Below are 237,496 nucleotides of genomic sequence, written 5' to 3' on the forward strand. Positions count from 1 at the left end.
TGTACAACTACACACCCGAGATCTCGGTGAAAGCTGCCATACTCTGCGGGCCGACCCATTATTGTAATTTTGCAGTATTAAATGTCTACCGGAGTGGGGTGAGTAAGATAGGCTACAGACCATTTCTCACATTACTATGTCAAGTGTACATATGAAAATGTTTTAAATAGGTCGAACATTTTTCATCATCAACAATAAACAAGCAAATATGGTTTAATGCATAAATATTTTGACTTGTCTGGATGTTCATATCTGTATGTGAAGAAAAAAATTTAAAAACTTTCCCATACAAATATCTTTCCTCATTCTTAAAACTAAATTTTTATTTCACTTAGAATTAATATTAAGATTTATTATCGACAGCAAAAATACATTATCAAAAATATGTCAGTCACTCTTTTATGTACAGGAGGTGTAGGCTAGCCACGCTGATAAATAACGCATGGTTTGCAGGTTATCTATCCAGTGAAGGTTAGTAGATTCACCAAAAATTGGCGGCGCAAAAGGTTTGATAACCACTGGTACAAAGTGAATATAATTTCATTTTTAGAAAATAAACTCATTTATTTTTATTTAGAACTGTAGGACCCATTACAACATACTGTTTGTACTTATTATGAGCCGTGCAACTTGCAGCACCGGAAAAAAATTGTATGTTTAAAGCGATTTTTCATTGATTCTTGTTAACTTAACTTAAATGTTATAACTTAGTAACCTAAACCTAACCTGAATCTTACTTCTAATCTAAAACTTCAATAAAACCCTAAATAGCTTAAATCGACTTTTAGCATACCCATTCTCCTTAACTAATTGCCTATCTTTAACCATACTTTAACTATGGGTTGCATGACCTACTTACGGTGAAATAGCCAATCTGCTATCTTTAACAACGGGCAGCGTGAACTACATACAGTAAAATAGTCACTCTCCATATTAAATGCAGGCACTTACAGTTTGCATCCTCTTTCGTATCTATCTTTTATTTATTTTTATTTATTTTTATTTTTAACAAGGTATTGGTGTTTCAAAGTAATAAAACGTATTATACAGTTTTGTTTGAAGAAGTGTATACACCTTCCGTTTATCAAATCTAAGCAATCTGTAAAACTCCTAAGGCTACGTTATCACGTTGTTTGAACATAACTTTAATAGTAATTCTGGCAATTACTAAACTGCAAAACTTGACATGCTCTCATTTGGGCATGGGTTAAGTTGCTTACGTGATGTCATAACCGAACATGATGACATAATGTGACGTCACACCACGCCCAAATATTTACCTAAGCTGGCGCCAATTCTGTGACCACCACAACTGTTTCAGCTAATGCTGATAAAACTCTGTAACAAACTTTATTTATGCTAAAACGCCGCAATGTCCAATATCCATCAAAGTGTAAAAACCGCATGATTAAGATGAACTCCTGATACCAAAGATTCCTGCATGCAAATACGCGAGTCAGACAAAGGGCGCACATTAACAAACTTGAGCAATAGAGCGCTTTGCAGTTTTAATTATGATCACACTCGTGTATAAGTCGTAGCAATAGTTTTGGGTGAAAATTTGGCACAAAAAAATTGACTTATACAGGAATTAAAATGGTAATATCTCTTAGTTCATTGCCAAACCCCTTTGATTATTTCTGGTTGCGCAACTGTACATACATTTGCGTCGAAAATGGGGGTAGGGAGGTGCGCCACACCCTTTACTTTTAGAGTGAAAGATGCGGCACCCTTTGCAAAACGGAAGTAATGCGAAATGCGAAATTTTTTATACACTATGCAGCATATATATAGTCATAGTCTACAACCCTACAAGGTGCACCGATACCTTAACAACAATAAAAGTGCCTGCAGAGTTTTCTGAATAAACTGTATTACTAGAAACTACAGTACAGTACCACCAACACGGTAGGTCTGTATTTTCATTTTTGACTTCAGCAAAACAAGTAAACAGTTAGAGTGAGAACCGAGTATGGCAAAGTTGATAGAAAACACAAGTTGTGTGGACAATTGGTCCCAATGTTAACTGTACAATGGCGAAAAATGGTACGGTACCAACTCACCGATACGCATATCCTTAACAATGTAAAAGGCCTCATTTTGGAAAATAAGTTAAACGAAGAAAAACAACGAATTTAAATCAAACTTAGGCATCATTAAAAAGAAATTATTTTCATCTTATCTTATCAATGTTATCATCCTTATCAGATATTTTGCATGATTAGAGTTGAAGGCGATACAAACAGAGTGCAGATTGCGAAAAACGGCACAAGTTTTGCGGGTACCATAGACGACATGGTAACCAAACATGTCCGCGAGGTTGCCCTCACGGAAAACTGACCTACTGCTGGAGGAAAACGTTCGAGTTAAAACAATGCCTTTATGATTAAAATTTGTTAAACTTTTCCGGCTGCCGTCGCGCAAAATATGCCAGTTTTCAAGTATGCTCTTGATGTGCCAGCTAGTTGCTTGGTCTAGGGTACATATTACGTTTGCACTTTGTGATAGTCTAGGATTACGCAATAAGCTTCATACCGGCAAGATATACATTTATATATATATTGTATTTATAAGATTTGGTAGCCTACCTCAAAGGCTTACACAACCAGTACACTGTAGTGTGATATATTTGTAGGACAACATTAATTTATGGAATGAGAAAACTGAGGAACTCGACACTAGTTTACGGAAAGTGACAAATTACGAAATATTTTTGTTCTATGTTTGTAGTAATACAATTCGCAAATATACGCGGTATTATTTAGCTTAACCTGTTACTATGAAAAATAATTCTGTCACAATGTGCTTTAGACTCTCTATAACCGTTAGACAACATTTTTATTGGTGAAGTTATTTATTTATGGTAGTTTTTACATAATAAGCAATGTGAAGAACACGACACTAATTAACGGAAAGTCAGAAATTACGGAATAATGTTTTTCAAAGTTTGTAGTTAAACAATTCGTAAATACACGGGGTATTATTTAGCTTAAACTGTTAACTATAAAAATATTTCTGTCGACCGACCTGGGCTATTTCTGCTATCTGTACTTATAACTTAGCCTACTCTATCTATAAGACTATATTACTCTTTCAGACTATGTGATACTATTCCAAGTTATATTACACTTGAAGTCAGTTTTTTTTAATGATGGATATATGGTACCGATAACTGCCAAGATTTTAATGGGACTTTGATTGAGCTGGTTTGCAGTCACCGAAATTTATATGATCCGAAAAACTCAAGCTACAAAGATTTAATTCCTTAAGGAAAACACTTCGAAATGCATACGTGAAATTAAAAGCCAAGATGGTGAGAAATATTTTTGCTAAAGCTTATAAATCTAAGCAAACTCCGACTCTATATGGTATGATATGACAACGATCTTTATCCTTGGACTGTGGAAAGTTTTTGCACGACTTAAACCTGGCCCAATAATTCATCATCGCTTGAGCCCCAGTTACTGAAGTAGCCTTTGTGCAAGTTCCGATTATTACGCATTTTTTATATTGTCTTTTACATTTTCCTCTAGTATTGCTTGAATTTGAAGCTGTCCACCTGGTCCACTGGACAGGAGCAAGTTTCGTTCATGCCTTGCCCAAGGGCCTTATTTAAATTTATTGTGCTTGTTTAGTTTAAATCGGGGTTTTATCAACGGGGGCGATATTGTCTAGCAAGGGTGCAATTGTGACATTTTGTGAAGTTGGGGGTGGCAGCGATTTTATTTTTTAAGGGAGCGGAAGACGAGATTTCCATTGTCTTCCAAGTTGTGATGTTATAATTATGTAGGCTATCTGCTATCTACCGCTCTATTATTGCACAACATCATGCTTGCCATAAGTTCATTCTTAATTCACGACACAATTGTAATCCAATCGACGAATAGTTGATTGACAACTTGTTTCGGAAATATGTTATCCACCTTGTGCTTTTGAACTCATTGTACTAAGATAACCTAATGAATTGCCTTCCTATTTTTTAAACATGTTATCTACATTGCATTATGAACTCGCCGAATTCGAAATAATCCCAGCGTGATTGAAAACTTAATTGGGAATCATATATATCTGCACGATTGACCCCATAATAATCTCACTGTCATTCTCAAAATAAACACTGTTGTTTGACACGTATTTCCTTTCATTAAAGATCAGCTTGTTAGAATTAATACCTAACCTGTAAATCTCGCATTGCACCTCAAGTTGGATCTCTGTTTCTTTAAAGCTTTCCTTCAGTGTATAAATGTACCGTTGCATCCCATATGATTTCAGAGGGGAAACATCGGCGAGTATAAATGAACAGATAGATTGTAACAGCTCTAATAACAGTATCTTGTAATGTCCTAATGAACTTGTAATGTAGAGAGATACGCTTTGATGGCAATTGGGTTCTTAAAATCTTTTCCTATAAACAGTAATGTTTTTGTAACTTCACGTGTTTGTCTGTAGTAATAATGAAAAGCATTAAAAGTGAAATTAATCAGATTTCCAGATTGATTAATCGGTTTCAAAACTGATGAGTGATTCAGGGGCGTATTCAAAAATTTTTAAGGGGAGAAATAGGTTTGAAGTTGATCTAAAGTTATCAACTACAAGTCCACAGAACAAGCAGTAGGCCTAAATACAGAAAAATAGGAAACGTTAGCTTGATTGATTGTGAAATAAAGCAAATATACATTATCAACGCTAACTGACAGCACAGCATTGACTGAACATCGTCATAGCGACGGTTTTAACTATTTCGTTAGCGGTGCCCACCTTTTCATTCAGGTTTATGCATTGTTGAGAATTATACTGAAACCAGCAGAGCAGTAATTTGACTTAAATTAAAGGTTGACATTATATTTTATTACCTGTGATTTCATTAACAAAAGTAATGGCTACCAATAGCAAACAAAATAAGATTAGGCCTAAGTGCCGTTTATATCTTGTCGAATGTATTAAGTTTAGATTGGTGCCATTTCCATCAAATACGCTACTTCCCATGTGTCTCTTATGTAAGAAAACACTCACAACTGAGGCAATGAAGCTGTCCAGGTTGCAAGATCACTTACGCAGAATTCATCCGGACAAAGCAAACAAATCAATGGAGTTTTTTCAAGCTTTGAAAAAGAGTGAAGCTCGAAGCTCCATTAGAAATGTTTTTGCGCAAAATACGTGCCGAAATGTCAAAGGTTTGATTGCTTCCTACAAGGTATCTTCTTTAATTGCAAAAGAAGACCTAACATTTACTGCGGGAGAAAGATTGGTAGTGCCTGCTGTTAAAGAAATAATTTCTACGGTTATGGAGCGAGATCCTGCACCAATAGTTCAAGCTCTTCCGCTGAGTGATACTACCGTAGCAAACGAAGAATTGATGAAATGAGAACAACTTTGCGAAGTGCTTGGAAAAACTTCTTTCAGCGTACAATTGAATGAAACGACAACATCAGACTATAATGCTCTTCTTATGACTTATGTCAGATATATAGCTCATGGAAAAATTACGGAGGAGCTTTCATTGTGCAAGTATCTGGAAACAGACACTAAAGGTCAAGCAATATATCAAACTTTAATAGCCTACTTGCAAGACAAATCTATCCCTCTTGTAAATATGTTAGTATGCGCTGTCGACGGTGTCCCATCCATGGTAAGCATGTATCGCGGACTTTTATCTTTACTTCGGCAGAAAATCCCTCATCTTTTTACTATCCATTGTGTGACACACCGTCAACATTTGGTTACAAAACGTCTTAGTTTACCTCTACAAGAATCTTTGAATGTTGCTGTTATAGCAATTAACAAAGTAAAAACTAGTTTCGGCAGCTATGCAAAGAAAATGATGAAGAATGTGATCGCCTCTTCCTTGAAGCTGCACGTCACAAATTTAGTGATATGATTATTTTGTTTTATTTGTGACCTGTTATATAACACTAAATTTGCAAACTAACTTTTAGATTGAATGATGCCTGAAGAGCTTCATCTAATTTTGAAGGTTGCGTACAGCAAGAACCATAGACATCGGAAATATAAACACTAGATGCCCAACTAAACTGGGTTGCTAAGGGAAAAATGAAGCAAGCTGTGTTTGACAAAAAAGCCCAAAATGGCGCGAAAGTGCATGAGCGTAGGGGAACGTTTCAAAAGATTACTTGCTGTAGAGCAGTTTTCGTGGGGTAAAAACAACTTTATTTTGCAAAGCAAAGTGGAAGTGACTTATCCGATGTCTATGGCAGGAACACAAAAAGCATTATTATAAGAAATATGACCATTCGCACGACATAAAAATCAAACCAAAGGATTAACATTAATAGGGCTTTCGAATATAACAGATGTAGCGACGTCGATGGTGTGGCTGGAAATATTGTTAAGGGGTTCTTCCACATGTTGCAAAAAATGCGGCAAAATCTCGTTTCTTTCATCATTGAAGACCAAAATCCCGCTTAAAGTTGAGTCCACCTATCAAGCATGAACATTAGTCATGAGAAACATAAAAATGCGAAAAAACCTGACAAAACCTACAATAGTTTCATTATTGTTGGGCATATCAAAACCAGCCACATCAGGTAACTCTTCATCAACGTGCGTCGAATAAGAATACATTACTCCATTCCTTTGCGACTTTCCAAAATGCAATCTTAAGAATGTCCAGTACAGTAGAGGTGCAAACGTTGTAAAGTAAACAAGCGAGAATGCATCCAACATGCTGAAAATTATACCTTAGATTTAGGGATAAGTCAGATTTTACAAGCTCCGTACAAGTCTTAATTAACCAAAAATATTAGATTACCAGAGGCCAAAGTTGTTGTCAAACAACAGCAATATGCAACCAACTGTTGAAATCAAGTTTAGAAGAATCATTATGGCCGCATAGAAATAAAAAGATTTGCGAGCTGTAAACATTTAAAACATTAATTAATAATTAATTAGAATGTTTTATCTTATAAACATACCTTACTATATAAACCAGAGGCCGGCATTCTCCGGCACGCGTGCCACGCAAGGTGATTCCTTTGTGACGTGACGGTCAATGACTGCTTTAGTTACATTAGGATGCCCGCATTTAGATGGACCTTTTAGTCGTTACGTAAGTGTAACATTTACCTTCGGAGCAAGTCGTGCTTAATAGGCCTACTTCTTTTTATAACGTATTTTTTGCAAAAAACGGTATTTCATCGACGTATTTAGAAGCAGTGTATCTCTTTCACATACACCTCTATTTTTGTTAAATGATCCCGTAAGACATCTTTCAATAAAAACTGTTCGATTTGATGATTAAAACATATGCACATTTAAAAAGGTTCAACAAGTCTTCATATTTTAAGGGTGTTAAACTTGCAAAATAATTGAAACCTAGCTATGGTTATCATGCAATGTGCATTTTGTCATCGAAAATGCAAAATTAAAAAATTGAGAAATACCAGAAATTTGCGGTTTTTCCAAAAAATGTCTTTGTGCACATATGAACCACAAATGCATATTTTGCAGTCTTTATGCATTATGTATCACATGTGCATAAAGTAATTGTTGTACTGGGTTAAATTATATAGAATTAAAACAACCATAATGCAAATAGGAGGTATACTGAAAAAAGGTTCTCGCATATCTTACTTGGTACAGAAAGATACTTTTGCAGCCACTTCACAAATGGCAAAGCAATAACACCAGAATAAATCTGCAAAACAAAACTGAAATGTTTAAAAAACAAACAACAATGACTACAGTTTTGGATTTGACAAAAGTAACTACAATCTTAACCCATCATCCAAATTAAACATCATTGCATTTCAAAGTACACATACACGCACATGCATGATTTAAAGTAAAAATTACAAAATCAGATCCAGAGTTATAAAGGAAATAGGAAAATTACAGTTACAGTTACATTAGTACATGTATGCATAGGCGAATTCACTTTTGTAACTCGCTATCGGTTTGCCTGTAGTAGAAGGTATGTTGAATCTGTGCTTGAAGTGAAACAAAACTAAATACTGAACTCCTGAGACAATGCACTGTCAAACGTTTTGATTTGTATTCATGTGAAAGCTTGGTAACTTAAAAATTAAAAAACTGATAAATTATTTCGAGTTGCCTGGCGTTAGTAAAATAACCGCGAAAATCAGGCGGGTGATGAAAGACGCATTTTTGACAATCATTTAATGTATGTATAATTGTTTGTGTATATATATATCAAGAATTTTTTAGCGGCAACGTTTTTGTTAAAAATTACCAATCAAAATTTGAAGCACTTTTTAAAAGCAAAATACTGAAGTAAATGTTGACTCTAGTTTAGCTTAGCCAGAAAAATGTATAACAATTTTTTAACAAAGCCGAGAAATTTATACCTATTGTAGTATTCATGTTTGCCATTGTTAGTATTTGTGTTCGGCCTAATTTTCCACAAAGGCGATAATCGGTAAATCTATTAGGGTTTTGGTTCGTACTGGCCCATCCCTACTATCTTAGAATAGGGAATGGTTACCTCAATTCTGTTAATGAAAACTTTGGAACTTCTGATTCTGTTCATCTACTGCTTGCAGAATATTGTCACTTTGTCGAGCGCTTTTATTTAATATATTTGGGTGGGTTAGCCTGTCATTAGCTTTACTTCTGATTCTACAGCATTGATCACAACTTTCACCTAGCAAACAAAACATTACGTAGACTGATTAATACGAAAGAGCCTCATTCTGACACTATTTTACCCAGCCATTCTTGCATCAGACTTGGGCAATAAAAATTAAACCACGAATTTGGCACAATAAATTCTGAACATGTTGTGGTATCCCTTATTCTTTTTGTTGTGACAGGTATGCTTTGACTGAACTCACTCATCTTTTGCAAAAAAAGCTGTCTAGTTACCATTTGTTCCATGCCATCATTAAAAAGCCAATGGGACTTGAAAAAAAATTTCTACATTTCTCTCTTAGGTTCTAGTTGTGTTTAATAAGTTAATTAAAAATCCTCAATAAAAGGAGAGTTTTGTACAAGCAGCAAAGGAACAAAGACAGAAGTTACACAGTTTGTACATGTAAAGATATGTGGTTTTTGCTATATTCCAGTATGAGATACTATCAAGAAAGCCTATTCACATGCAAAATTTCAGGGATCCCCATGGGGTGATTTTAAATTAAATTCATTTTTAATAATTTTATTACATAAAGAAATAAACAAAGAAACAAGCCTTTTATGAAACAAATCTGCCTCCTTATAAGTAGAATACTTACAATTAACAGCAAAACTGAAGTAGTCAAGCAAAATTTTGTCCCTCCATGTCCATACACTTTCCTCTTTTCTAGGTAAGTGTGAAAATGTGGATCGTAATTCAACAGCTCTAGAGTGCACTAAAAGTCATTCAAAGTTTTAATCGCCAAACCATAAAATGACAGTATTACTTACTAATTTTACTTACTTGAATTATGGAGTATACTAAAGAAAAGCAGGCAGTAACTATAATGACCCATTGGATACTTCTTTTACTGTCCATGTGACCAAATGCTACAGCAAATATCAGAACACTCAACTCGGCCATCAACAGAAAAAAACGCAAAATGACCCACAGAATCTAAAGCATAAGAATAGAAATTGAAATTAAACTATACCTTTAAACTGGTAGGAATTAACTCTCTATAAGTATATACATTTCGCGCACCACATTAATCGTATAAGAATTGAGTAGAGATATAATTCTTGCTAATTAGTGAAAATTGAAATTACTTATCATAATATATAATTCTCATTCTTCAAGTAATCTTACTATAAGACCTCAAGAAACACTAACAACAACAACGGGCCGACTAGTGTTTCTTTTATATGATGTAGATAATTGTCACGCTTAAGTGTGTCTAACTTGTTTTTGCTTTATTGCGAATACTGGTATTGAAATGTGTGCGCAAAACTAGACATGATCAATAAATTTTTAGCTGAAGTTGAAAAAACTTTGATGATAAAATAAGTTTATGATTCTTTAAAAGTCCTTTTAAGCTATTTCTAGTAGTTTGATTGCAAAGTGCAAACAAGGCTTTTGCAAGTAGTTTAACTGAGCGAAGTTGGAGATCATTTTCACCTAAGTTTCAACGGTCATATTATGAGTTTAGTTCAACAGATTTTAATAATTTTCATTTCATTTTAAGTTTAAAACTATCTTTTTTCTAAAGGTTATACAATTTTTTGCAATATATAATGTTGTGAGGCCATTTTTTGCTCTGAATCAAAGTTAAACTTTGAAATTCTCGTTTATGTTCTTATTTGGATCAGGTGAATTATAGATCTTCTATATCACCAATTGATTTTAATGGTAAAATACCACTAAAAGTAGCAAATCTTACCGAAAATAATTACGTTAAAGTCGTACTAACACGTTATATATTTTATTGATAAAATCAAAACAAACTTAACTATCTTTCAAAAAAGAAAAACTTTGTGGAAAATGTTCAATGACAAATAATGATCATACTTAGTAGCGTTAGTTATAATAATAAGTTTCATTTAACTCAAAAATTTTTTTTTTCTTTTGGTTTGAAAATAAACAAATTGCTATAATTTGTACAAAAACAGTTATTAATGGATTTTTAACCCCTTGTCAGGATTTTTTTATTGAGACTGGTAGCTTGCAGTGAATGCCAGGTAAAACAAATTTCATTTTCGGTTTAAACATAATAAAAGAATTATGACGTAATAAAAAAAACCTACAGAAAGCCATAATAAGCTATGTTTTAGCTTTTATTTTGCATTTGCTTAAAAACAAATTTCAAAACGCATAGTTGACATAAATAAATTAAAAATTGTGTGGTTAAAAGCAATTGCAGTACTTTTGTGTACTGAAAATGCGAAATTAGCAGTTTTATTTTTTAAACCATCACTCCAAAACGTATCAACAATCTGTAACATTCAGCAGTGTAGTCATACAAGAAAAGCAATTTTTTCATCAAACCTTTACTGTTTAATCAACTGCTACCGTGGAAGCGTTTCCTTTGATTCCAAACAGTTTTTTGTAATAATTCTTTGGCATAACTGCGATGAAAAACAGAGTCAAATAACTTGGAAAATCAAAATATCATTTTACAGTGGGCTTGTTTAATCTCTTCTTTCGCTTCCATGAAGATAAGTAAGCAAATCTTTCAAAACTCACACATGCTACTAAGCGTTGCATTGTCATATTACTAAATAATTTTGCTAATTAAAAGTGAAGTATTTTGTGAGACAGTTATTCCAGTTAATTATAGTACTGACACGTATGCTAGCGCAATTTTGTTGACAGGTGTTGGAAATGCTAAGGTTCTGCATATTAGGTCATGTTTGAAAAGTTGAAGTTAAATAAGCTAATCCAATTCCGTAACCCATACACTTGCATGATCTTATTGCATTCCAACAACGTTATTACAGCAAAAGGTTTTGTTTTTGCTGTCTAACAGACTCGCTAAGTGAGACAGGCTAATGTAAATCAGGAATCATTACATGGTGGCAGCTGTAAAAGCAATCAAATTTCCTCTTACACAAGGCTACTAAGGAATGTATTGTCACATTGCAAAACGATTTGTGAAAAACAGGGCAACTTAGTTCTCTAGCGACATTGGCTTACTGCCAAATATTGATTGACAGGAAGTGGATATATGAGCAAAATTTTGGTCAACCGCATACTTTGCTTGAAGTTGTCAGCCCTAATGTCAACCACCAGCAATTTGAAGCTATAGTCTCTTTAGTTTCATTTGATAGAAAGAAAAGCGATTAGTAAAATTAAAAAAGTCTTGAGCGTTTGTTTTGCCATAGTTGTTTCCTATGCATTTAATATTACATGGAATGTTTTAGCATGGCTAAAAAATGTGAAGTTTAACGCAAAAAATTTGAATGACGTTCAAGTAGTGGGAAACAGTTGTGTTGTATAATAATTAAATGTATATGACGCAAAACTTTTGTTTTAAGAACAGGAGGTGGTCAATACGCCCAAAAAAAACAACAAGCCCTGTCAGTATAGAGACAGTGGACAAACCTCTCATCATCTGTAGTGGTCGCGTTATTTGAAAACCAGTATGTGCATACGACTAAGCGCTTAATGCAATTTTATGTACTGTAAATATGAATATCTTTGTTATGTTTGTTAATGTATGGAGGATATAATGATAGTTAATTATGTAAGGTTGTGAAATTAATTACATGTCCATATTTTCACTGAAGGTCACGACACTTGCCTAATCTTGTTGCATTCCAATATACGGTATCTCAGCAAGAGTTTATGGATTAGCTGTCGCACAGAGCACAATTTAGAAGTGTGACAGGCTAACTGCATAACAGGAATCACAACAGATGCTTTAACTAAAGTTAACCTAACTTTTTGTATGTATAACAGAAGCAATTTGTAAATAATTTGCGCATATATGCATCATCTGACGGTTCATGATACGTGTGAACTTTAGTAATGCTACTTTTTCTCTCTAGTAACTCTTTTTTGATGACGAGTTGATATGGTTTTGAATTCATGTTTGATGAACTTAACTGGGATATTACTGTATATATAATTATATGTATTTCAATTATAAGGTTATATCTTTCATAAAACATGGTTTCAGTGGGCCCATTTTGCATAATATATTAATACCAATACAAATAAATACATACAATACCTTATTGGCATCAATTCCAGAAAAAGTAGCAATATCAAAGGTCATGGAAACTATCCCACGAATTACGCTTAGTGACGCAGCAATACCAACAAGAATAAATGATGCCAAAAATACAGGACTGCCACCATTTCCTATACCCAAAGTAATCTTATTCCAGGATTGCTTTAGCCGATATAGCATGAACATAAAAAACAAAGTGTTGGGAATTAGCAGCACTACATCCCAAATCCTCACTCTGTAACATAAAGTTAACAATAAAACAACATTACACCAAAACAATTAAAACATATTTCATTACTCATAAATTTAAATTATCATATTTTGCCAGCTTTAAAACTAGGGACTCTCTTTTTTATCTTAAAGTTTGCTTAAGAAATCTTAAGTTCAGAAAGCATAACTTTAATTACAATTTAATCACTCCCCAACGGCGTATGTGCCGAATTCGTCACAAGTACTATGCAACTCAATGAGTACATGCAACCATTGGAATTTGTAACCGGATGTCTAAAAAAGTGGCCCAGGGTTAAGCTAAAGTTATTGGATTCACTATTTTGTGAGGGGTCTGCTTGTATTTCATCTGTTTTCGTAGCAATTGCGTAGGAAAGGATATTGGGAGAAGAGGTTCCCAATACCGGTTGAAACACCAAACCCAATACTGTCAGCTTATTTCCCAACAGCAGTATCACACAATACAACAATGCTGAGCAGTTAATAAACTAACAATACGGATTCCATTTTATTGCTATATGGCGATTGTTTCACTTCTGATGTGTTATCTCTCATTGCCAGCCTTATCTCCACTCAATACTGTAATCCCATTTTGTGGTATTTGTGAGTGTCTCTTAATTTTAGGCAATTCTGCGTTTTTTATCACCGTGATTTTGTTTAAGACAAATTTAGAAAACATGTTCTACAAAAACCATGAGTGCGTTAAAGCAATTCAACCTTTTTTCAAAGCCACCTAAGTTTAAAGAAAATATCAAACTGGTACTATCTTTCGACCCAACCATATTCCTACACATTAAATACCATGCATTGAAATCTTTCATTAAAACACTTCATAATCACACTAATGAGAAATCTGTGCTTGTTTGCCGTCAGTGAGTTTCTGAAATTGTGGCGTTACTTTACTTAAGCACATCCATAAGTCAACTTCAACTTTCAACCGATTTCGATGCTTTGTTTTCAATGCACACATTGCACTAAACTCAGTCTCACAAAGCCAAGTTGTTGCAAATGGAAAGAGTTTTTGAATAACAAACTTTCGGATACACTTTGTACATGGAAGCCCAAAACTGAATATTTGCAGAATCTTTTGGGTATTTTTCTTTGAAGGACCCAAAAGTAATACGGTTTGTTGCTTCTGTCGTCATGTCCATAAACTCTTCCGCAACATGTTGGGGTAGTTGAGGCAGATCTGCGCTACTAAATGGATCAATTAACCAATCATTAGTAGGCACCAGGGTTTCACCATAATAGTGCACAAACTTTTGGACAAGCTGTTCCAGGTGCATGATTACGGTTTGCTTAATATTAACTTCTTTGTCACATTTATAGTGTGTTAGTTCAGGGAACATATAGTATTCATCTCGAGCCTCCTAGCTTTTCCAAAGAATGAGTTTTTTGTAGTAAGCAGCAACTTTAGCGGAGTGATCAATCAATGTAAAATTAGCATCTTGCATTGATAAATTCATACTGTTCAGAGAGTCAAATTTATCACAAAGATAAGCAACCTTTGCATTGAAATCTTCTTGACAAAACTTTTCAGCTAATGCAACAATATTCTCTTGCCTTAAGAAGACAACAATTTCTTCTCGCAGATCGCAAGCACGTTTCAGAACATGACCCCTTGATAGCCATCGCACTTCCGTGTGCAGCAGCAATGGATTATGATCAGCATCCATGTCAGCACACAAAGACGAAAATAGACGCTGATTTAAATGTCTTGCTTTAATCAAATTCACACATTTTACAACTTTACTTAACACTTGCAGTGCAGTTCTTGTGATCAATTTTTCGCAGCAAGGGCTTCTCCGTGGGGAAAACAATGTGTCCATTCAGCACTTGGTGCTTAGTCTTTGATTCGTTTTACTACGCTAGACTTGAAGCCAGTACATGCTGCTGCACCATCAGTGCAAATTCCAGCACATTTATTCGAAGGAATGGAGAACTCTGTAAAGAAATTATTTAGTCATTGAAAAATATCCTCACCCTGCACATACAATTTTAATGCTTTGCAAAATAAAAAATCTTCTGATAGAGCTGCATTGTGGATAATAACATAATTTGCATGATTTTTTTCTAAGTGGCGTTGCAACTTGTTTTTCTTCATGGACTCTGCAGAGAGAACTTTTAAACATACCACACATTTTGGTTTACCATCCAATTCAGTAAATCCAAGTTTTAGAAAAGCTTCATTAAATGACCGTTTTGCCATCTTCCTTTCAGTCTAAAATCAAGCAATGAAAAAGTCTGTCTGCTGGAAGTCAAGGGTATGCCAAAAAGCCAAAATACTTGCAGTTTAACTATCAATAACGTTTTCAACTGTGTGTTATTCCCCTAGTCTTTCTTAGTGCTTAATATGAAATCACTCTGCAGTCTCCACATGCTCAAAAATCTTCACTACGTTCGTTGTTGAAAAAAATACAACTATGAGGTGATAATGCGTATAAAAATATTAATGTCACACACGTCACTCTTACCAGCCTTCCTCGGTAATGCTCTCTCCATAAGACGCCTATAGTGAAGAACAACGCGCAGGGATCCGATTTTTATGGTCAGAAGGCAAATCAGGGGCTGAAATTCACAGGAGGATTTTAGCACAATATGGAAACAGTGCGCTACCGAAAAGATCTGTGTATGAGTGGATTGAGCGCGGACAAGCGTGAAACATGCAGAAGGAGCAGGACGTACATCAACCTCTACCACTGAAGAGAAGACTGAGCAAGCTCAAGGAATGATACTGGCGGACTGGCGCATTGCTATCCATGAGATAGCACGCTCTTTGCAGATTAGTCATGGCTCTGCTCATCAAATCATTCATGAAAACCTTGGCTTCCGTAAAGTGTCCGGGAGGTGAGTGCCAAGACAGCTTAGGGTAGAGCACAAGCATAGAAGTCTGGAGATCTGCACTCCCACATAGGGCTAGAAAAACTATTGAAACCATTGACAAACTGGGTTTTGAAGTGGTACAACATTCTGCATACAACCCAGATCTTGCGCCTTCCGACTACCATCCATTCGCTCAACTCAAAGATGCTTTGCGACTTGCGAGGTCATAAATTTTCTTAAATGAAGCAGTGCAGGTTGTATGACTAAGCAAAAAAATTTTTCTCAGATGGAATTCACAAGCTTGTGGACCGCTGGAATAAGTGCATCAAAAGGGATGGGGATTATGTATAAATATGTCATTTCAAATTTTGTTTCGGAGATCATTGCCATTTTAGTAATTACGTCATGAACTTACCTTCTGATCTTCATTCAAAAACTCTAATTTATTACGTGAAGGATATGTTTAAGAGACTTTTTAACTGCTGAAATAAATACCCTGACCCACAAAATGGTACAAACAACATTTGTATTGTTATTCTATCTTCAGAAATAGAGATATTGAAGAAAATCACTAAGCGTGACCAGTGCTCACCAACCTAATATCCTTCAAGTGGTGGAAATTTTTTGAAGCTTTACAATATTTATCCAAACCATCAAAATCTATGATTAGTGGTTACAGGGCCTGGTTGATTATACATGGAATGACTCTTTTGCCATTTTCGGGGTCAAGGAATTCATTTCCGCAGTTAAAAAGTGTCTTAAACATCTCCTTCACGTAGTAATTTAAGGATTTTGTATGAAGATCAGAGGTCAAGTTCATGACGCAACTATCAAAATAGCAATAATCTCCAAAAAAATTTTTGAATATTTGTGCAGTATGGTTCAAGTATTTTCCTATATCCAAAAATTGTGAACTTGTTTTTTGAGCTTAATGAGTAAAATGAGTTTGAACAACTGCACTACATTTTACAACGTCAAGTTTGGATCAACAGACACTATAATTCAACAATAACAAATAGCGGCACATGCAATTGATATTTTTTAAATATCTATTAAAATATCTGATGGCACTAAAGCTGCTGTTTTATCCTAGCATGAAAATGATGAATTCACTTGTTTAAAGCCAGGAATAAAAGATTGTGTGAGTGTTTCTAAGCATGTCCATCAACAAAAGCGGTTAATTCTGTGCAATTTAAGCTACATTTATTGAATACATTATATGCTACATTACTTTTCATACTGCAGCAGGGTTGACATGCAAGTTGCTGTGAATGATCATACCGCTTACAAGTATTATGGAAAGTGGTGAGTGGGATTGATAGTAGAAGTAGACAGTGTTCAGCTGGATGAACAAGTGCAATTCATGCATCCACCAGGCCTATCGCGTGTCATTTTTTTAGCCCTTATATGGATGAGATGCACATGCTGGGTTTCCATTCCAGTAAATTCTCTGCAAATTTACTGCACCAAGTACTGTTACAGGAAGGTCATACAGCATTCCGGCGAAAGATTTCAATGCAATCACGAATGCCTATGCTAATGGATAATGATAGTTAATCTTGAATAGTTCATTTAAGAAATGCTCTTAACCTGTGTTCTCTCTTAAGATTTTTAGGACTGCAAATTTGCCTACTCAACTTTTCAAAAAAATGTCCAATTTACATTTTAAAGGTCCTGTGCTTTAACTTAGCCTTTTTCGTAAAGAAAATTGACAAAACTGACTTTTTGGAATAGTTAAGGAATAAATTTTTATGCCTTCTATCATCTTTAATCAAACTTTTTGTTGGCACCTGAGTCAAAATATTCACGTTATAATTCTATTATAATTAACTGAAATCTGTGAATGTTCTGTCATGTGTGAGTATAACTAGCAATTAAATCACCTGGGAGTAACAACGATACCAGAATTTACCTTCAAAGCATTGCTTGCGGGCAGGTAGTTGAGGTTATGTAGTTTATGTCTTGGACAAGTTTGCAAGTGTGACAGTATCACAAACAGTGCAGTTGTTCAAAGTATTTTTCTTTTTAAGGTCAAAAAACAAGCTCACAATTTTTGGATATAGGAAAATAATGAAACCATACTACAAACAATTTCCTAAAGTTTGTTTTGGAAATCATTGCTATTTTTATAATTGCATCAAGAGCTTGACCTTTGATCTTCATTCAAAAACCATAATTTAATATGTGAAGGAGATGTTTTAGGGAATTTGTATCTGCTGCAATGAAATCATTGATCCCATGACTATGATTAGTGGTCAAAATTAAAATTGGTTGATTATACATGGAATGACTCTATAATGACTGCAGAAATAGACATGTGGAATGAAATGAGAAATAACTGCATCTTTCATATACGGTTTACTGTCATCTATTTTACTTTGCTTTTAATGACGAGGTAATTTAACACAGTTGCAAACCAACATGTAGTACAGTGTTGTCACCAAAGTCTGATAGGTTTCTACATGCCCTTGTCACAGGGGTCAGTGCTGTTATGCAGTGTGTTCATCGTTTTGCTAGAAAGTATTTTCTATAAAGCGAAATGATGATGCAACGTGTAATAGCCAACATGAGCCGCTGAAATGCATTGTACGGAAACAATTAAACCGGGTTCCTGCTAGGGAATTGTTTATATCAATGTGATCACTTAAAACAAGATACAAAAATCAACAAACAAGTGACCCACTTCAAAGCGTCAAAGGAAACTGTAACATTCCATTTTAGTCTTTCCGTTACAAAGGACATTTAAATGTAGTTGAATGTAGATTTGAACAATTAATTTGCCTACGTAAGTTTTTTCAATTTTGTTGTTTCACTGATGATGACCTGTTTATGGTGCAATCAAATTTCAGTCGACAAAACATAAAATCTTTTGGCCAGATTTTTTGTCGGGCACATAAGCTTCCTCACGATTTTGGCCGGCCAATATTAACGGTAAGTTAATTCCGAAATGGGAATGTTCAAATACTTGTAAACTTAGGCTAGACCTGCCACTGACCAGACCTAACAAATTTTTCTGGATTCGCCTGTGATCTACAGACTACTTAATTTTAAAATAAGCACAATACCATTATACTATACAGTACATACACTATATCACCTGGAGGTTCCTACGTCTTCATATAATATTCTAAGGCAACCAAACTCATTGGAAACGTTGGCAACAGACGTATGTAGCAACATTGTTGATCCACTGACATCTGTAGGCCTGGTAACATGAACATCTTCAAGGCCATGAGTTGTGGAAAAACTTTCAAATGATGAAGTAGACATTGGTCACAGATATGGCTTAAACTTGCTTCCTCAAACTCCAAACTTTCAGGAAAACAACAACTGAAAATGTAATAGCCAGCATACGGTGTATGCTTAGCCTAGGCCTGCCTATCCATTCTAGAGGTTTGGTATGTAAGTGCACAAGCATATAAAAATCACAAAATTATTTGTCACTGTGTGTGTAGAGGTCACAGAAATGTAGAGGTTGGGGTCGTTTTAGGATGTAGAGGTTGATGCCGACAGATGCAGATACAGAGTTTATCGGTCTTAGCTTACGTTACGTTATTGACTTAGTTAACCTACTACATTAGTATCTGACTCTATTGTTGCGTGCGGTTAGAATTCTCTAACCTTTCTGACAGCCGAACGTTCGTATTATATTATAACAAATACCGTTTGCCAGAAAAGGCTTTTATTGTAGGTGCTGTACACTTTCTCAACATTACAAATAACCAAGAACACAAGTCATGCGACTGTTTGCACGATGTCTACTGATTCACGTCTGCGTCACCGTTTGTGTCTGAGGCTCTCCGGAGTCTCGCACAGAAGTTCAAGCTTATAATACGTACTGCGATGTGGCGGAAATATATGACAAAAAAGGCATGAACATTTCAAGGCGTGTGGACGTGAAAAACGGTGCGTTTGCAATGCAAATTACATTCGGTTTAGTTGGAAACAGTTTCTTGGAAGCAACTTGGTAACGTACAAATAAGGAGCTTTCACACGAAATTATTCGTAGCAAGTTTACAAATATACCAACGGTAGTTTGCAGTGTTTTGAAAAGCAAGATTATAAACTCCAATTACTAGCTGGAAAACTCCTTCCTAAGAATGATGTGGCGGAACTGAAAGTTTAAAAAACTCCAATTGTTCTGGAAAACACATTTCTAAGAATGTCGTAATGATTTTACAAAAGCGAGCCAAGCCGCCACATTCCTCCCCCGCTACGGAAGGAAAAAGATGACAATTAATATGCAACGTACTGAAGGTGGCAATGGCGAGCAAGCACAAACAACAAGCTGAAGTTATATACAAATGAGTGAACTGTAACATATGCTTAAAATAACTGATGGTACTATAGCTACATGTTGGAGGGTATCTCCAAGATTAACCGGGCATGCAAAAATTGTTTGAACTGTTCGTATTCCAGGGTTTCGTCTTTATCCCTGTCGGATATATACTTCAACAAAGGGGTCATGTGGAAAGCAGGCGTGGCTGCTACCATGGTAAGTATTTTGCTCCCTAAATCAAAATCAGGAACCAGCTCGAACAGGTCATCCAGCTGCTGGAACCAAAGTAGTAGATCGCCCGCTGAAGTGTTTGGCGGCGCAGGAACCGCAAGGGTCGGCATTGTAACGGTTGTTTTAAACGGCCGAAATAGTCTATGTACTGGTTGTAATACCGTAGCTTGTATCTCCGCTAGATCAGCGCGCCGGGGCATGGAGGCAAGAGCGCCTTGCTCTCCAGGTCTGATGATCGGTACATACGGAGCGGGAGATGATTGCTGAACCGGTGAATCGGGTGAGTCGGGAATCATCGCAGAAACTGAAGTGATTTCGTTAAATTGCACGTCAGCGGAAGAATCATGTACCATCGACATACTGAAGTGGTTTTGATAGCAACGGTAGTGGCAGCAAAGTCTGTGGAGGAACTAAAGGGGTAGAGGGTAAATTTTTGCAACTGCACCCCCCCTATTGAGGTGGGTTGAAACAGCTAAACTCATGCACAGGAATAGTTAGCATGCAATAAGGCGGGAAAAGTGAAAACGATACTAGCACAAGAATAAGCTACTAAGCATGCAACGAAGCAAAACAGTTACAAAATTGAAAGCGGCGACAAGGGAAAACGGCAAAATTGTACATGCAAAAGACATTAACGGTATTGAAAAGCAAGGTGATACACATAGTGAACCTAAAGTGTGTGGGTGTTTGCGAAATCATCACGAGAAGATGAAGCGGGTGGCGCGTCATCGGAAGATCCAGACGGAGACGGTTCATCACGAGAACGCCGAGGCAAGGGCAACGGTCGTGGTAGCTGTGGACTTGCAACTGGCGCCTGCTGTTGGTGGCGCCAAGCGCGGACACGGGATACAAGGGATCTGGCATACTGCAAATGGTGCGGAGCTGATCGGATAAACCCGATGGTATGGAAGAGGGCCCACATCATGGCAAGGAGTTGCAGGATGAATATAAGGGCTGAGAGAAATGGATTCGTAATCTGCGACAGAGCAAGGAGTAACGTTTGTTTCGCGGCGTGTGCGAATGTGTCTGCGACGTAGGATCCGTTGATCATGGTTTCATCGGTAGTAGTAAGGCTTGTCATGACATGTCGCATTTGTTCTTTGAGAAGGTTGGCTTCAGACATAGAGCTGAGCAGCGATTGAAGATCAGTAAACGAGTCAGAGTCAGGTAGCTCGTTGAGAATTTTCTCGTAGTCGGGTGCCTTGTAGTTGACGTGTATAGGCGACAAAGGTAAGTTGAGTTGATGCACCTGCACATGTTCGTGCGATATAGTATAGTTGTGATAAAGGACAGTGTGTCCCAGAACTCGGAAGACAAAACTTCTTGCTGGTCGATACGATTCCAGCAGGTGTACTCCCGGTAGGACAATGTTGTCTGAAATGAGTTGGCCGTATTGACTGTGGCCGTTTTGATCGCGATATTTGATGAGAGGACGTTGGCTGAATGCGTTTCGGTACGCAAGTGACGGTAAGACTGTACCGTTGATAGAGTGACATGCTGCTCTGGACATAAAATCTCCAAGGCTGGAACCCATGGTTTGATGTCCAAGAGTAGTAGTGAGTATCTCAGTAGGGAAGATCTTCCCAATTGCTTTGTAGAGTGTGCCAATTAGCTTCGTGAGTTGGCAATGTAGGAACTTGTTCTCTTCGTTGAAGGTAGTGAGAACTTCTGAAATAAGGTCGTCCTGTTGTGTGTCGAAGGTTGCAAAAAGTCGCTCGAATTGAGAGTATTGCGTGTGAGAAGGTCCACGCCTTAGCCGGTTAGGACGAAAAAGAGCGAGTCTGTCGAGCTCTGTACATTGTTGGTAGCGAAAGATAAAGTTGTTGTTGTCGCAGTGAATATGTTCGCCATAGCAGGTTTTCGCACGAGAGGAGCATTTCCTCCAGTGATGTACCGAGATCCCGAGATCAGGTAAGGAAACTCTATATAAGGACGTAGAGTTGTAATGGAGGAGCATCTTGTGAGTCCCAAGAGGCTTGGTTGGTGGGCAGTTTATATGCGAAGGTACTCTCCATATAAACATACGATTGCCCGTTAAGCAGTATCCACGCTCGATTGAGCACTATGCAAGAGATCCAAGAGACGACGTCATCGTGTCCGTGACGTAATCGTAGTAAATTGTAGTGTGAAACAAGAAGTCGTTTGTTACCGTTCCAGAAGCTGAAGTCGGCCAGACAAACTTATAATGGACTGCATTGCGTGTTGAGTACGCCGCAGGGTTAGACAGGATCAGTGGGCCATGTGATGAAACTTTGGTTTCATTCCACGACGAACATTCTGGGTTGTACGGTGGGTGTGCGTCAAAGGTGTTGGCCGATTTTTGATAACTCCCAAAAAAGAAGTAAGTTGTGCTCCAGGAAGTAATCTGTGAAGTGCAAACTGTTGCCGGAATCTTCTGGAGATGCAGATCTGGAGCAAACACGGTAGCAGAGCAGTTATGTATGTAGAAGGGTGTCTGCGTTTGACAATGTATGTCGTCATCAAAGGTATATAACCCAAGAGAATGCGAACGCTGACATAACAGAAATTTCTGTGTGTCCGGATGAAGATTCGTCTGAGCGGCGGATGTGAACAAAAAGAAACACGTAAGCAGCAGACAAACGAACATGTTGTGTTTTCAGTCAGAGAAACGTTTCGGTGGAATGATTTTGCGACCAGTCCGAGAAGTCTTTACAACTTCAGGCGGTTTTATAGAATCAGGATCAGTGACAGTAGGTGGTGTCGTTTGCTGTTTCGCTGAAGTAGCGGAAACTGACTGAGGAGCAGGATGTCGAGTCTGCAAAGAAAAATTTTGTTGATGCGAGGAGGATGATGGTGAGGGAGCATCAATATCAATTGTATAGCTAGGTTTGAGACGGTCGAGTGAGACGCGATCCGGTTTGCCATGGCGGGATATTACAAAATATTTTTCGTATCTTTCCAATACTGGAAAAGGACCAACATAAGGGCGTTCTAACGCACGTTTGACATGATCGCATCTAACATAAACGCGGTCACAATGTTTCAAATCCGGATGCACGTAGGACTGCATGAATTTTGTATGAGCGGTCGTTGGAGTAAACTGAAGGTCGTTGATGAAGTCTCGGTAGGCACCGAGGTAGCTGGATGTAGGAACTGCAGAGGCAAGCTTGGAATCAGAAAAGAAACCACCTGGGAGCCGTAAGGTGTGTCCAAAAGCTAACTCAGCAGGTGTACATTTCAAATCCTGAAGATAGCGATTACGCAGAGCCAAGACAATAAAACCTAATTTGTGAAACCAACGCTCAGGTTCGTCTGAACACTTGATGGCGCGCTTGATCTCTGCATTTGCACGTTCCGTAATTCCATTGGACATGGGGTGGTAAGCGGTTGTCAGTTTATGTTGAATACCAAGCAAGCGCATAATTTCCGCCCAAGCGGAACTTATGAAACATGGTCCACGATCACTTGTGAGGATGATTGGAACACCGACCAAGGAACACCAATGATTAACAAAGTAAGCAGCAACGGTTTCCGTGGTGGCATCAGGAAGTGGTATGGCTTGAACGAAACGCGTATATCGGTCTATACACGTAAGGATGTATTTGTAACCGCGTGAGGTTGGAAGTGGTCCAATCAAGTCAATTGCAACATCAGAAAATCGTCCGTAGGGAATTTTAAATGTCCCCGGTGCGGTTTTTGTGTGACGGAAAATTTTTCCTTCCTGGCAGTTTGGGCATTGTTGAACCCAGGTAGCGATTTGTTTACACATCCCTATCCATATAAATCTTTCCTTGATGAGCTTAATTGTGGCTTTTTTTCCAGGATGCGATAAATTATGTAAGTGCAGAAAGACTTGACGTTGGAAGGAGGAAGGAACCAGAACACGCTCTGTGTCAGTCGACACGTCACAAAGAATGGTAAAGTTATTATTGGGCAGCTTGCAGTCTTGAAGTTTGGTGATGTTGTTGCGGTGCGTAGTCTTTGAATAGCAGGATCATTGGCTTGTGCTTGTGCTATTTTCTCATACTCTAACGGAGGCGGAAGATCGGAGAGAGTATTAATGTTGGGTGCCGAAGGTTGAGACCTTGACAAGAGGTCCGCCACAACGTTGGCAGAGCCTTTGATGTGCTCAATGGTTGTTGTGTATTCTGAAACGAACAACAATTGTCGGAACTGTCTTGGAGAGTAATGTTCGGAGAGCTTACCGAGACTTGAAACCAGAGGGAGGTGGTCTGTACGCAAAGTGAATTGTCGGCCTGTCAAGAAGTAGCGGAAATGACGTATTGACTTGTAAGCGGCCAACAGTTCTCTGTCAAAGCAACTGTATTTACGTTGACTAGCGCTCAGCTGTCTTGAAAAGAAGGCCAAAGGAACAAGTTGATTTCCTTGCAATTGCTCTAATGTCGCTCCAATACCGGTCAATGAAGCGTCAACTGTTAGATAAGTTGGAGCATGGAGTTTCGGAAACGCTAAAGTGCTAGCATTTGCAATAGCTTGTTTGCTGTTGGCGAAGGCGCGTTCGGCTTCGACATTCCATGTTAAAGGGGCCGCGCGCTTGCTGCGACTGTTCGGAACCAGCTTGTAAAGCGGTTGTAAGGTTGTGGAACAATGCTTCAGGAAACGAAAATAATAGCAATAAATTCCCAAGTAACGTTTCAGCTGTTTGCAGGTTTGTGGCTGTGGGTAATCAAGAATGGCCTGCACTTTTTCTTGAGTAGGTCGTATACCTTCAGAATTTATGTGATGGCCAAGGTAGTCAAGAGACTTGCGGTTGAATTCACTTTTGTCTAAATTCAGCGTTAAGCCAAATTCCTCAAGACGTTGAAAAAGCAGCTTAAGATGTTCAAGATGTTCTGACAGGTTACTACTTCCAATGATGATGTCATCGAGGTAAGCAAAGATTCCAAGGTGCTGAAGCGGCCGTACTACTTCTCCTATGAGTCTGGAAAACGTCCGTGGGGCGCCGGACAAACCGAACGGAAGTCTTGTATATTCAAATTGTCCAAGAGGGCAAACAAACGCCGTTTTATGGACATCTTCTGGAGCCACTTTTATTTGATGAAATGCAGCTTGAAGATCGCACTTAGAGAAGACAGTTTTACCATACAAAACATCGGAAAAACTATGTAAGAACGGAAGGGGATAACAGCTGTCGGTTGTTTGTTTATTGACTAATTTATAATCAACGACTAGACGATATTTATTGCCAGAAGAGCCTTTAGGAACGAGCAAAGCCGGACTTCCATAAGGAGAATCACTGTAGCGGATAATTTCACGTTCCAGCAAGCTATCAATTTCTTTCTTCAAGATCTGCATTGTTTCTGGGCTATATCGACGTGGACGCGCACGTACAGGAGAACCTGTGGTATGGATGTGGTGAACGATGGAATGTTTCACTGGTTTAACAGCTGACATGGGTTTTTGCAAGTCTGGAAATTGATGTAAAAGGTCTGCAACAGGATCTATTTGGCTGAGAATGGATATGCGAACAGGATCACTTTCAACAGGCTCTAACGTATATTGCTGTTGGTTCGGTACATCTATCAGATGTTTGGCTTTAAGATCCAAGACAAAGTTGTATTCAGTGAGAAAGTCCAACCCCAATATGCAAAAAGGTGTGTCCGCAAGCACAAATTCAAAGGGATAAGAAAAACGAGGGTGAAGAGAAACATTAAGTTGTGTAGTGCCATACGTAGTAATTGGCGTACTGTTAGCGGCGAAAAGCGGAGTTTGCGGTTTGCGGTTTGATACGTCAGCTAATCTAGCGGACAAAAGAGAAGTTGCTGCCGCGCTATCTACATAAAAGTGAATACTATTGGCGTGATCATATACAGTTAACAAGGGGCAGCCTCTTTTTATAGTTGATGCGACCGACGGAACTGACGGGGTTAACGTTGCGTCGATCGCCACGCGTTTTTTGTCGGGCTATTTTGATTTTTCCACATGCTACAAGTTGGGTGACAGCGGCGCGCATCCCTACCGAAGCGGGCGTGGTAATAACATAAGCCATTTGAAGCATCAGACGCGCAAGGGTAATTGCTACGTTGGTAGTCTGGTTTCTGAAATGTGGTGGATGAACGTGAAAAATTATATTGGCGTTTATTAGGAAAAGAAGAACCGTTTTGGCGGCGATCATCTCGATTAAAACCGTTGTTGCTGTATGATTTGTGAAACTGTCCATTGTTTGTGCGTGGTGAACGTTGTTGCCATGTTGAGTTAAATGAATTTCGTTGGTTTGGTGAATTATGATTTGTGAAATTTGTATTTCTTTGTCCGGAACTCTTTGTTGCATTGTTAGCGTTAGATCGTGTATAATGCGGTGGTTCAGACAATTGAATTTGCTGTATTTGTGGTTGCATTGGGTAATCAATGTCATCCGTATCAGTGATAGCAAGAGAAAGGTTGTGCGAAGAAGTTTTTGGTTGTTTGAGCAGCAAGATTTCGTGGGCCTTGCTTGCAAGGTTCTGGAGATCGTGGTTTTCCACGCTGGCTAACGCAATTGCGACGTCTGGTGGTAACGCTTTAAGAAACTTTGCACGAATTAGTTTGACGACTGGCGGAGTAAGATTCTCTTGACCTACTGCACTCATTAATTCGCGCATTAAGTGTTTGGGGGACTGATCGTGCAGCGTCAGGTCCGCCAACAAAAAATCTAAATGGTCCTCACGTTTATCAAAGTTTCTCAAGATTTCATTGATCAATATGTCGTAGCAGTTCTTTGCTGACGCCGAAGGTAACCGAAGGAGCGCGAGGTCTTTCGCAGGAATTGCCTCTACCGCTAACAAGTAACGATTAGTTTGAGAAGTGATTTGATAAAGAGAAAATTTATGTTCAAGGTGAGAAATCCACGCTTCGGGATTGAATTTCCAAAAGGTAGGAAGTTTAACGTGTGAAAACAGATCGTTTCGCAAAGTACTGTTCTGTGGTTGCGTATTTGTCCGTAATTGGTTATTAGCACCCAGACCAGACGGTCCAGCGGTGTCATTATCGGGAGTATTTGCAGATTCCTCCCCGTTTTCGTTCGACATAGTTGTATTATTGCTTGACTCGTTGGAACGGTCGGTTGATCGTGTGCTCATGTGGAATTCTGTCTTAGCTTTGCCAGTCACCGAAGTAACTTTTCGTTGTGTCGGCGTGGGTTGTGACATTTATCAAAACCGATAAAAAATGTTTTAGGCGGCGCACCGCAAAAATTGTTCACAATTGAACCAAAATATATTTTACAACAAGAACTTTTATTTCAAACTGCAGCACAATGCAGCACAATAAGAATAGCTTAAGCTAAGTTAATAACGTACAGGCCGATGAGCATGCATTACAAGCTATGGTTGCAACTAGTTGTATAAAAAGTGAAAAATCCACTTACCAGTGAAGAACGGCTGTGAGAATTGAAACGCGTCGTTTTTGACACAAGAACGTCGGTGATCACTAGAACGTCAGTGGTTATTAGAACGTCGGGTTGTCACTAGAACGTTGGAACGTCGGGGTCACCAGAAATGTAGAGGTTGGGGTCGTTTTAGGATGTAGAGGTTGATGCCGACAGATGCAGATACAGAGTTTATCGGTCTTAGCTTACGTTACGTTATTGACTTAGTTAACCTACTACATTAGTATCTGACTCTATTGTTGCGTGCGGTTAGAATTCTCTAACCTTTCTGACAGCCGAACGTTCGTATTATATTATAACAAATACCGTTTGCCAGAAAAGGCTTTTATTGTAGGTGCTGTACACTTTCTCAACATTACAAATAACCAAGAACACAAGTCATGCGACTGTTTGCACGATGTCTACTGATTCACGTCTGCGTCACCGTTTGTGTCTGAGGCTCTCCGGAGTCTCGCACAGAAGTTCAAGCTTATAATACGTACTGCGATGTGGCGGAAATATATGACAAAAAAGGCATGAACATTTCAAGGCGTGTGGACGTGAAAAACGGTGCGTTTGCAATGCAAATTACATTCGGTTTAGTTGGAAACAGTTTCTTGGAAGCAACTTGGTAACGTACAAATAAGGAGCTTTCACACGAAATTATTCGTAGCAAGTTTACAAATATACCAACGGTAGTTTGCAGTGTTTTGAAAAGCAAGATTATAAACTCCAATTACTAGCTGGAAAACTCCTTCCTAAGAATGATGTGGCGGAACTGAAAGTTTAAAAAACTCCAATTGTTCTGGAAAACACATTTCTAAGAATGTCGTAATGATTTTACAAAAGCGAGCCAAGCCGCCACAATGTCATTGTACTAAGGGGTCAGAAAGAAATGAAGCCACAAAAAATTACTACCCCATGTCATCACCATTAAAATCAAAATAAAACTCCTTTTTCAAGCTACTTATGCAATAAACTAAATTTTTAAAGCGTAATAATGATGTCACAACCTTAATCTTCAACCTGCCAAAAAAATCAACACCCTACCGCCAAGGCTAATCAACCGGCAGACAGCAGTCCGACTCCTGAAACTGAATCTCAGACGTACTACACAAAGATGATAAAATTTACAACATTTTTTTATCTAACAGTACATTATTGTAAGTAACTATTTATAACTTGTGTGCTTTCTGGTTTACTTTAGTTTAATTTAATTTTAACATAAATGTGTAATGAAATGATTGATATCGTTCCTTCGCCTGTAAGAACGATCACTTCAATTACAATGTTTGTCTGTAGAATTGCTTAATGTCCTCGAAGTGAAATGAGTCTCAGGTCGTTGTTTCGCTTCTCTTAATCTTAGAATCAATTGTACACCTCGACAACTGTATAATCTGGTTATATTGAAGTTTCATTGAACGAATAAATCAAGATAGAACATTGTGACAGCAACAGCATAAAGACATGTTGCGGCGTTGAACGTAGAAACCAAAAAGAGGACTGAATGAATCAAAATGCACGCACAGTAAGAGGGAAGCATCGATTACGTCACGCAGTGTTATGCTTCGCTGATTCGATAGACGAGAATTCTATGTCGTACACAATTTTATATTATATTAAGTGATATATTTATCACATAACCTTCCGCAAGAAAATTTCGTAAGTTTTGAAAAAACTCACGATATTTTCTGATCATGATAAAAACAATTCTCGGTGAACAATAATTAAAACAATAGTGTTGATAACAAAAGTCAATATAACACGTAAAATGTAGATTACATAACAATAAACGTTGAAACATAGTTACAATACAATTCATATTGGCAATACATTCGCAAAAAATAGTAATATGTTTTCTGTAACACAAAATTAGTATACAAAACAAACAATGATGACATTTATGTCACGACTTTAAATAGAAAACAGAATGTCTTGACACGTCACGCGAATGCTTGCAAAATGAGGAAACGTCGGCAAATGTTTTATCTCACGTTTCTTTCACGCCGTTTCCGTAAACAAAATGGTATAAAAGTTTCGTATGTTCACGCGTTCTGATCAACATAAGAGAAATTTGCACTAGGCATTTTCAAATATAAGACCATTCAATCATATTACAGCGTCTGGTTTTCCCAGTGTAGCTGCGTGAATATTTCACTTGGAAATACGCGTTTTGCAAAACATATATATAAAATTAGTCAAATACGTTTTGTAATTGACATTCAACATAGTGTATCGGTGTTAGCCTTGGGCATTTGTTTAACCTTCGAAAACAACCGCTATGTTTTAAAGCATAACAAAATAACACAAAGAAATATTTCTCCACGGCATGACTTAAACCGTTTAGAGAGTATGGCAACTAAGCCACCATCGATTAAGGTAAACTACATAATAACGCTATAATATATAATATACTATATAGAGAAAAAAAAACAAACAAAAATCATTACTGAATGTCCAAATACCGATCAAGTTCCTTCACTGGCCTCCCACGAATAGTGGATGGGTCAGCGTGCTTTGTTCGTCGGTCATTGTTGTATTCATAGTTGACTGAATTCAACGAGTCTTCGTTGAGCACTTGCATACGATGTAGATAAGACATATCTTCGAAACTTGTAGTCTGAGATCACTAGACTTTTCTCAACCTCAAATGTAACTGTTCATAGATTCCTCGATAAAAGAAAAGCGTAGTTCTCACCGAGCTCGTTGGCACCATAAACGTTGTAATGAAATGATTGATATCGTTCCTTCGCCTGTAAGAACGATCACTTCAATTACAATGTTTGTCTGTAGAATTGCTTAATGTCCTCGAAGTGAAATGAGTCTCAGGTCGTTGTTTCGCTTCTCTTAATCTTAGAATCAATTGTACACCTCGACAACTGTATAATCTGGTTATATTGAAGTTTCATTGAACGAATAAATCAAGATAGAACATTGTGACAGCAACAGCATAAAGACATGTTGCGGCGTTGAACGTAGAAACCAAAAAGAGGACTGAATGAATCAAAATGCACGCACAGTAAGAGGGAAGCATCGATTACGTCACGCAGTGTTATGCTTCGCTGATTCGATAGACGAGAATTCTATGTCGTACACAATTTTATATTATATTAAGTGATATATTTATCACAAATGAATACTGGGTTTGGTGGGTGTGCTAATGCTAACTTACCATCGCTTTACCGCCACCGTAATATACACCTTGCATCATCAAATATAAGGCACAACTGGCGAATACAGAACTTTATTGTCTGCCGACGTTTCATTAACCCACACGGGTTAACTTTATCTGGGTAATAGGAAAAAAATTTGAAATGAAACGGCGGACAATAAAGGTCTGTATTCACCCGTTGTGCACTTGTGCCTAATTATTGATGATTATTATGCCTAGGGGCAACCATAGTGTATACCAAAGGTGAGCAAACTGCGGCTTGCCGATATGTTTTTGTGACTCATTTAGCTGAATAGTAATATCCATTATTGTTCATTATCCATGCATTGTTTACCTTATTTGTATTGACACTGTGACGATTACGTCACGAGTCACGAGTTGTTTGGAATTTAATTTGGGGATCTTGTAATTCAGTGTTTACCAGACTTGAGTTTTCCTTAATGACGTCAAATAATTTCCTCGATTGAACTAGATTTGCCACATATAAATACCGTTGTAATGTTTACCATCTTTCCCTTTTCGTGTGATCGATTTCACTGGTTACTACAGCGCTATGTAACATTCAGTAAGCTTTGCCCGAAGGTGAAAACCTTTGTGTTATAATAAATAAAATGGGACTTTATTATTTAGCAATATAAATAGACAGAAATTAAATAAAGAGCAGAAGGAAACCGTTCGAGGAACGACAACCATCTCATCGAGTCAGAAGAAAAACTATCTATCAATTCAACCATCCTCGCTTTAAAATTCGTCATAAATTGGTGCCCTGATAAGTTCGAAATTGCTGAGTTAGTTGCATATTGAGCGAGAAAGCATGTTACCAGCTATTTATGAAGTTTTGATGAACAAGTTTCAAGAGCAAGATCAGCCAACTACGAACGCTAGTCAACGAGGAAGCTTTCAAGAAATTCTATTTCCAATATAAGCAACGAGACCAATTCGGAAACAACAGAACTAATGACATTGATACCTGGTTGATGTGATGAAGTTTTGATCGCCTAACTAACGTGTTATACATCTCCAAGAGCATGAGCAAACTATTGTATATATTTTTTACGCATCAAGAAACAAAGTCCACTGGACATCGCAACCAACTGCATCTCTCTACCGCGAACAAGGCTTGCTACAGCCGCGGAACGACACACGCAGACGTGATCGCTCTTTTTTTAACCTTCGACACGCAAGGGAAATGCGACACTTCTGTAAGCTTATGTCTCATGTTTTGTATATCAAGTGAAATGGTGTATCGATATTTGTTACATTTGCCAAGTTTTGTCATTGTCCTGTACTAAATTCTTATTTTGATGACTGTGATGTATATTTTAATCAAAGACATAATTTTGTCGAGTAAAGGTTGCCTTCAATTTCATTTCAGGCAAGCTTTACTCTGGGTAGGAAGGCTATGTGACGATTACGTCACGAGTCACGAGTTGTTTTCGAGTTGTTTGGAATTTAATTTGGGGATCTTGTAATTCAGTGTTAACCAGACTTGAGTTTTCCTTAATGACGTCAGATAATTTCCTCGATTGAACTAGTGTGCCACATATATATACTGTTGTAATGTTTACGATCTTCCCTTTTACCGTTTCACGTGTTACTGAGCGCGATGTAACATTCAGCAAGATTTGCCCAAAGGCAAAAGCCTTTGTGTTATAATAAATAAAATGGGAACTTTATAATTTAGTAATTTGTATAGACAGAATCAAGCAACTAACAGCATAGTCACGCAAATTTGAGAAATGAGAACTCATCCATCGAAGCAAAAGTAAAACAAATTATCAACCATCTATCGTCCTCGCTCATATTCAAACAGTAACCGCCAGCATACGCGGTCATTATGACAGATATTTGTTGTGTAATACTTAACACGAGTAGTACACAAACGAACGAATTTCTTTGTCATAAATTGGTGATTTTGCGGCTCGCTACTGTTTGTAGTATTTCGCAAGTGACTCTTTCATTGAACAAGTTTGCCTACCCCAGGTAGCCTATATACCAAGGTGGTCTGCGACTGCGAGCACCAAGGGCCACAATATGGTTTGAGGCAGTTAACAAAGGACTGAGTTTGCTGTTATAAACGACTTGATGCTTTGCTGCACGACTAATAATGAACTCCTTGATACTTTCTACTGTGCTTGCAACAAAAGGTTAAAATTGTCGTATGTATGTATCGCCACACAATATTGTGTTAGCATAAAAATGCTTTATCACCCCATAGTAATCACTAGGGCAACCAGTTTTTTGACCTAAAAAGTTTAAATTTTGACCTTAAAATATGCAAATTTTGACCTCATTTTGACCTAAAAAGTTTAAATTTTGACCTTATTTTGACCTAAAAAGTTTAAATTTTGACCTCATTTTGAAAAACGCTATACTGATAGTCTCTACACTGTCTACAGCAACTTTCTAATCTAAAGCTGCATTTAAAATTGACAAAATGCTTTTCTAGTGTTGACATTTTTTCGTTTCTGCGTATTAAGATTGACAACTTGCAGTTTCAAATGCAATGCCGTCACATCGTGACGTCACCAAACGCGCTGAAAAGCCTTCCCTCTCTTTGTGGCTTTGGTTCTAAGTAAAATTTGCGGCACTGGAATTGTTTGCGGTACAAGAAAAGAGAAAAACGGAAGAATAATATTACAAAATGGTTACAAAATTACAAGTTTAATAGATTTTGACCTAAAAAAAAGACCTAAAGAAACAATTTGACCGTATTTTGACCTAACGTAACATTTTGACTTTATTTGACCTAATAACTTCTATACCACACGTCGTACAAAGCTGAAATTTGTTTTGTGCTTGTTTGATAACATTCTGGGCAGGTTAAAAAAAATTGACCATATTGACTTTTGGTTGCCCTAGTAATCACATATTGACTTGCACCTCAATGATGTGCGACTTATCTCAGGCTGTGGCCAATGCAACCTATTTAAGTAAAACGTACACATAGGTGCATTTTAACAACTGCGGATTTCGCACTGAAAAATACAGCGTACCAAAACTCCGTAAGCATTTGCGGGCCGCACATCTGTCCGCAGGCTAAATGCCAGGCCCCGCGTTTCAGGGTTTGGATCACCCTGGTATATACCTTGCATATTTTAAGCACTTCAAGGCTTTGCTGCCTTTTCTTGTTCGTTGATTGTTTGTGAGCGTATTTCTTGTTTGACCAGTCTACAACGAAGTTAGCACCATACTTTTTGCTCCCCATGGAAAAAATAAACAATAAAAATTTTTAAAAATATAAAATGGTGGTGCACGTTTTAGCGGATATATAGTGTTAAGAGATTACTAGTGACGTTGGTACAAAGTGATACCGGTACCCTATTTCAATAGTGGTTTCGGTTTATTTTTTTTTCCCTCTGTTCCTTCGTTTTTCTCGTTTTCTGTTATTTTAGTCATTTTATTTCTCGAAGTTATTTTATCTCGGCAAGAAGAATAAAAATTTGGGACATGCTATTGTTACCACAACAACATTGAAAAAAACAACCATAAGATGGATTCCTGATAAGACGATAAGATATGGTCTTGCTTTTTACAGTTTATTCTTATGCTTAGTTGTTTTGGTACACGACGTGATGCTTAATATTCAGCGTTTTTTGACTTTTGAAAATACCTGTAGGCCTACCATTTCTTATGTGCTGGCAGTGGAGTAAATTCTTCATCACAGATGAAACATTTCATAAACGACTTCAAATTGCAAACTTGGTCAAAACATTGTGGCGGTCGGATAATCAATTTAAATAAGTTCTATAAGCTAATTGGCATTGTAAAGAATGCATTGGTGGTGTATCTAGCTAGATTAAATTCAATATTTGAAGTGTATTTTTCGTAGTTAAATCGATAAGCAAACAAAGAGTTCCAAAACCGACGCTCTGACACAGTTTCAAGTAGCATTGTATTTTACGGTGTAACGTTTTGATGATGCTTTGGTCAAGAGCTTCGGTGACAATAGAATAATGTTAGATATTACATAGGTTATACGTAACAATGCAAAATAACATGGCGTTCGCTGATTGGTTGATGTGTATGGTATAAAAACTTAGGTTTGGTTAAAATCCCCTTCTTATCTCTACACATAGTGTCAGTTTACCTTCTGAACTATTCATTACTGAATTGAAGTTATAGCTTTGTTTAAATGTGAAAGGATGATGAAAATGTTTCTGATGTGACAATATTTCGGACAATATAACAATTAGACTTTATGAAGCTGGTGTTCATTTAAAGAAACATTATGGAGACAGCAGACGCAATTAACGGAGTCAAAGACACAATTGTCTAGGAGTTCTAAAAGAAAGACTAATAGCCTTTGGCTTTAGGCCAACCTAAAAGCAATCCACATCGCCATCCCCACAACATTTTGCATCATCCACATGTATTCCTTTGCTTATCAGATATTTTACACAAATTTCAATGGCATTCTAACTTGGTGTCTCGCTCAAGGACATCCACTTGAAACAGGTAAACTCTTCTAATGGTTTCGTCCACTTGTTTAAATATTTCAAGCATCTTCCATAAAGATTTACAACTTCGGAAATCAAGTTTTTACTTTCAATTTCGTATCCCTCTGTGCGTTTTTGTGAAAGAAGCCCGTTTTTGTGAAATAGTTTTTGAATCGATTCCAAACTTGTCCAAAACAATAACAAAGTTAAATTTTAGCACTTAACAAATTCGGCTCGCGTATTCAACTAGAATAAGCCAAACCCTATAATAGTCCAGTCAATCCGGCTCAAAATAGGGCTTGACCCACCACTAATTGCAAATGTTTTGACCCATACATTTTCTGAAAGCTTACATCATACAGAATAACATACTAAAAATCTGCTGCGAAAAATTTAGTGGAACCCCCTTTTTGGGGGTAAAAACAAAATGGCCGCCATGTGTCCCAAAAATCTTCATTTTAACGTATCTTTTCACCTAATTCATGTAATTTAGTTCTGTAAAAGAGCTCATTCTATATTTCTGGTACAAGGAATTTATAAACAGACACTGGAAAGTTGAAAAATGAGATAAAAATTTGTCTTAATAAAATTTTATAACATAATTTAAAAATAAAATGGCCGCCATGAGTCTCAAAAATCTTCGTTTTTCCTTATCGTTTAACCTAATTCGCACAATTTAGTTCTGTAAAAGACCTAATTTTATCAAACAATTAATAGTTCAAACCAAGGCATCATCATCAGAGTCAATGTCTTCCATTAGGCCTAATGACGAATTTGAACATAACCCATGACATTCACCACATGCAACTGTACATTCTAAATCAGATTTCCCGCATGTGCATCGAAGTGTAGAACAGCCGGTCTTGCAGTTGCAGACAATCATTTCCAGGAACTGAGATGGAGCTGGAGGTTTGTCTGTCAGTGTCATCACAGGCACCAGACTGCCTTCACTAAAACGCCAACCCCACTGTTCCGGTGGCACATCTGTCTCATGACCCAGCCACACCTGCACTTGATGATATACCCTGAGACTGTGAAACCTCGCTGCTGATGACGTGGGAGGAAGAGAACATGGGTCTACTGCAGTCGTACTTCTTGCTGTCTTTCCACAGAAAATTTGATATCTTAGATCGTCAAGATTGTCATCTTGCCTTCCATTGTACATTAGAGCCAACTTCCCTGCTTTTACAACATCATTTGCATTTGCAGAGAATGACATGAAAGTTGCTGCAGCTGTTCTGAAGTTTTCATCAGTTCTTAGTTTTGTAACAGCTTTCTGTTTGCCTATTCCAAATACCCTTGAAGTGGTATCACATCCCAACAGTGCATGGGCAAAGAGAAGATTATTTGACACAGTGTTATGGGATTGGGTGGTGTGATGGTTTTGGGATGGCCTAAGCCAAACCCAGTCTTTCAGTTTTATTGTCTGACTCCTATGATTGTCTTTGACTCCGTTGCGTTTTACTGTCTTATTTATTGCTTCTTAAATCAACACCAACTTCATAAAGTTTAGTTGTTATATTGTCCGAATAAGTTGTATCGAATTAGCAATATTTACACCATGATCCCACTTTCATAGTAATTCAGTAATAACTTCAATTTAGCAGAACAAGGGAAATAACTCAGAGAAGAGAGAATTTCCAAGAGAGCGATTTAAATCCAACACTTGTTTTATATACTAAAATATTGACCAATGAGCGAGTGCCAAATTAACTGCTATCACACGTGTACATGTGTCCATGTTATTCTAAGCTTTTCATCACAAAGAATTCAAATCGATTTTACACCAGTACAGAAAAACCACTTGACACACTTACTATATCACATATTGGTTTAAAACTACGCTTGTGATTAAAGATACTAGAACAATACCTGCTACCATAAACCACGTGTCGCATATTACACCACGAAAACAAGGTACTTGAAACACTTCAATCTATGTCAGCACGCTACAAGCTTTGCACATTATTACATTATCTAGACTGGAGAAAAATCAAACTTTATGCAATGCCAATATATATAATTATTGCAATTATGAAATTGTCCGAACGCCACAATTAACTCCCCCAACCCAAAAAGCTTCGAGGTAGGGATACTGGCGTTGGCAGGTTGCAAGATTGTTGTTGGCAGCTTGCAATGTGAATGCAGAATTTGTTTTCCCTCCAGTCATATTTGTGCAGTCATCACAGGTCACACGAATTGATACATGCAATAGAAAAAATAGCAGTAAACATTCTTCACTAATACTATGTTATATAGAAGGGTTTTTAAATATTTTGATATTTTTTTTTTTTTTTTTTTTATGTTTTTATTTTTTTATTTTATATATATAGCTTTTACCACAAACCAAAGTAACATAAAAGAATCGTAATTGTAATTTCACACAAAACCTAGTACAAACAGTTTGAATGAAATGATTGCCATTATAACTAAATGCATTTCAATATTTTGCCACAAATGATATTGGACAACGCGTTTGGTTTACCGAATTTTCATAGCAAGATAATGTAAGTATAAGGGTGGGTAAGGGTTAAGAGGGTTTGCATAATGCAGGAGAAGAAAATAAAAGTTCGATCAGTCTGAGTAATAAGCTTAATATCGCGATTCGCCCCAACTCGTTTTCTGCTTGCATTTGTCGTATGCAAGTTAGTGAACCCATTTGTGAATCGAGGTTATTACGGGATAATTACAAATCAACAGATTCTGACTTATACAGGATAGCAGTTTGCAACCTGGTATGATGACAAACAAGGCAAAATAATCGTACGGCGTTTTTGTTAACGCTAGTACTTAATGTAAGTCATTTATGAAAGCAATAAAGGTGGGTTAATATAAAACGTAGCTAAAAGTGTTTAGCGTAAGAAAAGATTAAGAGAATGCTTTGTAGGTAGACAATGGGGTGAAAGTGACCGTTGATAAGTATGTGGCTTAGTTAGCCTGTGTCCGTGCAAATAAAATAAAATAAAAAATCATCTACCACAAAACATGATATGGAAAAATAAGTATAGATAGAAGTCGACAGGGGGATAAGGAATACATTAACTTATAGTTCAAATTTAAGTTCTCGTTTATGATTATGATGCGCGGTTTACGCAGAACAAATATAAGATATAACTACAGTATGAATTTATATGCGCGTTGTCCTTGGGGACATAAATTTATCAGGTAAAATCAGAGTAAGAAACGTATTTAATATTTTTGTTATTAATAATCCTGACATATGTGCGCTAGCGAATATCTAATAACACCAATAACATGCTACGATTTATTCAGAAATGAGTAATGTACTTTACCGGCTAAGAATTAATCGGGTGCAGAATCAAAATTGTTGTAAGGTGTCCACAGAGATTGATAACTTCGTTCTTCTTGATGATTGTTCTTCCATTTTTCTTTTGAGCGATGCTTGTCGCTGGTCTGTGTTGGTTGCTGGATTTGGCTAGTGTTGGCTAGCGTCGTCATCATCGTAATCCATAATGCCAGTAGCATGATAGTGTTCGTTAGCGTTAGTGTTCGTTAGCGAAATTTTTTTCAACTGGTTACTTCGAGAATTTTTGAAATGTCTGCCGCAATTTTCTCGCTAACAGACGGTTGAATGCAATTTTGTCTCTCGATCCTAATCTGACTCCAATTTGCACCTTTTATAATCGAATCTTTCAGAAGTGCATGTGTTCTTCTTCGTTTGCAGAAGAAAGACGGGGTTACCATTTATGGGATCCCACTTTCATAGTAATTCAGTACTAACTTCAATTTTACAGAACAATGGAAATAACTCAGAGAAGAGAGAATTTCCAAGAGAGCGATTTAAATCCAACACTTGTTTTATATACTAAAATATTGACCAATGAGCGAGTGCCAAATTAACTGCTATCACACGTGTACATGTGTCCATGTTATTCTAAGCTTTTCATCACAAAGAATTCAAATCGATTTTACACCAGTACAGAAAAACCACTTGACACACTTACTATATCACATATTGGTTTAAAACTACGCTTGTGATTAAAGATACTAGAACAATACCTGCTACCATAAACCACGTGTCGCATATTACACCACGAAAACAAGGTACTTGAAACACTTCAATCTATGTCAGCACGCTACAAGCTTTGCACATTATTACATTATCTAGACTGGAGAAAAATCAAACTTTATGCAATGCCAATATATATAATTATTGCAATTATGAAATTGTCCGAACGCCACAGTGTCTCCAAAAAGTTTTCTGGTGACTGAAATGTTCCAGCACTTTGATGGTTTTTTAGTGCCCTTTTTAGATGCTGTTTGCAACCAGATGTTGTGTGTGGTATTACTCTTCTTGTAATGTATGAGCAAAATCAGAATGTCAGTATCACTTGCTAAAACTACAGTGTCTTGTTGCTGTGCAGATGACATCTCGGTTTCTACTATCAGGACATCTGCATCTCCTCTGGCATGGTGGACAACACATCCTGCTCTTTCGAGTCTGTTCCCTATCATATGGATTAGTCGCAAATCGGCGCGAAAAGCGCCGACTCACGGAGGCGTGCATTTATCAGACCAAAAACCGACCGGGCCTCGGCCCGTGCTTGTTGGTGACTCTGGATAACTTTGCGGATCGCACGGTCTTGCACCGGCGACAAATCATTCAAGTGTCTGCCCTATCAACTTTCGTCGGTTCGGTATCTGCCTACCGAGGTTCTTACGGGTGACGGGGAATCAGGGTTCGATTCCGGAGAGGGAGCCTGAGAAACAGCTACCACTTCCAAGGAAGGCAGCAGGCGCGCAAATTACCCATTCCCGACGCGGGGAGGTAGTGACGAAAAATAACAATGCAGGACTCTAACGAGGCCCTGTAATTGGAATGAGTACACTCTAAAACTTTTAACGAGTATCCATTGGAGGGCAAGTCTGGTGCCAGCAGCCGCGGTAATTCCAGCTCCAAAAGTGTATATTTAAGTTGTTGCGGTTAAAAAGCTCGTAGTTGAATTTTGGGCTCGGGCCGTCGGTCCGTCGCAAGGCGTGTACTGGCGTGCCCGGCCTCACCTTCGGTTCACCGTCGGTGCTCTTGACTGAGTGTTGGCGGCGGCCGGAACGTTTACTTTGAAAAAATTAGAGTGTTCAAAGCAGGCGGTTCGCCTGAATAATGGTGCATGGAATAATGGAATAGGACCTCGGTTCTATTTTGTTGGTTTTCGGAGCGCGAGGTAATGATTAAGAGGGACGGACGGGGGCATTCGTACTGTGCCGCTAGAGGTGAAATTCTTGGATCGGCGCAAGACGAACAACTGCGAAAACATTTGCCAAGAATGTTTTCTTTAGTCAAGAGCGAAAGTCAGAGGTTCGAAGACGATCAGATACCGTCCTAGTTCTGACTATAAACGATGCCAACTAGCGATCGGGGGGCGTTACTTTGACGACCTCTCCGGCAGCTTTCGGGAAACCAAAGTCTTTGGGTTCCGGGGGAAGTATGGTTGCAAAGCTGAAACTTAAAGGAATTGACGGAAGGGCACCACCAGGAGTGGAGCCTGCGGCTTAATTTGATTCAACACGGGAAATCTCACCCGGCCCGGACACCGTGAGGATTGACAGATTGAGAGCTCTTTCTTGATTCTGTGGGTGGTGGTGCATGGCCGTTCTTAGTTGGTGGAGCGATTTGTCTGGTTAATTCCGATAACGAACGAGACTCTGGCTTGCTAAATAGTTACGCGACCTTCCCGGTCGGCGTCTAACTTCTTAGAGGGACTAGTGGCGTTCAACCACACGAGATTGAGCAATAACAGGTCTGTGATGCCCTTAGATGTTCGGGGCCGCACGCGCGCTACACTGACCGGATCAGCGTGTGCTCACCTTGGCCGAAAGGTCTGGGTAACCCGTTGAACCCCGGTCGTGCTAGGGATAGGGAATTGCAATTATTTCCCTTGAACGAGGAATTCCCAGTAAGCGCGAGTCATTAGCTCGCGCTGATTACGTCCCTGCCCTTTGTACACACCGCCCGTCGCTACTACCGATTGAATGGTTTAGTGAGGTCCTCCGATTGGACCCGGAGCGGCTGGCAATGGCCGAACCGGTGTCCGAAAAGACGATCTAACTTGATCATTTAGAGGAAGTAAAAGTCGTAACAAGGTTTCCGTAGGTGAACCTGCGGAAGGATCATTATCGAAACGAACGGAGGCTCCCGCTCGAGCTGCGGCAAATCGTGTACATAGAGGACTCTCCCCTTGACAGCATCAGCCCAGGTTCCAGGAAAAGCAACTCATGCTTGAAGTAGCTTATCACGGAAGTTCAAAGCTCTAATCGGAATAAGCTTATGGTCATTTTTTTGCCATCATACATATCAGGACATCCACATAATATACAGTTGTCTCTGTAAGAGAAAGTGCATTCTGAACGAAGTGAGTGTTGACCATGATCTTCATCTTGATCTTCCTGACGCTTTTTCATTTGTACCAAGAGTGCTTTTGGATTGGTGTAACGTTTTCTGCACTCCACGTGTACAGACTGACCAACAACAATGTTCAGATTTTCTCCTCTCTGTGCACTTGCTTTCACAATTCCGTCAACACCTTTCGCTGTCAAAGTCACAGCTGCATCACATTCCAGTATAGAATTCGAGCAAAAACACATTCATTCATAATGTAGAGATATCAATAAAATTCAACACACTTACAAGAAGGATATACAGTCTTTCCCAGATCATCAGATATAGAGAATGAGGTCTGTTGCAGAACTAAATTTTTCAGGCAAAGCAGCGCAATTATCACGATAGTTACGTCATTATACAAACGGTAATGTTTGTGAAATATTGATCTGCAAGTTGAAGAAACATGAATATGATCAAACTAGCAAACTTTTTAAGGGTTTATGTTCGATTTACAGTGAGTTATTAACATAGGTCTTTTGCAGAACTAAATTAGATGAAAAGATATGAAAAAATTAAAGATTTTTCGGACTTGTGGAGGCCATTTTATTTTTAAATTGTTATAAATTTTAAAAAGACACGTTTTTGTCTCATATTGCAACTTTCCAATGTCTGTTTTTGGATTCCTGTACCAGAAATATAGAATGAGCTCTTTTACAGAACTAAATTATATGAATTAGGTGAAAAAATATGGAAAAATGAATATTTTTAGGACACATGGCGGCCATTTTGTTTTTACCCCTAAAAAGGGGGTTCCACTAAATTTTTCGCAGCAGATTTTTAGTATGTTATTCTGTATGATGTAAGCTTTCAGAAAATGTATGGGTCGAAACATTTGCAATTAGTGGTGGGTCAAGCCCTATTTTGACTGGACTATAATGCTGATCATCTTAAAAGGTAGTAGACAAGTTACGTCATAAACGAGCTGCCGACAGATTTAGTCGAGTCGATTTAGTCGATTTGAGAATGTACGCGACCTAGAAAAAGTTGGAAAAAATGTGGCAACCTAGAAAAACTTGGACTAAAATACAATTTTGAAAAATCCCGGACTTTCAAGCACATTTTAGCATTTCTCCCTGACGCAGATTTGAACGGGATCACGTGAATTGACCGTGAACAAATTCACCGACGACAACTGGTAGTGGTCAACTGACCGGCAACAAATTGGCCGGCGATCAAATTAACCGTGACGTAAATTGGCCGGCGATGAAATTAACCGTCGATAAATTGGCCGGCGATCAAATTAACCGGCGACAAATTGGCCGTCAAAAGGTCAAAATTCTAATTCACTATCTAGTCGCGCATCAGCTTTAATCCCAGCCAATTTAGTATGTGTATTGCAGCAAATCGGACTTCACAGAAGGTATCAAAATGATCCAGAATTTGTACTACTGCTGCGTCACATACCGGCTTTGGCATTTGTTCCAATACAGCATCTGATTGAGGCTTTTGAAACATTAGAGGAAGTTGTGCCTGATGAAATGCTTCCGCTTCTCGACTACTTTGAGCGTACTTACATCGGGCGTCGCTTTCGGACTCAGCTCCGACGAGACCCGCCATATTCACATGACTTCTGGGACGTCCATGTTCGGGTGTTAAATGGCGACGCCAGAACCAACAACAAAGTTGAAGGTCACCACAATCTAATAAACAAGATGTTATCAATGCAACACCCAACCATTTGGAAATTTATAGCTTTGAGGAAATTGCAGAACATAAACAAAAACAAGATTGAGGCGCTCTGTGCCCAAGGGCCTCCTGCCAAAAGGAGAAAATACAAGGATCTGGATGCGCCACTTCAAACCATCGTTGAAGATTTTGCAAACCGTGACATATTAGATTTTCTCAGAGGCATCGCCCACAACCTACAATTTGCGCAATAAACTTCCTTATTTGTCAAATAACAGTTTGTGTAAATTTTAGTGCCCTTATTATGTAGTGTCATATGTGTTTTGCAGTGAACTTCTTTTAATGTTGTTACTCGTATTTCCGGAAATATTTCTGTTTATTTCAATAAATGTTTCAATGTGTATTGAAATAAAAATAAATTTTGTTAAAAACAAAGGAAATAGTTACAAACAAATATTTACTTTACATATCATATATTACCATCAACTTAAACACAATAATTCAGCACTTGCACGGTCAATTTACCTCCCGGTCAATTTTCATTCCGGTCAGTCTGTTCCCGGTTAGTTTGTTCGCGGTCAATTTACATCACGGTCAGTTTGTTCGCGGTCAATTTACGTCACGTTCAGTTGTCCCCGGTGAGTTTGTTCGCGGTCAATTTCCCGCGGTCAAATGTCATGGAACCGATTTGAACACTAAATTACCTCACATGTCAGGGAAAATCCTGACGTCGGCAACCCTAGCTGTAGACAACAAGGAGCGGCATTGTCATCTTGCTGAATAATTAAAAGGAAAAAAGCGAATGCAATGCAATGTAGGCCTAGAGCGGTAATGGAAGACTATTCAGAACTATCAGACTAAACTAACTAAAGCGATAACACCATGTAGCTTACAGATTAACAACTGCGTTAAAAAGACAGACGAAATAAGACCGGTTGGGATAATTCGTTATTTGGCACATGGTTATCTAGTTGGTGTTTATCGAAGAAAGCCGTTTTGTAACAGACATCACAAAACGCGGTAGTCGGTAGTGTATAGTTTTCTATTGCAAGTTTCCCAATTATTGCAAAATGTTAACGCAATGACACCATATCGCTCAGATCAAGAGAATGTTTTTGTTATTTGTTAAACTCATTCAAAAGTTTAAATAAGTAAGTTGATTTGTTAAATCTTTCTCCATACTGTAATGATAATTCAACTAGCATGTGCTAAAGCAAGGATTCTCGTTACATTTATTTTTGTTCAGTTTACAACGCATATTTGAAATAGAAGTTTTTCTGGGGTCTGATTTCGAGTTCTTACTGGGAAGAACAGTTAGTCTACTTGAGGAGTCCGAACATTCATTTAATAAATTTTCAGTTTACATTATGCGCTACAGTTCTATCTTCACATCAGTCATGAGTGCATTTAGGATTGCGTTGACTGGGGACCAAAGGTTTTTAAAATTTTTTGATCTAAAATCTCTGTTTGCCCATTCCGTTCAAAATGCGCGAAATGCATTTAAGTACGCTTTTGAAACGCCGTATACAACGATCTTGATGTATCCCACGTAGTCCAACGCAAGAAAATGCAATAAACGAAACAGAACGAAGACGTAAAAAAACCTATGGCCCAATAGCCCCATAAATACGCTAGTGGTGGCGGAATATAAAACTCTGTTGAACCGGTTTAACAGAGGGTGCCATACAACTAGCTGTCAGATAAAATGTACTGTGATGTATTCAGATTTTGACAAGTGCGTCCCTATCTGGTTACGGGCCTGCTTAAAACTTTGGAAACAATGTCCGATGAAAGCCCTTTGCGGTACCAATGTTTTATAAGATATAAAAATTGTTACGACTAATACCGTCCACCAGAAACATATTACGATATATTAAAAAGTCTGTCGTAAATTTATTTATTCACCGTGCATAATAATACACTATTAAATAAATGTAGTCTTGCACAAGGAAGTGCCAAATCGAAAATGAACCCCTACATCATACATAAATGTCGATTATTTTTGTTATCCTGTAACCAATCATGCAAGGAGCAAAACAACTGGCTGTTTGATTGACTGTAAATGTTTGCAAACTTCTCATAATTCCATACACAAAAACATGTTCGCATCAATGAAGTGACAACTATAATGATTCCCTTGCTCATCAAGTATGCTCATCGACTATGCTCAATGAGCAAAACTGGGATATTTGGATAAGCACTAATACGAAAATCTATTATACTACGTACTGTCACATATGAGAATCTTCTTCGATTTGGCACATCCTTATTCTTGTATAACTAACATACAAAATTTTAACATAGTTTTTTTCATTAAAGTTCAAGAATTAAGTTCCCACATCATAATACTCATCAACCGCAATGTTTAGTCCTTCTTGACCACTATACAGAAATATACATACGGTAAAGGTGCAAGGAATTATTGCAGAAAAAGAAAAAACGTTGAAATACAGGCAATAAAATTAACAATAACAGCTGAGAAATATTTTAGTGTTAATAACAGTATAATTTTACAACACAACCTATTGAAATCATAAGATGCCACTAGACCTGTCATGTCATAATGAATGAAAATTTATAAATAATACATATACTGCATATACCGGTATATGTCTCATTAATATGAGCTGCATCAAGTTGTTATACAAACAACCTTCGCCAAATATAGGTACATTATGCCAACGGCCACAAAAACTGATTAACCAGAAGCTCCACCACCTGGAGTGCATTGCAAGAGTCGAACAATAGAAGGATCATTTTTGGCACCTTCCACAAATTCGTCAATTGTGATGTCACCTGAAAAAAAAAACAATGTAGGATTTATCTCAGGACTCATTTTATGAAACTATCTGCAATAAAATGACAGCTTTAACTATAAACTGCTTTTTGGGCAAATGTTTTCTAACCTCCTTATTAAATAATTATAAGCAGGGTTGCCATACCGTCCTTATTTCTAAGATTTGTCCTTATTTTAAAGGTCCGTGTCTTAGAAAATATTTTTGTCTTTTTTTTAAGAAATGTCCTTATTTTCGTCTTATTTTTAAGGCAGACATTCGTTCGTAAGAGATACAAAAATTGAGAACATGCAAATAGTATCTCGTTTTTTTCATTTTTGGAACATTGTTTGCCATCTCCTGTTGTGCACTGTTTAAGGTAGTATTTCTTCTTTTGTTTTCTGTTCGTCCTTATTTTTGAGTCCAGACCGATGGCAACCCTGTTATAAGTGTTAAAGAATAAATACAACAACCAAAGAAGCAGCAATAATTTCATTTTGCAGACATTTGAAATTCATGTTTAACTTATTTTTTTCGTTGTATTGTAGTGTTTATTTTTCATCATAGTCTGTGGGAAATGAAAAGTAAAATGCTAACCAAAGTAGCGTGAAAAAATAACCTCTCAACCCTCGATAAGAGATACCATGGCAACTATTTTGGTCTGTGTACCATATTTACTCGACTTGTTTTTATTTTTTAAAAGCATTTTGTACAAGTCGAGTAAATATGGTACACAGACCAAAATAGTTGCCATGGTATCTCCCATTATATGCTCCAATGATGGATTACACCTTTATGAGCTGGTTCCCAAAACAATTAACTTCAGCAACAACTCAAACAAGTTCTTATACACAATCGATACATAATTGATACCCTAATGGGTTTTAAGACTCAAAGACAGGAAATGTTTTTAACCACCTCTACATCATTTATCAGTCCATAAAATGTTCTAAAAAGTTAGAGTTCAATGATAAAATTCATTTTTTGGATGTTGTGGTTCCAGGAGAAAACATACTAACCAACACTTTTATATACTGCAAAAAGACAGAAACACACCCCTACACTAAATGGACAGGTTTTACCACATTTAACTACCAAAGGTACTTAGTGAAAACACTTCCAAAACCGTACTCGCTAGATATGTAAATCCCAAACAATCTTGGAAAACAAGGTAAAATTATACTAACAAAATGTCTCCAAACAACAGTTTCCCAAGTAATTTTATTTACTTCTATATTAGGAACATCGTACACAAGATAAAACCAACCCCAAATTCTAAAAACCGACTAGACAAACCACTCTGCACTTTCTTCACCAGCTTCCTTTATATATATCTGTTTAGCTGGAGAAGAAAAGTCACCAATTCTATCAACCGTTGAATTTGTCAACTCGGAAACCAAGTGGTTAAAGCGCTGGGCTTACAACAATGCAGCCAATGTTCGATACCCTTGCACAAGGCATTAACGGTTCTTGCTCCTGTTCAATAGTCTGGCGAGCGGACAGTTCAATATTCGAGCAGAACCATATAAAAAAATAAAAAACTAAAAAATGTATGTTGCTGCCGGAACTTGTACAAAGGCTAGCTTGGTAACCATGGCTAGAGCGATGAGGCGTTATTGCCGAGTTAAGCAGTGCAAAGACTTTTCTCAATACATGGACCAAGAATATGATACCATACCATCATCGCTTCAAACCTACATTGACTTGTTCTTTACCAGTTGGAATCCATGTGGTGCCCTCTACATTGGATAGACATACGGAAATGTCACAACCATTCTCAACAAGCAAATCAGAGGATATGTTAGAAGTGGATAACTACTTCCATGAAAACCACAAACACTCCGGTAAACTTCTCTAATCTAGTTATATTGTTTTCAGCCAAACAGGACATGGAACTAGAAATAAAAATAAGCATACAAAGTCAAAACAAACAATCTACGTCTTGACACAGATGACCAGCCCAGCCCAGCCCATAATAACTTGCATAAATAAAGTAGGACATCCTTAATTTTGGTATGTGGTCAGGGTTTGGAAAAGTCTCGGTTTTTTTCGTATATGTGATCATGTGATTGCTTTTTTGTGAAATATCTGCAAACCTTAAAAAATAGACATTTTTCGGCGATTAATAACTTGTTTATCTTTTGTCGCCTTGCTTTCAAACTTCGGTAATGGAAAGCTACATGAGTCTCAAACATTTAATTTAATTACAATTACATCCAATCATGTTATAAGGATTAGGGCAAGATATATGACACTTGGAAACTTTGAAAGAATTCACACTTTCTTACATAACTTTTTATTGTGTTAAGTTATATTCTTCAAATTTTGTGGAAGTACGTAACTGGAAGTAACGTGGTCATGGAATATGGTGAGAAGAAATTGGAATAGATCACATCACTACAACTATGGGAAAATGTCTTTTATGTAACGCTAACAGTATTTTCAATAACACAATGAAACTTTGGTTGGTTGTTCATCTATTAACTTTCCATCCACGCAAGAATAAATAGCTACATTAGGTCATGTGATCTGAGAATAACATCTTAAAATTGAGTTTAACCATGAATTCTGGAAAGTTTGAATGGCTACTTTTACTTAGTTTTTAATTCTGGTCAAAGTTACCTCTGGCAGACGCACATTACATTAATATCCAGAAATAGAACTTACTTTTTCTTTTAACTTCCATTCAAAGGGGATTCCCAATGTTTGAAATTTTTAACGTTAAAATTTCAGCGATTTTAATATGAGTTTTCTTGAAAAGTAGTGGGCTTGTGGCATTTTTAGAAAATTTTCAACCAGGAGTTGATATTTACGGTCAAAAATTAAACTGAGTAAATTTAACCAGATTTTTAAAGATTTTACTGCATAGGGTAGTTATACTAAGCGCAAACATAAAATCCACACATTTTTGGCTTAATCCTTAAAACTGCAAACAGCCAAAATCTTTGAAAAATAATCACTTTTTGGTGTTTAATAACTCTCTTACACTTCAAGATACTGTCTTCAAATTTAAGCTGAAGGTCACTAAAGTCCCCTTCAGTATTCGACTAAAACAACAATTGGATTAAGGCAAGTCAAAAAGTTAAGGTTATTTGGGCGATTGGTTTGTGTATTGGTCAAAAGGTATAATTAATTCTAATCGCCATATTTAACCAAATCACATTAAATTTTAATGCACAAGGTAGTTATATTGACTGTAAATAGTATAACCACCCATTTTTAGAGTAATCATGGACTATTTCTACCAAAAAACACCAAAAACTTTGAAAGGTAAGCACTTTTTGGGTTTTGATAACCCTTACTCTTTGAAATATTGTCTATTAAACTTTAATACTTGATGGCAGAAGTCTAAAACTAGTAATTCACAAAACTACTTCAACCAGAAGTTGCTCAAGATTTTTCAAATTAACCACTTTTTCATGTGAAATTACTTCCTTATGCTTCAAAGCAGTGCTTTCCAACTTGTGAAACTTTAGTGCATATAAAATGTAGTGCGGATGAAATTTGTCTCTTTAATCTTCGATTATTCTTAAAGCAACGCTGATTGGTTGCCTCCCATTGGGCCATGAAGGAGGCAAGTGCAATGATCACGACAAAAAACTCAATATTGATTCCATGAATACAATTGCCATTAAAAAGAGCATGATAGAAAAACGAAGTGACAAAGAAAAAGCAACATTCGCATTTGATCCCTGACGTAAAGTACGCTTTATACAACTCACGCAAAGTTAAACTCTCACGTAATTTTTCAAGACTCCTTAAGTGTGTTATAATTTTGTTTCTGTTTAGGTTGAATTGGGGTTACAAATGCTGACACATATTTGTATATGGATTTTGGTAGGAATTGTTTTATAAAATGTTCTGATTCATTAAGTAGTATCGAGAAAAAGTCAACAAATGAAAAAATCGTCATCCTGTAAAATGTTTTTCAGCTTGGACTGTATGTCATGCGGATGAGATTTTCATGATACCTAGAAGTGGAAACCATCATCGAAAAGGCTCAAAAGAGCTGCTTTATAGTATTATCTTAAAATTTTACTGATAGGTGGCAACAGTCTTCTTTAATGATTGACGAAAACGACAACTTAATTTCAACATGTGCCAAGGATTTATGACTCAATATGATGGAGTTATTTGACAATTTTTGGCATATTGGCAAAAATGCAAACGGTAAATCCGCTTGGCATATTTAACCAAATCACAAATCTAAGCAGGTTGTTTTAATTTTTTGGCATAGGATAGTAAGACTGAGTGTAAGCAACGTAACCAAACTTTCAGATTAACCAAGTGACAACTATCATATAGCTGGAAATCGACAAAGACATACAAAAAAGCTGTTCTGTTCTGTTTCGTCATAAATTTTCGGTTTAGCGGGGTATCCGGATTATCGGAAAGCGAAAAATCAATCAATCTTGCAAATGCAGCACCGTGTTCAAAATGCAGTATGCACCTTACTTCAATTCAAATTACCGAGTTTATTATGACATTACGGACATTATTATGCGTAGATAATCGGCTATTGTTTTCGTCAATTATTTACTGTATCTAGGAAAATCGTGAATCCTTTTCGCTTGACTCTTAATAATCCGGTTTATCGGATTTTTTTGCTATTGATTTAGCACATTTGTTATAAAACTTTTGTGTCGAAATCGGACAGCGGGGTTTCCGGATTAAAGGAAGAAATCCGTTCCCAAGCAGTTTTGTGTCAGATAGCGGGGATTCCGGTTGTTCATGGTTCGGATTAACGAGGTCTCACTGTACTGACATTTAGTATCGTCTTGAAATTTCAATGGATTCCACTGACTACAACTGCAGTATAGCTTGAGTTGTTTAAGACGGTTGTTTGCGAAAGCTACACCAATCTGCATGTACAGAACCTGGCGAAGAGGATTTATAACCTCTTGAAAATCCGTGTTAAAATTTCGGTCCTTATTGAACTTGACTGTCCTTATTACTAGTTATTATTATTCCTTCCTTTGAGTACCATGAATATTCTGGTGCAATCCCATATTGCTTTGAAAAATATATATAGCATCCTGCTCTATCTTGCAATGTTACAAAAGAGAGTTCCATATAAGATTACGAAACCAATGCCAACTTTGCTTATCGTTGTACTGTGGTGTCATAGGAAACATTAAATTTTTTCAACCATTTTGATACCACACAATTCAATACCATACGATTTGGCATAACTTTGAAATGAAATTTTAACAGAGTTAGCTTCATTATTCACTCACCATCTGAATTTTTGTCCATTTGTTGAAATATTTTGTCTGTCCTCTTTTCTGGAGTTGATTCATCATCTGGCATCTTCATTACAGCACCAACCATCTTGTAAATAGCCTGTGGCAATAAGTGAACAAAATAAGATTTGTTCTAATATTATAATTTGTGCATACTGCATTGATTATATTTTAATATCTGCATTGACTTGCATTTTAATACTTGACAACATCTTTTATGAAAAGATTAAAATAGAATATTATGATTTACCATTGAGGCACTAAAGAGTTTCACTTGATTGATTTTTTAGCTTGTTTTAAAGTGACCAGTTTGATAAAAACAATGCCTCCGCTGGTTAAGTTTTTCTTGCACAAAGCTTGTTAGTGACTTGTGTTGGGTACCAGGCGCTGTATGGTCAATTGGCTGTAATAAATAGTTCTCAGAAAAAAAACGAACACACTGCATAACACCCTTGTGACATGGGCATACAGAAATCTATCAGACATGGTGCAGCATAAAGATTTGCAACAGTGTCAAACTACCACGTCAAAATAAAATCAGATGCAATTAATCGCATTTTGCCATACGATACGATTATCTGGTTAATAGTTATAATTCTAATTATATATTACATGTGCCCATGTTTAATGAACCGGCAAATCTGACCCACTGCCTCCAATTGACTGACAGGTAGTGAATGCATGTGCAAAAGTTTATTTGTAAATGTCGACTGCCAACTTTGCATGTTGGTCTCACCACCAATGCTACCACCTGTCATCATAAGTGGTTATCTTTTGCTTTCATTAGCTAAAAGTAAAGAAAAAAGATCAAAAATAGACATGCCATGGGGAATAGTAATGTAGAATATGGATGACATTCAAATAGTGGTAAACAGTCGTCATGTCTAGGACGCAAAAAGTTTGGTGCATGACAAAAAGATATTGCGGTTTATATGCCAGGTATATTTCGCAAAAGTATTAACTTGAATTATCCAGACATTTTTATTGATTACATGTTATTACCTATTGATTATTAATGCAGTTATGTTTGATTCAGATGCTAGTTCAGCGATCAATCAATACTTAAGACTTCTATTAGCACAATCGCAGCACTCCATAATATAATGGCAATGGATATTTAACATAACACCAATCCGACATTAAGAAACTTTTCTGAAATTTACACCATGTGAGACCTGGTTTGTACCGTAAAGAAACTCACACTGTTGACCAGCTAATTAATTATAATTTTTAACCAATTAATTATAATAGAACTCGCCTAAGTCGACAGTTAGCCCAAGTCACCGCATATCATTTGGTTGTGAATGAGATCCTATTGCTGAGTGCATTATCAAGTTGGGATAAGTTGGCTTTGTCTAACTCATTTCTTCGACTAAATCGCCACCGTTTTTGCTAATTACAAGTGGGATAATTTGCCTAAATTAGTCAGACCTCTACAATTTTGCTAGCACGAATACATTACAAACTTTTAATCTACGACTACACCACAGTTGCTTTGCTTAGCTGCCTGCAGTCATTAGTGATGTAACATAACCTCATTATGGATCACAATGTGCATTTATGGACCCGCTGTTTTTTCAAATTAGACTGCAATTATCAATGCAATGTGAAACATCACCTTACTTGTAGACAATATTGCATCTTGAGAGTTTAAATCAGGAGTGGACAACCTTTTTAAACCCAAGGGCCGTTTTGGGTGTTTTACAGACGGGCCTGGTGAGAAGAACTTAAGACATCATACTTAATTTAAGCAGTTATTTGGGCCCGTATCTGCTTTCCTCATCCTAAAATGCGTTCATTAGTTGGTATCGCATTACTATATCAGTATCGTATGTAGAATCGTATTATACGAATATATTAATATCATTTGTAGAACCACATATTGTCAATCAGCTGGAAAACTGATTTGAAAACAACAGAAAAAGTTTGTTTATAAAATAAGTTGGGTTGACTTTTTTGTGGTGCCTTCATAATTGAACTCCAAGAAAACCTTATTGTTTGCTGTACAGCAGTATAGTAGTTTTTAGCTTAGCATTTAGCAATATTATCTAAATGATATTTTAGCATTATTTTTTATCAAATTAGTTTGATTTTGTTAGTCTCCAATACATACTTTGAGCATTATACCAAGCTTTACAGAAACTCTGTGCGGAATGCACAATATTGTTTGGCATGCGACCCACAGGCCACAGGTTGGCCACCCCTGGTTTAAACAAACAGTACATTAGTGTAAAGCGGCCAAAAATTGCTTGAATTATGGATTACTTACGCGCACAATGTCTAGCATTTCCTCTTTAGATATTCTTCCATTTCCATCACAGTCATACATGGAAAATGCCCACTTCAATTTTTCATCCAATTTTCCACGAGAGGTCACACTCAATGCACAAATGAATTCACGAAAATCAATAGCATCTACCAAAAATGCTCAATTACAAAAACAACAATTAACTTTTTAATAGCAATGTGCATGGTAAGCATGAAAGTGCATGGTAAGCATCAATGAAACACAATATGCAGTAAATTGTAAAACCAAACCCTTACTGTCAGCATTGGAGTCAAAAGTTCTAAAAACATGGGCAGCAAACTTGGTGGCGTCTCCTTGGGGAAAGAAATTAGCATAAATTGTTTGGAATTCTTCTATGGTTAACTTTCCTGATGGGCAATCCTGTAATTTAAACATTTTATTTTAAAATCTTAAAACTATTCTCATAAACTCAATAGGCAATACACTGTACAACGATAAAATCAGTGGACAATGCATTTACATTAAGCTTCCTATAAGTGAAAAATTCTCTGGTATGACTGTTTTTCGAAAACAAGAGTATAATTAATGAGTACCAAGTTGCAAAAACTTTTACTGAAATATAATTCCATTTTTATATTGTTTATTTTTATTTTTTGCGTTATTTACGTGTGTTTAAATACGTTGTGTGGAGCAAAAGTTACGATGTTAACTGTTGTAGTTATAGCACATTAAAACACATGCTCATGACCAATTAACGAGCAGGAAAAAATGGCAAAGCCCAAAAGCTTGAAGACATGCAAGACAGCAATAACAGAACTGTGCTATAAGATGGTAGGTCAGCATGTCCACCAAATCCAATATGGCTGCAATCAGGAGAACAAATGAAGGAAGTATAACATCAACATTTGACCTTCATTAAAGTAAATACAATCAAACAAACTTAAAGAATGCAAAAATTTCAAAAGTAGCAGATAGGGATATGCCAAGTGAAATCTTAGTCCAATTACTCAGTTGAGTATTGACATGTTTTCAATAATTTAACTCGAATAAACCAAGCTGTTTGAATAATAAGCTGACAAGTTCCCGGTTCATCATTTAAATAAGTTCCCGGTTCATCATTTAAATAAGTTCCCATTTAAGACAAGATCCCGGTTCATTAATTATCATTGTGGGTGAACATAAATGTTCAATTAATGCTCCGAACATAAATAGTTTAATTTTTCAAAATGTTGCTTATAAAATGGGCAAATGAATTGCTTTCCTTTTGTTGGCTCAGAAGTTGAGTCAAAAGCAGGAAAAGAAAATGATTTTGAAAGAGGATCTTGGAGATTTTCCTCCAAAAAAAGTGGTAAAATACTTAGGACTTTTTCAGGCTAGTAATAAAATAATTGACGAATGTAATGTATGATGCCAAAAACATCTGACCTTCTTCAGTTCATACTTTTGAGTCTGATCACAATACAACATGGTTAACTCATGATAACATCGTCAGTCAACTGAAAAATTTACCTATTTTAATAAATAGCCAAGTTATATATAGAATTGCTTAGAAAGTTTAATAGTTAATAATACATTTATCTTTCTAGTTTTAGCATGTTCTTGTGTTTTATTTATAATGCATTTACTTATTATCATCCAAAATGTATTTTAAACAAATCAGTTTAAGTACCACTAATACTTGAACATAATAGTTCAAAAGTTGCTGTATATAATAGAAACTCATTTGCAGATTAAATCGGTTTTATATGGAACTTTACAAAAATTTTCATGGGCATGCAATGTCATTGTCATACAATAAACATACATATTCACTGATAATGATAAACTGCAGTTATTTTTTTGTTATTACTTGTAGCATTAGCACCATTTCGCAGTATTTTACTGCTTGTGAGACAAAAATCTATAATTCATATTAATGTATAAATTAGTAAATTATTCTGTAGTTTCAGCAGTTAAATCAAAATAGTGGATTTTAAGTAACATATGCTCCAAAAACTGTGACTGGACGTATTCGTTGTATACTTGACATGTTGTACCATCGGTCCAGTGGTGGGATTCAGTCGGTTTGCAAGAACCGGTTCTTGGTACTTCAATGACCTCATCGAACCGGTTGTTAACGAACGTATGTATAGGCCTATCGTCGCATATGTGTATATCGGCCCCGGGTCAATATGGCATGCTGCTAGTGAGAGAACAGGATGTTAAAATATTTGAATCCCACCACTGCATCGGTCGCATTCAAAATGTCCCATCTGTCACGTACATGATGCAATTTAGTTTTGTACTTAGTAAGTGCATTTAAAATTCAAATTTAGTTTAATGTACAGTTTGAATTTCAACAATGAAATCTACAAGGAAAAAACATAATTTTGTCAAATAATGAGATAAAAATAAACTATTACTATACCGTATATACCAGTGCATAAGCCCCCTTTGGTGATAAAAATATTGGGCCGATAAATGAGAGGGGCTTACACACCCGACCAAAAATTTGGGAAAAATTTATGGCGAATCGACCGAATTCCGTTCGTGCGATAAACACACCACACGCGATCATCTGTTTACAATAAAATTAAGAAATTTTACACGAGAAATAATTGTTGAAGTCTGTTTACTTGTTGTTGAAAATCATGAGCGTCGACGCACCAGTAATTGAGATGTTTTTTGGCCGACACTCAACTTCTGTTATTGTTAGTGAAACGAGGTTAGTCGTTGCCAAGCACACCGGCATTTCGTCGTCAATTCCAAGAAGTCTCTCCCGTTTTTTGCTTTTAATTTCTGTCTAAACAGAAAATCCATATTCACAGAGCCATGAAGAAGCAAATGGCAAAATTATTTTTATGACTTTTGTCCCGATCAATGAATACTATTTGTAAGAAGATAGCCAAAATTCAACCAAGCGTTTTTCGGGAAACAATACTTCAAAAAACAGGTCGTTTTGTAAATCAATGAGCTGCTCTTCTTCTTCAGTAGAAAGGTTGCTTGATTTACTGATTCCAACTAGATTAACTACCCATCTAAAGCTGTTAACAGCAAAGTATGGGAAATAATTTTGAAGTGCCAGCTGTAGTCAAGACAGTGTGTTCATAATTTCAGGAATAATTTCTTTTTTTAGTGGAGATTCATTAAGAGCAGGGAATGAATCAATGATTTTCTTTGATACTTCAGTTTTCCACAATGTCAATGTTTCGTCTGGTGACCGTATCTTTGATGTTGCTGTTGCTGTTGCTGTGATTATATATTCTGATGGCCCTTGGAGACTGGAATTTAAACTGTTTAGCTTATCAAACAAGTTTGAAAGAAACAGAACTTTTAGCCAACAAACTTTGTTATAAATAGAAAATACAAAATCTTTCTTATGCGCTTCCATGAAGGAAATGACTTGAGCTTTTAAATGGACCATGCGTTTTAACACCTTTCCTTTCGAAAGTAAAAAAGCTCAGTATGACACAGCAAACAAACTCGTACTCAAAATCCATAGCTTTACCAGTTGAGAAAAAAGTCGATTTTATAGCGGCCGAGATTTAATGAAATTTAACTCTTGGCTAACTTGACTCATAACAACTTGTAAATCTTCAGGCAAAGATTTGGCCATGAGAGCTTCTCTATGGATCATGCAATGCACAATTACCACCTTTGGAATTTTGGAGCACAAATGCAACAAATCCTTTGTTTTCCCTTGCATCGAAGGACAACCATCGTTACAAACGCTTTTACAGTTACTACATTGCAACTTATAAAGCATTGACCAATTCAAATATATCCTTCCCTCTAGTTGTGCTTTCCAATTCTTTGCAAAACAAGCACTCATTTACCAATTTTGCATCCTTTATGAACCGAATAAAAGCAAGCAGTTCCCTGTTCTGTCAGTAGATTTGTCAACTTGTAAAGCCCTTAACACAGACAGTTCATCTTCTATCGCAACAAAGTGTTCGCAAACTTAATCTTTTAAATCTGAGGACAAGTCTTCTATTCTTCGTGAAATTGTGTCATTTGACAATGGAACTCGTATAACTTTTTCGGCGGCTTCAGTTCTAAACATTTCTTCAACAAAAATGGCTAATGTTGGTGCAATAACCTCTTCTGTGTCTGTGTATGCTTTTTTAGAGTAACTAATATAATAATATTATAAAAGTAAGAAATGTTCTAATATTAGAATTACAAAAGTAAGAAATGTTCTAGTTCAATACGCATGTAACGTCCATGTGGGCTGGTTTGTTATGGTTTTGGCGATAGCTGGTTGCAGGTCCAGGCAAAGGTTTGAATTTGGTGGGGCTTGAAAATATTGTTTTTTTCGAGCATTTGTCCTAAAATTTGAAGCTCAAAACTTGCTGCAAAGTTTAGGTGGTTGTTTCAAAAATTTTAGTACAGTACAAGGATTCTGTCCAAACTAAGTATGTAGACAGTCCTAGCATAGATCTCATTGCAAGCCAAAATTCAGGGAGGATCCTGACGTGGTTTTACTCCTTGGTTTAATGTATTTTGCATTGAAAAGCCTATCTCTCTAAATTGGTTCATGCTTCGTATAGCTTAGTAGTTTCAAACCTTCATGCAGCACAGTGTCAAAGTGTAAGCAAGCACATTATAACCTTACGCTAGAACAGTCTTGCACAGCTGGTACTGCAGTTGGCTTTTTCAAGTAAAAGCATAATAAATTAAGGGAATAGTTAATTTTTTTCTAACGTAAGATATGTATTGAACATAACACAATTTATACATCTTGTTTTTGTGAGGAAAGTTGGTGCAAAATTAATTCATACCTACTTCAAATATGATCCAACCAGTCAAAGAAAAGAACATTACAATATCCATTGTTGTTGTTAGCAATAGCAAACACACGATGTACCAATAAATGAAACAAGCCAAGTAGTTATCTAACGTAATGACTAATGACCACTAATCACCTTACTTGCGAGAATGAACGCATGACGTCAGAGCACACTCTGAAATACAGGAGAATTGAAACGAAAGCATGGAGTAATTAGTAATTTTAATTGAATGCGAATTCTGCAAAGCGATGATAGAATTATTACTGGGACATATTATTTTATTTTGAAAGGAAATTCGTGGTTAAACTGAATACTGATAGTGTAAAACGATTGAACAGGTTTTTTATCCTCTCAGACGTAAAACTATACTGGTTGTAGCTGAAACGAAGAAGTTATCAACTATCATGAATAATAACTTAATCTTCTTTCCAAGGCCATTGCTTACTAAATTCATAAGTCAATTCAAAAAAAACTTTGCCATTAGGCAAAAAAAACAATATTTTGACAGAAGTGCTGTATCAATACTCTGTAGCGCTTTCTTAAATGTGTCTCAGGTTTGGCTATCTTCCAACCAACCGATGTGTGCTATGTTGCTTAATTACGTACCTGCATATTTTGGCCCAATGCTATTGCCACATGACGCAAAATTGGCATGACAAACAGTGTGAATGGTGGTGAAATACTCAGTTGTAACTTGCATTTATTGCACCTTCTACAAAATGGTATATAGCTTTTTCTAAATTTTTCATCATCAATACCGTCAACAAAAGTATGTGCAGACTTTCAAGAAACAAAGATGCACTGTACCTTACATACATTTAGTTGGTTTTGTATTGGTTGGAGATATAAAAACGGCTTGGTGCTAAGATTTGGCCAACAAAAAATAACGCACAATTAGCAGTTGGGCCATTTTAATTCGTTGTTTGGCGTTATAGGCTAACTATAATGAGATACGTCTTATGACTGTCATTGAGGACTTTGATACGTTAAAATTTTTAATTGTTTTAACTTAAAACATAAAAAAACTACTTGCTCAAAAGGCATAACACTCGTAGGATAAGATTAATATAAATCGTTGTGTTTGCTGCCCAACTTTGCGTCACATAGAGCATTGGCACAGCGCCTTTCCTTTCCTCAATCTAATGACCTTGGTGGCAGGGAATAATTTACTAAGATGTTTTCAAGATAATTACTGTTTAAAATTAATAACCATGTAATGGCGGAAATGAACATTTATTGGTCACTACCAAACGTGCAATTGCAACACGGGAGTTTGGCACATCGCTAATTTCAATGAATTTCTACCTCCATTGTGCATTTTCTACGTTTTAACTGTACATTGTAATGTCCTAAACTTTACAGCATACCTTGGATTTTGAAAAGTTGGGCGCCTATAGCTAGAATACAAACAACAAATATGATAAATTAAACACAACTCAGTTTATCACAAATGGACATGATCAAAAGTGCGTAACCATTAACTATTACCAAGCATAAATCGTGAGTATATCATAACACTGGGGAACAATTTTGGGGAAAAAATTAATTGACACGGATTTTGCACTTGATTTAGGCTAATTCTGGTGTGCTGATTCCAAAAATGCCGCCAGTTTTCTTCTATCACGTCAAGTTTTTGCTCTACAGCAGTGGTTCTCAACCTGTGGTACGCGAGAGCTTTTTAAGTGGTACCGCATACCGCTGAACATGATTTTCGATGTGCTGTGAGTAATGTGTTGCCCCGGATAGACAAGCTTGTGCAGAAGAAACAGTTGCATCTATCAAATTAAATTGTGTTTTCTTGCTATTCATTGGTGTTATGGTATAGTAATAATGGTAATAACTATAAATACCGGTACATTTGAGTAAAATAAGTCATTCAGGAGCCAGGTGGTACGCAGTGTAGTAAAAAAAAACGAATGAGTGGTACGCGATCGCAAAAAGTTTGAAAAACACTGCTCTACAGCATACATCCAAAATATGTAACTTTTCACAACTTTAGCCGTATTGCTTTTCCATACATAATAGGAATGCACAAGCTAATCATATAGTAAGTTATATACAAGAAGGGTCAACTGAATTATTAAGCAAAAAAGGCACAGGCATCGATTTAGGTCGATGCTTTTCCCCCCATTTTTGGTTGGAGGGTGCAATCATCCGACAAAACTAGAATGGAAAAATTGAAGTTAGTTGCTTTTCACTTTTGTACTTTCCAGGAAAAACAGACAAGCAATAAAATATTATCTGTTCCTATCCGTGCAGAGCGATGAATGGTGGTTCCAGGTTCATAAAATTGCACACTATTGTGCAATTTTAGCTCAAAAACTTGACGTGATAGAGAAAAACTGATGTCATTTTTGGATTCAGCGCCCAAAAGTTAGTAAAAAACAATTGTTAGATCGTAGTCAACAAAAATTGTGTTCCCTTGTGATAATATAATAAAAAGTAGTACTAACAAGTACTAAAAACACTCATTTCGTCACAGATGTAAAATCTGATAAAACAGATTATAAAGTGAAAAAGACATGTTGTAAATGCAAATTTTTGTTCATTTGTCACAGATAACGAAAACAATAGCCAATTATCTACACACAGTGAAACCAGCAGTGAAATCGTCATACGAAACGCTAAGTCAGCGCTGATGAGCTAGTTTTAGAAAGCATGCACATTGAATACACTTTTGTTTATAGGTGATTGTTGAAATTCTTTTTTGTTTTTTACCAACAGTTTTCCTGACACCGACTAGTTTTTTCCATTTAAATTGAATTATTGTTTTGGTTCCGATTATTCAGATACCTTGCTAAAGCGACATTTTGTGACGAAACAAAGTGGTCGGAATTAAAAAGAGGTCCTGCTGACTGTACATCAAAAAATATTTTGCACTAATTGAGTTAAATTTAAAATGGCATCTTACATTACTAATATACTTAAATAAGTTTGCGATTACAAATCTTTAACAGTTCTGATCATAGATTAGAACCTTTGTTAGTTGTGGCAATAAAAATAAATACTGACAGTTATAACATGCACTAACAGCACATAAAAACACTTAATATTTACCTTAATAAAGCCCTTGTACCATTCTTGTAACTCATGCTCATCGAATTTGGTGACAGATACTAAATCTGATATTTCTTCTGGTTTAAGTTTACTATTTTGTTTTCCCATTTTCAGTTTACCTTACATGACATTAGATCTACAAAAAGCTTATAAAAACCATTGGTATCACTGGTAACAACAGTACTCAGCTCGATAGGAAGTGGTGAGTTTTGGACTCGAACTTGTTTAATACTTACTGTTGCAATGCCCTTCAACAAAGCATAAATGATGTTTGCTGCTGTTCAGTGTTCCTGGTGAACAGTTTCAAATTCAGGCAATGCTAGAAATAAAGAGTTTTGTAGGCCACCTTTTGACATAATCTGTAGACTTTTTATTTTAAAACCATGCAAATTTACAAACTGCGTCGTTAAGTTGAACAAAGCAATGGGAGCAATATGAACCATGGCATTAACAGCTTTCAAATGTTTTCAATGCAGCGTCACTGGGCATGTTTCATACTGCAGTTTTCACGAGTGTGCAAAAGCATAACTTTAGTGTTCACCAAACTAGCCAGTGTGCATTCTACATCAGTGCTCTTCAAACTTTTTGTCAACGCGGAACCCCTCATGTACTTTCGCGTTTGTCACAGAGCTCCACTAACAAAAGTTTAGAAATTACGAATTGCTTGGTCAGAAAATAAAATATTTCGTTATTACACTGTTACACTTTAACAAGCTCAACAGCAGCTCAAGTCTGTACTCTCTACTCAGTCTGCTTGTACTTCTGTGATCTGTACATCGGCAACATCCTATGACTGTGATACAACAATAACGTTCTTGTTAACAGCAAGTGACGCAACAATTATATCAATGTTTTATTCGGTTGTTGACTGCACTCAACTTCTTGTTTAACAAACTGGCCTACTTGGAGTATGAATGCGGTGCAGTGATCTAAAAAAAAATCGGAATGACGCATCAAAATGCTGAAGCAAGAAATCAATTTCCCTAAATAAACGAGGAACCCTCGCGGAACCCTTATAACTCACGGAACCCCTGTTGAAGAGCACTGTTCTACATTATGGCCTGAGGCTGAACCGAGAATAAGAAAAGTTCTAAATAGAGACCGACCCATTATCAGGGCCTATATTCCGCATTTTGATGCATATTAGTATCACCCGTTTTATGTTAATGCAATGACTGATATGAGATCAACTTAAAACTGGCCAAAAAACAGGACGGGCTTTCCGCCAAACCTTAGTAAGTCTGGCAAAAATAAGTGCATATAAAATAGCAAACATCTCATTATGACGTTTTGTTATTGTGCTATGTGTATTCTTACTTCATCTACTGACATTCACTTTAATGTTGTTGTTTAATGTTAATGAAATAAATGATAAATTCAATGTTTTTGTCATTTTGTGCTTAACTCTATCGATCGTGGTGTGGTTTAACAGTACTGTGGCAGTTTTAATTACTGTGAGTCTGTGACCATTCAGATATTTTGACTAGAATGGTCTGGTCGCAATATTTAACAAGCACATTTACTTCCCTAACTGTTATTTACCTTTGGATTGAAAAATAATTGGGTCGACATGTACGTGACATGAAAACGGTCTTTTCCATTTAGGCCTAAAATAGAGATTTGTGGACGACATGGAAACAGGCATAGAAAGCATGATCAGCTTGTAAGTATCATCTTTTCTTGATTATTTCCGATCGAATTTAGCCTAGATGCAATAATTACTCTAGTCCACTTTCGAGTGATGTTTGAAGAAAAGTTTTGCAGAATAATGCTGAATTTAACAATGAAAAATGGTGAAAAAATTTAATACTAAAAACATGCCATGCCTTTGTTAAAAAACAACCATTCATAAAATGGCAAAGCCAGCACAAATATGTGTGAAAATGAAAAATGTTGTTGTTATACACTATGGTGGAAATTACATAAACTGGGTCCATTCAAAAGAACACAAAGTCAACTGCAAAAAAGTTACAATTACTTCAAAAGTTATTGGCTAAACGACACAGTCTAAAGGTATATTACACAGGATGAAAATCTGTCCCCCAATGAAAGAAGATTTATTACTGTACATCGAGTATAAAACAGTATGAACACCAAACAACCATAGACTTTAACTTTGTTTCCAGACAAGCACGGTAACGCTTTCTTATCATAGGTGGGCATTACCACGGTACTAGAGTACCGAATTACTGTACCAGGGTACCTTGTACAGTACTGGTACCGATAATACTTATGAAACAAAGTAGCAAATCTCAATACTTTTTACTTTACAATAAAAAATTACTTTTTTCAAGAAATTTCCATCAGTGCCGGCACACAGTAGCCTACTTTTCATGTGATTATTTTAGAATTTTAACAATTATGTTTTAAACGTGTTAATTAACCCTTACTGCCAATTTTAGCATCTGTTAATCTTTTTTAATCTAGAAATATTAGGTAAAAATATCTAGGAAAAATTGCATGCGAGTGACGTCACATATGTTTTTAACTGGAGTAACCTTTACCTGGGCATAATAACGGCAAACATTGCATTTGCAACATCTTTTACACGAAAAGTACTGGTAAGAGTACCAACAAAGTACCAAAGTACTTTTTTCAAACAGTACCGAATACCGGAACCGTCAGTACATTTTTTCCAAGTACCGGTACCGTTACCAACAGTACTTTCAGAGTACCGACTGCCCACCTCTGTATATTATTGTACATCATCAGCAAGAAATTTTAACATCTTTTTACACATAATAAAGGCATGTCCAGATTTAAATTATTTTATACATTTTCCATGATGCAAGGGAACCTAACAGTTTACTTTTATGGTAGGCTATATGATTTGTTTTTTGCTATTGACTGTCGGGAGTGTAAAGGATGGTGCTAACCATTTTTTCTTTGTTCAATTTTCATGTGCACTTTTAGTTTTATCCGCGTTTTTGTGACCATAATTTATCAAAAAAAATCGTATCATAAAACGAATTTCTGTTAAGGACACGGAATGGTTAGTTATTCACAATGCTTTTCCTCCTATACTGATAAAGTTTGTTTTCTGATTGTTGTATAGAACAGCTGCAGAATTTAAACCCGATTTGCCTTTCAACATTAATTCATCAGTGACGTTTTTCAGTGTCATTAATGTTCGATCTATCTGATCATTCCTGTTCATAATTTGACAGCATGCAATTTTGTACCAGTCCCTGCAAACACTTTCTTCGAAAAGCGTCTTCTGTGAAATATAGATCTAACGCTGCCCAGCCAAACTGCAGAGTTTGGCATAAACAATACGCTCACTCAATAACTGCTTTTCATGATCATCAGTGCCTCACTTATTAAGGTGTGTTACTTTGCACTTCATCCCATCACAGAAATTTTCGAACAACACTAATTTATGGAATGAAAAACCTGAGGGACGCGACACTAATTTATATTAAGTGAGGAATTACGGTATTACGGAAAAAGCCAATACTAATTTGCGGAAAGTGAAAAATTACGGAATACTTTTTCAGTGTTTGTAGTAATACAATTCGAAAATATACGCGGTATTATTTAGCTTAAATTGTTAACTATATAAAATATATGTCATGACCTCGAAACTCAAACACGAAATTCAAGTGACTTGGGCTTTATTAAAAACAGAACAGAACAGCCCTGAAACAAAATATAATCAGTTAGGAACTATATAGTAGGCTACTTATTATATGTACAAACTAGCAGTATTGAGCAGTCGACCTGCCGACACTGCGCTTATAAAGTTATAACTGAATGACATCCTACACATGTAACCAGCACAATTAAGGCGGCGGACTAATTAAGGAGGCGTGATTATGCGCGAGGCAAACCGGCGTAAACAAAGGAATGTCACCACAATATATTTGTCGCAATGCGTTTAGAGTTTTCTAAAATTCTAAAATTTCTAAAAAAATTCTAAAATTTTTACAAAACGTTTTTGTCGGTCCAGTGATTTATTTTTCGTCGTTTTTACAGAATGAAGAACGTGACACTAATTTACGGAAAGTGCAATCAATTTTTATAGTAGTTTATAAGCCTAGCAATTTTTAAAGAAATTCTGAGATGACTGTATAGTACACTTTTATGCTTTTCTATGCTTTTTATAAAACACTTTGTACACACACGCTGTATTTATTCTTTTCCGAAACATTTTTAATGTCCCATAATTTTATGGGAAACAATATATCGATTGCTATTCATGTCAAAGCTTCCATTGACCCTCCGATTATCCAAAAAGTCCTTTCGGTTTGCGTTGTTTATTCCTCAAATTTTTAGCTTTCACAGAAATAAAGAATTTTTAAGTGCTTTTGGCTGTGCATAATAATGCGTTGTTTGCAAGTTTTCTCTAGTAGCCCATTTTTCTGTTCCCCTTGAGGTGGCCACTAAGGAAAACTCTACTATGTTTTTACGGATCTGTTGGTGTTATTTGTACAGTATTTGACGTAATTTCAGACTCATTACAATCTTGATTTTCCGTTTTTTCCCTTGTATTCAGTGAATCCTCAAAACTACCTTCATAAAATCGCAGAAAATCACATGTATTCATTTTAGATAATTACACGACAGTCTTTGCAATTAACAATTAACAATTGAGGGTTAACAATTAACCCTCAGTGTTATCTTTTTCAAAATGTTGTTCAGTTTTAGGAGTGCTCTAATAAAAGCCTACTTATAGTCTTATGTAAAAAGTGATAATAATCAGATAATAATGTTGTCATTTTACAAGGCATCTTTCAGCTGACGATTCCAGGTCGCAAAAGTGCTTGTTTTTTTGGCTTCCGTATTAGCTAAAGCGAAATAGAGGCACCAAAAAAAGTTGTTTTTATGCTGATTACAAACACCTGACTTATTCTGGTTAACTTTGGGCTGCTGATTCCAAAAATAACCTCAAAAGTTTTCTTTCTCGTCAATTTTTTTCACAAAATACAATTCAATATTTTGATGGTGAGAGAAAATATTTACCATATAGCATAGAACTTTACACCAGTCTACATTAATTTTGCAGAAATACAGTAGACGTAAACGATGTTTTAAGGTAATTACTGGGCGCTGATTCCAAAAAGGGAGTGAGTTTTTGTCTATCACCTTGTGTTTATCTGCAATCGAACGATCTTTGACCAACTAATTTTATACATTGCATACCATGGGCGTCGCGTAGCGGGGTAAAATAGATTATTATTTGAGACCAATTAGATAGAGTAGATAAATAGATTATGCCTAATTATTTTAAGTAGCTTACATATAGATGAATCTGTTAAGTTATTTCATATTTTTAGACATGTTTTGTAAAATATTCCGCAAGCCTGTGCTACTCATCTCTTTAGTTATTTATAGTTATACAACGTGTTGCCAATGGCTAGTATTTCTGCTGGACGAAGAAGGTGTAAGCTACACGCAAGTATTTTCTTCTATATTTGTGGATGCTTTACTGTTCCAAAGCAAAGACAAAACATCACAGATTTTGTGAAAAAGCTTATTTAGCATACTTCGGCATTAAACTAGATGATCAAGAGATGTCCTGGGCACCTCACAAGGTGTGCAGGACATGTATTGAAAATCTGAGATAATGGACCAAAGGCAAACGAAAGAGTGTGAGCTTTGGCATTCCAATCGTTTAGAGAGAGCCACCAAACCATGTCGACGACTGTTATTTCTGCATTTTAAATGTAGCTGGATTTAACTCCAAAAATAAATCCAAAATCAGCTACCCTAATATTCCATCAGCTATGAGACCCGTGACTCATTCTGACAGCATTCCTGTACCAACATTTACGTTTTTAACTCAATCCGTATTTGAGACAGATCACATTACAAGACAGTTCTACTAAAAGTGAAGACTATTTAATCTCATCTTCAGACCAAGAAAAGCTGCCGGTACTAATCAGGAAGTTTTTTTAAATGACTTAGTTCGTGATTTGAATTTGCCAAAAGATTCTGCAGAGCTTTTAGGATCTAAGCTACATCACAACAAACTCCTAGCTCCTCAACCACATATTCATTCTACAAAAGAAGAGAGGAAGATTTGCTTCTGTACTTCAGCATGGAAGATACCTTTGTGTTATGTCATGACATAGGTGGCCTCTTACATGCAACGGGCAGTGTGTATGATCCAAAAAATTGGCGTCTATTTATAAACAGCTCCAATACTAGTTTAAAGTGTGTACTGTTGCACAACGGAAATAAATATGCCTCCATACCGATTGGTCATTCAGTAGGCTACATTTCAAAGAAACATACGAAAACATGAAAATCTGAAGATTCAATATATCAGAAACTTGATTCTGCATTTAAAGAAATAGAGAAATAGATATAGAAGGAATAGATGGATAGAGGAAATGCTGAAGAAATATATATTAAAATTAGTTTTTGTCAAAAAGACATGTTGACGGATATCCATTTAATGGTTCAGGTGGTGTTTTAGCACATGGTTTTTATACAGATTCTGGTATTGGTGGTGATTTACTTTTTGATAATGATGAGAATTGAATTGATAAAGAGACACCTCCTAGAAATAATTTATTTGCTGTAGCTGTTCTTGAAATTGAACACTGTTTAGGTTTAACACATTCTCAAAATTTTGATTCAGTTATGTATCCAACTTACAAACATGAGTGGTCTAGGCTATCGCATGAATTATCAAAGAAGATATTGAAAGGATACAAAAAGCATATGAAAGACCCAAAGTGAAAATATTTAACATCATTCAACTATCGTGATAAATCCAAATCATATCATACGTTCATTACAGCCTAATCACTATCAGATTTCGATTAACTTTATATCCAACATTTCGTACGGTGTAAGATAAGAACAAAGAAAAATAAGAACATGAAAAAAATATGCACTCGCGGAAGATTTTACAACTGTGACTAAACTCAGTGCAGGGCAATCGCTCTTTTCAAAATAACTTCACTCACGCTTCCGCTCATCAATGAAAAAAAGAGCATCAATCGTGATTTTGATCTCCGACATAAGAGTGCGCTCGGTCTGCCGTTCACGTTCTTTTTAGCAAATAAAAAGATGTTCACTCGGGAACATGTCCGAAAACCAATCGCATTCATATGTCGGAAGTTTGTATTAGCGAGATTGAGTTGACTTGTCCAGGGTTGACTTGACCGGGGTTGAGTTGAGCGAAGTTGAGCTGACCGAGGTTGAGTTGACCGACTACTCACGTATCTATTTGTTACAGCTATTTAGATTGCTCTAACTGCCAATAGCAACATAGGCAGTGGCGAATTAGCGGAGATGGGGAAATTTCCCAGTGGAGATATTGAATGTGAACTTGTCACTTACTTATAGGATGAGGTACAGTAATATAGCCTACATCAAAGTTTAAAATATGTGTATATTTTTCGTAGGCCTATAAATCGCATTTCTGTCGTTAAACAACAGTTTAATCACCACGGAATAAAAATTGTATTGGCCTAACAGTGGCGCTTCTATTTAAATGTCGAACACGCTGGCCGTATGCCGCCCAATAGAAAGTTTTACGTGGATAAATTATATTTTTTTGTTATTAAAGTAAGTGTGCGCACGGCATAATGAGAACTATTTGTCTCAAATTTTGTAAACAAAAAACGATTGTGGAGAAATTTCTGACCGATGCTGGGAATTGACCAAAGAATTTTCTCGAAACGCTGTGCTGTGCTTTGTCAAATTTTTTTTTTATGGAGGAGCACATACATAAAGCCTAGTTCAGCCCCAAAAATTGAATTTATCAAATAGGTGAAAGATGTGAAGTATAGTTTGTAGTAGCCTGCTTTATAGGTTATAATGGAGGTAAAATTATAACCCAATTGACTATACCAGCTGTAATAGAAGTAGCGACATGTCTACTGTGGTTATTTTATTTCAGTAAAAACAAACGGTTTGCAAAGCTGAAGTGAAAACAATTCCTTATTTGATCATATAAGATTGTAAAAAGGTACAGTATTTGGGTGCCGGCCCGAATTTGGTCCGACAACTTTCACAAACTTAAGTGCAAATCAGAGCCTGATCAGTAAATATCGGGCCGAATTTCATCTCTGGTCGGACATAAACTGTTCGTTTAAAGCTATATAGCAAAGGCTGGGAACCTATGGCTCGCTAGTCAGATGTGGTTCTTTTTATGACGTGATCTGGCTCGCAGATAAATCTGGCATTTCCTAGCATGATTGTTACGAATAATACGTTTTCTGTAATTGTAAGTCGCATTAACAGTAAAAAGCATGTTATTAAACAGTAAGTTCAGACATTTACCGTTGTCTAAAATTGTTGGTTTTGCTTAAAAATGCACACATTAGTTGCATTAAGTGTTGAAAAATATTATATGGCCCTCACGGAAATACAATTAAAATATGTAGCTTACATGGTTCCCTTAGCCAAAAAGGTTCCCGACCCTTGCTATATAGTGTGACGATTGAGAATGATAAATGTTTTCGTTATTTATTAGTTGCATTCAGCAACTTCGCCTGGACTTAGTTGTTAAAAACTGAACTTTGCCAAATTTGAGTAGTTTGCAAATCATTTCAAATCTAAGACCCTTCTAATACTTACAACATTTTACAAACATATTTGAAAAAAACTTGCCACATAATTCAAAAAGCACTTTTCAGCGTTTCTTATTTAGAATATTGTTTTGGACCTGGGCCCAGGTCGGTTTATAGGGGGCACGCCGGCTCTACGACTTTGATGGGGGCTATTATTTTCAGACCACATTCATTATCCCGCTTTAATACAAGAAGCTTGTAGTAATAAAAGATAAGTTAAAAGATATTGTACCAGAAATACGAATGTTTGTGAGTTTATCGATTATTTCTTGCAGCGCCATTTAGAGCCAAGCATTTGTTTGTGCTCAGCATGTGGCCCCTCAAATTGTGTTCTGGTTTACCTTTAAACTCTCATTTTGCAGTGTATAAAGAACACCAGCTTTAAACTTTGAATTGTGGGAGTTTGGCTATAAAGGATGATTATGATTTTACAATTATTTGAAGTCAATATAGGCTACAATTGAAGCTGAAAAGTCTATTGCACGAATTTTCGAAATGTTTTAGCGCATGTAAATGTCAAGAGAATAATGTGAAATGTGAACTACTTTCGGCAATTTGCATGCAAAAAAATGTTCCGGACGCAAAGTGTTAAACTCGGCAGTTCATTAATATATAGATTTTAATTAAACAAAATGTATATTGCAGTAATTTATATATCGCTTAAACTAGTATTATGTTTGCTTTTACACTTTCCTTTAATATTACTCTAACGCCTTTAATATTAAGCTAACGCTTGCAAAGTAATCGTTGCTTTTTTAATGCCATTGGCTTGCGAGTTGCGCTAAGGCGCACGATCTTTAGATTTAAAAAAAATAAAATATATATTAATTTTTTTTGCAAGAAACACATTCTTCAACTAAAATTGGTAAACTGTGGACAATGAATTGGGGTGGCGAACTTTTTTCTCACGTGGCACACCGCGCTCTAGGGGACTTACCATACTTTTGTGTAAACAACTTTCTTATAAGGTCAATACAACACTTTAGAGGACACTGCAGGTCGCTACCTCGCTGTCAGCTGTAACTTAGGGGAAGTAACAATAACCTTAGTAAACATATACGGCCCAAAACAATGATAATCCTGCTTTTTCACAAATGTGTTTATTGCGATTCACGACCTTTGCGCTCAAATTCCGCCATAATTGGAGACGACTTTAATATAACACTCAGGGACACTCCTGACAAAAAAGGTGGACTTGAAATGCACAGTAAACAGCAGGCCAGAAACGAGCTCATAACCTTAATGAAAGAGTATACTTTATTTGATGTCTTTCGTGAAAAACACCCACACGAGGATATGTTAACTCGCATTCAACGCAACCCATACGTGGCGATTAGACAAGACTATTTCTTGATTACGGCGGGTTTAATGGAATCAGTAAAAATGCAAATTAAGACTAGTGTTAAGTCGTACCAAACTCTTTGCGTTATCAACGTAGTTGTAGATACGATACAAACAGGTCCGGGATATTGGAAGTTTAACTGCGCCCTTCTCAATGATGCGAAGTATACTTTACAAACTAAACGAGTTGTTGCGGAATATTTCAGCTTTACCAACTCCAGACCTTTATCTATTGCAATTGTTAATCTGGGAAGTCATGAAATGCGTTGTGCGGAGAAAATTAAGTGCAGCGCATCGAAAAAGAGACAATCAAAGAACAGGATACTTTACAAGATAACATAACCCAGTTAAACGCAAGCTTAAATCTGGATTTGTCGAAAGAAAAGTTTGCTTAGTTTGGTGCCTTAATTGCAGGGCGAGTTTGCTTCTTTAATGGAAAAGAAAACTTGGGGCGCAATGGTGAGAAGTCGAGCGAAATTCGCGGAGCTAGGCGAAAAAATACTGCCTACTTTATTGCGCCTTGAAAAACAATATTTTGCAACCACGGTTATACGCCGTCTTCAAAAGGACGACCTTGTTATACCTGACCAAAAAGATATTCTTTCGGAATGCAACAGTTTTTTTACGAACCTGTAAAAATCCCGTTCTGTCGATGTATAGATATTTAAATGATATATAACGGTTCAGTCCAAGCACCATTACGCAAAAAATAACAAACAATCAAATGCAAAACTGTGACTTGGACATCACCGCAACAGATCTTGTACTACAGCGCATAAGAAATCACCAGGCCCCAACAAATTTTCTATGGAATTTTACAAAATGCTCTGGGACGAACTATATCAACTTTTTGCCGTTACGCTAAAGCCAGTTTAAAGTAAAATTGACAAAATTCCAATTTTTTTAAGGAGTCTCGCTGCAAAGTATCACATATAATGTCTTTATCCTTTATGATTTAAAAACTGATCGTATTTTATTCAAATACAAACAAATAAAGCGTTGGAAATGCTCTAAAAAATTGACTACAAGGTAGGCCTATCCAGCTCTTTGCCGCCGAGCAAAAGGTCACACCTTACGATCTTTGGACATTCAATTGAATAATTACCGATTTGTGTGTGGTAGTAGCACAGACGTTTCGCCGGTGCAAAGTTATTGAGCGACAAAACAATGTTGACAATAATAATTAATTGGCTTACTCGGGATAATCGCAGCAGTTGAATGCTTGATGGCGAACTTCGTCCTCTAGTTGTGAAAAAGTTAAAAAATTATGGTGATTTATCTTGGCTTTCTGTGCATCTTCGGACTCGAAACTACGAACGTGTAACGCAGAAGTGGTTTTAGGGTGAGGCGAGCGAAGCGGTCGTCTCGCCCCCTTGTTTGTGCATACGAGTATTATTGTTAACTATTTGCAGTTTTTCCGGACAGGACAACAGTCATTCATTGGTTAATGGTATTTGGTTGTATGGACTGTATTTAAAATAAGGGAAAGTTGTGTAAATCGAACCTCCGTCTAAATTAGTCCCCTCCTGCTTTGAAATTACTTTAATATAACTTGATGCTTAAAAGGTCACGCGAATTAAAACATCATGCCACGACGAAGTTGTGTTCTTCGTTGGCAAACCTCTGAGGTATTAGGCGCTCGACAGCAACATAGAAATGAAGGATGTGAGATGTTTGTTTTTCGAAAGAAAAGCAAAATTCTATACATTTTAAACCATATAAATTCAAAATTTCCAGCGAGTATCTCCGGACCCCCTAGGATAGATTTGCAGCGGCCTGGGTGGTATTTTTTGGTACCATTACATCATTTCTTACAAAAGTGTTTTCTAGCTATTGATTGAAGTTTATGAATTTTTTTTGATAAACACTTCAACTGCCGATTGATATTTGGAAATTTGCTCTGAATAACTTCGTGTGAGCGAGCTTTTAGTACGTTCCCAGGTTGTTTCCCAGCATCTATTGCGATAGGAAGTATTTATTGGAAACTTAACGCTTCTTAACCTTAACACTGATTATTTATTTATGTTTCAATGTGTCAGCTTTAGCTATATATTTCTCCCATTGTCTAAACATTGTTTTGCTCGCTGCACACGCTGCGATTTTCATGTCCAACATTTTAACTCCGATCGCTTTCACGTTATGTAAGCTAGCATTTCTAGCCAAGTGAATAACCGAATTCAATAGAAAATTGTCATAATTAGACCTTATTCCAACGGAATTCTCGTGCAGATATGATGATATTATAATGTTATTTGTGTTCTATTTCGTGTATTTAACAACAAGCGCTGTACTATATTTTTGCCGTGTTTAGTATACATGACCCGGTTTTGATTACTTCTGAATTACGTCATTCGTACTACAGCGCTTAACGCGTTAGTTCTGATATTGCAGTCTGTTATTTACAGACCGAATGCAGCTTTATTCTGCGCTCTGGAAACAGTAACCGTTTCGTTGAGAATCAATAATTATTCAAAACATTGACAGCTTGCCGATCAGGCGGTAATGAACACGCTGTCAATGGAGTCAGATTAGCAAACAATCAATGATCACAATCGCAACAACACTGTCAGTTAGACACTAGCCATGATGGTTGTAAGTCAATCGACATCTTATAAGCAGTGGTATTACTTACGTTCTTGGTTATTCGTAATATTGAGAAAGTGTACAGCATCTATAATAAAAACCTTTTCCTTTAAGCTATTTCTGTTGTAATATTAAAACTTTTCGGCCGACAAAAAGTTAGAGTATTCTAACAGCATGCAACAAAAAAGTCAGATAATTCAACAGGTAAATTAAGATACCTTCATAAGTCAAAAGTATCCCTTCAGATTGCTACGTCTCCCGTAATTTTGGGACCCTCCAAACCTAAAACTACCACTGCGTGTAAGAATATTGATCATTTTCATTTCATCTTCTAGTGGCGATAGACAAAAAACAGTAAATTGTTTTCGAAACGTTTATTTTTGCATGGATGACTTGGTAAAAACTTTGCACATTGAAGCAAAGGGCAAGATTCGTTACCAGGCGGACGGGTTAGCGAAAAGAGCTGTCAGTGCGTAGGATTCAAAAGCACTGTAAAATACGGGGCAACATACTTTCAAAAATTTTTTTTATCGCGTAAAGGAACTCATATATGCGACTCACCTGAGCGAAATCTTTACAATCCAATGGCCAGAACGTTTGTAATTTAAAAAAGAATTAAACTGGGTCGACAACTTCTACTGTATAGTATAGGACTATAGGGCATAGGCGATCCAAAAAATCTGCCAACCAACAAAAATGGCGGCGATAACTTGGAAAGGATCTAGGCCTATTACCTATCTTGTATCTCGTGATATAGCAAGTTTAGCTAACTATAAGCTTGGCGTTTTATAGGGTTATAACAGTTTAAGTGATTGTTTCGAAATTTCTATTAATTCGGCTAATTACAACCGCCGAATGGCTTGCCTGGGGACTGTTGAGAAGATTTAACACCTCTACAATATCCGCGTTAATATTTCGATCCGTATTGAAGTTGCCTGGACAACTAGTAGTTTATTTTTCCAGTTTTCATTTAACTGCGATGCTGACGCCCATAGTTTACCGGTGAAGTTTGTTTAAACGATACTATTGAAAATCTAGAAGTTACTCGTATATTGATATATTCGAGATTGGATTAGTCTAGAAAAAGTTGTTGGAGTGTAGCCTATACACGAAAAAATCATTCAGAACCAGAACTGCAACAACCCAAAGCCAGGTAACAAACTTACCTCTGCTACAATGTTAACCTTGGTGGTTCGGTAGCGAAATGGTTGCAGCGCAGGGTTCCTACTCATCTGGCCGGCTTTTGATACCCAGTGTGGCGCCATTGTTGTAATACTCTTTGGAAGACGCATGAACGACACGTAAGCTGCTACTGTTCTTCCGATGAACAGTTTCAACTTTAGGCAGCGCAGGAAACGTCAATTGGAAGGTGCACAAAGGCTAGGGTTACTATGTAACAGGGGTTTAAGCGATGATGGCAAGTACATTTTCGACATCTATCACAACCCCAACAAACTATCGCTGCCTATGATGGCTTGGGTCGGCTTACAATTTCATCGCTTACGAACAGAATTCGATGCAAGTGTAGCGCGGAAGAGCAAACCGTGTCACACCTGGTTGCCACCTTCAAACCTCGTGTTCCTAACAAAAGAGTAGGCCTAGTACCCAGTGACGACTGGACTCTTGCCCGAAGATTTAGTACGGGTGGCTGAGGAAAATCGTTCACACGATAACTTTCTACTGAAACAGGTGGAAATAGGTTTATTCAACACAGATTGCGCTAAAGATGTTAATTCTGATCACATGTCATTTTATTTTAAACACTTCTTTCACGAGCTGTAAACACAAGTAAGGAAATAGGGCAAGAATTGAAGAACTGCAGCAAAAACAAGAAAAGCCTATTTGCTAATTAAGTTTTTTTTTGCTGTAACACCTATCAATAATTATTGTCAAAATCATTTTCGGAAAGATCCTTTTCTTCTCTTTTGTAATACTCATGATCAATGGAAATTCCTTGTAAAATCAGAAGTACATTCTGGAGCAACGCTTCACGTGGTAAAATCTGCATAGTAATTTTCTTTAGTGGGTAGTCTTCACCACGCCAGGACATCCATCGGAGTTCAGCTAGCGTGTCAGCTGTACCGGTATCTTCCAAGTTTAACGTTGCTATAGGATCGTTGAAATATGGCCCGTTAGGATTAGCATCTCCGCAGCTTTCGGAAAACCACCACCCTAAAAAAAGAACTGCTGACTCCTACTCAAACATATGGTAACTACAACTTCAGTAACCTAATATTTTATAAGCATTCCGGTGTAATGGTTCAAGAATTACAACCATGGGAGTTTATTATACTTTACGGATAAAGTAAAAATCAGAACTATTTACCGTATAATTTTTTAATCGTTTCAAAATCTAAACACATCTAAGTGTTCACAACTCGCAGGGAATGCTAAAAATTGCTGTAACAAGCATCTTCTTTCAAAATGTTTAAATATGGTACTGACTCGATTGTAATATAATCAGCGGCTTAAGAATTTTTTGTAGGCTACTATCATTTACGCAGCTTCGGGAAAATTCGCGCATGATGGGACAGCCGTACAGATTTTCAGATGATCGTCTCTTTCTTTCTTTCTTTCTTTCTTTCTTTCTCTGTTTAATCGATACATTTATTCGTCTGTTCAACAGTAAAACGTTGCAAAAATCAGTTCAAATTTTGCTTTAAAGTTAAAAAATTTTATTTCAAAGGGAATTTTTTTAAGATTACGGTTTAATTAAAACAATGTTTTATTATTAAGGATTTCTCCATACTGTCCCGTCGTGGTTTACCAAGATAAGACAAATGTGTCATTTTTATTTTGTAAATCGTTTAATAAACAACAAGAAAATTGATTAAAACTCATGCGCTATTTCAAACAATGCCATATCTAACATAGTCCGGAAAAAGGTTAGCCAAAGCGTACAGCGTTTTTCAGTGAGAGCAATTTTCCTAATAGTGTCCCATCATGGGCGACTTTCCATAACATTCAAGGGCAGTTCACATTTTTTTATCAAACCAAAATTTTATCTGTTTGTGACAATATCGTTGACAATAACAAACAGCCGTTTGATAGGATGGGTTCATGGTTACACGTTATCCTATACCCTGGTAAAAAACCCACGTGCACTTCCAATTTGTTGGAATCACGTGCTTATTTGTCATCAAATTTTCGAAAACGTATTTTTCGAGCATGTGCATAACGTATTGTGCAAAAGGTCAATAAGGAGGAGTATGGGTAAAAAAACTAGATTTCTCTGATTTCGTTAGGCTCGAACGCAGGGCTTTAAAATTCTGTTTAGACTAATCAGAAGGCAGCAACTATGGAAATTCCCCTAGCATTTGGCACGTTTTAAAGTTGCTGGTTACTTGGAAAACTTGAATAGAAATTGGCATGAAAAATTGGGAAACATATGTTCTTAGGCCCAAAAATCCACTTTTGACTTTAGCCCTATGTAACGGGATATAGAGATGTGTGATTTTTGCCATATTTCAGTACGAGACAGTGTCAGGCAAGTATAGTTCACATGCAAAATTTCAGAGATCCCAATGGAGCAATTTTCGAGTAATTGCATTTTTAATAATTTTACTACATATAAACTAAAACAAAGAAGTTGCAGTGGCTCCCAGGCCACTACAAAGTTAACCCTTTTTGGAAACCCATACGCCGCCTAAAGGTCGATGTATCGACATCACGTATACGCTATCACATTAAATAGTGATTACAATATACTTCCAGGCAAAACGAACTTCGTAATTAGCAAGAATTAACTTACCAAGGCACCCTCCTTAAAGGCAATAACGTCACCTTTCGCAATACGAAATACATGCGTTGATGAATAAAAACGAAGTCAACCGGTAATTACATTTGAGTAATATTTATCAAGCGACATGGAGGTAAACCTTGGCAATCCCAGCTCTAGATGCTGTATTAGTTAATTTAGCTGTCAGTAACCGGCCTGGTGCCAGGATTAATAACTGGCAAATTAACTTCTTTCGCAGCAGTAGGCTATATTCTATACTTACTTGTTGGACGGTTGTGTAGAAGTACTAATCTGCTTCCCCTGCCAGTACCCCTCACCGCTGACTAGCTTGTTAAGTGCAACAAGAGAGCCGCGTATGTAAGTCTCCCTTGCCAGCCATTGTCCAATGACTGGATGCCAGTCCACAGCCTCTGCACATCAAGCCCTATGCAATACCTCCTCGTGGTGGCAAGTGGTAACTGGGAGGAGGCTTCGTCCCCTGATGTGCAATGCTATGGCCAACCGGCGTGTGGACATGCTCTGGCATCCACAAACCAAGATGAGCCCTTAATTTTAAAAAACTCTATGACCTCAGGGAAAAAAATTTTACAGCTCTTATTCATGAAATTTCTTTGGAGCAGAATTTTTTCAAATCAGATAGCCTTTCTGACCCCCAACAACAGTTTAATAGCCTTTTACAACACACATGGAGATAGAGAAGCTTTGTTTTTCTAACAACGGAAACCCCATGGCCTGGCGGCATAACTTTGTAGAATAGAAGCAAGTAAAATAGTATGTCTACAGTGCCTGCTACACAAACCGTCCATCTCAAATTACTGTTATTTGCAACGTGATGGGCAATGTGCAGTCCTTTGCAATCTTTCTCGACAAATTTGCTCCTATAAGAGCTAAAAGAAACAGAGTGCAGTGAAACAAAGAACAAATAATAAATTAATGTCTGTCACGAAATACTTAGTGATGACGCAAACAAAGCCTATATGCTTTGTAGCATGTCCGTCCGCCACAGTACCCACTACAAATTAAAGTTATTCCGTATTTAACAAAATTTACAGGTTAAAGACAAATCTGGAAGCACTGACTTATACCTGCTTTATGTGTTGTAGTGCAATCTGTTTCTGTTGCAATGCCCATGCGTTTGTTTTGCTTTCGTACTTTAAATGAATGCCCGTCGTTTTCCACCATGGAATTACCAGCATCTCCACTATATCCCCTCACCTTCACATTGTTAATTTTAAAACATTTATTGCAATTGTGTATCGATTACTCCAACACTAGTTAATAAGGTCTGACCGTTAAAGTATAATCTTGCCCAGCAACTAGAAATTTGTTGTAAATTGCATAACGGTGATTTTCTCCCCAATCTTCAAGTACCACCATCAATGAATACATTCGTCTATGCGTGAGCCATTTTATTGTGTCCAAACCAAGCCAGTATTCACCATATACACTGCCAAAGCCATCTCTGTACTCTGGCCAGCCTAAAACAAATAGATTAATAAGTTTATTTTGCCAATTTCATCAATATAATGTGAAGTTAAGTAATTGTGTTGGTCGAATATTGCGTACTGGTCAAGCTAGAAAGTTTTCTGTTAGGGGTTTGAAGAATAAAAATCTGAATAGTCTGAGAGCCCAGCTAGGCTACCACTAAATGGTTTTGTCTTTTTAATGTGATATTCTTAAATATGTATAGCATAAAATCTTGTTAATACTTATGGGTGTTTCAAATGTCAACAGTCGATGGAATGGGGCTTCCTTGTTTGGTAGATCATTTTTGATACGGTTTGTGGGAAAACTTTGTGTATTGTATCGATTATTTTTTCTTCATTGTCTGTGGGAGAATGAAAAACAAAGTTCCAACCATTATAGCGGAACAAAATAACAACTCTGCCAACATACAATAAGCCATGTATGATGCAAAACGTAAAGTTAGAACAAGTTACTTCACTGTTATGAGTTATAAATATGTTAGGGACATTCTACAGGATGAAACATGTAAAAGTAGTATACTGCGGGGGTGAACGGTAGCCTATCTGGGCTCCTGGACTGCTATAAAGTTGTTAAACATGGAAAAATCTTGGTTTAGTATAAACAAAAACGTTAAATTTCATTAATACCACCACAATATCAGTATTATCAGCTCAGTAGCAGAGTGGTTACGGTGCTAGTTTCGCAATAAAGCGGCCCATGTTTATTGCAAGGCATTAACCTTGGGCATCAGTTAAAACCGATGGCAAAGAAAAAGTAGAAAAATCAGTGACGTGGCTTGCATGGGGCATTTCATTCAAACCATTGTTATTCTGCATTTCTTTATGAAAAATAGCTTAAATTAAAGCAATCCAATACAAAGCCCTGTTTTAGAGACAAATACCAATAAAACGTTTTAAAATTATATTTGAAAAGATAGTTTGAGCATTTACTTCTGTCAAAATCATGGGTGCCATCAGTTCTTCTCTGAATGATAGTCCATCCTCCAGTATCCGTCATATTACAGAAGACTCGAAAAGTGCTCATATCATGTATGAATGTGTATACTCCACTTTCAGTATGACCAGTCATCCATAGGTCATGACAATCTAATGAAAACAAAACTCAACAGTTTAAACATAAACACAGGGTAACTACACTAATGCAAGTATCAGGTGACATGCCTTGCACTACTTATTGTCTGACAAATTCAGGATAAAAAAGTGCTGCTATCAACTTGTTGCCCTAATTTAGTATTAAAAGATAAAAGCCTAAATAACGAAAAAAATATTGAAATCAATTTTACCAGAACTTAACTTTTTAATTTATCCTTTAAAAATGTTAAATTCTACTTCGTTTGTTTTACAGTTAATTTTTTTATTACAACCTACTTTGCACCACGGAACTGCTACATTGCATACCTTGATATTGAAGAGCAGGTCGCCTTATTTGACGAGCTAAATTAGTAACTATAGTCATTAGTTTCATCACGGTTTCATGTTGATATTCCAATTCAGTTTCCATTCTTTTCAAGTGTTCTTCTTGATCTTTGTTCTTAAGGGAAAAATATTACTCATGTTCTATAAGATGGTTTTCAATTGATGAAATTGTGTGTAGAGAGATTATATTTTTCATAGTAACTTCTTTTACATCTACACTCTGGGAAAAAGTTTAAGACCACCTTAGTAAAAAAGCTTTATTTTAGTGGACAAGCTTTTTATTCACGAAATAGTCAGTATTATTGAGTAATTATTTATATTTGTGTTTTTAAGTTACATACAATGGTATTTATAAAGATGTTGTTTCATGCAACTGGATTAATCCTCAGTAATTAAGCAATTTCACAGGCTAGAAAGATAATAGAAATATAATATATAAAAAAGATAACAAATAAAAATGGGCAAAAAAGCTTCAAAAAGTTAAAGGGTAGCAAGACTGCTGTCCGTAATGCTCTAATAATTTTTCAGAAACAAGGCAGGTAGTCAAAGAAAGAAAAGGCAGATCAGGTAGTCAAAGAAAGAAAAGCTATTTTTCTCACAGAATTAGTTAAATTTGGTTTTCGGGCTGGCTTATATAGGCTATAAGTCCATTGACAGTCTGTGTCTAACTGTTTTCCTATTACTTCTTGTCCCTCTTTCTATCAATTCAACTTGAATTTTCATAGCAGATGTCATAGGAGATCGAGTGACCATCTTCCTAATGAGATGGTCATCTCTGCTGGGAGTAATGCTTGGAAGACCTGATCTATATCCCAATCCTAAAAGTGCCTAGTTTGTCAAAAATTATTAGAGCATTATAGACTGCAGCCTTGATAACGAATTTTTTGTTTTGCAATGGTAGGCTTCTCACTAATTAGTTATTAAGAATTCGACAATTGAACTCAGATATTTCCCAAATTCACAGAACGGTAATGCAAAATGACAGATTTTCAGTAATTGGCTTGGAACATTACCACCACGTACTAGGAGAGCTCGTAAACGCAAAATATAAATTTCATAATAATCTCTTCTTTTTGTTTTCATATTTGTAGCATACCAACCTTGCCAGCTGGCCACCTAGCCCTGAATAAAAAAAATCTCTGAGCTGGCTAAGCACCAAGGCCATGGATGCGAAGGATTAATTAATTTGAGTATCAAACTACTGAAAAACCTCGCCACTTACAAAAATGGTGACTGCTGAACATTCTTAATTAAGTTTAAGAATCTAATTTACATCACCAGCATGTGTAGACTCAACCGTATTCGGTATAGTTAACATAGTCATCCACTATTACACCGATTGCTAAACTACCATATCTATTACTAAACCCATATGCAATTTTTGTTGCAGATTTTCACCTATAACAGTTCTCTAACGACATGTAATTTTAAGTTCTCTCCAGTCACACCAGTGCTCATTTCTGAACCACAATGTACCACATCGAGCAAGCTGTCACATGTCGAAGGACTGCGCCACAATGTTTCTGAATTTACCATTTTTATTTCATAATTTTTTGACAATTCTGCTAACTCAAAACGTTACTAGACTGATCGGTTGATGTCAAAAACATATCGTCAGAAAACATCAATTCCTAAGACCACGCTACACAAGTATAATTTAAGGTCACGCAAACTCAATAGTGTGGAAAATTGGATTAAGAAATAGAAAACTTCTTTGGATTGTTTTGAAAATCACTCCGACTGGTTCTGCCATTTAAGTTTCATAATCATGGCATTTTGAGCAGTAGTGCTAGAAGACTTGAAATACAGCTCCAATGAGATGACTTATGGCATGGGCTTCCTGGCGATAAGTTCCTTCCTTTAAGGAAGGGAATAAGCCTAAACACACATGTGCACCACAGTTTGCGCAAACGCAAGGAACTTGATGATGAAGGAACTCAAAATGACGCCAACAAACACGCATTCAAAGAAACGCACAACAATGCCAACCCAAGCTTGAAAACTTGCGACAAGTTTACATACATAATGACTGTTTCAAAACAGGGTTAATATGAAATTACATAGGTCCAATGAAAATACTTGAAATGACCAAACGATTACCATTTCAAAATACAAACTGCTTGAGGTCCCTAAACCAATCTTGCTAGACTGCTTTGCATGGCATTGCAGTTTCCTGGAACCACGTTTTAGGTGAACCAACATCAAATTCTGAAATCCCAAACTATTTCTAAGCAGGCAACAACAGAGTTGTCTAGACCAGGGCTTCTCAAACTTTTTTGTTCTACGACCCCATTTTAGAAATGATATTCTATATGACCCCTTGATGGGTGGCCCTAGCCTATACACGTTAACGACATCAAAACAAAAAATCACCCATCACAAATCTCAAGTGGTATTTTTGTCCATGGCAAAATCATACAAATGCACACAATCGACGATAGTAACTGTGCATTAATAAAAGAACCACATAACGGAAACAGTAAAGTGAATCAAAAAATAACAAAAAATTCAATCGATAAAAGTTGAATTCGTTTCACAACCCCAAAATTACATTCCGACTCATAGTTTGAGAAGCCCTTGTCTAGACCAACAGCATCAGCCAGTATAACTCGTTCAGGAGGTATGATCAAATCTCCTGAATGCGTGACATAGAAACACATAATTAGGCCAACGGACTGTTGACCTCAGGTGCACACACACACACAGTGCTTACGTTAAGACACCAAAGAACAAACGACACTTTATTTAACACCGAGGCCAGCTTATCATTTGACCGCGTGTGTTTATATTACCTGTACGTGGTTTAAACTATTCAGCATCATGCTTTGAATGATATTACAAAAACTATTAGTAAATATTTGGGATGTGCCGCAAGAAAAATTTCGCATGAACCGGAATATCAGGTAGGTCGACACGAACGAATCCTGAATCTATTCATATTAGAACCAAACAATAAAATTTCATCCAAAAGTTGTCAAGTCTTGCTTGTAACATGACATAATCGATAAACAAATCATTTTGTTTCAAAAAATGTTTAAAAAACGAAAAAGCAAAATCGTTAGGAAAATGACTTTCATTGTATGTGCTGCTAACTCTATTTTAGCTTTGTCGGGAAACTGGATCATCCTTTTTTTACCAAAATCAGTAAATCTATAAGTGATATTGTATTCGTGTTCGCCCAAATCTTCCACAAAAATGATACTCGGTTAATCTATCAGGTTTGGGTTCGTATCGGCGCATCCCCAGTAAATATCGAACATTAATTCGTTAGTAGTGTTTTTACCACACCTATTACACTTATATATAGCCATTAGATTTGTTCCTTTTCACATAGCGTCTACAAAAAGTGTCACTTATGTTTTCACTGTTGCATTTGGTTATAAAAAAATTACTGTCATTACAGAATTACAGCGCTCGCGTAGCTCTGGACTCCCAGAATTCCAATATGTTACGAAACTTTTTGAAGGAGGGGTCGTATGTAGCGGTACACATCTCGCTAATTTGTCATTATGGGTTTCGCACTCAAACTCAGATATTTCCCAAATTGACAGAACGATAATGCGAAACTCTAGATTTTTAGTAATTGGCTTGTGACACTAGCGCCACGTATTTGGACAACTGAACAACTCCTTTCTTTTGTTGGCTCACCCCTAGTATTCTTCTTCATTTTACTCAATCTATTGCAATTTGGGGGTATATGATTAAGCAATGCAACAAGCAAGACAAATTTATGAAGCTCAAAGTGTAAAGAAAAGCTTATGAAGACAAAGTTAATAAATGAAAAATAATAGTATAATGAAAGTTGTAAGATATCTCATATTAGATCATTTTTATGACAGGAATTTATGTAAAAAAAACATATAAACTAGGATTTAACGATAGTAACTTCTTGCACTCTTTTAAAAGTACTTTTATTCATTAAAAAAGTGATACTAACTGACTTTTAATTCCAGTGTCCTTATTGTGGTATTTTGCTTTTGAATGACTCTGCTTTGTTCTGAAACAATGGAAACATAATTTGCAGTGGTCATTGTCAAGTACCGAACATCATCTGATACTTTTTGCATTGACTTAGTGACATTGAACAGTTTTGTATTTTGGAAATCCAATACATGTGAAATTTGATCCCGCTCATATGTAGTTGCAACGTCATCATGGTTTAACTAAAAAAAAAATTTAAAATTAATGAAAATGTATACTTTTTATGCTACAAGTGACCATTTTGATCATAATACCGTACTGGATGGCCATTCATTGATCAATCCAGACAATGAAATGGTCACAATACCTGAAGCCACTATGACCATAGCCGGGTCAACATGGCTAAGCACAGAATGACTGAAAACAGTTTTTTTGCAGCTCAGCTACAAGTTTTATTCCTAGATCAACCTCAATCAGCAGTTATACGACAAAAAATAAAATAACTGTGTGTATTGATGTAAACTGTCATACAGCACACAGACTGAATGCAAAAATATGCAGTGTAAAAACAGACAACAAATAAACATACTTATACAGAACATTTCAGGACCGTACAACTGTAACGGAATTTTGCACCACTCCACTCAGATTTGCATGGTAAAGCTAAAGGTACTTCAAGCCGTGTGCTATTTTTTATCTCCGCCACTTATACTTAAAGTATTTTCACTCAGTAACATTATTTCCCACATAAGACTAAAAGTTACACTGCAATACAAATAAACATATAGATATGCATTTTCAAAGGGTTTTAGTATTTCACATTTTAGGTTAGGCCATGTATCGTGTTTACTACTTATATAAGTTTTAAAGCACTTCATTTTGCACCCGCCCGCGCTCTTTCACTTGCTGTACAAAAATCACCTGATTGTAATTATGTTTTAAGTCTCGGTTTGGTGTAGGGCCGGGAAATTGGCTGATTTTCTTTTGCCATTAGTTGGCTAATTGTGAAGTTACATTCTTAATTGCAAGCACTACTACTATTTATTCTTAAGAAATATGACGAAAAGTATTTTATTAGCAGCTTATGTCATGCTAAACTAAAACGTTTATCAGGAAAACAAAATATGCTAGCAGTAAAATAAGAACAGAGTAGAAAATTTCCGTGAGTCAATTGATAACACATAATTTTGCTCTACTTTCTTTCCTAAATATACATTTTTGGCTAATGGCTAACAAAACCTTTAGTCGCAAGAACTTTTAACTACTACTGACCATTAGCGGGCCAAACTTTACCAGCCCTAGTTTGGTGCACAACCAAGAAGGTTGTTGTTATGAAGTTCTTTGCCGGCCAATAAATTCAGTTTAGAGCTGATGTGACTGGCCGTTAGTGCTAGAAGACCTGGTTAGAATTTCAACATTACAAAACAACGATTATATAAAGCAGTGGTTCTCAACCTGTGGTACGCGAATTCATTTGAAGTGGTACGCAGTAAATCCATTTATTTTTAAGTCAAATTACAGTTTAAACGCATCATTAAGCTAATTTTTTCTAATGTAATAAATGTCTTCATCAAAATGCATAGTTAAGTATTTTATGCGTTTTGCTAACTGAGTGTCTTATTGGGGTTATAAACTGTGATTAATTATTGCTTGATTGATTATTCGCTAATCTGACTCCATAGATAGCGCGTTCATTTACCCCTGATAGTCAGTATAGCATCACAGTACCAAAACCAAACTGTCAATGTCTGAAACACTGTCAACATCATTTATTATTGGTTCTCAACGAAATGATTACTGTTTTCAGAGAACAGAATAGAGCTGTGTTCGGTAGACTGTAAAATCACGGACTGTAGTTACTAGACTGACAATATCAGAACTAACGTACTAAGCACTGTAGTACGAATCACGTAATTCGGAAGTAATCAAAACCGGGTCATGTATACTAAACACAGTCAAAATATAGTACAGTGCTTGTTGATAAACACACGAAATGGAACAGAAATAACATTATAATATCATCAGATCTGCACAAGAATTCCGTTGGAATAAGGGATAAATATGACAATTAGCACAGCGTCATTAATGTATGGAACTATTATCTTTCTGGATTCTATGCAAATTGCTCTTATGACATCATACCAAAACACCAAAAACAAAAAACTTCACTACCAGTATCTCACAAAGTGAAAAAAGAGACATACAGTATCATGCTTATGACGGTAGTGATATAAGTTAAAGCTAGTGAGATATGAAAGGAAATTATTTCAGTAGGCTAATATACAGAAACTGGGGAAATGAAAGGTTTTAATGTGGGACGCAAAATACTGTATTTCACTTTGTTTAGAAAGATGTGAAAATATAAATAGCTGTTCTGTTTTTTTATTTACTTTTGATATTTAATGAGGCAAGGTAAGCAATAAGTAACCAGTGTAGCATAACTGAGGGTAGATCAGTATCTACTTTAAATACTTTAATGTCAGTTTTACTTAGGTTTTTAGAATAGTATTTTCGCCAAGTTTATTCAAAATGTCAAAGCAAAAGCATAATCCTGAATATATAAAATATGGCTTTATTGGCATTGAGCACCGAGGAGAAAATCTGCCACAATGCGGAGTCTGCCTGAAAACTCTTTCGAGTGCGGCTATGAAGCCAAGTCTGCTTAAGCGCCATCTTGAATCAAACCACCCAGAAAAGAATGATAGATATGAGAGCTATTTCAAGCGAATTGGTGAGAATGTAAAGAAACAGCGCTTAGATCAGACAGGACGGAACTATTAAAAGATGGCAGGGATTGTCAAAGCATGCTATCAAGTTTCTCTTTTCGAGGCCCCTAACTTGTGGGCTCATACCATTGCTGAGATGCTAATCCTACAGGTAGCAAAAGTACTTGTCCAGTGCCTGATTGGTGAAAAAGATGAGGCAAAGTTGGATAGAGTGTCTCTTTCCAATGACACTATAATCTTGAAATTACTGGGCAGAATTATTTGCTAATCCGCCCCTGATAATAATCCTATATACATTTTGCGTAAAGTTGAGAATTTTGATAATTTATTGGTACACAAAAAGATCATAGAACCTCAAGGTGATACACTTTAAAAAAAGGCTGAGAACCACTGATATAAAGTGACTGGTCGCAACTTCTATTGTTATATTAAGCAGCTTGTATTATATTTGTATCATCATTATAGGATTAGCTAACTTTTCCAATTGAGTTAAGATTAGAAACATTATATATGACATAAGTTATACAATATGCAAAAGTTAAAAACAATGAGTACATGAAAAAACACCTTAGGCTGTGTTTTATGCGTCAAGTTTATGGACAGCTGCACACTAGTTTCCAATTGAGTGGTTCTTTCTTCACAATCTGAAACAGCATCCACAAGACTCTTTGTCAGGATATTATTAGCATCAACTTCTGTACCGTAGCGCTCTACTAGAGTTGTAAAATATTTGATTTCCTCGTCATGTCTGAGGACAACAAAAAAAATTTAAATAATACAATACAAGTCTAACTAATCAACACAATTATAACAAAATTAGACATATGAGATTAAATTACAGTGCAAAGACTTCCCTCAATTTCAGAAAAAGATTCTAAATTACCAAGACAAATGCAGTGCATTTAATAATTACATATAAATAAAGTTTCAACAAAACCTGTTATTGCCCTTTTAGAAGTTAAAACAGATAAGAATGACAGATAACACTAAAAGAAACCAATAAAAAGATTAAGTTTAAGTTTCGAAAATTAGTACCAGTTGGAGGTCTGAGACATTATTTTCTTGTCTTTCAATGTAATATCCCTAACTTTGTGCATGAGATTTGAGATCTCATAGCCGATTAGTTAAGGCACTTGCATGGAAATAGTTGAAAAAAGTATTTGCATGACTTAAACCCAGCGATGATTCCTCAGTGCTCAAGCCTCAAGCCCTGGTTATATTCCTTTGCACAGTTCAGAGCATGGCTATGCAGTAGTCATCTAAGGTCAGCGTTGTGCTTGGAATTCTTTTCTGCCTTTTATTTTGAATTGAAGTAGCCATTAGGAAACAGTAGGAACCAAGAGCTTCCATAAGAAAACTGAAATCGTTGAACACCAACCAAGGTCATTTGATGTCAGGTTTACGAAATTAGTAATTATGTTTTAAACAGCAGTTTTGCTATGAACTCATCGACTACAAATTCAGATAAGTTATTGTGAAGTACAATTAAATTGTGCCATTTCAATGCAAACGTGACATAACAACGCAAACTGCTTTTAGCTTGATAGTAGAAGTTGGATTTATGAATGGACAGTTTTTTCATTTTGTGCTTTTGTTAGCACAAAATCAAATACAAAGTTGACACAGTGTTGCAGTGGAAGAAATGTTTTAGTTGTTTTAATTGACAAAACCTTCTTGGAGAAAGGGTAAAATGTTTAACTAATTTCTGTTAACTTTTGTTGCTCCTGACGCACGCATACACATGCTTTTTTTTCGGTTGTATTCAAAAGTTAGATGAAAAGAAAAGGCCTGGGAGAATTTTCTTCCCATAGCAAGGCCCACCAGGGGTTATAACTTATTAGTAATCGACTGTTCAATGTCGAATACTTTGCATCTTGCTTCTCTTCTGCTTCAGTAAATACTTGATGTTCAAAGCCCGCTGTTAAAAGCTTTTCCGATTGGTCAATGAAGCTCTGACTGAGTACTGGAAAATTGCAAATACACTGCAAATGTTTATGCCAAATCAAAGAGAAAAACCAGACCATTAAATAATTTCAAAAAGTAGGGTGTTCGAGTAGTATTAAAAACCAGACAGATAATTCTTGTTAACCAAGTACCTATTTTGACTTTGGTATGCGAATACATAATTCTCTCATCACATGGAGATTCACATTGGTAAAAAACGTTACAAATGTTATGCTGATGATACCACTCTGATTGCACCCACTGAAGGAAACCATTAACAGCTGCTTAAAAGAGTAAAAACAGGTAATGAAAAGCTGGTTTGACCATGAACACACATAAAACTAAAAATATAAGATTGCTCACTACTAAAAACGGTTCATGTTGATGGTAATCCAATGAAGTCATTGAATCAATTATATTCCTTGGATTTCAATTATATCAAGATGGAAGATATGTAAAGAAAATAAATCGGCATATATCCCAGAGCAAACAAACAAAAACAATTAAAGTATGAGTACTGAAGTTTTGACATTTTTTGTTACTTTATATACGGTTGTGAAAGTTGGTACTTAATGAAAAGTAAAACAAGCCACGTAAATGTATTTGAAATTTAAAATGGTTTGGTGACAACTTCTCATAACACTATGGACTGTTGATAATTTAATAGGATAATAACGGACTGTGGATAATAACGGACAAAATTTATGTTTTGAATGAAATCCAACCTGCATCTTCATTAGAATTTAAAAGTAACAAATTAAGACTGTCACACTTGACTGAGAAGAGAGAGCTCCAGCAACAGCTACAGCTAGAAAAACATAATGCTGGTAGAGATAGCTGGAAGCAGTTGAAAAAATCATTTACGAAAAAGATGGAAAGAAGAAACAACAGTTATTCATCAGGTCACCCAGAGACAGCTTTAACTTGAAGAGAAATTACATGATATGAATATCTCCTCAAGCACAATAACCTCAACAATTTTTAGATATTTCTACTAAGGATTCTCAACCTTTTAAAAGTTTGAAGATTTATTTGTTGATGGTTTTTACAAGAATTTTCTATAACAAAGTTGGCTTTATGATCAATTATCGGAATGATTATTTTTCATGTGATTTTGGAAATTTTGAAGCATAAGGTTGTTATACAACGTGTGACTACCTGAACATGACAGCTAACAAACTCTCAAAATCTTTTGAGAATATGCATGGCATTTAAGAGTTTTTCTCTTTGATACTTCGTTTTGAAATTTGGTGATAAAATGTGGAAACCTTAGAACAGGGGCGGGCAACTTTTTCGGTCGGCGGGCCTGATATGAGAAAATAAAGTACTTGGCGGGCCGGATTCCTGAATCGATACATTAGTCGTGTATTTATCCACCTATGCAAGGAATAAATCGTATTTAATGTAAACTTTAAGTTTTAAGCATAGAGACCAAAAACAGTATTTAATGAATTTATTAACGAATAATGTACTTCATTAGCTGCTGAAGTCAAAACTGAACTGCTAAACTGAACTGCTGAACTGTCTGCGGGCCGTATGTTGCCCACCCCTGCCTTAGAACAATATCCTTCCCCAACATAACATTTGAGGGAGGACTCAATCTGGTCACATTCTAAAAAGATATGAGTTGCAGTACAGGGCATACTTGACGACCTTAAAAGGAAATCTTGCAGTAGCAACATTTTAAAAAAAGGTGTGAATTTTGCCCAATTTTTGCAGAGCTGTTTGCAGATCATAAGACAGTAATGTTGTGCATTATCTACGCTAAATTATGACCAGTATAACAGCTATCTATGGGGTACTACTGCATGATAGAAAAGTTTGACAGAAAATAATTCTCCTTCCTAAGCTTCAACTGTTCATTACGTAACGCTTATCTCACCTTACATCATAACTCATGTGCAACATTTAAATGATATCTGTAAGGCCAGTACAGATCAGAAAGCTGCAGATTGTGTAAAAGAATACCCACGTTTTATCAGGGCTAGTTGAGAAAAACTGCTCTACTTAACTGTTTTGGACTTCAAACCAAACTACTATGAAATTTCAATGATTGGTACAAAACTAGTCAATGACTTTGCAACTACACAACTGAAATTTCATATTTTTATTGATGTATTCTTTCTTGTATGACAAATTAAGGGTTGTGTATACTGTACCTCGATGCTATGAATCTTATCTCAAGGCGTGTTTATTGCTGGTTAGTTTTTATTCTATACACAATGCGCATAACGTCAGAGAAACACAAGCTATGTATTAGCTAGTTGTTTCATAAGTTCCTGGACAAGGGCTAGATGTCAGACATGAAAGGCGTGACCATTACAACACTACATGAAGAGGTGGGTAGTCGGTACTTTGAAAGCACCATCGGTAACGGTGCTGGCACTTGGCAAAAAATGTACCGACGGATCCAGTATTTGGTGCTGTTTTAAAAAGTTAGTTTGGTTAGAGTTACAGTACCGGGTTAGAGTACCGGGACTGACGGAAATTTCTTGGTAAAAGTAGTTCGGTACTTTTTTTCAAAAGTACCGCGGTCCTGCCAACCTATGACTATATGTTTCATTCAACCTCTCAGAATACAAAGTGTGTAAAAAGCAACAATTATGTTGATTTTAAATACCACGTTTTGATGGAGCGTTTATAGCAAAAATGCGTTTTTCATGAATGCCCGGGGGGTAAATCATGTGTTATAATTACAAAACAATTGAAAATTTCAGCGTTGGTCAGCCAACCATCTAAGAAAAAATCAAGCCAGTTTTCTTTTATTAGCATGTGCTAATGAATGGGTAAAAGTGACAAAACTAAAAAAAATAAAAATAAAAATTATGCTCGAAAATAATTAAGGTAATAATTGTCGGTGACAACTAGCACAACCAGGCATCCCACAATTGGTTAAACCCAGAAAACATAAGTTAAAAAAGCCAAGCTAAGCAGACGAGCTGTTAGTGTGGTCACGTATCAGATGGTTGAAAATCACCTTAACACTGGCCATCAGAGGATGGAAAAAGAATACGCACCATATTATAATGTTATGTATTTAAAAATATTTAGTAATAATAGCCAAAGTTTGTCAAGCAAAAATGTACACAAATGATGATCTTTGGAAAATGTGATTACATTGCTGCTCGTTGCAAGACGGAAGAACCTTCTTTTGTAAGTACATCGACAATGATGTACCGAGTATGCATGTTGCTGGTTATATTTGATCAAAAAAAGTTCTCCAGATGGTCGCACTTCAACCGATTTACTCACAAAAAAGCTTATATTTTAAAATATGAGTAAATTAGTTCAAAGTATTGTATGGTTCAAGAAAATAATTTACAATGATAAGTAAAACTGTTCACGTCACATGCAATGGATGAATTAGGTGGAATTTATAATCCAAGGTTTTGTATTCAACTTTATTTTTGAAAAAGGGAGCAATACATGTAAGACACATAACAAAATGTATGGAAGATAATTGACAACATTGAATTAAATCAAGCTCAATGAAAGTGACAATTATAAAATAAGACAAATCTTTTGTTTATAATTAAGCGAGACTTGCAGAATAGCATTGTTCTGATCTGGTGTTGGTAGGAAATGGGTCAAAATGCAATGCAATATAGCTTGACATGTAACACAGACACACCACACTGATGAAACAATGAAACGAAGATTTCATGCTTTGGCTTCCATAGAACGCACAGATAAAAAACCATTATGTCAAGCAAAAATCAACAAACTTCCGCAATCATATAGACCAGTGTTTCCCAAACGTTTTCCAATAGCGCCACCATGGACAACTTATTGACTATCAAACGCCCATTTAACAAAAAAGTAAAAACCAATTCATTATCCATTCAAGAAGCGGGAAAAAAAAGCATGTGAACGCTTGCAAAACCAGCACTAAAATTAGCCTGAAACTTTTACAAATACTCGATGTACAATAGGTAAATTTCAACAATTAAAATATTTCTGACTCGGCAAGACATTCCTCTTTGTAATTTGAACTGTGTAATCGCTTTTCTTTTAACTACATCAACAAGCGAATAAATTGAACATTTACAAGCCTAACTCATGCCATCAAAACTAGATAGCAGGCATCATTGCAACATTGATCATTCTAGTCAAACAAAGCTTTTGTTACGCCATACAAACCAGTCTGACCGAACATTTGCTGTTCAAAAATGAATCACTTTGTGGAAGACCGTTGCCAACAAGAATTACCAGATTATCTGTCACAGAGCTCCTACAGTCATCATCTTTATGCATAGTATTATTTTTGAAGCAAAATAGGACAAAAGTCGCTTCGTCACCCTGTTCTTGTAACTGCCCCGATTTACTCTCAATGCCCATCCAATTTGTGACCAGCACCGCTTTCATGGTCACAAACGCCGCCAGGGGGCGTTTGGGTACCGCTGACATATACCTAAGTGCAAGAATATGTGCCAAAATTCAAAAATCCTTTTCAAAAAGTCACAAGCTATTTATAGGTGTGTTCTAGTTTTACTTGAGACCATAGTAATTGCAGAGGAATCCAAAAAGCCCTAACTTAGGTAAACATAGGGTTAAGTCTCTGAACATGTTTAAATTTTTAATTTGTTCAGTCAAACTTTTAATAATGGAAATAAATTGAAACTCTAAAGTAAACCATTCATACAAATGCAAAGTTCATCTCCAAATAGCTTTGTATTAACTCGGTAAACTATTTAGATGTTAATGTAGTACTTCTAAGAACAACCATAATATTTGATTACCAGGGATCAATAAAATGTTCGAGCTTGTGTCATAGCAACAAAAAATTTTTAAGAAGGTTCTCACAGGTTTATATTGTCTTGGATGTTAGTGATGATCGGATCATTTTTAAGCAATGAAGTATTGTGTTCATGTGCAAACCTCCTCGAGCTTTCCCCAGATTGCTGTATCTCATAGTTAGTATTGATGCTACTAAGCTCCCTTTCCACGGTTTTCTAAAGAAATGTTTTAAAAATAATAAGGAAATTTAACGTAGTGAAATACTCAATGCTACTAAACTAAATATACTAACACCACTTTAATAATGTACTGTATTTGGAAAACACACGGCTGAGAATAACTTTGGAAAACTATTCAAGTTTACAGGATGACAAATAGCAAATCCCAACTGAAATCTTTAAAACCTTGAAGTTTTTTGTTGAAGTATATTTTGTTGTTAGTGATTTAGACCTGCAGCGTACAAATTTATTTTGTTGTTAGTTTGAAATTGAAGATATTCAAAATTATAATTATGTTTTTAATACCAGTTTTCACACTGAATCAGGTACTAATACTTTTAATTAATAAATAGTAACAAAATAAGTTACGGTAGATCAATCCAGGCCCTGGAGGTAGCTACAGCAAACATTATGTTGCTATAGACGTTACTGTTCAACTTACAACAAGTCTTGCAATTGCATCTTTGACATACAGTCCAGTAAATCAAAGAATAACAGCTAAAAATTGTATGGCGATACCACATTGCAATTAGCAATACTTTGTTCTGTACAATGTTGGATTGAACTGCTTACTTTTTCATTAACTATGGCAAGAAAAAATTATGGTGCTCAGCATAGTATAACAACAGATGAATAGCATGCTCCTAATCAAGTAATGAACAGGAAACACTGCTTAGCCTAAGTGACTTAAAATATGCAACATGTTCAGCAATTAATTATATTAGTGCTATGAAGATGTTAAGTATGTATGGCTCCCAAGTCCAGAAAATGGTACTGTGAAAATGGATGTATCTAACATTAATTATTATAATACCCTAATATAAAATAACCATATAACCTATAATAGCCATACTAACATAACATTAATTATTATAAAAATTAATTAAATTATAGTAATAATGCACAAAATACCTACAGGTATGCACAAAGCAACAAATATTAAAATAAAAAATTGTATAAAAAAATATTTAGGGGTATGCTTGTAGACAAGGTTAGATTATCCAGATAACAAATAACTGGTTAACCAAACAAACTTTGGTTAAGTGATATGTAGTTAGTACGCCAGTACCCCTAACTGGATGAAAGGCATTATAGGAATGTTTATGAAAATTATAATTTTTTACCTTGTCACTGTGAATACCAGTGTGCGATAAAAATCAGAACATTGTCAACAACTAACTTCAGTTTTGTTGTAATGCATAGGCAGGTTTTGGCTTATTTTGGTTTCATCTAGTAATGTAGTTACTTGCCATCACAGCAAGTATTATTCGTTTATTGCTTGGTTTATCAAAGAGTTCTTGACAGAAAAGATTTATATGATACCCTTCCTATATACTTATTAAAACATCATATTGTCCACATTTATAATAATTAGTTCATCTTTATGGAAGACCATTGGTTTATTTGCAAATGAATTTATTTTGGTTTTGTTAAAAAAAGTATAGTATGACCGAAAGCTGAAAAGAAATTATTCAATAAGGAAGTGATTATAACAATGTTTTGCTGCAATGAAGCCTTTCATCGTTAAGGATGCACAGATAATTAACTTGGAAAAAAAAGAATTACAGTTGATCAGTTATTAAAAAAAGGACCAGAATCAGGGCCTTTGGTTAACCAAATGATGCATTGTTGCAGGTGGTAGTTAATTATGATTTTAAGATAAAAAAACATGACTCTACATCTCTATAAAATAGTTCTTCGATAATGAGGTGATGACACCAGAACAACTCCGGCATACACAGATTAACCGTTAAAGAACAAAAAATTGATGAACTTTCGGCTCTTCCTAGCACAGTGGTTCTTATATTTGTTGGAAATACTAAGCCCAGCAAGGATTGTCTGCATTCACCAAACCTTTCATTAAAATTAAAAAACATACCATATATCAGACATGGGCAAAGTTTTGAGTCAAAAGCAAGCTGATGGGCTGCAATCAATCTATGATCCAATAAACACTACCTATTCTAGGCAATACAGCATGAATGACTGTCAAAAGCCAATTTATCATTAGGCGGCGTCAAGCAAATGTCACCTATGATGTAAAACAAACCTTCAAACCAACAAGTTTTGATCATATTTTTTATATTATAGTCTGTGACGTAGTCAATATGTCTATGTACTCAATCACCCACTATATGAGCAATTGAGTATAAAGGTTCTTTGATGTCTGTCTCGTGATTTGGGCATTAAATATTCTGGGATCAACTAAGATTTATTACTGCTAGTGGGACATTACTGAAATATCACAGTTTTACGAAATATAAACATCAACGGACATTGGACAGCTCATAGGCACTATGATTTTTGCACGGGATGATGATGGCTAGCAACCTACTGTTATCAATGCAAAACAAATTTGAACCAAAGTTTAAGGGTGATTATTTATTTACTTTCTAAGTTAAAGTGGTTAATTGTCATCTTTTTAGATCAGGCTGTTTGAAGTGAGTGATCACCAGCAGTCATCTGGATGATTTGGGGCGAGCAATTAATCCGCTCTCCTTGAGCGCGAGATAGGCAGTTTGTTACGCCTTGAATATGTTGATAGCTAAATATTCAGAAAACTTCACAATGAACGCACTTTTGTTTATTTTTCAATTTGCAGCCTATTTTCTGCACTATGAGATTTTTCAGCAGTCCTGGCCTTTTAAATATGTTTTTACAGATTACTATAAAAATGAAAAATACTAGAACGTTTTTCGATCTTTTTCAGACATATTAAAAATTACAACATGTTTCTATAAACTCAATAAAATTTGTGTGTGTGATTTAAGGGTTCTTATTCCAGAAAAGCTGCACTTTGTAGTGTTTTAAATTATTGCTTTGCTGGTTAAAAGTTTTCTGCAAGGGTCATCTTCAAACTTTTTACGGAAATTTTTTAAGCTAATTTAGAGATGTTTCTATAATTACAAACAATATGAAAGACTTCTCAAAAGTTCAGAGATGTTTTACATAGTTTTAAAACATTCATACTAGCTCTCTGTTTTATATTAAGTGTTATGATGTAAACTATGCAGATGGAAAGCTGTCATTACATAAAATTCAGAACTTAGCACACTCTACTTGTTGCTTAAACTGAAACTATGTATATCTATAATTTTATGCAATATACTTTACCTTAAATTGATGAAATTCTGTTTTATGAGTAAGAAAGTTTTTGTGTATGTTGGCGACATCATCACAAGCATCACAATCCAATAAACTCACCTATAATTAGAGAAAACACATTAGGGTATAGTTAATAGTACATTACATGCTACTGAAACACAAGTATTTTTTATCTTTTTATACCTATAGTCATTGGTGCCGAAAGTGGGGGAGCGGAATTGCGCCACATCCTTAATTTTAAGAGGGAAAGGTGCGGCACCCTTGCCAAAACGAACGTTATGCCTAAAGATAAAATGAACAGGACAGGATGTCTTTCTATATTCCCCATTTAAGGAAATTAAGGCCCTTTTCACTAAGTAGTTATCTGATGTCACACTTATAACATCTCTTTTATTTGTATGCATGACCTCAAAGTTTTATATTTACTTTGTTTTTTAAACAATACATCGGCAGGAATGAAGTTAATTTTTTCCCACATAATAGATTTGGTTGTCTATATGACAACTAGACTATCTGTTCTCATATATCACAGCATTTTTGTTTTCCTTTGTTTTTGCGTCTGGACAATATAAAAGCTTGACAAAAGGTGTCATTATTAGTTGTAACAGCAAAATTGCGGATCACACATTTAAAATGAAACCAAAATTACCAAAGTATACCTGTGTTAAACTAATGTTTTGAAAATTTCGTATTTCGAAAACAAGTGTTAAGCGTGATTAGTGTACCCATCAATGTTAATAATACCCCAGAATATTAAGAAGTTTATTAATTAAGATGTATTAAGAATAATGTATTAAGATGTATAATGTAATAAGAGGTAATATAATATAATGTAATAAGATGTATTAAGAATAATATTAGGGAATAGGTGAGTGGGCAGCAACACATGGATCATTGGGAGAAAAAGAGGCAAATGCTCAAAAAAGGTTGAGAAGCGCTGTTCTAATAAAATATAACCGAAAAACAAAATTTCCATAAACAAAACTAGGAATTAACATTGTTACACATTGATGTAAGGCCAGTTACTGTACGATAAAAGTAACGTAGATATTTTAGTGAAATAGAAGTATATACAGTATATTGAAAGGTAATCCAGTGTAAGTAAATTTAAATCAACTATTAAAATATACTTTGCAATAAAACACCTTATCATTATTTCTGTAATAAAATTAATATTAAAATCCAGAAGTAGCTACAGTAGTACGTAATTTTGCATTTCATACAATAAAATTTTTCAAGTCATGCGAATTTAAAATAATAACGCAAAAATGCAAGATCAATTGGAAAAATTTCATTGAACTTAGACAGAACAAAACTTGTTGTTAATTAAAATAAGCTGTATTTGATTTATTAATGTCAGAAGCACCTTTTTTATAATTCTATCCTCATTCATTAATTTTAAATTTATTGTTTATTTTTGTTGGTGAATAATACAAATAAAAAAAAAATTTGATGGAAAGAATGTAAGGCTTCTCAGAAATTTGACTTATGATAGTGTGATTCATAAATATGAGGACGACAACAAAACAAAAATGAAAGTGTAATTTTCTTAGAAAAGCAATTTTTACAACATACAAAACTATCTTAATTTGTCCCAAAAAATCTCACTTTTACAATTTTTTCTGTTGGAATACAGGTTAATCCTGTCTTTTTCAAAGTTATTTTGTCAGTTTTTACACAAAAAATTTTCCTGTGAAACTTTAGTGCTTTCAGATGAGATTTGGTTAAAAAAATTTAATAAAGTTAGACTGTTTTAACTAACATTCCAGATGACAAAAAATTCAAAAATGGCATTTTTAGTGCCAGTAAAGAGAAAGTGTGACAACATGCAATAACCAAAATGTTTAACAACTGCAACCTGCGCAAAGGCCTGCGGTTTTAAGTTGTGCTAAGACTTTCCACAGTCCAAATATAAAGATTGTTGTAACATATCATACCAACATGTATACGAATTAAAATCAAACTACCGAAAAAACATTAATAAATGTATCTATTTTTTATCAGTTTTAGTCTTGATATACCAATCAAGTTCAAGTTCTTGATAAATTTCACAAAGTTTCTTTACAGATTAATCTGAAGTAACTTAAAAAACGTTATAAAGAATGTATGTCATACAGTTCTCATAAAGAAAAACATCTGCGAAACATGGTAAGTTTTCAATTAATAATGATAAGCTTTGGAATCAGCACACATTGTTCAGCTTACCAAGGAATTGTATAATGATCAGGTAGCAGCTGTAAGATGTAAAAACCGATTACTTCGACGTAGAAAAGGGTGTAAGAAAACATTTTATTCTTCCTCTATATCGTTTAAATATCCATTCAGAATAAATAATGTTGAAATGTGAGTTAGAAGAGACATCAATTGATATTTAAGTGGGTGGAAGTACAGTTAGAAATTTAAGATATGCAGACGATAATATATTGTTGCATGTGGCGGGATTCAACCAGAGGTGGCTTATACGTGAGACTTATGATATTGTACTATTTTGCAACTTGCACTAAACTGAAGTCATAGCGGTAAAACATATGATACAAACTTTTTGTACATCACAGACATTGTCTATGTGTAGAACCTTAATGCTTGACAAAATAAAAAGAAAAAATTTATACAGCCAGCACTTTTTTTTCGTAATAAAAGTAGTTATATTTACCCTGTTGGAGGCTGAAAGTTGATAAGCCAAGTTCAAATTTGAACCAATATCCACTTGTTCATCAAGTCTATCTACAGCTGCCTAAAATAGTACAGCATAAACTGAAAACATATAAGAGTAAAAAAAGTTAAAGTTTCTCCAGTATACTAACTGACAATCGGTACTTTGATTTAAGGCTGTGATGACTAACATTCATGTAACATCAGTTTTATTTAACTAAAAGTAGCTATAATAAACATAAAGGTTCATAAATAAACAAATAGGCACAGAACCAAAAAAGTTTGTAAAATATTTTTTCAATGGTTAGTTGACTATCTTCTTCTTCCGGAGTGTGCTCTCCAGTGGGCGCTAAATCTCGTGTTGACAATGATGCTTAACGTCCGTTCAGCTATTTCGCTACTGCGTAGTTTGGATTTGCCTTGACCATTTTGTTACAATAATATCTTTACAAAGGTTAACTTGTTTATGGACTTTCCCCTCACTTTACGTGCTTTACTAATGTGAAAAATCACTGACTTTTTCCTTATGGATGTGATTTTTGTGAATTATTACGGTATGATTATTAAACTGCGGTAACATGTTTGAAGTAGAAGTTGACATCCGGCATGCAATAAGATGCTGACACGTGTTTGACACCCTTGTGGTAGCTGAACATTTTAATTAACTGGGCCACAAAATTGAAGACTTACATACGCATAACATTATTAAGATAACTGATTTCCTACAAGCGCCTTGACCACAGAATCAAGCAACAACATACTACTCATCTCTTCAATTGCATTAACGACGGTCTTAACAGAAATACCGGGTTTTGTGAGACTTTATAAAAAATTATTTTTGTGCTTTTAATAAGATTTTATCCAGGTACTAACTGGCTATATGTAGCAACATTTAATTTCATTAGCAATCTCTTCATAAACTGTTACTTCACGAAGTACTTTGTAATTGCTTGGATGTATGTAGATATAATGTCACTATTGTGTTTGCTGCTTCATGGAGAGAAACAAAAACCCTACAATTAGTTGATTAGAAAGTTGACCATTGCTGAGGAAGAAAACCATATGCAGCAAGATTCCAAATCATATAACATAGTAGTGAAGTAACACACAGATTTTAAGTACCCCTCGTACAGTTTGCAAGCTTTCCAGTCTTTCTAATATCTCACCAGACTACGGCGATTTTAGTGATGAAATGTAATAATTTATAAATTGGCATGTTAATTACGAAATTTGTGTTGCTTCCTAGCTGGAAAGAGTGTCCTTTAAAATACTCGCATTATGTGTTTCGCAGCTGTGTCAGTTGTTGATAAATATAGCACTTGAAATATATAAAAAGGTTATAACAATGAAGTGTGTGTTGAAGTATTTTTCAAGTGATGTGGCGGTTAGAATCGCATTTTAGCTGACAAAAGTATTGATTTCTGGATTCTGGTCTGTTGCATATTTTTTTATGACGTAGAATTCTGTGATTTCAATGGTTAAAGCAAAAGGATAGAATGCACAGTTTTGGTGGAATTAAGGCTTTTTTCTGAGATACCTGGCTTTCGGCTAAAGATATGATTTAGGATGAATCTTACCATTGTATAAAGTTGAACTTGTGGCGAAGAAAACCGAGGGCACTAAAATCAACACTCGGAGTCAATTAAGAACTAACATTTGGAGTCTTAAGGAACTATAACTCAATTGGGTCTTAAGGAACTATAGCCCAATTGGGTCTTAAGGAGCTATAGGCCAACTGGGTCTTAAGGAACTATAGCTCAATTGGGTCTTAAGGAACTATAGCCCAATTGGGTCTAAGGTAGAACCCCTATCCAAATTTATTGCCCAACTTTTTGTCATAAGAAAAAATACACATAGCAGCAAACCCTGACCCAATAATTCATTTAAATAATGTGTAACTGTGCATTAACAATTGATTCTATATATGTAATGTTTGAAAGGTTATGCAATATCCCACCGATTGTTGAACTGATTATAACACACGCTGGAGCAACTGGCATCTACAGGTGATTAAACATGGTGCTGCGAGCAGGGTTTTAACATTGCTTGTTGCTTATAGGCATCTCCAAGCATCTCCAGGGCAGCCACATATGCTAGCTCATTTGCAGCAGAAAGCCAAAATGACATTCACCTGGGAGACTTAACAGATGTCCTTCTTTCTAAACTACAAGTGACATCAATGGGAGATTGATTAATCATATTTTGTCATGAACACTCTTGTGCTATTTAGGTCAGCGTCTCACGATCAAGATCAACCTCCCCTCAGTCGCAACTGCTAAAAGCTCTAGTTGCCACGTCTAAACAACCTCAGATCAGTACATCAGTAACTAAGCAACAATATCATCGTTTTCTTAAGGACTGGAAATCCTTCAACCTAATGCATGGTATAAAATCATTTTCAATCCCTAACATTTTGTATTCCTAAGGCGATAAAACTGTCCGAGATACTACCATTAACATTCTAGCAGAATATTTATCAGAACAGAAACAGATTTAGTACGTCACATAAAAAATACTGTTACCCAGAAGTCAAATATTTTAGTGCTGCACATACAATTTGGATGCATGTTACAAGGTTCCACTGACACTTTTCTGAAATACAAAGCCCGACCAGGCTGCAGGCAAAAAATTTGTGAATTTATATGTACCAATAAGCTATGTAAATAGGATTTCACTGACTCCCAAGTAAGAGATCAACTCATTAGGGACTTGTATAACAAACAAGAGGTTACATGCTAAAGACACTTGATGATGTCAACAGACACACTTCTGCTTCGAAAGCTGCAATACAAGGCATTATGTCTAACTCAGATCAAAACCTTGGCTCTCTTACTCGAACTTGAAAAAAGTACAAATACAAACAAACAAACAAACAAACTGTCAGCCTTTACGTCATTGAACCATATTTTGATACTGCCGTGGGTGTGGATCCACCCAACTTCAACCTTTTTTAATCTCATGTGCAGCATAGAGCCAACAATGTCAAACAAGTAAAGGCTAAAACCACTTTGAAAAAATTTGATAAGGTAAATGCCTTAATCGGCTCTAGTAAGTCAATCTTACCAGAAAAAAATATTAATGCTTCCCTCAACCATATGTCAGCTATTCCCGACCAGCATTTTACTGCATCACTCACACAGCCAAGGCACTACATAAAAAATTTTGTCGCCATGCATTTCTGTCTGATGTGATGTAACTTGCAATAAGTTCTTAGATTGTGATAGCAAAAACTTTGCTGGCTGATAACGGCACACACGATTACTGGAATAATCAAACTCCGCTCCGCCCAGACTCTTAAAAGCAATGGTTAGAACCTTGAAACGTGACCTATAGTCAACTGGTAACCAATGGAGAGATAGAAAGGCAGGTTTGATGCTTGTGCAGTGGTATTTGGGACACATTGCAGTTGGGACATCACATGTTGCGGAATACCATGAAGTCGGGCACTGTATTAGTCAAGTACTGTATTGCAACCAGCACGTGAACAAGTATCTCATAGGATTTCACGGAGACATAACGACAATTCCTTCCAACGTTTCAAATGTAGTAGCGAGATGTAGCAATGCTGTCGACTTTTGAAATTTAGTCCGGATGTGATTTTCATTGAAACCACAATAACTGCACCTTTGTTTGACATAGTAGTTGAACAACTTGTGAGAGGTTTTCCTCAAGATATGAATCGCAAAGATCAACCTCTCCAGCCTCAGTTATTCTCACGGAAGTTTCTCCCCCAAGTGCATTAGTTTTGCAAGGCAGATATTGTTGTACCACTGAAACCATATTGGTCACGGGGATAATTGTAGACAATGGAATTTCTCTGAGCAAGGTCAAGAGACCAGGCTTGGTTGAATATTGCATCTTGTATCATTGCCTCTTCTCTGGTATTCTCCAAGAGTCTCAAACGAATAGCTGTGGACAATTTGCCAGCCACATAAGCATCTCGAACTACATCATTTCGATACAGTTTTATACTTGGAATCCTTTGCAAGTAATCATAACTTTTGTAGAAAAACAATATAGAAAAACTAGATGTGATTGGCCTAGTAGTTATCTACAAGTAGTAAGCAAGTGTTGAGCAAAAATGACGTTGCAGGGCTTCATGTATAGTGTCTCTCTCTGCAAAGCAGCCTCTATCTCATCAACTAATTCAAGATATGGTAACATTGAATTAGGGCATAAACCTTTAGCTCTAACATGCACATTCAACATTCTAAAGGAATTCATTTATCCAAACAAAATGCCAGCCTGGATACTCACTGGTGAGTATCCCTACACCAACCTGGGCAGATGAGAAACCATTAAATTGACACCAGAGTAGAGTTCTTTCATAAACTTGGTTTCCTTTTTCTATGCAGCTTGTGGGGGAGAATTTCGCTTACCTTTGGAATGAGCCCCATATATCCAGCTATTAAATCTTTTCCTGTAGCTTATTGCTGATAAGTAGTCTTAAACAAAGAAATGCATCAGGTAAAAAAAGAATGATGCAAAACGGCCTATGGTCCAAAAAGTTGGGTTCATGAGGAGGGGCCATGGCTCAATGTTGGGACAGACCTTACAACATCAAAGTTATTTTATACACAAACATCAAAAACCCTCCCAAGTTATACCAATTTCCTTCCCTAAAGACTTAAATTCCTCCCTTGGTGAGCCAGGTGGTTCCCATTGAGACTTACTGCCTTGGATAAATCTGGCCAGGTTCTGACCAAAACAACAGACTTATGAAACCTACAATCCAAATACCCAAACCAACTTTGTTAATTAATTCTCATCCTCCAGCAAACCTTAGCTTTAACAGTGATACTTCTACCTCGTCCTCACCATCTAGTCCAGAGTACGTAAATAACAGAACAACAGTGTCACAACCCAAAACACTTTGTACTTTATAAAACCTAAAAGACTTCTATCGATCTGGGCTGCTAGCGCAAGTACTTCTCATTTTACAACGACCCCTCATTCCGATCTCACCTTCTTGATCATAAAGATTTATGAGGCTCTAGTACAACAGTATCATCTTGGGTCTATAAGTATATATCTATATTTGTATATAAAGTGAGGACATCCACAAAATATTTGTCTGTCATTGGATTTCACACCTTGCATGGTTTACCTTGCAGACGTTATTACCAAACTGTGTATATACAATGCATTGGTTTGCAAAAAAGTGTTAAGAATTTCATCTTGTAGTTAACCTCTTTCATACAGTGCAAGGTAAGTGTCTGTCTTCACTTTCTTTTCTTGCCAGTTATTATTGTTACTGTGTCGATAATACTCTTATCTAAGCCTGTATTTTTATATACACATTTGTCAAACATTGTTACTGTTTACAGTATTGATGGTATGTCTACTTTTAGTAAAAGGAGATGATGAGTACTTGGGATTGTTATATTATGTTAATGTCATATGTGTAATGACTTTTGCTCTTATTTCGACAAGGGTTGTAAGTTTATAAAGTACCATATGTGATTGTTGAACTGATTATACCATGTGCTGGAACAACTTGCATATACAAGGAATTCAACAGTAAAGATCCTGGTCGAATATTAACTAAACAACTTGTAAGTTGTCTATTCAACTTACCATATAGCATTAGTTTCACAAGCAGGAAAGTCAGTTTCCATTTTCTGGGCTCAAAGAGTTTTAATTCATAACTAAGCCTGCATAACTAGGATTACTTCCACGTATGGAAGGTAAGGCATAGTACTTTATATGTTTTAGAATTGGTCATGAAAACGTAGTATGCAATCAAACAAAAAAATAAGTACTCCATTAAAACGCATAATATATCCAATATTACACATAAAATGATTCTTTTATACTCCAATAACTTAGTTTCATGTTTCTTAACTTTAACCATGCAATGCTTTACATTAAAATCTTAACTTTTAGTCACGATAATGCAAGTAATTGTAAAAATTTCTATGGCGATGAAACTCAATGATGTTACTATACTACTTATAATGCCATTCCCAAGAATAATACCTGCAATTCAGAAATAGCAGCTGAATTGTTCATGGAAGATTCCAAAACAATAAAATACTGAGAGTCCTGGCTTTCCTGGTGACTTTCAATTTGATCAATCTTTTGTTTTAGATCTGAGTTGTGGCTGCATGCAACATTTTCATAAAAATCACATACATTATATACAATTAATTAAATCTGTTAACAAACAGTGATGAGGTTACTGTGTAAAATTAATAATCCTATGGTTTCAGAGACACATTGTAAGCATCAACGTGAACATACCTTCGACAATGATTTAGATTTATAAAAATGTAGAAAGCTTTTTAACTCGAAATTTTTTAACTTGAAAAAGCTTTCTACATCCCAGCAAGTCCCCCGTTAAAAAGCATGTAAATTATTTCTCCCAAGTCCAAATTAATTAACTCTAAGTGTTTTTGGTGGTAGTTATTGCATAACGGTTCTCCACCTCAAAATTAGCCAGAAAACAAATTCATTATACCATATCAGCTATGGTGATTTGCTAATGTTGACCGCAAATTTTTTCAGCCCGAATCACCGGTGATCTCTAAAAAGATTAATTGAAAAACCTTAATTGGTGTTGAGAGCAAGTTTTAAAGACATAGTAGTATCTGTTTAGGAGCTTCAATCAATATTATAGACACTTTCTGGGTTACTGTTTACATTGCAACAGTTTTTCAATTTTTGAGTTTTTCATACTTAACAACAGCAATTGCTGATGCACATTGATTCGTTTTTACATTGCAAGTGTTTTTGGTATTGGATTGAAAATATTTCACTCAAGTGAGTAGCATATGAATTTTTCACACATTAAAGAAACAATATTGAAAAAGTGTAGCCTAGGTTTTAGCGTTATAGTGTTTGAAATCTACGCATTGAACTTGTTCCAATTGACGTCATGGTAGATCATCACTAATAATAATCAGCGTATCATGCGACATTAAATGCAAAAGAGTTTGCGTAGTACCTGCAGCGCATGTAAAGTAAAACTATTTTTGTAGTTACTGCTAGCCGATTGTTTTAAGCTTTGCTCTAAATTCAAAGAAACTTAAGCTTCTGTTATGCGCAAATAATACCACACTAACTTAAATGACGCATTTTACGTCGCATACTTGGCTGACCACATATTGTGATGCCAAATCGAACAAGGGCAGTGAGTAGGAATCCAAGTACTTCAAAATAGAAGCTAGGCAACATTTTTTCAATTTCTTTTCTATATTATACTGTGTAAAGAGCTTTACATGCTACTCACATGAGCGAAGTCTTTTAAAACGCTTTTAATTTAGAACAAAATCAAACTGGGTCGACAATTTCCATTGTTAAGCGTAGCCAATCAAAAAAATCTTGCCACCTAAAAAAATGGCAGCCATAACTCAGAGAAGGTTCTATTGTATGAGAAAGGTTACAAAACAAAAATATTTGTTTACAGATCAGTAAAAAGGCATTTAACTATTATTTCTCAGTCTCGTTTTCATCATCATTTGCCAACAATTTTGCCTGTTTTGGATAATCTAAGTAATTTAATCTGTTTCTTTAACTCTGAGTTATTGTGCTTCCACAGAGCTTTCACATTCAATGAGCAATATATTTGATTATGCCCAATAATGATAGATGGTAGGGTTTTGGTTACCCCTTGGTTTTAAATAAACCTTTTTGGTGGTTACATGCTAATGCATTCATTTAAGCATAAATCAAAAACTAAACGATATCACTCATGGAGAATCTAAAACATCTCTTTCTCTTTTTGAAACCCACTTCTTCCTCTCAAGGTCATGGGGACAGCAGTTTTAGGAGCTACCACAGCAGTTCTTCTTTGCTCGAATAGCTTCTTCACCTTCTTTGCTTGAATAGTTTCTTTAACCCCTTTGTTCTACGATAGGGTTCTTTTCTCACTATTTATCGCCACACCAAGGCATTTCCACCAACAAGCACTGGTAGCAGATGCCAGGACCGCGGATTTAAACAGTGTCCATTCCAACTCAATGTCCTCCGTGCTTTCTGAAAGTTCCTTAAACTTGGTTAACATGTTGCCAGCAAAAGTGTTTTGTACATCCTTGTCTGCGAAGGCTTCCAAATTGATTCTACAAGACCAGTTGGTTTTATAAAAGTTTGGGGGTACCAGAGGTTTCAAGTGATATGCATTATGCAGAGATATGCATATCAGGTGGTGATCGGTAGATAGCTCAGCTCCCCGTTTAACTGAAACGTCCAGCAAAGAAGAAAAAAGGTTGGCTGAAGCAATGAAAAAGTCAATCTACGACCGCTGATTTGCACTTTCCCTGTATTGCGACGTTGAATTTGGGGCATATAACCTGTATACAAAACAAGCTCTGTCCTTTTAACTTTAGCTTCAACATGCACACTCGACCTACTAACGGAATCCATTCATTTACACAATTTGCCAGTCAAGGACTTCTGAGTATCCCCATACCTGCCTGGGTAGAGATCGTTGGATTGACGTCACAGTAGTAGAGTTTCCATCCATCATCCAGCTGAACAGTTCCGTAACCAAGGCACTTTATTGAAGAAATCTCTACAATATCTAAGCGATGCTGTTTGGTTTCTTCCACTATTTCCTGCTACTAGACTAAGGACATTCCAGTTTCGAACTTTTAGCCTTTGACAAATTCATGAGCAAATACATGTAGAATCTCCAAGAGTTCGAGTACTCTGCGCTGTCGCCTCTCCAAACACGTAGTGAACACATTGGTGGGTTTTCGTTTGGCTCTTCCGAGGTTTCTGGCGTTTCTGGCTCTCCCGAGGTAATGCAACAAGGCGTCTGTTCGAACTGCGTGAAGAACTGCTTCAATTTTGCAAGGAGAAGAATCACGATTTTCAAACATACTTGGAGAGTAAAGAATTTATTTTGAGGTTGGCCTACTTAACAGATATTTTTGTAGTCCTAAACAACTTCAACCTGTGGTTGCAAGGGCCCAACCGAACTGTAACAGAATTCATCTCAAAGCTTGGAGCGTTTGTTCGGAAGCTGGACCTCTGGATTAAGAATGTTGAGAATAATAGCTACGGAATGTTCAAAGTCATGGATGCCCTCGAGAACAAACCTAATGATGATATTTCCAAAGAAATTGTCTGACATCTTTCACAACTCAAGACTGAATTGATGCATTACTTCCTGGACTTGGCATGCTGTGCTTACTCCACGAACTCGTTCTTCGTTGATCCAGCCGATGTGCCTGTGGGAACCGGGGAACAAGAGGAGCTAATAGACATTCAAGCTGATGAGACAGCTAAAGCGAAACACAAGGAATGTTGTCCTATAAACTTCTGGCTGAGTATGGTATTATAATACCCTACGCTAGCCAGTCATGCTGTTCCCCAGTTATTAATTCTGTCTACGTGGGAATGCGAGCAGGGGTTCTCTGCTATGGTGACTATCAAATCGAAGAAACAGAACCATCTTGTTGCGCCTGGACATGACTTTCGATGCACTGTCTGCAAAGTTATTCCTCGCATCGACCAACTGGTTGAGAAAAAACAACTTCATCCATCTCATTAAAATTGTGTTGTGGTTTTGTTAATTTCATCTTGAGGGTTTTAAGTATCCCATTCAATGGTATTCATTAAACATTTTGCCTATCATTTTTTATTTGTGAATTCTGGACTTTTGTCGGACCACCTACAATGTAGGTGGTACAAGAACGATGCATGAACCAAAAAATGGTACGCGAGTAGATAAAGTTTGGGAACCACTGGCTTAATTTGACGCTTGAAATCAAGGAAAGTTGGTTTCAGCAAAATCATACAAAGAAAAGCAACAACTGCTGACAGTCAAGCCAAATTCATGGAATGTCAAAAAAGCTGCTGAATTTTTTCAAGTATCTGAATATTTAGTAAGAGAATCTTAAAATTTTAAGTCGGCCAGTGATATATTAACAGTGCCAACATATTTCAGTAGAAACAGATTATTATTTATGTCAACGCTTGAAGTTGTTGCAGAATTTTACTAAAACAATGAGTACACTCGAGTTATGCCAGGAAATAAAAATTGTGTCGGTATGGTTTATATATGGTTTTAATGTTTACAAGCAAAACCGTTTAATTCTTTGTAACTTAAAAAAAAACTGTATTTTGAATTTCACGAACAACATCCACATATCAAAATTGGTTTTTGCAAATTCTGTGCCTTGTGCCCAAAGTGGTGTGTCAATGTTGCTCATAGTGGCACACATTCAGTCTGTGTGCATACAGCACCAGACCACCACCTTGCTTTGCAATGCTGTAAATCTAGATCAAAATTATAAAAATTTAATGTCTATTATTGTTTTGCAATATGGAAAATAAAATGTGCAAGATCCACACACACTCTCACATAGTTAAAAGTCAAGCTAAATATTTGTCAGATTGCAAGCAGAATTTAGATTTTAAAAATTGTATTGCTCTTTTAAATTTTTCAGAACGTTATCAGTGTGTAGTACAAGAAAAAGTGAAGTCATTTCATCGGAATCAAAGTCAATACACCATACACCAAGTCGCATTGTATCACAAGAAATCTGAAAATGTCTTGTTCAAAAATCCTTGTGCTTTATTGACGATTATCTGTGTCATGACACCGCTTTTGTTTACAAAATTTTGCAACAAATTACAACTTTTGTACATAACAAATTGAGTGAAGAAATAAAGAAAATAGAATACTTCTCTGATGGTTGTGCAGCTCAGTATAAGAATTATGAAAATCTGCTTAATCTCTGCTATCACAAAACTGATTTAGGAATTTATTGTTCTTGGAGTTTTGGAGAGTTGAATTGATTCGATAAGATTTAACTGGATGGTATGCTCAAGGCTCCACTGTTCACGGCACAAGATTATTTCACGATTTTCTACCACGGTCTTCAAATAGCATTGAATTCAAAAGAATTCGTGACGATATAGAATTCAGTGGAGAACATAAATTCTTTCATGTTACATCTCCTTGTTCTTTTAAAGTTTGTGATTATGTTGCATGTATGTATGATTCAAATTGGTGGTTTGGTATAGTCGGTTAAATTTTCAAGGGGTGATGTTAGCATTCCGTTTATGGCACCTCATGGTCCCTCCCAATACTTTTATTGGCCAATTCTGCTGTGTTCCTTCTGATCATATTTTGTGTACCTTTACCTCCTACTCCTGCAACAGTATTTGGACGAAACTAACGAATTGATCATGACATACAGAAAATTCTACACTCTTTCAGTGAAATGGTGCAGAAAAGACTCTCTATCTGAAAGACATGATGTTTTGAACATAATGATGTGGTACAGTACATGTTACTTCCTTTCAAAGGTTTCTTTGTTTCTTGTGCATAATTAGAAATTACGCTGCATTAATATTAGGGGTACCAAAATGTGTAGCATACTCTCATACTGGTTTTGCTTGGTCAAGGTTACAAGTAAAAAAATTGTAGCAATTCAAAAATATGTTAAGTTGAGGTTTGTATTTCGATTTCCAGATATATATTCCTCCTCAATCTCCATTGTATGCTTGTAGTTACCGTAATTTTTATCTCTTTTGAGTGAGTATGAGAATGAGTAGTACAGTAAAAGGACTATAAAATGACTCAAACAAGGAAGTTAGAGAGCTGAGGAGGTAAGTTTTCCAAATATATATGCAGCAAATATATACCGGTACATACTGCTAACAGTAAGTTTATCAAAGTGCTCAGCTAATTACATTTACCAATTATATTTCATTTCTTCATTCTAGTTTAACAAAATTTGTAGCGATCTTTGAAGCTTCATATCTTATTTTTAACAAAACTTACGTCAACCAAACTTAGTAAATTTTAGAATGAAAATTGTTTTATTCAAACACAAAAAAATTTTTTTTGGAACTTTTTGCCAACACCTCGAAATATTGCCCCAAAGTCGGGACATTAAAAAATGTGAGAACAATTTTCAAACCCTTATTTCTCATCTAAATCTTTGTTTTGTCATAATTTTAACCTCAAAAATTTTTTGGGTTCAAAAATTGTAAAAATCGTTCAAGGTAAAGAGTTACAACCAAACAATGAAGACGTAAAGTAAAAAAATGGTTGTACTCACCACCTAAAAATCCTACTAGTGGCCATAATTTCAAAATACTGTATCTCGGCCACTGGTGAAGGTATTGCAAAGTTTTTTTTTGCTATGTTTATATTTATCTCTATCACATATACCAAATCAAACAAAATCTCTTTCCAGTGGTTACAAGAAGTCTTTTATTATATAAATGGAATGACCCTGTTGCGATTTGAACTATTTTTTTTATTCCTTGAGACTCCTTACTCATGAATTAGGTGGACCTAACATAAAAATACATGACAAGTGACGTTGAATAACCGAATGAAATGACTCTTAGTTTGAAAACTACTGCTCTAACAACCATACAGTTAAACAATCATCATGAAAATTCACCTATACCGATCAATACTATGCCGATGAAGTATGTTTTTCATGTTAGTAAGATTCTTTTCCATTGCTTCCCACAAATTATGCAATTTACCAATTTCGGTTTCAATTCCAAAGAGGTCGCGCCATATCCGCCTGATTTCAGCACGGCTACAGAATAGGAAGTGTCATTAATACAAGCTGGAAAAACACATTTATGCAGAAAGTTATATGCCACAAAACATTTACTTATTACATTACCTTCGTTGTTTATATTTATTATATGTGCTCCTCAAGTTATTGATAGATTCTTGAATTGTTGGAATATAAACTAACATTCTATCAAGCTGTGTAGAAGTTGAAGAATGATTTCGACTCTTGCTGTAAATTTCATTACAAAAGATTAAGGCAGAGTAATTTATAAAGTCATGCAAATACAAACTGACACAACAATAGGCTTTGCATAAATTACTATGTATCTTTTTTATGTAGTGATAGTACGAAAAAAAATACTCAAAAATCTCGCATGATGTTTTCTGAAATTTTGCACCTTTAGGAAGTGGTGGGATTTAAATTTTTTAACATCCGGTTCTCTCACTAGCAGAATGCTGTATTGATATGTGGCCGATACACACATAGGCCTATACATACGCTTGTTAACAACCGGTTCGCGGAGGTCATCAAAATTCCAAGTACCAGTTCGCATGAATTGGAGGAATTCATATGCAACTCACCTGAGCTAAATCTTTACGTTCCAATGGCCAGAATGTTTGTAATTTAAAAAATAATCAAGGTGGATTGACAATTTCCATTGTTAAATATACTTTAGGCCAGTGGTCTTCAACCTTTTTTGTGAAATTACCCCTTTTTCGGAGTTCTGGGTCAAAGTTGCCCCTATGATTATTTTTCTACAAATGTATTTGCTTCTTGCTATGTACAATATGCTTGGAAATTATCCCAAAAAAGAAAGAACAATCATAAACAAAGCAAGTATGACCTTATGCAATAATAGCGTGGTAAATAACACATACATAATTATAAAATCATAACTTGGAAGGCAAGGATAACAGCGTCTTCCACCCATTTAAAGACTAAAATCCCCCCCAACTTCAAAAATTGTCGCAATTGCCCCTTTGACAGACAATATTGCCCCCTGGGGGGCGACATCGCCCCCATTGAATAACCCTGCTCTAGGCGATTAAAAAATCTTGTCACCTAAAAAAGATGGCGGCAGTAACTTGGAAAGGGTCTATTGCTTCTTGGAACCACTTCTACATTGTTTTCTTGTTCACGTTTTCACGAGGAACATTTCATCAAGAAATTTTTATGATTCGATCTCCAAAATTTACTTCAAAGTAAAGAACAGCAGTGACTGTCACATGCCAAAAAGGAATCCACAAGATTTACTATTGGATTTTAAAGAATAGGTTTCTAAAAACTTCTGCAAAGTTTCAAACAGTGAAGCACACGAAATTGCCTGAAATGACCTCACATGCGAGCTTGACCTGAAGTAACCATATAACCCACACTTGATATGTACGATAAACAGTGCTCAGGTCATTATTCTGTAAGTCACTGCGACTGTTTCAATATAATAATGTCCTTTACGAAAAGATTAAGACAGAATGTTATCATTTAATTTAATTATGAATCATGACGTTTTGAATTATCTCACTTGGTTTAGTTTTCGACCTTTTTAAATGATCGTTTCAAGATAAACAATCCTTCGTCTTTGGGGAGTTCTGATGAAATTTCCTCTTACACAATGCTGCTAAGTGTTGCATTGTCATATTGCAAAAGAATTCCCGATAAAAGACAAACACAATGTAATGCATAACGGTAATGGAAGACCACACGCTTACGTACGTGTAGAAATATATCGGACTTGGGTGACGTCACTGTGCAGCTTTACAATTTGCAACTGTTCCAAATTAATACGTCATTAAAAGTGAAATAAATATAGCCTATGCGATGCTAAAAGTCGTATTTTTCCACACGGTTACCGGTATTTGGTTAATTATGCTATTACGTATGTCAGTGCAATTTACTTGACTTGCGACTTTGGCTTACTGCCAAATATTGATTGACAGGTGATGGATACATGTGCAAAATTTTATTTGTCGACCGCTTAGTTTGCTCGATGTTGTCAGCCCTAATGCCAACCACCTGCAAATTAAAGCTGTCGTCTCTCTAGTCTCTAGTTTCATGAGATATTAAGAAAAACGATTTCTGAAATTAAACACGTCTTCAGCGTTTGTTTTGCCATAGTTGCTTCGGATGCATTTAATATTACATGGAACGTTTTAGCATTGCCAACAAATGTGAAGTTCTACAGCAAACATTTGGATGACGTTCAAATAGCGGAAAACATTTGTGTTGTATAATAATATATATGACGCAAAACTTTTGTCGCAAGAACGTTAGGTGACACATAAGCCAGGTAAACGTTAAAACATACTTAAACGCCGAGACCACCGAAAGATCCCATAATCGGGAAAATAGGTAACAATGACTCGATTAAACAGTCAACAACTCCGTATCAACAACTGCAACGTGCAACTTGCTTTGTTGAAAGTAAAAACCTAGGAAATTTTCTTTCAATGCCAAATTTTTTAACTTCACGCCGATTTGTAAAAAATGAACAAAGAAAAGCAGGTTGTATAAATGCCAATTTATAATAAATAAAGAACTGAGGCTTCAGTGCATGCCAAAATTTGCGTCTTTGCACATACGATTTCTCGTCGAAATATACTGTACTTTCCAGTCATGACCTTGGTCATAGTTTTATAACAATGATGTCTAGACGCTGAAGCTTTCATAGTGCTGTACTCAATATTGCAATGCTTAGATCTGGTAGTGAGTCACAAACAAAAAATGCGATGAACGAAACCGAATAAAAACAAGAAAACGTCTATGCCCCCCCCCAAGATTGGATTGACTTGAATATTTTTCCGTAGAAGAGTAATTGCTAAATTGAAAAAGGGTAAATTTACAACTATTATATGTTTAACTACTGTGTAGTTGCTTGTTTTATCTGGCCGAACGATTGCATTTTTCAACGTCATGGAAGATTTGATTCTGCGAAATTCATTGAAAACTGTTGGTTCGAATAAAGGGAGGATACACAAATACGATAAGCCTAAGTTTGTCAGCTGGAAGATGAAAGTTTCATGGTTATTTATTTAAACTGCTGAGAATAGCTTTGCTTTAATCTGGTTAGACTGGATGCTTGCTCTGTGGTAAAAAAATTATAACGAAGCAATTATGAACGGTTTGTCAGACTAACTCAGGGGTGTCCAACCTTTTTGGCCAAAGGGCCACATGCGATTTACGAATCATTGCGCGGGCCACTTGAGTGTTTACTTCTAATTTCTAATTAAAACCCTCACACCAAAATTCTAATCTTAGAAATACGTATTATCCTCTTTTACAATTATAAGAATAATAAACATACCAAGATATAGTAAATTCAATAAAGCTTTTACTACACGTCGACATTTCAATGTGAAGTTTAGCACTGTTTTTCTATAACAAGTTTGGCAATATTCGGTGAGATGGACGATGTAGCAATGCGAAGCGAGTTTTCCATATGGCTGTCAGAAATTAGTAAACAAACAATAAGTGCCAATTTCTCGGAATGTAAGTTCGCCATAAATTACGTAGGCGATTCAGTTGATAATACAAGTCATTTCGACAAATACCGCGCGGGCCACTCAGAACCTTCCCGCGGGCCACGGGTTGGACACCCCTGGACTAACTCAAAAGTATACCTGCTCCACTTGTACATTCAAAAATTTGCTAACTTCATGGGAGATTTTTAATCAGCACGTTACTTTGTCTTTATTACAAAGCTGTAATTTGCTGTATGCTCTTAGTCCATTCTGCATGTGTTTAATTCTTTTTAACCGATTTATTTGTCTTTTTCCTGCAAGGATGAAGAAATCCCCCATCCCACAGGTATCCAACCAGTCTTCGATTTTTTATTACTATCATTTTATTAATGTAACTATTTTTTTGCTTGGATTGGATTGTTACATTTCAATAGCAATATGACGCGACGATGCTTGTATAACGTATAAATACTGTTATCGATTTTTTAACTGATTGCCACAGTTTACGCAAAAAAGATTTCACAGTTCGAAAAAGAAATGTTTTTCCACGTTAGAAACGTTTTAACCAGCGCGATTAACCAAAGTTGCGTTCAGTAATCGTTAATATTCAACAAATTTCTGGTTGTAGCACGCCTGTACCAAACCGTACATGACTTATCCTTCACCATTAACAATTGCCAGCCCATTAGCTTTTATCTCTATCGTTAATAATATCGTTTTATTTCTATGGTAATAACACATGACCCATGACCCATGACATTGTTTCAAATATTATAGATTGAGCTACTTACACTGTACCGTTAAGTCATCTACCGGCTGGCTGCAGTGTTATACGCCACTAACATCTGTTATACGCGAACCAGTACTGGCCTTGCGATAGTGAAGATAATGTTCCATACCCAGTGGCGTTTCCGTTGCAATTCCCTTGAGGAAGGCACGAACGACATTTGCTCCTGTTCAGCAGACCTGGTGGACCATGTTTTACTGTGAATGTGGTCTACATGCTGAGCGGGCTGCAAATAATATCTCCGAGGGCCTCGACTTTGATACCACAAGCCTATAAATGATCACATACCATTTTTCTGGTAAGGCTTTTTTTAAATTTTGTGATACGTACTTCTTGCAAATCCTATGCTGGTTACGTGTTTTGGAACGTTGGAATTGTGTTTGTTAGCGAGCAAATCCACTCAGCGAATAATTCAAATAGTTTATCTACATCAAACACTTTCTCGGGAATAATCTTTAACGATTTAACTATTTTGGCTAGCCTACAAATTGGAGCTAAAATCTGGTAATTTTATGTAATATAGCGGAGTTGTTACTCAGGTTGTTATTATTACAGTTACTATCCAGGTAACACTTCATTATTCTTGTAATTTGTTTACAAATTCGAAGAAATTATTTCCCTATTATAACCCCTGTGGAACCATTAAAGCTAACGAAATCCCTCTAAATATTTTGCAGGATACTAGGGTTCTGCAGAACCCCTGCTGAAGAGTGCTGGATTAAAGCCCTGACTATTGGAAATAAAGTTTAACTAATACTGCTAGCTTGCGGTCAACGTTGTGTATCGATCAAAGATTCGCAGAAGTTTTTAAAAATGTTGACCATTAAATCAATATTATTCTTCTCTGCTATTATCAATATTACAATATCAATATCAACTATATCAATATTACATTTTTATCTTTACGCAATTGTGTTAACTTTTTATTGCCATGAAGTCAGCCCAATTTCCCGTCGAGTGAATAATACTTAAATAACTATAAAACCATGAACCGTTTTTTGCCGAATTAAACCGCACGTATTGTAGTATGAACGTGACCGTCGATGACGTAATGAAAATAACACGTTTTGGTGTGAAGACTACACTTCAACATATAGTATGCAGATCGCCTAGAGACCAAAACGAGACCTACCTATGTATAGTTTATTGTAACGGCAATTTTATTTATTGATGTTTATAATATAGCCAAGAAATACTTCAAGAAACAAGTTATAGAAAATCGCAGCGGTTTCTTTCCTTGAAATTAAAACTCATTGTATAATAGTTGAAGGTTTTAATTTTAATATAAATAGTTTTAATTACCGCACTGCATCAGCGTGCAAAGTTAACTGTAACATTTATTTTTTCGTTTGTTTTATTGTTATTTGCACATTGGGTTTAGTGGCAATTTTAGTGGTTTAGCTAACAATTGATCGTCTTTATCATGTGTTAACATCATTCTTGCACGTTTTAAACCTTTGGGCTTTGCTGCTTTTTCCCGTCTTTGTCTGCTGGCTGAACTGTGATGTTTCTACGTTATAATGGTTTGTATTTTATTTTTCGTTCCCCCACTGACGATGACAAAAAATAAACGTTACGATATAACGGCAACAGCCCCGCTGAAATGTAAGAAACTTCCTTTTTTGTACTAGTACACTTGTTTTTTGAAGCGGCCTTAAATGCACAAGTTATAAAATGGCTTAGTTTTATTCAAAAACTTGTATTGTTTTCGTCACTTTTTTATGGCGGTCTTTTTGCTGTTGCTGAAAAAAGCAAATTCAGCATTTGCTTTCGAATTTTACAGAAAAAATTAAATTTTTTCATTTTAATTAATGTGAGAATGTTACGTTAATAATGAAGCACACTTTCATTAACATTCATTTCAGTATAGTAGCATCCATGTTTACGAAACTTCAGGTCAATCTACTATACGCTTTTAGCAAAGTATTTGACAAAAACAAAAATTTTATGCTTATTTTTAATTCAGCGTAAACCTGTTATACAGTGACAATGTCCAACTACCTGTAATAGCATTGCTATGCATATGTTTAGCGTCGATAGATAGAATTCTGTTTACATGGCAATATACTATAACAATCTAAAGGTGCTTCATCTTACCTGCGCGACGCTTTAAATGCACTGAATTTAGGCTTTCGTCGAGCTGTGAAAGAGCGATCAAGCCCAACGCCATTATTTCTTGTTCTAGATGATATTGCCCTGCCTGGTGTGATCCTCTTTTGTCGAAGGCGAAGTGGTGTGACGTAATACGAATTGCGCAGTTGACGATAACTTCGATGGTTTCCTCCCACCGAGGCAAGAGCAAGGTTCGAATAAGGGTGAGCCCGTGTACGACTGTACCTAGCGCTTGGCTTTATTTCCTTTGATTGAATGCAGGTGTTATTTTGGCAACCAAAGTACAAATACACCAAGCAGATAAAAAGACTAGAATAGTACATCATTTTCCTGTAAAGCTCCTTTTTTACCTTGTAACAAAGTAAACGACGGGTTAATTTAATTTTTACAAATCACAATGAGAAAATCCAGCATGTACAGTATTGCATTGCAAATGTATACCTTACTAGTTGTAACAATAAGTACTGTAGTCGTAACGCACACATACTGTACTTCAAACATTTACACTCTCGTCAAGTCAAGTACGTATCAGTGCAAGTGATTTGTTAATTCAGCTCACAGTTATTTCTTGCATACCTTTGGTTTTCGAACCTGAACATATCAGACTTTTTACAATTGCTGGTTTGCCGTGAATAAGCAGTAGCGTTTAACTAGTTAACGTTAAACACATATCTCTTGCTATTTTCTGGTTGGTGGCAAAACCTAACACCAAGTTAACTACCATGTAATTCACGAAAAGCTAACCTCAATCTTACTTGCAGAAAAGAGTAAGTGATGAGAAAGGCCTTTTTGACAGGCAAATGCCTTTTTTCTTGTAGCATGATGTCTCAGACGAATACCTACAGAGTCGAATTATAGCGTTTATCACTTCTTAAAGTGATGTAGTTGGTTCAGAATGGCCAACTTGGATGTAAAACGTTAGAATGATTATATTGAAAATTGAAGGTTTCAACAATTACGCGCGAGATAGCCTACACCACGCTCTAAATTTGCCGTTATGCCAAATCAACTCAGTAAATTAAATATCGATCAGTTGGACCTCTGTCAAGTTAATCAACGTTTGGAAAATGTTTTTCAACCCAGCCCGAGAGATTGTAGGACTGTATTTCCTACTGTTCGAGGATGAAATGCACAAACACCAAAGCATCTGACCCCTGCCAAGGATTATAGGAATTGACTATTTCACAGTATGCAGGTCACGCAGCCCTTTGTTAAAAATAGGCGGTTAGGTGAGAAGAATGGCTATGCAAAAAATTGATTTTAACTATTTGAGGTTTTATTGCAGTTAGAATTAGATCAAAGGTACATTTCGGCTACGTTTAGGTTACTAAGTTATAACATTTAAGTTAGGATAACAAGAAACTGTGAAAAATAGTTTCAATCGCACGATGTTTTTGTGGTGAAATATGGCAGCCAACTTTATTAGGCTAAACATTGTCTAGTTTGGAGAGTCTAGGCCCCGAATACAATGACTTGACTTGACTCGAGTCTCGGAGAGTAACTTGACGCAAGTCATTAAATCTTAGTTATTAATTTATTGATCAACTGAATTATAGACATTTGATTTCGTTGCAAACGATCGGTTAAACGTATAGCCAATGACATGACTTGATTTGACTTGCATTATATTTTAACTTGACTTGACTTGATCCGATTAGTAATTTGACTCGACTTGACTTAAGTCAACTTTCCAAATAACTTGACTTGACTCGAGTTTTAAAAAAATTTCTTGGTTACAGCACTGCCCTATAGTCTGCGAAACGTAAGGATTTGCAGCGGGATATAGCGAATAAAGGCGAAAATATAAGCATCGACGAGGTGTTGAAAAAAAATGATGTAAAAACAGAGAAACATCTGAACACCTTCGCTATACAACAATAAGTTAGACCAGGGCAAGCGCTAAAACTTCACTTAGAGACTTGACAAGAAGTCAAAAATTAAAGCGTTGATTTTCCGAGTACTTGAAAAGTTGATTAAGAAGGACTTAAAAACGAAAATACTGTATATATTTTTTGTTTGGGGTTTGAGTTTAACTTCGGCCGACAATGATATCAGGGTATGCTTAGCCTACTTATACAATCTTGAAAAAGCGAGCGCTGCATAGGGAAAGCACTGGAAAACAAAAGTTGCAGTAAATTCAGCCCAGGAATTAAGTAAAAACTGTAAAAATACACGTCTGTCAATACTTTTTACAAGTATATTTGTAGAGAAAATGTATTAATTAATTCACTAAAGTTGGTAATTTAGAAATTTCCAGAATGAGTGACTGGATTATATTTAAGAAATTAACACTTAATACGGAAAACTAGAGAATTTATGATTTTTCAACCAAACCTAAAAAAATCAAGCTCTTTAACAATAGATAGACCCGATTAGCGCGATTAAGTTTATTATGGGAATAAATTTGTCCCGAAAATTCCACATGAACTTCGTGCTGCAAAAAGCAAAATGACTGTTGGCGCAATGGTGCATGCAGTTACAAAAGTCAAGCCATATACTTAAACCAAAGTAGCATTTTTATGTAGCTACAATTATATGTTAAAGTAAAAGAAGAAACAGAATATAGTTTGGCACTCTTAAGGTTAACTTCATATTTTTCGACACGAGATATCGCAAGCATAAGCTTGCTTTTTCAGATGTACTGTGAAATGGCAAAAAAGAATATGTTATTTTGTAATTGTTTTGTTTACATGTAATTATTACAATTATATGCTGTGGCCTATCACTACTTGTAGAGTTTCTCGTTTGATATTGTGTTTCTGTTTAGAGTCATGGCCAAATTAAAACTACCCTTATAGCAAAACGTATATAGGCTATGCAAAAGGCATGCGACAGAGTCGACAGGCTAAAAATTTTGAATGCGACCTCTGGCGATAATCTGAATCCATAGCACTTATCGGAAAAAATTAACGACTTGCTATATTTTGAGACGATTATATTCACGGGACTTCTAACACTGGACTTCCAACACTGCATTGGGACTAGAAGTATAAATATAATGCTTCTTGCCAAACTCTGGGGCGGATTAAGATTAAAACAGGGTTGGGCCCCTATGATTGAAATCTATTGGTATAGGCCTATATCAGTAGCATTAAGTGATTTGATATTGCCTTATACGTAGCTACTTAAAATTTAACCAACATGTAATTAATATCGGATGTGTCGAAGTCCTTTTTGAGTGTGAAATTGTCTCAAAAACGTCTTATTCTTACCAAAACATTTAGTCTTACATCAATTTAATGGATCGATAATTTAATATATACAGACAGTAAAACAGTTGCTAATACTATTTTAGTGAATTTGTAAATAGGCAAGCAAAAACACATTTCCTTAATGCACCTTTAGTGTGAGAATATATGTGTACGGTTTTTTTATTCGTCATTAGTTGTTTTGTTGAATTGAAAAACTTTTGAATAAATGAATGAACTTTTGAAAAACGTACTTCGCAAAACCTTAATATAATCGCTGGAAACGTTCCGAATATCAGGACCGAATAAATTTTCTTGAAAAAAGTGATTCGGTATTTTTTGAATAAAACAAGATAAAGATGTTTTGAACTTGCACTATTTCACCGGAAAAAACCTGCTTTCGAAGCTGTTTTGCACATTGTTGGCCAGACAAGGCGGAAGTTAAGTATTATTTCGCGCAAAGAAATAATTGATGACTTGGAACAATTTTTCAACCTTTTCAAATTTTATTAGCGCTTCACAAAGCTATCGGAAGAAGCAAAGGTACCACTTTTACTATAGCTTTATTAGAACAAAAATTACGTCTAAAGCTATAGATAAACTTTCAAAAGCTAATATGCCCTTTGGCGACGTGGATTAATTATAGAATCGATTTATTTGTTAACTATTCCTATGCTTTGTGGAAGATGCGTCGGACATTTTTTGATAGACAAGCGAAGTGCAAGTCTTTGGAAAAAGGACATACCCTGCGAATGAGTCACTTCGAAACGATTTCACGTGTTTATGCATTATAAAGGCTATGCGTGACCTTCGTCCGGTGATGACACTTTCTGAAACTGTTTTCGCCAACAAGGACTTTGACGTTTTTTTTCAAATTCCTAAGAACACCACAGCAGGACGTTTCTGTTGACAATTTTCGAATTATGCTGTTACAACCAATGAAGATGAACCAGATCATGACCAAAAAAATTTGAAATCCTCGAGAAGTGGGTTGAATCCCAAGACGAAATGTTTGGTTACGTCACCAGAGAGCTTTGAAGGAGCAAACTGGCGACACAACTCAAAACCTCTGAAACTCATCCAGAGTGTTCAAGAAGACGACTTCAGCGAGATGCAGGTGGTTTCACCTCACGCTGTTATGATAGGTATTCCTACAATCATTCATATTACAACGATTTTGACACAGATGGTCCAATTTATTCGCTCGCTTGCTCTTCACTGCACTTATAGGACGTTTGTGGAACCGATGTCTTGCAAGTGCATCCAACTACCATGGGACGTTTGGTAAATAGTGATATTGCCATGGTGGGCAGGTAATTAGGATGGGGGTTTGATATAAGAAAATTAGCGAAGTACTCTAGGATATGTTTTATTTATCACTAACAATGTTTGATATATACCCATCGCAAAACCAAAACCATGCCCAGTCTCTGCAAACAGTATCGCGATAGACAACTGTAATGGAACGGGAGATACAAAAACTCTTCAAACAAAGGCCACACATGCCAAGAAAAATGATTGCGTATCTCTCTGGAACAAGGCTGGATCTGACGTACAATTACAGTAACGTGTAAATTAATAGACTCAGCAAATAAACGCTGTTTAATTTAAACTTTAACAAATAAATCATCGTTCTTAGGATGCAATATGAGTTATGACCAACTTTTATGTTTAAAAAATTCTTTGACTCACTTTGGCGTGGATTCTGCAACGTTTTCACAATTTTGTAAAACTTTTTTATATGAAATGATTTTGAAAAATAGCATTACTTAGCTTATATATAGTTATGGTGGTACGATCTACTTTTAAGAAACAAAATTTTACAAGGCTTCTTAAATTCTCTATTGGTATCAGGTCAAGTAAATTATCCGACCAATTGAGAACCTTGATATTGTTTTCAACTAAAACTTCTCCATTTCTTTGCAGTGAGACATGGAGCTAGGTCCCGCTGAAAAATCCCTCTCCAAGAGTCTTTGTCTTTTTCTAGATGTCTTTTTCATTTCATGCCATTTTTTCATTTTCAGGAACAGTCGTTAGATAATCGTAATCGGTAATCCTAATTGATTACACTTTTTCATGCGATCGTAATCTTAACCATATAGGAGAACGTCATGCATGAGGGGACAGTGCGATAAATTCTTTGTGCTACAAGATGGCACAAAATCGACTACTGTTTTTAGTCTATTTCATTGCCGTCTTCATTTTGACATACAGTATTAAAAAAAGAGAAAAGGCTAGCTTACTGCGTGTTTTGAGCTATTTTAATCGAAAGAAAAAGGACCTCAAATTTTAAATTTTGCCAGGATTTTGCTGCTCTATGACTAGGTTTTAATTTGATGTTGCAGTGGGTTGTTGATTGATTGATTGCAGTTTTTTGTTGATAAAAAGATATGTGATAACTTAAAAATTGGCATTCATGGGGGTTTGTCGTTCAGAAACGGTTTATCGACAGTGGCTAGTCTAAGATGGGACACATAGACTCGACTTTGAAAATTAGCCTTATAGCCTATACCTCTATGGTGTAGAGACCGATTTCTATATTTTTATAAGTTTTGACTTATAGTTTGGATCAAAATGCTTGTATTAGTAACAGGTTTAGCTTAATACAAATTTATCGTATTTAATATGATACCACCAAAAGAACACAAAACGCTAATTATAATTATACCAGCACGATGTTCCGTCAGTTATGGGAATCATAAAACAGTGCTCGGAGCGAATGTAGTCACGTCACCGCCTTGGTTTGGTGTTCAAGCGCATATCAAATCAATGCAAGGTAGCTGTTGAAAAAGTTGTTTCAGCGGACTTTCAGAACGTGCTGACCGTTTTTCTGTAGATATTCATTTTTATTAAAGATTCACCGATGAAAAGGTGCTTTTTAAATTAAACAGTTGCAATTTGTATATGGCCTAGAGTCCTAGACCCTAGGGCCTAGGCTATGTCACTGTAAGAGACCACATCCCGCCCATACAGATAACAACGGTTAGACGATCGAAAATCAAGTGTTTCTCTGCACGATTTCGCACCGTGTCCGAATCCATCGCCTTCCACCCAAGACGTTTTCGGCACTGATATTGACAACGAATGCAGCTGATGTGTTGGGCTCGTACGCCGTAATGATATAACTGTTACGACTCCCTGATTTTATCTGTTAACAAATCCTTGTAGCCAGGACACTGTATCCGAAATGAGAAGCTGAAAGGGAAAGATTAGAAAGATATTAAGGGAAAAATTTGCGAAGAATTAAAGGAAGTATAGCAGAACTGATGGAGAAATTAGCTTTAATACAGTACATTCACTAAAATCTATGATGCAGTAGGCCACTAATTAACAAATCTCATAATGAAAGGCTTCTGCGGACTCCCAAGAAGCACTTCGCGTATCACTGGTTGCAGGACCAACCTTAGGCCGATGCTGGCGATGCAAATACGTTGTCTCCCGCACTTTTTGGCCACCGCGGTGTTTAACACCAAAACAAAAACAATAATTTAGATTTTTTTTGCCTAATTCTCAGTGTTGTTATCAATTTTTTCTCGAAAGAGGATGCTTAGGTGAAAATATACCACAAGGTAATATTTTGATGAGAGCTGATTTGCAAAGACTTAAATGTTTCGTTTACGTTATTATTATTGTTATTATATTTACGTCAAGTTATTATAAAAAATAGCAAGGGTTATCGCTGTCAGATATCGGTTTTTGCAATGCGCCCCGCACTTGATTGGGCAGGCCCTGCCCAGTTAAGAGCCGCCCTTTCAAAAGGCACTTGTTTAACACTTGTTTTTGTCCTATGTTTATTGCGTTTCTCCTTGCGGCCGATTACGCTTTTTCGTGCTTAATTAAGCACATGTGTCTTTTTTCGACTTGTGTCCGACAGGTAGTCGCTCGATCAGTTTTGATATTGGAGTTCCTGAAATGAGCTGCATCAACAAAACTTAACTAAACTGTTTTTAAATAAAAGATAAGCCTGTAAATCTGTAAACCTAAGAGTGAGGACAACCAAACGTAACAGTATCAATTACGATACTGTGCTACTTCAGGTCAATTACGATTTACTCATTACAATTTTGATGCAATCTAATACATCTCTTATTCTGAAATAAAGATAATCAACACCCTTAAAATGATACTCAACGCCTTGTGGATATTAGGGCTAACTTAAAAAAAACCCTGCCTTAAAGCACAAGACGCGCTTGTGTTTACTTTGCCCACTAGTTCTTTCAAGCTTTGTAATTTAACCGTGCTTGGAGTTACTTAGACTTGTTTGAAGCTAGATTCTGCTTTTTAGTTTGTCTTATTTATTTGGTTGTTACCATAGGTTTTAAATATTGTGCTTTTATGGAAGATTATGCCAAATTCTTATAACTAATTAAAGCCTGAATTAAGAAAACAAGGCGTGTTTTATAAAAAAGTTGTCCGACTGCTTTTATTTCACTTACGTCTAGTTTCTTTACTTGTTCGTGTTGCGCTTGTCTCTTTTTGCAGTAACGTGTACCATTTTATAACATTTTCACTATAAGGTCGCGAAATCCTCGACTTTTATTCCTAAATTTTATAAATTGTATCCATATGAGAGTTTCATGAATAAAAGAAAGCATTAAATAAGAAATGGAAAAATTAAATGTTGACATTTTTTGAATAAACAGACCATTAATTAAGCAAATCAGTTTATAGTATTTGCTTTGCGTTGAACGAATTTCAACTAATTTAGGTAAGATATACGATAAACTTAAGTTCTAAATAACGATATGACTTACCTGTGAGTAAACAAGGAGCGACTAAACTTTAACAAATAAAAATATACCTCAAATCATTGATTGGTCTACGTCTACACTCTACAACATTTGCAAAGTAACCCGCAGACACCAATAGGACATTTACTAGCACAAAACAAGACGGCAGCTTACAAGATAAACAAAGTCACCAACAAAGTAAAAAATTAAAAATGTGTTTGTTAAATTACAATACGGTTTCAGATCATTTGAGGGCATTCTAAGTTAATCACTTATGCGCTCCTTTCTACTGACTTGACAGATTAAATCATGCACGTACCTTGAACTTTATGCTTAAAATTACAAATTAAGTTTAACTATAATCATAATAAAAAATTAACGATATGCTTACTGCATGTAAATGCCAAATCGGTTAAATATACATTTCAGCAGTTTGTTCCATAAGTTTTGCACTAGGCATATCAAAGACCGCGACTATAGTTATCAAACTGTAAAGGAAAGTTTAAGTATATGATAAACATGAGTTTTTGCTCATGTTTAGTGTCATGGAAATTCTTTGGTTAACTTGCCTCGTTTTACCTTAAATAATTCTTGTGTTTTGTTTCTGCTTCGGGCAAATGTGTTTCTCTTCGTTGTAGGATACGACTACTTCACGGTTTGCATTGTGACAAACGAACATCTTTTGAGCTTTGAGGTTGTGTTACTTTGCTTATCCTTATTCTATTATTTCAGATGAATGATTCTACACGAATGTGTATTGACTGCTCACAAACAATCAACCTTTATACTTACGTAGATGCATATCCATTTCCAAGAATAGATGACCTGATAAATAAACTTGCAAAGTATTCCGTCTTCTCAAAATTCGACTTGAAATCCACATATCATCAGTTCCCGATATTAAAAACCGACCGTGTCTACACAGCGTTCGAAGCTGACGGCAAGTTATGGCAATACAAAAGAATTTCATATGGCGTCACAAACGGAGGGATCAACTTCCAGAGAGCAATTGACCGTATCATTGATGAAGAAAATCTGAAGAACACAAGAACATGACGATAATGTCCAAAAACTGCTCAGCGTATTCAAACGCCGAAATTTAACATTCAATGAAAGCAAGGCTGTCAATTCGGTTTCTCAAATCAACATTCTTGGTTACCAAGTCCAACACACAACAATCAAACCAGATCCTCACCGACTACAGCCACTTCTAGAATGTCCTGTCCCATAGAACAAAAATGCTTTACAATGCCGTCTTGGCTTCTTGTCTTATTATTCGAAGTGGATTCCATGGTTTTCCGACAAGTTGAAACCACTAACGACAGTCCAGTCTTTACCCTCAGCGAAGATGCCGAGCAAGCGTTTCACCAGCTTATAACGGAACTGGCCACCACCTCGATGGCCATTGATGAGACTACGCCATTTGTTGTCGAGTGCGACGATTCAGATGTTGCTGTATCAGCATCTTTAAATCAATTTGGACGATCGGTCACTTGGACGAGAGGTCGCTTGGACGAGCGGTCGCTTTTATGTCACGTATGTTCCGTGGAAGTGAATTGAAGTATCCAGCTATAGAAAAAGAAACGACTGTAATCATCGAAGCTATTCGGAAATGGAAAGATCATTTACAACGTCAAAGCTTCGAACTAGTAACTGACCAATGATATGTAGCTTACATGCTTGGCAATCGTCGTCGTACGAAAATCAAAAAACAATAAAATCCAAACTTGGCGTTTGGAACTTGCCTCTCTTAATTACTCAATTCGCTACCGTCCTGGCAAAATGAACCCGGTCACAAACTGTCTCTCAAGATCAACTAGCGCCTCTATCAATTAAACAAGTAAGCTAGAAGACATCCATAATAACCTGGGCCATCCTGGATTCACTGGAATGTTGCACTTTATTCGCATGAAGAACTTACCCTTTTCCACCGAAGAAATATGGAAGGTATGTTTGAACTGTAAGAGATGCGCTGAAAATTAACCAAGGTTTTACAGAACTTCCTAAACAGCGTTAATAAAAGCTACAAACCCAATAGACCGAATTAGCATCGACTTCAAAGGACCGATACCTTCATCGTCTAAGAACAAGTAAGTTAACCATAATTAATCGATGAGTACTCAGAATTTCCGTTCGCTGTGCCGTGTCCAAATATGAACTCGACAACAGTGTTTCAAGACCTGAATCAACTGTTTACCCTCACTGGATTACCCAGTGACCGTGGACCCTCTCTTATTTCACACGAACTTCGCACTCACCTTCGAAACTTGGGAATAGCAACAAGCTCATCGACCCCATATCACCCACTGGAAATTCCCAAGTTGAGTGATACAACGGTATCATCTGGAAAACAGTTACGCTAATACTCAAGTCAAGGAAACTTCCATTATCCCAGTGAGAACTAGTGTTACCTGAAGCCTTACATTCCATAAGGTCACTGCTCTGCACGGCATCAAATGTGACACCTCATCAAAGATTTTTCTCCTTTGACCGACGCTCTACCTCGGGGCCATCAATACCATCGTAAGTGTACCTCCGACGTTTCTTATGCAACACTTTTGTACCCTTGGTAAACGAAGTTGAATCGATAGATACGAATCCAACGTATGCACGCCTCCGACGGCCAGACGGACAAGAATCTACAGTGTTTTTGAACGATCTCTCACCATGCCCTCAAGAAGCACCAAACAGCGATGAAATACCCGTCACGGAAGAATTTATAAGAAACCCTTTACCAAACAATGAAGCTTCCAACGATGCCCTTGTCGTGGACGAACCAGAAATACAGAACATGCTGATAGAAAGAAATCTTCGCCGATCAAGCCGAACCAACCAAGGGGTACCTCCAGCTCGTTATCGCGAACAGTGAAGTATTTCGTATGTAACTTGCGTTACCTTTCAGTACGTGTTCAGTATGTGTTCAGTATGTGTTATCTTGAGTACGTGCTTATTGCAAGCCCAATTTAATGCATAATACCAAGTCTATTATAACAACCACAGTCATTAGATCAAATTTATTATAGGCCGGGTGAAAATGTAATGAAAATTCCTTTGTTAACTCGCCTCGTTTTACCTTAATTATTTCTTGTGTTTTGTTACTGCTTCGTTGTGGACTACAACTACTTCACGGTTTGCTTTGTGACAAACGAACATCTTCGGAGCTGTGAGGCTGTGCTGCTTTGTTTATCCTTATTCTATTATTTCAGATGAATGATTCTACGTTTAATAAAGCTAAGCATAACGGCATCATTTAGTACATACAGGTTTTCTCATTGATGTCTTTCGCTTTATCGAGTCCTAACATATTTTTAGATGGATAGGAACACAATCTATATAATCTATTAGTCGACCTATATTACAGAATAATCCTATTGCAAGAAAGGGACATATTGCGATATAATCGGCTTAACCAGTTATCAAGCCCATTAGCTTACAGCAAGTAATGATTAAAAAATTCGTGCTCTCGTTTTGGCCGTAAATGCTCTATGAAACTTAGTTTCAGCTGCACGTAGCAGAGTGAAAGCAATGAGCTTTGGCAATGCACAGGAAGAATATTTTTAAGTTTCACCAGGTACACTTCATATATAGTGGTATATATAGGTTGTCCATTTAACGATTGTTGGTAGAATCATGTACGTAAATCGGATACAAACTATTCTGAATTTAGGAAAACGTTAAAAGAAGAAAAGCTTTGTAAGTATTATTTCAGGTGTAAATGTTTAACAGGATAAATTTAATTATTAAGTTTGTACTTTTTAGGCACTAAACGCTGTTTTACTTTTTAGGATTTCCTTGCTCTGGGTTTAGTTTTACTTTTTGAGAGTTAACGAACCTCGACTCGTACTTAACGAAAATGGCATTAGATATCATCAAGGCAACTTTCGTGTTGCTGTTTCTTTCCTCTGTCCAAAGTAGAAACATAATGTTATGCATCTTGAATCAAAATCCTCCGTCAAAAGAATCTTGGACAACTTTATCTGAAAAACCTTCAGGCGATACCACTTTTGTGGGTAACGGTATATCTGAGTCATCCGACTGGATGGTTGAGGAAACCGCAGAGTCGCATTTGATAGATTTAAAAAGTGCTTTTGAAATAGTAAGAGAAAAAATTGCACAGAAACATCTACGTTTATCGCACCATGTTCTATTTCGTCAAATACAGTTTGACTCGGAGTCCATAAGTGACATTGTTCAGATTCTTATCTCCAACCGGAATAGCTGCGACATTTTTGTATATGGATTTATGCATTCAAACATTTTTGCTGATAATCATCACATATTGTGTGAAACTGTGCTTCATATTCTTTCCAATTGGAACGTGCCGACATTTTCTTGGACTTGTCCCATTTCTAGGCAAGACAAAGTCTTTGAAACCTCAGTAATGAGCTTATTACCAAATTTGGTCAATACAGTCAGAGCTGCACTGCATGTACTTCGATATTTCAACTGGAGAAAGGTGGCAATTTTGAATGCGGCAAGACCTGAACCTTGGGGTATATGTGGACATATGGAGCATGAAATTTTATCATCAAATTACTTTCAGTTGAAGCTTTATGCAAATATTGGTGACATTTCTTTTTCAAATAATATGGAGTTCAAACGGAAAAATCAAACGTATTTTAGTGACATTTGGAACGGCATTAGGAATTTGGAGATAGCAGGTTAGTTTAAACGAAAATATATATAATAGTCCATACTGTTGTTTGATCGATTGACTCATATTTATTTGACAATTTTCTTTGAATCTTGCAGACTAAGCTGCTTAACTTCCTTTTACAATATTAACGTTTTATTTTTAAATGCAAAGTCATTTTACACAAAGTAGACTTAAACTTGTTTTAATTTCAAAATTTTTTGTTTAGTTGTAATCATTTGCTTGCCTCATGGTGGACAAGGTAGATGGCATGCATCAGTTGTTCAGAATCTTTTGCAAAGATTCTACCGTGAAGATGAGACAACTGCTAGAAACCTTGTTTATCTCATAATAGATCCGATTGGAGTATATAATTTGACACTCCTACACAGACATAATAAGCGAACAGGCAATAAATCCAAAAGAAACTTTCAAGACAACAATGAAACTTACCTTTCGGCAATAAACTTGGAAACCGACCCTTTAGCCAAAAGGAAAAAGGATTTTCTAGTAAACAACAAAAGTAACCTCTACCAGGATAAAAGCGGGTACAACAAGCTCAACCCGAAACATTTGGTGACCCACTTTTTGTCTAACAGAACAACTGGGAATTATAGCAGAAAGAAAATCAAGAAAAGATTTTGGAACGACCAGGGTTTGAAGTTTTACGAAAACGTTCTCATATTTTCTCCGGATGTAAACGAAAATCTTGGCTCTCTACGTGGTCGGATTACTCCAAGACAAGCAGAAAGCGTGGGATTGGCATCACTAGCTTATTTTCTCGATACGCTATACTTCGTGATGCATTTTGTTCTACAGTCCGGAATGGATCTAAAAACTGACAGGCTCAAAAATGGAAGGTTAGTGTAAAAGCAATTAACATGTCTATAGTTTTAAGGATTAACTCAATTAGAATTACAGTAGTGAAGCGAGTTTATGAAATTAATGCTTCTGGAAGAATGCAGATTTAGACCAACTAATGCAGAGCTTTACTAATTACGGTTAGTTGTGCTTTTGCCGTTTTTCTTAACGCGTCACTAAACGTAAAGAGTTTGGCTAGCTGCATCCATATTGTTTAAATTCAAAACATAGCCCCCACTTACTGTTGCGTCGATATTTCATTTTACTGGCGCTTGCATGAACCAGTTAACATCCATAATGTTTCCGTTGTAAGCTAGTAAAGCTACAACTACTTCATAGTACAATTGTAGGTTTAACGTTATTTTTCTCAGTTCAATGTTATCCAAACTTGGAAATTATAATTGGGTCATTCACATCGGCCTTAGAATTCACCACGGTCCCTCTTTGATTAAACTTTAAAGTTTTACTTTTTAAATAAACGAGCCCAATTTTGCGAAATTTAGTTTCTGTGCTCAATGAAGCAGAATTACCGGCTCATTTTATCGTCTATATTTTCATTGAAGTGATATTCTGTTGCACACTTGTTTTGTAATTGCAGTATTGCTAGGCGATAACAAGGGGAAGTTTCTTCAACCTTTTATAAAAAAATGGCATTGCGTCAGCCATTATGTGTTTATGGGCCTCTTTTCGAAAGAAAGCAAAATCGTTCATGCAGTCAAGCGTAACTAAATTTGGTGGCTTTCTGCCAAAAAATTCAATTTCTTTTTTCTGTTGTCATTTAAATAGCAAATTAATATTTTTTTAATACAAATGAAATTCTTGCCTAACGATTGTTATTTTACTGTTTTTTTTTTTTTGAGTTTCAAATATGACATAGCGTATACACAGGGTTGCCATACCGTCCTTATTTCTAAGATTTGTCCTTATTTTAAAGGTCTGTGTCTTAGAAAATATGTTTGTCCTTTTTTCTAAGAAATGTCCTTATTTTCACTTTCGTCCTTATTTTTAGGGCGGAGGTGGGCACTTTTGTCCTTATTTTGGGCATTTTGTCACCTTTACGATACCATTTTGTACCAAAGAGATACCAAAATTATGAACATGCAGATAGTGTCTTGTTTTTTTTTTTTTTCTAGGAACATTGGTTGCTTTCTCTTGTTGTACACTGTTTAAGGTGGTATTCCTCGTTCATTTTCTAGTCGTCCTTATTTTTGAGTTGAGACTGATGGCAACCCTGCGTATACATGAGCCGTTATCTTTAATGTCGGGCACGTTTTAGAAAAAAAATTCCAATATACTCTTAAGTCCTAATTCCATTGACAGGGCTAGATCATTGGGCCAACCAGTAATTGTGTGATATTGCAGCGTAATATAAATTCAGTATAACATTTTACAGTTTAGACGTGACTGTTTTATTGTTTTTTTACACTTTGTAGGGCTGGGAAAATTTGTCCGACTATTATTAGCCGCTAACGGCTAAAAGCTCTTCAGTGACTAAACATTTTGTTAGCAATTAAATTATTAAAACATACACGTAAAAAGAAGTTGAAGCAAAATGTTTGGTAATCCATCGATTTGTGGAAATATGCTATTCTGTTAATCATTTCAGTGCATGAATAATTTGTTTCCTTGATAAATTTTGAAGTCTAGCATAAAATTCTTTGTTAATACAACACTTTTTATCATACTTTTTAAAAGTAAATTGTACTTTTGCTTGTATTTAAAAATGTGACTTACCATTTAGCGACTATGGCAGCTAACCGCCAGCTAATGGCCAAAGAAAATCGGCTAATTTAAAACATTGTTAGTGACACCTTTTTCGGTTTCTGCTCAATTATGATGCAATAATAGGTCAAGGAATAAGAATAAGTAGAAAAATGCCACAAGTTTCGCGATGAAATAAATATAGGCTAGTGTCGAATAACCATATGCTCTTGCTACGTACCGACATAGTCTGCAGAGTTTTGAAGTTTTTTATGCTTGAGCATCATCCTCCCTCCAAAAAAATGAGAAAGCGTCACTGCAATCGACCTGCCGCTCGTTTGGCTGGAGAAGTACGGACTAACAAAGAAGACATTGATTTTGTTCTTCGGTTAAAATTTGCTTAAAAAAACAAAACTCTTCTAATGGTTTCAGTTTCGCAGAGGGCTACGGTGCATGTGGATCGCGCTAGGGCTACGATGCACACTGGAATCTTGCTTCTGTACACCTGAGAATAGACTAGGTCCCGGCAAAAACTGCTATACCCTTCAGTGCGGCTACAAATACGTGTTTAGGCCTAGTCGTCTTTTTATTCCACTTGACCTTTTGCACAATCCGTTGTGCGCATGCATGCGCGAAAAGTGCTTTGTCCTGAAACTTGATAGCAAATGGAGGTTCTGGAAAATGCATGCGAATTTTTTACAGGATCGGTTTTTGTTACTTTTTAGATCACTGCATCACTATTTTTTGACACAAATTACGTACTAAAAAAAACGCTGGACAAGTCCTGAGTGATAAACCATTTAGTCTGTCTGTAACCTGCAGCAGGAGTAAACTTTTGGCTCATTTACCTGCAACAAACAAATGAACCAAGTGATTTATTTTGCCATATTATGAGACGAAGTTAATAGTTGCTGAACAAGGAGAACCTAGTTTGACTTAGATAAAAGAAATATAAATTTAAATAGGCTTATGATCGGATTAATTCACCTTTGTTAATCAGACCTCTGTCTGGTGCAAATACACTACAGTTGTTTTGCCTAGTTATCTACGATTGTTGGTGATATAACATAAAGATAACTGTGATATATTGTATATCGCTTGTGCATTTTATGGGCATACTGTATTTTGTCACTTTATACAACTTTTATCAATGTGAACGGAAGAATTCAAAAGTTGATATCGATTTCTATTAATTATTAGTTACATGCAGATTATGCAGAGTTGGGGCGGTTACATTTTTCGGTAATCGAGTAAACTTTAATTTAATTGGTTTATTCGATTTGTAATCAGTCTTTTTGAATACTGTTACAAAAAATTGTATAATTAGGCAAAAACCCTGGCCTTATTCGATTAAATAATCGTTTTTTTACAAGATTTTTAGTCAATAAATTCAAACAAACTGTGCGTGTTGGACAAATAAAACGATTACTTCTCATACATCTTCCTGAGCTTGGTTGATTATTATTTATGGAATTTTAATTTGATATATAATCAATTGGCTCGCCAGGACCTTCCACCGCCGGATACGGGCCTTGTAGATGAGGCTTACCAGGACTACTGTTCTGCCATCGTTAAAGCAGCCAAGCGATCAATCCCACGCGGTCGTAGAAATAACTATAGACCGTGCTGGGATGCGGAGTGTGAGAGCCTCTACCAGGTCTTTCTGAAGGCCCAGCAGGGCGAGGCATTAAAATCAACCGCCTCTGCATTGCACGCTCGACTCGATGAAAAGCGAAGAGAGCGTTGGACAGAGGCTGTCAACACCATCGACTTTACGCATTCCAGTCGTCTGGTATGGAACACAATCAACAACCTGACTGGCAGGTCCAGACAAACGCATCGCCCATGCCCCATCTCTGCCAACTGTATTGCCTCACAGTTAGTAAAGAATGGGGTCTATGAAGCGAAAGATCGCAAATCAGCCTACCTTGTTAACAATGAGATGGCTGAGCTCTGGAGGATCCCTACACCTCCTGGTGAAACAATCTCTGGAGATTTTACTCCAGAAGAGTTTGCCAGCGCCCTCCAGCTGCTAAAGTCTGGGAAAGCTCCAGGCCCTGATTCAATTTGCCCGGAGCTCATTATCCATGCCGGAGCTGCTTTAAATTCCTGGCTAAACAAGTTCTTGTCTTCCTGTTTACACACACTCAAGCTTCCGAAAATTTGGAGAAAAGCACTTGTGGCTGCCATCCCAAAGCCGATGAAGCCGATAGAGCAGAGGTGACGAACCTGCGGCCCGCCAAACAGTTTTGTGCGGCCCACCAAACGATTTGACAAACGCCCATACATGCAAGGCATATAGGACTTATAGGAATTAGGGTTGCCATACCGTCCGGAAAATTCCGGACATGTCCGGAATTTAGGGTTAAATTTTGCGTCCGGGAGACCAGCAGTCTTGAACGAAGCGTCCGGTGAGACCAGCAGTCTTGAACTTTCTTTCACCTGTTTCTAATCTTTGCGCAATGTGATATCAAAAGCTGTTAGCACAATTGAGTCGCAGCAGTATGTCTTCAATAGACTGCCGCACTCAATCGATGTATTTTTTGCGGCCGCGGGAGCAGCTAAAAATCTGCCAAATGAAGCGGTTGTGCTTGAATGCTAATTATTATGCAAAATGTTAAAAAAATTGTGCGGCCCGCTTGCTCAGCCGTAACTGACAAAGTGGCCCGCGTCATCGAATAGGTTCGTCACCCCTGCGATAGAGGATCCAAAGAGTTATCGACCAATTTCCCTTTTGTGTATCCCTTTCAAGATCCTGGAGAGACTGATCTACGCCTGTGTCAAACCTATTATAGGCCCACTGCTCCCTCAAGAGCAAGCTGGATTTCGACACGGAAGATCAACCGTGGACCAAGTTACTCTCTTGACTCAAGAAATCGAGGACAGCTTTTCGGCTAAGAAAAAAGCAGGTGCTGTGTTTGTCGATCTCACAGCTGCCTACGATACCGTTTGGCATCGCGGCCTTACCTCCCAGCTTTTGCGCCTACTGCCGGACAGGCACATGATTTCCCTAATCATGGAACTTGTCCGAAATCGCAGTTTCACCCTCATCACCGGTGATGGCACAAAAAGCAGATTGCGACGCCTGCGAAATGGTGTCCCACAGGGATCAGTCCTGGCTCCCCTCCTTTTCAACATCTATACGCACGACCTGCCAGAAGCAATTGCCAAAAAGTTTGCTTACGCTGATGATTTGGCAATTATGCATAGAGCAGAAAACTGGCAGGAGTTGGAGGGGTCCCTAACCCAGGATATGGCAACCATATCCACTTATCTCCAGAAATGGAAGCTGAAGCTCAGTGTAACCAAAACGGTGACGGCTGCCTTTCACCTTTACAACAAGAAGGCACAACGTGAGGTCAACATCACTGTTGATGGACGTCTTCTCCCTTTCACTGCCGAACCAACATACCTCGGCATAAAGCTGGATAGGGCACTCACGTTTCGTCGTCACCTGGAGTCACTTCGCAAAAAACTAACAACACGCGTTGGGCTTTTGAGACGACTGGCAGGATCTAGCTGGGGTGCTGGAGGTACAACACTTCGCACAGCTACCCTGGCTTTGGTCCACTCTGCCGCCGAGTACTGCACACCAGCTTGGTGTCGTAGTGCTCACACTCGTCTCATAGATAAGCCGATTAATGACGCTCTGCGCTTAGTGACTGGATGCCTGCGCCCCACACCAACAGACAACCTGTTTGTCCTAGCAGGTATCCACTCATCTGAGCTTCGCCGCAAGAGAGCCACACTGTATCTAGCACGCCGAGCACTGGAGCCTGGGCATCTTCTGCTTAACCGGCTCCTGTCTCCTCCACTTAGAGGACACCGGCAGCTTAAGTCGAGGCACCCATTTGTCTCTGCTGCATTGGACCAAGCTAAATCGCCTTCGAACTGGCGTTGGCCCCTTCCGCTCAACTATGCACGAATGGGGTATGGCTCCATCTGCGGCCTGTGAGTGTGGTGCAGAAGAGCAGACTGAAGACCACGTCATAACATCTTGTCCCAAATACCGCCATCCTTGTGGGAACCGTGGTCTGACAACAATGGATGAAAACCTGGTCAGCTGGCTAACAAACACCTGCCCTACAATATGAGGTTTTTGTTCCCTCTCTCAAGAAACTTAAAGAACCATCTACTCCACACGAAGAAGAAGATCAATTGGCTGGGGCGGTATTTTCAATTCCAAAATAACTTTTAAAGTTGTTAAATTAGCTTCAAAATATAATGAAAAAATATTAAATAAGTTTTGACTACAACAAGTCTTACATAATTTATGTCACACTCCATAGAAAACTCTGTGCAGCATTTTAAAATATCGTAGATAAACGTCCGGAAACGGTACCTCTTCTAAGAGTTTTGGTGTTTTATTCATTATTATGCTGTGTACATTGTTCAAGATTTAGGCTACGTTATTAACATACGTCGATGACATTTTTTGTTGACATCGAGAAACATGGTAGCGGAATGTAAAAGTGACGGTTGATGAAGAGGTTGAAGTACCACCAGTAGGACAAAGCGTAGGAAAGAATTAAGCACTGGTTGACTGTATGTAAAAGCAAAGAGATTGGGAAAAAAGCTATGGCTTTAGCCCAGCAAGGAGAAAGACTACTAAGATTAGCCGATTGGCTTGATACAAAAAAGGCAAAGCGACTGTTTTTGGAATTGCAAGGCAGGTGACAACTGAAAGGAATGAGGTGATGGAAGTGAAATCCGAAATGGTTTCATGAACCAAATCACTAACAAACTCAAGATAGGCTTTATTAAACTAATAATTCCTGTATCTATATAAATAAAGAATTGATAAATAATACGATAAAGTAATAAGTACAAGACTTTGTCATAATAAGCAAAGCAGTTAAATGCATTTTATAGGCTACTATAGTGCTATATGTTCCGAATGTAAAAAGAAATGTACTGCACTGAGTGAGATGTACACAAAAGCGCTAGCTGCTTCGGGCAAGAAGCACTTGGAATAATTGGTCAAGGAAGACCACAAATTATTATCATAGATGGTAACGGAAAAATTTTGGTGGAACCTAAAAACGTTAAATAAGGGTGGAAGGAATAAATGAAGCAGTTCCTTAATGCAGAGAATAAATGGAATGGTTTGTGTGAGGAGACATGTATCAAGAACGACAAAAACTCATGATAGAGTCAGGAGTGAAAAAGGCAAATGGAAAGTTGAAATGTGGGAAAGCTGATGGTCAAACTGGATTGGTTGGTGGGATTTTTAAGACAACAGGCGATATTAGAGTTAAGGCTATGATAGTGTTGTGTAATAAAAGGTTGTTTGAAGGAAATGTATCTAGTGACAGTGAGTTGAGTAAGCCTAACCTTGTATCCATATACAAGAAGAAACGCAATCCGCTCCGCTGTGGCTCATACCGAGCAGTAAAGCTTTTGGATTATGACATGAAAATTTTTTGGAGGGTGCTTGAGCGAAGCTTACACGAAATAATGGAAATTAATGCCATGCGGTTTAGTTTTATGCGTAGAAGGGGAACAACTGATCCTATTTTTCTTCTGAATAAGATTATAAAGTGAGGAGACTGTCTGGAAAGTAGTGGACTAAGGGTGAATGTGAGTAAATCTAAAGTACTGATGAGTGACAGAAATTATGGATTTGTGAAGAAGTGTGGCAAGTGGCGATGCTGACATGCGCTGTATGTGGTAAAAGTATTTCAACAAATTTAACACACAGAATGTTGTTGCTGGGCACACAAAAGGTGATCTGGTGTGAAACAACAATTGAGTGCAATATGAAATATGAGTTTATTTGTAGAATGTGTTGCAGAGGATGTGGAATGGTGCATGTTTACTTGGATATAAAAGATTGATGTTGCATAGAGAATGTAAATAGATTTTGTTATCTTGGGGTTGAGGACATGCTGAATAGTGGTGGTGGTGCGGAAAAAGCTTCCATTATAAGAGTGCAATGGACGGGGAATTGGGGCATGTTCTGAGGAAGAGTGATGAGGAACGGTTAAGAAAGTGCTTGGATTTGAAATCGGATGACAAAGGTAATAGCTGAAGGCCAAGGAAGAGATGGATGGGTGCATAGTTGAGAGCAACATGGCTGATTTTGGTTTGTCACATATATCACAGCAAAAAAACGTTATTACGTTGATAAATGCAACTGTTCGCAACAAACAAATGATACCTGATTGACCATGCGGTTTTTAAAATGCTTAGAAACAACAACTATTTATTGGCCGTGCAAAACTGCCAAGTATTCTATGCATAGGATAAGAGTAATGGTCGTTACACATGACTGGGAAATAGATTACAATTTAAGTTAACAGTAAAATTATTACTTATATTGGCGCTAAGTACTAACCTTGTTATAGCATGCTAAGCAAGAATACTACGCCCACTGATCATTAACAAGCAGCAGATAAAAGCGGTAAAACTTCGCCGGCTTCAAACGTGCAAGATATTAACCATATCAATTTCAACCAAAGCACATAAATAGTACCAGATTATTAAAACTTGTATCACAAAACATTCAGGAAAACGTACACAGAACACAGACATGTTGGCAAAAGTTGTTGATGTTCACGCGGACTTTCACGATTTATTACATGAAGCGATAATGAGAAAAAGTACAAAAGTTCAAAAGCGTTTTTCTTATTATTGTTGTATTCATACATATTTTTAAAAAGTTTTTTGTACAAGATAATTTGAAATATAGTACAAAATTCAAATACACTGTGAAATGGCAAATGAAATGGAAATAGTGCTTTGTTTACAGTTTAATTCGTTGCCAAATGATTGACTTTATTTTAATAGAGGTTCGTAAAAAATTAAAAATAAAGAAAGACTTTAAAGGATTTTCGACCCACAAGCTAGTGACAAAAATAGAAATACACAGTATCTTTTACCAACGAGGAAGCATGTTGTTTTGTTGAATCTTCTGCACCAATAAAACAAGACAAGAAAATTATCTTCATTCAGCTTGTTGTATTTATTTTGTTTATAAATAAGTGCCATATACACAAAGTAGAAAACAATACATACTACCCAGTGTACTTTATATTTTGAGTTTTGTTTGCAATTAAGTAAGTGCACTAAACCATTTCATCGAGTGACGGTATAGCACCGCTACTTTGGTTGCTTTCTCATAGCCTACTAACACAAGTGGACAGACTTTATAGGAAGTTTTTAATTTTGCCAGCTTGTTAATTAGAAATTTTCGAAATATCTGTAGTTAAATTCTCATTTTTCATCGTTATTCATACGTCTTCAACCGAAACTTACCTTTTAAACATGATTTAAATAGCTCAAAGGCCTATATACCGTAATGTTAAGGATGACAATCAAATTATAGAAGTGCAGCAATTAAGTGTTTCTTCTGTAATTTTCAGTATACCAGGTGTACTAGGTTTGGATATACAAAACAACCTCATGTACTCAGTTTTTAAAGAAGAAACAGACGGAATGCTAGGCATCGACTCAATACAGCTATACTACTTTGGCTTGGTTGTTCATCATAAGGATGTATATAACTTTGGCCATAAACATAGCTACTAAAATCAGCAGCTCCAAGAGAAGTGTTCTGAATTTTAAAGTCTATTGTCACTATCAGTTATCTCTGTGATGGTAATTATTGATTGTAAAAATCAGGAAGCAGAAATTGCGCTCAGTTTATACTTTTATTTTGCAGAAAAATGATAGCTTCTGCATTGAAGATGAAACTGACCGATGGATTCACTGGTGAAATATCTTTCGATTGTAATGCTAACATAAGAAACTTTGATTACGCCGTTTGGGATGTCATTACTGGACATGATAGTAAGCTTTCAAATTACATAGTACGCTACATCTATTGATTAACTGTCAGAAATTACCGCTTCACTGAGCATACTTTTTTCTATTCAGACCAATCACTGAACTTTAGCAAAGTAATGACGGTAGTTGCCCACAATTCAAGTTTCAAGGTATCATATTGTATAGGTATAGACTATGGTTTCAATATAAATCAAACGCAAACTGTAAAAACAAAAAAACATGGAGTCGTAAACTGGTTAAATTACAAAATGCTACTACTTTGATCTGGGACGTCAAAAATGACGGTACAGGAATATAACAGTAATTTACAGAAAATGACAATACTGGAAAATGATGGTAAGAAAATTAGTGTTTGTGCTAAAAATAAAGATACGGAAAATGGCAGTACTTGGAAATGGGGATATGTAAGAATGACGGTAACTGTTGTTATTTTTCCGAAAGTAAAACTATCTAAGTTTATTTATTGTTGATCACTTTTGAAATATTTAATTATTTATCGTTCGTGAATTCATTTTACATCTAAATCTTCGCAAAGCCATGCCAGGAAGCTAAATTTCTGAATCTCAAAGCCCGTGTATTTTTAATTTTTGTAAGGAAACACTGGTTACCATTCTATTTTAGTGCTGTCATTGTACTGTGTCTTTGTTTTATTTTCCGTCATTTTCCATAACCGTTTTTCCGTAATGTACTTTTTTATCATCCCTTTCGATCTATAGGTGCAACAAACACAACATATCACATGGTCATCTTTGGACATGCCATTACGAGATGACTGCTTTGAAGAATCATTCGATAATTGTACATCGTTAAAAGCTGGCCTTCTAACAAATACTTTCATAATAGCTGTCATTGTCTGTATCGGAGCATACGTGATTGGATACTTCATATATCTTTTTTTTAGGTTACTAATTTAATTAGTGGACATGAAACCTAAAATTGTTATTTGTAAGGTAGTTTCAACTGTATTTCGCAAAATTTTGTTCTTGTACAGAAAGAAAAAAGAATGGCACTCCTTGCTACGTGGTCCAAATAAGCTATTCCTAAATGACTCGGACATAAAGTTTGTAACGTCCGTTACGTCTAGGCAAGTGCAAACATTTTGTAACATATTTAATAATAGCTTAGTAGGCTATTGTAGGCCCTGAAAATTGAACGACCATTTTATTTCATAATTAAAACATTCCTGAAACGAACAACCTGCTTTTGAGACTATTTTTGATATGATTTACAAAAATTCAATAATTAATTTAACAAAATATAACTGTGTGTGCTCAGAAGTACTACAATAGAGTTATAACTGTAAGTAAAATATTACCTGAGCTTATTCTGTAATGTGTGTTCTATAGCTCTTCTATATGCCAGTTAGCTTTGAACTTCCAATTTAAAATTATTTAGTAGCTTTTTTAAACACTCCTTTCTGTTTCCATTGAAATCAACAGTCGACAATGTCTGGAAAATTACAATCGTGAACACTCTTCACAGTCTGTGCGTATTGACAGTCTGATGTCGTTTGCTGAGAATAATGCATCGGAAGTCAATAACACTATTGCCATATTGAGGGTAAGTTGCGGAAGACATTGAGTTTGATCTAGGGATATCCTTGTCCAAATATTTTAATTTCTTGCTTTGAATAACTCTAGATTAAATAATTTCAATAACGCTTTATTTTCGTTATTCTTGCTATTATTATTGCTGTTATTATTGCCGTTATTATTGTTGTTATTCATTCAATGTTATATATAATAGGTCACTATTTATTTACTATTTACTACTTACGTGAAGAAAAATCAAACCTACTGCAAAGCTTGTTTTCTTTCTTTTACTTTAGCTCTTACAAGTACCTTTAAAATTTCAAATATTACTTTAAAAAAATTAGTTAGAATAATAATCATATATTTTTATTGAATTTTACTCTGACGTGAACATCCCCATTATAGCCTATTGTAACATCAATCAGAAAAAATTACATTCCGTAAATTTCTAAAACAGTTTTAATTAAGTTATATTTTGTAGGGGGAATACGTTTTTCTAAAACGCGTAAATGAGCCAATCACAGAAGGAAAAAAAGCTTCACGGGAGATTTTGCGTCAAGTGGGTTTATTTACAATGCTTTGAAGGTTAAAAATAGTCACCCAGTCATATGCTGTACATCAGTTAACTTAATCTAGTGTTATTTGCTTGTATCTTCTCTATTTCTGTAAGACGTCGGTTAGGCCGCTGCTACATTGAGGTAAATGACCGAGGCACTTGTCTCCGTATATTTTCTGGAAATTTGGTGCTAAACATTTTTAGTGCTAAACTACATGCAACAACATACTTACCGGAAAATACTTGACATATTTGCCTCCGTAAAATTTTTATCATGACAATCGATCGGCCTTGCAGGGGTCACATAACAACGACATCGTCATTTGTATGCAAATAATAATTGTAAAGCTATACATCAGTGCCTTAACGCTGATGTTGTATGCCTTCCTTGACACGATTCGCAAACGTTTTTAAGTCCTCCCCAACATGGATTTGCCGTAATAAATAAAATGAATGAATCAATGAACCTAATCGCAGCTTGAGTAAATGCTAACAGGTATAGGCTAAATTACATTTATAAGTTGCTTATAATACCATTTGAGCGCAGGAGCAAGCCAGACCTCCTCTCCAGTTTTTTATTTTGGCATTTGAGCACAATGCGTACAATTGCTTTAGCAACCAAACGAGCGCTTGAGAGAAGGTTAGTACATTGAGACATACAACAGAATGAACCGATTATTATGGAAACACAAACGCAATTAGAACCGTATTTATTCAACAAGGTATAAAATGTAACCAAACTTTTTCTGACCAGGTAAGCTCCCCGCTTTAACGGCTAGTCAATCGGCCAGACTCTCTTATTTTTACGAGTCTTTCTTAAATAAAAACAAACGTCTTCTCTTTATTAAAACCTAACGTAGACTAACTCAACTCCACCAAAAACTTGCCAGCCGAGCAACCAACCAAAACACAGAATTAATCTTGGCCACATAGCAAGAAAATAAGCGCGGGGCGTTAATTACCAAATAGGCCTACAGGGGTAGTGCGGTGACGCGGAACAAGAAATAAACTAAAAAACCCTGCACGTGTAAATGGTAAAGAAGTGCGACAGTGCGAGAGAAGTTATGAAAACCGACAAGTATACGCAAGTACACATAAATGAAGTAATGAACAGCACCTATAGAAACAGATGACACACACATATTGGACTAAATTACTGTATAATATAATGCAGCAGAAAAACAGTGCACGCCCACACTAAGGTAAAAACTCCCTAACAGTTTACGGGGTAGTAAATATAAAACAAACACTAAGTAGTCATAAACAGCTTACACCGTAAACTAGTGCTTTACAAATTGGGTGTTACAACATTAAAATGCAGTGCTTGTGAAACAGGTGTGAAAAGATATTCTCGTGACATAAAACACGTAGCAAGTGTTGGATTAACTTGTGAGGAAAATGATAAATCAGCATTTAAAGTAAATGTGTTCTTATAAAACGTTTGTCATATAGCCTACGTGTAATATGAGATGGTAAGTGTACAAAAAACGCAAACTAAGTCACAATGGTAGGACAAATAAGAGTGAAAAACTTTGGAGACAGTTGTCTGACTACTCTGACTGGACTACATGAAAGTGTTACGAAAAAATAGATTATACGTTTATGACGGCTTGGGCTTTTTGAATCAAATATTGATTTCATGTTTTACATTTGTAGCTTCGGGAACTTCGACATGAAAATATATGTTGCTTTTATGGATATTATTCAAACCGGAAATTCCATTGCTTTGTTATGGAATATGGCCACAGAAAAAGCTTAAAGGAGCTCATTGCAAGCCAAGATTGGGAATTAAACTGGACATTTAAAATATCTTTACTTCATGACCTCGTTCTTGTACGTAGAATGTTTTGTGGATTGAACTACTATTGTTTAAAATACGCGATGATAGCGATAACACAAAAGCATTTCAATGTTGAAAGCCATTTGTTACCAGCTGTTACTGGAAAAGTAGCATATATCATAGTTAATATGGAAATGATTCGCTCTTGTTTATTTCTCTATAATTATTGATATATATAGGCCAAATTTATACTTATATATACAAGATAGGAGTTAAGCTAATTATTTTTATTGTTTAGTTTTGATTTCGCCAAATAACTGTTTATTACAGTATTTCTATATACTTGTATAGTAAAGAAGTGTGCATAGTTCCATTTAATTACCCATTAGTCATTAATAATTAATCATTTTACTGTTTTACTAAGCACACCGTTATTGACATTTTGTCAGTTTATTTAGCGTTAAGATCCATAGATTTATGTTGAAATATGACAGCAGTATGGTGGCCGACACGTAAAGACCGGTTTACACTGAACACGACGCAAACGACGCGAATTTTTTGCGTCTCACGGGCGAATAATAGATACACTTACACTTAACACGAAATACACAAACGAAAGGATTATGCCTAACAAAATACTTATTCGTTTTTAACCGTAAACGGCGTAAAGTATAGGCTAAGTGCCGCACTGTAGGCTACAGTGATAGTTTGGAAAAGTATAACTAAATAAAACTTGGAAACAAACGGCTTTGTGGAAAATCTATAAACAAAGAGGAATATTGTTTGCACTGCGGTTTATTATTTATTCATTAAACACACATTCAGATGACATGTCTTCGGGTTTTGGTCAAAGCAAAGCTGTTAATAGCATCATCGATGTCTATTTTTTCCAAAATTTCGTTTTCGATGCAGAGTACAGGGCCTTTTCTGGCCCATATACGAACGCAGTTGATTTTTTACTCTTTTAAGCACTGAAAATAAGCGCTCGCCCGAACAATTGGAAATCATCAGACAAAGATACATTCTTAACACAACAGCTAAGTTAGGAAATGCATACATGAACTCATTTTCATTTATAAATATAAACATTTTTAGATTTATAAATTTAGAACATTTTTACTGCATTCACTGTGAAAATAGTGCTGTTTTAGTAGTGCAGAAAAATGAATCATCTCATCAGGCAGTGATTTTTCTAGATCATCTGGATAATAGTGAAGCAATGTTTTAGCACTCTCTTCAATTTAGCAGCTAGACGTGGTGTTTAATTCCGCCAGAAACAAAAATCTTCTTTGAAAACGATCGTATATGCTGCATTTCGGAACTTAAAAGAAAAAAGAATTTGGTGAATTAAATTATCGGTAAATATGAATCTACTCTGAATCTGCTCGATGGATCAAGTGATGTTTCTTAGGATCCGCCTTCGCCATCCAATCGTACTTTTTTTCGCTTCTTTCTTGAAATTTCTTTAATATAGTGATGACAGCCACTTAGTACCTCACCCCTTTCTTCAAATTCTCGAAGTTGGGATCGTAATGTTTGAAAAAATTCATGTAGACCCAGAAGCGAATTCGCGGCCTTATTCAAAGTAATTTTGCTGTCCTGCAGCGCCTGACTAGTTTTATGAAAACGTTCCATTATGCACGTCCATAACTTGAGTAAAATACCCTTGGCTGTTTCTTTATTCTGTGATTGTTCTTCATTGTCTTCAGACAGTGCTTTAAAGACTTTAAGAACCGCTTGGTAACCTTTTCTTAGCGCAGGTATAGCATCATATCGCGCCTCCCAACGTGTGTCAGACAAAGGCTTAATTTGTTGGCAAGTGAAGTGGTTTCAGTACGTCAGTAAAGAGATTCCATCTGTGTGTTGAAGCTGAAAAGAACAGATAGAGACGCTGTACAAACATGACAAAATGCAGTGCCAATTGACAAGACTCAGCAGCACATTTTCCCACAAGATTCGATGAATGTGCTGCACAAGGAATGTATTCTGCAAGATGATTGTGTTCTTTTATTATAGCTTGATACCTCAATATTTTCCGCTCGTGTTAGAAGCGTTGTCATAAGATTACCCTCTGAGATCTTTCAAGCTGATTTCCTTGTTTTCTAAAAACTTTAAAAGAACATCAGCCAATCGATGACCAGTGTGCTCACGGATGGGCAGAAATTTGACAAATCGATCCACAGGACCATTCGGTAAAACATAGCGAAACACTATTGTTAGTTGGTTAATATTTGTGACGTCAGGTGTTGAATCCACTGACACTGAATAATACTTTGCTTGTTTTATTTCGGAAATAATAATATTTAAGACTTTCGTTGCAAGTACGTCAATAAATTCTCGCATACACTTGATGAGAAATATTAAACGTGATCTTTGCCTTTGTTCAATCGCTTTTGAATATGCTCAGCTAGAAAAGTATAGTATTCTGCCAATAACTCCAAAATTCCTAGGAAGTTACCATTTGGTGGAGAACCAATCAACTCGTTACTTCCGAGGAAGGCCAAACCTCTTGCTGACAGGAATGTTATCACGCTTACAATTCGAGCCAAAACTTTACACCAATACTTTCTGTCAGATTCTTTTTGTTCTTCAAAAACTTTGCAAATGCTCGAATTTTTTGCCCTTCGAGAGATGTATTTGGAAAGACAACACAAGTGCTTTTCAAAAGATTCGTGCTTGGCTAAGTCGCGTGGTGCTTGTTTCCAATCGTCGTACCCAGCTGATGCCAGCATGATTTTGTCAGAATCAAATGCAAAAAGTTTGCACAAAAAGCAGTAAAGTTTTTTTGTTGAAAGTGAATAGCACACAACCAGTCGCGTTTCACTTTTTACCATTCAGTTGTTCACGCCAGAATAAGGGCTTTGTACAATGCCGTTTGAATTTATCGCCGGTAATGCATGTCTCCGAAGTAGAAAAATCTGCATCAAGGTGTTGAAACTTTAAGGTTAGGACTTGGTAGCAGTAATCTCTCAACTGATCAGAAATTTCTCTCCAGCATCCAACATCCATTTCGTCTTCGGATTCGTTTTCCTTATGTGCTATGTTCTCAACAACATCAGATGAATCTACTTGTACGTTAGGTTCTGATGAAACAATTTTTGAATTTAGTTCTGCAATACAATCACTGGAAGTTGACGAACACAAAGCAGTTGCATTATTGGACTTTGATCATGATTTACTGCTTTTGGGTTCTCTTACATGAAAAAACCGGTCCCTTTTTTCGACTCTTTTCATTGTCCCTTTACTCTATTCGCATACGTTATCTTAGAGTCTTGCTTTTTCCTTCTTTACTGGACGTTTTTTGTATTTGCTTTGCTCGAAACCGTGTTGTTTGTGCATGTGGTTTCACCAGTGCATTTCTAGGGTAACACTTGCAACTATACATTATGAAGCGATTCATCAACGTCCACGTAATGTTACATACCTTTCAAACAAACTTATGTGTGAAGGTAAATTTAAACATCAGGCGGCTATGTAAGTTACAAAATCAAGTATGCAAAAAGTTTACTTAAAATTATCTGGGGTGCGCAGCAGCCGTGAAATACATTATACACAATTATATTAAAGCCATTCGGAAAGAACTTCTTCTGGCCCTCTAGTATACATACAGTACATATAGTATCGTATATATAGTACATATGTAGTATGTATATATCTGGGATTTACTCAGTCAGTGCGTGAGTCACAAACCGGAAAGGCTTTTTAATAGCCGGGTCTAGGGACGCCAAATTTTCAGAGAAGATGCAACTAAATACCGGAAAAATTATAAATATAATATAAATTTACTAAACTTTTTGCTATTACTCAAGGTACGTTGAGTCGATCTTGACAACTAAAATACTTGTAACACGGCGAGACATTCCTCTTTCCAACTATGTAATCATTTATTGTTTAGCTACGGCAACAAGCGAGGAAATCGAACGTATAGGAGCTTTACTCAGCTAAGCAAAACCCGCAAGCAGGCAGTGTTGCGACCTCCTAAATTTCAAACCACACGCTCTTGTGACGTTACAATTTCAAGTCTGACCGAATATGCGACGTATAGGCTAGGTCTAGGTAGTTGTCAATATGCGATGTGTAGGCTAATTCAACTACACGACGATATAGCCTACCTTGAGACAGCGCTTAACAACAACAACAATAAGCGGTGGAAATAACACCCTATATGGTTATGTTTCAAGATTGGTGGTTGGGCGTTAAATTTTTGAAAGTGGCTATCTCGCTGTACGTACAGATATATTACGTGACCCATTACGTACTCTTACAGGCCCAACGCGAAAACTAGCCTGAAATTTGTTGAACTTTTTGCTATTACTTATCGTCAGTTGGGTCGATCTCAACAATTGAAACATTTGTAAAACCACAAGGCATCATTCTTTTTAACTGCGAAATCGGTTTCCTTTTAAGTGAAGCAGGAAATAAAACGTTTTAAAAAAAAATTTAAAACTGAAAAAGCAAAAATATAAAATGTAACGTAAAAAGTTTTTTAAAAATTAACAAAATAAGTTAAAAGTAATAAATAAGCAGCAGAAGTAATGAAAATTTAGCAGAAAATGAAAAACCAAAACAAGTTTGCAATAAGAACAGCACGTGTCCTATGTTGTGTTATGATTATGAATTTACCGCGGTATACTTTGGAGATTTTATTTGAAATCGTGTCTAACTGTTTTGCAGGGCATGAAATATATTCATTCAAGTTCACTTGTTTGTCACGGACGTTTAAAATCGACTAACTGTATAGTGGATGGAAGATTCGTGTTAAAAATTACGGACTATGGTGTAAACAAAATCAGACGTTTGTCAGAACTGAATTCAGTGATGAAAGATGGACCGAAAGGTATGTATAGGCGGCTGTTGAATGAACTGTTTGGGTTTTTGTGGTCACATATTTCCGATTCATTATATTACGTGTAATCTGTCTTAATTTTTTGTTACTTGAAAATTGAGTTATTTCATTGTTATCTAATCTTAACTAAATTTAATAATTAAATTCATTGGCGACTCGTGAGTTTTCTATTTTCAAAATTTCGAGTTTTCCATCTTTTATACTTAACAATGAACATTTTGGACCCACTGTGATTTCTTTTTAAATTGCAAGCGTTTCAGGCGTCGGATTGTAACGATTTCAACAGGTAAATAGCATACGAATTACTTTACACGATCAAAAAAAATATTGAAAATATATCGCTTAGTTCTTATTTTGCAACGGTTTGAACCCTACGCATCGGTCTTGTTCCAAATGACGTCTAAATTACGTGGTCATCGAAGCATGGGACGTGACATGCATAAGACTTAGCGTAGTATCTGCAGTTCGTGTAATTAAAGTAATGCAGTTTCTAATTACTGCTAGTCTGTTGCTTTAAATTTTGCTTGAAATGCAACGCAAAATAACATGTGTTACGCGTCGCAGGTACCACGCAAACCTTGACGTCACATTACACGCTGACTACGTATCGTGACCTCATGTCAAGCAAAACTAATGCGTAGGATTAAAAGCAGTGAAAAATATAACCTAAGCCACATTTTTTCAATATTGTTTCTTTAGTGTGTGAAGAAATGCATATGCTACCCACCTGTCCAAAATCTTGACAAGTCGATGCCCAGAACGTTTGCAATTTAAAAAACAATCAAAGTGGGTCATAAATTTCCATTGTTAAGGATAAACGATCGAAAAATCTAGCCAGCCAAAACAAGCTGGCGCCCGTAACTCGGAAAGGGTATTTCCACTGTTAGATGTTCAACAAAGTTTTATATTGTGCTTGAGCAATAACACCGCATCGTACAGCAAAATTTACGTACATTTGCAATGACAACGACTATTCACCCTCTCACATTCAGTATATAGCCTACATATAGGCCTATCGCTTACGACCATCTCTGTTTCAAACATAGGTGTGGGGTGTGGCTAACCTAAGGAAAGCTTCAGTATGGGCTACCGAATATTCGCAGTTAATAATCTTGATTTTTTAAAGGTTGCACAGCCTTCAGGCCTAGGCCTATTGCATCTTTAAAATGAACACTAAAACAATCCTAGCCCACAAGTGAAAGGTATTGGTGCAGTAGCATGTAATTATGTCATCCAGCATCAGTACGACAGCACTGGGCTACCAGCAGTATTAACTGGTTGTTTCAAACCAGCAGGAAGCCAGGGCAGCCTTCGCGGTTCTGTACGATTTCGGGCTGCTAGTCCTGCAGCCTAAACCCCTAGCTATTTTGTTATCAACTTGCTAACGGGGAATTTCCCTACTGCGAGTTAAAGATAAACACCGAAGACAACCTCGGACCCCTTATTATGTACCGTAAAAAAGTTGCTGTCAAAACCTTCTTATTTTTTGCTGTGCAGTTGTCTGACAGCTGTTTTCACCAGGTAAACAAAAGTAAAAGAACTGTACTTCATTTAGTAAAACGTGATGAAAATGAATAATGTAAAACACGAGAGAGAACACACAAAATAAGTGAAAAAATTCATACAGCAACCATACGTAGCCCTAGTTTGGAAGAGAAAAGGTCTATGACCTTATGATAGCACGTTGCTGGCTGTGGGCAAGTGCAAGATAAGATAGAGTGGAGATACAAAGTTGTGGACAAGGGATCAGTGTTGAGTATATGGGCTTGGGCTAATGGATTGCAATGTCATTTTGATGAGCAGTCGGCACCAATGATCGCTGTTGATGAGCATATAATGATTCATGAAGTTCTTTTTCTTCAAAGTTAATTTTGCGTGACAGATGTTCATTTAGATCCCAAACGAAATCTATATCTTGAGTGGTACAAATGGTGTGGCTAGGTATGTTTTAGTTTGGCCAATATAGCTGGCATCGCAAGAACACATGACCCGGTAAACGAACCCATAGTGGTGCAACTTAATCTTTTGGTCTTCGTGGCAAAAGAAAGAGCCGATGGTGGCAGTATGGTGAATGAAAGTAGTTCCACTTTCCCGTCCGTGCTGCAGTTGACAAACTTTACCAGTTCCTTAATTGGCAATGTGTATCAAAATCTTACCAAAATATACCATGTTTAAGGTGTTTGTGAAAATGAAGTATTAGTTTTCTATCGAACAAATGGCGACCGAATATCTTTTACTGAAAAACCCGTAGATGACGTTGTCCAAAAAGTGCTGCCGGTAACCATTGTTGAGTGCCAGCAAGCTCATTGCTTTACTCAACTCTTGGTGTGTGTTCGCACATGAGTTGTAAATACTGCAGATGCAATAGAGCAAGTTATTGACCAAGTTCCATTTGTACCTGAAGAGTATACAATGTAAGACCAAAGTGTTTATGACACCAGTGTTGGTCAGTTCGCAGTAAACCGAAAGTGAAGGTCGACCTTTGGGTCCGGTGATCATAATGTCAAGAAATAGAGGCTTTTGTTTTGCGTTTTTCAAGATGAAGCTGATATTGGACTGGATATTGCTAATATGGTAACCAGAAAAGCATCAACATCTTTCAAGTGCGAGAATAGGGCCCAGGCGTCATCAACATATCTGAAAACTCCACGACTTTGGTGTTTGCACGTTTTCATAGCCTGATGCAACAAAATCCTGTTCATGCAAACCAGTGGCCCGTCCCCACATGTGAGTTCATGTCGACACCGTCGATTTGCGCTTACAGGGATGCTTTTACTTATCTGGATAAGCGTTTTTTAAGTTCGAGCTTCTTGAAACCGTGAAAAGTTTCTTTCCTGGTTGCCTCGTATATTATCAGACAAAGTTAATACGAAACAAACGCAAACGCGTTGCGCAGCTTAGCAGAATATTGTTGTAACGAGTAGGCTATATAGAATGTAGTTTAGGCATTTGGTGTATTTGTAATTGTAACAGTCAATGGATGCCAGGTTAGGTCTCACTGGCGTCGCGGCATTGTAGAATTATTCATTTGTTATTTCTTAAAGTGTTAGCTGAAGCTATATACAGTACTATAGGTATTTTTTGTGGTTTGTTTGTATTATTTAACGAAAATATAAATTTTGCTCTTATAAATTACCCGATGTGTAGAATACCTTTAAATTGTCATACCAATATATAGTGAGATAAATTGTAACATGTTAGCAATACTGGCAAACATACGTTAGGCCTACTATAGGCCTACACGGTTGTTGCTTAGAGTATGAATCATACGATATACGTATTGTAAAGAATGGTTACCTCAGGGCATAGGCGGATTAGTCTACCGGAAGTTTGAGAAATTTCCCGCTGGGCCGCTTGACTGAGGCTCTGTCAGTACGCTCAGATGACGTGTTATATGCACGAACGACTAACTTTTGCAGGAAAACAGCGGACGTAGCATACACACAAGGTCGAATTTAGGTCAATGCGTGCGATGCAACTGCATTGGATCCCGCGCTGGTTAGGACGTAAATAAAAGTAACAATTTACATTTTATTTCCGCAAGTTTAAATGTTTTGTCTCAGTTTTTCTGGTAAGAAAATGTTCTGGTGACATCTCTGTATTTTGAGAAAAAGATAGTTAAACTGAGAAAAACGCGGGAAAAAGAAAAAGGGATTGAAAGAAATTGCGCTTGAGAGTTTGGTGAGCATTTAAGAACTTTTTGCAAAAGTTGGCACGTCATCCATCATAATGCCGAAATCAGTTGGTAAATTCCACTGTGCCAGTTCTAAAAAGTCAAGATTTGTTTGCAAACGCCAATATTAGGTCAAAATTATTCTTGGTTTGTAAAGCAGTTTCAAGAGGAAATAGAAAATATTTCAGATTTCACCTTCATTTAGCCAAAACAACAATATTTACTAGTAAAAATATATTTTCAAACTGATAGAGTGAAGGTCATTTGAACCGGTGGCCGCCTTACTGTTTTTGTGTCCGTGAAAAATCTTTAGACACGTTGAACTAGCTATAGGCTAAATGTGAAGACACGTTTAAGAAGTTAGCTAAGCGATGGACATTTATAGACTCATTTTTTGTCGGTTTAGCATCACGTTCTCGTTCGTATTGCGAATGACATTCAAAGTATCAAGTAAACTAGCGTAAACCAGTATTAAAATGCGCAGAATTCTTGCAAAAAAATGAGCTTATTTCCATTAACACACATTTTTTTTTGACTTAATCCTTTTAATTTCAATTTGTTTTATTGCAAAAATGACATGGGCCGCTTTGCGTTTTTAAATTCCCTGGCCGATTCAATTCGCTAATCCGACTCTGCCTCAAGGCCGACAAAAGCCTGTGCACAGCTTTACAAAAGTCAGGAAATTTTAAACTAGAGAAAGCTGTACGATGAAAATGCAGTAAAACATTAATGACAAAGTAATTTAGAAGTAATTAACTTTTTAGGTTTTTGAATTAAATTCTTTGTGTCACGAAATGCATAATCTATCCGATTCCGTAAAGCCTGTGGATAAGAGTAACATTTTGATTTTTGCAGATTTGCTTTGGACTGCGCCAGAACTTTTAAATAATCTTCATCTTCGGCAAACCGGGACACAAAAGGGCGATTCCTTTAGCTTTGCTATAATATGCCAGGTTTATACGTTTTGTAACTACAGACTTACATTTTGTAACCTTGACTTTTTCAGATATTGTTTAAATCGAATATACTCTGCTCATGTTTTAAACATACCACCCTTAATGCAGGAAGTGATACTTCGCGACGAACCCTATTGCATGTACAACTATAACCCAGAAGAACTTCTTGAAAAACTTCAAAATGCACCACCTTTAATAAGGTTTGATACGAACATAAGAAATTTGTAAGGTGCTTGCAGCCTTTATCGGCTTATTACAACTCAAAACACAAACTTTCTACAAATTACAGCCTTGCATAGTATTTTCAATATAAGCTATATAGGGTCAATAAGTTAATCTGCAATCCCAAGAAAAAACAGTTTCTGTGCATTGTATTTTTGGAACGGCGGATGACACAGCACGTCAGGGATTTCCAACAAGTCGATAGCGGGTTTTCCAGTCCGATAAAACTTATGGGAGTTTAACTTTTATGTAAATTAATTTTACTGAGAGTGTTTTTAGGCCTGCCTAATGAATACAATGTAAACAAAAATCTGATGTAAGTAGTGAACTTTGGAAATAAAACAATTTCTTATCAATAAACGAACAACATTGCTGTCCCCAGAGTAAATACAGATGTTCGTTTAATAATTATGATCAAAATTTTTAAGCTTTTCTCTCGCTTTAGTTTTAATTAATATTTTTACACAGCTACATCATACTACCGCACATAAGCCTAAAAAAACTTGCCTCTTCGGAAGATCTTAAAAGTGAAAGCATGCAAAGTTATGACCAATGAAAACTTGTTACAATAATTTGTTCCTCAATCAAGAATTAGCTTCCGTCACAGATAATTTTTGTAGCGCAAAAACGTTACATTTTATTTCCAGTAGCCGCAAACCGCGGTATTTTTATTAAGCTGTATACCAAACGATGTCTTATTTACAACAGTCAGAAATTTCGAAACTTTGTAACTATTATTGCCAAGTGGTAGCTCTTTAGATTTGTCAACACTGCTTCCAATCTTTACTTTCCTCACGGTGGTTGTCGCATCCAAACGCAAGTGATCCAATGATAGCCACAATGATTATTATCGAAACTCGTGGAAAATGAAAACCCGAAAATCTTGATTTTGTAGACAGCATTTTGTAGACTTTGCGTTCTTGTGGGTTATTGTTGCTGATGTTAGCTTGCAAAAAATTTTTTTTTGGGACAGTTGTTATAACAGCAGTTGATTACAAGTTGGTAAAAAGTTCTAAAGTCGATCCCGTCTGTATGGACGAGTTGGCCACTTCTAATACATATGACAGAATTAGAATCGCATAGACGCCATATATGAGTAGTTAATCATCTTAGTCGACGTTAAGTTTCTCGCTGATACATTAATAATTAATTATCAATGCTCACGAGCTTTTGTTTCTGTTATGTAAGAAAAGACTAAATATATTGTTATTTACATATTTTGCAGACCTTCTGTATTGGCTGATGCCGCTCCAACAGAAATAATTCAAATAATGAAGCAGTGTTGGCAGGAACAACCTGATTTACGTTTATCATTCAGGTAAAGAATAACTTATTCCATTTTTGTTTATCCTGCTATTTTTTAATATTTTTTGACTAATTGTTACGCACATAAAAGCAACGAATTTTGAACAAAAGAATGTGTTAAGATTTGCATAGTATGTATCATATGGCGTATAGATGCAATAATTTAAGTTGGTAATAAATATATCAGTAGGCTAAATCGATTTTTTTTGGACAAAAATTTGCAGTTATTTATTTGGAAATTGTGTTTGAATTTCTTTGTCTTTGTGAATAGTGGTTAAGGTTTATTAGAAAGTTTATCTCTGGTATGTTTATGTCTTGTCTTGTATGTTTAGTATGTTAATCAATTCAGTGACGATTTTTATTTTGTTTCCAGACTACTTAACGTTAGATTGGGTACTAATACCGCAATAATCAGTACTAAACCAGTGTGAAACCTGTATCAATCATTTATGAATCAGTGCTAGAATTTTAGTCTGAATTGCTTATGCAAGAATAGTTACTTTGTCTAATTCATCTGAGTTTCACAGTTAATTCATGGTTTTCATTCAAGCGCGAGATTTTTGGAATCAATTACAAATATACAAGTGCCGCATTTCTGACTATCTCAGTCTAACGTGTCTAACACGGTTAAGCTGTAAGGTGGGGTTAAGCGCGAACAAATTTTGCTTGAATCCTACAATTTCTTTTTAGTGCAATACATGGAGAAATAAAAAAAATGAATCAAGGCAAAAAACACAACATCGTGGAAAGTATGATGAAACAACTTGAAGACTACAGCAGTCATTTAGCAGAACTTGTTAATGAAAGGACCGCAGAATTAGGAGAAGAAAAAAAGAAAACTGAACAACTTCTTATGCGGATGCTTCCACCGTAAGATATTCTACAACACTTTTACTTTTGCAAGCCATTTAATGAGTGCTTTTTAGAAAATTAGTTAACTATTCAATTAACATAAAAATTTCAATTGACTTTGTTTGGCAAGTATTCTATAATAGATAAGGCTTTTTATAACAGATCAGTTGCTAAGCTGTTGATGGCTAATCAGAAAATTGTTCCGGAATCATTTGACAATTGTACAATATATTTTAGTGATATATGTGGATTTACCACAATAGCACACGCAAGCACACCTATGCAAGTAAGGGTTGGTAAAGTTATATTTCATGTGGTGAGAATTTGATACATATAGTACGACTGTAAGATAGATTAATGCAGCATACGTGTAACCAGATAATCAGTGCTGTCAACAAAGCTCAAGGATTTCGCCCATGTCGTATTATGTAAAGAACTACGTTCGTCTTGCAGTGACCCTGTTTTCTATAGAAAACATTTTCATAACTTTTTGAGTGCTTGCAAACTTTTACAGAGTTAACCTTTTTCTTCCTACAAAAAGGAATGATGGCGAACCATGCAAAACTATCACTTCTCAATTCAACGTGTGCGCAGATTCTGTTCTATTTATAAGAGCTAAATTGCTGGGTCAATGCCATCTATATTGCTGGCTATAAATAGCAACAAGTCAAGCCGCAAGACATTGTTTGCGGTTTAATGACTACCAATTGCTATCTATGCAAAATATTTTACGAAATAAAATATTTTTCAAGGTGGTTGATTTTCTGAACGATTTGTATACATGCTTTGATGCTATAATCGAAAATCACGACGTATACAAAGTGGAAACCATTGGGGATGCCTATATGGTGTCTTCGGGAATTCCTAAGGTATGGATTAATTTTAATAACTAATACAGTACCAAAAACCTTGCTAAAACAAAAACTTTTTAATTGAAAATTGGAATTTTACTACTTTCTAATTAGTTTTTATTCGACTATGATTTATTTTTATTTAATATAGAAATAGTAGTCAAAATATTGCTACTTGTCTTTACAAATAAAATATCTCCATATTTCTCAATGGCAGGTGATAGGAGATAGACATGCAGAAGAGGCTGCATTGATGGCCCTTGATATTATGAGTGCTACAACTACATTCCGCGTAAGACATTTACCGGAAATTCATTTGCGTATTAGAATTGGAATTCATTCAGGTAATGTAATGTAAGTAATGCGGTAGTTAACTTGCACTTTTTATTAACATAAAAGCAACAAAGCCCTTGAAGAACACAACGTGCATGCTAGTTAGTTTTGGTAATGTAGGTGTGTATAACGATTCTTATTTTTGTTACAATGCAGTATCTTAACCCTATCTTTAATTTAATCTTTATCGGTACCTACCCCAGTTTCAACTCGATACTGATACTCGATACTATTTAGATTAGAATCGATTTACCACAAATCTATCAATGATTAAATGGAAAATTTTTTAAAAAATTAATAAAGGTTTTTCTGTCACGGCTCTTCAAATTTTAAAGCAACCTTTAGGAATGTTAACTCTCAAACTCCCAAGGTTATTTGCAGTTTGGCAAGAGATCAAATTTCTTTGTTATTAGGAGCAAAATTAAAAGTGATTAAAATTAATTGATTAATTTATAAGCCAAATTTACCTGAAACCTGTAGTTTTAACCTGTATATAGGCTGTGCCTATGTATTACAACAACGAGTTACATGGCATATTGTTGGTGAAAGACGTTTCGTTTTAGAGCCATTTGTCATTTTGCAATAAGCTAATAAGGTTTTGTTTTAATAACATGACATATTAATCTTACTTGAACGTCATCAGTCATGGCTGTATAGTCTTAGCGTAAAACTTCAACGCTAATCTACTTTCCCTATTTGTCCTAAATTAGTTTCACATTGAAAGAATCAATTTTTTTTCAATCATTGCAAATTCACACTAATTAACTGAGCAAACTGATGTTAAATACATGTCGTTGATTTATCAAATGCCGATCTCTGCCCGAAACTTTATGGGTAAAGGTACAGCATAGGATAACAAAGAAACAAAGCCAGGAGAAGAAACGGTCTCTTACATTTGTGTAATATACAATGTTACGATACGTGTATACAATATGACGCTCGACATCCTCTGGATGGCAAAAGCTCATTTCTAAAAAAATTCTTGTCCTTTTCTTGAATTGCATTATTAAATTAGTGTCATGTGATGTTCTTTCAGACAAAAAGGGTTCTAGATGCCCATGGCAGTAGCGGATTAAGGACGTGATTGACTGGGGTGCAGCCGGGGGTGCCCGAACTTAAGGGGACCTGGAATTTAGAAAAACCAACTTATAACAACAGAAATGACTTAAATCTGGTGTTGAATAGAGTTTTTCTGAGTCTATTCAGTACACGAAAATTAACGTATGGCATTTTCTTATGTTTTTTCCGTTCTCTTGATATCATTTCCCCCCAATAACTATTCCTTCCACACAGTTTGGCGCTGCACACATTCAAACCTCAACTTACATGAAATCATTCATAGGTAGACCGTCATGGATCGGTAAAGTAAACACCTTTATTTGTTTTTAAACAAACTCATTAATTGCAATTTTCCCAGTCATTCTTAATATGGTAATACTGTCTCAACTATAGCCAAACTAAAACCTGTAATTTCGCCTCAGCATGACTGGAAAATGGTTGTGACTTCTTAGAAAACTTGGCGCTTGTAGGCACCGGCGTTAAAAAGCTTTTCCAGAATGTAACTGACTGATTATATCACAGAAAGAAATTTATGGACATTATGATATCTGTTGTGATCCAATTTTTATTTGGCCACTCATCCCTCCTAAACAACCCAACCGTCTACAAATGTTATTGTTTAAATATTGTAAAATTAATTCAAGACTCGGCAGTTAAGTTAAAAATGGTTTAAACTTTTTAAAAAATCTAAAAATTTTAAAACACTTTCCTGCTAAAGTGTATTAGGCTATAAATAGAATTTTCAGTAGAAATTTGACAAAAATCATAGCGGCGCTGATGTCGTGCAATATTTTTTAGAAGAGCGATTCTTTATTGACGTAAAAAACTTAAAAATTGATTTTATTTTTTATAAATATTCGCTTTATTGACTTTATTCAATAATTTTTTTTTAAATAATGAGAAAACAAGAAAAAAAGAAAATTCACTTTAAATAGTACTTGATTTTGATTTTGACAGATATGGTATTTTACATTTTCTGATAAGAAGTTTCTGTCTTTGGCCAATAGCTCGTTGTGTATGGAAAAACTCCGTTTCACTGAAGCGATTGTTGGTTGTTAACCTTGCAGCAAGCTGTACACTGATGAATTGCGCAACATGATAAACGTCCTAAATACATCAAAAATATATGATATTGATAGTCAAAATGCTATTCCCTGTACAATCATCTGCATTATACATCTTGTTTTTATCATGTTTTCAGGATTATTGAAAAGTAAAAGTGTTAGGAAAATATCATGCAACAAAATGTGCATAACCTGCACAAAAACGTAAATTGACCTAACGATAAAAAGTGACCTAAAAACAGAAAAAGTGACTTTATTGACTTTGAATCGCCCAAGTTATTAGTAAAAAATCACCCTCTTTAAGGACCCAGCTATTTGAAAATGTAAGCTTCTCCTTTACTGCAATAAATGAATCTCTTTTGTCATTGAATAATAAAAGGCCTATAACATAATCATTGCAGCTAAGGGCACGAAAACTTATTTTTTCCCAAGGCATTAAAAACCTATAGGTACGCCTTTGAAGATCATGTGGAAAGGTCGAGGACCCAGCAGCGCTTATTTAGGCAGTTTGTACAGTAAATATTTCAGAGGATATTAATAGCTATATAGTATTCGCGGTTTTGAAACGTATTGCCGGCCCTTAATGTCCTTATACCAATAATTTCCTTGAAACTATACCGTTATTGTTGGGTCAAGCCGACAAAAGATTGCAGAGGGGGCATCAAAATAATGTAACTTCGCATATAAGTCTGTTAGCTGAGACAAATAATACAGTAACACAAACACAAGATTTAGGCTACGTTACCTACATTAGCTTAATTTTGGTATTTAGTAGCTACATTAGCTACATTTTGGTATTTAGTAGCTACATTAGTTACATTTTGGTATATAGAATGGTCCCGATAAAAGTATAAGCCTACACTAATTATGTTTAAAAATTCCATTTTAAACATGTGGTCTCCTTTATCGTAATTTATTTTTATAAGGTCAGCTTACAGCGCAAGCACAAGCAAAAAAAATCAATTATTATCTCCGTTCAAGTTAACTTCTGTACAATACGTCATCTTTCTTAATAAGTTTTACTAAACAATACTTAACCTACAAACGCTCCTTTTTACATCGTCCCAAACTATTAAGGGGCGTTAACCTATTTGTTAAAATACGTTAACCTATAGCTAGATTACTGTGCCTAGACATAATTCTAACGTCTTATGACACGCTATTATGAACTTTTTTTGCGTATAGTGCTCGGTGTTGAAATACGGTAATGCGAAAAACATCATAATGATAACTACAGTAAATAACGAAACAGAAAATGCATCAACAATTAGAACAACATTTCCAGTTAGTATAAATAGATTTAGTCATCATAACAGGTTTTGTTTCAAATAAGCTCTTTTCATTTCATTGTGTAGGTTCTGCCGTTGCTGGTGTAGTTGGACTAACAATGCCACGATATTGCTTGTTTGGAGACACGATTAATACTGCTTCACGTTTAGAAACTACTGGAGTCCGTAAGTAAAAGCAAATTTTCGCTTTTGTAAGTAATTAGATACAGTTGTTGTCACAATTTGTATAAACACAGTATTTGTAACAGGTGAAAAATGAATAACTGAAAACACACTTTTACCAATTTGACAAAGCATATAGCATAAATACATGAAAGAAATATTCAAAAAAGGCAATAAGTCCGTAAAAGAGAATGTATAATTTGAAAGTTTTGTATTGTTTCTTAAAAGGAAATAAAGTAATTTATGAAAATAACATATTTTCGTTAATAGGTCGATGTTCTTATGTTTCAGCAAGCAGAATTCATGTCAGTCCAGATACAAAACAGCTTTTGGAAAAAAGTACAAAAAAGTTTATCTTGCAAAAGCGAGGCGTAATAGAATTAAAGGTACATACTATATTTTGAAATAAAGCTTTCTTTATGTGCCGCAGCACCGCTGCTTGACGCCAATCATATATTATAGTATTGTAAAGCAACGAAACGGAAAACTCTTTTTTATTCCACTTTTTAACTCTTGTCTGGTTATCACTTATTGGTTTGCTACACTCGATCTTGTTATGCGTACGTCGACCGACTCCTAACTGATTCCAACCAGGGGTGCTAGTGTTTCCAAGAAGCACTCACTCCTGTTTAACTTACATCGATCATATACAAAAACAACTTCCAAGTATTGCCGTGCCGCAGTACTCGCAGCAAACAAGCAGACATATATATGTAAAAGGCATAGCGCATAAATCGCACTGTGCACAATCAACGCAAGAAATCAACAAATGCAAGTTGTTTAAAATGGAATGTCCAACAAATGCTGCCAAATTGTCACGTGATGGCGCTGAAACCGACACAGACTAAACGTTAAGGTAGCTGAAGGGGCGTTTACAGGTGCCTCCAAAATATACAGGTTCACTTGGATCGCTTGGACTGTAAAATTGAATTGAAATTTGTTTGAAAACGTGCATTTAGTTAAGTGATTCTACAGCATTTTAAACATATTTTTTTAAAACTTGCTGCAAATAAAGCACAAATTTTCACATTAATGTTTAATAGGCCTCCGTGTCATTCTTTGTACTCTAAAACAGCGGTTCCAAACCTGTCCATGAATGGTTTTCAACCGGACCGCAAACGACAGAAGAAAAATAAGAATAAATGAAATATGAAAATATATATAAAATAAAATATGAAATGACCAAACGAACATAAATCGTAAACGGTGACACGCAATTTGTACTAAGTTATATTGCGTGTCACCGTTTATGATTTCTGTTCCTTTCTTGACTTCAAACTTACATGCAAAACAAGCATTTTGTTGCAGTAGCATGTTTATCTTCTGACTCTGACTTACAATACGGACACGTTATGGTGAAAGCGCATTTAATACTGTAATATATTCCAGTAAAACGTTCAGCAGTACGTTAGCTCACCAAAGACGATGAATAACAAGTTGCTTTTTGTGAAGAAATAAATTCCGAGTGTCCGACTACAAGAAGGAGCGTAGCCATGACGTTGAGGGCACCTTTCGCCTTCCCCCAATTTTTGAAAACGGAAAGTTTTTGGGAAGGGCTTGGTTTAATAATTCGTATTTTTACACTTAAGCTGATAGTAAAACTTTAGAAGGGTACTTAAGATTGGTCTCCATTTTTTTACATTCCTCTATCTATCAGGATCGAGTACTGTATTAACGCATTATCTCATAACTTCTTCCCATTTAAGCCTTTAAATCGCAGTGCAAAAGTACTGTAAAATATTTAATATTTCAATATCTTAAAATGTTATTTAAAAATAAGATTACTTTATACGTTGAATATGTTAACATCGTAGCGCCTTCTTCCCAAGCTGTTTGCGAAACTAATGTTGCACCATATTTGATCTGACAAGGTCAATACAAGTTCGTTCATAAACTACCAATTAAATTTCCCCTTCACCATATGTACGAATACCATTTGTCATTGATCAACAATCATAATTTTGTAGTGCTTGACCACTTTTTTAATCGTTGTGCGTTGTTTTTGTTTTTACACAATTATACCTTAAACGCCTCTCTAGTGACCCTAGCTGTCTTTTCTTCCCCATATCTCTTGGGGCGTCTATCTGCAGTGTGTGTGTGACTTCCAGTATTCTTAAAGCATTTAATCTTCTCCCATTTCACACTTATTGTTATAAAAATATTCCACTCGTAAAACAATGACTGAGGTTTTATAAGAAAAAACCTATAGGGCGTCCAGAGACGCATGCTAGGTAAAAGTGTACCTTTTTTGAATAGCAACTTCTTTTTTTTCAGAAGTAACTTTGGAATTACTAGAAATATTTCATTTAATTTGTATAATAAATAAAAATGTAAACAACTCGGTCTCTTTTGAATTATTGGCGCAAGTTTTGTATAGTTTTATATTTCAAGCAAGGTGGCAAGAAGGCAACGATGGATGCATCAGCAGCCGCAACACAACTGGCAGCTTAGTCGGATTTAGAGGACAACATTTCTGATGATGAAGACACTGTTGACAGTGAGAATTCCAAAGATGACCAACCATCATGTGATGATGTGACAAACGAAAATATAGATGACCCATTTACTGTCAACAGTCCAAATAACTAGTCAGCTGCAGAAGATGAATTGACTGAAAGTAGTGATGGAGAGAGTGATAGTGAAGACTCTGCTGGCAATAATGATCTAACGGCCAGAAGCTCATTCAAAGAAAGAAATGGCCGTGTGTGGGATACCACATGTCCACAACCATCAAGAACACGTGCATGTAATCTTAGGCACACCACCAAAGGATCTGTCGATGCTGCAAAAAAAACATCCAAAATGAGGTAGATGCTTTTTCTTGGTTAATTGATTAAGATATGCTAAACCAGATTGTGAAGAATACTAACAATCGTGCAAGAAGAGACCTGAGAACAAAGGGCAAAAATTCGGATGAATGAGTGCCAGGTGACTTGTGTGCAATCAGGGGAATTGTTGGTCTTCTGTCTCTCATCGGTGTGTATCGTTCGCAACACGAATCTCTTCGTTCGTTGTGGTCATCTGGCCCATTAGGAAAAGCTATATTTCCCGCTTCTTTTGGCCGTAACAGGTTTGAGCAAATTAGCAAATCTACGCTTTGACCGTCGTAAATATCGTAACACGGATGATAAATTTACTCCATTTCGACAAATATGGGAACAGTTTATTGAAAATCGCAGATAACATTATACTGTGGGTGCGTTTGTAATCGTAAATGAACAACTGATACCATTTTGAGGTCGCTGTAGTTTTAGACAATACATGCCTAGCAAGCCAGACAAGTACGGAATGAAGCTCTTTTATTGTGCGACTGCCCCACAGGTTACAAATTCAATGGGATGCCATATATTGGATGCCAAGGAAATCAGTGAAACGTTGGCTTATCATCTGATGTTGTGAAATTCCTTTCCAACCCGCTGCAGTTTCTGGAGTCAATATAACAATTGATAATTAATAATTAATTGGTTCACCAGTTCCAAGCTTGCTCCTTGCTTGTTGTTAAAAGGTTGCTGTGTTGCTCCTAAATTTGGTTATTTTTGTGAAAAGAAGAAAATGTTACACTTGCAATTATTGCGAATTTTCTCAGTTTTTGTCAAAAAATTATTCTTCGGGGTGGATAACAGTGAGTTTGCAACACGTGGATTTGTTTCATAACCATGTTTAAGAAAGATAGACAAGGTGAAAGATAAAGAAATGCACTATAACATACCTGGTCATTAGAAACCCAGACAGGTAATAATGGTTGGTGAAACACCTGGGCGTTTGAGGGTTAAGATGAAACAACGTCCATAATGACGTAATACAAAACCATTTGCTAGTAAAAATTAATGTGAAAATCTGTGCTTTATTTGTTACTAGTTTTAAAGAATATGTTTAAAATACTGTCACCTAACTAAATGTACGTTTCAAAAAACTTTCAATTCAATTTTACAGTCCAAGTGGTCCAAGCGAACCTGTTTATTCTGGAGGTACCCGGCTTTTACACCTACCGCAACTCGGCGCAGCGCACAATTTGTTATTACACAGTAGTCGTTTACAACAATCCACGTTAGGCTGCGGTATACGTAACATGTCATTGTGGATGGCAAGTCCAATCTAAGTTCCGTAGCAATTAACTGTGTTGATGCAGTTAAAAGTAATCAGAGAAAAAAGAAATCTGAAGAGCTAAATTGCTTTAGTTTTTGGTCCGAAATGAAAATGCCAAGAGACAAAGTTTAGTGTCGTCTTAAAAACATTAATTTCTCTTTAACCAAGCTTGTTGGCATTGCCGAGCCTCGAGGAAGTTTAAAGGACATTACATGCTACAACAGAGCAAGTGTAATTGCACTTTACGAAGAACTCAAGGAACTTTCTGTAATTAGTAGCAGGAAATTATTGAAAAACAACAAGACGGATGTGGCGATCGGAGGATTTCCAATACCGTTAGAAAACAATAAGATTGTTGCAAAACGATTACGGCAAGGTTTACAAAATCATCCATACAAAAGACAAAAAAGGATTTCTTAATGGTGTGCAAATAATAACAATGAATAAAACAGATTTAGAAAATAACCTGTTTCTCAGCTACATCTATCTGAATGGTTTGGAATTTTATGTTACATACAGAGGACAAGAATAAACTGGTAAATTTTGTTAAAGAACAGCCATGTACAACGCGAGTGCCAAGAAAAGAAGCAGCATTATCCCTAAATGAAACAAGCCAACAAAAACATTACAAAATATAATTCAGAATCCAATACGTTTTAATCAGGATTCAGCAGCCACCAGCAGTTTCAAAAAACAGGGAAAAGAAACGAACTAATCCAGTGTCGCACATTCTGTCTCAAGTGCTGACATATCGGTTGGGAAAGCGCTTGCAAGTCGCGGAAACACCACCATTGAGAACGTGCTAAGCCATCCCTCGACGGAAACAACCAGTAAGCTTATCAAAAATAGCTTGTTCATATCCCAAAATCTTAGATCAGAGGACCAAAGGACAGTAATTAATAACGACACACAGTACAGACTTAAATTCTGTTACTTCCAGCACATCCAAAATGTCAACAAAGCAGCCGTAAAGATGTACAAATGAAAAAGAACTTTCCAATCCAAAATCGATGAGCATGGCTCGAAAAACATTTCCCGTTATAGGCAAAAATTGTAATCGAGAGGGCGTGATAGTGGATTTCAACGGCCTATTCGATCGCTGGAAATGCGCTCAAGATTTTCGAGTGGGCACACCATGCTGCCTTGAAGACGACAGATTCATCGTGAAGATGAAAGATTTTATAACCCACTTACACTTAGGCTACTGCTCGAAACGCATGTTGGTATACTATACGTTGTTGTGGGGAATTTGTCTCAGAGACTACTTTGAAGGTAATCTGACATATTGTACTATTTGTGAAAAAAAAACTTTTTTGTGCTGTGATTCAACGAATCCTTTACCAACAAACATGTCTCGGGTATGCGAGATTTATAAATGTAAAAAACAAATCATTTACTGTGATCGTATAGCTACAATTGCACAGAATATTTCTGCAAGTACGCCGTGGGTGTGTCAATGGCGAATGGAGTTTGGAATAGTGATCGAATGAAGTGTGAGAAAACCATAGTTTATTATTACGTAAGTGTTTAATGCAATTTTTTGATTTTATGAATGTCATTGATTTCGAACATTTCTTCGATTTGAGCTATTAGATCCAAACGATTTATTTGAAAACTATAGTATTATACGACTAATGGGCTTTTAATCCTGACATCATATAAATAGCCCCATTTAATGTTGCGTGGTTAGTGTAATCCCGCAAAGTGCACTGCAACCATTTTTCAATATTTAAAAGTTCGTACAATGTTTTCCAAAGACTTCTCCTGCATATGTACCGAAATCGTGTCGGGCAATCTGGGAAAGGTACTGAACTAAGAGGCCTGTAAGCGAAATAAGCATTAGACACATCTGATATTTACAAAGACTTATTCGCTCTGTGAAGTGGAATGCCCCTCAGTTATTGTATAGTATAGGTGAAGATTTTAATTTAGTACTAACTACTAAACGACAACTTACATAAACGTAGCGCGGATTTCTTCATTCCAATCGTCAAGCACAAGTATGTGTACTTTTTAGTGAATTCACATAAAGTCTCTCAGGGTAACTTCGCATGGTACGACTTGATGTCGTTTGACCACATTGCATTGTGTTCAATGACGCTTTTCACAGACGGTCGTGCCTTTGGACGTACGATAAAAATTTTGGTTCCATGGCCATGCGTCTTTCTGTCCGGTGCTTTTTTAACTAAACACGACAGAATAATGCCTTTAAAGGTGTTTAATGATGTCACATTACAACAACATTAAACAAAAAATGTGTTAGATTTCTCACAGCGCTATAAATGTAAGTTTTTCAACATTTTCGGTTTATGGGATTTTCCAATTTTAGCACTTTTTAAGCAAAAACTTTGGGGCTCATGAGCGGGGTCAGAAAGTTAAAATTTTTCAAAAATGTTTTTGCAAGTTTAGTTTTGGTTGATATGGAATGCGATTAGTCTATTTAACTTGAACTTTTTAAACATGACCTGAATACGAAGAACCTTACCCCATACAGTGTAATGAAATCTCAATTTCTTTTTTTGCTGAACATCTCTCGAATTTTTCTGTATTTTTCATCAAACGCTCATATAGCTCTAGAGATGGTGTTACGGCCAGGTTGACTCTGAATGTGGTCTAGGCTCTAGGGTACACTCAGCCTTACCGTAATTTATTTCCTTCAGCTTGTGTGTCTACACACTTCTCGTAAACACGCACCTTTTACAAAATTACTTTATTTCCATTTTGCCTTACGAGATTAAGTGGTTTCAAACTTTGGCTGAATCCAGTCCAAATGAAGAACAGAGTGAAGAAAAGCAACAAAGCAACGCGGGGCATATAAATATACAAAGGAACGCAAAATATGTAAATTTAGCAAACGAGGGGCGGGGAAGCAGAAATTACGTAATTTTAAAGGGAACTTTCCAAAAATAGGTAAAAGAAAATTCTACAGATGGTTTACAGTTGTTAAACTTGGCGCGATGAACAGTATAATGCACTACTAGCAGCAAGCGGTTTACATGTCCAAAAAACATTGTCAATTCAGCAATACCAAGCAGTTAGTTGTTATACTGAAGGTTGTGAGGCCATCTCAAGCGTACTGCAATCCAATCCAATTCGATACATTTACCCAGAACAATGTCTATAATGAACATTGAATAAACATGTGTAATACAGTTTACAGAAAACGCACAGCTCAGAGTCTAACGCTCCAAGCGCGAACAGGGCCTGATTAGATACTATAGCTTTAAGGGCAGTCAGTAAGTTTAATTTGACATGAATGCAGTTTTGTTTCGATTGTTGAGTTGTAATGAGCGCGGGTTCTTTTCAATTCTTTTCCATGCTGTCTCGGGTATGTGAATTTCTAGTTCTTTTTCCCAATTTTTGTACAGTATTGACAGTCGTAGCTTTACACAGTAGAATATACTCGTAGCTATGTTTTGATGTTTTACCATGGAATATAACGCATTGTTTTGGAGATTCTACTGGGCTTATGATGTCGTCGTTTTGTCGCAAACTTTCTTCTCCGTCATCCGGAATTGAAGATTTAACTTTTAACTTATGCAACAACCAGTTAATTGTTCGGTATAATGTTATGGTCGATCAAAAGTTTGTCAAAATTTATATAATCACCATTTTTGTCTAATGTTCATTAGTTGATAGTATTCTGTAATGCCTTCACGATCCGGTTCATAGGTAATAGTGTAACAAAAATCATGTGCGCCCCAACATGCGACTCTATCACATCCATTTAGCGCAGTTGTTCGATACGGTCATTCGAGATACGGCTGGTTATGGTCGGGTCGGTCGTATATACTAATGCTTGTTTTTACTCCATATAACTTTTTCAATACTCTTTGTTTTTGTACTGTTTGAGTTAAGCGATCAATCCGGGTCACTGGCAACCCATCAACTATCGCAAGGACCAGCCCAGAATTGATAAGAAACCGTTACAAACTGGCGAGCACGGCGGCTCTGTTTACCAGGGTTGTTGAAAGAGTAAATGAAAACCAAACTTTTTTATTTGGTTGCGCAATCAATTTTTATCGAAGATGAACGTCGTTTATGCATCGGCTATTTGTTTGAAATTATGTTTTAAAGAATTTTAGTCGTATTGTACCAGTGACTAAACTTCCTAAGAAACCAAAAAAGGCAGAAGCCCTTAGCCCTAAAAAACCTTGTGTGATTGCGTTACACCTCTTGACGAATCTTCGAATTTCCATCTTTATATCCTTTTGACATTCCGTTTCGCCTGCAGAAAGGATTGACGTTCACAGTTGTGTTACGTAAAACGCAAGTAATCAGCCAAGAATAACAGCTCCTTTTACGGTGAACCGTAACACCATGGTCACACTAGAGTGTTGGTTGATAATTTTAAAAACAATGCATAAAAAGGGTGCTAACTTAACACAAATACTCACGGTGCTGCTCTTTAAAAAAACCTTCTTGCAACTCAACACACAAAACCGAACTGCCTCACGTAACGTATGTATCAGGAAAACGGCAAGAATGCAACAATTAGTAAAGGCGAGGGAAGCTGGCGGCATACCTGCAAGACTTGGGTAACAAATGTGATCAAAACAAAATTTAATTAACACAATACTATATGTAAGGGACGCAAAACATCAACACATCACAAAATATCAAACAAAGGAACAGAAAAAAATACAAGCCACAAAACGTGAAAACAAATCAAACTCGATATATAACAAAGACATGCATAGCAAAACGGCGAATTAAAGCATAAAAATTTATAAGTACTCAATCTGGCAAGCGTTGTTAGTTGATAATTGATATACTTAAAATTTAAAAGCACATCCTGGAAATTTTGAGATCGACGACGTGACGGGAAGCACCACGAGAATGATGTTCGTTTGTCGTCCTTACCCTGAGCACTTTTATCCTATAGCCTTCGGCACTCTTTCCCAGTCGGAGTCGATTGCACGCACCACGCACACTTAGTAACATTCCCGACTTTTCGTCTCGCTACATTCATGGCTTTCTATTACCGTGTTTGCCTTTATATATATGCTGACTAGCGTTGGGTAGAAAGGGGAGAGGTGTTTTAGTAGAGCGTCTTGTTGTCACGCTATACTCTCTAGATTGCAGTTTACGTATGAGTTGGTCGTTTCTTATTATTATAATTTGTCACCTCTTACATGTAGTAGCTGCGACTCTATTCTGTGTAGTTTTATCTACCCACTTATCTTTATAATTGATAGACTGATAGTTTTTATTGCTGGGTTTTTACCGTTGTTATTATTAAATCTTTTTTAACCTTTTGTGGTGCTACGACTCACGGTTAATGTGATACGAACCTGGTTTTACCTTGCTTTTATCGTAACAAAAACAATACACAAAAATGGCGTTAATTTATGACAAATACTCACGGTGCTCTTTAAAAAACCTCTTTGCGACTCAACACGCAAAACCGAACTGTCTGACACAGGTAAACGTATGTATTAGAAAAATGAAAAGAATCCATCAATTAGCAAAAGCGGTAACAAATCCTAATTAACACAATGCTATAAGTATGGAACACAAAATATCAACACATTGTAAAACAAAGGTACCGAAAATATACAGACTACAAAACGTGAAAACGAATCAAACTTAATATGTAACAAAAAATCACACGGCAAAACGGTAAATTAAAAGTGCAACAATTTAAAAGTTTTCAAATATCTAAATATTTTATGACGTGTTGTCACATTTGTTACAGTTGCAACAGTGTGCTCAAAAAACAGGACCTATGGGTTTCTTTATTTTCATGTAAAAGAAGAACAGGTGTCATGTGTATCGGTAACGTTCCAAGGACGCTCCTCTGCTTCTCTGCAATGTCCACATGATACGACTACAACACTCTTTCGCAGGCCAGTGTAGAGGCCGGCCAATTTGACCTACGACTTTTAATGGGGCCTATTATTTGCAAATCACGTTCATTGTCACGCCTCCATAAAGGAACCATGTAGTAAAAACACAAAAGTAAAAAGGTATTGTTCAAGAAATACTTTTTTTTTTCTTTATCGATTATATTCCAACAGCGCCGTAGCTAAGCATCTATAGGAAGTCGGTGTCAAAGCCAAGCATGCAGTCCTCAGCAAAGTTAGAGGAAACAAAGCAGCGAATCGTTGATTGCATTCTCGCCGCATGAAGGGCAAGCCAATATACATCGATCGTATTTGGCGGTTCACCATTGGCTCCCACAAAACGTACGCGCCCCGAACATACTTCCAACGTCTAAACTCGCAAAAAGACTCTACAAAATAATGACCACGACCAGATCCAGTGTCTACAAGAACATATACCGACTTATTTCATTTTAATATTTTCAGAAAGTGTCTGTGACAGTATAGACGTGATGAACAACATCGGATATACTTGGCTGCGAACAAGAACTCATTGCATGTGTATCAGCTTTTATTTCATCACAATTAACCTGACCTCGATTGTAACCGTTGCGTGTGATATGGCCTTCTTAACCACAAGCATAGCTATTCATTACTCTCAGGAAGTTACGTTTTTTTAGGGAAATCAGTACGGCACGAAGGTTGCGCACTTCACTTTAAAGATCGATCATCATCTGCTCCAGATTACACAAAGTTGTGTAATGACGAAATGAAGCCGCCGCCTGCGGAAAATCAACTTAACGAATGAAACATTTATTAGTTGCTCGAGCAAGCCTTGGGCAGAAAACGAACGCCTTGCCGCATTGACTTTTAGCTTTACCTCGGCCTTCCTTTCGTATCTATGAAGGAGCAAGTCAGTTTTGAGGCCCTATAGGAACGTATTGTGTAAAACGTCTTTACGGAGGTTGTGATCGGCCTCATCCGGGTAGGCTTGATGACTGAGGGTATAAACAGCGGCCACAAAACTTTACAGGTTATTTCCCGGCGCTTGTTGACGAGCAGAATTTCTAGTAAATGATTTTACAGCCGTTTCCTTCGCTTCCTAACTCTTCGTATGACATGTCATGCGAGTATGGTCTTCCATCCTCCATGTCAAAATTCAAGGTCACGAGTAAACTGCAAATTATATTAAATGTTTCTTGGTGGTTTCGGAAGCTTATACACTGGTAAAGAAGACTAAATTTCTTTCATAAAACAGTTAAAATTCGTGCTAATTTCATATGTAGGTAGTGCATAAACGACATTCATTTTCGATAAAAACTAAAGAATATGCCATCAAATAAAAAAGTTGGTCATCAATCACTGTATTAACAATCCTGGCAATTAGAGCCCTGCCGTGTTTCCCAGGATTGTAACGGTTTGTCCTTAATCCTGGGCTGGTTCTTCTGATGGTTGATGGGTTGCTAGGGAAATCAGTTGACCACTCAAAGCAAGTATAAAGCAAAGTGCGTTGATAAAGTTATATGGAGTAAAAAAAACAAGCTTTAGCATTTACGTCCGACCCGACCACACCCACCCTATATGTCGATTGGCCTTAATAAGAAACATCTGTGGTGAAAGAACGTAATAGCGTCGCATGAGGCGCTTGTGATTTTTCTTACAGATATATAACTTATATAAAGCATTCGGCACTGTAAATTGAAATTTTATTTGTTGTTATCGTGAAACTTTTGGGTTCCGTACACAATGTAATTACTTTGGTGAAAATACTCTTCTCAATCGAAATGGGTAACTATAAACAACATATATCTGTCTGGGAAGCATGACTTTCATCGCGTCAAGGAGACGCTTTTTCGCCATCATTATTTGTATAACCCTGTTGTTACCTTACGAAAGAGTAATTTTAACAGAATACGAATAGGGCAGAACGTATTAAAAATATCGTTGTTCACGAATGATAAGTTACTTTTTCTGAAAGGTTTATCGATGGTTTTCTCAACAGTCACGATATTTTTAACGACTTTGCTAAAGTCTCCGGTTGTAAAGTCAACTCCCATAAATCACAGGCATTTTACATTGGCTGCTCTAGAAATTGCCTTGAGAAACCGTTACACAATAAAGGATTAGGATGATCAACCGATTGTATTACGTAATTGGGAACTAACATGTTTTGATAAGGTCGGTGCTGATTCCTGATTTATATTTTGTACGATGGCCTATTTTCATTTATTCTGTTGCACTGTTTGTGTTGTTGGTGTTATTACTATGATGTTTTTGTCGACAATAAAAAAAGAAAAAAAAGCTGCTTACACCTAGCGTACGCCGAGTTGCGCCCAACTTTGCTTCCTGCTCGAATTTCACCGACAAAGTTGCACCAACAATTGTAACCCGCAGTTGGCATCAGACCCAACCTACGGAATTTTAAAACCCAACCCATAGAACCTCAAAATTGAACCCACAGAAGGTTAGAACCCAACCCACGGAAATCCAAGTCCTTTGAATTTCAAAATCCAACCTACTGAACTTCAAAACGCAATTCACCGCAAATTAGTTTTGAAATTCAAGGGTTGGGTACTAAAATTCTGTGAGTTGGGTTCTAGCATTCAGTGGGTTAGATTTAAAAACTCTGTGGGTTAAGTTTTGAAATTCCGTGAGTTGGGTTCTATTTTTCACAATTGCCTTTGGGGAAAAGAAAATTATAGCAATAACTTCTTTGTAGATTGGTCAAACAAGAAATAACTTCAAAAAATCAATAAACGGGAATAAAGCGGCAAACCCGTTAGGGCTTAAAACGTTTCGTAGGTTAGGTTTTGAAATTTCCGTGGGTTTGACGTACATTTTTGTGTTGCTTTTGACACACTGTCACCTGCTGTCCTTGGTGTCTTGTTATAGATACAAGAGTAAGTATCTAAGCTAAGTATGATAATGAAGTAGTTGGGCTAGAACCATTTTTGTTTTTTCGTCAACTTTACGTAAAAAAGCAGACTTAATTTTAGTAAGGACTTCGTTATGATACGAAAATAATTGTATTTAGGTAGCCTTAATGAAAAAGAATCTGCAGCCATGCTTAAACTGAAAGATATTAACGTTAACTGGAAATGGAAGATGAGACTACGAGAAGGAAATTTTATGAATTATATACATACTGTATAATATACATTCAATTTTACAGTATATCTCTACTTGTTTTCAAATAAAATCATTGTAAATTGTGACCCATTATTTTAAGTCTAATTAAGTTCGACTTTATAAATATCGTAGCCTATACTTTTTGACTGTATTGTACTGGTTCGTTAATCAAGAAGAAACAATGCGAAAAAGAACATGCTTTAGACTCTAAAGTTTAGAGTCTGAAGACAGTGGAATGCTTTAATTTGCTAACTTTTTAACTTTCAAATGCACGGTTTAATTTACATTTTTTTATACAGGCTACCTGTAGTACGGTCGTATTTGACAGAATCTTATTGCTGCATTTCTGTGTATGAGCTTATAGTTATAGCATACCGTAAGCCGCGTACATTAATTTTGTACATATTTATTTTATCGGTCTACTTTGTGCTCATATTTGAGAGCGGCTTCTTTAAACATCGTACAATGCAGCACAAACGTAACAAAAGAATTTTCAATTCACGTTGTTCCAACTGATTGCGCGGCCCAATTTCCGTGAAATACACTGGTTTTCCCCAAAGCCTTGTTTTCAATAATAAGCCTACTTCGTGGTAGGTGAGCTTTTATTCTACTTTTTGGTATGGTATATTATCGAGTGCGACGTATTTTTACTTTTTTTCGTCGGTATTTGTGCGACTTGTATTCGAAGAAGAATAATACACCGAGTTTTAAACATCAACAACTTGGTGTTGTTTCGCTGCCTGTTCCAATTCATGTACTGGTGTCGCGAAACGTTCAATCAAATCACGTCAAGTTACGTAGCGTTCAATCAAGTTTCATCCTTACGGCCCGCGGCGTTAAATAAGTTTTGAGATTTGGCCCCTGGTGCGATTGAGTTTGACACCCCTGCTTTAGACAGATAATCCAGACGATTATATTTTTCCAAAATCTTCCCCACGGTACTGGCTACTGAGTTGACGAAGTCATTAAGCTACCTCTCACTTAAAGTAATTGGTTCAAAACAACAAGCAGCATACTGTACATTTTCCTGAATAAAAAAGAAAATTACAAAAGCTAAAGAAACAACAACTGTAGTAGTTGGTAGTTTGTGTTCTTGATTATTATTGGATATTGGATTTACAAAAGCATTGATTTAAAGACTAAAAAATAAAAATAAAAGATCATGGCAAGGATAAATCTGCACACAGACAGATCAGTGTTCAGTTGTTCACTGTTTAACGTACGAGTACATGAAGTGGGTGACTACAGTTTAACGGTGTCTCAAGATTAGGGACTATATTCAACATTATGTGCCCTAATCTTGATTCCAACGACGCTATCGCTAGAACGTAAAGGTAGTTTCACATCGTTTTGCGCAATTGCACTGAGCTGACTGACAGCAGGTGTAAACACTAATGAGAACGTTGACCTGAGTTAGTTGGCGCTGCGAAAGAGCGGCAGGTATAAATGCGGCTGTGCTGTAGCTGGTTTCGAGAGAATGCATCGATATCATCTTATCATTACCCAGGCATATTGTTTTGAAACCTACTTTAAAACTGTTAGTAAAAAGTTTGCAAAACTCAATCTTAATTAATAATTAAGCATTATTTTAATTACCTATAAAAAATAACTTTGTTGCCTCTTTTTTGTAGGGAAGGGGGGCAATGACAACTTGGTGGTTGTTGGGTATGGAAGGATTTGAGAAACCACTGCCAGACCCAGGGAATCTTGACGAACCAAACCACGGACTAAGAATTAATCTTCCTGTTTCTTCGGATCCTTCACGAAACAAATCAGGAAACAATTCAAATCAAGTCAGCCTTTATATCATATTTTACCTCTACTCAGGGCCGGATTAAACTGTTGCGGGGCCTGTAGCACAAAATATCTGCGGGGCCTTAATCCGACCAAATTAATTGTAGACTTCGTTAAATGTTGTGCTAAATGCCGCTGTTTGTAATTATACGAACTGATATATCGGGAAATAACACTACAAACGTCACCAACAATCCCGAATGTATACAATGCCGATGGTTGGAACTTGGAAGCATAGTATAGTTACAGTGAGAATTTGTGGTTTGAGATTTCATTATCAGCAAAATTGTGCATTTAGCGCGGGGCCCGTAGCAAATGCTACTTTTGCTACATTGTAAATCCGGCACTGCCACTACTGGTATAATACTGAAAACAACTTTCAGGAAGCAGTGATACTGAAAAAAGAATACTGGCGTCAAAGTTGTTTTCATCGTTAGCGGTTGCCTTTTATCATTTCCTTTATTAGTTCCTGTATACATGTATGTATGGTTATTGCTGTATACATATAATATGGAATGCCGTTTCCGCAAAAATCTTTCGTTATATGTAACTCTTAGAAAATTACTTGGGTTAAAAAGTTCTTTTTGCATGGACCACTGTCTTTTTGCCAAAATTGGTTAAATAGTAGCTTGATTTGGTGTAAGAACATGCAAGTTATGGGAAAATTATGTAGATTAATTTTAAATTGTAGAGCAATTATTGGGAAAGCTCTGTTAATGTAGCATAAATTTCATTCTGTCATTTTGCCTAGATCATCGTGAATTGTGTACATGAGTGAGGTCATAGTTTGCTAAATGTGATCATAAAAAAGTTTTGATTTGCAAAAATAACTTTTTAAAAGTTGTAAGTTAAATTGATTTAACATGCTTGAAAACTTGTTAATCATAAAAGCGTATTCATGTAAAGTGATAATACGGAAACTGGTATTTCTAAAACTGATAATTTGTATAGAGGCAATTTCTGAAAGTTATGATTAAAAATAGGTCACTGTTAAGAGCTTGTGAAAGAACTGCGGCAAGTCATATTTCAAAAATTGTAACTAGTGAGATCGTTTTTCAAAAGTGATACTTTGAAATAGCAGCTTGTGATGTTTTTCATGTGATGTGATGCTTCATGTTTTTGCAAAGTTGTGATTCACAATCAGCCAATCAGTGATAAGCAGAGAGCTTGTATGGGCTGAGCTGTCTAGAGATAACAGAATTTCAGTTTTCAGTATAGGCGTAGGTCTATAGGCCTTGGCTATATATACATAAACACCTTCGAAAAGTGTCTTTTGGGTGAATTTTACTTGCTACCAATACCTTGTAAGTGTTAGGACAGGACCGGTAACATAGCCTATTCCGTGTCTCGTTTCAGAAATTGTGCAGCTTTGGCGATTAACATGAAGCCTATCTCAGCGTACCAGAGATCTATATTTGTTATGGTGTAGCGTTCGCCGCCCTGTCAGCTAGATAGCGGCAGGACACCAAGTCAATTTGCCAAAACAGTTATTGCGTTTTTTCTTTATTCACTGTTCATTTTTCGTGTCAATCGACTTTGAGGCAAGGAGGAACACAGACGTTTTTTCCGCATCAAGTTATGCCCGTGCTTCGGTAAATGATATTTGACAATAAAATAATATCAAGTTAGACGCAATGGTGGATCAAGAACAGCTCAACAGCCTATATACAACGTAATATCTTTTGTTGCGCTATATATTTTAATGTCCCCGGTAATACTAAAACGCAACCTTTGATTGGAGTCCAAAATGTAGTCAGCTTAGTAAAGCAACCGTTCAGTTTTGCAGTGTCCTCGAATGATAGACTGCATGATCGTGTTCAGAAGGATGTGCAGCTTTCGACGTGTTGCACTACTGTTACCGCCGTTTAATCCTAACACACGAATATTCTTTTCTACTGCGACAAGTGGCATTCTTTCAACGACAATCAACATCGCTCCGAAGAGGAGTTGCACCGAATGGACGTGACTTTTAAGTAGTTTTGTCTGTTCGGTAAATTTTTGAGCATGGGCCAACCTTTTTGAAGTATTTCTTCACGACGGTTTAACACACACGCGTCCATGCCCAGCTCACACGGAAAGAACCTTCCGAAAAGCATTATATTTATTGTGGTTGTACGTACACTAGTTTTGATGGTTCGCATTTGTTATTAACTTTTTATCATGTCTGCATAGTATCGTATAATATTAAATCAGAAATCTGTTTAAACCTGGTTATTCATACTTTTTCGCTTTATCGTGTCGTATTGTATAACCTTTAGTTTCCCCATGTCTAAAACTGCCAAAGTGAGAACGATAAGTTTCATTTTACTGTTTCCTGGCTCCCGCTGTGCTTTCATTATCTGTGGTCATCTACTCTTTCGTGCTGTCTCTCAAATGCTCTGGCCAAACCCTGTGACCTGTTTGATTAGATTGTGTAAATTTTCTCTGTCAGTTATAACTTGCTGTAGTTGCTGTCGCCTAGTGATAAATTGCATTGCCAAATTTGAAATTTTTCCGAAGGAAGGATAGTGTTATGTAGCTTTCGCCATCCTGTCCGCTAGCTAGCAACAGGACATCACTTCAATTAGCCGAAGGAGTTAATGCCGGGTTGATAGTCTCTCCCGCTAATACGTACAATTAACTGCCATAAAATTGGCGTAAACAGTCTACATTGTGTAGTCTTCTATACCAGACCTTGTGTTGTTAGCAATGCAATGGCATATATATGGTCATATACTTTATAAGCAGACTTGGCTACATGTCAACCGTTAAAGCTGCACGAATTCCGAAACGGGAAACTGATTAGACCAAGCTACTGTTCTCAGGCAAACACTCGTATGATATTGGTAAGCAAAGCCCACTGAAATGACTCTTTTCGAAGTTATTGAGGTATAACCAAGACCAAAAGACCTAGGCCTATCCTGAAAACTCCACACCGGCCAACCCACACAAATTCTATGCTTATCACTGATTGGCTACTGATTATATATCACAACTTTGCAAAAACTTCATTGTGAATCATGACTTTGAAAAATGTTTTGTTATTTTAAATTATAGCTTTTGAAAAGCATCTTTTTGTAAACCAATCAATCATATACAATATTGCTGGTTGTTTATTATACAGCCACTGTGATATAATGATTACATCAATTCACTTTCTTTAAATGAATTTTGCGTTTACTAGAAGCATGGCAGTCTGAGTTGCAGTCAATCAGGCGCACAACAAACAGGAAGGTAAAAATATTTGCATGTGTAGGCCTACGAATGACTAGTGCCGGGTTACAGATGATATATGCCAAAGACATGTGCGGTTATTCGTCTTTATATAGTTTAAAAACTTTTTATGCTTTATGTTTGTTCCCATACGACACTTCAGTTGCTTTTTAAAACCTTTGAATCTTTAGCGTATATAATGCTTCATGTTACGCATTAGGAGATACCGACCAATGACAAGTGGATCGTCGTATGTGGTAGCTACGCCACTTGCTTTGGTTCCACCGATCACCTCCTTAAAGGAAAATTTTAAACCGTCTAAATTAAAAGGTATGTTAAAAATGGAGACAACAATATCCAAAACACAACAACTATCCTCAGCAAACAACCAGATCCAACACAAGAAGAATCAGTTTCCACCTGCTTTTGGGAAAAAAACTTCTGTTGCACCAACCCCTGGCAACATTTTTACTATTTGTGAGTAGCCAAATTTTTAAAAAGCTGAATCGCACACATTATAGAAGATACATGTCAAGAATGCCAGGTTTTTGTTTCTAATTTATCTTATGAATTATCCAACATCAAATTCAACAAAAAGAAGCTAAAGCGACAAAGAAAATTAAATACACAACTTGGAGTAAAACAAATATAGTCACTGCTCTTTGGTTGCTTCTATTTAATTTTATAAAAACCTTATTTGCTATTTAAGTTTTTTGTTTGCACGTTCTTCAGTTTTTATTTTTTAAGCTAAATCAGTGCGATGTGCTATTATGCGAAAAAGTTTTCAAAATTTCGAACTTCATTGTAAGAACACTTTTTGATACTATTTTTGCCGAAGATGTTTACAACTTGACTGTTGTTTAAGATTAAAATTGTTATTGTCAACAGTTTTATATTATTTCATTATGAAAAGATATAGCATACGATTTACAGAATATCTTTGGACATTGAATGAAGTTGATAAATAAAATGAGCATACGAATCACACGTTTACAGAATTAACTAACAAAAAGGGTAAGTCGAGCACTCATCCCTTTGGTATACAGCACAGCACAGCACAGCTATGAAAATTGGTATTTCTATGGCGGGAATGATGGATTCGTAGTGCACACTCATTTTTATAATTCTTTAAACTTTTTTGTAAACTTCGATAAAAAGGACGATCAAAACGGATAACGAAAACTGAGACAAATATGACCATCATCCAGCCATGGCCAGTTCAGCAGATGCTGACTATCGAGTTTCAAAGCGGTGCATAAAAGACAATCTTCAGTTCTTCACCAAATCTTTTTCCACTGTTACCATTTATGCCGATGAGGAATACAAAATAAAACTAATTTCATTTGACATATTACCAGACATTTCCAATATTAACGTCTCACGATTTTAAATTTTAGGCATTTTCTGGTCGAAAAATATAATCATGGGCAGATGGTCGGTGCTAAAGGGAGTGAAATGAAGAGAAATATAGTCGTGTATATGTACGATAAATAATTCGACCCCAGTGGAAAGATACTGTTTACAGTATAAACCAGCGAGGCTACATATAAATTTTGGAATTAATACTTATCCAATAATGAATTAAATAGTTACGCATTAGGATCTGTTTTGCACAGCATCAATAGAGTTAGAGGTGCAATCAAAAAAACAAACATGAAAACCCCATATTAACTTGTCTAAAGTTAACATTAGGAATAGTCTATGTAAACGTGCACTACAAACATGTCTTACAAAAGTTCAATTCAATTCTATTCAACGTCATCTCAAGAATAAAAGATAGTGATAATATTAAAGTAATTAGCATTCATATTGAAATAATATGGGGTTGTTACATGCAATGAGGTAAACTAAAAACCATGATGCTAAAGGCCAGGAGATAAAAAATAGGAGAAAGTCGCAGATACAATCATTCCAAAAATATTTTTACAGTAAGTATTAAACTCAGAATTAGATAGCAAAATTTTCAGGACAGTATTTTGTATTATATACCTATAGATAAACTGCTAGTTAGGTACAGTAACTGGTTAGGTAGTAATGGTAGTTAGGTACAGCTAACTGTACAATAGGTACAGTTAGATATCACACTTTAGGCTCATGTTGTTTCGATTGACATCATTTCCAAAAACTAAATAATTATTATGACAACATTTATTTGTAAAACTGGAAGCAAATTGAGTCACGTTGAATTTGGGTGTCTTTATGTTTGAACTCGAAATTTCCACCGAATAATTTTCTTGATCCATACCTATTGTATCTCTATGAACATCAGCCATCACATACTTTACATGAGTGAATTGAATCTGAGCAGCGCTCCACATTGCGTCCGCTTTGGACATTTCACCGCAATTGCAGTTAGAATAACGATTAGTAAGAGCTAGTTCGCTTTCATCTTCGTCACTCCATTGTGCAAAATTATCTTCAAAAGATGACATTGTATGGTCGTTTTTTGCTTTTACATTATTATTACAACGTTCCATTGCAAAATCCTTTTCTAGAAACGTTTTGGCTGTGGTATTTGTCCTATGTGACGTACATACATTAGTCTGACGATCGTCAAACTTTGTGAACTTAGTGCAAGTGTCGGTTATATCATATTCCGAGCTTTTTAAATTTGCTGCATTGAAATAACACAATGATGATGTGTACACGTCATTAGTGGAAAGAGAACGAGAAATATTACAATTTGCTTGAGTTTCATAAGAGTCTTCGCTGCAATCAAAAACCGCTTCTGTATCATCAACCTGCAATGCAATTGATACATAAAATCAAGACATGAAAAAGTTTCATTTCGATAAGAGCGGAGCAAATTTGCCGCAGACAGGGATTACCTCTATAATAATTGGCTGAAAATCATTTTCATCTTCCGCTTTTATTGATGAATTACTCTCTTCGTAAACAATGTTGTACACAGGTACAGTGCTATTATCTTGAATATCAACAACGCCTGCAGCTTCTTGCACACGTAAATTTGATCCCCTTGAACTTCTTCCACCATTAGAAAAGTTAGATATCCACTCTGAATACGACATAGATACCGGAGTCGTGCCAACCTAAATTTGCAAATAATTTTTTTAAGTAAGGGTGTGCCACCGCTGCTTTTGTCTCCATTAAGGTTGAAGTTCTTATACACAAAATTACTCCACGTGAAAAAAATATAGAGCCCAAAACATTATGAAATGTTTTGTATTTCAAAACTAATTTTTCACAGAAAATTATATACGGTTAAAGGCCATTAGTAGGATATAATAAGCTTTAATTGAATAAGCAGGAATAACAAAACTAATGATGAACGATTTCATTTAATAAATACTGAGACAGATAAGGTCCGGATTCATTACTGAAAAGGTTCGCATTTGGACCGCGTCCACCAGTTGTGTAGCCATGGGATATTGTATAAGAATTTTTTATATTTTTCTCCCCATAGGCTACATGGCGAAAAGTAAGCGATGCGTTATAGGCCTACACATTGGTTTTATGCTAGCTACCTTCTTAAATTTGTTATGGCTTGCCCCAAAAAAAGTTGACGTCGTCAATTTTTAGATTTTGCGTTTTTATATTATCTTGTTGATTTAGGAAATTGTACAACTTTCAAGCATCGTTTTTCATTTTTACTTGCTGTCATAAGCTACGTGCGTAAGCAAACAACACAAATGACCAATGACTGCATACTTCATACCTATATTAATGGTATAGAAGTTCAAATAAAATCAGTAAGTGATCGATTTTAAAACAAAGTTTCGGAAAACGTAAAATATAACTATGAAACTACGGAAGTTTCTGAATTAACTACAGCTACGTAGTGACATTTAACGTACTGGGCATTACTCAGGTAGCATACCTGGGAAAATTTATGTCCAATATATGCGGTGGCACTACACTTGCTAACAAAGAAACAGATTTAAACAATGCTAACCTCACTTTCCGAAGAAGAGTTGTCACTTCGAGTTCGACCAAAAAACACGCCCGCAACCACTACAACAAGCATCGTTCCACCAACAGCAAAACCAACAATCAGCTGGTTCTGCGACGTTTTCACAAAACAACGTAATCGACATTGTACTGATAGTTTCACAAGAAAGGCTTAACGGTTAACATACTTAAGTATACGAGCGCTCACCGAGTTTGAAGCGCGTGAAGAATCTTCTGTTGGTTTCACCTCATGTGTTTTACGCAATGCTGCGGGGAAAACGCCGAATATACAAACAGGTTTAGCCTAACTATTTTCATTTAAGTGTGGTTAATGAAAACTTACTTTTGCATTGATTTATGACATGAGAACGTAAGACTGTTCTGTTGTTTTGTAGAACGTCAGCCCCGTATACGCAAGATTTATTGGATCCACATAAAATTCCACTGCATCTTGATCTGCATACTTCCTGGGAGTTGAAGCTAACTTCTTTTAAAATAAGAGTGTTGCTATTGATTACGTGTTTGCAGTTGATACAATCAAACAGACTTTTCTTATATCGCACATCAATGCGCTGGTATTGAGCAGCTTTGTTCATTGTACCAGTTACATTAACTCGCTTTGAAGTGGAAACCAGTAACGAGCAGGTGCCCATTAAACCGTCAGACTCTTTGGCAAAGCACATGCTTACGCCCAGCAAAACACTTAAAATAAGAGCAGAAGGTAAACACATATTATCATTATCCTTACTGGTGTATGCTTCTATAGAATGTACTGTAAGTACAAGAAATGTGGATATTATTCCAATAAAAAGCAATATTTTCATATACTTTTTGGCTGTGATATTTACAAACATGATAAGATAACAATATTATAGATAAAGACAATTTCACTAAGTGTCGGTCACCTTTGCCCGTCACATATTCGTTTCAACATGTACCTATAGCATATTACCTACAGTAAGCGTTGCGCCTTAATTTCGTTGCTTTGCCCTTAGGGGAAATATAAAAATATGTATATTTATATGTTGAGTATTATAAAAAGACATTTCCTGTTATGTAACGAATAGGAATAAATAGCAAAGTAGACGTCCATAAAAATCATTTAAATTAGGTCAACGTCTACCATCAATTATTTTTTTGAAAATAATGCCAAACTTGCACTCCTTTTCCGTTTGTTTAGGGTCTTATTGTTTATATTTTACACGCAACAAAGTCAGTTCTGTTTACCGTAAGTACTTCGCCAAAAATTTTAAGTGATTTTACGAAAAATTTACGCAAGGCAGAATTAGATTTGGCATTCAGGCTCACTGCTCACTGCCGTTCTTGGGCTTAAATTTACGGCTTCAAAAGTGGGCATACACGACGCATGGTATCCTCATAAAACATACACGTAACATCTCTATAAAAAAAATTTAAACTGAGCAGCTGAAGAATAAAGTTAGATGCTCTATCAGTCTATCTCTCTTATAGCACATTACACCAACGCTGTTTTCTAATCCTATTACCAAACTTTATTAAGCTATAACATTTAATAAATGCAATAAAATTACCAAATATACGCTTAGATGACATTGATGCGTACTGGCAGCAGTTTTCGCTCGCGCTTATGTTACGACTAGACCTGCTCCCTTTTTACGACTAATTACAGTATATTAAGATACAAATAAATATGAAAACACATTTTTTTGGAGGCAATTTAAAGTGGTTTTTGAGGCGTAAAAAACCCATAAACTGGCATTACGCGCATCTTTAGGCGGAATAGTCGAACGCGGGATTTTATTTTAAACGCAACTTTTCAAATATTTGCCCATCCCTTCCCAACGCAATCTTAAATACTGCTTACAACGCTTTCCCCAATAAGCACGTTCCATAATGGACACTTCTCCACTTAACACTATCTTAAAGTGTAATTAACAACCAGAAACAATCAAGAATGTATGCAATACATGTAAAATAAAACGTAACAAAAAAACGCATAACAAAATTACCTTTTCGATAATTACTCCAAAATGACACTATGCCGATGGAATGACACCATGCATAAAGTAAAGTAAAAACCGCAGGAGAGCTGCAAACATGAACTTATAAAATCAAGAACTCGTATAGCTGTTGAATTGATGATTCAAATGCAATCCAGAACGTTCAAATGAAGTTTGATCGTTCATAATAATGTCTCATAAATTATACCTTCCAGTCGAGATTCTGATACTTGTATTTTTAGTAGCTTTGATTTCAGCAGATCTGTGAAGTCGTTACAGAACTTTTAATTTTCATCATTTAATATGTTAGGGATTTTGTTGAGATTAAAATTGATCGAGCAAATAGTTTTCGGGATTGTATATGTGGCCTGGGAAAGCGTTTTTTCTGAAATGGGGCGTGTACCACTACGCATTTGTACTTCAAACCACAAACATTGCACAAATGCGAGACTTCTGCCAAATTAGTTATTTTTAAGATAATATCATGCTGGAAACCGTCTTTTACGAAAATTGTTTTTCTGGAGAAGTCATTTCGGTGGCGTGAGTTCGGATTTTACCACTGCCACTATAATAATAACGGGGTCGAGATCTCTGTTGTAACTTACTAAGCTTACCAAACATGACTTTTTGTTCCATATCGCATTATTACAATGATAACATGCGACGTAAAGACACAGAGGAGCATGGCTGCTCCGAGGCTACTACACAAATATAGATATCATATTTTCCAAACCCAAAACATCTTGCATATACTTCAGAGTTGTAACTTGCTTGAGCATGAAAATTACCATTCTACGTAATTTGCATTGAAAATGCTGCTGCTACGGTGATCGTAACGAATACAAGACCAGTAGAGCAATAGTTATCATATTATCCCAAACTATGATCAACTCGCACAACGAAACCTAACAACTGGATTTATCCTTATCCAGAATACTGTGCAATCAGTCTTGATGAACCGGTAAATACAAAAATATTAGCTTTGGTTTGCAATGTAAATGGTTGTCCATTGCGGGTGTAACAAACACGTGTTTTTTTTACCTGTTAGGCACCTTGATTTCAATTATTTTATCAGTTTTTATATAAATATCGCAGAGTCGTAATCAAGTCATCAAAGTCGAGTCTTAAGTCAATTGTTTGACATGTAGTATGGTAGAGTTGGTCGCTCAGGGTTTAGGTGTAAAAAAATTGTTTAACTCCAAAAAAGGCTAAAAACCATTGCCTAACACGAGGGCATTCAGTAACCTTTGTATAGGCAGCCTGTTCTCACTATTCTGGTCATTCGTTAATTTCACATTGTGATCTACTTGTAGCCCTAATCATTAGTCAAGTCTGAGTGAAATATTTTGCGTAACGTGAAACATGGTGAATTTGTGCCGTAATGGTTTGCAACGCCTTCACTTCAAAATGGCAACAATTTTACATTTCGAACTTTGTCCTCTTAAATGTTAACCTAACTTAAAAGCTATCGCGTACTAACCTCAATCTAACCCTAATTCATCACGTAAACTAACTGAAACCTTAAGTCAACTGTTACTGTATTAACAAAATTTCTGTTTGCGAGTCTGTTTTCATAACCCAGCTACCTATTTCAAACAGCGCATTCTGTCTGCAAAGTAAAATCAATTCGTTGCCTTAAACAAATTTTAAACCCTTTTCGAATGCTATATATTTCATTGCTTTCTTGAACATTGCTCAGTAATAAAAATTCGAATATCAACCTTACTTTGTTGATGAAGATTTTCCACCATTAAACAAGCTACGTTATCAACTCTTGTACTATTTTGGTTCAGTTATAATTTCCGCGCATCATCAGGCCCAATTGACTTACTCATGTTACATTTCACAAACGGAAATTGTGACGAGTTCGTGCAATGCATCATTCGACGTTAGAGCATTGCATAAATTTAAAAAGGGTTATGAATATCCACTAGTGATATGCACATGGAGTTTGCTGGGTACGGATTAAAACAAAGTAGAGTTAAATTTTTCATGATTACGGACATACAACAATTACAATTAGAACGTTAAGTTATGTTAAGCAACAGAACATTATTTTGGTCTACGAAGTACTCAAATAAAAGTTGAAGTTCATAGAAACAAAAAAATCCAGTAAATATCCGAATTAAAAGAACTGCACTTTACAGTACACTAGTACTTTCCTATTACATGTGAAATCTACAGTATGCATATTTCTTACGCTGAAATCAATAAATCTACTGCAACTAATCGTGTATGTGCAAATACTAAAACGCGTTGAAACTAGCCTATCACCCCTTCCCTACTTTATTCAAACGGTAGCCATCAAGCATGTTGATTTCACATAGTGACGTCATAATTAGCAGCAAATGTTCAAAACGTTTGCTAAAAAAACTGCTTAACAATTACTGTACATACTGTATTACTATTGAAATTATTTTCCGTTTACTCATTGACTTGATGAAAATTATTCTTTGATTTAAGGCCAACTTCTTTTTGAACTATTATAAGCTTAAATACTGCTACTAACGTTAAGCATATCTTATCCAAGCCTTGCTACTATCGTATGCAAGTAGCCTATGCATTTTTTCCAGTTTAAACCTCCATACCAGCTCATCATTCCAATTTTCCGAAATTTAAGTTATAAAACTTTGGATTTTCAATTTCGACTACATATTAAAATTTTGAAAACTATCAAATATTTTGCAAGCCAGTTGTACTCTTCGGCCTCTAGTTGAAACCACTTTTTAACGTAAGCTATCTGGCTACTCTTACAAATACCCTGTTCTTCAATCTTTGGCTTCATTTAGCACTTTTCTTGGTGTTGAAAATGATTTAATCAAGTTAAAATACGTAAAAAATTCAGCAGATTTTAAAGGTAATGTAGCCCAAAGAGATTTAAACACATGAGTAGAAACTTCTCTTTTGCGCATGACGTCATGTTTGTTTCTTTTATTCTCTTAGAGCATATTCTGCTTTCTCCACGGTCACGGTTCACTGCATAACAATAAACATGCGGACGACGATAATGATTTTCAGATCCGTTTGCAGCTGGAACAGATTAGTCTTATTATTAGGCTACGGTGCAGTTGTTGAGATCCAATGGTTGTTAAATTTAATTGAAATTAATTAATGAAATCAGGTGAGAGTTTTAGGTTCAGCAATTAATTTAGTTTCAGTTCCTTGAACTGCTAATGCTGCTGTTTTGTATCAAGGCATGGCTTAGCCTAGCCAAAGAGATTTAAACACATGAGTAGAAACTTCTCTTTTGCGCATGACGTCATGTTTGTTTCTTTTATTCTCTTGGAGCATATTCTACTTTCTCCACGGTCACGGTTCACTACATAACAATAAACATGCAGACGACGACAATGATTTTCAGATCTGTTTGCTGCTGGAACAGATTAGTCTTATTATTACGGTGCAGTTGTTGGGATCCAATAGGTGTTAATTTTAATTGAAATTAATTAATGAAATCAGGTGAGAGTTTTAGGTTCAGCAATTAACTTAGTTTCAGTTCCTTGAACTGATAATGCTGCTGTTTTGTATCAAGGCATGGCTTAGCCTACTTGAGTTGCGCGGGAAGATTTTTTCGTTCACCACATTTAAGGTAAAAATAAAATGAATGGATGAAAAATTTAGATAGACCGAGTCATATTGTATTGTTTCATCTGCGCATAAAATTACGCTCCACGCGCAGAATAAAAACTTTACAGATTAAGACTCAATAGTACAGGTCTTATGTTGCAGGCTTTGAGTTATTGAAATAAGCTAAATAGTCTGAAATAATGGCAAACTTGTGCTGTTTACCAATGTGCAACAACAGGTCACCTGCCGTGACTCTGTTTAAGATACCTTCGAGAAAATTTGTAAAAAAGGAGAAGGAAAGCTGGGCAGAAAGGTTAGAGTGTATCGTGCTGGCTTGCAGAAGCGACGAGCACATAAAAAATCTATTTGCTCGAGATGCTGTGAAAATTTGTGAAGTGCATTTTGAAAGATCTGACATTGTTTTAAGTAAAATTTGTTTTACATACACTTACATGTAGTGTAACTAGTGTATTGAGGAAAGATATTTAATGTAATGGCATATCTAGCGTTTGATGCAGTGTTTGTTTTCCATGAGATGGTTTGATGCAGAACTTCATTAAATTTACTAGCGAGTGAGCACAGCATAACACTGCATCTGTAACAAGCTATTAGTGCAAACCTTCACTGTGGTTTCAGATTAATATATGTACCATTACAAGTATCAAAATTGAAAATGTTCATGTTTGCACAAATAAGAGTTTTTTTGCAGAGGGTTCCCGTAAAGAATTTCGTGAAGGAGCAGTACCCACTTTGTCTTTGCCTAAGCTGACTTTGGCGCAGGTACATTCAAGAAAGCCGCCGAAGAAGCGTATCTTTGAAACAAAAGTACATTTCAAATCTGTTGCGTCCTTGAAATCTGCTCGCTTGCCGGAAGGTTGGCAGAGGTCATTTGAAAACAAAAATCTTGTTTTTTCTTTTTATGATGGCTGTGATCAACCTAAATACTCGATTGGAGTATTATATGACATGTCATTAAGGATATGCTATTATGGCTGGAAAGCACCTCGCTCAAGTTGTATTTACTCCCTGGACATAACTACTCAAACACTACACGGCACCATAAAAGATATTGAATCGTTTTCAATATGTTCTGGATTGTATAATTCTGGAAGTGGCCTGCCACACATGACCACCAAATCTATGACACCATTCAGTTCTGAAAATGCACCAACAGTTAGGAAACTTGCATACAGGTGAAACTAGTTTTTCAATTGTGCCTATTGCATTTGTTACATAAATGAAATTCATCATTATTTAACATTGAATGAATCATATAGAGTGGTGGGATTCAGCCGGTTCGTGCGAACCGGTTCTTGGAATTTTAATGACATCTGCGAACTGGTTGTTAACAAGCATATGTATAAGCCTATGTGTATGTCGGTAACGGGTCAATATGGCATGCTGCTAGTGAGAGAAGGAAATTTTAACATATTTCAATCCCACCGCTGACCATATACTTACTTATTTTTGGTAACACTGATAATGCATTGCACTTAAAGTGTACACCGTATCTTAGGCATATTTTGTGACTTTTCTTGTTAAATGAACCAAATTTCTTGTTGTTAGAAATGCAAGTTGTGAACTTTTTCTCAAGGAAAGTGGTCAGTGCAGGAGTTGTTGTAATGTAGATGAAAAGGAGGGACGGCTCAACCAGAAAAGGCTAAATTATTACCATATGGTTAAAGATCAACCTTTAAAACGATCAGCGCAGCCAACATTTAACCTACCATCTCGAATTACCTCCACCTTTACTGCTAATGAAATTTGGTGATATTGCACTTCGTAATCCTATTAGTAATAGTCTCATTCGCAAGGTTGTCAGTGTCAGTAGCTGTGCTTTTTACACTTAACTATATGTAGGTTGAGCAATGCCAGAAGATAGAAATAAAACAGTATTATTTAAGATAGTCTTGTTGTTATGAAGTAAATCTTTATTAGCATTAGAGAATTGGAAGCTAAGGTTTCGACTCTGTTAGCTGATGATACGGTGCAAGTGGAGGTAGATAAAATTATGTCAGATGACATGACAGCCATTGTTAAAGCAGGTATCATACCGATTACAAAGCTGGTAATCCAGAATATGTTACTTATAACTATTCTAATGAAGCTACAAATGTAATGTGATGCACCTACACAATGCATATAACTCAGTCTTTTTTGTGTCGTGTGTTTTTGTGAAGTTTACGTAAATATCATACATTTTTTTTAGCTCAAGATGAGGATAAAATTGATAACTTCTACTCAATCTTTTGGAAAGAGCAGCAAAAGCTAAATAGTATGAAAAGAAATGGGGAAAGATATCACGAAGATATAATTCCAATTTGACCGTCCCCTACAAGTGCATTAATATTTATCAGCCAGAAATGCCTATTTATTTGATTAGTGACCCTCCACACTTGCTGAAGACAGCCTGTAACTGTGTGAGATCCAGCCGTCCAGGTGGAGCTAGAATGATGAAGTACAATCAACATTTCATTTTGTGGGAGCATTTTTGCCATGTTCCCTACCTATTTGAAAGTTCAGAGTTGAGAAGTTGCAAGTTGACTGATGGCCATTTTTCCCATAAGAGTTACGCAAAAATGCGGGTTTGCTATGCCGCACAATTGCTCTCTGGAACTGTCTCCAGTTTAATGAAGAGTCGTGGTGGAGAAGAAATGAAGATGAGTGCGTGGTTTGCTGGTTTGATGAATAAGTGGTTTGACCTCATGAACACCAGATTAAATTATTCATACAACCCAGACTTGAAACCATATACAACGATTGATGATCCTCGTCTGAAATGGCTTAATACATTCCTTTCAGAGTTAAAACAATGGAAAAGCAGTTTAACTGGGTCCGTTTCCGAACAGTCAAAGCAGTTTCTGAGCCATCAAACCTACGACGGTTTAGTTTCCACATCCATGGCCATTGCTGAAATTCTTGTTGGAGAACAGCCCAGAAGGTTCATACGTCTTAACTAAGCGCTTAAACCAAGACCCATTGGAGGCCTATTTCGGTCATATGAGACAAACTGGCCGTCGAAATGAAGTGCCTGATATTCACCAATATGCACAATTTGAAAATGTGATAATGTGCAAAAAGAATATCAAGTCACTTAAGGGGTCAAATGTAAATCACGTTATTGACTGGAAACATGGTGATGTTTGCGATGATCCAATGCCGAAGCGAAAAAAATAACTTGATTTCGAGTGTTTTGACAGTCTGCTTGTGCAATACAGTAACACTTAATCCTTCTTGAGCTAAAACTGACGAAGTACATGTAAGAAGACAACTATGTAATGTACATTCATTTTAATGATTTTCTCAGACTTACATTTTGATCAGAGGTTACATGCAGTACTGAATTTAAATGATTGGCTGTTTGATAGCATCTAATCTTCACGTAAAATTTACATATTTTCATGCACAATTTTTGCAAACATTCATCAAAAACAAAATTTTCAAATATATCTTTTATGTTACAAACACTCAAAGAAGACATGCAACTTTCCATGATGTGCTCCTTTATGTCTTGTTTCCTAAAGACACTTTCTACATACATCAACAATTTCACTAGTGATTTCGCTGGAACTGTAAGATGTCCATAATTGTTATTATTTAAAGCGGAAATCAAGGAACTATTAGTGGTTTCATTACTATAATCAGTTAAACAAGACAGTAGATTTATTTCTCTCGGATTTATACAGCGCTTAGTGAGTTTCTGCAAAATATAACCACCTATGTACTGAATTATGAATTCTTCGTCTCGGGTTAACTTGTGTAATGTCAAGTGTTTCCCCTTTTTGTTGTGTGCAACAGTGGTAACGTGTGATAAAAATACATCAAACAATTTTCGTGTTAAACATAGTGACAATTTTCTTGGCAAGAAAAATAGTGATGGGATGCACGTAATTCCATCACAGGAGAATTTATGAAACAGTTCATCCAGTGAACTGTACGAAGAAAATAGCTTCATAAAATAGTTAACCGCATCTGCAGTTAGATCTGTTTTAACGCCACCCACTGTTTCCCACCATTCCATCAGCTTTTCTCTTGTAACACTATTGCAAGAAGATTCTGCAAGACAAGTGTAAAATTAAGTTTGTTTGATTTTTTTAATCGGAATCTGCCAATGATAGAGCTCCAAATGAAATAAGTTTCAAACAAAAAACAAATATACCGTGAGCAGTTTTTTGATGAGCCAGCAAAGTTTCATTACTTGTGCAGTTATGCAAACATTGTCCACATCTGCAAATAAATATTTTCATTATCAGATTAAATGACATCAATATATCAGTACAGCATTTCTTCAAATATTCGTTACGACTTACATTAATTTGTTGTTTTGCTTGGCTGTTTATTATAAATTGGCGAGAACGTACGCTCTGGGTGACCGCCATACAGGACAAGCTCAACAGCAGTTGGCTAATTGATTAATAGGCATATCGTATCTTACATGAAGTTTGCTGCATCGTCTTCTGGGTCACAATCTATTTCAATAATTAACTTCAAATTGACATCCATTAGATCTCAACAACTGCACCACAATAACAAGATCTGAAATCAGACTTCCAGTAGCCTATTATAATGACTAGGCTTACCATATTTTTGTGATTGAAAACCGGGACGCTTCAGAACAACGAGCCCTATCAGATAAATGTGGTTCATATTTTACTAGGATTATGAAACTATTTTGGATTCCTATCGTGAGGGATGACTAAAGTAGTAAGACACTAAGAAAAACTAAAATAATGGATTTTACTAGGAAACGAAACAATGTTCAAGCATTTGTAAATTTACATAGTCGTCCAATCATACTTTTCTGTAGACAATACTTTCTTCCAGAAGTCTATATTCGACTTTATTTTCTCATACAAATCACAGCAAGAAAAGTCAGTTTTAATTTTGCAGGTGATAAGGGCTTTCACATTCAAATGGTTTTTACAGAAGAAAATGCAAACAAGTACCGGTACCGTAGGAAATAAGTTCTTTCAATAACCTAATTGCAAAAAGATCACCTCCTCCTAGCCTAGTATTACTGAACAAGCGAATAGCCTACTATTAACAATCAACTCACTACTGGACCAACTACCCGCTATAATGACGTAACAATTACTTTCACATTTAACACAACGAAACAAGAACACGCATCGAGCATTGCTCTTCAGCAAGTTGGCTAAACAGACCAATCACAGCATGCTAATATACGTGTAGTGTGGGGCAATGCTGGCTGACTAAATGCCAAAGCGGGACTTTTAGTTGACTGACCGGGACGCCGGGACAAAGCCTTTAAAAGCGGGACTGTCCCGGCTAAAACGGGACGTATGGTAAACCTAATAATGACACAACACCTGCAACATAAGGCCTATGCTATTGAGTTTAGTTGCTAATTGCCTGGTCGAAGAGAAATGTGGGGAACGAAAAAATCTTCCCGCGCAACTCAAGTAGGCTAAGCCATGCCTTGATACAAAACAGCAGCATTATCAGTTCAAGGAACTGAAACTAAGTTAATTGCTGAACCTAAAACTCTCACCTGATTTCATTAATTAATTTCAATTAAATTTAACACCCAATGGATCCCAATAACTGCACCGTAATAATAAGACTAATCTGTTCCAGCAGCAAACAGATCTGAAAATCATTGTCGTCGTCTGCATGTTTATTGTTATGTAGTGAACCGTGACCGTGGAGAAAGTAGAATATGCTCCAAGAGAATAAAAGAAACAAACATGACGTCATGCGCAAAAGAGAAGTTTCTACTCATGTGTTTAAATCTCTTTGGCCTAGCCTACTTACGTTGCACCGAAAGATTTTTTCGTTCCCCACATTTCTCTTCGACCAGCCAATTAGCAACTAAGACTCATTAGCATAGGCCTTATGTTGAAGGTGTTGTGCTATTAAAATAGGCTACTAAAAGTCTGATTTCAGATCTTGTTATTGTAGTGCAGTTGTTGGGATCTAATGGAGGTCAATTTGAAGTTAATTATTGAAATAGATTGTGACCCAAAAGACGATGCAGCAAACTTCATGTAAGATACGATATGTTTATTATTCAATTAGCCAACTGCTGTTGAGCTTTTCCTGTATGGCGGTCACCCAGAGGGTACGTTCTGGCCAATTTATAATAAACAAACAAGCAAAACAACAAATTAATGTAAGCCGTAACGAATATTTGAAGAAATACTGTACTGATATATTGATGTCATTTAATCTGATAATGAAGATATTTATTTGCAGATGTGGACAATGTTTGCATAACTGCACAAGTGATGAAACTTTGCTGGCTCATCAAAAAACTGTTCACGGTATATTTGTTTAGTGTTTGAAACTTATTTCATTTGGAGCTCTATCATTGGCAGTTCCGATTAAAAAAATCAAACAAACTTTATTTTACACTTTTCTCGCAGAATCTTCTAGCACTAATATTACAAAAGAAAAGCTGATGGAATGGTGGGAAACAGTGGGTGGCGTTCACTCGAAATCAAGTTATTTTTTTCGCTTCGGCATTGGATCATCGCAAACATCACCATGTTTCCAGTCAATAACGTGATTTACACTTGACCCCTTAAGTGACTTGATATTCTTTTTGCACATTATCACATTTTCAAATTGTGCATATTGGTGAATATCAGGCACTTCATTTCGACGGCCAGTTTGTCTCATATGACCGAAATATGCCTCCAGTGGGTCTTGGTTTGAGCGCTTAATTAAGACGTATGAACCTTCTGGGCTGTTCTCCAACAGGAATTTCACCAATTCAGCAATGGCCATGGATGTGGAAACTAAACCGTCGTAGGTTTGATGGCTCAGAAACTGCTTTGACTGTTCGGAAACGGACCCAGTTAAACTGCTTTTCCATTGTTTTAACTCTGAGAGGAATGTATTAAGCCATTTCAGACGAGGATCATCAATCGTTGTATATGGTTTCAAGTCTGGGTTGTATGAATAATTTAATCTGGTGTTCATGAGGTCAAACCACTTATTCATCAAACCAGCAAACCACGCACTCATCTTCATTTCTTCTCCACCACGACTCTTCATTAAACTGGAGACAGTTCCAGAGAGCAATTGTGCAGCATAGCAAACCCGCATTTTTGCGTAACTCTTTTGAGAAAAATGGCCATCAGTCAACTTGCAACTTCTCAACTCTGAACTTTCAAATAGGTAGGGAACATGGCAAAAATGCTCCCACAAAATGAAATGTTGTTTGTACTTCATCATTCTAGCTCCACCTGGACGGCTGGATCTCACACAGTTACAGGCTGTCTTCAGCAAGTGTGGAGGGTCACTAATCAAAAAATAGGCATTTCTGGCTGATAAATATTAATACACTTGTAGGGGACCGTCAAATTGGAATTATTGAGCAATTGGAACAATTTTCGATTGCAGGATGCACCATCAGCAACAAGTGCTAAGACTGTAAAACCACATCTGGCCAAGGATTCAACCACTTCCCAGAACATGCTAACCAAGTGAAATGCCTTTGTATTCTTGGTGGCATAAAAGACAATAGGCCGGGAAAAATTGCTAAGGATACTCCTACCATAAAATTGTAATCCATGTGTGGCAGGAGCTTCATTATTGTATTGTCTGTCAACACCCAGATCAACAAATCCTATTATTCGGTCTGTTGCTGCATTATACACAATATTTTCTTTCACTGTAAAGTGTAAACAAAATAAGCAACATTAATATGGCAGTATTAATATTTTCTGAAGCATTATAGGCTATATCTCGTGCATATACAGTTAATTACTTGTGTCATTGTTTTGTCATAAAGCATGAATAAGAATCTTACACAGTGTGATTAATAGTGTTAAAAATACCAAGAAAAGTTTCACCTTTCATTCCATCGATTGATATAACGAGAAAGCGTTCATGTGATGCTAGACTGAGACTTTTGGATTTCAGTTCTTCTAAAACATTATCTTGAATGCCAGGTGCAGTGCAGTAAACATTTCTGAAAACAGTACAAAAGTGAGCAAGTGAAACAATTGCTCGTAGGTAGCTAGTAGTAGCCAAATTGCAGAGAACTGAACCCATACGCTACCGATAGTCATTTAGAATGCGTGAGCTTGGTAATCGTAAAATGCCACTTTGTCGTAATTCTTCATAGGCACTTTTACTTTTAGCAGCTAGACTCAAACAGAGCCTTTAAAGAAAATTGCAAGGGTTGATTTTAGCATGCTTTTACGAAATAAACAAAAACTTGAGGTCAACTGAAGGTCAACTTTTATGGTGCCGTGTAGTGTTTGAGTAGTTATGTCCAGGAAGTAAATACAACTTGAGCGAGGTGCTTTCCAACCATAATAGCATATCCTTAATGACATGTTATATAATACTCCAATCGAGTATTTAGGTTGATCACAACCATCATAAAAAGAAAAAACAACATTTTTGTTTTCAAATGACCTCTGCCAACCTTCCGGCAAGCGAGCAGATTTCAAGGACGAAACAGATTTGAAATGTAGGCTACTTTTCTTTCAAAGATACCCTTCCTCGGCGGCTTTCTTAAATTTACCTGTGCCAAAGTCAGCTTAGGCATACACAAAGTGGGTACTGCTCCTTCACGTAATTCTTTACGGGAACACTCTGCAAAAAAACTCTTATTTGTGCATACATGAACATTTGAAATTTTGATACTTGTAATGATACATATATTAATCTGAAACCACAGTGAAGGTTTGCACTAATAGCTTGTTACAGATGCAGTGTTATGCTATGCTCACTCGCCAATAAATTTTATGAAGTTCTGCATCAAACCATCTCATGGAAAACAAACACTGCATCAAACGCTAGACATGGCATTACATTAAATATCTTTCCTCAATGCACTAGCTACACTACATATAAGTGTATGTAAAACAAATTTTACTTAAAACAATGTCAGATCTTTCAACATGCACTTCACACATTTTCACAGCATCTCGAGCAAATAGGTTTTTTATGTGCTCGTCGCTTCTGCAAGCCAGCACAATACACTCCAACCTTGATGTCACTGAAACTTGCTCCCAGAGTTGTTGATGCTTGTTAAAGATCTTCTCATGTTCCGGATGTCACTTGCGAACTCGACGCAAAGGGACCATGGTGCGAGAGCCAGAATAACCCGTTCTATTTCCTCTGGATGAAAGTACCCGCTATGTACCGATGCCGGGGAAATCCAGGCACCGAAGTGTACTAGCAATGTAAAATGCACGTCAAGAACGGCGGATATGTACCTTGTCCTTGCTTAGTCTCTCGACCTTACGTGAGTGCTGTGCTAGGACTACTTTGCTCAAAACGCCAATTAGCTTATTTTCAAGTGGCGGCGAATGTGTTATAACTAAGGATGGGCCGATACGAACCCAAACCAGAATAGATTCGCCGTAGCCTATATCGCCTTTATGCAAGATTCGGGCGAACACGAATACCAACAACGGCGAACCCGAATACAATATTACTTATAAATTTACTGACTTTAGTTAAAAATGATGATCTAGTTTCGCGACAAAGCTAAACTACGGTCAGCAATACGTAAAATGAAGGTCGTTTTTCCAACGATTTTGCTTTGTCAATCGTTTTTAAACATTATTTCACGAAAGAAAGCGATTTGTTTATCGATTACATCATGTGACAAGCAAGAATTGACAAATTTTGGATGAAATTTTATTGTTTGGTTCCAATACGAATAGATTCGGGATTCGTTCGTGTCGACCTTCATGATATTCGGTTTCGCACGAACCCGAATAATCTTCTTCACGGCACAACCCTAGTTACAACGGCTCTTGCAACTTGTCAACGAATTGGTTTAAATTTCAGGAAAAAACCGTTTTCCTCTGCTACATGAGCGTGCTAAGTGGGCTTTGCTTTCTTGTCTCTGCACTGGAATTAGTCGTTGTCACAGTCAGACGGTTCTTCAAGAACAGAAAGCCAAAGCATAAGTAAGCATACTTCTGCTTTTTAAGGCCCACCCCATGCTTAACTTAACAATAGCTAGCTATTGTTAGCTATTGTAATGCAGTTAAATAGGCTACTTGTAGAAAGGTACTTCTAAACCCTTCAATCAGTCTATTTAGAAACATTATAAATTTTGAAAACTTCTGTCCCAATTTTGGTTAGCACCAAATAATTTAAAAAGAATTTTGTGACGTAATAGACACTTAAGTGATTTCATAAACATCAGGCATCTATTCGGAAACAACTATCGTTCCAGTCGTCCGTGTCGGTGTTTTACGGACCTGCGCCGTTTGCCCCGAACGGACCAGACAAATACAGCTTTAACGAAACTGAAGCTTACTACGGTGAAAGCTTGGCCGTTCCTATCTGCATCGCACATAGTAAGTATGTCCTTGTGTGATGTGTGTCGCGTATGAGAACGTTCCTTCCATTTCATCAAATGTGGCAGAAATATCTGCGCACCTAGTCAGCTCGTTAGCTGTATGCGCAAAAAATCTGTTGTTTTTTTGCATGAAATTATCTAACTTATGCGGAATTTTCAATTAAACTCTTTAGTGTACAGCTAACCCTACTCATGAAAACGCTACTTTATGAAAGAAAGGAAGAAGCGCAGGGTTTTCAGTTAACACGTCTCGTTTGCTGCATTCTTAGAATTTGACCGAACGAATTAGAGGTATTAAGTTGCCTTTGCTGCTGATTTACGAACGAATTAGGAAAATATTTTGTTTTGCTGCTGAAAAAATTGCTTAATCTTGTGCATAGCGGCAAGTTTTTAACGTATTTAGCCCTGCAATAACTGCCCGACTAGGTTGCTGCTACTTAAACAATGTAACTTATTTTTGTTATATTATTATAGGAATTAATTATGTTGTGTGCAGGTATGTTTACTTTAGGCTGAAACAATTTGGGTTTAAAGTTGCAATGCGCAGTTGATTCATATACAGTACCTGGTTTGCCTTATTAATTATGTAATTTCTGATTTCTGTTGTTTCGATGTACAAATAAGTCAAAAAGTTGAAAAGTTTTACCTAACCACGAAATTAGATGTACTATTTTGCCATTTTTATTAGTCTCACTGTCGCCGCCATCTGACGGTTTAACTGTGAATGCTCATAGAGCGGTTACATTTGCCTAAATCTATTTACCCAAGCGAAATGCATTGTATTAGTGTTAAAGGGACATGGATGGTTTCGACAAACCCATTGTGTGAATAGCCGTTTATATCACAACTGCGTACTTTTTGACTATGTTGAGTTTGTATTGTTTTACTGGGAGTAGCAGCATGCGGTAATTATGTAAGTAATTCAAATATGGAGATTTTTTATATTTCTGGCATATGCTTTTGATTTTTGACGAATTATTTTTAACGTATTTTGCAGCTGGGAATAGGCAACTCGAAATAGGTTTCTGTAAATAAACGATTTGTCATAAATCCTTTCACCTTGGCCGAAGAGTTTATTAAAAACCAACACCAGACACTAAGGATCACCGTGAAAATTCTTACAGAATGAATGAAGGCACCGAGAAACTATGCTGATACGCTGTCTTACGTAATATCGCTTAATCAGCATGAATGAATGAACTGAATTGAATAACTAAAAACAAAAGCATTAGGTGAACAAAAAGTTTCAAGGCAACAACAACAACAAACGCAAACCAACTGTACAAGAGTAAGCTTCTTAATCACCAATTATTTTATCAATTTAACTTTCAAATGCGAATTTGTTGACAACAACTTGTTATCGGGTTGTGTTGTAGTCATGGTAACTAAGATTAAAATCAAACGTAACTTTTCACAGAGGCGTTACCGGATGCAACATCTTTATCTTCATCCATCTTACTCCGGGACTTTTTGTTTAGATTGATCAAGGTTTCTTCTACAAAATAAATAAAAACATTGCCGTGAGAAAAAGCTGTAACAAGCGATTAAACAAACCATTAACCGCATTCATGTAAATGATGTATAGCACAATGGCAAAGGCTATCCAGGCCGAATAGTCTACTGCCTAAGGCCTAAGCTTTGTAAGTGCTTTCTTAAACAAAGCAAGCATTTTGCATAAAAGCGTCGCATGCCAACAAGGAAATTAATAAGCCGTATATTTTTCTGCACATTCACAACACAGTGTGGCGACCACCGACGTACAAGAGAATTAATTAATTATTGATAAAATGAAGCAAATGCGCCGAAAACAGACTTCCAGGAAGTCCAACGTTTAGAATGAAACCACGCGAGCATGCGGTGCCGGGAATAGAATGAAAATTGAACTGAAAATTTTCAACTGATTACATACTCACTGCTTGCAGAGATTCGGACAGGAACCGCCAAACTGGAGTAGAAATGGTCTTTGTAAGTTTTAAGTAGGGCGCTCTCTGATGGGTCGGGGCTGTAAAACGATGGATCCGAGCGAGGAAGAAAGCGATTGCTATCGAAAAAAAGAGCCTGATTGAACAGAGTTTGACTTGTAAAATACTTTTAAGCAAGTGAGTTGGAAAGGATGTTAAGCTAAGTCTCACTTTTTGGCTGTTACCACAGCAACAATAAAAACTTTCATCAATGTAAAATTACAACTCTAAAGTACAAAGTGGCTTTCAAGACTTGGTTATAGAACATGCTGCATAAACAATTTTGAATAAAGAACAAACTTGATAATTGCTCACAATTTCCTGGGGTTCTGGGGTGCGCTCTTCCAACGAGTTTTCAGAATCAAGTAAATCAACTCCGAAACGGAGATTACAAAACAACTTGCGGCCAGAACGTTCATGTAACGAATGAAGACGGTCTTCTCCTAAACGACCATGAAAACATTCCATCACTATCTACTGTACCTATACCGAGTATGATTACTATTTCTATCCGACTACGAGCTGCATAGCTTATTAGAATATAAAAGATCAACTCACGAAAGATCTTGACACAAAACAGGGAACAAATCCCGACTTATCAGGCGAGAAGTGACTAAAACAAGCTTCGTCCAACTCCGAACCCGGGTCACCCTGGCATCGATAACTAGCCGGCACTTTCAGCCATATAAAGCTGAATACGTTGGAAGATGGATTCTGGAAAATGCGTAACTTGATTTTCATTGGTTGTTCCGTAAGTGTGGTCATATTTGGCTATACTGAAATACCATTTTTTAAGACCAAGGCGCACTAAAAGTGTAACAAATGCTGCTCTATGTTATTTGGGTGGTGAAAGAATAATTCAATCCACGCGAGTCAAGTGTGACGTCTGACTGTGAGGTTTATTTCCCAGGCTCCCATCAATAAATCTATCAGCTGCATATAACATATCTAGGCTTACCATACGTACCGTTTTAGCCGGGACAGTCCCGGTCAGTCAAACGAAGGTGCCCCTTTGGCATTCACCCACACTACACGAATATTAGCATGCTGAGGTTGTTCTGTTTAGCTAACTTCCTTAAGAGTGATGCGTGTTCTTGTTTCATTGTATTAAAAATGTGAAAGTAATTGTTACGTCATTGTAGCGGGTAATTGGTACAGTAGTGAATTTATTGTTAGCGCATTCGCTTGTTCAGTAATAGAAGGCTAGGAGATGATATTTTTGCAGTTACAGTACGTTATTGAAAGAACTTATTTCGTACGGCACCGGTACTTGTTTGCATTTCCTTCTGCAAAAACCATTTGAATGTGAAAGCCCTTATCAACAGCAAAATTAAAACTGACTTATCCTGCTTTGATTTTTATGAGAAAATAAAGTCGAATACCAGTGAGACCTCGTTAATCCGGACCACTTCGGTTCGTCAAAAAATGTCGGTTTAGCGGGGTATCCGGATTATCGGAAAGTAAAAAATCAATCAATCTTGCAAATGCAGCACCGTTTTCAAAACGCAGTATGCACCTTACTCCAATTCTAAGTACCGAGTTTCTGGTTGGACAGCAACTAAAATAAAATTATACTTTTTGTATGAACCAACCCAGTGTTGAACCCCAGAACCACCGTATTTAAGACGAATGCTGTAAGCCAGAAGTGACCAACATGCGGTCGCAAGTCGGTTTGACAACCGCTCTTGCATTGCGAAGCATTCCGGCGGGACCAGCAGTCTTGAACTTTCTTTGACCTGTTTCTAATCTTTGCACAATGCGATATCAAAAGCTGATAGCACAATTGAGTTGCAGCAGTATATCTTCAATAGATTGCCGCACTCAACCGATGTACTGTACGTATTTTTTTGCGATCGCGGAAGCGTTTTTTGTTAGTGTCACCCGATTCGTCTGCTTTCCGCCCATTGAAATGGGTGGAAATGCGGTAATATTTTCCCATTCGAATGGCAGAAAGTATGCCTTTCTTACCCTAAAGTAAGAAATATGCATTTGGAATGGGAAGATGTTTACTTCGGCAGAAATATGGTTTGTGGGAAACCCCATTGCTGAAAGCAGGTCCATTTTAATGGGCGGAAAAATAGACGAATGGGGTTCACAAACCATACTTGTGCCGAAGTAAAATTCTCCCCATTCAAAAGGCATATATCTTACTCTAGGCCCTAGGGTAAGAACGGCATACTTTCAACCATTACAATGGGGAAAAATTCCCGAACTCTGGACCATTTTAATGGCGGGAAAGTAGACGAATGGGGTGTTAGTGTTGATGAACAATTTATTTTTTCGTTTCTGAAATACTGTACAATATTTCATAGTATGACTAAAAAGCTGTGCGGCTTATTCAGCTGTAACTGACAAAGTGGCTTGCCACAACGAATAGGTCCGTCACCCCTGCTACAACGTTATTATGCAACGCAACGTAATTGACCGCAACGTTATTATGCATAGATAATAATTAATCGGCTATTGTTTCTTCAACTAACTACATAGGCTACTGTATTAGGACAATCGTGAATCATTTTCGCTTATCTGTTAATAATCCGGTTTATCGGATTTTATTGTTATTGATTTAGCACATTTGTTCCAAAACTTTTGTGTCGGAGTCGGACAGCGGGGTTTCCGGATTAAAGGGGTAAAATGCATAGGAAGAAATCCGTTCCCGGCAGTTTTGTGTCGGATAGCGGGGATTCCGGTTCATCGGGGTACGGATTATCGAGGTCTCACTGTATAGACTTCTGGAAGAAAGCATTGTCTGCAGAAAAGTATGATCGGACGATTATCTAAATTTACAAATGCTTGAACATTGTTTTGTTTCCTAGTATAATCCATTATTTTAGTTTTTCTTGGTGTTTTACTACTTCAGTTGTCCCTGACGATAGGAATCCAAAATAGTTGCCTACTTCTAGTAAAATATGAACCACATTTATCTGATAGGGCTCGTTGTTCTGAAGTGTACCTGTTTTCAAACACAAAAATATGGTAAGCCTAAACATATCGCTTGGGAGAAGTGAAAGGCATTTTTGTGTTTCGATTAACAGAGTCAAGAAACGCTTTGTTTGTTTGTTAGGCTACTTAAATACTTTCCGTCCTAAAAAAACGATCTGTAATCAAACGATCTTTTCAGTTAACACGTGTCAGACGTGTGTGGGTCAAAGTGATGATTAATCTCATGGAATGAATGTAAAATTTGGAAATAGATTAAAATTCCAGGCAAAAACAGGTGGAATAGCTGATACATTACCTCGTTGTTAAAGAGAATGTACCCGAAATATATGAAAAGACCTTCAATGACGATACGCGCCACCACGCTGGCAAAGTAGCAAGCACGAATTTTGTCCGTATACGGCACCTGGATGTAAAAGCATAGGAAAGTTAAATATCGAAACTCAGAATAGCAGCTGGTGTTGTTCAGTGTATGGATTTCTTCCTGTGTCAGTTACTACAGTTTAAAAGCATTAACTTACTTAATCCATTTACCACGGATCATTTAAGAACGATATTCCATTATTATTAATACATGTTTTCATTTCACTACAATTTACTAAAATCGCATTAACTTTAATTAAGATTAAATTAATCGGGTTAAAGGTGAGGATAGAATTCGGTTCAGTAGCTATACCTCCTTTAATTCGTTCCCTGAATACACGCGGCGTACTTTTACTTGACCGACACTTTTCTTTCTTTTCGCCATTTTCAAGATATCTTTCTCGTTAATTGAACTGTCCTGCAAAATAAAATGTAATTATAAGATTTTTTCTTATCTTAAATCGTTTTAAAAGTAAATAAAATAAATAAAATCCCTACACATGTTGCGCAAGTTTCCGCAGCGCCTTGCAACACCAGGCACGCGTAATGCCTTGGCTAAAACAACATGTACAGTAATTCCATCCTGTTGGGCATGAAGTTCTGTCAGCCTTGCTCCACCGATGGACTGGCAACGTTCACAGGAATGAGAATTTTATTATCATTAAAAAAATAATAATACTCATACAAAATATCTCGAAATCACATGAAAAATGGTTAATGTTAATTCCAACTCGATTTTTGTGGTTGTACTGTTTCCTATAATTGTAGTTTGTTGAATTTCGCTTTATTGAGTTTCGCTTTATTGAAATCAACTTGAGCACCTTCGCGAGACGTCAATTTGTCGATATTTTTATATCAATCGCTTAAATTAAACAAAAAAATATTACCCTTATACTGTGTAGTGCGCCATCTTCCAGCATTTTAAGTTGGTTTTCTGAAACTCTTAGCTTCTGTATTTCACCAGAAAAATAACTTGCGGCAAAATGAAACAGCACAGTGGGCGCAGTAACCGCTAAAAGCTGCAAAAACCAACTATTTATCCAAAAAAATATTTTGTAAAGAATTACAACACATAGATACCAATAGACATGGTAGCTTAGTAAAACCTTCACAAAATACCTGAAAAGCCCAAAATCTTATGTGAGAAATCTTAGCGAATTCATTATAGCAAATATTTTCACATCCAACAACTTTCGTACTGCATACAAATGCAGACTGTTCGTCGCCGTACACTGTTAAAGCAGTAGTTGATAATCTTACTAAAACCATAATAATAGCGATAAATCGACACTAGTTTATTGTTCAATCATATGTTAAAAACTCTTACCTGTACCACCAACTGTAACCACTACTATCAAACGAAAAAGAAACACCAGAAGATACCAGACTTGACCCAAGATGGTGCTATACTTTGTTGCCTGTAAAAATATCAATTGGCTTTATTTACTATTAGTGTTATGAAAGCTGTCAATTAATCGATAACATATCAAATTATCCAATTCATAATACAGTAATAGGCATTCGGTAAAAACTACTGTGGCGAAATGCCATGCATTCTGACTTTTTTATAGCCAGGTGACAACCGTGATTTAAAACTACAAAATAAATTTAAACATCGTTTTCAATAATTGCCGAGTTATTGTAGCAAATGATGGCCACGTAACTTGTAACTTACCTGTTCAGAGAGTTTTTCCAATAGCGACCACATTACTACACTTCTACCAAGACTATAGTTCGTGTATAGGCCTACTACTTTTGTGGAAAGCACAATCTATCTTGGTCTACTTAGCGTTTGTTTCGCAGCTTATAGGCCTATTGCTTATCACTCAGTATCACGAAGTGTAGTATTTGTTTCTGAAAAACTATGTTTTTAATTTAAAACGTACCAAACTACTGAAATAAAAAGATTGGAAAACTATTAGTGGCGTGAGTAGCTTATTAAACTGTCGCAGCCTGCAGGGCCAACGCGCAAACAAGCTGCATGCTGCCACGTGCTTGTAATCTTTATTTCAGCTAACGCCAGAAACCTTCCCAGAAACGTTTACTACAGCACTGATACAGGCTAAATCCTTCAGTCAACCCCACACGCGCTCCAACCTTTACAAAATTGCACATTTGTAAACTTTGTGTTGCAAGTTATAGCGTACAAGTGGTAACATACCAAGCACTCTGGCCTAGTTTAAGCAACTTGACTTAACTTGGTCAACCAGAATAAGATGGAAAAGACAGGAAGCGTAAAAGAAAGAAAAAGAACAATCCTGTTCTATTGCGCAACTATAAGTTAATTCAAGCAATCTCGCAATTTTGCTTTAAGGCTGTTCGTTTTCAATCTTGAAAGCAGGTTAAAACAGTTTTAAAACGAGGGATTGTGCGCTGGCAATGAAACAGCTTTGCAAAACAGCAAAAACTAGTCCGGTTCTTTTAATGATTATTCTGTTTAATTTAAACGCTGAAGAAATGCTTTGTAAACTTCAAAATTCAAACTATTGTCGGTTTACCTTTTGAGGCGAAAACAGTCTTCACATACTTTCACAAGCAATTGTTCTTTCGTAAATACAGTATACGGAGTACCAAGCGCTAAACTTTTCTATTTTTCTTATGTTTATGCATTGTTGACTGGATGTTTCGAATGGTTCAAGGCCTAAACTAAAATCTAGGAAGGACAAATTATATATACTCGTACGGGAACGCACTGGGTGTCTGCAGTTCTGATAACTGCGTGAACCCTATATGAAGGAAGACAATAGGCACTTGGAACAAACAGTCTATGAAGAAAAAAGGCGGCGCGCAAGACGGAAAATATCAACTTTACATTTGTTTAACGTCGCACACTGTTCATTTAACAGATTTATTTTCGAATCCTGATATCCGAAAATAAACTGCAAATACGATTCGATTACATTGAGATTCGAATCTCTAAGATTCGATATTTTGTATTATGCACCCCTAGTTGTCGTCAATGTCAAGTTGATGATATTTCACATCAAGACACTCCTGGTTAAGAATTTCGTCAGCCAGAATTTCAGTCAGAATTTCTCAGCCTCCAATCCTTTGACATTGTTCTTGCCGTCAAGCAAACATCACCATTAAAAACCTTGCTAAGAGCACGAACTATTGCCAATCCAATTCCCTTGTTCCCACCAGTCACAATTTCTACCCTGCTGCTCGCCATAATTTTCTGTGATAAACACAAAAAACATTTCAACAAACGCTTAATTGCAATAAGCTTATGCAATATAATGAAATATATCCACAACAACTCCATAACCAATATTTTTAAAAATAAGAAGAAAGTAATGCTGCTTTAATACATTTGCTTATAGTTTGACATACAAGCAAAATTCAGAAAAAAGAAAGTACCGAATATACAAGAGATTTTAGGCAATACACTCAATTTATGTTGTTCTCATAACAATATACACACACATATATATAAGCAATGTTCCCTCTAATTTTTCACAAGTCTGAGCAAACACACAACTCCCTGAGCGGTCCCTTAGACCAGTGGTTCCCAACACGTTTTTAAGGCGACCCATTTTTTAAAAAAATTCAGATTTATAAAATCTTGCGACCCAAGTAAATTGTCGTAAGATTTAAAAGTTACACAAGATTGCGTTGCAAATACACAGCACTTCAAAAGCAGCAACTTTTTCTGAAAATAATATGTTTATCAATTCCTATATCACACTAATGAGATAACTGTGCTCGCTTGCTCTCAGTGAGTTTTTGAAATCGAGGCTTATTTTACTTAAGCATAGCCGCAAATCGGCTTCAACTTTCAGACGGTTTCGCTATTTAGTTTTCAATGCACACATGGCGCTAAATCCAGTCTCACAAAGCCAAGTTGTTGCAAATGGAATCAGTTTTTGAATCACATATTTTGAAAGTGTGGGATACACTTTGTGCATGGAAGCCCAAAAGTTGATATTTGCAGAATATTTGGGGTATTTGTCTTTGAAGGACGCAAAAGAAATACGATTTGCTGCTTCTGTCGTCATGTCCATAAACTGTTCTGCTACATCGATGGGAAGTTAAGGCAGGTCCTTTCCAGCAAATGGATCAATTATCCAATCATTTTGGCTATTAGGTGTTAGATATTCACCATGGTAGTGCACAAACTTTTGGGAAAGTTGTTCCAAGTGTCCAATTATAGTTTGCTTGATATCAACTTGCTTGCCACAAATATATTGCGTTAGCTCAGGAAACATATCGTACTCATCTCTAGTGACATAAATTTTCCAGAGTATGAGTTTTTTGTGGAAAGCAGAAAATTTGGCGGCGTGATCAATCACCGTAAAACAATTGCCTTGCATAGATAAATTTAGAGAATTCATACAGTCAAATATATCGGCAAGGTAAGCAAATTTTGCGTTGAAATTTTCTTTCAAAAAACTTCTCGGCTAATCCTACATAGTTGTGTTGCTTCAGGAAGATAGCATTCTCCTCCCGCAAACCACAAACTCGCTTTAAGACACGACCTCGTGACAACCATCGCACTTCCGTGTGCAGCAGCAGAACTTGATAATCCGAATCCGTGTCAGTGCACAAAAACGAAAACAAACGCTGATTTAGTGGCCTTGCTTTGATGAAGTTTACACACTGCACAACATTATTCAACACTTCGTGCGGCTCTTGAGACATATTTTTTGCAGCAACGGGCTTTCTGTGGAGAAAGCAATGAGTCCACAAAGCATTTGGGGCTTCGTCTTTGACTTGATGCCAGTACAAGCTGCTGCGCCATCGGTGCAAATGACAGTACATTTATCCCAAGGAATGGAATACTCCGTAAAGAAATAATCCAACAATTGAAAAATATCTTCACCTTTGGTGTGCAGTTTTAGCGGTTTGCAAAATAGCATATTTTCATTCATACAGCTTCATTGTTGATAAAGCTGATAAAGACGGAAAGTTGGGGCAAACATTCAATGTCGGCAGATTCATCCAATTGAATGGAATAAAAGGGAGACTCCTTCACTTGGATAAGAATCAGCTCAAGAACATCATCAGCCATGTTCTACTTTGCGTCTTTTCACTGTGTTGTTGGATGAAGAAATTGCATTTAACTTTTCACTTTCTTTCTCACCAATCATTATTTTTACTACTTCTTTCATAACTGGCATTATCAAATTCTCACCATCTGTAGTTTTTCTGCTTAAAAATTTGATAGGCCGCAACATACGAAGAGTAAACAGCAACGGTATTTTTAATAGTACTTTTTTGATCTTGAATCGATTTCAACTTGCTCTTAAAAAATTCAACAGGCTTATTCACACAGTTTGGATCATTTGCGGATTGCATGAAATAAGTTCACACCACGCGCTCAAAACTTTTTCACTGCGGGAGCTCTTTGTACGACAAAATGCAACTGATGCGAAATTACTTAAGCGTCACGCAGAAGAGCTTTCTCAATTCACGACATAAAATGCTTCATGTCTTGGAGTTTATATTTTCAAGTTTTGTGATCTCTTCAAGTTTTCAATATTTTTAATGTAATTTTTCGCTCAAGATACAATATGCCTAAAAAGCAAGCGACCCAAAACAATAACCTGGCGACCAAACTTTGGGTCCATGCGTTGGGAACCACGGCCTTAGACCACTGTGAGCAACATCAGACGTGCCACGTGCGCACTGTGGCCATTATTATGCGTTTATTTTATTTTCAATTCACGTTGGAAATTTTTCTTGTGCGGAGACCGTGTCAGCAGTGCGCATTCGCGTACGCGCGCAGCTTAGAGGGAACATTGTATACAAGTGCATTAATTACCATCGTTGAACTTTTTTATCTGACGCAGATGTTCCTTTTGAAAGAAGTGCAAGATACACCGTAGTTTCAACGCCCTCTTCTGGACTTTTCAAAGCTTTTGGCCCACCCATATCTGTTCGCACCCAGCCTGGGCAACATGCATTCAGCAGGATGCTATTTTACCTTACTCTAAAAGAAACCGCGCTTGAATCCTGCTTAGAACAGAGACACCAAGCTTAGAAAACTCATAAGTAGTATAGTCTTGGGGCCCCAGGAGTCCTACCGCCATCCACCGCCATTTTTACCGCCAACGCCATCTACCGGCGAGCGACCGGCGACTCGAGTTTTCGCATTATGCGTAAATGTACAAGTGACGAGTTTTCCATGCGTAAGGTAGAAAAGTATAGTGAAACTGACATCATATCCACTATTTAAGCCTATCCCATAACTTTCCATGGACACTTTCATCATATCCGCTGTACTAAAAATGATGCCATTATTCTTAGCTTTATTTAACGTAAATCATTCATCTGCGTAAGCGTTCAGACGGAGAGATACAGAGTCGTACGAACGTATTACGTTAGTCGTGTTAATTGCAATTCATTAGACCTGTTTTAAACGGTGATTTTACTAAGTTTGCGATTGTGTGTAATATTCGGAACATACATGTACAGTACCTACAATAAAAAGACCTTCTGGTAAACTGTATCTGTAATAACGTAAGAGCCTTCGGCTGACAAGAGGTTAGAGCAGGGGTGGGCAAACTTTTTGTACTGCGGGCCGCATTAGAAAAAATGTTGCAGCCGGCGGGCCGCACACTCTCATTACAAAGTAGGGAAATTTACCCGGTGTGTAAATAAACGCATATTCATATTAAACACAATTTTTGCATTTCACACTCAGTTACGTTTAAAGCTACGCAACTTCATCCCAAAGGCCTACGGTAGCCGCTACCGTATTTGTATTTTATGATCAAACAATTGAATCAAACAATGCGTGAGAAGTGTACGGCTAGTTGCTGAAAGCATGTTGCAATACATGCGCGACTGACGTGTGTGTGTTTACGCACTGAAAGTGAAGAGAAAAACACACTCGTAAAGGGTAATAATTTGTCATGTAACCTGTTTAATTAAAACAATAAGTGATGAGTAGGAGTTTCTGCAAGTGCCGGCGGGCCGCATGCGGCCCGCGGGCCGTAGTTTGCCCACCCCTGGGTTAGAGGATTCTAACCGCACGCACCAATAGAGTCAGGCAATTAATTCAGCAGGTAAATTAAGTCAAAACAACATAAGTTAAGACAGACCACAGTTACTGTGGACTCGCTTGGTTGCTGCTTTCTCGTTGTCAATAAGTGGCGAGCAAAGATTTCGTTCGGTTTCTTGACAAGTAATTCCTGCAAGATTTCAACAGCAGAGTCGTATGTATTGCAATCTTCTATGAATTCAAATATCTCCGCGGACACAAAATTCGTCAATAGTTGAAGTTTGTTGATAGGAGGAGCTGTAGAAATTTGTTCTTGCGCAAGTTCAGCTAGGAAGTTATCAAACGTTCTTTTCCAATGTTTCCATAATTTGCAGGCGGTTTCGCAGTTGATGTCAACTTCTAGCTTGGCAGGTTTCAGCGCACTTGTTTTAGACATGTTATTATCAGCCTACAAATTACGTTAAATAAATTGTACTAAATGATGCCGTTATTCTTAGCTTTATTTAACGTAAATCATTCATCTGAAATAATAGAATAATAGTAACACAGTAATAGTAGAAAAGCAACACAACCCAAAGAGATTTAAACACACAGATTTAAACAAACGTGTTTAAATCTCTTTGTGTAGCCTAATCGTATTTCACATTTTTAGGGTATTCCCCTATCCGACGAGGTCAGGCAATGGCCAAGTGGTTAACACGTTCGCCTGGCAATCATGAAATTCAGGTTCGAAACTCGTTTGGTTGAGACATCGAAAACATGCTCTCTCAATACTACCTAGGTTGAAATAATATGGGTAGGCATAATGCCAAAAGCAGAAAGCGATTGAGAAAATATAATTTGTCAGCCTAGTCTCAATAGTGCCATTGGCGCAAGACAACAAGAAACCTTACCTTCCACCAATCATTCAACCATTTTGTTTTTCGTAAATAGCGCTATGAGGACGAAAATAAAAATAAAGCCAATTGTTATTAAATAATAATAAGAAGAAAATAATAATGTTAATAAGTGCTGGTAACAACCACCACGGCGGCTAGACCCAAAGATAGACAAACATAAGTTAAAAAAAAACAAGTTAAATCGAGCGAGTTCTCAATTTAGTAACCGTTTCCAGGCTCAGATTTTAGAAATATATAAAAGCGGCCAGCAATAATTGCAAAACATCTTCCAAATAGTTATAACTTGGGTTGTAAATTATGTAATAAATAAACAGATACTTGCAACCTATAACTTATATAATTTTTTTAAAAGTTTTCTAGCAGTGTCATCGCATGAAAGTGCTTGTCAGCCAAACTAATCACGCGCATGCTGAATGCTTACTGCTATTAATAACAAGAGTTTGGCAACTACAGATTTAGGGTAAGGTGAAGGGGAAAACAGTTGCTATTTTCAAGTTGGAAAAACGCTCAGCAACTGAAGTTGGGTGGTCGGACTATTCAATCCACGGTCGATTCAACCCCAGACGATTTAAACCACGTTGGTAACCAATATGGTTACATAAAGCGTTGGTTACCAATATGTAGAAATGCAGGTATACTGCCCACTCTAGTTAAAGATAGCAGTAAAATTCCAAATATCAATACACTCCACTTTTCAAGAATATAATTCATTGCCCAAAATCCCTTGGGAACGATAACACATACAGTTTTGCGCGATAGACACGGCACATGGAAAGAAAGGCAACAAAAATTGTCAGTTTAACCTTAGGGCAAGCCACTGTCCCCGTACCCTAACTGAACATGTTTTTATACAATTTCACGGTCATTTGAATACCTGTAATTTATGGGGTAACTAGGTCGCCGTGAGTGTTTTTAAGTTATCGAAAGGTGCCCAGGAAAAGACGAGTTTTGTAACTGCTTGGTAACTTATTCCTGTTACGTATAATATAAGGATGAGAGCTTCATGTTTTCCCAAAGCACTAAGCCGGAAGCACATAATACCAACAACGTCAGAATTTCATCGTTTTCCGATGTCTCTCTTACTAACTTAGTATTAGGCTTACTATTGGTAAGCGGTCTTTTTCAGGTCACAGATTGTCAGTATTTGATTCAGTCAAAGATGGTTGTTATGATATTTTATGTTGTAGCTATGACAACCTGTAAACAATTCATTATAACTTTATTAACCAACCTTCTAAGGTAAGATTATTACTAACCCATTTGTGCCCAGCTTTTTACATGTAGGACACCTAATTCTACGCGATTAAATTTTATTTGAGCAAGATAAATAGAAATAAAACCAATTAGTGTATGACGACAAATATTTTACCATACTACATATCAAACAAGTGACTTAAGACTCGACTTTGATGACTTACTGGTTACGACTCTGCGATATTTACATAAAAACTAATAAAATACTTGAAATCAAGGTGCCTAACAGGTAACAAAAGCACGTGTTTGTTACACAAGCAATGGACAACCATGTATACTGCAAACCAAACATAATATTTTTGTGTTTCCCGGTTCATCAAGACTGATTGCACAGTATTCTGGATAAGGATAATCCAGTTTTTATGTTTCGTTGTGCGAGTTGATCATAGTTTGGGATAATATGATAACTATCGCTCTACTGGTCTTGTATTCGTTACAAACACCGTAACATTGCCCCATGTTTCCAGACTACCAAGCAGGATTTTCAACACAAATTGCCTAGAATTCTAATTTTCATGCTCAAGCATGTTACAACTCTGAAGTATATGCAAGATGTTTTAGGTTTGGAAAATATGATATCTATATTTGTGTAGTAGCATCGGGGCAGCCATGCTCCTCTGTGCCTTTACTTCGCGTGTTATCATTGCAATTACGTGCTATGGAACAAAAGTCCGTGTCTTCTAAGCTTAGTAAGTTACAACAGAGATCTCGACCCCGTTATTATTATAGTGGCAGTGGTAAAATCCGAACTCACGCCATCGAAATGACTTCTCCAGAAAAACAATTTTCGTAAAAGACGGTTTCCAGCATGATATTATCTAAAAAATAACTAATTTGGCAGAAGTCTCGCATTTATGCAATGTTTGTGGTTGAATAAATTTCAAATGTCTCCCTAAGAAAAAAGCCATGTATTTTTCCAATTCATATTGCATTTATTATGTGCTACACTTTTGTATTTTCCTGTAATATGAACAGTGGTTTCTAACTTTTTTATCAGTTTCTTTGAATTATCTATTACAAATATGACAATTTATCGCTTCTTTAAAGTTTCCTTCTTCATCATCAGTTAAATTCATGGGTTGATTGAAATACTCTTCTTCTATTTTTTGACAATATTTAACCTCTACCAACATAGCTTCCAAAAATTTATAAACAGACGTGTCACCTATATGTAATTCAATTGGTTTACTAAATTTATCATCATAACAACAAACTAACTTATAAGCATATTCATAATCGATATGTTTTTGATATTTTTTTTGTAAGAATTTTTATCATTTGCGTTACTCTCCGGGCGCGTTTCATGACAGTAGTCAATCTTTTGAGTTATTGCTTCAAAGTTATCATATATAGCAAATGGAACTTGAAATTGTTTGTGAAAGTTTTGAAATTTAACAAAACTACGTCTTAGGTATTTGTATAGCTTGCTTTCCCTCAATAGCAATGCAATGTTGTGTATGTACTCAACGAATATCCTCAGTACTAAAACATTGAAGACAGTATCTACAGAAGTCTTGTTTGTGTTTTTGTTTACTTTGATTAAACATGAATCTATTAAAATCTTAAATCCAAACACTATGTTGTTTTATCCATAATAAATCAAGAGTTGTGTTAACTACTTTTTTGAAATATATAATGCAGGGCTACTCAACTATTTTTAGTAAAGGTCCAGTTACAAAAGTTCAAAATTTGTTTCAAATTCTTCCTTGAACAAACGATTTTCATTGTCAAACTTCCTTCTCTTGAAAGATGCCATATTATCTGTATTTACCGATTCTAGTTAATCGAAAGTGACTAAATCAAGATGATAATGTTCACCAATGAAATTTGTATCAAAAAAGAACGATAATGTCAGAATATGTGTTGACTTCACGCACTTAAACAAAAGTATTCGCCGCGAACGACACTGCCTACGAAACTGGCTGGAGCAAAAGACTTCTATAAGCTTGACGCGAATTCAGGGATTTAGCAGACTCCAAAATACTGACAACATTTATCACGCGTGCGGTGCACCTGCTATTCGGATTAAGTCTGACATCAGGTTTCAACTACTGTATGTAATGCAGTATGCCGTTATGTTCTCGTCCAAGTTCACTTCTGAACTGGCTATCTAATTAGTTAAACAGTGTTATTAATCGCTATATTTTCTGAATGGTCATATTTCTGAAATGAGCACTGATTGGCTTTAAAAATACAACTTGACCACAGTAACAATCCCCACCCTAATCAACGTCCTGCGGGGTTGACCAGGGGTCCACGAACCCCTAAGGCGTGCGTAAAGATGCTTTAAGGGGTTCGTAAAACGACGATATAACGATTATCAATTATAACGAAAATGCATTCATTTTTATCTGTCCATAAAGTCATTCAACTTGATCAGAGAGCTGCTGTAGTCAGACATACACCTCAACTAGTTTGGGCAATTGCAAAACCGCCATGGTGATGTAACAATACATAACGGCTACACTAGTAATGGTAAACGGGCAGAGAGCGTATTGCTTGCTGCTCGCTCTATTGCTTATACAGGTATTAAACAGAAAAAGGGGTTATAGAATAATAAATCACGCCTATATTCCAACTACGGAATAATCCCACCACACAAAAGATAAATAAGCAAAGGATCATCAAAAGTAATTATGGGTCCTTATTACGTGATTTTGTTTTAATTTCAGCATTAGGATTAAGGTTAAGCGACCCTGGAATAAACTGTGAGAAAATAAAATCATTTTCACAATTAATTTTTTATTTATATGCACTTTGCCATTAAATAATAATAAAACAAGTGAACTTTTTGTGACCTTCATACCGTACTTAAGGTCAGCCCAACATTACAAGGTTTAACGTTACAAACAGCACTTGGGTAATTAACACAACAAAATATGCAAATACTTTGCTAGTAAAGAAAAGGCAAAACATCATTGTATTTGCAAAAAAATGGTTAGATTGACAAAAACAACTAATTGACAAAAGACAATTTACTACATTAAGATAACTTAATACTCTATCAAGGTTTACACGTCCACCTTCTGGCTTACTGCACTGAATCTGAAAATACAACCAACCAACTGTTCCATTCTTCCTAGCAAATTTTCAACTCTTAGATCGAACAATGCAATTTCAGACCGGCTAAACAGTAGTCACATTGCAATAAAGATGTTTCTTATATACACAATCACCAATTTTGTATTCTTGTTCGTGTTATGCTGTAACTTCACCACAATACATATATGTACATATACTTTGAAGTTTACTTGATCAATCATATTTTGGCATTGGAAGTTCCATTGTTTTACATATCCAATCCGAAAATTCCTTTTGAGTAACCTTGATGTCCTTTACAAAATTGCTTTCCATTAAAGTGCACAGATCAGCACGATCCTTCGGGTCTTTTCTTAAGCAACTTCCAACAAACTCACAGAAATCAGGTGAAAATATTTCAGCAGGCAACTTTGGTGGTGGCTGAAATAAAGTTATAAGCCATTAATAGTCAATACTTATACTTGCTTTTATGGGCGCTACTGGGGATCCAACCTTCTTCAAACTGGCTGCCCCTGACAATGTAGCCAAGTTTAAATGTAGCTACAGTATTCCTATATTATACTGAATAAATATGCAAACAAAAATCTGCTGCTGCTGGCCTTTTTGGACACTATAATTCATGAAATAATTATACCATTAAGATAAGCTAACTGTGTGGAGTTTCGACCTCTGAATCGAACATGTTTTATCAGACTGTAAATTTTGGACCAATCATAAGTCCTAGGCAACTTAAGGATTGCTGCATGATAATATACGTTGTACATGTGCCCAATGAAAAAAATTTAATATAGCCTAAAGGAAAGATTCAACATCAGATAACACCATGTTGCATCAACAATTAAAATTTCTGTGCCAAAAATGGCATATTTCATTTTATAATCGCATTACCATACTTTATAATCACATATTTATGCCAATTGAGGTCAGTGCAATCAAAAGAAAAGCTTTGAATGTGATTTATAACGTTAGGAAAACAACCATACATTGTTCACCAGGTTTGTTTCATTCTGTGTCAACATGTTGTCTGATATAAGATCAAATTAGCTATAGCCAAACCAGGTATTCAACCATATTGCAACTCAGCACTTTTCTGCATGTCGTTATACTAAAACTAAAGTGCCTCATCTACACTTAAAAAATCATCAGCACAAAACTATTGCGTACCCACAAACGTTTCATTTGTGAGTTTGGATTATTCAAAAGTCCTGTATTTTCTGGAATATTGAAATCTTATGTCCACTTCCGTCAAAAATAATTAGTTAGCTGAAGAGTCTTAATTCCTGGCAGTAAGGTCGAGCTAAATTTTTTTATTTAATTTTGAAGCTAAACAGCCCAATGTCCAATAATAATTAATAGACTGCAAGTCAATATGCTTTAAAGAAAACATTTCTTGAAATACAGTAGTTTTCAGGAGATTAAGAAATAGCAGTTCGTAAGTCCTCAGGGTCTTGTTAAATTGTGTATAGTTTATAAGTTGTTCTTAATTCAAAGAAAAAAAATATGCCCAGTTGAGGAGTCAGCTGGGGGGAGAAGGGAGATATAAACGGAAATTCTGGTTTAAATATAAATCTACATTTTGGTAGCATTTCATTGCATGTCACATATAAAACTGCACTGCTTACTTGTACCAAGAAGGCTGTATTATAGCGTTTTTAAGTAGTTTTGCACAATTAGGTTAAGTGTCCGTGGTACAATGGAACAGGATTAACACTTTATAGTTTTAAATTGCAATTCACTTCTTGTAACATTGAAACACTTGTAATTATCCCGCCAATGGCAAAAAACGATATAACATCATAACGTTACAATCCAACATAACAGTATGATTAGTGTCGTAAGCCAAAAGATGAACGTATGAACCTTGATAGAATATTAATTATCTTTATGTGACAAATTGTCAATGAAATGCTGTAAGAAATGTTTTTCAATGTAAGAATGGAACCATAATAATCGATCTCCTTTTTAAGGGTTATCTTTTTTGGCACAAGCAACGCTGTGAACGCAAAAAATGGGCACAAATGGTAGGATTGAAACCAATTTTATGTTTTTGGACTGCCGTAAGACTAAAATTTTATGTAGTGAATAAAAAATGGCTGCTTTGAGACTAATTTTACGCAAATTTTTGCGTTTCAACAAAAACACTGAGCGCAACACGTTAGAACCATGTCACAGCAGTCCACAATAACCGCTTTGTTTTTTAAGCTGGCAACAATTGGATGAGTTATCATCATGGTGTCGTAATTCGCTTTACGTTGCAGTTATTTTTATGACTTAACCGATATATGTTTGAAAGCAGTGCTGCACATAACTCGAAATTTAATTATGTAGATTACATGCCATATGGTCCTAACTAATTACACAATGTTTCCTGCATGGCACTGCGCATGTTGTTTTATGGTAATACTGTGGTATCATTGTTGTTTATTGTCAAAGAAGGTTTATATCACAAGTAATTGCTTAATATTGAGTTTCAGTTTCGCAAAAATCGCGTTTCTTTTTGATGGCAGTCACCAGAGCTTACCCAGGAAAAAAATTGTCTTTTTGTCTTATTTTATGTTTAAGACAAGTTGAAATGTAAATAAAGGGTATATATTTATTATAGTCATTATTAATCAAACTTATTTTCAGACAAACGTTTTTCCAAACTTAAATTTATCAGCATAGTGTGTGAATGTGACCTACTTTTGTACGAGACATGAAAGCAATATTCCTCGCTGGCTTCATGTAGTGTGATATCACTTTAACAGTTTATCAATGCCATACTTTTAATACTTTCCATACTTAATTTATGGTTATAACAATAGTAATCAAAGTATGGTTATTATGTCGCATTACAAGTTACGCTGTTTTCTGTTATTGCGCAGTTTCGGAAAACTGCAATGTAGGCCAAGAGCCGACACAAGATATCGCACCCATTTTAATAGCTTTTACACAGTAAATGTCTATAGATAATAAGCTAGCTATTGGTATTTTGTCTAGCTATATACTAAAAAAGTAAGTTGCGTAGTACAGTACTTCCTCGATTATCCGGTCAAGTTGGGTCAATATTTTCAAAAATCTGACCGGATAAGCAAAAAAAACGGATAATTGAATTTGTATTTTTACATCATAGAAATAGAAACAGAGAGAACAAATACAGTAATGTACAGAAAAAAATGTCATAACTCAGCACTTTTATGGTAAAAAACTGATCGAAATGTAGCAGTTTACAAAAAATTTACGCTTAATTTTCATTTGCAACAGCAAATCTACTAAAAAATGAATCAATCTTGGATTGTTTGCGGGAAGATTCACGTTTTTCGGCAGCTAACTCACGAAGTTGTACTAACGTGGAAGTGTTTGAAACTGTTGCTTCTGGCTGAAAACGTAGCCACGTCAGACACTGATCAAACATTCGCATTGCTTCTGCATGAGAAACAGGGCATTGTGCTCTTTTTGTTGCGTCTTCTGTATTAATGATCTGACTCCGTGGTTGCGTGCGGTCAGAATTCTCTAACCTAACGTTTTACTAGCCGAAAGCTCTTACGATATTACAGATACAGTTTATCAGAAACGGTCCTTTATTGTAGGAACTGTACAGGTTCCGAATATGACACAATCACAAACTTAACATTCACCATTTAAAACAAGTCTAACGAATTACAATTAACACGACTAACGTAATACGTTCGTACGATTCTGTATCTCTGTCTGAGCGGTTACTCGCGCAGAAGTTTTAGCTTATAACAGCGTGGAGCGGTGTGAACGGAAATATCTGGCGTAAAATACACGAACATTGCAGAATGTGCGAACGATAAAATCGACAAGTTTGGGCACACCAATTATTGCTTGTGATGACATAATTGAAATGATTGTGTGATAGATTTTTCTTTTAGGTGGTATACAGGTCATTGATCAGTGTTGATCTAGTTTTGAACAATGAGCTACAAGTACAGTAAGATTTTTAATGAGAGTGGGCCTTAGTATTATAGCAGGACGGAGCTGCTCATAACTTTGCGGTTCATTTTACTACCGGTTCACAATGTGTTCACTGCAGTGGCTACAAGGAGAAAAGAACCAAGTAGAAAATTATTTTCTGATTTTTTCCTACCAGTTCAGTGAACACTGAACAGGTTGTCACCTCCCAAAGTCATTGATCACTCGGCCGGATAATCGAATGCCGGTTAAACGAGGGACGGATAATCGAGGAAGTACTGTACCATAATTTGTACAAATGTTCATAATTACATAAGCTGTAACTCTTCTGTAACTACATCTACATTAACGTAATTTTTATAATTATTGTCAATTACGTGCAACAATGTTTGAAAGTTAAAATATTAAATTGCTGAACGATGGCAGCTACAATGTTAGAAATACCTAACATTAACAAAACATAATGAAAAGCAATTAAAGACAGGGTTGCCATCGGTCTCAACTCAAAAATAAGGACGACTAGGAAACGAAAGACAAATACCACCTTAAACAGTGCACAACAGGAGAAAGCAACCAATGTTCTTAAAAAAAGAAAACAAGACACTATCTGCAATTTTGGTATCTCTTTGGTACAAAATGGTATACAAAGGTGTCAAAATACCCAAAATACGAACCTCTGCCTTAAAAGTAAGGACAAAAATAAGGACATTTCTTAGAAAAAAAGGACAAACATTTCTAAGACACGGACCTTTAAAATAAAGACGGTATGGCAACCCTGATTATAGAGCTGCAGTTAGACACATGTTTTACAACACAAATTTGCCAAGTATGAATAGTGACTGGAGTTCAAAAATGCGTCAAAGTGAAATATTCTTTAATTGCTAAAAAGAGTGGAAACGCGAGCGGCAAAATGAGTGTGCTCTTTTCTTTATAGAACAACAGCACAAGCAAAAATAATTTTTTATTGGTGAGCGAGAGCATAACCAACACTCTTTTTAAAAGAAAAATAAATTGCCCAGCTCTGTAGAAAAGCACCTACGATGCGATAACAAGACCACGATAACTTTTTTAAATGATTGACATGCTACCATAAATTGATGTTTAACCCTATACACGAATTCCTAATTTTTACTATATCTCTTAGAAAAGCAATTAGGTTATCAATATTTTGTGATATTGCAGTAAAATACCTCAACTGGCTTCTGAACATGTTAAACTGCATAATTTATACGAGTCGAGTTGACGCGACCAGACAGACGTGTAACGGCTTAAATATATCGTTTCGTCGTCAAAGTCCCGAAACAAATCCTATCTAACATTAAGTAAAAACATCAGTTTATCGCAAGAAGTTTTTGTGTTAGTTGCTGGTTTCATTCAGTTAGTTGCATATTTTCTATTGCATGAGGAACAATTTCAATATTTTAAAATAAAAATATTTGCAGGTTATGTGTTTCATTACGCAATAACTCAGTTCTGTCAAATTCGTAGCTGGTTTTCTTTCAATGAAAAAAACAGGCAAAATAATTGCAATGCTCATTAAGTGGTCATAAACATCGTTATCATCATCTGTCATGTCATGTAACATCTGGTTTTGTTTCGTTTGTTTTAAGTTGCAACTTGATACCGTGATAACTTAATATCATTGTAAGTCTTTATGCTGCAAAGTGTGGTCGACCTAGTCGGATGGATTTCCACACGTATATACTACAACTACAAGGGATTACGTCTTCCATTACAGTTAATGGTATGCAATGCATTGTTTTTATCTTTAGCATGACAATGCAACGCTAAGTAGCAACATAAGCAGCAGCAATGATTAATGCAGAAAAAATGTAACTGCGTTCGCATCAAGGCAATGTTTATAATATTAAAGAGACCGTTTTAGAACAATGGTGAAAAACCTATTACGTGAAACATTTATTTGTAAATAAATCACAGCGTTTTATCCTAATTTTTTTGTCAAATGGTGTAGCTGCAACAACTTTCATCAGTATTTCAAAAAACCAAACCTAAACATTAATAGGCTAGGAGTGCTACAATGAACATATTGCAAGTTAAATGTAGGTCAAACAGGCATTCCAATTTCGTCTACGATCAGTGATTTTTAACAACAAGTCAAACAGACATTAACGATTAATTTGCAAGTGAATTTCATTGGTTTTGTTGTTTTAACCATAATGACATTGGGTAATATTTATCACACATGTGGTATTTTGGGCATTGATACATAAAGTGCTTTGACCAAACTTCAGCTCTGGCGTACAAGACTACAAGCCCTTACCTATTTTTAGGCCTGAAATTTGTATGGTTTTGTTAGAGATTAGAGTGTAGTTTTGTAAAGTACACAGTTCATGGTAATCCTTTTTTCTAGAGCAGACCATTTAAACACATATATCGGATAGCCTAATCGTATAAAACGTCTGACAAAATGGATATGTGAATAACTGATTTCATCTGGATATAAACTTTGCATTTGCAGGTATATATCGATGCTTAAATTGGATACTGATTCAAACTTAACATACATACTGTAGATTTTCAAAAAATAACTACAATTTTTGCTTTTTTGAGGATTTATGTGAAAAAAATTTATGTTTAGCATACAAGCATCCTTTTTGGTAGCTATTTACATTCTAAAAAGAAGCTTTTATGTCAATATATGTTTCAAAAGACAGAGTCCAACGCTACAAGCATTTATTTTTTGCAGAAAGGTACAATTTGTATTGTTTTCTTTAAAAACTCTTACCTCATTCACAATGTAATCCAATAGTTCAAATATGGCCATTGGTCTTGGCCCACTATCAAAATGCAAACTCGGGGGTCTGTCTTTTGATTGATCCATACAAGTTTTGTCTGTCAACCCAAAAATAACTTCCATTTGCTTTGAAGAGAGGGGTGGAATAGGGTACCGTCCAATTGCCATTTCTATCAAAGAAAGTCCAAGTGACCATATGTCTGAAAGAACTGTGTATTTTGAGCCTTGCAAGCGTTCTGGGGCCATGTAGGACCGAGTTCCAACAAATGAATTTGCCATTGAGTCAATAAGCTGGCCACTCACTCCAAAATCACATAATTTAATTTCACCTCGTGAGTTCACAAGTATGTTTGACGGTTTTACATCGCGGTGTATGATTTTATGTGTTTCTCGCAAGTATTGCAACCCCAATATGACAGACCTGCTAACAATACCTAACATCTTCTCTGGAATCCTATGAGCTTTTTTCATCACTTGATCTAGTGACCCTGCATCCATGCTTTCCATGCAAATACTTATCTCCCCATCATTTGAAAAAGCTCCATAAAACCCAACTATATATGGGCTACTGCAATCGTGCAACACTTTAAGTTCACGCATTATTTGGTTTTGAATAACAGGCTTAACTTCTAAATGTATCAATTTTCTTGCCATTTCAAATCCGGAAGCATTATGCTTCACAAGATGAACAACACCGCCATTACCAGCACCCAATTCACCAGTTTTAGTGAAATCACCCTTTTGAGCATTGTCCATTAACCCAACCTTTTGCTTTTGCTTTATAAAATCATCTAATCTTTTTCTCTGAGTATCATCTATCTGTAGTTCTTCCATTTTCTTTCCGACATCACTAACCACTTCTTGTCCTTTACCAGGCAGATTTAAAGGTCCAGGTTTCTTTTTTGGCATTGCAAATATGCTTATATGTGGTACATGTAGATACTGCAAAAACAGTTACAACCAAGGTTGTTATATCCATCATTATATAATTAAACTACAATTAACACTCAAAAAAACAGAACTCTGCCTGACCCAGGTTACTCTTTTCTGTTCTATAAACTTAAAGCATAATATAGTGCCCTTAGATCTTCACACGTTTTTTATTGTTCCTAAGACATCAACAAACCATGAACGCGAGAGATTAAAAATGCTATTCAAGTTAAACATGTCTTTCGTTCCCGATATTGGGACAAAGCCATGCACTACTGCCACCTCGATGGTTTACAAATGTGATTGTATGGCCAACAATATGAACATATGTACGTTAATTTATTCTTAAAGTCCAGTAAAGTTTAAGGCAAAAAATATTGTAAAGCTATTTACTATGTAGTTCTAGCGGCATAAAGATTTGTTGAAGCTATCATAAAAAACAATTTTTCATATTTTTTGTTGTCACTTTTTACCGAAAAAGAATGGTGCATTCCACGCTATTTCTCGTTAACCTAACTTAACTAAATCTTCTTTCCAGTCTAAATCTAACTTCAATCGAACCCTAAATAACTAGAATCAACCTTTTGCATAAAGTTTTTCCTAACCGCCTAACTTTTACAATTGGAAGAAAAATCCAAAAAATAAAATCTCAGCAGCAGCGGATATATATGTATTGTTACGTAATAAGTACAAAACATAACAATGTTGTTTACCACCAACTGCACGCATTTTAAAAAGAAAAAACTATGTTTTGTTGCCTAATTAACTGGAAATGCATTCGTACAAAGACTTCATATGCAGGAATATTTTGTCAAAATACTGCATTTGATGACTTGCTACGTTATGCCACTTGCTGAATTTATTGTTTCAACTTTTAATTTTAACTATCAACTTATTACTATACACGTGGTCCTGATCCTAAACTGTGAAACGAACAACGATAACTTTTATGTTTTCACAAAAGCGAACATCGATGAACCATCAAATTTCAAAGGAAAATATGAAGCAACCACGGATGTGAACTTTATGTCATTGACTGACAACCTATTGAAAGAAATGGACTAATCTTGTTTGTTTTTAAAGATGCTTGAATGATGAAAAAGCAATATCGTTAGATTACTATTTAAATGGTTTGGTTATTAAAAAAAATTTATTCAAGTCTAACTACACGTGACCGACATGTGTCACGTCATCGAGTATTAACCAATATTCAATCGAGACCAAGTATTGAAAACATGCCGATACTGAAACGAGTAACTGGAATCGGATTCGACTTGGCCCATCCCTACTTTAAAGACAAGTGATTTAAGTTAATTGAGTATATATGTTAACAATATCATTAATGACATTAAAAGATATGAACTTGTGGACAGTCTGCATTACCGATGAACTCAGTTAATTGAAAACCAGCTATTATAAAAGGGCTGGGACGAGTCAAAAACAAAGGCAAAAACTCAGTCGTGTATTGAACTACTGATTATCTTGTCAAAGCAAAGTAATGAGCACCAGTGACGAATCTAGAAAATTTTTGTTGAAGATGTTCCTGGGCCGATGTTAGGGATTTGCCGAACTAGAAACAAATATGAAGTCATGCAACCCTTCATAGCCATGCATGATTAGTAACAATAACTTGACGTCTGTTGACATAGCTAAAACAGGTGCACTAAATATGTAAATAGGATAAGGTCAGTGTATAATGACTGAAACATTTTTCACATTTATTGACAGGTTTTATATCAACTAAAAGCTTTTGCTAACTCGTCTCATTGCGTGACTTTATGAAAGTATCCACAGTTTGATTCACGCTAACGTGAGTACGTAAAAAATATGACATTGCATTTAACCAAACTCAGCATAAAAATATATTCCAGGGATACCCAACTATTTTTGACCCAAGTTCTACTTTTTAAGTATAGCCAACATCCCGCGGTTTACCAGTCTACTGACAACATTGTTTCCGTGGTTCTTCATATTTCTTTAAGTACTTTCTAATGTGAAACGTTTTCAAATCCGTCCAACATGAACTTATAACAGCATGTAACATAAATTTTGCCAATCTTAAAGGTTCCAGTTTACACAGCCCTCGTGCAGTATGGAAATCCAAGCACCTATAGCAAAGTTAACTCTGATGCAGAATTCGATCCAATAAAAATGCACTCAAAACCCGAAAGAAAAATTTTAATTTCTTTACGAAACAAAGACACATTTAGTCCATTAAAAAATGTAATCACTGACAAATGCTTTATCAGATAAACTACGTTTATCAATACAACGATATTTTGGGAGAAACAATAAAACTGAAAATCTGATTGTCTATAATTTAATCTATATAGACAAGGTACCAATAGGTACCAAAGACATAGTTATCGGCAAATTATATTTAATTTTAAGGGCTAACTACTTTTCAGCTTGACACGGCAAATAATAGAAGTTTTGTTTTTCTTACAAACTGCACAAGCTTGATCATAACTTCTTTTTACAAGCAAGCACAGTGACACATCCTAAAGGCGTAAAGAGAGAACAACGTGCACTGCCTAATTATGAATTAAAATGCCAACAACCAGACTGCAGAGTACCGGTATGGCAAGTGCACACCCGAGATTTTTTCTAAAACAACATTGCACAACAGGGCAAACCGGTGTTTCCAAAAAAGGAGACAATAACTTTTGTTCCGATTTATACTGCAAGACTAGTGTTTAAAACCGATATCCATCGAAGAAAAAAAACCGAAACGCTAATTAGGCTATTCCCTCGATTTCTAGCGTGTAGGCCTATAGGGCCACACCTTGCCTTCACAAACGCCGGGCAGCCTTGGGCCATGAGCCGCAGTGCACAGTTGCACACCAGCTGCTTCCTTGCCCACTGGAATTTTGCTTCTGCTCATAGGCTACGAGATCTTCAGCGAAAACTACCCTACTTTAAAGTCCGGGCCAGCACTGTTAAAAAAAGCCAGAGAAAGGAATAGCCTAGGGGTAGGCTAGAAAGCTGTTAGAAGCAGTACAGTTTATTTAAAATATCTCTAAAATGCTACTAATCACTGTTTCCTTATCAGGGTGAAGCCAACTTGACTTTTTCTTTTGTGATGTGGCGTCTACAGTTTATGTCGTGTAACAAAATTACTTCAAACAAAGCTGGAAAAAACTGCAAAATATGCAATTGGCAACAAAACATCTTAAATCAAAAATATACGGCTTATCTTGCCAGATCATCCTTTAATTTCATACAAATATTTCGCATAGTATTTTCAATATGCGACTAAATTAAATTTGCTAATTAAATACGATTCCGCATTGACAAAACCAAAAATTTTTTCCACACGCTTGTTCATCTATCACTCTAAAATGGAAAATTAAAAAATTTACTGCCATTATTTTTATATTTTAAACTCAAACTAATTCGCAACTTAACTTTGGTCCTCAGTACTCCTCACCGCTCACAAACGATCGCTTGCATTTGGATTGATAAGAGCCAAATTGCGGATCAAATATAGCGGCTCGAAAAATCACTTTCCGCAAAAAACATTCAAATAAGTTTTCATTACACCTGTTTATCAATCACTTTAAATTAATAAAAACTATTAAGCACTTGCCTTGCCAATTTTTTGGAGATTACTGGTCAAAAACTGCCTATTTATTTTATTGCATTTTTTGATGTAATACATTAACATGAAAAACTGCGCAACATTTTTTAGGTCTAAAATCAATAGTTTCCGAGATAATCAGATTTTAATTTAGTTTATCCATAGCACAAAAATTGGTAAACGGAAAGAAACAGCACAAAATCGATACCAGCATTTGTTTTCACACAAAAATACAAGTAACAGCGCAATTTCAAAATGAAGTCTTTTTTACTGTAATTTCAAAATGTAGTTTTGATAAAAACTATTTAAACAATACTTATAACTTATAGCACAATTACACATATCTTACTTTTTCATAATTTTCATAATCATCCCTCTGTTATTATTACTTCGCAAGCTATTCAACTTTGATGGTTACCCCGTGGACGCAACGCCTCAACCAAATGCTGGCTCTGCTCCAATATATTGCAGGGATCGAAAAGCAGCGATCAAGCTAAAAACAAAACATCGAACAGCTGACATGTATCAGCTTTTGAAAAAGGCTTAAGTCTCAATCGCCGCCGAAGAAGGCAGTGTTATTCGTCCTGAAAATCTTAGTGACACCACTTTCGACAGCAAAGACAGCGCCCAGAAGGCTGCAATTCGCTTGTCACATCAAGAAGCTGTAGTGAGGGAACTTAACTCGGAGATCTTATGACAAATAAATGTTGTTGCTGTATTACTTGTGTGAAGTATTACACAACAAACATATTCTGTTATAATGACCACGTACACTGGCGGCTATTGTTGGAATATGAACGAGGACGATTGATGGTTGATAACTGATAAGTGATAACTTGTTTTACTTCTGCTTCGATGGTATGAGTTCTGTTGTTAGTTGTTTAATTCTATCTACACAAATTACTAAATTATAAAGTTCCCATTTTATTTATTATCAGACACAAAGGCTTTCACCTTCGGGCAAAGCGTACTGAACGTTACATTGAGCTTAGTAACAATGAAATCAATCACGTAAAAAGGGCTTCTTGCATACAACACAATTGTATACATATAGGGCACACCAGTTTAAGCGAGGTAATTTATCTGACGTCATTGTGCAGTCTTAACAAGTGAGTGAGAAAAGTAACAACTCATGAGTCATGACTCGTGACGTAACCGTCACAATCTCAACAATCACTGTGTGCGAAATGCCGATCATGTTCCCCAAGGAATCGATTGAAAATTTTATCCGCCAAAATGAACGCGAAATCTTACAATACAGCCTTGTTTGCTACTCAACGCAATACTGAAAGAAAGATGGCCATCGACTCTTTCAAGTCAATCGCTCCGATTTGGAGGCTCACCCTTTACCAATGAAAAATTTACTTTGGTCATTACTGGTTTATTGTCAAATACGCGGAACAGTCCGACACATGTGACTACTGCGAGGAATAAGGACATGTCAGAGATTTATGCCAAAAACGAAAAGATAACAACAAGACAAGAATTAAGCTTTTCCAGCAAAGTGCACCATTCTCAGGGAAGAAAGTTTCCACCCATTACCAACCAACAAGAACCAAGGCTCAAATCCCCCGCCAGTTTCCATTCAAATTGTGATGATTTTATAAAATTGTTTGCAAATCGAATGCCGCATAGACTACGGAAATCGGCAAAGCAAAGCATTGCGTTACGTGTCGCCTATGCATGACTTCCGGTGTATCGTTATAATTCGTGACGTGAGTTAATCTTTCATTTACAGCTATTCATTGCGTCACAGTCTACGAAGTTAACCCTAGAAAGTGGTCGACTTTATTATGTAGCTGTCCCAATGTCTTATTTAATGTAATCGTTTAAACAAGAAACAATATAAACAGTTTATACAGTTGTCATGGTGTACAATTGATTCTAAGATTAAGAGAAGCGAAACAACGACCTGAGACTCATTTATCATCGAGGACAGACAACAATTCCACAGACAAACGTTGTAGTGATTTGGTCGTCCTTACAGGCTAACGAACGATAAACAATCATTTCATTACAAAATATTATAACCATTAGTCTGATTAGAGTATGGCGATTGTAACAGTGAATTGTAATAAGCTATAGCCTATAATTGACATTTTAATAAGCGATTGTGTGTTCTCCAGTTAGATGAAATGTAATATTTAGAAAGCTGTTTATCCTTGGTTAATCATGTTATTCAAATATTGAATTCCTAAACCGACATGTATGACACAGCATAGGAGGGTTTTCAAGTAGAGTCACATTTTAAAGTGTAGGAAGTTTGATAGTGCTTGTGGTGAAAAGCCTCGGTAGAATATGTTACATTTCAGTTATTATTGTAAAAATACGATCTATACGTAGGATGATGCAAGTGATATGTCTTTCGCTGATTGGCTCATATAGCGATATAAAAACTTAGGCTTGGTTCAAACCTCTGATTTTTCTCTTTTTCCCTTCTCGCTTATTCATCATTCAATTGAAGTGATAGCTCTATTCGGATGAGAAATAGATATGAAACTGTTTCTGATGTGACTACGACTATATTTTGGAAAATATAGGCTAACATTTTTGACTCCATGAATGTTGTGCTGACTTAAAGAAACAATCAGAGATAGCATATGCAACGGAGTCAAAGATAAAATAGTCAAGGAGTTCTAGTAGAAAGACCTTGGCCTAAAGCCATTGGTTTTAGGCCAACCAAAACAATCAACATCGCCATCCCAAAAGAGATAAAACTCGCAAAAACACGCCTTGCATGTTTTCACAGAAACGTCTGATAAGGTTTGGATCTCCCTGATCCATCAATGTCTCCTTGTCACATTTCAATTCTCCTTTCTTGCTATCATTAAAGTTACCGTTGGCTTTTCCAATATCTCTATAACAAATATCATGCTTCATTACAATAGCATCTACTTGATTAAAAGGTTCTTGTCCAGGTAAAGGTTGATCGTTAGCATCAAGCTGTCTGTCGAGGGGTAATACGGTCCAGTATATTAATGATTTGGTAAAGTAAATCCATCTTTCGGCTTAGGAAATTTCCCTATGAATGCATGGGCATCTAATAAACCTCCCCTTTTACCATTGCTACCAAAGAAGCTATGCTTAATGAAACCATTTTTAAGAATACCACAGTTAGCACACACACGTTGTAAAATAAGTCTGTTTCCTTTTCTTTTAAGATTTTCCTCGGTTCCTGGAACATATTTAGTCACATACACAATAAGTTTCCATTTTATATTTGATCAAATAAAGTTTGCAAAGTGTTTCATTAACTTTTCATTAAACAATGTCACACACACATCGCTTCACGTCTTATAAGCTCACACTTCTACCGGCGAGCAGAGACGGTGACACACAGAGAGGCAGATAGAGAAAATCATCGAAACGAACAGATGAGCTTTCTATGCTAGTCATGGTTATTGCAACTCAATAGACATCTTATAAGCAGTGTTATTACAATGTTCTTCATTATGCGTAATATTGAGAAAGTGTACAGTACCTACAATAAAAACCTTTTCTTGTAAACTATTTCTGTTGTAATATTAAAACCTTTCGCCTGACAAGGAGGTAGAGTATTCTAACCGCACGCAACAATAGAGTCACATAATTCAACAGGTAAATTAAGTTAACATAACATAAGACAGATAAGTTAAGCTCTGCAGATCCAGTTTTCATGTAATGACAATCCGGTAAATGATAGTGATGCTTTACTTTCTTGTTGTCATTTGTTAAATATTGATCAAAGGTTATTATTAGGGCAACCAGTTTTTCGACCTAAAAAGTTTAATTTTTGACCTTATTTTGACCTAAAAAGTTTAATTTTTGACCTTATTTTGACCTAAAACGTTTAAATTTTGACCTCGTTTTGAAAAACGCTATACTGATAGTCTCTACACTGTCTACAGCAACTTTCTAATCTAAAGCTGCATTTAAAAATGACAAAATATTTTTCTAGTGTTGACTTTTTTTCGCTTCTGCGTATTAAGATTGACAACTTGCACTTTCAAATGCAATGCCGTCACATCGTGACGTCACCAAACGCGCTGAAAAGCCTTCCCTCTCTTTGTGGCTTTGGTTCTAAGTAAAATTTGCGGCACTGGAATTGTTTGCGGTACAAGAAAAGAGAAAAACGGAAGAATAATATTACAAAATGGTTACAAAATTACAAGTTTAATAGATTTTGACCTAAAAAAAAGACCTAAAGAAACAATTTCACCGTATTTTGACCTAACGTAACATTTTGACTTTATTTGACCTAATAACTTCTATACCACACGTCGTACAAAGCTGAAATTTGTTTTGTGCTTGTTTGATAACATTCTGGGCAGGTTAAAAAAAATTGACCATATTGACTTTTGGTTGCCCTAGTTATTATCTTCATCTTATATAAACAACAGACAACGAGTATTTCAAATTTCGGAACATTAAAAAGCAAGTCAAGTGAGGCTGCTGTTATTGGACTTGAAAACAAACTTTCTAAGTCAGTGGGCATACAATGTCTCCTGACTGTAACGTATGTAATGTAATGTACGCAGATTTAAACTAAAACAATCATAGCATTAAAAATGTAAGCCTAAATAAAAACTCTGATATTGTAACCAAAATTATTTAGAAGAAATCAGAAATACTGTAATGTCCGCTTAACAAACAATGATTTCATTGAATCAAGAATTGCTGTGCTTGGTGTTTATAAATGTGCGTCCACTGCGTGAACAGGTATTGTGGCTTTGCATTGATAAACAAGGTGAACGATTTAGCAAATCGTGTAACGTTTGCTAACTTATTTCAAAACCTTTTGTTGTTATAGAAAAAATGAAAACAGTATTGTAATTGATAATGCTGATGTGCAGTATAAAGGTAATGTGGCGCATGTGAAGAAATTTAATGCCAATAGTAATGCGATTGATTGTGATAATGTGGAAACACCGGAAACTCAAATCAGTGTTGAAATTTGAATATGACTCGGTTATGAAAACTTTATTGATTCTGTTTTAGGTGCAGTGAACTGTGTCTGCTTAATGTAAGCAAAATTTAGATGTAGTGTCTGTACAATATTTGTGTTAGCGCCACCCTGTATTTATTACGTTGAAAACACTGCGGTCAGTTTACAAGTTGACATTGTCAAACAAAGTAAATGTTATTATTTTTGGAGCGTTTGGAGTAAGCGACCAGATGTTACAAACATAAGCGACCGAACACTTCAATTTAAGAACTTGTTGCAATCACATACGGCAAACACATGCACATAAGAAAAGGAAACTAAAATGCCAATTTGAAAGAATTCTTGTGTTTTTCTTAATGCCGGTGCTGCAGAAATAGCGGTCTCAATAATAAAGAATAATAAAAAATGATCTGATCGTAACCAAATAGTATATTTTATTGGAACCTTATCTGGCTCAACTGGCAAAATGCAACATGGAGTTCCACAAGGATCGATTCTTAGACCTTTACTTTTCCTCATTTATGTCAAATGACTTCAAAAATTGTCTAACAGAAATGGATGCAATTATGTTTGCTTAATCATACCAACACTACCTCGTTTGTAGTTTCTATCAAAATTAGTATTATTGCTCTCCTTCTCTTGCATCATATGCCACTCTGCTGTACATCTGTTTTTTCTGTATGTCGATTATTCTCTAAATAGGCTAACCGCTGTTGTAAAATCAAAGTCCAGTACTCTCTCCTGCGTTGTAAATATTGTTTTTCAGAACACAAACAGAAAAACTTTGGATAGAAAATAGTAACGTATTCACACCAAGGTAAAGAAGACCTAACCATGAAAAATAGATTTTCAAGATCGCTTGCTCCAAGATCCAACCGGGCACCAGATATGTTTATCTCTTCCTGGCACTTACATCACTGTCGATGTATGCATATTCAGACAAATTGATCAAACCATCTGGCTGGACATGAGTGATGTATCTTACATTCTTCTACTTCCGCTCATAACCGACCTGTGTAAAAGATTCTTACCGCGTACACATGCCACCTGAACGGGACTCTGATCCCATGTATGGAGTTCATTTTAGTGGGGGTTTTCTTCTTCCATCCAGACACACAGGTCGGTTCCATCTTGATTCTTGACGGTGACACAAGTCTTAATGACCTAACTTTTGTTTTATTTTAAATGTGTTTAAATTGTGTGCTTTTGTGTTAAATAATTTAAATAATGTATTTGTAATTTGGGTTTGGTGGCCGTGTTGACGCTAATAACTTTTTACATTCTCTTGTCGGTCCTTAATGCAAGTTCTTTCCCCAGAGGCCTTGTCACGTTTGCCTGTCGAATTTGTGGAAACTATTGTCAATAACTACTAATATGTTTGCAACCACCTGCATCAACACAATTTTGTCGTCTTCGACATTGAAGACGACAAATAAAATGAATGAATGTAAAAAAATGATACCGGTGCCATGACGGACAATACTGCAAATAAGAAAAGTACCAAAATTTTTCAGAAAAAGTTACTAAACTTACCAATGACACGCACAAACATTGCAATTAAAGCCAGAGGTGCATCATCACAGAATTTGAACTTCTGCAGGAAATTGTGATCAAACATTTAATGCTTAGTTTTTTAAACTGTGACGTCTTCCATTTCTTAAATGCTGAAAACATAATATTTGTAAATACAATGGAGCTACCATAGTAGTTTATATGTTTGATCACAATTTCATGCTGTTGCAGACTTGTGGCGACTCGTTCGCCACTACAGTTTTGTAACGTGCTACAAACGCAAAGTCTATGCAGCCCAGTAATATATATAATAATAGCTTGCGATTTTAACATCAAGTGGAGTGTAAGTTGGCTACGCCTCTTCGGGAAATCTGACTTTCGCACTATCATATTCCATTGCAAGTTCAAAGCAAACACACCATTTCATTTTTTAAGATGACGTCACTATCTTACTTGTGCGTGTCAAAATATCCGTTAAACTCAAGCTATGGAAGTCGTAGAAGATTTACCGAAGAAGGAAAAACGTTATGTGTTTTCAAGTGTTAACAATCAGTTTAATCCAAAATGCTTTTTAAGAACCAGGTCCAAAACCGTGATTTTATAATTTTGGGAAGCAAACCGAACATGAAGCTGCAATTGAAGCTGAAATTATAAGTTCAGCTTCACTACAATGAAACAACTGGAGAAGAGACACATCAATACGCAAGGTTTAATGTTGTTATTGTATGGTTTATTTTTCATCATTAACTGTGCGGAGCGAAAGTTACCATGCCAACCGTTGTAGCTATAGCACAATAAAACCACATGCTCACGAACAGTTAACGAGCAGGAAAAAGTGGCAAAGCCCAAGGGCTTGAAACATGCAAGATAGCAATAATGCGATAGTGCTATAAGATGGTAGGTTAGCAAGGCCACCAAACCCACAAAATAATTCCTAGGTTTAACAAAATGTTTAAAGACAAAATAACACAAAACAACGATACAGCTGCACTATTGGAAGATGTAGAGGACATGTTTCCTATTATCCTACTATGCATATTAAAAGCCGAAATAAACGTGTAAAGTGACATGGTTAGATTAAGACGACAAGAAATACGTTAAGTGCACAGGAAATGGATGTTTAAAGAAAACAGCACAAAAGAGACTCCATCCTAGGGACTGGAATCCCGTTTCTGTGACCAAGAGAGGGCACAATATTGTCACTGACAAGTGCACTAAAATAACTGTACGAATCAAATAAAAGTATAGTAATGTCCTTAAGAAATCATGCTTCTACATTGCCTCCAACTACAGTATTTGTGATCTATAGTGGATACACCAATTATGGCGTATACACACTAGTGCTTAGTGATTATTGAAGAACTTGTAGGTATATAAAAGAATGATTGATAAAACTTTTGAATATACGTCAAGCTTTCAAATGAGTGGGAGTGGTTGTCGTTTTGGTGAAATTATTGAGCTCTTTCTCTCACGATTTCCCGTGCCACTCGTCACCCCGAGTAAAGTTTCCTGCTAACTGCTGTACTCCACTAACTTTCACTTCCGTGTTTTTGTACTTGTCTCATTTACCACTCTTGATAGAGCAGGTCGCAGTTGTTTAGGTTACCGTCAGAGTATGATGTATTTTATTTATAGTTTTAGTTTTTATTGGTTTATCACTTTTTTCTAATTTTTGTTTTTTGTAATATAATGTTTTTTTTGTCTTATTTTATATATTTTGGCAGCCTAATAATGCCTAACTGAAGGCGAATAATATTCCTGTTTTAACATTGTACAAATCGACCTGTACAATGTCATAACATTGTACAATCTTGCTTTTTTACTTTTGCCATATAGGATACTAAAATGAAATAATAGGCTAATATTATATTTTTAACATAATTATAGTCGAAATTTTGCCTGGTTCCTTTTAATTTAAGAAATATTTTTAAGAACTTTCTACATAACAACAGCTGCGTAACCATATTCCCGGTGAAATAGTAATTCTCTTTTATAACTATCGTATGTAAGTTTATATTCTCTTCGTTGTAAAAGTTGTGACTTCCAGACATTTTTGATTTTTAAAATGTAGCACCTACTTTGCTCAATTTTGACCACCTTTGTATTGCACGTTAATATACCTAAATCATTTCGTAAAATCTTTTCTGACTAATACATTGGGAAAAGATCAGATATATGAACTTGCAATAAAATCAGTATATCTGCTCCATAAAGTAATAGTATATGTAATAAAGTAGCTACTGCATGCGACATATTTTTGACGATATGTTTTTGCTTTTACAAATACTTTTGAATAATTCTTTGTTTAATATAGTTCTTGACAAACTTTCTTTTATGCAAGCTTAGTCTTGTGTCTTCCAGCAGCACACTCTTAAACGTGGCCGCTGTCACGGTTAGGAGCACTTGCACGATAGACACTAAATTAGATTTACTTGATCTGGAAATAAATATTTTGGGCCTTCAAAAATTTTTCACAGGTTAATACAGGCCTACCAGTATTTGTTTGAAAGTTTCAGTAACAATAGGGATACATGAAATGATGTTGATTGAAACTGGCAGATTTTTCTTAGATCATATGACGAAAGCGCGCTGTAAAAGAAATTTCTATTTGCCATGAGTAATTTTCACGGTACATAAAAGATGCAATTACCAACATATAATTTGAGAACTTTGGTATAGTAAAATCTAAGTTATATTACGCGACATTTGCATTTGTAAACCTTGGCCTCTGCTTTAACCCCTTCACAGTTAAGCAATTTAGAACAGTATTCAACTAGTAAAACATTGAAAATTTTTATGACAACGTTGCATGTGGTTGCTCAACCATAGCTTAAAAAGTCAATTTACGTATCTACA

At 36.2% G+C, this 237,496-nt stretch overlaps 8 protein-coding genes, 2 long non-coding RNA genes and 1 pseudogene across 24 annotated transcripts; 4 read left to right on the forward strand and 7 right to left on the reverse strand.

Moving 5' to 3' along the window:
• The first annotated feature begins 4,876 nt into the window (after positions 1-4,876).
• LOC143449813 (SCAN domain-containing protein 3-like) lies at positions 4,877-5,878 on the forward strand. Its single transcript, XM_076950141.1, has 2 exons — positions 4,877-5,327; positions 5,382-5,878. Exons 1-2 carry the CDS (start codon positions 4,877-4,879, stop codon positions 5,876-5,878), a joined length of 948 nt encoding a protein of 315 aa, XP_076806256.1.
• LOC143448895 (transmembrane protein adipocyte-associated 1-like) lies at positions 5,874-19,110 on the reverse strand. Of its 2 annotated transcripts, none has more exons than XM_076948825.1 (8): positions 18,748-19,110; positions 12,600-12,834; positions 9,392-9,544; positions 9,207-9,323; positions 7,591-7,654; positions 6,770-6,872; positions 6,502-6,685; positions 5,874-6,438 (listed from the first exon to the last, which is right to left on the reverse strand). In XM_076948825.1, exons 1-8 carry the CDS (start codon positions 18,918-18,920, stop codon positions 6,268-6,270), a joined length of 1,200 nt encoding a protein of 399 aa, XP_076804940.1. In that variant the 5' UTR covers positions 18,921-19,110; the 3' UTR covers positions 5,874-6,267. The 2 variants fall into 2 exon arrangements, with proteins under 2 accessions (XP_076804940.1, XP_076804941.1); XM_076948826.1 differs by having other exon boundaries at positions 18,738-18,861.
• Positions 19,111-45,005: 25,895 nt separating this feature from the next.
• Positions 45,006-61,737, reverse strand: LOC143448566 (neurocalcin homolog). 2 transcript variants are annotated; one of them, XM_076948375.1, is made up of 6 exons: positions 61,216-61,737; positions 53,686-53,809; positions 53,411-53,556; positions 53,255-53,344; positions 51,136-51,241; positions 45,006-45,920 (listed from the first exon to the last, which is right to left on the reverse strand). In XM_076948375.1, the coding sequence occupies exons 1-6, from the start codon at positions 61,321-61,323 to the stop codon at positions 45,823-45,825; spliced, it is 672 nt and encodes a 223-aa protein (XP_076804490.1). In that variant the 5' UTR covers positions 61,324-61,737; the 3' UTR covers positions 45,006-45,822. The 2 variants fall into 2 exon arrangements, with proteins under 2 accessions (XP_076804490.1, XP_076804491.1); XM_076948376.1 differs by lacking the exon at positions 53,255-53,344 and having other exon boundaries at positions 61,216-61,383.
• Positions 61,738-75,400: 13,663 nt separating this feature from the next.
• LOC143448283 (angiopoietin-1-like) lies at positions 75,401-118,810 on the reverse strand. 6 transcript variants are annotated; one of them, XR_013114450.1, is made up of 15 exons: positions 118,449-118,810; positions 112,215-112,334; positions 111,981-112,124; positions 105,592-105,715; positions 99,614-99,694; positions 96,970-97,059; positions 93,704-93,852; positions 87,524-87,704; positions 84,251-84,472; positions 80,292-80,424; positions 79,824-79,979; positions 78,697-78,884; positions 78,492-78,621; positions 77,669-78,293; positions 75,699-75,839 (listed from the first exon to the last, which is right to left on the reverse strand). XR_013114450.1 is itself a non-coding variant. In XM_076947941.1 (14 exons), the coding sequence occupies exons 1-14, from the start codon at positions 118,787-118,789 to the stop codon at positions 75,544-75,546; spliced, it is 2,355 nt and encodes a 784-aa protein (XP_076804056.1). In that variant the 5' UTR covers positions 118,790-118,810; the 3' UTR covers positions 75,401-75,543. The 6 variants fall into 6 exon arrangements, 4 of the variants coding, with proteins under 4 accessions (XP_076804056.1, XP_076804059.1, XP_076804057.1 ...); XR_013114449.1 differs by having other exon boundaries at positions 75,703-75,839; positions 77,419-78,293; XM_076947941.1 differs by lacking the exon at positions 77,669-78,293 and having other exon boundaries at positions 75,401-75,839.
• On the forward strand, positions 107,513-109,178 carry LOC143449765 (zinc finger BED domain-containing protein 5-like; annotated as a pseudogene).
• Positions 118,811-129,937: 11,127 nt separating the features above from the next.
• Positions 129,938-180,846, forward strand: LOC143449814 (atrial natriuretic peptide receptor 1-like). Its single transcript, XM_076950142.1, has 23 exons — positions 129,938-130,074; positions 130,167-131,042; positions 131,244-131,874; positions 141,240-141,367; positions 141,455-141,513; positions 142,081-142,265; positions 142,356-142,448; positions 142,804-142,924; positions 143,378-143,455; positions 145,109-145,285; positions 149,907-150,069; positions 154,607-154,704; positions 154,816-154,907; positions 156,155-156,247; positions 156,925-157,104; positions 157,249-157,372; positions 157,839-157,955; positions 158,155-158,281; positions 161,749-161,847; positions 162,136-162,230; positions 176,516-176,677; positions 179,842-179,891; positions 180,091-180,846. Exons 2-23 carry the CDS (start codon positions 130,235-130,237, stop codon positions 180,353-180,355), a joined length of 3,945 nt encoding a protein of 1,314 aa, XP_076806257.1. The 5' UTR covers positions 129,938-130,074; positions 130,167-130,234; the 3' UTR covers positions 180,356-180,846.
• Positions 168,464-170,946, reverse strand: LOC143448198 (uncharacterized). Its single transcript, XR_013114425.1, has 3 exons — positions 170,328-170,946; positions 170,084-170,158; positions 168,464-169,048 (listed from the first exon to the last, which is right to left on the reverse strand). It is a non-coding gene; the product is annotated as an uncharacterized LOC143448198 (long non-coding RNA).
• A 122-nt stretch (positions 180,847-180,968) lies between the features above and the next one.
• LOC143448197 (uncharacterized) lies at positions 180,969-188,040 on the reverse strand. 3 transcript variants are annotated; one of them, XM_076947809.1, is made up of 6 exons: positions 185,967-188,037; positions 184,123-185,847; positions 183,988-184,046; positions 183,784-183,891; positions 182,699-182,920; positions 180,969-182,611 (listed from the first exon to the last, which is right to left on the reverse strand). In XM_076947809.1, exons 2-6 carry the CDS (start codon positions 184,631-184,633, stop codon positions 181,943-181,945), a joined length of 1,569 nt encoding a protein of 522 aa, XP_076803924.1. In that variant the 5' UTR covers positions 184,634-185,847; positions 185,967-188,037; the 3' UTR covers positions 180,969-181,942. The 3 variants fall into 3 exon arrangements, with proteins under 3 accessions (XP_076803924.1, XP_076803923.1, XP_076803925.1); XM_076947808.1 differs by having other exon boundaries at positions 184,123-188,037; XM_076947810.1 differs by lacking the exon at positions 183,784-183,891 and having other exon boundaries at positions 184,123-188,040.
• A 752-nt stretch (positions 188,041-188,792) lies between these two features.
• LOC143450488 (uncharacterized) lies at positions 188,793-197,151 on the forward strand. Of its 3 annotated transcripts, XR_013114702.1 has the most exons (4): positions 188,793-188,879; positions 195,248-195,333; positions 195,542-195,609; positions 195,712-197,151. It is a non-coding gene; the product is annotated as an uncharacterized LOC143450488 (long non-coding RNA). The 3 variants fall into 3 exon arrangements; XR_013114703.1 differs by lacking the exon at positions 188,793-188,879 and having other exon boundaries at positions 195,089-195,458; XR_013114704.1 differs by lacking the exon at positions 188,793-188,879 and having other exon boundaries at positions 195,089-195,407.
• Positions 197,152-200,675: 3,524 nt separating this feature from the next.
• LOC143450644 (gap junction beta-2 protein-like) lies at positions 200,676-206,925 on the reverse strand. 4 transcript variants are annotated; one of them, XM_076951275.1, is made up of 10 exons: positions 206,562-206,925; positions 206,214-206,304; positions 206,006-206,118; positions 205,774-205,905; positions 205,200-205,304; positions 204,822-204,929; positions 202,142-202,297; positions 201,899-202,026; positions 201,536-201,663; positions 200,676-201,114 (listed from the first exon to the last, which is right to left on the reverse strand). In XM_076951275.1, the coding sequence occupies exons 1-10, from the start codon at positions 206,592-206,594 to the stop codon at positions 201,020-201,022; spliced, it is 1,089 nt and encodes a 362-aa protein (XP_076807390.1). In that variant the 5' UTR covers positions 206,595-206,925; the 3' UTR covers positions 200,676-201,019. The 4 variants fall into 4 exon arrangements, with proteins under 4 accessions (XP_076807390.1, XP_076807392.1, XP_076807389.1 ...); XM_076951277.1 differs by having other exon boundaries at positions 201,532-201,663; positions 206,562-206,906; XM_076951274.1 differs by having other exon boundaries at positions 200,676-201,117; positions 206,562-206,889.
• A 9,785-nt stretch (positions 206,926-216,710) lies between these two features.
• Positions 216,711-224,655, reverse strand: LOC143449327 (dual specificity mitogen-activated protein kinase kinase 1-like). Its single transcript, XM_076949478.1, has 2 exons — positions 223,686-224,655; positions 216,711-217,444 (listed from the first exon to the last, which is right to left on the reverse strand). Exons 1-2 carry the CDS (start codon positions 224,601-224,603, stop codon positions 217,241-217,243), a joined length of 1,122 nt encoding a protein of 373 aa, XP_076805593.1. The 5' UTR covers positions 224,604-224,655; the 3' UTR covers positions 216,711-217,240.
• Positions 224,656-237,496: the final 12,841 nt, after the last annotated feature.

This window comes from Clavelina lepadiformis, chromosome 3 (genome assembly GCF_947623445.1).
Source record: "Clavelina lepadiformis chromosome 3, kaClaLepa1.1, whole genome shotgun sequence".
Lineage (NCBI taxonomy): Eukaryota > Metazoa > Chordata > Ascidiacea > Aplousobranchia > Clavelinidae > Clavelina > Clavelina lepadiformis.

What these genes read in the sequence shown, in the direction of transcription:
- LOC143448566 (XM_076948375.1), bottom strand. Translation starts at nt 61,323, where the DNA reads ATGGGAAAACAAAATAGTAAACTTAAACCAGAAGAAATATCAGATTTA. An exon ending in GGTACAAGGGCTTTATTAAG is followed by an intron (nt 53,810 to 61,215) that starts GTAAATATTAAG and finishes TTTAAATTACAG; the next exon opens with GATTGCCCATCAGGAAAGTT. An exon ending in AATGGACAAAAATTCAGATG is followed by an intron (nt 45,921 to 51,135) that starts GTGAGTGAATAA and finishes TTTTTTTTTCAG; the next exon opens with GTGACATCACAATTGACGAA.
- LOC143450644 (XM_076951274.1), bottom strand. Translation starts at nt 206,594, where the DNA reads ATGTGGTCGCTATTGGAAAAACTCTCTGAACAG. An exon ending in TGGAAAAACTCTCTGAACAG is followed by an intron (nt 206,305 to 206,561) that starts GTAAGTTACAAG and finishes ATATTTTTACAG; the next exon opens with GCAACAAAGTATAGCACCAT. An exon ending in ACATTCTCTTTAACAACGAG is followed by an intron (nt 202,298 to 204,821) that starts GTAATGTATCAG and finishes CGCATTTTCCAG; the next exon opens with AATCCATCTTCCAACGTATT.
- LOC143448197 (XM_076947809.1), bottom strand. Translation starts at nt 184,633, where the DNA reads ATGTTTGTAAATATCACAGCCAAAAAGTATATGAAAATATTGCTTTTT. An exon ending in TGTCATAAATCAATGCAAAA is followed by an intron (nt 184,047 to 184,122) that starts GTAAGTTTTCAT and finishes TTTTCCCCGCAG; the next exon opens with CATTGCGTAAAACACATGAG. An exon ending in CTTCACGCGCTTCAAACTCG is followed by an intron (nt 183,892 to 183,987) that starts GTGAGCGCTCGT and finishes AAAACGTCGCAG; the next exon opens with AACCAGCTGATTGTTGGTTT.
- LOC143449814 (XM_076950142.1), top strand. Translation starts at nt 130,235, where the DNA reads ATGGCATTAGATATCATCAAGGCAACTTTCGTGTTGCTGTTTCTTTCC. An exon ending in TTCATATATCTTTTTTTTAG is followed by an intron (nt 142,266 to 142,355) that starts GTTACTAATTTA and finishes GTTCTTGTACAG; the next exon opens with AAAGAAAAAAGAATGGCACT. An exon ending in ACACTATTGCCATATTGAGG is followed by an intron (nt 142,925 to 143,377) that starts GTAAGTTGCGGA and finishes TATATTTTGTAG; the next exon opens with GGGGAATACGTTTTTCTAAA.
- LOC143448283 (XM_076947941.1), bottom strand. Translation starts at nt 118,789, where the DNA reads ATGATGTACTATTCTAGTCTTTTTATCTGCTTGGTGTATTTGTACTTT. An exon ending in CGCATAAAACACAGCCTAAG is followed by an intron (nt 84,473 to 87,523) that starts GTGTTTTTTCAT and finishes TTTTTTTTTTAG; the next exon opens with TTAAACCATGATGACGTTGC. An exon ending in CACTACAACACATAAAGCAG is followed by an intron (nt 75,840 to 78,491) that starts GTATAAGTCAGT and finishes TTCTTTTTTTAG; the next exon opens with GGTGGTGGTTTTCCGAAAGC.
- LOC143449327 (XM_076949478.1), bottom strand. Translation starts at nt 224,603, where the DNA reads ATGCCAAAAAAGAAACCTGGACCTTTAAATCTGCCTGGTAAAGGACAA. An exon ending in TGGATTACATTGTGAATGAG is followed by an intron (nt 217,445 to 223,685) that starts GTAAGAGTTTTT and finishes ACTTTATTTCAG; the next exon opens with CCACCACCAAAGTTGCCTGC.
- LOC143449813 (XM_076950141.1), top strand. Translation starts at nt 4,877, where the DNA reads ATGGCTACCAATAGCAAACAAAATAAGATTAGGCCTAAGTGCCGTTTA. An exon ending in AGTTCAAGCTCTTCCGCTGA is followed by an intron (nt 5,328 to 5,381) that starts GTGATACTACCG and finishes AACTTTGCGAAG; the next exon opens with TGCTTGGAAAAACTTCTTTC.
- LOC143448895 (XM_076948825.1), bottom strand. Translation starts at nt 18,920, where the DNA reads ATGTCTACTTCATCATTTGAAAGTTTTTCCACAACTCATGGCCTTGAA. An exon ending in CTGGAATTGATGCCAATAAG is followed by an intron (nt 9,545 to 12,599) that starts GTATTGTATGTA and finishes CTTATGCTTTAG; the next exon opens with ATTCTGTGGGTCATTTTGCG. An exon ending in GACAACAACTTTGGCCTCTG is followed by an intron (nt 6,686 to 6,769) that starts GTAATCTAATAT and finishes TATAATTTTCAG; the next exon opens with CATGTTGGATGCATTCTCGC.